This window comes from Aquila chrysaetos, chromosome 2 (genome assembly GCF_900496995.4).
Source record: "Aquila chrysaetos chrysaetos chromosome 2, bAquChr1.4, whole genome shotgun sequence".
NCBI lineage: Eukaryota > Metazoa > Chordata > Aves > Accipitriformes > Accipitridae > Aquila > Aquila chrysaetos.
The window spans coordinates 6,040,329-6,328,686 of record NC_044005.1 but is presented as its reverse complement, the minus strand read 5'-3'; the positions used below and the strand labels follow the sequence as shown (position 1 = coordinate 6,328,686).

The 288,358-nt window shown below is 41.8% G+C and overlaps 6 protein-coding genes, 2 long non-coding RNA genes and 1 other non-coding gene across 42 annotated transcripts; 2 read left to right on the top strand and 7 right to left on the bottom strand.

The window, feature by feature from the left end:
* Positions 1-37,979: 37,979 nt before the first annotated feature.
* LOC115336226 lies at positions 37,980-39,880 on the bottom strand. The gene is made up of 3 exons (XR_003921663.1): positions 39,614-39,880; positions 38,920-39,012; positions 37,980-38,363 (listed from the first exon to the last, which is right to left on the bottom strand). It is a non-coding gene; the product is annotated as an uncharacterized LOC115336226 (long non-coding RNA).
* Positions 39,881-48,430: 8,550 nt separating this feature from the next.
* DACT1 (dishevelled binding antagonist of beta catenin 1) lies at positions 48,431-57,910 on the bottom strand. The gene is given in 5 exon segments (XM_030001479.2): positions 48,431-50,577; positions 50,579-51,162; positions 53,527-53,682; positions 55,214-55,346; positions 57,486-57,910. Coding segments are annotated over 5 exon segments (2,496 nt in total). The 5' UTR covers positions 57,834-57,910; the 3' UTR covers positions 48,431-49,302.
* Positions 57,911-64,673: 6,763 nt separating this feature from the next.
* Positions 64,674-77,479, bottom strand: LOC115335792. The gene is made up of 5 exons (XR_003921537.2): positions 76,131-77,479; positions 69,994-70,095; positions 67,217-67,335; positions 66,610-66,707; positions 64,674-64,756 (listed from the first exon to the last, which is right to left on the bottom strand). It is a non-coding gene; the product is annotated as an uncharacterized LOC115335792 (long non-coding RNA).
* A 21,881-nt stretch (positions 77,480-99,360) lies between these two features.
* KIAA0586 (KIAA0586 ortholog) lies at positions 99,361-174,164 on the bottom strand. Of its 12 annotated transcripts, none has more exons than XM_030001813.2 (33): positions 173,818-174,164; positions 172,498-172,824; positions 170,594-170,673; positions 169,437-169,506; positions 168,075-168,141; positions 167,227-167,404; positions 166,584-166,817; positions 165,875-166,043; positions 165,198-165,365; positions 164,579-164,699; positions 163,387-163,531; positions 161,848-161,889; positions 160,165-160,391; positions 159,137-159,209; positions 158,555-158,815; positions 157,924-158,098; positions 152,013-152,201; positions 150,947-151,134; positions 149,547-149,654; positions 148,257-148,337; positions 142,488-142,684; positions 142,166-142,284; positions 141,401-141,585; positions 138,710-138,869; positions 137,897-138,122; positions 137,099-137,346; positions 136,529-136,605; positions 133,677-133,811; positions 131,824-132,004; positions 128,583-128,722; positions 123,737-123,824; positions 104,462-104,527; positions 99,361-99,769 (listed from the first exon to the last, which is right to left on the bottom strand). In XM_030001813.2, the coding sequence occupies exons 2-33, from the start codon at positions 172,802-172,804 to the stop codon at positions 99,624-99,626; spliced, it is 4,851 nt and encodes a 1,616-aa protein (XP_029857673.1). In that variant the 5' UTR covers positions 172,805-172,824; positions 173,818-174,164; the 3' UTR covers positions 99,361-99,623. The 12 variants fall into 12 exon arrangements, with proteins under 12 accessions (XP_029857673.1, XP_029857626.1, XP_029857653.1 ...); XM_030001766.2 differs by lacking the exon at positions 173,818-174,164 and adding an exon at positions 173,046-173,134; XM_030001793.2 differs by lacking the exon at positions 173,818-174,164 and adding an exon at positions 173,046-173,134 and having other exon boundaries at positions 123,737-123,821.
* On the top strand, positions 173,128-186,434 carry TIMM9 (translocase of inner mitochondrial membrane 9). Of its 8 annotated transcripts, none has more exons than XM_030001965.2 (4): positions 173,128-173,201; positions 178,820-178,885; positions 179,240-179,335; positions 182,077-182,594. In XM_030001965.2, the coding sequence occupies exons 2-4, from the start codon at positions 178,847-178,849 to the stop codon at positions 182,209-182,211; spliced, it is 270 nt and encodes an 89-aa protein (XP_029857825.1). In that variant the 5' UTR covers positions 173,128-173,201; positions 178,820-178,846; the 3' UTR covers positions 182,212-182,594. The 8 variants fall into 8 exon arrangements, 7 of the variants coding, with proteins under 7 accessions (XP_029857825.1, XP_029857814.1, XP_040984304.1 ...); XM_030001954.2 differs by having other exon boundaries at positions 173,197-173,309; XM_041128370.1 differs by lacking the exon at positions 173,128-173,201 and adding an exon at positions 173,241-173,309 and having other exon boundaries at positions 178,825-178,885.
* A 5,413-nt stretch (positions 186,435-191,847) lies between these two features.
* On the bottom strand, positions 191,848-242,894 carry ARID4A (AT-rich interaction domain 4A). 10 transcript variants are annotated; one of them, XM_030001881.2, is made up of 25 exons: positions 242,805-242,894; positions 241,663-241,734; positions 240,284-240,394; positions 237,715-237,780; positions 236,659-236,749; positions 224,656-224,735; positions 224,458-224,552; positions 223,703-223,835; positions 221,726-221,805; positions 219,889-219,965; positions 217,860-218,026; positions 209,338-209,410; positions 206,716-206,810; positions 206,463-206,560; positions 204,744-204,972; positions 202,594-202,844; positions 200,482-200,679; positions 199,167-199,266; positions 198,792-198,993; positions 198,521-198,583; positions 196,268-197,398; positions 195,966-196,070; positions 194,530-194,745; positions 194,171-194,317; positions 191,848-193,687 (listed from the first exon to the last, which is right to left on the bottom strand). In XM_030001881.2, exons 2-25 carry the CDS (start codon positions 241,666-241,668, stop codon positions 193,584-193,586), a joined length of 3,918 nt encoding a protein of 1,305 aa, XP_029857741.1. In that variant the 5' UTR covers positions 241,669-241,734; positions 242,805-242,894; the 3' UTR covers positions 191,848-193,583. The 10 variants fall into 10 exon arrangements, with proteins under 10 accessions (XP_029857741.1, XP_029857731.1, XP_029857765.1 ...); XM_030001871.2 differs by lacking the exon at positions 242,805-242,894 and adding an exon at positions 242,640-242,784; XM_030001905.2 differs by lacking the exon at positions 242,805-242,894 and adding an exon at positions 242,640-242,784 and having other exon boundaries at positions 198,861-198,993.
* A 4,130-nt stretch (positions 242,895-247,024) lies between these two features.
* PSMA3 (proteasome 20S subunit alpha 3) lies at positions 247,025-269,426 on the bottom strand. 7 transcript variants are annotated; one of them, XR_005933816.1, is made up of 14 exons: positions 269,275-269,426; positions 268,338-268,420; positions 267,055-267,178; positions 266,118-266,219; positions 265,910-265,983; positions 265,241-265,313; positions 264,221-264,286; positions 260,611-260,657; positions 257,512-257,579; positions 257,303-257,367; positions 256,641-256,732; positions 256,400-256,537; positions 255,834-255,923; positions 247,025-250,324 (listed from the first exon to the last, which is right to left on the bottom strand). XR_005933816.1 is itself a non-coding variant. In XM_030036171.2 (12 exons), the coding sequence occupies exons 1-11, from the start codon at positions 269,293-269,295 to the stop codon at positions 256,688-256,690; spliced, it is 768 nt and encodes a 255-aa protein (XP_029892031.1). In that variant the 5' UTR covers positions 269,296-269,426; the 3' UTR covers positions 247,025-250,324; positions 256,641-256,687. The 7 variants fall into 7 exon arrangements, 4 of the variants coding, with proteins under 4 accessions (XP_029892031.1, XP_040984287.1, XP_029892021.1 ...); XR_003926456.2 differs by lacking the exon at positions 255,834-255,923; XR_005933815.1 differs by lacking the exon at positions 247,025-250,324 and having other exon boundaries at positions 252,448-255,923.
* A 114-nt stretch (positions 269,427-269,540) lies between these two features.
* On the top strand, positions 269,541-269,613 carry TRNAK-CUU. The gene has a single exon. It is a non-coding gene; the product is annotated as a tRNA-Lys (tRNA).
* Positions 269,614-274,113: 4,500 nt separating this feature from the next.
* ACTR10 (actin related protein 10) lies at positions 274,114-287,784 on the bottom strand. The gene is made up of 13 exons (XM_029999712.2): positions 287,602-287,784; positions 285,312-285,384; positions 284,674-284,756; positions 282,977-283,085; positions 281,574-281,681; positions 281,128-281,195; positions 280,729-280,808; positions 280,289-280,324; positions 278,270-278,349; positions 278,105-278,178; positions 277,580-277,661; positions 275,914-276,115; positions 274,114-274,718 (listed from the first exon to the last, which is right to left on the bottom strand). The coding sequence occupies exons 1-13, from the start codon at positions 287,676-287,678 to the stop codon at positions 274,537-274,539; spliced, it is 1,254 nt and encodes a 417-aa protein (XP_029855572.1). The 5' UTR covers positions 287,679-287,784; the 3' UTR covers positions 274,114-274,536.
* Between the last annotated feature and the right edge of the window lie 574 nt (positions 287,785-288,358).

The window sequence follows — 288,358 nt, the reverse complement described above, 5'->3', positions numbered from 1 at the left end:
CATGGGGAAAGCTGACAAGAAGCTTTCATGAAGCTCTTCACCCTCTGCAGGACACACAGAGGTGTCCTTGGCAGAAATGAACCCAAAACGCAGTGACGGCAGCAAACCAGGCGATCGCTGCAGCGGTGCCTCACGCCTTACAACAGCTCCTAATACCTGGCCTCGTTAGCATCAAAGACTACACACTCTGAGGCAGATCATCTGCCTTTCATTAGGTCTGGGATTATGCTGAGAGTGTCTCATTAGATCTCCAGCGCTGCCAAACCCGGCCAGCCCACTCGGTGCAGCAGCAAAAGTGTCCTCTCCATCTGTATTACTGCTGCACAAGCCAGCGTGGCTGTATGAAATCCAAGGTGGCCTGACAGTAGTTTCCTCTGTCAGCAAAATCCCAAGGAAAAAAAAAAAAAAGAAAAAGAAAATAAGAAAAAAGCTGCAGGGGGAGCAGACATAGCAACAAGCTGGATAATCAGCTGCAATTCAAAGCAGGGAGGATATCTGTTTATTCCCCTGATTTACCCACAGCATCTCAGAGCTTTCCGCTTTGCAACTCCCATCTCGATGCTCAGTGAGTAAATAAATACGAACTGCAAAGATTAGTCACCGCTAAACATTCTTGTTTTCTGTGAGCTCTTTTCAATCACCCCAGCGAAGCTGAAATTATCTTTATTAAGATAATTGCTTCACTGTAGACAATTTAGTCTGTCATCTGCAAAATGAAGAATTGACCAAAGGAGCTGAATCTGCCCCATGCCACATCCCTGTGCCAGGGTGGGAGCACGATGCACTCGCTGCATGCTGCATGGCTGCCCAAAAAGGCTGACAACATCCCTTCAGAGACTGCTGTCAGCACTCCCCCACTGCTCCCTTTCCACAGCCTTCCAGCCCCAAAGGAAATATTAAGTGTGAAATATTACAAACCAAAGAAAATCTCACTTTAAAGGCAACACATTGAGGAAAAGGAATAAAAATAATAATCGAGGGGCACAGCTAGGAAGACAGCTTTGAAGGGCTGGCGGCGTGCTGGTTAATACCGAACATTTCTACCTCTCCATCGGAGCAGGGAGGGACGGAGCAGCTGGAAGGTAGTGCTGAGTTGAGGAGGAACAGCCAGAGCACTTTATACTTGAAACAAGGTTTGCCAAAACTTTGGGAAATCAAAATTTTTGTCAGACTTTGCAAACTACTTTTGTCACTGTTGTTGCTGGGCATTTGGAGGCAAAATAATAGAGGCTGGGGGAGAGGGACTGCTGTAATTTAACCCAAGGACCCATGTCCTCTCCGAGGCTCAGAGGAATGGATGACCTGCAGATATTGCTTGTTGGCTTGTATGTTGTGTAACATACTGTCCACTGCTTCCCATTTCCTCTCTGCCTTCTGTTTGTTTTTTTTTCCATGCAGGCTCCCTAGGCTGTATTTTTGCTCTTTTTCCCCTATTTCAAAGATTTTCACTCTGTTGGATCTTTTCGCTCTGCTCTGAAGAGCTGTATTGTACTGAGAAGGAGCCAAATGCACACGAGCTGACTGCAGTATCTGAAGCAAACTGGAAATCCTCCCATCTAGACTTGCTGCTTTCAGGTGTCTGCTCCTTGGACCTGGTCCCAGGCACTGACTTATTCTGCATCCATCATGTGGGCAGAGCAGTTTGTACCATCATCCCCGAACCCACTGCATCCACAACAAGGCAGGGTGGTTTAAATAGTTTGAAGATCTGGTGTTTGCCACCCTGATGGCCTAAGAGGAGGTGGGTACCAAGTGGCTGTGCTCAGCACCAGCCCGCTGTCTTCTCCAACTGCTTCAACTGAAGCTGCACACAAGGGCTGTGGGTGGTGGCATTGCTCAAAAAGTCATCGTGTTTCACGCTTACAGATCAACAAGCTCCTTGCTCGCAGCTCCTCTGCAAGGATGAGGTGGGAATGGGTTCACCTGGTGGCATTGGTCCTTTTTTCTGCCTTTATGCCCGAGAACACTGATTAGGAGCAGGCAGTGCTGAACAGGGAGGCACTGAGCTCTTGCGGACCCTGGGTTAAAAATAAGGCGAACCAAGAGATCTTGCTGCAATGTGCATCTACTGCTTCCAGACCGTCTCCTCTGCTGGCTCAGTGCTCCCCACAGGAACTGTTCATCATTAAACAGAAATGAATAACTAGTCTTTTTTTTTTTTTTTTTCCTTTCTTTCTTTCTTTTTTAATCCATTGCACAAGCACAGTCTGGAGAACATTTTCTGCAGCTGCCTGTGTGTCACCCATCTATTTTCTCGGGGCCCTGGAAACAATGGGGCCTGGTGTTTGCTGTCGGAGGCCGGGGCACAGCTCTGCCACACCATCTGTTTGGGGCGGTGGGACAGTCGCATTCTCCTCCTCCCGCCTGGCACTCGCACGGTGGTTCTGAAAACAGAGACAGACGAGGCGGCCGGGAGCATCCTGCAGTGGGCAGGGGGTGAGGGCTCCTTCCAGAACCCTCGCAAGGGGGAAGGTGACCCACGGGAATCTCCTGCCTCTCGGGAAGCCGTGGAAGATGACTTGGTGTTGGCCACGGCTCAGTAACACCCACTAGAAGTTGGTCTCCAAGGCTCAGATGGTCTACATGAATGATTTGTCAGGGAGCTAAATAAAATAATCGATGCTGGGGAGAACACCCTCAAGTAATTGATAACTGGGGTCCTCCAGGTAACAGCTGGAGCTGACAAGAAATAATCGCCTGGCCAAGGGAAAATTGCCGCAGTGCAGATCACTGTCAAAGATGTCTGCTGCATGTGATAGATATCACTGGTGAGTCTCTCTCTGTCTCCTGCTTCACCAAGAGGGCGTGAATCCAGTCTATTGGAAACCCCCTGCCTGCTCCCCAATTACATCTACTGCAACTAGATAATTTTAGAGATTGCTCCCCAGCCACTACCTACCCTGAGCTTTGCAAACAAAAGTAATGATCACTGCCTCTTGTTTTATTACGGGTCTGCTGAGCTCAGAGACCTCAAAATGCCACCTTGCAAATATTAATTCATGATGCTTCACGTTTGCCTCTGGTGTCAAGGAAACATTCGCAACCATTTTCAGCTAATCATAAAAACAGAGTTCTGTTCCTCACTATTGTTCTCATAACAAGTGCTCAGAAAAAGTTGGCTAGGTCATGTGCACCATTCATTCCAAATGTTGTCTTTAATTTATTTTTAAAAAGCATAACCACTCACTCATATTTTTGTGCCCACTATAAATCAGCTCTGTTTGAAAACTAGACAAAAATCATCACATTGGTTTAGGCTCTGGGCTTTTCTTTTGTTTATCCACAGGTCTAGATAAACCATTGACTGCAGCGAAGGTTAAACAAAACACACCAGAGCAAAGTCATTCACCTGTTTAAATTAATTTACCCATGAATTCTGTTCATGGCTCCCACAGCTGCAGGGCACTCCTGCACAGTAACCTTCAGTCCGTATGCTGCACCTGCCCCTATTTCAAACACCTTGGGCAATCCCGACCTCAGCGATTTAACCCAAATTCAGAGGGCAAAGGGGCAATTTCACCTCCAGTTGAAACATCTGGAATGCATCAAGCTGCCAGCAGTCCGCTTGCACTCTTAGCCCAAAGTGCTACATGTGATCATGTAGTTAGGGCCCAGTTCAACAAAAGCACCTAAACCTGAGCCTAATTTTAAGTTAACTTTGTGCCAAGTACAGTGCCGAGTAGGGGTGGGTGCTTGCATGCCCTGCTAATAGAAACCACGTGCATGCAGAGAGACAGAGGAACCTGTGACTTGGTGATTTTTCTAGCCCCTTGTCAATCATTCATTTCCCTCTCTGCAAATTCCCCAGTGACAAACCCCACACCCAAAACACACGTATCTTCCACAGTCACTTATTTACAGTGCTAAGGCTCTAAATTGGTACTTGGTAAATCTCCTTTGTGAGGGAGCTGGGTCAGCACTGCCAATATTGTAATACAGCCTAATCATTTATCAGTTCTCCCCTTCACACCATTATTCCTCGTCTAACAGCTCCGGCTTTTGGCGCTGAATACTAATGTCATGGGCTCATCAGTATGCTGGAGGGCTGCACGTGCATCTCAGCCATGCACACTGATAGCATGAAATCCATGGAGGGCATAATGAAAATTCACACGCAGCTTCATAATACCATCAGCATACTTCAGAGACTCTTACCTATCGCCGGCATAAAGAGCTGGCCCCAGATGTCCCATGGATTTGGCCCTGCCACACTCATCACCACAGACACAGACAAGTCTCCTTTGCGATATGCAAGTGAGCTGCCCAGGACAAAAAAGTCCTTTCCAGGCTGGCTCTACCTTTCCCATTTTTTATGCAAACCTTTCATTTACACAGCTTCTCCTGCTGTCGCACTGAAAGCATGACCTTGAGCAAAAATGCTTTGCTCTTCTTAAGGGACATAGCAGGCTCCTGAAAGCACAGAAAGCCACACAGGGAACTGCAAGAGATCAGCAGCTCTTTAGGGTGTGGGATGGGATACAAAGCAAGGCAGCAACCTCCTTGTCTAAACCAGTGGGGTCCAGTACTCGCTCCTCCAAGAACGGCATTTGTCTGAATTTCCTATTTTTATTACTGTTATTTCCATTCCTTATGGCATCTCCCTGGTCAGGCAAAAGGGCCGTGCTGTGGTTGGGGCAGAAGTCCTGCAAGTGTCACCTCCACCCAGGAGCAATGGGGCTCGTGGGCTCCTTCCCTCCGCTGCAATTCTGGGTTTGCTCCGTAGCACTGAGTACTGAGACAGCGAATGGCAAGCTGATGTCTGCCAGAGCCTGTCAGAGGGGTAGATCCTGACCACATGGAGAAGCTATCAAAATCTAACCCAACCTGCCCATTCGTACCAAGCAAGCAGAGAACCTGGCTTGGGGAGGGGACGCAGCCTCGGGTCTGTAAGGAAGGACACCTGCGAGCCCTGTCCTCTTTCTCCTTAGGCAGACGCGCCAGTCAGAACCCCCTCCACCCCCCTGATTCATGTGCTTGCATGAGTCAGGACTCCCATAACGATTATATTACAGAAATAACAGAGAGGAGAGTAAAACCCCATGATCCCAGGCACTGAGTAACTGCAGAGGGACAGATGATCCCTGCCCCAGAGCACTTACGATATGGCTGAGCGAGAGAGAAAACCTTAGATGGAAAAAAGAGGGAAGAGATGTACCTAAAAGCACCCAGCAAGGTAGCTGCAGCGCTGAGAACGGATCCAGCTCCCACCCCTGGGCTCAGCACCCTACTGACCTGCACAAGTCACCTCTCATTTCAGGGGCATTCAGAAAAGAAACCAAGTGTAACACAGAAATAAAACACATGAGGCTAGTTAGCCGTCTCCTTATTATATCTCTCTGTACTAAGTGTCTGCTCCAGCGTCGGGGCTCTCTCTTTTCATCAATGCATACAATATACCCACTGTTATCCCCTCCGACTCTGGAGTCGCATGACCCAACCATGAAAAAATGGTTCTGATTCATTTACGTTAAAGATGTGGATATTTTAAGGGGCATAGAAGACCTTCTCTCGTGATTGTTAAATGTCCACAGTGAAGCACACAGAGCATAAGCCACTGGGTCATGAAATGCAGCATTTCTTTCATTCTTATCTCCTTTCTCCAGCTTGCCAGAACACTGCAAGCCATCATATTGATATATAAGCAGCAAAATCTCCCTCCCAGAATGGAAAAAAAATTCACCTTTAAACAACATTGGCTTTTGCTGGTGAAACGCACAGCTACAACTGCAGGAAACACGACACAGGTTATTACAAATATTAAATATGAGCAACCAAAGGATAACAAGAAAGTGCAGCCTTGAGCATCGTCTCGATAATTTGCGGTAAGCTGTGTGGTGCCACAGGGAACCGAACATAGCTGGCATGCAGATGCACAGATCTGAGTTTTCCAGGCAAGCCGAATTGAAATCAAATAGGATGGAGAACACAGGTTGTTCTGCAACCAGACTTCAGACTCAGTTCCTCAATTAGCTTTCTGATGAAGCATTGCCTTTACTTTGAACCCACTCCTGGGGGAACCGGCATACAGCTGATGTATCCTATGTGCAGACCACTCTGGCATGCTAGAAATACCTATTTACAAGCAAGGCAGATCAGAGGAAGAAAATTACAGTCTCAGCCTCCCACTCGCAGCCCTGCCAGCTCTCCTCTGCCTCCCGTTCACGGTGCAAAGCCTCTGGCCCCACTCTTCTTGCACTACGGCTGGGCAGTCGGCAAAGGCTTCGCTGCTACAAATGCTGTCGGGGTCAAGGGATCGCTCCCCTCAAACCCACACGCACGTCCCACAGACCTTGGAGAAAACAGGCATCTGCTCTTCAAAGTCAATGGCAGGCACTAGAAAGACCTTTAGAAGGGGTGTCCGGCTGACAGCAGAACCGGCAGCTGTGGGAGACACAGCAAATCACAGCAGCGGAGGGACCTGTCCCCACGCTGGGACATAAGGGACCTCGGGGACCCATTATTGAGACCTAATAATATAATATCCATGGATGGAGTGATCAGTCATGTGTTCTGCCAGCCATCACACACTACAGTCTATCTTTATAAATTAGCCTCCGTTTCCCCTTTTGCAAGGGAAGAGGAGGGGGAGAGTCTCTAGCCCATTCCCACATCTTAGAGAAGAAATCCCATATTATTAATATGGTCATCCGTCATGCTGCCTGCTCTGTAAGAAATGCACTCCTTTTAACACAGAAATCAATCCTTTCCTATGGAAAGGAAACAAATGTAATCACTACTAAGTATCACTAGTCCTTCTTGGCTTTTGTATCTGGGGCCCTGAACATCTCGATATTCTTCATGGATTTTCAGCGCTGACCAAAAGTTGAACTCACTGCAAGTGAAATTTCTGGAGGAAGCTGGGAGTGTCCCATCTGAAAGCTATAAAGAGCTCCATGAAAAACAACAGAAAACACTCATACGTCTGCAACAGATTTATTTGTTGGATTAAGGAAGTCTTCCCTAAAGTTGCATTTTATGTCCCAAACTCAGGAAAGCATCCCCAATCAGAATATCACTCAAACACATGATTAATTTTAAAGCAGACACGCCAAATACATGATCTGTTGGCCAGCTCCAGCCTGCACAATACCTTCACTATGGGCTGTGTCATATTCTCCAGAACTATATTTTCATTCCATAAATTATTTTCCTTGCATTCCTGACTGCAAAGACCAGCAAACTGATGCAACCAGCGCAGCAGCATCTGTCTGGCTGTGTGGGCAGCCACTAGCAACGATGCTGAGGGACAAATACCATGGATCCCCTCCTTCTGATGGAAGTCAGAAGTCATCCTCCCATCCCACACAGTGAATCTGAGTCAGTACTCGCAAATTCCTGCTTTGTCCCCCCATGGTTCCTCTGGATCTCAAAGGGGAATCTCACACCTTGCCAGAGAGTGTTCTGCTCACTGCACGCACCCCAGTCCATGCACTGTGCTCACAGGGGAATTTGACTGCAAATTCTCCATCTGCAGCATAGCTCAAATGTCCTTCCTGAACGAAGACCCCCAAAAAAGAAGAACTTAACCAGCTATCTAAAGAAAGAAAGGAGGAATGCAGGGAATGAACCCACCAACATCAAAACCCAGGAAGCTGCCTTTTAGCCACTGAGAGAATCTCGCTGATAGACTTGATTTTTCTCACCCCAGCTGGGAGTAATGTTTTCTTTCCTTTTTTTTTTTTTTTTTTCCATTTGCTGAATGTGTTCATTCTACGGATTTTTTTTTTTTTAAAAAAGACAACAGACATTCATGGCTCCCAGCTGTCAAAAGCCACAAAATGCCTGAGGCTGTCTGTCTTCTTGCAAATGCTGAAGCCATTTTCCTGTAGTGTATGTTCTCATTAATCAAGTTTCAGACTAGACTCAGTCTATATCATTGCCCATAAGCCAAGACAGACACTTTAGGGTCAGTAATGTAACGCAGCATCACCAAACCTACCGCGGCATTGTCGGATGCAAACGTGTCAGCTGGGCTCTCCTCCCACTGAAGTCAGTAGGAGGTTTTTATTTTAATGTGGCTCAGTTCAAAGTCAGGATCAACAACTAAGGAACAGAGGTAATATCTACAGATTGGAGGACTGTTTCTTTGAACATCATCACCAGAAAAAACCATAGCCCCAGACCCATTGAAACTAAATAGTTGTGGTGGGTTGCCTTAACCCCCAGCAAGACCTAATACAATAGTGTTTAGTTTCTACTGAACCACTAGACATGGGCCTGGCTGGTGACTGGTGGTGTCCCCCGAGCTCCTGTTGCTGAAGTTCAGAGAGCAAACAGGGTCCTGGGACGTGGATACGTGTGGGGTGCCAAGAGGGAGAACAGCCCCTTCACTACTTGCGGCTGGAAAAACACTTCCATGCCTGGGGTTCTCACTGCAAAAAGAAAGTTGAAAAGCTACAAATGCTTCAGGGAAGAGCTCTGATAAAGGGGGAAAGCTGGTCTTGAGTGAGAGGTTAGAAAGTCAATCTGCTCGGCTAATGCGACAGAAAGTTCAAAGGTGCCAATATTGAGGCCCCTAAGTATTGCAAGAAGATACGTTTTGCAGTATTGGAGCCTCTCCCAACCAGCAGAGGCAGAATGATGTCACACGGCTGCAGGTTTGGGCTGAAGACATTCAAACTGGAAATCTGGAGCTACAGAAATTGAACGGTAGCAATCATGAAGAAGTGCACCGGCCTCGGTGGCGCTGGGCAGAGGCGGTGCAGCTCTGGCGCGCGCCGTGCCCGCAAAACCCTCTCATTTTGCTCGCGGCAATGAGGATTGAACAAGTTAAAACTGAGGCCAGCGAAGAGCAAGCAGTGACATGACCTGCTGCTCACTGCCAGCTCAGCAACATTGCCCACGGGCCCAACCCGGCCAACGTGGGCTGGAGCAATTGGACGTAATTGTCCCTTCTTGATGTTTTCACCTCCAGAGAAGCCGCAAAAGGGCCTCCCACGTCTCCAGCAGCGGTGGAGGACCTGGCCCTCACGTGGGAGCCTGACAGGCTGCTCGCAAGAGTCCTCTCAGCCAACGTGAAGGATTACCTTTGCTCTGGTAATGAGAAATTTCATGTTTTGCGCTTCTCTCCTTTAAGTCAGGTGGAGGGTCAAGGCAGGACAGCTTCACCGTGAAGCATTTGTCACATGTCAATATTCAATTAATGGCTGTGAAAATGTCCATCAGGAGTCCGGCGGCCACCAAGCGATGTGAGGGTCACCACAGGAAGACAAACGACAGCAGACAGAAGAAGCAAGAAATATGAGCAGAGTCCTGCACATGCTCCTGGGAGAAAAACAAGACCTTTCTCCATCTCATTTCATTCACAAAGATGATTTTGCTTAGAAGGTTTGTATCTTATGCCACCATTCAGGTCATCTTTTAACTGTTGATAATTTTAATTTCAGCAGGCACTTAATGTGCTAATCAAAACTGATAGCTCTCAGCAGGATGGAAAATCCCAAGCGTGGACATGATTATTGGGCTTCTAAAGAAAAACATTGGCATGTAAAGAAAAAAAAGCCAAACACATTTTTTGTATAGGGATTATTTACTGCTTTCTTCACTCCACATGCTAATTCACCCACATTGGTCTGCTTTATACCCAGGTTTATCCAGGCACACATTACTTCATCTGCTGCATCCCAGAGCAGCAGGAGGGACATAGCACGGGGCAAACGGTAATGGGAGCTCCCTGTTTCTTGTGCCATTAACAACAGTTCTTCTGCTTCTCAGAAGCTGACAGGCCAAAATCCCACATCTGCAACCTCAGTAGATGCCCACAAGGACTGCACACCTATTCCCTTCAAAAGCAGGGCTTGACGGCAGGTGAGGGTGCCGATGTGGCCCCAAGGTTCAGGACAGTGCAGGCACCTCAGGCACAAATTTCCTTTCCTCAGATTCCCATGCCAGATCTGAGGATGGGAACCCAGCCGAGGAGGTGTCTTCAGCATGGGATCCAGTTTCCCTACCCCTGCCTTGCTGCGGGCTCCTGTGGGTGGGCTCACAAGTAGGGAGAAGAGAAATTTCTCCCCTCCCTTCCCCTGACTCAGGCTTGTAAAATACGGCCTCTTGGAGAGACCAGCACGATAATAAATCCTAAGCTAACCTGTCTGGGTGACACATGGTTGTGTGATACGATCAGCCCTGGAGGGAGGCGATCACTGCCTGACAAAATTAAACTGACAGACCGCAGTGGGTGGGCAGGATCGGAAAGCTCCCAAGTAAAGGTCCAAGCCTTCCTCCAGCCCCTTGACACGCAGTGGTGCTCCCCGAGCAGGCCAGTGTTTGACAGAGGAGGAGGCCACAGCAAAGACTGCAACCAACTCACCCAAAGCAAAGCAGCCTCTTCTCCAGCCAGGAGCAGACTTCAGGATTGATCCCAAGACCAAGGGTGGCATCTTTACTCCCTCATAGCCTGGACCTGCAGCATCCCCTGATCAGGAAAGTCAGGACTCCAGGAACTGCTCCACGATCACCCAGGATGGTTCAGATAAGAGAAGCATGGATAAAAGCAGTAAAATTTTTCCCAGATCCCATGATAGCACTTGCAGAAATGATGCCTCTGCACTGCTTTCCTCCCCAGTATCACCAGTCCCTGCTGATAGCCAGACCACTGTGCCAAGGCAGCTCACACCTGAAAGCCACACAGCCTCAATGCACTCAGGAGAAGGAGTATCCCAAAACCAGACAGCAGAACAAGACACCCCACAGCCGGTTCCACTCCAGACCACCCCAGATCCCAACAGACCCATGCAAACCCCACACTGGAGGTGGCACAGAAGATCCACGGGCTCAGTGCAGAGCCCGGGGCATGCGTCTGTGCAAGGTCGAGGACTGGAGCAGCACAGCTTGAGCAGTCCGGTCTGCTGGTCCAGGACGTGAAAACACCGAGCGGACAGCGTTAATCCAGGCGGCATTGACCTGGATTGTTGTCTGCCAAGCAGCTCATAGTCCAGCAGCACCGACCAGCTCATTACAATGGTGAACACATAAAGGTGTGAATCTGTCCCTCCAGCCAACCCCTTACACCCAGCGCGTGGCATCCCTGTCTGCTCATGCTCGGCCTCAGGCCTGCTATGCAGCCATCCTTGGGACGGTCCACCAGCCCCCTCTGAGATAGTTTTCATGGAGTTAGGCAGAGAAAAACAGCCACTTCTGCAGCATTTTCTTCTTCTCTGTCTACCTGCCAACAGCAAATTGAGAACTCAGTGCTCAGGCAGCAGTGCACAATAGCATCCCTGGTATAAGTGAGTCTTGAGATGCTCACCTGGCAACCTTTGTGGAAATGCTACAATTCCTTATCAGCCTGGGTCCTCTTGTGTTTCACCTTTCAAAGAAATCCAATTAACCTGCTTCCCTTTGTACTTAGTACTTCTAATGCCAAAGAACATCACCTGGAAGATCCTTTATAGGCACAATAAATGCCATAGCAACTGCAAAGGTATTTCCAAGAAATCCCAGCTGTGGCCCTCGGACTGCAAGTCCAGGAGACATTTCCCACATCGTAATTTCTCTCTTTCAGTATCCTCTGTTTCTGGGGAAGTATTGACTAAGTGTTAAGCCTCCAGACTGAATTTCTGATTCTACCCCTTGAAAGAGCAAGAACCCATCGTTTCAATTTCTCTGGAAATGCTTGTAGAGAAACACTGATCACTGTGATTAATTGTCACAACTGCAGGAGCATCCTGTTCAGGGAAAAATTAGACTCAGTTCTACATGGGTTATTTACGACCCAGCTGCTCCAGCCATTAAAATCGCCCTGAATATCTGCTTTCCCCGCCACAATTTGAACAAGCGGATTAGTCCCTGAAATCACAAGCCGTTGTGTTTTCCAGCTCAGTACAGCTCATCGCAAAATAAAGGCCTTGCCTCAATAAATAGCACTGTTGAGGGCACTCCTGCTGGAACGAGCCTTTCCTGGTAGTGCTTTGACTCCAGAAAGAGCCTGTTCTGAGCACGAAAGAAATCCATCAGAAGTAACCTTGGAATTTGTATGTTTGTATCTGCGTAGCTGTGGAAACACTGTGGGAGAAGGTTGTTTTTTGTTTTGTGAGGCAAATAGAAAATCTACATTCTTCGATATTCCAAGGCTTCCTTCCCCTCCTGTTTCAAGCAAAGGGCTCTCATCCAAGCTGTTTTTTTTTATAAACGCCTCCCCTGCCCCAGCATAGAGCAATCCAGTGTTGAGCACATTCCTTGGCGTCCTCACCCCTAATTGCTCTCAGGCTGTTGCAACACTTCTCGTGTTCCCGGCTGGATGCGGCGACCCAAAGATTGACTTTGGAGGAGGCTGGGCTGACCCCCGGTCTTGCTGAATCCACACTCCCGGTGGGGTGTCTGGGAGACACGCAAGGAGCCTGGTTGAGAGATGAATCACCTGTTGCTCGGGATGAAATGGATTCTTTTCTCTACAGCTTGCAGGAGATACTGCTGAGACGGCTGCAGCCAGCAGAGAGGCCAGAGAGCGCAGTGCAAAGCATCTGCCGAGGCATGTCTCTGGTTGGATCCTCGTGAAAACAAGCGCCCCAAAACTACCCACAGGAATAACCTAGCTTAACCTTTTCGTTTTCACTGCTTCCCTCTTTTCTCCTCACTGCTCCTGCTCTTGTCCCCACCTCCTTTGGACCACTGCTGGGAGGGTTCCCTCCTGCCTACTTCTACCTAATTTCCTTTCAAACCTGCAGCCCAGCCTCAAAGGGGTGAAGCTTGAGATGCACTGACTGAGCTGTTCTGCCTAACAAGTCACCATACTGCCTCACCACCAAAAAGATCTCTTCCCAGCACAGCAAGTCCCCTTTGCATCTCTGCTCTCTCCCTCCTTCCCAGCCCACCGAGGAGAGTCAGGACCCCTGCAATGGGAGCAGACAGAGACTCCATCCTGCCGCCAACTCAAGCATTCATCGGCATTTGAGTAACCTCCTTCCTGGCACAGCAAAACCTCAAACCAAACCTCTGTAGGGCAGTGATTAGCTCACGGACACCCACGCCACAAACCCCTCACAAAACCCCATTGCAAACTACCTACTGCTTACGTCACGTCAAAATTTCTTTCCCAAGTACCTCTACGGCACCAGGCACGCCAAACCCAGCCAGACGCTCGAGCACCACTGTGATGTGAGTAATAGGTACAACCTATTAGTGCAACAGAGCTATTGCATATTGCTGCACACACGAGCTTGCCTTTAATGATGTCTGCGTGCACAAGCTGTTATTCCCTGCAGCAATCCCAGTGAACAGAGTAACCTGGGGCAGTACAACATGCTAGTCTAAAGTAGGGTTAAGTAGCTGATGATAAACTATCACCACCATAATCGAAACCCACGCACGCAGCACCAGATGTATTCAGCATCCTGCAAACAAAGGCTCCGGGCCAGCACTTAGTGACGTGCGAGCCAAAGGGTTTTCCCAGAACTAGGCTGAACCTGGCATAAGGCTTGGGAAAGGAACTGCTCCTTGCGGCAGGACTACCCTCCAAGTGAGTGCATGGGACACCACCAGAAAAGGGGCATGGGACTGGCATCGTCCCCCATTGGTAATGCAGGAGCAGAGGCTCCATGCTGCAAAAACACCCAAGCAAGTTGTGGGGAGGAGAGTTGCTCCATCAAAGGGGATTTTCTAGACCATCTGTTGTAGCCACGCTGTCAGCCTCACCCGCGGAGGAGGCAGGACCCAGCACTGGAGGCTTCCCACTGCTGTTGTGTTCGTTAGGAGGAAAAGTGTTGTTAAGTGGTGGTTAGCGATCAGCTGGGAGGCAAGGGGCTGCCCAGAGAAAAGCTTTCCTGTGACGCAGGGATGCGACCACACTGGGGGCTCTGGATTCCTGCCATTGCCACTTCGCACAAGTCCCTTTGTGGTCAGATACTAGACCACGGTGCTCACCAGGAACATTTATAGCCACAAACTTTGCACATGGCTTCTGCCCCTGGTTGCGGCATGGGTGAGGAAGGGAAAAACCCTGGGAGCAATCTGCTGTTTTTCAGGGGTAACAGAAGCAGAGGAGACTCCCATGCCCATGCTGGATGTTATCGTTGGCCTCCTGCTGCCTATATGGCACATGCTCTGCCACTCCTGCATTTAATGGGAATGAGATACAAAAGATACATGAGGGAAATGAGGGTAATTAGGGAGACGAGTGCACTGCTGTGCCCACTGCATCTGTGCCGCGGCAGGAGAACCGGGGCATGTGCGTGTGCCAGGGCACAGATTAGCATTGCCGATTTCATCCATGCAAAGCATAGAGCCGTGGCATTAGGCTGCTGGTCCGTAAGGCTGCCGGACACCTCCAAGTCACAAACCCTGTTATCGTGTGCCCTGGATGGTGCTCCCTGCACACGGCATCTCCTTGAGGTGGGGGTGAAAACTGTTGGTTATTGCAGACAATGATTCACCTGCTTCATACACAAGGTTGGCAAAACTGCCTGATTTAACCCACCCTAAAGCACTCTGATGGCCTTTTCTTTGGACTTCCCTGCTGCAGGAACCAAGGGGTGGGAAATGAGTGAGTCTCTGTAGCAGGAATGAGCCTTCTGCCAAACTTGATGAGGTCTTTTTTCCCTTTTTAACTTTGCTCAGGAAAGCATAAGCATATGGAGGAAAGGAAAACCTGGATTTGGGTAAGATGCAATGGCAGGACCAGGCAAGGAAAGCATGAGCTGGAGACAGGTTGCCCCAGGCAGACCTAGGGGAAAAGCACGAGCAGGGAAAGGAAATTAGGGCTGCCTGAGCAAAGTTGCTTCTGGTATTCCCCAGCTTTGCAGTGCTTGGCTTGGCAAGAGTGTCATCTTGTGCGTAAGAACCTCCAAAATGGAGTGTACAGGAGTTGTTTTAATGGGAGATGTTTGGAGCAAGACATCAGGGTGGGGATCAGGAGTCAGCCAAATTACATAAATCAATGGGATTTCAGAGCCTGATCTCAAGGCTTTTGGGGGTACTTAAGTGTCGTTGCAGATCTGGGACCCTCTCTGCTTCAGACCCCTTGCACAGTTCAAGGCCAGCAGCATTTTCTTGATGCATAATAAATTGATTAATTCTTGCCAGGAGTAGAGATAATATGCTATTGATGTCCTTAGGTATGGGTATCTTCATGGACTTTTAACGTACACCCTTGTTTCTGCAGTAAAAAAAATAAAACCAAAACACTTACGGAAAACCTCTTGCAGAGCTATAAGATCAGCTCCGTGAACACTGCATCCCTTTGCAGTCATGCATTTCCTCCCCCTTCCCAGCTTCAGTTTGTAAACTATTTGAATGCCGATGGTTTTTAAATAGCTCCCAATGAGGATTTTACATACAGGGAATGGCTGAGCAAAAAAAAAAATTCTGTGGGCTGGAGATTAATGTAAACACAAATTCCCTGCAACAGCAAGTTCCTCACTGCATGTTGCTCCTTTTACACAAACACACCATCAGATAAAAGAATGTACGTGATTCATTCACTGCCCTCTGATGTGGTCGAGCTCTTGAATGAAATGTTTAAACTATCTTCCTTTACTATGCTGCTTAAAATCAGACTCATAGGACTTACAGGCTGAGGTGGTGTGGCAAAAGGCAGGCTGATTTTCTAGCAGACATGGAGTTGTGCGAAACATTTTGCTCCATGGGTGCTAAAAACTCTCATGGGGGCTAGAAAAGAGGTTTTGTTTAGCTGTGCCGAGCTGCTGGTTTGTGGAAACTAGGAAGTCATATTTATATCTGCTGGCCTGCTCTGGAAGCTGTTACAGGCTCAACATTCACTGCCAGTGGATGCTTTATCTTTCCTTGCTTGTGCTAGAAATATCATGGGACCACAATGATGGCAGGCTGCTAGATAGTGCAGTCATTATTAGACCAAAATAGACGGGTCCTGTCATTCAATAGTGCCGCCGATGCTGCTAAGTTTTCAGCTGCATTTGCTTCTTCTTTCCAGGAAATAGGCCAAAGCTGGTAAAATTGCTAAGCATTTTGGGAGAGAGCTGTGGGCACACGTGCTTCATGGAGGGCTGGGATGAGCCCACACGGCCCTCTCAGACCTGAGATAAAAAGCACTTTGGTGGAGGAGATCCAGCACTCTCTGCAGGGAAGTCCAGTAGCCCCATTCCTCAGAAGGGAAACTAAAGCCCTGGTAGAGTTCCTTCCAGTCCCATAAGGGGCTTACACTGGGGCTTCAGCCCTGTCTGCAGATACCACCCAACCGACCCCACCGGCTGTGATGCACCAAGGACTGAGCTGCTATACCCAAGAGGAGAATTGGACCTCCAAATCCCCAGCCTCTGTCTCCTTGCCGCAGTCTGCCTAGCCACAGTGGTTACTCACTCTCATATGAAACAGGGAGGGTTTCAAGCTGGAGCCCAGAGTCCTGTTTTGTCCCCTAAGCCTGTGTAGGAAATGTGGGCAAAAGCCCAGTTCCTCCTTCATACCACCAGCAGCCCCATTATGGGTGCACCAGGGAGCTCTTCTCACACGAAGAGCCCTCTCTCTCCGTTAGTTCTCCAAGTAATGAAACACCAGGGTAGGACTTGTGCAGAGAAAGAAAACCCTGGCCCCTGGTCTCCCCTCGCTAAAACTCCTTCTTCCTCCCCAAAACCCAGCCCAGGTCTTCTGGCCACAGAGACGCTCTGGCACCAACTGAGCCCCCTTCTCTGCTTGTATTTCAAATTGGGTGAAGGCAACCTCCCAGCACAAGTCTGAAGATTTTTGGTGGGGTTGGTGGGCAGGTTTGCTCTGGAGAGCCGGCTCAGATCGGTGCACAGGGCAGATGAACCTTGCTACCTTCCTCTGAGCATGGAAGATCATTCCCCTTGACAAGAGGCAGCGCATCCTTGGTCAGCACTCCAAGTAATGAAGGGGAGGGGGTTGGTAGCAGAGCAAAACTGTGCTCTTCAGCAGCCACCAAACGCACTTGCCAAGGGATCTGAAAACCAGACACTTCAGAAGAAAACTTAAAAAACAGGAGTTAGATGGTCCTGACTCCTGGCACTGCCTCCACAGGCCATCCGCTGAGAGCTCTCCCTCCTTTCCTATGGGAAGTGTTATTCTCAGCTACTCCCCAAGGACCAGAGGGGAAATTCCCCTGTTTGAAAGCAACAGTCCCTGGTTTGCGTAGGGTGTCCTGCAACCTTGGAGTTTCCCTACAAAACCCTGCCCCCATTTTGCTCCTGACCACAAAGCATTTGCTTTGCATTTAGCAGGAACAACCAGTTTAGTGTTTGAATGAATGATCGGTGTTAATTAGTAGCATTCAAAATTAAAATAAAGGTCAAAAGAGGGTAGGCATTATCAAAGAGCCTTGTTTGCTCAAAGGAAGCATTAATGACACTTGTTCAGTGCTTCAAGATAAACTTGTTCAGGCACCAAGTTAATGAAGAAATAAATCCTCCTCTCCACAGAACGTCACTACTCCTCAAACACAAACCACACATCTTTCATCTCAAGGCGTGCCCTGCCCTATCTCTCATCTCTCCTCGCTCTTTCATTTCTCCTCGCTCTTGAGATGCCAGCTCCCCTCCCTGAGCAGCTGCAAGATGGGCCCACCACCAGCTCACTGGACTTGGGCTGACAGCTTCCCGTTGCAGAGGTATCACCCCAGAGCCTTCTGCAAAGGCATCTCCCTACCCTTCCTCCAACTCTCCTTTACTGTGAAGCAATGGGCAAGGGGGTCCTACAGGGCTTGGGGATACGGGGCAGGTCCTTCCAGGACCTCGGTCTTCTCCAGATGGTCCGGACAAGCATGAGGTCCTCTGCTTCTACCCTAGCCTGACCTGACGGTCCTGGTTTTGCACCCGTCTGGGTAGATGCACCACCAGATCACAAGCTCCCTCGGGCAAGACCACCTTCCTGCCCCGTGTCTGTGCAGCACCGGGCACAGCGGAGCCCGGCCGAGGCTCCCGGCCACGCAGGACGCGTGGGTACAGACCTTTCCCAGCTGCCTGCGGGCGTTTTATGGGCACGGGATAAGCCAGAAGCAAATTAACTGAAGAGCTCACCTGAGAGCTGGGTCACCTTCTGCAGGTGCTTCGTTCCATTGACAACAGAGGGAGCCCGAGGATGCCTGTGCTCCAGCGTCAGGCACCTCAGGCAAATTTAGGGTGGGATGAATCCAGGGCTAAACAAATATTAATACATTCAGAAGCCAGCAGTAGCAGCATTCGGATATATTTATATATACACAGAGAGAAAGAGGGAGGGAAAGTGCGTGCGCACCCTTTGGCTTTTCCGTGACCCCCAAAATGCCATAAATCACTTTCAGCGGGAAAGCAAGATGCAGCAAGACTTGCCTCCTGCCCCGGCTTCCACGCTGCCGTAATAACAGCAAACGCTGCCCTGCCATCGGCGAGGAGGCTGCGGAGCCGGCGAGAGGAGAAAACCAGGGTGCGGGAGCTGGGGGCTTTCAGGCTGAACCGTGGCCCCTGCGCCAAGAACGCGGAGCTCCAGCTCCTGCTGCTAAAACCACTGAAGGTTGAGGAAGATGATATTTCCATCTTTTGGAAACTAATTACTGGGAACACGCCTACACAGTCTTTGTCATAATCTCCCAAATTCAGTTAGAAGTAAAGAACAGGCAGAGGTCAAACTTTTCCTGGCTTAATAGAAACACTATCAAAATTTAACCTCTTCCCTGCTGGCAGCGCACGGATCTCCCATTCCCAACAAAGACAGGGTCACAGCATCCATGTGTGCAATGAACACGATTGCCTTTGCAGCAGTGTCATTTTTCTTGTCCCCCTTCCCTGCGTGCACAGGCAACGCAGACAGCAACATTTTTGACACCGGCAAGGATGAGCAAACTCGGTTGCATGACAACCGTCTGTGGAGAGATGCAATCTTGCATCCCGTGTCCCATTCAACTGCAGACACCCGGCAGAGCCGCTCTGCTGTGCCACGAGCACACACGCCAGCCTGACGCTGCTTCACCCCATCTCACACGCTAGAGGAGAAGAGGCATGAAAGACGGGCTTCCAGGGGACCAGATGGGCACCTGTCAGCAGCCATACATCAAGAGATCAGTGCGTTGGATTGCATATTACAAAAAAAAAAAAAAAAAAAAAAAAAGAAGAAGAAGAAGGAAAAAAAAGGAAAAAACCCCCACCTTCTGCAAGATTTTCAAACACAAGATTCTCAGATGCTGTGTGAAAAAACAAATTGGCAGCTCTCCCCCTTTTTTCTGAGTGAGCAGGAGTGAAACAGCCCAGTATCCCCCATTTATTGCAGCATCCCTCACTATTTTGGAAAAGCAGCAAAGAGGGGTCCTTTTCTGTGAGTTATTTCCTGCTGACATTTCAGGGGAGCGGTGGGCAGCTCCATACAGATGGCCAACCTGGAGAGCAAGAGCAGCAAAGCGGTGAAAAGTTGAACTCTGCAGCTCAGCACCATCACTTCCCAAAAGCTCAGGAGTTAATTCTGACTAATAGGTTGGTGGCCGTAAGGATCCCAAGCCCTAGAAATCGATAGTGAACTCCAAATGTGACACATTAGACAGCAATGGGGCAAAGATGCTCAGGTAACTTTATCTTGCCTAGCAGACCTCTGTGTCAAGGCTGTTTGCTCCAGCCCAGCTGTCTCTGAGCTCAGGAGCCGTACAGCTGGTAGGACTTCAGAGAGGGAGATCAAATTCAGAGGCAGCAAAGCATGCGGTTGTTTGCTTTCCACATCCCTGCTCAACTTTTGGCCTCCTACTTTCGTAATGAATTTCTCGGAGGTTCTCAGCATTGCTTGCTCTTTTGCAGACTGCACTTGAGCTACAAAAATAGCACAGACACTAAAACAATCTTCAGGAATCAGATAAGAGCTCCTCCCAGGAGGAAGAAAAAGATTTCTCTCTTTGCTTTTCTTTTTTTGTTCTCTGTGTTTAAGACGGCTGATGTGTTACAATTATAGATTGTGATTTCCATCCCGAAGTGCTTCACAAGAGCTCTGCCAGCACCTCTGCGCAGAGCTGGCAGCAGGCACTGCTGGGATGAGCTGTACAGCTTCACAGAGGAGCACAGTGCGCCCGGGCTGCTCACACAAACTATCCGAATAACTGCACAGCATAACTGCAATAGACCTACTGGTGTAGAAATAGACAAAGATGACAGGCAATGCTGTTTTCTGACATTAATTCCTCCTAAAAAGAATGCAGCTCAGAGAAGAAAATGCAGAGGTAAAAGCTCTGTCACGTCACAGGTTTCTGTGGTCTTGGGCAAGTAATTTTTGCCGCTGAGTTTTGCCAAGGAAAGCCTTAGGGACCCTCCTACATCTCCCCCAGTTTCCAGCTGGCCACCCCACTCCTCCCTCCCCCAGGTTTGATGCTCACCAGATTCTTTCCCAAGCCACCTCAGCTCATTAACTCAGGACGAGTGCCTGGGCCCTTGTTGGGTTGGCGTTCGCCCATCCTTGGGAGTTATATCAGCTCTCAGAGGGGTCCCACTGGTCCTGGAGCCCGGGTGAGATAAGCCCTGGGAAAATGAGGGTGGGAGAGGGGAGGGAAGGGAATGTGGGACTTCCTCCGGTCCTTCTCCCCACTCACTGGTTTTCATGCAAACACGTTTGAAACCTTTCTCTTCTCTAAAATGAGAGCTTTATAACTCCCTTATCTGCATATCGTTACTGATAAGCACTCTGATATATGTCCGGTCACACTGTGAACTCCCTGCCCCCTGCTCATATGCATGTGCACAGAAACAGATACTGACAAGCCCCCAAAAAAGAGCCTTCAAATGCTACATAAACACAAATAAATAAGTACAATACAGCAAATGGGGCCATAAGGGAGTTCAAGTGGTCTCCTAGTTCATCCCCCAAGGCAGGGTCAAATTACAGTTTATTGCCCAAGCCAGTGCTAAAAATACCCATTGGCCAAAATTCCAGTCTTCCTGGGCAACTGCTTCCCTCGACCCTCTCCTTTTCACCCTTCAAAGTTTTTCCTGGACTTAGATGTCCCTCACTGCAGTTTAAGCCCAGGCACTTTCCTGTCCTCGGCAGACACAGGGAACAGTTCGTTCCCATCCTGCTCGCAGCGCACATCTGGAGACGGTTATGTCTCCCACTCAGGCTCTGCTACGTTTGCGTCTCTTTTCTAGACAAACAGTGGCAGTTTGTTCGGGAAAAAACAAAGAGTCAGTGGTTGGCCATAATGCACAAAGCAGAGCTGGTGACGGTGCTGGAAGGAGCGGATGATACGGCTCATTTGTTGGTGAACTGGTGGTAGCAAGAAAATAGGGCAGGTCTCAGCAGGGGCACACGGGGCCAGGCACTATGAGACCCCAGTGATATTTTGCAGCACGACTTGTCTGCTGCTAACAGCCCCAGCATCCCATTCCCACCTCTGGCACATGTTTGCAAGACTGTGTTTTGCAGCACTTTTCCATTTTTAATTCTCTTTCGAAGATTTTCCTTGAAGGAGGTCAGAAAGAGAGACGTAGTTATAAAAACAGACCGAGCACATACCGGCCCAAACCCCCGTGCCCCAGCATCAGCCTGAAGATAGACATGGTCTGAATATGGCCTTGTTTCATCATTTGTTGTGGTCCTCGCTCAACGCTCCCCCCCTCCGACGTGGAGTGTGGCCTCTGCACACGACAGCACCTTGCAACGTGACTCACCTCCACCAAGCAAAGCACATTTTCCACCCACGTAGCTGCAGCTCCTCTGCTGGAGGTCACCGTTGCGGCTGCAGACAGGAACGCTCGTCCGCCCCGCTGCTGCTGCACCCACTGAACAAATGTGCCCTGCCAGCGGTTTGCACTGACGCCCCAACACCATGCATGGGAGCTCCCGATGGGAGGGTTCGTGCTCCCATCTCTCCCTGCATCTCCTCTCGCAGACCCCTTAAAATGCAAGGGAAGAACAAAAGCACGCAAGAAGTTGTGTAGCAGGGATAGCACGAGACAAAATATGCTGCATAAAATCCTGGATGTAGCACACTGATGCCCTCTTTTCCCTTTAACACCAGCAAAGTCTCATTGAGCCTTAGCTGTAAAGCTGCAATCACCAACATGTGAGAATTTCTGGAGTCCTAACTGAAAGGGAAAATATCATCTGCTGCAAAACCCACAGTTTAGTCTGTCTGTCTCTTACAGAAACTCCACACGAGTTTCACCCAGCTCAGTATAAGAGAGCTGATGAAATCCCATCTGAAGGTGTCAGGGCCTCAGGTCAGTCTAAACACTCTTCTGGGAGCATCCTGAGTCCTCTTCCCTCCCCCAGCCTCAGAGACGCTGCTCCGCATTTTTGCCTTACTGTTTTTCCTGGCAGCTGTTTTCTTTCAAGTCAAGCTATGGCTGTGTTTCTTTTAGGTACTTAAATTCATATTCTTGATTCATTTCTTCCCTGATCACTTGGGATACTGCATTTTACAAAAGGGAGTATAATTAATCTTCCAGGTTTGTGCATGTGTGATGAAAAAGATGTGATCCGTGACAATTTAATGCCCTAGCTAGCTGCTAGACAATGGAAATTTCTGAGTTATACCCAAAAAAGCCACACCCAGGCTCACAAAGACTGCAGCAGCTGACAAGCATCTTTTCCAAACTCTTAAACAGGAACATTTTTGAGTTGTTGGGGTTTTTTTTGTTATTGTTGTTTTAAACTTGGCCCCAAAAATCCGTTGCAAAAGAGCAAAGCTGGCAACTTATGCAGTGGTTCAGTGAGTTCCAGAAGCTGTTGAATTTCTCACAACGTTATCAGCAATCTGGGAGACCCACCGAGGCGCATTTCATACGGTGATTGCTGTTAATGTGCTCCCACTCCCCTCTAACATGCATTCCTCGCAACCTCGGTGGCAGTCCGACAGTCAGCATCGCTCACAGGCACCTCCATCCCATCTCAATCACTCTCTTAGATGTTAACAACCCTGCAATGGTCAACATTGATATTGGCTGCCCATAACAAAGCTATTAGAGTGACATTTTGGTAGGAAATGGTGGGAAAGCTGCAGTAATCAGACAGAGTTATAAAAGGTTAATGAAGATGAAAGGACAGAAAATACAGAGGAAAAGCTCAGGCAGCCAGAGAGATTTTGGCAAGATTTGCTAAGCTGCTGCCTAGCCACACGCTAATACATTTCCTGTATTTCCCAATCGACTTGCTCATTTCCAGTAGCCTCAGCAAATCTGTATCGCTGGAGAAACGCTGAGCTACTGTGTGGCTGGTAGCATTTGTAGCAACTCTTGCCCATTATTGAGCAAAATGGTTAAGTTTCCAAAAGGAATTGGGGAAGAAAGTTCATTTCATCTAGACACAGTGTCCCTGGGGAGGCTAAAGTCACAAGTGCTCCAGCTCAGCCTGGAAACTCATAACTGAAGTATAATCGATGTGTCGCTCACCTAGAAGAGATCTCTTTCCAAGTCACCTCAGTACTTTTGGAAGGAAAATTTTTCACTCGGCATTATCAGAGAGCTGCTAAGAACAAGCAATCCTCTGGTACTGCTGGGTAGAACAGGACGGTGCAAGGCACTCCTTGAAAGCAGAGGGGAGGAAACTTCTTCATTTCTTTCCATCCTCATCATGGGACAATTCCTGACAGTACACTTGTACTGCAGTATCCAGATTTCACACTATGGCATCCGCTCATTCCCTTTAGAAAGCTATTTAATGCCTTAATAGATGTCCTCATCACACTTTTTTTTTTACCACACCATTGTTTTCTTCATTATATCTCTCACCACCTAAAATATCCCTTCTTCCTCACCAGCACTTCAAGCTTTCAAATGACTGCATGCTCTTGCCTAATCTCTCTGCTACTCCTCATCCGATGTCGAGACCGGTGCTTAGCTAAGCTATGCACATAGCTCGCTGTCAGCATCGCCACATAAATCAGTCTCTCCAGCTCCAGCACGTTGCCGGTGCTATTCTCTGAATTCCTGCCACTCGTCACCGCGCCTCCATGGGCGGGTGCCAAGTCGGGGACACGGACCTGCTGGGTGGGATCAGAGGAGCTCAGTAGAGAAGGACTTGCAGCTCATATTCTCCCCAGCACAAGCCATCTGCACATACCACCTAGCCTGTCTCCTAGAACTCATCCTTCATATGATCTTCCACCAAAATTTCTCCATGCTTTTTCCAACTTCCCCATCTCATTAAAGAGAAGGTTATTTTTAGCCATGTTATTTAGCTTAAGCATTTCTAAAGCAAGCCTTGATGTCCTCTGTTGCTCATTTCTCTCGGTGTCTCCCAGTTCCACAGCAACTGCAGTTTTGACTACGCTGCATTTAGCACTGATATCATTTATGAAGGCACCGTGTTCGCCCAGATTTACCACCAGCACCATCTGTAACCCAAGAGACACGTCCTTCATCGCAGCCACACGTCCCCCTGCAATTACAGCTGTCGATACTGATGTCAAGGGTAGGTGTAGGCAAAGAGAGTTTACTCGCTTCTAACCCAGTCTCGAAACAGCTTGCCATTTGGGGAACTGCGGCAATTGCTGCCTCCTTTCCCACTCCCCACGACAGCACAGACTTTTATGTTTCATTGGCGGTGTGACCACGGTCACGGTGTGCAACACTGGCCACCCCAGTTGCAATGCTGGCCATCGTGGAGACTGCCCAGCCTGGGCAGCAGAGACCCAGTGCACGGTCATACCCACGAGGGACATGAGGGACAGCAGCATCAGCCTCTCCAGCCTCGAGATTTTTGTGGCCGTGAAGAACTTTGAGCTGGCTTTCAATTTATGCGAGTTGCCGTATCCGTGCCACTTTGAACTGCCTGCATGAGTAAACCACCCTGACAAGCTAGAGTTCATGGGGATTGCAGTCAGTCATATTACAGCCCATGACAGATTTAATTGCAGATTAGAAATTCCGTAGCAGAAATATTACAGGAGACTTGAGATCCTAATTGTTTCCTGCATAAGGTAGGAGCTTAATTTTATTTTTAAACTCCCAAGTGCTGACAGCCAATATTTTGGTGTGAAAAAGCTAAAGAAGCAACTGCTACCTCACTGTGAACAGGTAACAACTTCCAGAGTTTAATCTTACACCTTAATTTGTTCTTAATATTCGGATCGTGGCAGCAGCCAGGAGGCATTATCAAGCTAAGTGCTCCTTTGTGTCAATACACAGCAGTAGAAAAATTCCCCGCCCAAATGAGCTGTGATTGTTGTATCTGCTGGAAGAAAGCCATGCTCTCTCTTGTGCCATACTAATGCACTTTTAGCGACAGAACTGATTAGGATTCCTGCTTTGGATTTGCTCAGATCTAGGTTGGTTGGTTTTTTAATCTTTGGGATAAGCTGTGGATAGAGAATTAGCCATTTAGATATAAACGCATCGCTGGGAAACAGTTTGCCAGCACCCACCACAAAATGACTTCAGTGTCTGATCTGGTGAGTGGCTGCTAGATAATGAAGTGATAATCAGGCGTGTGGGGGCAGAGGGGGGGATTTTTGGCTTTCAAGAAGCACCAGACATCTTTGCCTGTTTCTGCCTCCACTAGCACAGAAATTAGAAGAGTGCTGAGGAATGTGTGCTACGAGTGAAAATAAGCACCCTTCACTCTTCCCAGATTTAAAATGAAGGGGAATTACGGAGTCATCGCTGGCAAGCCAAGGCACAGGGAGCATTGCTCGGCCTGTTTGAACCTCACGGCGCTCCTGTGCTGTATTTTGATACAGCTGCCTAATGAAATCTGGCAGGCCATGCATCCTTTCCGTATCGGCGAGGGTGACAAGGAGCATCACACAGGCAAGAGACACCGGGTCTCGGGTTTAATCCGACAGCGAGCTTCTCCCATCTGAGTCTGCAGTGTCTGACAAGGAGAAATGCTCCCCGGCACGCTCTCATCTTGCAAACAGCAAGGAGGTCAGGTGTGCTTCTTCCAGAAGGCTTCTTTCTCCAAAGCCCTTATTTTTTATCCTGTCCTAAAAAAGTCTGACTTAGCCACCTGCCTCCAGTTGCCCATCGCCTGGTGGCAAAGTCTCCCGAGGCCGAGCAGGACCCAGGAGTGCCACAACACCACGATGGACTCTGCCACAGCACCCGAGCACCACAAACTGCTGGGACCCTGCTCCCACACACTTGTCACCCCACTTTCCCTAGGGCTGGCCTCAAACCGGGCAGCAGCACAGACACACAGACCTCGGCCTAAAGATCCCAGATCCAGAAGCACGGGCCACAGTCCACCTGAAATCGATGTCCTTTCTAATTCTCATGGATGTCAGAAAGATTTATCCGGAGAGATCTTATTTTACAGCCTCTGTCTTCTGGCGTATTTGCTCTTTCAGCGCGCTGGGTTCACAAGCTACTGCACCTTCCCCAAACCCTCTCTGACCCATGCTGGAAGGCTATAAATTATAACAACCTGCAATGCATTCAGCTACAGTCCTGTCCATCATCTGTGCGTGGCATTAACCCTGTGAAACTTGGTCACCCAGATCTGCATTTCCCAAGCTTTGAATCCTTATCCATTGCTAAAGCCCCTCAGACAGCCAAAGAATGAAGCGCGTACAGCAGCCGGCATTTCTAAAGAAAACTTGATGGCTTTCTGACACGCGACACATGCAATTCCCAACAGAGTTAATTGAAGCTAATTCCTCAAAGGCTGAGATGAGAATATCCCCATAAATTATGTTCCTGCTTCATTCCAGACAAGGACGGCATGAATGCATTACACGCAATCCCCCAATTTACAGTATTAAAACCGGCAAGTCAATCAAGGAGACAGCATAAAGTCACTTGAAAGCTGAAATTCATTTTCAGCCTCACTCCATCTGTACTGTAACCTGAAAGGTTGATTTTTGAGGGCATCTTTCATATTTCCACGCACAGCAGGACCCATTCAGCAAGAGAAGAGCCTTCTCCATGGATGCGACATATGTTTGGTACAGCAGAGCCCCTGCTTGGGGGATTTTGCTGGGGTGCAGGCTTTCACGGCCGTTATTGAGGCAGCTTTCAAAGATGTCTCGAGAGACCTTTGAGTTTCCAAGACATAGAGAAAAATAACATAGGACTCAGGGCACCATGTCTTTGCTGCCATCGCAGAAAGCCAGGGCTGATTATTGGAGAGGGCACACACACACAGACACACATGCATAAAATCTAACCTATAACACTGCTACTGCCAATCCACTCTCATTAACAGGGAGTTATTTTTAAATCCTGTGTTTTTTGGACACAGTCCTAACGACAAGTTATTTTTAAATAGCACTTTAAAGAAATAAGCACATTTCGTGTGCCATTCATGTCACTCTTCTAGGGACTGAAATATCACTGAATTGTACTGTAGGGATTATGCAAATTAAAGCCAGAGTCAATAAAAACTGCCCAGCTTCTGTTCCGCTCAAAATCAGAAGGACTGAAAATACATTTCTGGGAATTTTTACTGCCTTGCAGAAGCTCTGGAGATGTAAAAGTTGGAAATTATTTGAGCTGTGGTCTATACCCAGTTAGTTATCTGTTGCAAGATGCATGAGTGCTTCATGTTGGATACTAGGAAAATAAATACTCGCGTAAAGCAAAGGTGAAAAGCTTAGCCCAGATCAAACAGAAAGCCTGTGACAGAACGAGGATCTTCTGAGTCCCACTATGGCTTAACCCCAAAGCCGTGCTATAACTTGATATAGACTAAAGAATAAGACTTCAGCACCATATGCCATGTTATAAATGAGCCGTAGGGCAACACTACTCTATCACTTTTTCATTTATAAGGTATCTTAGACATGCAGGATTTGGCAATTAATGTTTGCACCAAGTTCAACGCCAGCTATGATGAATCTGCAATAATTCTTACCGGAGTCCATAGAATTTAAGGGCCCAGGGAGATCTTAACAACTGTCTCGCCTGACCTTCTGCACAATGTATAACACAGTTTCTGCCTCAAGCCCATAACTCCTGACTGAGCTATGACCCATCCTCAGGGAAATATGCAGACTCAACATAAAGACTTAGAAGATGGAAAATCCAACTTGTCCTTGAATTACTGTTCCAAGGTTAGCTGCCTTCCTTGCTCCAAGTCCTCCAGCTCTAATTAAGCTGACTCTCGTTTCCATTGTAACCTTTTCTGCTGGAATGAAGCAGCACCCCCTGTTAGAAATTTCTGCCATACACAGGTACTCCAAGACCACAATCAAGTCATCTCCTAACCTCTTTGATCAGCTAAACCAGGGGGGTTACTGTATAATAATATATTCACCACCAGCTGCATTGTAGGTCTGTACATGCAGGGATGTTGCTGCTCTGTAATGAGTAGCAGTTGCCGCAGGTCAGCTGAGGTTCAGTAAATATCTGCACAAATGCCCTTTGCCCAGAGCTAACACAAGATTATCTTTATATCTATAACACAGCTCAAGAACAGCGATAAACTCGTATATATTCTTTTCCTTTCATCTGATTGCTTTGGAGGGAATAATTCATGAATGAAATGCTCAGCTCAGGAAGTGTTAAATGCATTGACACAGCATCCCACATACATTTAAATGAAGTAATATTTACCTATAAGAAAATACAACGGTGATTTAAACACAGTTTTTAAAGATTAAATGGTAAAACTTGTGTTACCAGCTCAAACTCACAGAAAAGAACCCACTTTAGAGAAACCCATTTTCATTTCTACAAATGAAAGGTTGGAAAAAGATTGTTCATCAGTGATATATGAGCAATACAATGTTCTGGTCCTCTATTCTGCCCAAGAGATAATGTTAATCCTTTTGATTTATCCACAACTCCTTAACTAATACTGTAATAAATGGTATTGACAACTGAACACACTTCTGTAGGAAATTCGTTGTATTTGCAGCACCTACAGTAAGAAATGCCTTCACGCTCGACAGGAGATCTAAATAAAATTAAAGAGCTGAGAACAAAGGCTGTAGAAAAATCAGATAGGCATAGCTGATTAGGAAATGCGACTTGCTTATACGGGGGTAATTTTTGTATACATCTAAGGCAGTATACTGCACATAAAAATGTTGGGGGGGGGTTCTTCAGTTTAAACACATGAATCTTCAGTTCTTTGCTTCCCAACATAGAGATGGCTGAGCTACTGACCACCGTACAGCGCTGGCTTTGAAAAGGCTGACAAAGATCTGAATCCATTTAATCTTATTAAAATACAGAGCAGTTTAAAGATATTATCCCTAGTGACTTACTGATGGCTCAATTGCTGCTACGATCTATGCAGGGCTCTGAGTGATGAAACTGTCTTAGTTCCTGCCTTGTCTCTCCTTTTCAAAACGGTTTCAGAGGTTACTGCTATCACTGCCTCATCAGCGCTCAAAGGAAATACTTTCAGAAGCAGAACTAGAAATGTCTCCTCTTGCATTACCAGTATGTAATTAGGGGAAAGCTGCATTCCTTTCAGCTGCACACACAAAGTCGCACAAAGCGTTTTCTAGAAATGGACTTAACTAGGGTCAGACAAGAGTAATCAGCTATAACTCACTCAAGAGCATTCAAAGGAATTAATACCGATTACAGGTTATGAGCTAATTTAGTCATTCTTCTAAAAAAATAATAAAAAAAAACCCCTCTCGTTAAAAACAGAGCACCTGGCACAACAGAGCGCTGCCAGCCTGCCACAAAGAGCCGTCTATTACACCCCTGCGGTGCGTATGCAGCAAATCCACAGAATCAGCAATAGCTCAGGATGAGGCACCAACCCAGAACCAAATTCATAGCATTTAAATACTGACCTATGATTATTCCCAGGCAACAGTAGCAAAAAGCAGCCTAAGGTTTGATTACTGAAAGAACATAATGTTATACAATTGCACAACAATAATTATAATGGTCCTGAACTGCCAGGGCTATGGCAACTTCCCTCTAAGCTATGTGCTTTAGGAAGAGAGAAAACATGGACTAGATTTGAAAAAAATGAAATCCTCTCCTGCCTGGGGAGTGCAGGAGATGGAGAAGTGCCTGTGCTATGCAGTACAGCCGCCTTTCACTTGGTCCAGCGACACTAAGCACACACGCGCCGGCAGCTCAGCTAGCGCAATCAGCGGGGTAAATTGTCAGCTTTAATGATTTTGAAGTGTCTCCCAAGCAAACTACCTCGTAATGAAACAACGTTCGCTCTCAGCTGAACTCACGATCCCGCACAATGGGACCACCAGGAGGTACAGCACAACCGAAACCCATAGCGGAGGCTTGGCTTTTTAAAGGCATTTGTTCAGTTGTCTTTCAACAAGCGCTAAGCATATTGTGTTTGTACCCTGGTATTTATTGACGCTGGTTCAGGAAGGAGGAGGATTCAAGGCCTGCTTCAAATCATTCCCTCTAGAAATTGTCGTTTTTACCCATAATGAAAACAGAGGACTCCCAGTGCTGGGAGGGCATAGCTCGAGTGAGAGTAATCCCTCTGAAATCTCCCTGTGAGGTGATGAAAGAACAGGAGTTTTTCTGAGAAAAGGCGGAATTCCCAGCACATTCATCATCTCTCTGCACTGTGGAAGGCTTTTTGGTCTGTAAGGAGAGGAACGGCTCAGCGCAAACAGCAAGACATGGAGATACTTGCTCCCAGAACATGACATTGTCTGGAAAACTTGCAGAGGGACGTCCTGTTACAGAAAATGTTAATATTTCAGTGGCTGGCAGAAAGAAAACGCAAGCCATAGTGTTTACAAATGAAGACTTGCCCAAAATGTTTCAGTCCTTCAATTTTATATTAAAAGGGCTGGGGTGCTGAAGAAGGCATGTTGCTGTTTCTAAGGAGTGCTGCCTGTTCTGCAGAGACGTAAATCAAAATTAAAAAGGGTGGGTGGTGCAATATGTTCAGCCACCCATGGGATTTCTCCCATCAACTTTCCTCAGAGCTCAATAGTCTGAGACAGAACAAACGTGGACAGAGAAACTGTTGACATATTTTATCAGGAAAGGTAAGCACAGGAAGCATATGGTGAGGAATTAGACGGTCTGCGGTGTGAAAAATATCTCTGTGAAGCTAAGGACCTCTGTGCTGGGCTCCACTGATGAGCCTGGATGATGTGACACTCCCAAGTGAGAGGCGAATGGCAGGAAATTAAGCCCAGAGAGTTTCCTGGCCGCACCACCGTCACCTCCACACTCAGATCATGACCAGACCCAGGTGTGGGTAGTCACCTTGGGATAACATCACAAGTTACCAGCGACACACAATGGCAGGTAAAAGCAAAACCATACCTGTGACTCATGAGATTAAAAGAGGGCTGGGAGGAAATAGGGATTATTGTGGTTCGGGTGGAAGTATGCTTCGTGGAACTTCAGAAAAAGGGGTCTTTCTGTATAAGGACTGCACTCTGCTCGTCTACTCATTCTCCAGACACATTAACCCATCTTCTTTGCTTATTTTCATTTGCATCTCAAGGCCAGAGCCAGCCTGTTCAAGTCCTCTGCTGCACCACTCACCATATAGCCAATAGCATAATTTTGCAGCCAGCCAGCCTTCTGACTACTTCACTATCTCTAACAAGATTTAGACTGTTCCCTGCTTTACCTCTGTGATGACATGGCAGGCTCTGCCAAGAGGAAATCTTCAAAGGACTTTGCATAATGTCATTACAAAGTCGCAGCAACCAGCCAGATCTGGACTCGGGATCTCCCTTGGTGAGCGCCGCTGTGTGAGCAGCCCCTGGTTATTCCTTCTCTCTGCTGCTGTCTGGGGAAGACCTTGCACTCCTGATACTGTTTTTGCTACAGCAGAGTGCTTGAGAAAACAAGCTGTAGGGTGTCCCAGACCTCCCAGCTCCCAATCCCATGCCTTCCACAAAAATCTGGAATTTCCAGATACATTGTGAAGCTGCTGCAACATCCTTTTGCAAGACGAGTGCACAAACTCAAATCTGAGGCAGATCAAGGAATCACCCTACACGGATGCCTCTTTCCAAATACCTAGTGCTATCGTCCAAGTCTTTTAACTGAGTCCAGCGTCCTCTTGGTGATTACCCAAGGCTTTGTTAGACATGCAAATGAGACACTCATCTAGGATCTTCTTAGGTGAGGACTTCGTGATGCGCTGCCTGCCTTACAGTGACAATGAAAGATTTTTTTTTTGGTCATACTGGAGACTTGCTGAGTGTGCATAGGAGAGCAAGCACTCAGAAACCAAGGTTTTGAGGAGCTGACAGCATTCCCAACTGACAGCACACCAGTTCGCCTGTTCAGCGAAACCACCGTGAACAGTAGTGAGGAGTAGGCAGGCAGCCAACGGAGATTGTTGCCTCCTGTGCTCATCTTCACCTTCCTTTCATCCTGCAACCTCACTTACCCTTCTAACCAAAGCTGTAGGCTTCAGGCTGAGGCTGGCTACCTGTTTATACATTATTACTCTGGCCTCCTGAAAGTTTGGACACTGGTACAGCGCAGAGTAAGAAAGAAAGAAAGTGGAGTCATCATTTCAGAATCAGTATCTAACACACCCAGTAGTATCTGAAACACCGGATTATCCCAACGCTCATGCTAAGAACTAGTTTTCCAGCTAACTAACTGCTGAGAAATGTTGACATTTTGAAACATGTTCCCTGATGGATTACTGCAATCAAATTATGGGCATGGCACTATTTAGTAGCATTTATTAGGTGCTGCAATTTCAAATAGTTTAAACATTATCAGTGAATGAAGCAGGCAGTTATTAGGTAATAACCTGGACCCACTAAGTACTCACTCTCTCCCTGTATTATTCATTCCCCTGTACCAACATTCTGTGATTCTAAAACATTGTGTTAGGATGAAGGTATTCTGCAGCTGTAGGAATGGGAAAAGCAGGGATCAAGAGATGGGAGGGGGTTAGTAAGGGAGGAGCAGGAGCTCAGAGTAACTCATGGGCAACTGGCAGCTTGAAGGCTAAAACTGCCAGATCCATCCTGGAAGTGAACTTTTGCAAAAGAGCTTCCTGGAATAGGGCCTTCGAAAGGTCAAACAGCGCTGGAGAATCCACTGACCTGCCAGCAGCCAAGGAGATGCAGCTCTGGCCCAAGGTGATGAGAGAGCCTGAAATCCCAGTTGTGCTGCTTGGGCAGCAAAAGCCACACACCCAGCGTTACGCAGAGCAGCTTGTTTCAGCCTGAAAGTGGCACAGCCTGGCCAGCACGGTGCTATACCCACACTAATAAACCTTGCTCGATGCAGCTATATTCTGCTCGTTCCAGAGCCAACTTCAGCTCTCCACTGCACAGCATCAGCTTGCTCCAAAAGACCAAGACTTAAATGCCAATACTTATACTTTCAGAGGCCAGTATGGGCTCCCGCATACTGCGTTTGAGCATTATTTCCACATACTGCTGTGTTTTGCTAAGCCATTCTGCTCATTTCCAGGAGGATCCCACGGGGTTAAGGAATTAGCCTGGGGCATGGGAAAGTTGAGCTTCATTCCTTGATCTGCCACAGAAACCCCAAGTGCCACTGGGCATATCACTCAGCGCCTGCACTTGGGTCTCCTAACTGTAAAATAGGGATAGGAACCCTGTGAGGGTGTTGGCGAGAAGATAAAAGGTATTACCATCAGGGAGGTGCTTCGATGCTGTGATAAGAGGGGCCATGCAAAAAACTTAGATAAACAGTTTCAAAACTCTCAGCTTTTTGGTGCTTTCTCTTCTACACTTGATGTACTCTGTGATTTCTCACAGCCAGCATCAGTCTTGTTTGCTCACAGCTTCCTAAGCTTTAGAGGTTTCCAGCCCAAATAACAGGTCTTCCCTCAAACTGCAGAAGGTCGTGATCTTTACAATGGCAGTTTGCACCCTACGTTTTAAAGGGAGTAAGCAGAAATCTCCATAACGCTTCAAGGCCAGCGGACCTAAGGCTTTACACTTGAGCACGAGAACATCTGTGTCATTTCCCAATACTACCCCATCGACCACAACATTCACCCTCAGACCACATCACCAAGTGAAGCCTTTTCCAGAAATGCTACATCTCTAATGATTGCAAGCTCTGTTTTGCCCGTTAGCACTTCAGCAGACGTTTTAGGAGCAGGAGGGAGAATTATAGATAAATCATTCCCCACAAGCCCTAGAAAAAGAAACCAAATCCTGCAAATACTTTCTAGGATCAGTGGTTTAAGCTTTCATAGACACTGAAGAACTACAAGAGGACATGAAGTCACTGCAGGAAGATGTAAACAACCCATGAAAAAAACATTGCATTTCAAAAGATGGGGTACTTCTAAGGCCACGGCATTCTAAACAGAATTATCTGATGCCAGCACTGTTTATTTGGTGTCTGAGGTCTCACATGCAGGGCAGCCACAGCTTATCAGAGAAGAGTTGTCACCCATTTAGAGAGAAGCTTTAAGCTAACAAATTCCTGCACTATGGAGATACCAACCATATGGGAGAATGGGGCTGATCGTACTCATTTTCCACTAGGGATAGCAGTTGCCAGCACCACTACCTCCTTCCTCAGGATTAACGCCAATCAAACAGCATAAGGAACAAATAGGTGAGCCAAGTAGGAGTCCTAACATCAGTATTCCAGTTATCCAATGTGCATATATATACAGCTAAACACTTAATAGATTCAGTTACTTCAAAGCACCACATTACCTGGCTGAATTGACCCCCACTTCCACCCTATTAGAGGATGCTTAAGAGAATAAGAAGCTTTCAGTCATGTTCAGCAATATGGTTGTCATGCACACTGGGGTAGACTGCACAGAAATCCAGCAAAAAAATGGTGTGAATTATTTTTTCAGTTTCTGAAATGACTTTGCTGATGGGCCAGTGTCATTCTGCAGGTTCATATAACATCAAATACCCTTCTGGTCCTTTGAGAACCTGTGAATTACAGTTAAATAAGCCCTAGTAGCTTGTTCCTTGATGTTAACTATGGAATTATGTTGACATATGAAGAGTCGACTCATGTTGTGTTGCTCAGCATTTACCCTGTGCCAGCCAGGAGCATGCTTGGATAATTCTGCCTAAGTAGTTACAAAAACAGCAGAACTCAGGAGAAAAGGCTCCTGCAAAATTTGGCACCATTCCAGTTTGCCAGCTAAATGATTCCATCTGATATTCAAAACAGGCAGGTGGAAAATTATCCAGAGACACACCATCATGTTCTGCCTGAACAAATATAAGAGGGACTAAAATACCACTTTGGACAGTAAGTCAATTTAAATCTAAGTGCTTTCCCATCGATCCTCCAGTTTTTCTGGAAGATGCACAGGCTGTTTTGCTGTGGAAGAGAACTATGTGTCTGAGGGTTTGGAGGGGGGATGTTAATTTATGTTTTCCTCCTCACTCGGTAGGATTCAAAGGGAGTCCAGCTTGTTTCGCCATGCCAGCCTGTCGTTTTATTCCACCAGGCCTCCTATGCAAATAAAATCACCCAGTGGGTTTGTAAGGTCTGCTCACAACAGTGTTATAACTAATTACCTGCAAAAGCCATGATGATGCTAAGCAGAGCATGCTCAGAACTGCATCTCACCTGACATCCAAAAAATTAACACGCATTACAAACACTGATCCCCAAGGTCAACTCCTCTCATGACAAGATGGGTTTTGCTCTCACGTAACAGGAGACACATCAGATGTAGTTCTTACATGGTATGATCTCCACACTCAACACGCTACCAACCTCACAGGTTGCAAAGTCAGCAATCATGTCAGTGCTTCTGACATTGCAATGTCCACTAGAAAGACGTATTAGGCTTTATTATAAACAAACAGGCTTTGGTACAAGGAGCCATATTTCAATTACTTAAGCCCTAATGCCAAACTTGGTCTGTTTCAGAAGCAAGATAATACAGCACTCTCATAGTATATTATCCTTGCTTTTCAGTAGCCATAGATAAGTATCATTATGTCACTGTGAAAAAATGCACTCAATTATCCTACGTTGTTATTACTTAATCTGCGTTTCAAAAAAAGCTTTAGACTGAAAAGATGTTAGATAAAGGCTAAGTATTGAAGATAAAGGCATTGCTTCACTGAATATATGCTGTAAAAGCATGAGCTGTGGTTGCACACATTTAAATGAACCAGGCTCCTCTCAGCGCATTCCCATATTGGCAGAATCACAGCCACAACAGGCTGCTTGCACAAGAAGGTTGTTGGAGCGCTAAAAGCAAAATGCAGAGGTAGGCTGGGGAAGGAGCCTGCTCCGTGTAGGAGGGAGGCTTTGCAAAGACTTCTGTAACACTTAGCATGAATCTCCTGCCCGATGCACGGAGACTGGGTCCCTGCTAAGGTCTGTCCAGGCATCACACATATGGCCAAGCTGCGTATGGCATGACTGAAGGCGATGGTCCAGCCTGAGGCTTTCTCAAATGGGAAAAGGAGCTGTACTCAGAAGAGCACGGCTGCCAGATTCTCATTCTCTACACACTCACCGGCGAGAAGTAGCAGGACTCTTACTTTGGATACCCATGTTTGGATTACAGCTGCAACCCCGTGTCAGTGCTGTGTACTTTAATGGTCCCAGAAAATGGGTCTGGCACTCGGAATTGACAGCAAATTGATTGAAACCAGATGTCATGAAAAATGCCTTTTCCAAGTTCAATGGCACATGAATGGTCTTAGCATGCCCCCAGATAATCTGACTTCTGTGCCCCAGTCTGCTGCAATAAACTAATTAGGAGGATAATATTTTGTCTCTGTATTGTGAACTCCTTGGGGAAAGGAGCTTTTTGATTGCATACACAGCCCATGACCTGGTAGGCTCTAAATCTCACTGGATGATGTGCAAAGTTATAGTGGGACTTCAGCTGAACACCCTGAGCTCATGTTACTGTCTGAATTAGCAAAACTTCAGACTATTAAATCGTCTGTGTTCTTCAGGCATTGCTGAAAGTTTGGTTTCCCCACTGAGCTAAGCTCTTTCTTGGCATAGTCAAAAGACGACAAACAATACACCATAGGTACAAAAACACAGAAGTAAAAGCAGCATCGAGCTGTTGTTTGGCCAAGCCAGCAGATGCACTTATGGCAATATTGGCTTTGTAGGAGAGCAGAGATGGCCAGAGCCTGCATGCTCAGGCCTCATCACTTTGTAGACCTCATCATAACAGCTATATTCACACTGGCTCCACTAATTAACACACCCTGCCAGACCCAGCCTTGCGCTCTTCAGCCTGCACATGCAGACCGAGACCCCAGTTTGGTCGGCTTGTACTCCCCAAGGCAGATAAAAATGACCTCGAAAGCCAAGCTTGATTCATGGACAGCCATTAGACGGTCCCTGGGAAGATGACTGATTGATCCTGTTTACCTTCAGCACTGCAAGGCGTTTAACATCAGGTTGGGAGAAGCACAGCTTTGTAGTTGTTATTCTAATGGGCTTCAAGACAGCTATTTGTTTAGGAGCATGGTAAGACTTTTCAGACCATTGGTTCCCGGGGCAAGGCTCTGAAAGTGTATCACAGCACATGCAAAGTCACAGCGCTAAAAATGCTCTGCAAAGTATTACCAAGAAAACCTGTCCCTGTTCTATTTCCCTGCCAAAATTACAAAAAACCCAACAAATCCTACAGCATTCAGCTCACATCTTTTCCAAAAACTGGGGGAAGAAGCCTGCAGCTAAGGTACGGAAGAGAAAAGGTTGAGAGCAGACTATCCTGGTGACTAATGCAGCCGAGATAAACATCTAGATGCTCGCTAAAACATACAGTATCACACGCAGATTAAAGGCTCCTTCCGAGATTTTGCAAGCAGCCAGTAACTCCTACCCAGCCATCTGCCCAGAAAGGGCCTCCGACTTGTCAACCAATCCATTTCCCGCCAGTGCCACAGGCTGGGTGATACTGATCTCTGCTGTGTTTTGTTATGAGAGCTTTGATGTAAGAGTCTCTGCCGAAGCGGCAGCCCCCTTTAGGGAACAAAGCCGCGGTCTAGGCAGGCTCTTCACCAGTTGTCCAAGTATTAGGTTCTTTTTCCCAGCTTCGGGCAACCCTATCGCTAACCTTTTCCTGTGACCTTTTGCAGGGAACCTTCTGCTCGTGGCCATCTGCGTCCTCCCCCTTTTCTTTTAAAGCATTCACCTGAGCGTTTGCAGCAAGCAATTACACACACACTGGTTTGCATCAGTCACAAAAGCTGTAAGCCTCCAATTAACCACCTCATGCCTTTTAATGATACAACGCTAAACAAGGAAGAGAATTAGAGGGAACATCCTCAGAAGTGGTTTGCAGCAGGACAGAGCAGTCTTTATTATTGTTTATATTAGGGTAGCACCTAGGAAACTCAGCTAGAGGCTGTGAAAACAAATAGAGAACTTGGGGAATTAATTTAATATGGAGAATTTATAGTCTATAGGACAAGACAGAGTAGGTGGATGAGGTGTAGTGTAATGAGGAGAACACAATGATTTTCTAAGGATCAGAATAACCTGCCAGCATCCTTCATTCGTCACTGCCAAGTTCCTGTATCCTCCCTCCTCGACACCACTTCAAGAGTGTGAATGCTGACAGAGGGCTCAATAGCAAAGATGAGTGCTGCTTTGACTCCCAGAAGACCCATGCTGCGAAGCGCAGGGGAACGCGTTGTCTCTGTCTTCAAAAGATAGCTGAAGATACTGCACCTGCTCAGAAGGTTTCAGGCAAAACAGCATTTCAGAGGAATTCACCAATTCAGCAAAATCTCAACAAGGTGAGTCAATTTTGCCCAGGTTCCCATGAAACTCGCACAGGGCTCCAAACATCAGAAACCTGCTGAGTTTCCTGCCTGGTCACCCATCTGGTTCCTCCACCGTTCAGGTTTCCAGGGCCCTGGGGCAGCCTGCTGCCAAATAGGCTGCTTCGCAAGAGGGGATTTTGCTGCTCCCACACTTCTCAGTTTGGGGTGTCCCAGGTATTAGACCATCTCAGGGAGGAAACACAAGAGCATCCGTAGATGGAGAGCCCATGAAACCCAGTAGAGAGGCTCAGCGCTCCAGAGATCGGCCCTTGAGACAGCCCACAGTGCAAGCTGGTGCACTGTTCTCTTTTGCAGAATTTCTACTTGGTCGTGTTTTGTTCCACTTTGGAGGGAATTCAGCCTAATTTCATCAAAACTAAACTTCTTCCCAGAACAGTATCATCTTTTTAAACCCATTCCTAGCAGACACCCTCACAGGACAGCTGCAGCCACTTATTTACCTCTCAACAGCAGCCTTTGCACATCAGTCCTGTTTCAGCTGCTCTCGGGTCAGAGGCAGAGAACTGTGTATCGTGTATAGCCCACCAGGAACACTGCAGGGATATACAAATCAAGTCAAATCTAAATTGTCTGGTCTGGAAGGCAGATGATACAAACTATCTTACAGTCCTACGAGCTCCCCAAGGGAGGAGAATGAGGTAAAATCTCTGCAATTTATCCATGAGCTTCTAATGGAAATACTTGATCTGCCTGAGGACTACATGCCTGATACTGCAAGTGACTACAACATAATGGGCTGACCCCAGGGCTCAGACCAGTTCATCAGACTCACAGACAAAGGAAATGAGGGAAAAGGAAGAGATTTACTTGGAAAAATCACTGCATAAATGACATTTTTTTCCTATGATTTGCTAGAAAATAGGGGGAACAGATTTTGGAAACACTGAGATGAGGCAATACCAAAACAAAAGAGACTGAAGGATACTTAAAGTATATGAGAGGGTTCTTGTTCTGCTTCATGTAACACTGGACATTTCTCACTGCTCATGGACCAAGAGATAGCAGCAGCAGCTGCTGTGCATAGACACCTTTGCTCACCGTGTTCGGTCACCAATAGGGTCCACTGGGAGCCTAATTTTATCTATGCTATGAGAAACATGTTTCCAGAAGTCTGTGTTGTCCCCAAAGACATACCTCCAATGTGTCGAGCAAGCGCCGAGGCTCCTCCTTGGGATGCAGCTGGGCGTGCTGTGAAAGCTGAGAGCTCCTGAGCACGCTGTGGGGAAGTTCTCCTGGGGAACATCTGTGGGAGATACTGACACCAGCTGTAGGGTTATGTGGGGCTTGAGCAACAAACCATCTGTCAAGACCTGCTTATTAGGATGTTTACTCAAAAAATTGGCCTTTTCATCAGTGCACCGTAAGTGGTTTCTGGAAGTAGCCCTGACCACCAAGAAAACGGTCTCAGAATCAATCAACAGGAACAAGAGTGGATCCAGCAGCCAGAGGAATCAGTTTCTAGCACAAGAACCAGCAACATTTTGCCCAGCTTCACAGCTCCCATTTGTCCATTTTGCTACCCTTCCTAATTGTAAGTCAGTAAATTATTTGGGTTTTTAGATTAATACCAGTGAGGATCCTTTGGCAGGACAAAGAGCCTTTTGTTTCCTTCCTCCATGCAAAAGCATTGACTCTCTGCTATACAGTAGGGATGGTGATTTATTATTTTTCACTTCTTTTGCTGTGTTTCCCGTCCATATCATGACGCTTGTGTTGAGAAGTTAATGAATGGGGGAAGCATGACAGAAAGAAAACCCACTCACCACTCACCTTTTTTTTCGAATATGAAATTCATTGCTTATTTCATATTTTTGTAATGGATTCACAAAGTTTACTTAGACCAAAGACGTTAAGTGCTGTGCTCTGAAGTCATGAGGACCACCCCCACAGCTGGATGACTTCAGATGAGAGTCAACAGGACAGAGGATGAAAGTTAAACAATCCCACTGTAGTGGCAAAGAAAAGGGAAGGGAGGAAGGCTCAGAGCACCCACATTACCGTGTACATGAGGCCATGCAGCCTACCCAGGGTGACGGTGGGCATCTGCAACAGGCCCGAGGAAGACACATGGTCTGAATCAAAAGTCAATGGCTCAGCAATAAAAGCCTCTCTCAGGGCTAAGACCATCCTTCAAGGGCAGCAAGTCTTACCCTAGATCAACACAGGAAAAAGAAAGCAGCGGGGACCACAGCAGAGATCACTATCTCCATGGCAGGGAAAGGGAGGGGAAAGAAAGGGAACTTGTCATTTAACAGTAATAATAAACATTTCTGAGCATGCTTCCTCCTCGCCCTGCAGGAGCATCTTCACCCTAAGCACTGATGGGCTTCAGGTGGGATGAGTCAGATCCAAACTGCCCAGTCACGATATCCCTGTCAGAAAAATATCTTGTGGTAGCTGTGGATTGTGCAGATACAGGGTTGCTTCAGGGTGTCCTGCACAGTGTTGAAGAGAGCGGTGTGTTGTTCCATACAAGCCACTCGGAAGACACCTGTAAAAAATGGATATGTTGCAGATGAGAAGGGAATAGTTTCTCTACCTTCCAAGCAACTGAACATTAAGGAAAACACTATCATGAGGTGTTTGACAGGAGAAACAAGCCAGAACTTCAGTTTCATTCAGCACTTGTGCTTTAATGCCAAGCCACAATTTATTTCATGAAGAAGAAGAAAAAAGCAGTAAAGGAAACACTTACCAGGATGAACATGCTTGCTGTGGCCTGGAGGCATGAAGGCGGCTTAAGCAATAGCAGAGATCAGGACATCCAAGTCAATGGCCAACACCGCCCTTGACCTCATCGGCCACCGCGTGAGATGGCTGCTCGCATGACGCAGTCAGGCGCTGCTCCTGTGGTTGGTACTATGGCCTTTGCAAGCTGCTCCAACAGGATTTACAGACTGTTCTCTTATCAAACCTGATGGATTTCCTCTCCCACTCCTTTCCCAGCCTTTGCCCTGCACTGGGAGATACAGAGCATGACGCAGCATTGAGGACTGACCTTATGTCTAGAAAGAAAAGGCCATCAGCATGATTTTGCCTTCCAAGGCTCTGGATTTTTAGCAAACTCCTACTCTTTCCTGAGTTCACCTTCCCGAGAGAAGAACAACTTCAGGAAATCGTGTCAGTCAAGAGTCCAGGAAAGAAAACTGTAATGCGATATAGGTCTAACCTGCAGAAACGCTGTGAAAGTCTCCTTTTACAGTGGGCCCTTCCAAAAGGAAACTAACCCACTGTAAATAATGTGTCTGGGAAGAGAAGACAAACTTTTAACCCTTCCCTTGCCTCTACTGTTTGCTCAGTCAAACTGCAGCTTTCCTTGAAGCCAGGCAAAGTCACCCTTTCTATGCTTCCTAGCTCTGTTCTCCAGCTCTGGGTAGCCCAGAGATCCCACTGTTTTGCTAATCCCACTGCCTGAAACTGGGATTCAAGTAAGATTAGCCAGGCACGTGAATGGGTGGTGCTCCAGACTCCACAGGTTTGGTGTTTGCGCCTGGCCTTCCCTGCCTGCATCATTCTCCCAGCTCCACCTGGACACCCAAGGGAAGGGAGCAAATGTAGAAAGGGTCATTCTGTCTCTTCCAGAGTGCCATTCCCAGGGCTTACACAAAGTCCTGCTACTGATACAGAGCACAAGCACGTTCGCTGTTATGTATCTCGAAGTGTTTTTAGCTCAGTGTCCTCAAATACAACAAATAACAAATGCATCTCTTCCTTTATAAGCACTTCTATTACTGCTTAAAGCACGGACTTAAGATAGATACTGCTTCTCCCAAGTTCAGATTAACAGTTTGAATCAAATTTCACCATACGGGGTCTGGCTCTTAAGGGAGAGCAGGGAGTCCTTCCAACATTAACCAAGAGAACTCACTGGGACAGCTTGTACAAACAGACATAGGACACTTGCAAACACAAGCTTAAAGACCTTGATCCACCAGCATTCCTGAGCATGTGCTTAATTCACTCCAGCCACGAAGTACCCAAAGCATGCGCCGAAATGCTTCACTGAGTAAGAATGGGCTTTAATCACATGCTTAAACACTTACTGCATGAGTACTTCAGAGATTAAGATTGATTAGGTCCTTCTCCTCCCTGTACCTCATGCTTCCCCTCCTCCTCATGAAAATCTCGTTTCTGAAGACACGAGGCTCACAGAGTGCAAGGAGACACAGGGAACATATTTTTCAACAGGTTGCAAATTTTCCAGCTTCCTGCCCTTGACCACAGAAGACCTGAACCCCTTCTGGGAGAAAACACTTTATTTGCTTACAAAGCCATTACATCATGAGTCCAAATCATATAGATTTTCCTTCGGTATTGTCATGAAAATCTTAGTTCCCAGGACTTCCAACTCCAACTCCTTTAAAAAGAACAAAAGACAGATTTTTCAGAGCTTGGCTCAGTGAAATCAAGTTATTAATGTTAATATACTTTATTGATCTTAAAGGAATACAGCATGGAAACAAAGGCCATTAACTGAGAGAGAGACTCTGTTTACATTAACAAGTCATTCAGCACAGAAGGAGCAGATCCAAACTAAGGTCCCCCCAAGTACAATACATGCAGTTCAAGTGTTTACTTCAGCCTAGATTTAGTCTGGTCCCCAAAGTCATTTGGACCAAACTTGTCCACATTTTTTGACTTGAAGCTATTCTAGGGAGCCGTCACTGGTTCAGACCCCCATGTCCCTGTCCAGGTAGAAGCACATTTGCTGTGCCCCTGGAGTGGACCATCTAGGTTAGCATTCCAAAGGCATCTAGCTAGCGTGCACCAAAACTGCTCTGCTGTCCAAACCAACACGCAGTAAGTGGAGACGACCATGGGATTCACTTCCAGACTGCTCTGTTGCTCCAAACAAAAGCCTGAATGTAGCCACAGTCAGAGGAAGAGAAAAACTCTCCAAGGACAGCAAAGTCCCAAGGCAGGGTGCAGTAGATGCGCTCTGTCACTAGGATGGTTCGTTTGGTTTGGAGGTCATCCACTTTTCCTACAATTTAGAAGCAACTGTAGGATGTAAAATTGCTGCCCAACAGTGACTTCCATGGTAGGCTATGGACTATATGGACTATGTCCGTAACAGTGTTTGCATTACAGGGGGACGATGCTCACCATAACAGAGGAGTTCAGCACAGACTGCCCGTGTGAAAGGGTGGATGAAATTATTCTGCCATAGGACAAGAGTGGCCAGAAACACATGTCCCTAGTTTGAATAAATGCTTGCTACCATCAGCCAAGCATGCAAAGTGAAGTTCTTTGCAAAGCAATGCAAAACTTGTCTTCAGCAGCAGTTGGGAGGACAAAAGACTAATAAATAGTGAGGAAATCCAATTGCATAGACAACTCCCATCAGCTACACCAAGATCATAGGACTACACGAAACGGTCTGCTGGGTCAGCAGGACGGTGCATCTCCTCCAGCTAATGGTGCTTCAGCAGTTGCAGGAAAAGACAATCTTTAGTGGGAGCACGCAAGCCTGGCCACTGTTCACAATCCATTCACCTCACACTCCTCCCAGCATCCACAGTCATTGACTGGGGATGGTAGAGCACACATCCTTCCCTACCTTCTCTGACTCCTTTGAACTTGCTGATATTGTATCTATCTGCCTCACTATTTCTTGTGGCAGCAAATTCCCTGCTACGTAAAAAAAGCACCTTCTATTATCCCTTTTAAATGGATCTCCCACTCATTTCCATATGTCTCCCCTCATTCCAGCATTTTGGACTTTTTTAAACCCCAGAGCAATTGTTTCTCACCACAGTGCTCCATCTATAATGTTTAGTTAGAGAAAGAAACATCATGCCACGCAAGGAGCCTCAACACAATTCCTTGGAGGTTCAGAGAAAAGCAAGTTTGAAACATGGACCTGGAGTTTATGAATTGTCTCCATTGGTTTGCAGTCTCTGTATCCCCTCTGCACTGTGCACAGGACACTGCAAGGAATTGAGAATGGTTCAGTTTTTTGTACTAGCAGCTCAGTTGTATGTATTATTGTTGGCTACTCCAAAGGTACATACTAGATGCTGAAGTTAGCTATTAAAAATGTCTTTAGCTGTTTCTGCTTCCTCAAAATGTTCATGTCCTTGTTCTCTCCTGTGAGAAAAATCACAGGCTGAGGGAGAGCCCTGCCCGGCACGGTGAGTCATCTGCTGAGTGGTGACCACGGCCAATAAAAGCCTTTGCTGCCCTTTGTGGGAGAAAGGGATGGAGGTCCCTCAGGGATGGCTCTGCTGGCTGCCACCTGAGGAGCGCCTGACCTTTCTCTGAGCCAACAAACAGATAGATTAGTGAAGGCACAGGAGAATCTGTTGTCAGTCCTTATCCAAGATGAACCCCATGCCAGAAGAAAACTAGAAAACTTGTAAGGGATGGACAGATTCCCTCTGAAGCCCCGGGACAGGGAAAGCTGCAAGGGGCTGGGACCTACAGGCTCTCTGCAAGCAGGAGTTGTGCTATGGAAGGTCAAAAACAGACCTGGCCGACTGGAGCTTATCACTTGTCCCAGTAAAGGGACAAGTCCCTCTTCCAGGACTTGGCCAGATGGTTAAAGCACCTTGGCAACCGGCAGTGCTGATAGTGGCCTTGATCATTTAAAGAGTACTGGAAGAAATGAGGCAGAGTCCCTCGGAGGACTCCGTTTAGCCCAGCCCAACTTACTGAGCTAGGCACTAGACTGGAACACCTCCTCTTTCAGCCTCTCCTGGAATAGAATCATAGAATAGAATCATAGAATCATTTAGGTTGGAAAAGACCTTCAAGATCATCGAGTCCGACCACCAACCATGCCCACTAAACCACGTCCTGAAGTCCCCCGTCCACTCGCTTTTTGAATATCTCCAGGGATGGTGACTCAACCACTTCCCTGGGCAGCCCATTCCAATGTTTGACAACCCTCTCAGTAAAAAAATTTTTCCTAATACCTAACCTAAATCTCCCTTGCCTCAACTTGAGGCCATTTCCTCTTGTCCTAAATACAGACGAAACAGGATCAGACCACTCCATTTATGGGACTCTCCATTCCCACCTTCCTTCAGACCCAGCTGTCCAAACCGGCCCATCGCGTTTCTCACGACAAGCGTGAGGTCCACAACAGAGGCCCCCCCACGCAGTTGGGAAGTCTAGGCACAACGCCAGGGCCTCTCTCCGACCCCGCACACACCAGACACAGCTTGCTTTGTGATCCGTTGACCCACAGCTGGTGGCTGGGGTTAGGAAGCAGAAGAGAGACCCAAAAAGCCGGCTGGAAGGCAGACAGCCCAGTGACACTCTCATGCCTTCCAGACGACAGCACCTCAGAGCGTGCGTGACGCCGATTCCTGCACTGGAAGAGATGGGACTTGGGAGGTGTGCAGCGACACTATATAACCTGAATCGCAAGAAATCCAGCTAAAGGGGTCTGCTCTTGTTCTTTACGTTAAGCATATGCTTCTGTACTTCCCTGCTCTCAGTTATATATGGAGCACAGGGGTAGCTAATCCCAAACCTCCCTGCCACAACCTGCCCCCACCTTGAAATAGGCCCCAGTGCAATGAAGAGAAATGTTCCCGCTTCAAACTTCCAAAGACTACCATAAACACTGGGGATAATTAAAACTTGAACATTATGAAAAATACACTGGCAAGGACTCAAGGCTGTGGAGCTGGAAAGCCAGGTAGCTTAAAGAAGTGCCAGATATTTAACTGGTCTCCAAGATTAGCAGATGTTTTTCAACCTAACGTTGCAAAAACTTACTAACTTAGATGTGTTTCCTAAATCAGAACCAGAGAACAGGATGTTTGCTGTGTATTGGGACCATATCAAGTACTTTTCCAGCACTATAAGATCTTTTATTTAGAAAAAAAAAGGGGGGGGGGGGCGGATAGAGAGAAAAAAACTAGTCCTGTTTAAAGGATTCTGAATGCTTACCTAAATCATATATGAAAAGGAAAATTCGTTCCCCAAACTGAGAAGACTCAGATGCAATTAAGATGGAGATAGCATCAACCCATTTCCCCGTCTGGTATTGAGCTATTCAGCAAGAGTACTGCAGAATACAGTGGTTGCAGCTGATACAGTCTTAGTGATATTTAGGTGGTTATTTTCTTTTTTTTTTTACTCAATTATCTAAAAAGAAACTATTCAGCAGCTCATTTTTGAAAACCAGTCTCTCTCACCTGGTACGAGACGATCTGCTATGGCACTGCAATTAAAAACTCATCATCCCAAAGCCACTGGTTTGTCTTCTCACCAGCGGCTCCTTTTACAGCCAGAGAGACATAGAGTGCACATCTGAAGATCCTCTCTCCTACTCCGCTACACCTTTGAGATTTGCAGGAATTTGCACATGTTTTTCTCGCTCAAAGAGAGATTATGTGGCATGATTAAGAGGTACTCTAGGAAAGAAGCTACTAGCTTTGACAAGCTTCTTGACATTCCCTTTGTTTGATATAACACCCATCGGTTATTAATGGGAATGCATTAAGCTGCTGCTTAGCCTTAGTAATGCCATGTTTAATAACAAACATTACTTCTCTTCCCCTCTCTGCAGTGGTAGCCATTGTCCAGTAATTTCTGGATGAATTATTCTGTATCAATATATAAAATTTTTATACATATATATATATATATATATATACACACACAAGCTGCTCTTCCATGTGTAAAGCAATGGGAGAGTTATGACCAGATAAGATGAGTTACAGCTTTTCCTGTATCATGAGAGATGGAAGTGCAAAGACTTTCTGGGTCACTGAATCCAGAACCTTGTGACCATACTGCAAGACCCCTTACAGAAACTGACATTCCTCTATTAAAAAAAGGAGAAAAAAAAAAAAAACAAGAGACATTTTATAGGTAGGGATTTACTACACTGCAGATTAAAAAATAAAATCTGCCACTTAGAAAAATCGTTACCACTGTCTCAGAAGCTGCTCCCGGAGGCATTTAATTCCGGGTGGATCTCTCCTTCCTACATTTGCAATGCAAGGAAACCTGAGAAAAAAACTGCTCTGCCTTTCAAGTAGGTGACAGCAGGAAGGACACAGAGCAACCACAAAGGAAGATGTCTGCTCAGCAGATCTTGCTATGGAACAGGCAGGCTGCACACACATCCCTGAAATTCATACCAGTCACAGCATCCACACCGCTTGTCTGTCCACTGCTTCACGGATGCCAGAGCAGAAGATGAACCTGCAGAAACCAGCCCAACCCCTGGGCCTGCTCCATCAGACATGCCTGCCATAAACCTCCAGCCTTCCCACCAGGCAGCTTCAAAACTGTTGCTGCAAAGGGAAGCAGTGCTGTCTACGGTCAGCTCCTTTCTCCTTTGCTGGCAGACTCACCTCCAGTCCTATGGGAAGAAAGAAACTGAGACAGAGCCCGGTGGGTGCCACAACTGTCACTTCTTTCCAAAACCTTGTCAGGGTTGTGATACAGTCAGCCACCATACCTAAAGAGGGCACCAGGGACCACAAGCCTATCCTCTCCTCCACCCAGCCCAGCTCCCAGAGCACACAGCTCTTGGGGATTCATTTACTGGACGTTTCAGAGGGACACCTGTTGCGTTACACAGATGTATTCGGTTACAGAAACCTACCATCTGCCCCTGTGTTGTACCAACCAAAGTCTGCAAGCACCCCTGACAGAGAGGAGGATTAACATCACACGTCCACCTGCTCCGCAACGTGAGCTGCCCATAAGCAACAACCTGAAGATGTCTCTGAGCTCCTAAATCCCACCTTGCCCTTAAAAAATGCAAGTTACGGGAAGATCAAGAGGAGCCAATGACAATCCAGTTCCCTCAAAGCACAAGTCACATCCACAGCAACATTTTAAACATTTTAGGCATGTTCCGCTTCCTGCAAGGCTAAATGCAGAGAAAGTTAACAGGTCACATCAGAGACATGTAAGTGGTGACAACACCAATATAAAACCATTGACTGGGTCTGCACCAATGTAACAAACTTTAAAAAAGTATTAAAACAGACTGTTTATTACAGCATATGATGTGTTATATTAATTTACACAATGATATATATATAAAAACAGCCATTGATGATGTACAGTAAATTGGACATCAACAGGAATATTAAAACTACTGATACTCATGCACGTGACATGCATATGTTTTTTTTTTTTTTTTTTAAAAGCAGTTTTACACAATATACTGAAGTTACTAAGCCTTGGTCAGTTGCTCCAACAGTTTACTCTGAACATCACTGCTATCCGCAGCGGGACTCCCAGGAGATCGGAGCAGAGTGCACTCCAGAGAAGGCGACTTAACCTCGGAGACAGATTGAACAGGAGCCCTTTCCTGGTGGGGGAAGGCTAGGGGAGGACAGGGGTGAGTTTCAAGAAGAGAATCAACAAGAAAAGAAAAAAAAAACAGGCCAGACTACCAGGAGGAAGAAGTTCAAGATGTGGCAACAGGAGCAGCAGAAAGGGACAAGCAAAAACATGAAGACCACCCACACTCCCTCCCCCTTATCCCCTAAAAACTTATGACCTTAAGCTGTCGATATCCTCTATAAGACCCAGAACTGGAAAAACTAGGCAAGGAAGATCCATTCCCAGAAACATTAGCCTTTTTTCAAAGCCTTCTGACACCATGCACTGGAGGCTGTTCACCACTGAAATGGCAGTGTTATGGTTTTTTTTTAAAAATGAGTATAATGGTCTTTTATTTCCACGTAAAAGGCACTAGTATCCACCCAAGTTCTGAAGACAAGTGACATAATTTACCTTAAGTTTTAAATATTTGTATAAAAAAAAAAAATCTGTGGAAATATGTACACAAAAGCACCTCGCTTCCGAAAGCAGAAGCAGATACATTCCACTGAGTCACCTCACTAGACGGTTGTCATGAGCTTCAGGGAGCCCGACCGAAAGCGGAGAATTTTCTTCTTGAGATTATGGGAGGCTTTGATTTTGACAAAGGCCTTTGCCGCATTTTCATGCAGCTCCGGTGCCGTGACCGTTTGGATGGGGAGCGTCTGGACAAACTGAGACCAAATAAGGCCCCCGCTCTCATCAGAGTCGCTGGTGGTTGTGCTCTCCCCTACGAACTCCACTTCGCTCAGGCTCGACTCGCTGTCTCCAAAGCAGTTCGTCGTGTAGTTGCTCTGCTCGTCCTCGCTCGTGTCCACCACGGTGGAGTGGAACAAGGACTCGCACTCCGCCGAGTACTCCGAGTCGCTGGCCACGTAGGCGTACGGGCTGACGTAGGGCAGGGGGACTTGCGAGTAGACCCCCACGCCTTCCCGCCGGTTCCTCCTCGCCCTCCGTAGGGCCTCCTCGTAGGAAATCTCCGCCGAGGACTTCCACCGGCGGTAGTCGGCCCGCTTGTGTTTAGGCTTGGCCACCACAACCTCTCGGCCATGCCCGTGGGATCGGACGGCGGATCTGTGGAGGCCAGCCTGCCGACTCTGGAGGCCCGACTCTGGCTGCAAGCCGCCGCCTCTCTTCCCCCGCGAGGAGGGTTTTTTCAGTTTCTTATTTGTATCCAACTCATCAGGAAAGCGGCACTTCTTGCCGACCGGCTTGGTTTTCTCCCGCAAGGTCTGCGAACCGTTTTCCAGCCCGTTGGCAAGGTGGGGCCTGTGTTTCAGGACGGAGCTTTTCAAAATCTTGACATTTCGGGTGCCTTTGTGAAGCTTCACGCTTTGCTGCTGGGCCGGTATGTACTGGGCGTTGACCAGCAACCCATCGTCCAGGCTCTGGGAGGAGGAGCCCTCGCTTTTGAAATCCAGCGCGGGCCTCTCCTCGACAGCGGGCGACGAGGAGCGAGCCGGCTGCAAGCCGCTCTTCAGCAGGATTTTTTTGGGAGGCTGGCTGACCCTGTTCTCCGGCTGCAGCACCACGGGCTTCCCTGGGCTCTCTTTGGGAGACGCGGCAAAAAGCTGGCCATTCTCCTTGGGGACGTCCCCTGCCGCGGCCGCTGCATTGCGGTTGAGCTCCGGAGGTGCCGGTTTGACGCCCCGTTGCAGGTGCTTGCTCTGAAGTTCGCTTGAAGCACCGGCCGGGAAAGCCGCCGGCAAAGGTGCCTTCCTACTCTCCAGCTGCTCGCCAGCCGGCTCCCTCGGCCTCTGCTTTAACGGGGAGGGTGCTGTGTGGTCCAGAGCGGTGGGTCCCACCAGAAGGCAAGGACGCTTGCTTGGAACTCTTCAGGTTCACGACATTACCGTGAGCCACCACCCCTGCAGGCTGCCTGACGCACATGCTTCCATGCCTCAAGATCCCTTTGGTGGGATCGGCGTTGAGACTCGTCCTGGGTTTGTTAGTCCTTACCGCGTGAGTCTTTTTCTGAACCAGGCTTAAGATGTAACCGTCTATCCTCTTGCTGGTGGAAGGGCACGGCGCCGGCCAGGAGCCTTGCGGCAGAAAGGCGTTGGCGGATTTTCCCGAGTCCGTTTCCGATCCGGCACAAACGTCGCTAATATCGCAAGCGAGCCTCTCCTCTTCTCGCTGGGGGTTTTCAGTCACGGGGAGAAGAAACATGGGACTCTGCACAGCTACCGCATGGAGTGGGCTGGGGTACCGGTAGACGTCATTCCCGTTTTTAGACACCAGATCGCACTGGTACTTTGGATGTACATCTGCAACGACATCGAGGGAATTTGAGTGCGGTGTGGACAAAGAGCGACAGACAGAGCCTGCGGTCTGGTCCTCATGCTGGCCTTCCTTATTATAGTCCATCCAGCCTATGAGATCTGAAAGGCATTTTAGAAGAGTTTAGAGAGCCTGCCACGGACAGTTCTGCTACGTTTTTCATGTGCCATCAAGGACTCCGGTCCCATCTACACATACGATGCAATGTTTATACTATAGCAGCACTGTTCAAACAGTAGAAACCTTGCAACCAGGGATGCCATTCAAGCGATACAAAAGCAGCGCTATCCTTCTGTGGGTCTCTTTATAACTGCATTTATGTAGGATTTCCCCCAATATGACTACACGGTTAGAAAAATAAAAATCACAGCCCTAATGAGAACATTTACATTGGTTTCAAACCTGTGCCTAGATCGCTAAGAGCGTCCTAATTTACATCCAAGCCACCCAGAAGTCTGTAAGGGTCTCTTATGTTTATATGTTACACAGTCACCTGTAAAACTCACTGCAGGCCTCAGCATGTATGAATTTTATATTTTGCTTTGCTAAATCGAAAGAGAAACATAAAAAATCTAGACAAGAGACCAATTAATTCTTTTAGCTTATTGACAAATTTCAATGACAGATTCTTTCAAGCCTATCTTGGGTCAGAAAAAATCCAGATTTAATTTTATTATTGTTATTATTATTATAATTACTACTATTATTATCATCAGAATTATTTTATAATAATGCTAATAATAATAACAGATGCTCCTTTTGAGCAATAAAGGGTTAAAGAATGGGAAACAGGCTCATCTTTCCACACAAGTACAAGGAGTGCAGGTCAATCCAGCTGACATCCTAGCCTTGGCTCTGCAAAGAGAGTTCTGTAAGAGAAATCCAGTGCGTTTCAAGATGCATGAGTCAGATTTAATAGCTAAGGTACTTATTTAGGAGGTAAGCGACCTTAGGAGCAGGTCTTCAATCCAAGCACCTAAGATTATTATTTTCTTAAGCTTATGTTGCCCTTGTCTTCTTGAGTAGGGGTACAATCTAAATGATCCTTCCAGGTCACTGTCAGTCCTGTTTTCTACCCTTGGGCTAGAAACTTCAACCAGGGTACTCAAATTTGAGCGCTCAGTGCTTATCACTTATCTAAGGCTTATTTCAAAAGAGGTCTCACAGACTTTGATAAAATTAGCTGATAGAGATGATGTTCCTGTGTGGGCAGGAGAGGAAGCATTGGGAAGTTAGGGGCAGGAACTTCCTCCAGATCACCTCACAGTTTTCCCACATTTCCTAAATTCTCTGTCAGAGTCAGGAAATGTTGCCAAATAGACTTCCTTGAAACATGCCAGTTTGTGAAATTTCACCTCTAAAAGTGAGACGGTATGATTAATGAGAGTTTTAGGGTTTTGTGATGTATACAGAAAGAAACAGCAATGCAATCTGCTGGAAATCCTTGTGGATACTTTTCTGTTGATGTATGGCCGATGAAGATCACATATACCTTACAGCAGGGAGCACTAAATTACCTCAAGCTGCTCGAAGGATAACTTAGAGGACTTCTCAGCATCTCAGAATGAATGTATCCCAGGCTGTATTTTCCCACTTTAGAGTTAGAAGAACTTGAATTATTTTGTCCTCGATTCACAAAAAAATCACTGTAAATTAACCTTAAAGAGCAGAATGGAAACTGGAAATACTATGGTTAGAAGCATCCTCCACAACCCAGAATGAACTAAGGCTTCTGAATGAGTATATATTGAATGAGCAATAACGCTTGATCACAAAAGTCCTACTGAAGTGTCCTTTCTGGACAACAAAGGAGGCCTTCCTATTTAACCATCCCACACGTTAAGGCTTGCATCTTCAGCCTAATGTCCAAGGAAAGTCAACAGCTCTCTGCCAAAGAGACAAAATACTTTCTCCCTGTTCATGATGTCTATTTGTCTATACTATATAAACGCAGGACACACCTCAGCATGGTCACCTGGGGGTTAAGGACCATCGGAACTGACAAAATGACTGCTACAAATAGACTGCTGTGCACCCTGACCTCCTAAAACCTGTAGCTAGCTCCTTGCTCTGTCACTTTAACGAGGACGTGGCTGCTGAGGTATCTTTCATTATTGCTATTTACTAAAAATGCTTTTCTAAAGGAAACCATGAGAAATTAGGCGACTAATGTGTTTTATGTGTATAGGTACCACTGCCCTCTACTGGGTAGAGCAGCTGTCATATTTTCACATGTTATTTTCATGTCTTTAGAGTGACATATTCACATGTAAGGCTGGACTAGTGGAGGGCAAACGGTCCTGCCTCATGACCCATGTACATGACAGGCACTGGAATCTTTTCAGAGCACAATACATCAAATGAAAGGAAGAAGGGTTAATCCAACCCAGATACTCCTGAGGCAGTATTTCCAAAGCCAAAGCCACCTCCTGGAGTATGATGTATTCGACCTGCTTTTACTATACCTGCAGATTTAGGGCGTCCATCTGAGATATTCAGTGTTGCCTCCAAAGGGCTGCAAAAGCAAGTGCTAGAATGGCAACTGGATAAACACTCACTGAAGACAGAGTTAGATGAATTGGAGAGCGATCCAGAAGCTCCATCACTCAGCTCATAAAACCCTATAAAAATAAGAGTTTGGATTTATATTAGTTATGTCTACACAAAGTTACCATTTGTGTCCCTAGAAAGGCAGTCAAGCTCATGTTTATGTTGGCTTACTCTATTGCAATTAGTTATGGGACTTCATTCAGTCACCCAAAAAACAGTGCACAATTTAGTAATATCCTCATTGCTATGAAGGATTCCGTTTAAAAGTAAAGCACTTAAAAGTAAAAAAGCAGAACTTTACTTAGCATATGGAAATTTGAACTTTTTTTTAACCTTTACAGGGGTTTCCACATTTTAGCAAGAAAGATCCAGGCTGTGTTTGACACCCCATTCATTTAATAGTGTATTATACTTCCAAGACAAGCTCTCCAGCTACTACTGGACTACAAAATTTTTACCAAGTGCTGAGCCCAATGCTATCCATTATTTTCATCAAAGTTCTGGAGATAAACGGTGGATGACATGGAAGAAGGAAAATGGTAAATAATGTGCAGGCACAGAAAATTTTATTTCTCGGTAAACTGGGTCTACTCAAGAAAAATATGACATACCATCATCAAGATTTAAATTTAGGAAAAAGGAATGCAGGGCATGTCTACAGAATGGGGATGTACCCTGGAAAACAATAATCCTGAAAAGGACTTAGTCAGCATGGAAAAGCAGCTCAATCAAGCTTAATGATATGGCAAAAAAAGCTAATGAGATTGTTGGATGTACAATGAGACTAATGAATAGCAGTAGGGAAATGACTTCAGCAGTCTGTACAGCACTGGTAAGAAAGACATTGGAACGGTATGCCTAGTCCTCGACTCCAGCACGCTTAAAACAAAGCTAAAAAATTGGAAAGAGGCCACAAAGCTATTTAAGAGCTTGGAAAAATGCCTTAAAACAAATGACTTAATGAACTTGACCTGTTTAGCTCATCAAAAAGAGTCAGGAATTATACTCTATAGCACCTCCAAGAGGAGAAAAAGCTGGGTACTAGAAAAGACCTTAGCCTATGGGAGAAAAGCGTATAAAAAAATCAGTGATGGAACAAGTCAAATTCAGATTAGAAATTAGCAATAGTTCTAACAATTGCAAGTTGGTGGATTCTTCACTTTTTAGTGTCTTCAGAACAAGTCAAGATGCCTCTAGGAAAGGTTCCCATAGTTAAATACCACTTACTGGCTTCAACACAGTTAGAATGAGATGAAATTCAATATATGGGGGATCAAACTGTTTGATTCAGTGTTCCCTTCTGGCTGTAAGATCAATTTTGACACGTTCCTCCTGCTGGTAGTGCTTCCTTTCACCATTTTTCCTGCAGCCTCCTTCCTAATATGCAGCAGAGTTAGAACTTTTTTGAACTAATTGGTGGGTGGCCTTGGAAAAAAAATAAAATGCCCCAAACACTAAAAATCTAATTAAGCTTGAAATGCTTCTCTGAATATGTTGTCTATAAACAGCAACGTTTCCAGTGGTAGGTGAACTTTGCTAGTAGGCATCGAGTTTAATTCCAGGTACCAAGAGAGGCTCCATTTTGCTGAATATTGGCCTTACCTGAACTTGGACGACTGTCTGTCTCAAGGTGTTCATCTGTCGTTTTTTCCACGTCCAGGCGGAGATCACTTATTTGCTTATCTAGCTCTTGTAACTGATTTAGTAGGCCGGCGTCCCTCCTCCTCAAGCAGTTCTGGATAACAAGAAGACAAACATCAGCTCCTTCAGTGAGGCAGACATGAAGGGGCTCCAAAGACAATCAGTCTTCTCCATCTGAGCATCGTGGAAAGACCTTGTCGATACTCTTTTATAAAAAAACCAAAACAGAACAAAGCCCTGAAATACTAGATAGACGCTCTGGATAAATACTTAACTGAAGAATTATGCAGGCACTTCATTCCAGCCCCTTCCAGCCAGTTCTACATAAAAAGCACGCTCCACAATTTAGGAAGACCAACACGGTATGTTGGCAAAGTAAGTGCTCCTTCGCAGGACCACAGCTGTAACAACAAAGCTGTACTGTATGATACGGTCAAACCAGACCTGTGCACATGAAACGGGCTACTTCGGTGAAAGCACAGCTTTGCCAGTGTAATAGGGGACATTCACCACCACAGTGACGTTAGTCAGAGACCAAATCTCTTCACACAATGGGAAGAAACAGCTCTGCCAACAAGTGCCTGCAGTATGGCAACCACCTTGTTCTGCTGCACGTTATGAGCTTACAGTCTACCACATAGACAGCAAGATTCCCAGGGCTGGGATCACAGCCCTTTTATTAGTTTTGCAGTGCAGCAGGAAGGAAGAGTAATTCTTCCTCTTCTCCCATTATAATTGTATAAAATTGCTGTGAGATGAATTTTAAGGCTATTTATGAAGGTAATTTGATGGCATAAAATAAGCAATAAGAAATGATTTTGTAAGGCACTCATTAACCCACGGTCAACGCAATCAGTTTCCCTGTGTGTATTATAATGTTGCTTATCCATCATCTGTTCAGCTGCATACCCTTTAATTGTTCTGGCTACGGGGAAGGCAGGAGGGGGGGGCAGGAGGAAGGTTTATCTCTCTTTTTTTTAAGTGCATCATTTGATCCGTGCCCAGCAGTGCTCTGATACGCTCATCGCAAAGAGTTTTGATGCTCATAACTGGACTAGTTCTAAGCCCGTTAAATCCAGGACAACCTTTCCCCTGGGGTGGGCCAGCCCTCAGGCAAAGGGAAACCAAACCCTAACAGTATTAGCGAGGCTGTTTGAAGACGCTGTGCTGGCATTGAACACCATCCTTGGAGAAGCAAAGGGACGATCCCAGGTCTTCTCCTACATTTCTGACGGGGAGCCGGGACCCGGCTGGAAGGAAGGAAGCCCGGCCGGCAGAGGTGATGGGTTCCAGGGGTAACTCGCTGCGCCACCTAATGCCACCAGCGTCCCCCTCCCCCAGCGAGCACCGCATCTGGCTCCAATCTGCAATGTCAAGTGCACAAATTAAAGTGCTACCACAAATCCCCCTGGTTTTGGGGTTGGGGTTTGGGGTTTTTTTGGGGTTTTTTTTTTTTGAGTAATGATTCCCTGGTCCTTCACTACGGCTCTTTGGCAGCCAGCCCCTTCTCGGCAGAAAAATGATTTATTTCTATCTTTTAAAGGAGGAAATAAGCCTAAATGAACTAAGGCAGAAGGCTAACAAGAAAAAAAGGGGGGGGAAAAGCGGGGTGTTGGGGAAAAGAAGAAATCAGGCAAATAAATCACGCAATCCAACTTCTCCCTGGGTGAAAGCAAATGCTGAGCCGTGCACAAAGACCGCCAGGCACAGCTGTACGCTATTTTCATTGAAAAATGATCTGCCGCTTCATGCCGCCCTCCGTCTCTTCCCACACCAGCGCCAAAGCGCGTCCTTCAACAAAAGCATCCCTTCTTTTAAGGGGCCCGATCCCGCCCGTTACCTCCCCTCGGGGCTGCGACCCGGGAGCTCGCTCCCAACTTCCATTCAAGGCAACGGCAGCGCCTCTCTTGCCTTGAATGGAAGTCGGCCGGCCGGCCCGGCTCTGGAAACCGAAGGGAAACTCTGCAGCCCCCAGCTAAAACGCCGCTAAAACCCGGCCGTCACCGATCTGTCACCTCTTCGTGCTTTAAACCCCCGCAGGCTGCTCCCCGCCGCCTATCACCCGCACGCCCGGTCGGCTGGGACGCTGCGCCGGCGGTGACAGCGGCGTGGGGATGGATGCCTCCCCTTCGGGGCACCCCCGCCGTCGTCCCCAGCCCCTTCCTCGCCCCTCCGCGGCTCGCACCGTCCCGCGGGGACCGCCACGGGAGAGCATCTCCCCCCCCCAGCTCACCAGCTGCCTCCTCAGGAGGAGGATGTTCTCCTCCAGGAACTTCTCCTCCAGGCTGCGAGGCGACGGCCCCTCGCCCGGCGGCTCCCCGCGGCCGCCCTGCGCCCCGGGCACGGCCCCCGCCGGCCGCCTCAGCAGGAGGCTCTTCACCAGCAATTCCTGCCGTTGCCTCAGGTATTCCAGCTCGCCCAGCCCGGCTAACGTGGCCTCCAGCCGCTCCCGGGTACGCTGCCGCTCCGCCTCCGCTTCGCCTTTCTCCCGCCAGCGCGCATCGGGCTCCCGCGGCCCTCCCGCCTGCCCCGGCCCCGCCACGGCGGCGGCGGCGGCGGCTGCCGCGGGGCTCGCCTTCATCGCAGGGGGGGGCGGCCGCGCTGCTTACAGTCCCCCCTGCCCGCGGGGGGCCAAGCGCCGCCGAGCGCCCGCTCGCCGCCTCCTCCTCCCCGCCGCCGCCTTCTGCGAATGGGCCGCGCGCCCGTCTCCCTCCCCTCTTCCTCCTCCCCCTCGCCCTCCCCCCTCCCTCCTCCCCTCCCTCCTTCCCTCCCTCCCTCCCCTCCCCTTCCACGCCCGAGGTCGCCTTCTTCTCTCCTCCTCCTCCTCCTCCTCCTCCTCCCGCCCTCCCTCCGCCTCCCCCCACCCCCATCGTGTCCCCCCCACCCCCCCCCCCAACCCCGCGGCGGGGTGCGGGAAGGTGGGGTACGCGCTGACTTCTCCAAAAACTCCAGCGGTGACCTCCGGAGCCTCGCACGGTATAGTGACGGGCCATCGGCAGCGCTTTGGGGTGCCGTGTTGCTTATACGGCCCGACACGTCCGAGAGCGGGAGCGTAAATGGTGCATCTGGGGGGAAAAAAAATAAAAAAAATAAAAAAAAAATCCTGGCCTGAAGAAGTGAGGGGGTAAGGAGAGGGTAGGGAAAAGTGGAAAGCAGGGGAGAGCGTGGCAGTCCTCGCTGGTCCACAGCGTAGGTACGAGGACCAAAGCACCAGCGAGGTGTTGCTTCAAAGGCCGTTCGAGTCGACTAGCCAAAAAAAGCCATAATGAAGTGGACTTCCTAACAGCATCTAGACTAATTGCAGCAAGGGATCTGCAATTAGGTTTTCAACGGGCACGCGGTGGAAAGGGGGGCGGGGGAAATGCAGATGCCGAAGAAAAAAAGAAAAATGTTAGTATCAAAATAGAGCAAAAACTGAGTTGCAGACATGTTCTGAGGGAGGAGAGTGGAAGAGGAAGAAGAAAGCATTGAGGGAGCCCTTTACAATATGGGGTTTGTTTGGAAAGATGTGAGCCTGCCGTACAGCAGCTCTCACAGACGTTATGAGCATAATGAAATGCTCTTTCCTCCTCTCCCTCTGTTCCTCAGAAGATTATGATTGTTTGTGGTACTGAGAGGTCTCAGATGAAATTCGTCTCCCTACTCCCATGCTTTTTGCAGTAGACAATACATTGCAGTGTGCCATACACCTACTTGATCCGTTGTAGGTGTTGGTTCATGTTCCAAGAGCCCGCAGCTGACACAGATCATTATTTCACCATCTTCTTAAACCAGTGTAAAGTGCTTTCTAAAAAGGATATCCATTTTCCTCCTGCAGCTTATAACCAGCCCCTCGGTCCCTCCCAAATGTTGGCCCAAATGTACGTGAGGCCACACGCATCAGCTCAGAGATGGTCGAAGTTAAAGCTAGCTCCATTTCTTTTTGCTTTTGATCTCTTCCCAGAGCTGGTTCACCACACAGCCATGTCAGCAGAGTGCATCTATGTTAATGTTTTAGTTTGGATTACGAGTGCCTTTTTGAACCAAGTCTCTAGGTCGTTCCGGCTTACCATGCTGTGATTCACATCGCAGAGGGATTTTAGAACAAATGATCTGAGCTGATTTGGGGTAAGACAAAAGCAGAAGAAGGGAGCACACCTAAAGCACTCCAACCGCTAATGGTTGTCCATTAATGGACATTCGGTCTGCGGGACGAGAACACAACTAGCCCGAAGTAACACCCTTGAAATAATTACAGCGTGGATGGCAGGTCCTCAGTCCAGTCCTACTGCTCGGTAAATCCATGCCTGCTATGCTGTCCTAGCTGCTGATGTAGACATGGATGTATGTGCCAGCAAAAGGGGGGAAGTGAGGCGGCACAGGAATAAGCGGCCAGAGAAGGCAGGGTGAGACCTTTGGGGAGCAATGTCACTGCCAGATTCAAGAGACCATGAAATTGCAGCCACAGAGAGAACTGACAAACACTGAAAGGACAAGGGATGCCCGAAGGGCAAAGGATTGACTGAGGTTGCTAAGCAAAACTGGAAATAAAACCCAAGTCCCATACTGGACCACAGTCTCTCTACTCACTTTATATATCTGGGCCCATAAAAGGCCCAGAATTAGGTTCAGCCCCTGCCCTACAACCTACAGGGCACCGCTGCTGACCTAAAAACCTGCTCCATGGCTTTCTCTCCCGCGTGCAGCTTGGCACGCAGCACCCTCTGAGCATGTTTATGCTGAAAGCTGTGTTGCAATGCAGAGTTATTTTCCCAAGCGGGTACCAGAAGCTCTCCAGATATGGAAGCAGAGAGCTCCCACATTTTCCTTCACCCTTTTTAGCCAGATTTTACATGTAGCTCGGTGCCTTCTATGCGTTTGTACACAAAAGCTTCATGCAATATTTACGCAAAGCTATTTCAACTATTTCTGCGCTGTTGTTCACTGTGCAATGTAGACGTTGCTTCAAAAATAAATTGCAGCGCTAAATGAAATCTGTCTTAATGTTCAGATTTATTTATCTTGCCACTTAGCATTTGGTAGATTTCGGTCTGATTCCTCCCTCCCAAGTCGCCTCTTCTGCTCTGAGGAGTATAAGATACTGCTCGTCTCCTGTACTCTCCCTGCTGACATTTCTGTGTTCATCCTTTGCAGTGCATCGGTTCCAGGAAGGAAAAGAAACACAAGAACTGCCAAAACAGTCAACTGCCTACATCACACGGAGAGGAGAATGCAGCTTCGACTGAACCAGACTCACTGTGCGGCTAGGATCAGCGAAGAGGAAGGGAAGGGGAATCTGAAGAAGAAGAACTCGGGTTTCTCCCCATAGATGAAGGAATAATGGGGTGCCAGAGAAGCAGTGGGAATTAGGAGGCTGGACAGCATGGGAGAAGGAGATGTGCAAGTGAGCAGCCAGCAAGACATGCCAAATTACGTGAAAAATAGAAGGAAAACAAGATGTGACCAAAGACACCACGAGTGAGGGGAGGGCCACAGAAGACTATTCAAGAACTAGGATGCAGCTCAGCAGAGTCTAGGTCCTGGACACAAGGGGAGGGAGAGCCAGGAAAGGCAGGGTTTGAAGGCAGCAGAAAGACTAAAGAGAATGAGCATAAAATACAGTCCCTTTAATTTAGTGAGGAAGGCACCGTTCAGAAAACAACAAAATAAAAGAGTGCATAAGCAGCAAGAGAAAAAGTCTGGCGATAGGTGGTGGAATATAGATGAAAGACAGAACCAGAAGAGGACAGTAAGGTGAGAAGATGGAGAAAAGGATGCCTTTGCTAGGTATCGTCCTCACGTAAAACCGATATTTTAAGCACAGAAGGAACAAGAGACTAAGACTGGTTTCTCCCCTCTCGGTTACACTGCAGTCGATCATCCCAGTGAAAAACTAGTCTGAGATAAGAGGGAGGCCCCAATCCCCAGATTAGCTCTGACTAGACAGCCCTTGGAGGCCTCTATCTCAGCAAACCAAACATCTCAAAACTCTTAGCAAGGGCTAAGTAATAGGACTCTCACATGAAAAAAAAACCCTGAGTCCAAAACTGTCTTCCATTCCTGTCCTGGCTTGTGGCAACAGCTGAAGGACTTGCTCTTACACTCCTTTGTAAAGTTGCTGTTCCTTCACTGGGGTAATCAGCTGAAATCCTCCAAAAACAAATAATCCCAGGTTCCCCATCCTAAACTCGAACATAGAAACTGCAAGGAGGGAGGCAGTGAGTTATCTGCAGGGAAGGAGAAGAGATGATGATTGAGGAGCTCTGTTGCTAGGATGTTATGAGAAGTGTAATTCTGTCTGGTACAGAGGCAGTTATGAAATGGCTCATCTTTTATGATTATCCTGGTTCATCTCTTATGATTATACTATTAGGGCAAAGAAATGCTGTGTTCCCTTTGCATTTCATATATAGGGAATAAAGAGATGGTCTCTGCTCCATGTTGCTTACAAGAAAAGAAAAAGCAGGTGGCTGCCACCCGTAATATAAAAGGAGCCCTGAGAAAGCAGTGGTTGGCACGATGGGCAGTGAATCCAAAACACATAGCAAGGGGCAAGACTTTCTGATCCCCATCTCACCATTAATTTCCTTCCCACTGGGAGCGAACCCCTACATCCCAATGCATACATTTGTCTTTCCCTCTTCCACCCCTGCTGATCGTTAAATTCAGTTTAGATTAAATGAGGCCAATTAACACTTGTTACTTTTCCTAGGTTCATTTCTGACCAGTCACACTAAAATGAGTGCAGGAAATTGCAGAAATTAAGAGGCACATTGCAATTCCCTGTTTGTAAAATGAAAGCAATTGCTTTCCTTGCTTATTGTAACCCAGCCCGTCAGAGCCAGGGTGATACGTTATCCGGAAACATCCACCTGGGGACTGTGCTTGAGACCCACAGCTGTCACGACGCCTCTGACACTTTATTTTAATCTATTCTAATGTTAATTTTCTAAGCATTTCTTAATTGCATTGGATAATATAATAGGCTATAAATCTTATCAGCAAATCAGACTGACATCAGTTTGTGTTATCATATTACCATGGTTACATTATTATTACAAGTGAACCTTGCGCTCATTACTAACCACAAACAATTCTAGCAAATAACCTAAACTGAAGCAAAATATCTTGGCAGTGTTTCCATTTTTTTGTCAAACAAAACCAATTTCTCTGGATGATGGGTAACTGCGGCATACCTATGATGCATTTTACTCTTCTCAGACTTCTGCAGCCTACATTTATTTCCTCACATTTGTACAGCATCGAAACATTTCCATGCTGTCAACAAGACGCAGAGGCCAAATTCCTTAAACGCAGAACGCGGAGTAGGATCTTTAACACAAACTCACGATATTCAGATGACAGGCACTACCCCAGCCTGTCAAAACATTACTACATTTAGTAGTTATGGCAAAATCTGCTAGTGACTGCTACATTAGGAACCACTGACAACTTGATTAGGTCCCTCGAGGGTCCAGTTTCCCCTCACTCTAATCTGATCTGACTGTGGTCTCCCACCAAAAGACACAGTCCCACCTTCCCTCACCCCCAGTGCCACTGCCCATGTGCCAGGTGAAGGGACAGACTTTTCCCATGGGGTCACTGCGATGATCTGACTCCCCTGATCTGATGTACAGGAGGGGAACACGCGCTGGAACCGGGGAGAATGGCGATGCTGTTCCTTTCCCAGCTCCTGACTGTTAGTTTGGGCATTTCCTACATTTGGCTATTCCTCTGCTGCAGATCATCGTCCCACCAGCTGTGCAGGGACCGTGGCTGGAAAACAGATCGCTATCCTGATCTGAGTTAAAAAACCCTCTTCTTTCCTTTTTGTTAACCCAGATATTTCAACGATCCACTTTTAAGCATGAGCAGTTGCGCTGGCACGACTGAGAAGGCAGACTTGTACAGGAATGAAGAGACAAGAGCAGGAAACCCTCCAGCAAAAACCTCCATCCAGAGGGAATGTGGAAGGAAGGATGGACTGTATGCAAAACAAGAAGTCACCCAGGAGGCCATGGAAGAGGATGCAGACAACAGCTGCTTGTGGGAAAGTGACTTTAGAGCTTCTCCAGACATTCCTGTCAGACCATGAGCCATGCGAAGACATTCGTTTCTTTTTTGCAGGCAGCAGCCCATCTGTTGAGTCAGAGAGAGGACTGGTTTTGAATCACCCATTGCTGCCTCAAATGGTGTGGTGCTCTCTAAGGCCATGAAAGACCCACTTCTGCTTAGCAAAGGAGCCAGAGCGGTGCAGAACCTCTGGAGGGCTGGTGAGCCCCGAGGCCAGCGAGGGATCGCAGTGCTGCTCCAGCAATGCCTACTGCCCGCGTCAGGTGTCAAACTGACAAGGAAGATGGAAAACTTGCTTCTAGTCCCTAGATTAGGGAAGGCGTGGGAGAGGATTGGATGGAAAGGGTGGAAAGCCAGGCAAGATCAGCTCCATTTTTACCTCTGTTTTAAGGATAAGAGGGGGTCTGATAAGGACAACATGGGGAGGAGGAACATGGAGTTAAACAAACCAGTGTCACTCATGATGTTCACAGCTGACAAGAAGCAGAGCTTGAAGCTATCCCCCTCATTGTTCACTGTAAAGAAACTTTACCAGCATTTTAGCAAATCACCTAATACATCATGTCCTAATGCTAACTGATGGGGACTGCATTCCCTCCCCAGGCTCATGGACACTGTTCAAATGAAGTCAGAGCTGGACTGCTGCAAGTGACACTTTCTTTCTCACTTTTTTTTTCCTTTCTCCCTCATCACCAAGCAGATGATGTCAGTTGAGTTCTGCTGCAATTACTTTTGATTTATCCTTACAATATCACGTCTGATGTCCTTGTACTTTGACTCCTTTTCTTCTCTCGGCCTGGATTTCATCTTTACATTTAAAAAAGCCTAACCTTTGGTGACACGGACTTCTGCTTAGTTTAATGCCTTCTGGCACCCATGCTGCCAGTGTTCATCTCAGCACATCAGGCTGGGAAGAGCCCTCACCAGCATGGCCTTTGCAGAGGAATATCTATTCAACTGTGAATAATCAGCCACTGGGAGTGGAAGAATAGAAATGATGGGCTTAAATTACAGCTTGAGATTTAGACAGCCTGGGAAAAATTCCCAACAGAAGGAAGCGGAACAGCCTGAGGAGGAGAAAGCTTCTCCATCGTAAGATGTCTTTGACAAAAGGTTAGGCATGAATATGTCAGGATCGATAAGGACTCTTCAAGGGACAACAAGACACTGAGCATAAGCTCATGCTCTTCAGGTCCCACATTAACGTAGGCTCCAAAGGCAGCCAGTCCAGTAAAGCAAGTCCATGCAAAGGCCAGACCCAGTCCTACCACTGGCTGCCTTCCCTTCTCCTCTCCCTCTGCCTTCAGTACTCAATCTTCCCTAGAGAACCACGCATCCTTGCTTCCCAGGAAAGGGAGTCCCACCGTACCTGCGCTTGGCTACACAGAGATGTCTCCCTCTTGCCATCACCAATACCCCTGATCTAGCCTTCAGAGACCTACCCATGGCAGCCTGCACAGAGAACCACTCACGCTGCTGAGCCCTCCCTTGCTCCTTCACATTGCTAAGACCCTCTGCTCCTCCAGCAAAACCCATCTGTGTTCCCCTCTCAGCTCCACGTGCCCAGCAGCCCCACTCTGCTCCAGCTCTCTGCCGAGGGCAAGGAGGGCAGAACGGGTCTCACCTCCAGCCTTCCTTTTTCCCCCTGTGCTACAGCAGAAGGACATCCACGTAGGGGTAGGGAGGAGGGAGGCAAAGCGCAGCAGGGCAAGAGAGGCAATGCTCTGGCCGGATCTGCAAAACCACGGTAACATTGCTACTATAATTCAGTAAAGCAACAGCTCTCTTGTTATGCAGTGGTGTAGCACCGTTTCAGCCTGTGTGAACACTTACCCCATACAGGGCTAACCTAGCCAGCTAATGTACGGTCGGTAGTGAAGGTATAGCAATAGTGACACCTGCGTGGCCCAAATATTTTGTCCCAAACAGGCTTATATATTTCACGCCCTCCTTGCTAGCTGAATCATTGCGCCTACCTCACCACACATCCATAAACAGCTCAGCTTTCAACCCAGGACCAGAGAGGTTCATGCTCAAAGTAGTAAGCCCTTCCCAGAAGAAAGGACATAATTTGCAGCACAATTTGCATTCAAACTGCCTGCGACGAAGGCGGAGCTGGCTGCAGTTGTGCTCTTTGGATGGCCTTGGGACCCCTCAGCTGAAGCAGGCTACGTGATGGGAGCCTGGAGCTGGGCAGAACTGCTCACGGGGAGGCTTTCCGATCAAGCCTTCCTGCACGCTCTGGGAAGCTGGGCAAGATCAAACTGTGTCCACAACAGGTTTTAGTTCATACAAACCTGACAGTAACATCAAGGACCTGTGGGGTTTTTTTCCTCAGCAAATTCTAACCCTACAGCCTTTAAAGGAGTTCATTTAGTCTCAGCTGATGCTCACTTGGACAAAGGCCCCTTTACGTCAGCTCCACTGCCAGTGAAAAATAGCCCTTCAATATGAATCACAGGCAACCTGCATGTATCTTGTTTGCACCAAACAGCACATTTTATGAAGTGGCTTTTAACTTCTTTCGGATACGGGCAAGCTGAGGTGGGCTAAATAACTCAGCCAAGGTCACAAGGCGTCAGTGGCAGAGGCAGAAGAGATTAGGTGTACCATGCCCTGTCATTTGGGCTCCCCCTTTAAACCAGAAGTCGTCACACCTGTAAAGGAAGAAGGCTCAAAAGATCTTGTGGTAGTATCGGTCTGCTAGGCGGTCCTCAGTGCACCACTTCACTCATCGCTATCTCACCCTCACATTCTTTGCATCTAAGAACTTAATTTTGCAGTTAAGAACTTAACCTAAAATTTTAAGCTTCATCTCCACCCATTGTCTCTCCTGGTTTTCTATACTCAGAGGGTTAACAGGAGTGAGTCTCATTTAGTGTATAACAACAAGTCAAGGAACCACTAAAAATACCCCCAGCGTAAATCTCTTTGCCTGAAATAATTCCCTTTCCACTGTGCTGGGGAGAACAAACACAGACCTCTTGCTGTTGCTTAAGGCACGTGCCTGGAGGAAGGCGAGTTGTCACTGGCTCCAGGCTTTGCATCAGTGAGTCCCATAAAACTTGGAAGGTCAGGTGTGCAGTCATGGAGCCTGTGACACATAAACAGCAGGATCTGAATCGAACAGATAGGGCTCTGGAGAGACTTGCTGTCAGTCTCTAAGCCTTATCTTAAAACCTGAGCTGAGAAACTGCCGCACACAAAAGGCTGGCTTTGAATTCAGGTGCAAACTGACCTGCAATGGTACCTGAATCTCTGTCGTTCTCATTGTTCCACCATTTTTTGAGTATTGAGGCTCTTACCAATGTTGGCTTAAGAGGGAATATCACTTTTAAATCTTCTTTAATGAAGGCTTTGTCCTGGAAGAACACGTTTTCTATCAACCCAGGCATCTGCAAACCTGCAAGAGAAAAGAATGGCATTTCAATTTCCAGAAATTATTGGCCCAAAACTTTAATCTGAATCTCACAGCTGAGCTGTTGATTCAGGGCGTGCTGCATCTTTGCGTTACCATTTGCTGTATTAGCATCAGATGTGCAGACAGGAACATTTTCTTAGAAAAATAGCCTGCAACAGCAAGGCAGCACTGGGGAAGTTAGTTCGTTTCAAAAGATGTTGGCATTGCAAATCAAAGCCTTTCTCTCATATGGCACTGTTAGTCATGGGACAGCACTGCCAGCCCTGTCCCGGGACCGACTCAGCAGCCAGCCTGCCTGTCCCTCCAGACCTGGGAGAGGACACAGAGGAGGGAGGGCTGCATCTGGTTTGTCCGGAGAAAGCCGCTCCAGTCCTGCGATTTTAACTTTGTCTTTCCTTTAAAAGGAAGCCTAGTTTCTGGTAACCATTTTGGTGCCTCTGCAATAGGCTGAAATTGTTGCCCAGAACTGTTCCCGCTTTTCAGATGATTACCTCCAAGTGGCTCTCAGATTCCAACTGTTCATCTCATGCATAATGTATTTCATTTCAAGCCTTTCATCTGTGCATAAGCTTTCCATCTATTTCCATCCTGGTCTCAGACACTCTTTTACCTGTAAAGCAGGAAAAGTTGCTATTTCCCCCCTTCTTTCTGGAGTCTCATTTTTCTCAAACACTGCTTGCCAGTTCCAGCTCTTGTGCCACCAAAACACTATTTCAGGGGATGAGGTTCATATCCATCCTCTTGTTGCAGACTTTTGGGGACACCTCCTTTCCAGCAGCATCTACGCTGGCTGAAAAGCTCACTGCCTGCGGCTACTCTCTGTTCCCTGCTGTGGGTGACAGAGCAGCCAGCTGTGTTCCTGTGATCACTCCCTAACCCACGTCACCCACGGGAAGCCAGCTTAGCTCATCCTCACCCACTCCTTTTAACCAAACTGACTTCGGGGGCTCTCACAACAAGGAGAAGCTGGAAACGAGGAGCAGCACAGCAGCCACCAAAAGAGGATATCAGAAGGCCTGCAGTGTGCCTCTCCACTTGGACCAGCAAACCAGCGTCACACTTCGACATCCCGGTATTGCCGTGCTGCCTTGAGATCACCGATGGAAACTGCAGGACAGCTGAACTTCTCTAGGAGTTGTGCCGGGGCGCCGTGTTAAATGTCCATAACTCCCCGTGCTCTCTTCATAATCACCTGGTGGCCAGGGACAAGTCATTTAGATGATTTGGAATAGCAATGAGAGCACATTTAGAGAAACAAGCCTTCAAAGCAGGAATGCAGAGCTCAGCAGTCAAACATCCAGCAGTATCTGGATGCCACTTCTTTTCCAAATCCTTTCAGATGCAGCCTAAGGGGTTAGTATTGACTTTAAAAGCCAGGGGCCCTGATTCAACAAAAACAGCTAAGCACTTAATAACATTAAGCACATGCTCAAGTCTCTTCCTATTCAACAAAGCACTTAAGCACATACTTCACCCCTCTTAGATGGCCCAGAACCAAAACACTGGGTTCTCAGAATTTCTTCAACCTTTATTTAATTTTGGAGGAGGGACAGGAATTTGAACCTTGATCCATGTTTTGCAAAGGGTCCCTATTTGCAAGTGAGTCAGACTCCAGCTCCAGACCTACACACCCAAATGCTGGCACATTCATGTTTTGGATTGGGATCTGAATTTTTCAGCCTGCGCCTCACTCTGATCTATGCTTCATTCTATGTTCATTGAAGAGATTGAACTGCAGGCAGGGAGCTGTTAAACCACGTTTCTGTGCAAGGTTTAAACTGATGATACTTTCCCCAACTCCACCTAACTGAGATGCAAAACTGAGTCACCACCTCAGTGTATAGGGCGCAGATGCTCAGCCTGGGAGTGTGCAGGATTTGCACAGCTCCTCCAATTTAGCTGCTCTTCCAAAAACTGAAACCCACCACAGCCCAGCTCCATAGCCCACCTCCCAGAGTCATGTGAAATCCGCAGCCTTTGGTTATTATTAAAATGTCATATAACATTCACTTAGTGGTTGCAGAGGGAAAGTGCAAAGGGAGCGAGCCCGGCGTGCTGTGAGCCCGCCGGGGGATGCAGCCGAGGAAGGGGACTGACAGCCAAGAGGGAGAGCCTTGATCTGCCTCCGAGCTGTTGTTTCAAGCTGAGGCAAACGTCACCACATTGCTTTGCGCACATTTCCAAATGTCGCTGATTCCTCCAACACCTTCTCCCCGTGCCCCCCCCCCCTTTTTTGTTTTAAATTTTGATTTGTTTATAAAAAAAGCTGAGATCCTCCAGAGGGAAGCAGCAGGCATCAGGGAAAGTAGCAAACAAATAAAGAAATCAAAACAAAAACAGCTGGGCCATGTGGCTAAATCCGAGCCCGCTTCGCATCTCGCACCAGCGCCAGTCGCATCTCAGTGCGTGGAGCTCAACTCTTCTCCTCTCTTGCTTTGGCAAGGGAGCTCCAGGGCTGCTGGCAGGGCAGAATATACCTACAAAATAAAAGGCCAGGCTTGTTCCAGGGAGACTGAAAACAAATAGACTGCCAGTTGTCTGAGTGAGCAGGGCAAGTGGTACTCAGACCCCTAAGGCAGCAGGAGGAGGTGAGAGCCCTCCCATAAGCATTACCAGTTACCTGGAGGAGGAAGAAAATAAACCTGGTTAAAAAGAAAAGGCAGAATTCAAATAGCCGCATCATGGGCCTGCCGGGAAGAGCATCACTGGAGGGTTTGCTTATTAAATGGTTGCCAGAGGGACAAGAGGAGGAAGGAGCATCCAGCCAAGGGCTATAGGGCCCATAAGGAGGCTGTCACTTGGAGCAACAAAAGGCCCAGGGAACCAGCTGGCCCTTCCTTGCTGGTCACGGCAGCGAGAACACCGGGAAAGTCAGAGCAGCTGGAGGGACTGGTTCACTCAGGCTTCCCTCCATGGCTGCTGGGGACCGATAGACATCCAAACAGCTCTTGTGCTTCCCAGGCAGCTAGACCCAAGGGGAGACAGGCACAAAGACTAAACATGAGACCACTAATGAGGAGAGGCAGGCATGACAACTGCCTTGCGGGCAATAACTGCCTTAAACCTGCCCTGTTAATTGGCTTTCCACTATACCTGCTCTGAACAAAGGCACGTGGGCTGGAGACACCGAGCGTCCTTCAACTGGGTGGCAGATAAAGAGGCTGCAGTAAATGCCCCGTCTTACCGCGAGGGGAGCGGAGATGGGGAGACCTGCCTGAGCTAAGACACGGAGATGAGAACAGAGCTGGCACACGCACACGAATCTTACTAGTCACCATCTGGCGCTACTGCCGCAAGATCAGGCTCCTTCACACCACTGGATGACACGCTGGAACAGGGATTCCTCCTGGGGAAGATCAGACTTGGAGAACTTGAAGAAAAAAAAAAAAAAAAGAAAATTAACAACTCCTTGCAGCCCAGCAGCACTTTGAGAACTTGTCATGCTCAGCTGGGCTCAGCCGTGTTGCTGGGAAGCGGTGCTGTCAGCCACCTCTCTGCATCGGCGGTGGCGATGCCAAGGTGCACTGGTTCGGCAGATCATTTCCCAGCCTTTGGAAATGGATGACGTCCTGGTGCGACGAGCTCTCAGAATTACCCCACTGCATTGCAAGAGACAAACACAGCGCCCTGCATCGTTGTGATGAGGCAAGAATTTTATCTTTCATGGACATGAAGGCACTAACCACAGCATATTTGAGAGGGCCACAGTGTTGGGAAGGACTGGATGGCAAGTGTTGGTACAATAACAAGGGTTTGGCTCCTGGGTGTCACTCACTGCCCTACATGCCATTCCCTGTCCTCTCCCGTCCTGCTCTGAAGCCAAAGCAAGATAAAAGGTGGGGAGAGGATGGACCCAGCCCAAGAACCACATCCAGACCGTAGGGTGCTGGCTGGATTGTGCTAGTCTGCTCAGACCTTCCCCACCACTCCCCAGATCACAGGTCATTTCCAATTAGGGGCACCAACCCTAAATGTGGGTGCAACCCCGGGTTTACCACAGCAGGGGTGTTGCCAGCACTTCCAGCTTAATGCGCAAAGCCCCGATGATCAACACTGGCTTAGCCGAGAAGCAGAGGAAAAGCTCCAAAGGCTGTTACACTCTCTTGTCTTTCCCAACCACTCCCAGCAGCTTATCCAGGCAACCTTTTAACTAAAGTGACCACAAAACATCTTTCATTCTTGTCCCCTAGCACGTACACTGGCTTATTTTCTATCCTACGATTGCCGAGACCATCGGAAACCTGCAGCCCTTGGAGAGCACGCGATGGCTGCAGCAGCCACCCTGGGAGATTTATGAGGGCAGCAAGCTCTTGGTTTCCCTGGTCACCCTCAGAGGATTTACAGCCCCATGCGTTGAGAATGAACAAAGACCTGCTGTTCCTCATCAGAGACCTTATGATTCTGTCTGTGAGGAGGAGGCTTCAAACATAGATAACCTTTGCAAGGAGAAATAGCCATTCCTGGACGTAACATGAGAGATAGGCAGAAAGAAAAGCATCCGCAGTGCTCTGGGAAATCTCAGAAAATGAAGCTGGGAGTTTGCGTTATTTGTAAGGGTGGAGAAGAAAGGTTAGTCGTGGGGCAGCGCGAGGAGGAAAGGAGGTCGGTAGCAGGGTTTGTTCATGTAAATTTGGCTTCTGGGCCGATTTCCTCTTGGATGTGACACAATTAAAAGTTGCTTCTGCACAGGACTTAAGTTCCAGCTTCTTCTTCTATCTACAGAGCACACGGTGCCTTGAGGTCTGCACCAGTAGTCTTGGACTCCCGTTTTGAGCAGGATACGCTTTTTGACATGCAGATACAATGCACCTATGGGCAGTTTTTGGAGTACAAGGGCTGATAAACTTTCAAAGGCTTCGCTGGAGCCTGTGCACTTTGCCCCTCCATCTGTGCTGGGGCTCTGATCTTCCTGAAATCAAGAAGAGCACTTCCAGCAATACTTTCTAAAAGACCGTGCTACACGGCCGTGACCTGTATGGTTTTCCTCTCAGCTTGTTACCCAGTCTTAAACGACTGGCATGAGACTTGCACTCAGCCGAAATACTTGATTCCGCTAATGGATCTGACCATGAATCCCACACAGCTGTTTACTGTACCCTTTGTATTGGAGCCATCAATGAGGGAGGAAGGACGGTAAACAGTAATTACTATGCAGATTTCAAAGAGAAGTGCATCTGTGCCTTTGGTTTCTGCTTTGTTTGGTGACATCTTCACAGGACAAAGTGGAGTTTTTTTCCTTAACCCTTAAATGAGCAGGGGAAGGATGAATTTGTTGTGATACTAATTGTCATATGCATTAAAAAAAAAAAAACAACAACAAAACTAACAACAAACAGTAACACCATTCCCTGGGACTGAAGATGCTGCATCTCAGTAAGTGGCTTCCTGGAGGAATATATCCACAAAGGAGCAAATTCCCATTCTAATTAGAAGGGAATCTCTGAGACAAGCTTTTCCATGAAGGAAACAAAAAGGCAGAGCTGACACATCTAATGCATATATTAACACTAAAGACATGGAAATTAATTGGATTTATTACTAGTCACAGCTGCAAAGATGGCTCATTTCTAAGTTTATTTTACAGAAAGTGGCGGGAGGAGTGGGATTTAATAGTCATCTCAGTTAAGGTAATGAGCCAAAACTAATGGTCTCTTCTTGTTTAGAGAGGCCCCAGTTCAGTGGAGCACCTAAGCATGTGTGCAGCTCTCTCCGTGGTTTCCAGGGGATGCTTTGCATCTGCTGGAGTGTTTGTTGATGAGTAGGATGCTTACAGACGCTTACGGTCTGAGAGGGAGAGGAAGCATTTTTCTGAATGGCAGTCAAAATCAATGGGATGATCAGTTAGGATCATCCCATGTTACCATTTCTGTCCAGAAGAGAGGAAATAACTTTCCAGAGAAAAAAAAGACAATGAGAAACTCAGCGTCTTAAGGAGTTCCCTGCTGTCTTTAAGTTCTTAGTGTGAAAACAACAAAATCTCTCCCTGCACTTGCAGGTGATGAAATGTAACAGAGGGTCCGGCAGGACTCACGCCCTATGCACAGGGCACAGCTGGGACAGAGGTGACGGCATAAATACAGTGAAATTAATTGCATTTCAATTATAAATCAAAACTAAGTAAATCCAGCCTGCCTACAAATGTTTTTCAGCCGTTCCAGAAAGACGGCTGGATCCTGCAAGAAGGCTAGTCGCTGGAAGGACTGGGGCTGGGCTTTCTGCAGTGACCAAGCTGCAGAAGGAACATCATTCCTTTTTTTCCTTTTTTCCTCTCTCCCTCTCCTGACTGCAGGGTCTCATGCCCTCCCTAGCCCAGCAGAGCACAGTCTTTTTCTTTTTTTTCCCCAGGTTAGTTTTCTGCTATTTTAACAAGCCGAAGCAGCTTTCTAAGGGGTTGGGTCCATTCCAAAAGAAAGCCATAGCTACCTTGTGATGGCTCCAGCAGGTACACCACTGAGATGGGAAGCCAGGAGCCCAGCTGCAGCTCAATACCGGCACCAATGTCCCTAAATCACAGCCTCTCTCATGTTTTCCAGGCCACGTCACTTGAAAGGATGCTGAAAAGGTGCCCAAAGGAGCTTTCAGAGATCCCTCCTCTCCTGTGGATGAAGAAAAACAGAAGGTGTTCGATGGGAAAACTGACTGTGGAAGTGGCAAGATGGGTGTCATTTGCAAAGTACTTATCTCGCCTCTCCATAAGAGGGTTTGAAGGATTTTGGTAGCTTCCTTCCCAAATTGGAAACCAATTTTCTGAGGCAAAGACAGGCTGCCTTAGGAAGGGAGGTGTTAGACTAACAACAAAAGGGAAAGGTGCAAAGAGTGGACAAATGGAAACTCATTTAGCACATAATGAAGGTGCTGAGAACAAAATTAATCAAAGCAAAGAAGGAAGTGGAGAGAAATTCTTTCATCACCTATCCACCAAAGGTAGGTCCTGGCTAATAAATGGGAATCACTGTTGTACAGGCAAAAATTTGGCCCAGCTGGAAAGATGGAAACCTGGTGGGAAGCTGATTGGAGTGTTAAAATCATGGCTTTTAGGGAGGCTGAAGTACGGACAAGATGGAGAACTGTTAGAAATAGGATCACGAGCATCCAGGTCATTGGACTCAGTAGTAAATTAATCTGAAAATTGACGGCTCAATCATCTAAAATAGAAAGCACAAAATAGACCAACCAGTATCTGCAGTGGAGCACAAAATCAAACCTGGGAACCATGTGAACATCTCCCTGAGCAGCTGCCAAAGGCAAGGAGGGGAAAAGGGCCAGATTGTCACGGGGAAACTTCAAATGGAGCAAATTCTGCAGGAAAGCTGCCTGCAGCACTGAAACAGCCTCCGTATTTGTAAAGATGATGGTGATTATTTCCTATCTCAAAAGAACTCATACATCCAACAGGGGAGAATTAGACCTTTTTTCTTGGCAGATACAGAGAATTTGATCACAGGACTAAAAACGCACAGTAGCTTAGGTAGGAAGTGATTGCCACCTGAAAACATATGTTATGTGCAGACAGGATAAAATCAAACCCAGTAAGATATTGCCTTGCTGCTCTCCCAGGCTGCTGTTACAAACCTGAAAACAATCATGAGCCAAATCAGTTCAGAGAAAGAATTTAAACAGGAAAAAAAAAAAAAACCAAAAAAAAAAACCAAAAAAACCAAAAAACCCCAAAACAAACCCAAAGAATGATAATTGGGGAATATTGAAGAATATTTCTCTATACTGACCAAAAGGCAAAATACAACAACCAAGAGACTATTACAGTGGTTAAAACAACAACCCCTTCTTCACCAAGAGGAGAATAGAAATACCATTTATGAAACAAATGGGGAACAGGGAAGCCGAAGGCAGTGAATTCAAATCAGAAGGTAGGATCTATAGATCATCCATATGGGAAACAAACGGGCACAAGAAGCAGGAGACAGCCAAGAGAATTAGGGCAATTGCAGCATATTTTTTTTTAAAGTACAGGGAAACTTCTTGTTTTCCATGCGGAGAGAAATAACCCTGCAGAAAAGGCAGCAATGTAAAAGCAACATTTTTGGTGTGTGTCCCTTGAAAACAGCCAGATGGTAAGGTTAGATCATATGGGGCTGATGACATACTTTTCACTCCAGTGGTAACTAGGGTGATCATTAGACAGAGCCTAGATATTTTTAAATAAATAGGTTTGTACAACATGCAGCTAGGCAGAACTGTCTATGCTGGGCTTTTACCTTGAAATTTCCCATTGCTGCTTTGTTGACACGAGCAACGCTGGGAGTTTCTGCACAGAGGCATGGCCAAAAAGTATGTTAGGTAAGAATGGGTAATGCAACACCTAAAACACTGGGAGTAGCCTTACGGTAAACCTCTCCCATATCTTCACTGGTAGATACGAGTCAGTTCTCCCATTGGCAAACAGATCTTTCCCGTTCTCATAAAGAGCGGTGGAGTTTGCCTCCTGGATCCCGGAGATTAAATCTCACAAGGAGCCCGTGCTGTTGTTGCTGGACGCTGCCCTCGGAGCAGCAAGGAGGACCAGGGCATTGGGTGGGACAGGATCTCGCTGACACTCCCTTACAGCTCCTGGGCTTGGGATTCGCTGTGGGATCAGTGTTTGCCTTTCCAGCTGGACACTCCCAAACCCACTTCATCTGGGTTTGTTAGCAAAGATCGTTTATTGCAAAGCCGGTTTAGAAACTCCATGTAAATAATCCTCAGCCTCTTCCCTGTTATTTAGCAGAGCTGCAGCCCTCCAGGGAGCTCCCAAAACATCCTCAGAGTTGCCGGAAAGGCAGAATTAGTCACTGAAACCTCTCACTGATGGAGACAGATCCAGGCGAAGGGTGAGCCCAGGGCAGCTCGGTGAGCATATGGCCGGGCTCGCTTCCAGAACAAGGCACCGCTCTGCTCTCCACCTCCCTGACCAAGCCCGTGCTGACCACCTTCCCGTGCACGCAGGCAGATCCTCTTTTCAAGATGGGGGGACTGATGCTTCACGGCACTGCTGTGTGATGGTGGCCATCCTGCTATCGTCCCACAAAGCCGTCCCCATTTCCACTGCAGCTGCATGGAAATCAGCCTATGTAAACGTATCCCATGGGCCACTGTTGGCTCCACAGTCAATAGCTGAGCCGCCCCACTCATGGGACACGTGCAGAGGCATGTGCCAGTTGGTATCTTCAACTTCCAGTGTCTTAAGAAAGAAGCAAATCTATGGAGAGCGGCACAGGTCTTCTGTATTTGTGCAGCCGTGGTGAGACAAGTCTCTAAACGATGTCCATACACACCCACCTCCACTTTCCCAGAAAACGCCTGTTACACCACTACAAAAAAAATCCCCTCGTTTATTAACTATTAATGAAAGCATTCTCCCAAGAGGTGGGAAGGAACGGGAAAGCCGATGAGCCCAACCCAGCTTACCAGAGCCAGAGATGTGGGGTGTGCAGTGCCAAGCAGCGATTGATGCAACGTGAGCGGTCCTGAGCCAGTAAACAGAAAAGACCTGGCCCGGTGAAAGACAAGCCTAAATCCCATGGGTGTACAGCTAGGGGCTGGCCAAAAACTTTAGGACAAAAAGCAAAGAGCAAAGCTACGTACCTTGAGTCCACCATGAACCCCACCATGCTCATGGGTGCTGCTGGCTACAGTATATCAGTTCTTATTAATATGGACTGTTATTTAGCAAGAGAACAAGTCAATGGAATAATATACTCCAGATTCATTACTGTCAGCTCACTCAGAATTATGTGTATTAATGACCAGATTATATCTGTTTATATAATACAAATTACCATAGAGTGAGTGCAGGCATTGAAACGCTCCTTGTCTGTTTGACACACATAAATAATGGAGGAGCTCACGCTGCATTTGGTACACATGACTAACCTTTTATCCCTGGCACCCCGGTGCAGGCTGGAGAAATGACTCGGGTTTCAAATTCCTCGCTCCAGCTGTCATTAGCCTCGCAAAGTGTTAGCGAATCGGCGGCTAATTGATGTCCTTGTTGGACATTATTTTATTAGTCAGGCCTGGTGAGCATCAAGTGGAATTTTAATGCCCTTCTATCCTTGGGCCCGCGTGGCCGTAAGTATTAAGGCTTGTAAATAATTAACTGCACTCTAAGAGTTCTAGGAAGGGGCAAATAAGTTATTCTGTGGGTTCGGGCTGCTCCAGCTGGCCCTGGTGTTGCGACCAACATAGGCTCCTGGCAGAGATGAGCTGAGCTCTCCGCGGGGTGGAAAAAACAGCCCAGACCTCGGTGGTTTATCAACCAGTTCTGGGGTTCACGTCGTCCTTGGGTGTGGATGGTCCTCAGGGAAGCTGCCGTGGTGAAAAAGGAGAACCAGGAGTTTGCAAATAGCCTTGAGAGAAGGTTCAAATGAAGGCTCAAGGGATAAAGCTGCCCGGTGCTTGTTGCTGCACCAAAAATACATCATTGCATCAAGCTGTCCCCAACATGTGGTGAGGAATAAAGGATTTTCACAACCCGCTGTGAGCTTCTGGCTTGTCTGAAAACCCACGTGCCGGGTCACGGAGGGGTTGGGGCTTAATGGCTGTGTCGCTCATCAGTCGGGGCACCGAGCGGCAAACCCATGCTGGTCCTGAGCGCCTTTCAGCAGCAAGACCGCAGCTGGGGCACCCAGGGTGAAATCAAACCCCTCCGCGAGTGCGGGGAGGAAGGTTTCACTTTGACAGTCTGCAGGCAGAGCACGTTGCTTTGAAAATACTAGCCTCTTTGCTTCTACTTTTTGCTTTAAAACTGGGTTAAATAGCCTGAAAATGAGCACAGATTTATAAATCAAGGACAAAAAATATTTTTGCTCGGGTTGAAATGAAATTTTGAGAATATTTTCCTGTTTAAAATTTCGTCCAATTTTTTTTCTTTTTGTTTTTTAACAGCACTGGGAAGTCCTCTGTAAACCCAGACCTCCCAAGCTCACAGCCGGGCGGATGTCCTCAGTACCATCCCCTGCTCATCTCTTGGGAATTCTCCCCTTCCTTTCCCTCCTCTAGCCATCTCCCTGTAACCTCTCTGTGGCAGGAATCATCTCCTCCTACATGAGTATTCTGCATTTGTTCTCAAAGAGAGCCTCTGAGGCAATAGCGCAATGCGAAAAATAAATAATTTAAAATAAAACCTTCCTCAGTCTCATAAGATCCTTACTCCAGCCCTGCTTACGTACTGCACGGGCTTTCCAGGAGCTGAGTAAAAACGAACAGAGAACTTGGGCACACCAGGCTATTCATACATTAGGCAATAATTATAATGTATATTAACTGCCTGGGTGTTGAAAGAGTCCCAGCATGAGATTGCTTCTCTAATAGGAGACAGAAGTGATAAAAGACAGTAATAGATTGCCTTTCAGATGTGGAATTAAAAGCAGCAACTCATCAGATTATTTTTTTTTCACAGCCTCTAATCGCAAGTAGTTTCTTTTCAAGTCAGATTTCCATTTCCAAGGCTAAGCTCGGCAACACAAACAGAAATTAAAGGGGGGGCGGGGGGGGGGGTGTCCTATTCTGACCTCTCCGGCATCACAGGAACGGGGAGTAACTGCTTTCAGCTCAGCAGTGCTGCCCAGCCGGAGCGGGAGCCCAGGAGCCAGCCCACCTAGGCAGCCTTCTGAAGAGACTATCATCAAAAGATCAGGCTTTGGCAGCTTTTTTTTTTTTTTTTAAAATGCTAGCTGCAGCCACTAAATTTCCTTTTTTAAGAGATAGCCTAGAAGATAAAGCTTTTGAATTAGAGCAATCAAACAAAAAAATGACGTTACTTCAAAGCAGTGGCGGCGATTCTTAAAAACTGACATTTCCACTTACTGATCTAGTTTGTCTCTAGCAAGGAATGCTTTCCAGACAATTTTGGCTGCTGTTTTTAGAAGAAAAGTATAGAAAGCAGGAGAAGAAAAAGCTGGATTTTAGCTGAGCTGGGAAGCACAGTAAATAACATTCATTAGGTACTCCTGGACATTTTTAATGACTCAGAGTTTTAAATCGTTCATTCAACATCTTTACGGGCCAAAATATAGTATGGTTTCAAACTCAAATCCTTTGGCAGGAGCTGCATAATCCATAAAACATTTGAAGGGGGAGTACAGAGGGAGAGGAAAGGAGGTATAAACTCAGGCTGAGAATGGTGTTGCTGGTCAAATTTCATCTAAATCAGCCACAAAGTCCACTTTTCTCTGTATTGATGGCACCTAAAAATAAAGGAGTCCAGAGCACCTCCGTCTTCCCACCCCCAGAGCCTGGACCAGCACAACCACGTGCACATTTTGGCTCCCAGTGCTCCCAGAGACCCCAAGCACGGGTTAACCAGGTTTCACCGCCCGCGTTTATAGTAGCTGAGCTCTTAAACACAGATGGCGATTTGGATCCGGCAGCGCAAAAGCTGCATTTTTTTTTTTTTTCCACTGTGCTGTCCGTTTACCTTGGATGGGAAATAAGCTCTTCAGCAGCTGGGACTTGTTTGTGCCCCAGTGCTGCTCCTGGGGAGCTGGGGCAATCGAAGGCAAAGCCTCGCAGCTTGGTCACGGCTCTCCTCGAGGAACGTGGGGATGCAGGGAGCACCCAGGAGCTTTTCTGGAGCCCAGGGGCTGGTTTTGGGTGCACCCCTATGGGGTATAGTCACAGCCACCTACTGGGAAGTTCATCCCCTTGCCCAGCCTCACCAGGTTGAGGCTGGTTATGGCGGTTTATCCCGCCCGTAGCAATCTCTGATGCCAGTTAAAGGGAGTTTTCAGGGTGCTGGAATGGGCGGAAAGGTGAAGGCCATACCCAGAGCCCAGCACCGCCGTCGTTGGCAGGAGGCACGGTTGATGGTTGGACTCGATGATCTTGAAGGTCTTTTCCAACCGAAATGATTCCACGATTCTACGATTCTCTGAGGCCTTCTGGCTGACGGGAGACGCGAGCTCACGTGGCACAGACCTTGCAGCAGCAGCAAGCGGTGACACGGACCAAGTGACGCCAGCTCTGCCACAACCCAGAGCCCCCCCCTGGCCCCGGACCGAGCTACAGCTGCCCTGCAGCAACCCCCAGACCCCAGCCGTGCCGGCACGGGGAGGGGGGCAAAGGGTCGGCATCCTGGGGGAGAGAGACCTGCTGCGACTGGGCTGCCCCGTTCCCCGAAAAGGGCTTTGCTCCCGCAAACCCCGTTGCACCACCTGGCAGGGAGGGAGCGGGGAGAGGGCGGCAGCTGGGAAGGATGGAGAAATCGTGGCGGAGCATTAAAGGCAGCGCCCGTTGGCCCCGGGGGGCTGTTTACAGGCATCTCGCTGCTGGCCCTGTCCCCCAGGGACACGCACCCGGGCAGGGCTCCTTGAGGAAAACACCCTGTGGAGGAGATTTTAAGGAAAAGTCTTCAGCATTTTGGGAACGGGAGCAGGCTGGGGGTGCTGCAAAGGCACCAGCTCACCCCGGAGCGGGAGCGCGGAGCTGAGATGACTTTTGTCGTTTTGGTATGAAAGCGCTTGGGATAAGCGCGGTCGGGGCCCAGATCTCGCCTCCAGCGGTGTAAATCAGGAACGCATCCACTGCCGTCCGCAGGGGCACGGCAGCAGGGCAAGGCCGTGACGTTTGTCCAGAGGTGATGAGAAGCAGGGAAGATGCTTTTCTGTACATCGGTTTGACGAACATGGTGTTGTGGTTAAGAGACGTCTGGAAGAGCCCTGCGAGGGGAAAGGAAGAGAACACGCAGGATTTCCCGTTTATCAGCTGTAACCACCTCTTCCATCTCCGCTGTCAGACAAGAAAGAGTTTGCAGGAAGGCGCTGTGGTCTGGGCAGGAAAGGGATTTCGTCCCTATCACACCACACTGCGGCACATCAGGCCCCGCTGATGGTTTGCCCGGATCAGACATGCTTTGCCTGGATCAGGCTTGCAGCCATGTGCGTTTAATTGCAGCGGCATCGCAGCCGTGCGGATTACCCAACACGTTCACCAGGTGGCTATCGAACCTGTAGTCAAAACCAAAAGCCCGCAAGTACAGAGCGTCTCACCACGCTCCAGCTTGGCTCTGCTCCCCAACTCGGCTCATTCCTCCAGAGACAAAAGGCTCAAGCCCTGTGGCCGTTTACTTCACAGAAATAGGATCAGGACCTAAAAGTAGCCATTAACCCCCCTCCAAAAAGTCCCCATGGATTAATTTTTGTTGCTAAACGCTCTCCTCCTGCTCCCCCTTCCTCCCAGTATCCTGTTGCATGGAGAGCTCCAGCACAAAAAAATGCACAGCTGAAAATGAAGCATCCCCCCAAGAAAAGAAGGAAAGCAACTCAGTAGTGAGCCCTTCCCTTTACTGCCCCACGTGCTAAACCCATTGGAGATGAGCACTGCAGACCAAGAAACCCCAGGACTTCCCATTTTCTTGCTCTTTCATGATTACATGTCCCCGCTACAAGCAGGCAATAAAATCCTGCAGCCGCATCAACAAAATTAGATCAATTCCACGGTTACATATCTGCCTTTAAACCTGACCAAATAACTCCTCGTCCTAAGGAACCTGGGGAATAGCTCTTTATAGGGAGAGCACGAAAGGAGACAGAATCGAATTAAAGATTCATTCAAATTAAAAGGTTCAATTTTAAAAGAGGCAGGGCCAAGCGAGAAGGAGCTGGGGAACGTATTTCTTAATGAGCTCAGTGGCAGGAGTATCTTTAATAATAGATCTGATGGGGGAACCATGTAACCCAGCAGTGCACGAGGCATTTCCCTCCGCACCGCAATAAAACGAACGGCATGTGTCCCCCGCGCACAGGTGGTTGTTAATGCTCCGTCTGAGCCCGAGATTAAATTTCGGTGACCAGAAGAAAAATGTGGCATTGGTCTTATGGACAGGCCTGATGATGCTGAGCCAATAGCACAGGAGAGAAAGTGCCCTAAAAAAAGGGAAGATAATGAATAGTTATGAAGGAAAAAAAATAATTCTACGGTAAGATGAGATCCCCAGTAACTTGGTGGTGTCCCTGCCTGGTCCTGATTTGAAAACAAACTCAGGAGGAGAAATGCTGCCTTCTTCAAAGTATGGATGAGGATTAAAAAAAGGGAAGGTTTTTCCCCAGGCTCTGGCCTTAACTGCTGGGGCAACCTCAAGGCAGCCACTTACAACATGGACAGGACTTCTCCTTATAAATAGATCACGATACGTAAGGTGCTTGTTTTGATGAACCCTCAGAGCATTAAAAACATGCATGTATCGCTTAGACACATCATTTCCCCACAATTTCATTTTCAAAATGAGATTTCTCTAACTTTTTCTAGGTGGGGGAGCTGAAAATAAAAGGTACTTTACAGTTATTATCCCTTTTTTAAAGCAAAAATGCTTCCATTGCAAGGAAAACACAAGTCTTGTATAAAAAAATTAGTTTAAGCCCCCGGTGAGGGAGCTCTGAGCTGACAGCCTGGGCTTGGGGGGTGATAAGTCTCCCTGCCCCATTTCAGGAGCGAGCATCCCAGCAGCCTGGCAGCCCCTCTCCGGCTGCGAGCCCTCGCACTCATCAATAACCCTCCTTGTCCGGCCACCGAGAGCAGGCGACGCCGCGTCGCACAGAAAGGCAAGGCAGGGAAATAGCCCCCCTGAGAAAAAAAAAAAAATTACCAAACCACTTGTGTCTAACCCGTGCAGGAAGCAGGGTCCAGTTTTAAAGAGCTTCGGAGCATTTCTCCGTGGCCCCAAGCCTGCCCAGAGGATGCTTCCCAGCATCACCCAGCATCTCTGGTGGGACCAGCGTCACCGGGGGTCCAAAGGCAATTCCTGCTGGGGACAGGGCGGGGGGGTTTGCAGATGCTCACAGCTTTATTATCGTTATTGCAGGCAACTTCAGCTCCGTCATTGCAGCTCTCCAGGCTTTTTTCAGTCAATTGCATCAAAACTTACTGTCTGATATTGCATCCCGAAACAGCGAGAGCTGCAGCCCGGCTGATTGCCGTCTCCCTTTCCGGGCCGGCGGGGGAACGCAGGAGGGGGCAGCAAGAGGAGACAGGCACTTTCTGTGAGCGGGAGGTGAGATTTATGTGAACAGTTGTGGGAGGGAGGAAAGGGAGGGCTTTGGGGCTCAAGAAAAATCTGCAACTGTTTTTTTTCCATGGCCGGCTCCCTCGCCGGCGGCTTTGCTTTGCAGGCAGCCGGCTGCCAGTAGTACTGTCAAACTCATCACTCTCCTGCTGTGGCCACACAGAGGCTTTGCAGGAGGTTCCCGGGCACCGGAGAAGTGCAACAGGCTGCACGAAAGCAAGCTGGCAGCAAAAATGGGCAAGAGCTTGGCCAGGAAGACAGGCAGGTGGGGAAACAGGAAAAAAACAAAGAGAAAAACAGTTTGTGCCCCAACATCTCCAGCTGCAGATCAGTCTTTTTTTTTTTTCCCCCTTTATTTTCTTAGTTGACTTCAGTATGCTTCTCTCTTTTCTCAGCAGAGTCTGGCTCATTTTTCCCTCCCAGGGGAGAGACGGACTGCCCATGTCTGCAGCTGCCTGCAGGCAGACTGATTGCAATATATGACACATATATATATATATATGTATAGATGCATATCTATATATAGGTGGTGCCCTGAGACTCCCTAAGACGCGGGTATCCAAGGGCACGGTCCCATATCACCCCCTCACCTCAAACTTCTCCCTCCCTTGCCCCGAATTGGAAGGCATTTCAAAGTCAGGTTTAAGGTCTTTAATTTCTCCGCTGCCTCAGAGGATTTCCCCGCTTGCTAGAAGCGGGGTCTCCACTGCAGCACCGCAGCCCCGGCATTCGCAAGCCCCGCTCACGCCAACACAGGATCTGGGTACAAACTTTTTACAGCAAACCATGTGGCAACCCATTTATGAATGGGCAGGGTTTGGGAAGAGGCCCAACCTGGAGCACTGGGGTTTTGATGTTATTTTATGAATAGTAGCAAAATTGGAGCCCAGCATCTCTGTCCTGGGAATGGGGGAGTTCTGCCATGGATGTGCATGCGTGACTTAAGCTAAGAAAAAGCTCAGAGAGACACTGCACCATGCTAAAACCCAACATTTTAAAATCTGAAAACCTGGGATAGCATTGGAGTAAAGGGCTCAGGACATTCACAAAACCCTTCACAACTAAGTGGCTTAGGCGCCACCATGCCCTTAATGAAGTGCCTTGACCCAGGACTATATTGTCACCGCATCCCACCAGCCGCTGGCCACAAAGTACATCCTGAGTCACTTGGTGCCATCAAAAATGTCACGGTACTTAGTCACTGTATTTAGCACAGCTCTAAAGCATCGCCTGCCCGTCTCGGATCACATCACTCCAGCTCCCGTTAACAAAACAGAGCGAGTCTTTGGCTCTCATGATTGTGGGGTGAAAAACACTGGAAGCACATTCGCCTCTAGACCTGCAATGCCAGAAACAGGGATTTTCTTATCCTGGCCTTACGCATTTTTTTTCAGTTGTTATTTCTGGGGTGTTACCCTATTTCTTGCTTGTTTTATGATATATAAGACCTGGAAGGTCAGCAAGGAGCAAGTGTTATAATGTCTTTAGGATCTGCCAGGATGGGGAGTGAGCGCATGGGATGAATCCCGCAGGATGGCTGGGCCTCCAAAATGCCAACATCTGACCAGAGCATCAAGGAGCAACTTTCCCCGCTGGTGCTTCACTTTCCCAGCATGACAATCCACCAAGTCCTTGAACTAAAGGGGATTTTTGTACTTGTTTAAGATGTTTTTGTCCTCAACAAAGCACTGTTCAGCGCTCCCCGGTGAGGAATAGCCAATTCCCGTGAGCTGGAATAGCCCGTTCCCATGTGTTGACATTGCTGCACTCCAAAACAAACGTTTTTAAAAGTTTTGGCTGCTGTACGGCAAATGCCCTCAATCCTCACTTGGGGTAGGTCCCTTGGAAAGCAATTTCTGACGAGTTTTGTTTTTTAATTAGAATGCGGCTGCATAAAAAGTTATAAAGAGGTTGCTGTTAAACTATACTTTTTACAGCTGCGCTGTGGGGAAAAAAGCCTTTGCTTTAAAGCACGAGGAGGAATCAAGCGGGTAAGAAAGGCATAGCTTCCCTGGCACTCTCCTGATGAACTCAGGGCAGCTGAGCTGGGGGAAATGCCGAAACAGGCAGCTCAGCTCCATCGCTCTTGCCTTCACCCACCCAAAAACACCACCGTGCCCCCGCCACGGCCATGCAGCCCCCACCTTCCCTCCTGCAAAGGATCTGCCGCACGTTGACTTCCACTCAAGGATGGCTTCAAAAGGCTTGATTTAGCAACAGATGCAGGCACACGATCAATTGCGCCGTTACCTCCGGTTGTACACCCAACGGTTTCCCTCTCTCTTGCCGACGACGCACGTTTGCCAAAAGCAAATTGAAGAGTTACAAAGAAAAATAACAGAAATTGTTTGTTCCCCTTCTGCAAAGGATCTGGGGAGGGTTCAGGGACCTCTGTGCAGGTATGGCTGCACTGCCACTGATACCAGCCTGATTGAAGGTAGACTTTGCCAGAAGTTAACCGCTGGCAAAAGCTTCAGAAGAGCAGCCCAAGTGCATTTTTCCATCGCCGGTCACAGATGCGTCATTGGAGGTTCTGCAAAATTTCTCCCAGCGTTTTTCTTTTCTTTTTTATAGCCTCATAACCACTTGAAAACACTTCTTTTTGGAGGAGAAGGGGTCTCTCTTTGTTCAGAAGCGAGGAGTGGATTGGTAGAGGACAAGGACAACCCCTTTCAAATGACTCCCCGTGAACCAAGCAAAGCGCCTGGATCTACAGCAAGATTGAGGCAGAAATCTTTCTTTGCTGGCTCTCTTTGGAGAAAGAAACACAATAAATATGATTTATACAGCAGCTCACATGCTTGACAAAAGGCAGGCAACAGTTCAGCAGTTTCCCCGCTCCTGAAGGTGGGAAATCTGTTTGGTTACACTCACCTCCTTCCCGAGTTGTTGGCGTATCCCAAGGAAAGCGTGATATTCCCGTGTTTCATTGGAGCAGCATAATATGACAGAGAGACCTAGAAATCAAGGACCAGCACAAAAGCAATAAATATCAACCACAGCGCTGAGCCAATTAGCAAAACAAGAGAAAACCAATTCAGCCTTGGGTTTTCACTTAAAGGTAGCGACACCTCTACTGCAGCCTGGGAAGTTCACAGGCATTGGCAGCTCTCTAAATTCACCTCGTGTAAACTCAGCAGAAAGATGAAAAATACATTCCTGCTCCAGGCAAAGCTGCTGAGAAGCTGCAAAGTGGCTGAAAGAGGAGTCTGCAGGCAGATTAATGTGGGGATCGACGAAATAGCCGGAGCAGCCAAATGAACTCAGCTGGACATGTGAGCGGATCGATCGGGATACGTGAGCGGCCCCCAGCCCGGCCAGTTAGTGAGCGCATTGGAAACGACGGACCGCCTGGGTCAAAAGTAGTACTTGGAAAACGTGCCCAGAAAATGGGGCTGGAATCAAGGCTGATCTTCTCTCCTCACTGTGTGAGGAGGAACCCAACACAAAAATCAAAGCACCCAAATCACCGTGGTACTTCGAGAGCGCTTGCATGGCGGAGAGCAGAGCACCGCAATATCCTACAAAAGATGTACGCGAAAGCATGAACAGAGGTTTTTGTGTCAGTAGCTCTCACCCCTGATGGAGGGATGTCTGCCAAGTTGGGACTTTAGTTCAATTCCTGAGCTTCTACACAGGGAAATCAATGTCTGATGTGCCAAGCAGCAGCTCTGTTTTGCTGTTATTAACCTGTAAACGAATAAAAGGTTTTAAATAAGCTTTTTTTTTTTTTTTTTTTCTGCAGGAGCCATGGCTTTTCTAAAATCCTCTTTGCAAAAAGAAGGCACCAGGAACAGGCTCTGCGGCTGCATGAAGCAGCCCTACTACAGAAGCTTGAGAGAAATCTCTCTTCTCAGTGGGAGCATCAAGCCCAGCTAGCAAAAAATAAATTATTTTAATTCATATAGACATTTCGGCATTGCAGCCAGTCTTCATCAGTAAGAGCAAACATAATACTGGTGACTTCAATGCACCTTGCTGAAGAACAGACTTTGAAACTCCTCCTGATGCTGCTGTCCTTACGCCCATCACCCTCGAAAATGGGGATATTTGAGATTTAAAGGAGGCTGTGCTGCACCAGCTAACAGCAGCCCCGGTCTGTGGAGGACAGAGCAGCCCAACCTGACCTGAGGGGGGATGCAGGAGCATGAAACCCTGAGCCAGCGAAGGCTGGGGGCCGGTCTGAGCACCCCAACGCTGGGCAAAGTGCCCAGGGAGCACCAGCACGGGAGGGCAGAGGCGATGGCGAGCGGCAGGAAAACGGGCTGAGCTGGTCACCTAACCACGGTCTTACGAGAGCCGGTATTTATCACTCCACAGGTATCCGGGCTGGCAGGTAATGGCTACACAGCGCTGGCATCAGCTTTCCATAAAGCAGAGTCTGCAGGACATCCCCAATTCTCCGGCCAGCGGGGAAGTTTTTATATCTGGGGACCTGTTCTGTTTAAAGGTCTCCTAATGGTCCCCTCCGACTGTTTTCCCAGTCCGCTGCCCTCTCGCCTGCAGCAGGGAAAGGAGCAGGGCCTCGTGGCTACCTCGCCTTTCCCACGCTGGCTCTGCCAGGCTGCGAGCGTCAGCAGCCGCCTGCTTTTCCTCGGCCTCTCCCAGCTGAAATCAATAGAGCGGCTTCGCTTTTCAACCCCCCCGTCTTAATTTCGGAAACTCTGGGCCCCACCCAGCCGAAAGCTGCCGTCATCCCCAGATAGCCATCAGCTCCCGGAGCCGCGGTACCTCTCGCTGGGATGCCGGCAGCTCATCCGGGAGCCGCTCTGCCGACTCGATCCATCACGTCTCCGATATCTTTGATCGGGAGCTCTGAAATTTAAAATACTGTTTTAAAAAGTTGTTTTCAAATGCCGAAGGATATTCCCACTGGGGCTCGGAGCCAGGCTGGCCGCCAGCCCTGCCTTGCAGGGCGATATGCAGCAGCACGGACCCGCGCGGTCCGGGGGAGCGACGAGGGTGCATCGGGCAGGAAATCGGATGCTTTGCTCCATCTTCTGACAAAGCACAAACCCAGGGATTCCCAGTTATTCCCCGTTACCTCCGATGATGCCTGAAGGATGCAGGGAAGGACCAGACGCCGCCGGCAGGGAGACGAGAGCAGGAGATCCTTTCTCAGCTCAGCTGGAGCGGATGGTGCTGGGGCTTTGGCACATTCATCCTCCGGCCATCGCCCGCGCAGGGAACGGAGCGCACGTCCCTCCTCTCCCCCCAGCGCAGAGCGCTCCCACCTGCCCCCGCCATCCCCAGCAAATCCCTCGGCTGGGACAGCAGCAGAGGACAGGGAGCGGCAGGAGAAATGATTTTATTTCATCTCCGCTGCAAGGATCAGGAATCCGTGTGTAAACTAGCTTTGCAGCAACAGCACCTCTAAAGAAGCGTTTGCTGGCTGAGCGAGAAAGCTCTCTGTTAACTAAGGGACTTAATGGAAGACAGCTTAAAAACTGTCTCTTTCTAATTGAACAACCCAAATTCCTAATTTCTGCATACGCTCGCTGCCCGGAGACACAGCACGTAATACATCTACACATACCGGCATGCGGTCTGAGAGCTGAAATACTATACCCATCAGTTTGTCTGAGGGAGGAAGAGTTATCAGATTAAAGATCAGCAAGATTTAAGAACTGGTAGAGGATTTATCACAGCATCTTTTGCACCCATCTGCCTTATGTACTCAACTGGGATTTACTCAGAGTTGTCACTATTTGGGCTCTGAGGAAGAAGCACGCAGAGTCCTTCTACGTTTCTCATTCAGTGAGATATCTGAGCCTGTGCCTAAATTCACCCAAGTGAAGGGTCTCACTGAAGCCAGTACAAGAATTCATATACTTAAATGTAGGCATGTGTTTTAAATATCTTGTGAAATTGAGGCTTGGGTGCAGTAATCCAAAATACTTTCACGTTTCTAAGCTTGTCCCCGGCCCTTCTCCTTTCAGAGCTTCTTTCAAGTTGACCAAAACCCTTGCACATTAAAATTTTCCATTTTGTGTGGATACTGTGTCAGTTTTACTAGCAGCAGCCGCCGCCCAAACAATTCAAATACTTCCAGGGACAAAATCACAGAAAACCAGCATTCGATCAGGTACTTGGGCTGCATCAGAAATGTATGCATTGTCTTTATTCTTATTTATTCCTTGCTGTAAGAGTTCAGCTTTGCACCCCTTAAAGCATCCAATTTCTGAGCACTGTTTTCTTCAGATGTTTCACTTGCCATGCAAAAGTTAAGTATCACAGATAAAAATTCCCATTACATCAAACACCTTTTGAAAAAAAACACAACAAAACAACCTTTTCCCTAACAAAGATACCTAGCAAGATACAGAAATAGCTGTAAAAATAACAGACGAAGCATAATGGCTGTCCTGCATCCCCCTAATTTTGTGTTGTGTCTCTAGTGGCGGCCACCAGCAGAAGCCCACAGCACAGGAAAAGTAAAAGCTGTGACAACTGTCTCACATTTGCTGAAAAGGATCTGAATTTCCAGCTAACTACCTTGTGTGAGAACGGGCCTTCTAAGCCATCTCATAGCCTACGAAATGCTCTTGCAGACAGGAACCGGGAAGGAACATTTTAACGCCAGTAAAGGCTTTGCAAGAGGACCGTGCTTCCCCGCCACGCAGCGCCCTGCCTCGAAACTCAGATCAGTTTTTCTCTGCTTCTGTTTAAGAGCAGCATTCCCAGGCTGAATTTCCAAGAGGTTTTTGGTTTTACAGCTGTCATGACAATAATTTTCTCAGCTTTGCGAAGTTCCCTCATATCCTGTTCGAACCGGCTTATCTCTGTTTAGAAGTGATGTTCCTACACGGCATTCTTCAGGAACAGATGTTCCAGCTGATCCCGCATTGCAGCACTCAACGTATTACACGGCCCCATTTTGAAACAATTAGCCTGTCACCATTGAAAGAAACCTAATGGTTGGCTACTTTTTCACTTTTGAAACAAACAAACAAAAAAAGAAATCAGAAGTAACCTACGGTTTATACTTTTTCCAAGTATGCTAAGATGCTCTAAATTTACAGTTCATTAAAATGGCAGCATGTCCTGGTTCAGCTGCTGGTCCCAAGATTTGTTATCTGGAGAAACAAATCTCTGGGCAAAGCTGCTAGCAAAGAGCTTCCCCAGCCCCACAAGTGACTGAAGAAAAGTAATGAGAATCTTTATTTACACAAATTAAAAGGTAATGAATTAGCGAGGAGGGTTTAGGGCAGCGGTGCCCATAGCTTTTGGACCACAGACTGCTGTCAACACACGGAAATTATTGTGGAATACAAGGCAGTCTAATGACTAAGTCTTTAACAGAAGATGCTCTGGAGAAGATTGCAAACACCCAGCTGAGGGCCACGGAACCGTGGCTGTGACTCCAGTCGTCTGCAGACAACAGCTCGGGAACCGTCCGTGCAGGGCACTAACGCAGACCCAGTAAATCACAAGATGTGGCTGTAGTGCCATAAAAGTCAATGGAGCTACATGCAGAATTAGATCAGCCAAGAATTTGATCCCCTACATTAAGCGGCAACAATACCCACGAAAAGGGAACTTGCAGGCCGCTGTAATAAAATTATCTCCCTTTGATCTCGTCGAGATTCCTCCAGCCTAGTCTCACTCGGAGAAATCAATCTCACGGTCATACAGATCCAGAGCAAAACGAGTAAGCACCCAGCACAGAGCCCGTCTCCTGCCAACACACATCCCCTACTTGTCCCTATCTGCTTTGCGCCTTCCTTGGTATGATTTTCTTGTCCTCTCCCTTTCTCCCTGTATGTCCCTTTCTCTTCAGGGCGCACGCATACAGCAATGCGGGCGGTCGAGCAAAGCCGGGGCTGGCAGCCCCACGGCCGACGTTTCCTGGCCAGCACTGGGTGCAGTAACAAGGAAGACGGCAACAACCGAGTTGACGGCAACAACCGAGTTTCCAACACGGAGCAGCTGCCAGGCCACGTGTCCCTGCTGACACCCAGCCTGGCAAGGCCAGGTCCAGGCTGCCAGGACCAGGCTGAGCAGGAACAGCATCTCCAGGAGCAGGCTGAGAGCCCAGGCAGGAACAGCATCTCCGGCGACAGCTCGATAGCGGCAGACGGAGATTGGAGACGAGCTGAGGGTCAGGAGAGGGCTTGCAGTAACCACGAGCTTCAATTAACTGAAAACAGCAGAGGCTGCCTGAAATAAAGCTCCTTCTCATATCAGCCAACACTCAAGGCAACTGCATTTTTGACTATCAAAGCAAAACCAAAAAGCTTTGCTCTCTGCAATTGCTCACAGACCTTAGCTGGGATGTAATCCTGCCACTCAAAATTTCAGTGAGAGAAATGCTTTCTCAGGCTCCTGGAAGGACCACACAGCACAGACGTGCCAGAGACATTCCCAGGTATTATACATGCGTATCAGATGTGAAACTCTTTTCATGAGTACATTTTACTCTCAAGCAGACAGCCCTTAAAATAGGAGCAGCTGAACTGAAGGGCGGGAGTGGAACCGTGGAACGTTTGCAGGGACCCATCCAGGTCACTGCTAACTCCGAGTACGCATTTAGCAGCCAAAACTCCTCAAAGAAAGGTTAGAAGATGAGGTCTGCTCACTTGGAGGCTTTCAGGCCAACGGTGCTATTGGAAAATGACCCTTGGGGTGGGTTCGTTTCTACCACCCCCCGATCCCTGCCATCCGGGGATGCTGAAGGGAAAGACACCAAAGGAGGTGACTCCAAGAGCAGAGGTGACTGGCATCCTAGAGGACCCGTTCCAAAAACCGTAAGGAGGTGCAGAGGGCTAGCAGAGATATGGACACCTTCATTGCCCAGCAAACTGAATCCCACCCTCAACAGGGACACGGCAATAGGACCTCTGTGTAGGCTTCCTTTTGCATACACAGAAATAGTTGGTTTGTAATGAAAGGCAAAGCACGGACACTGCATTTACCCCCTGGAATATTCCTACAAGGTTCATCACTGATTAAAGTGATTTTGGCTCCCCATTCCCCCCCGTCCCCCCAGACTGGCCTTTCTGCCTCTGGGTTCCTGCACATACCCGGGAGCGCAGCACTCAGGGACCGAATTACCAGGGTTATAATTCTTGGCTGTGTACTTTTAACTACAGTGAGGCATTGGCAGAGCTCAGCGCACTAATTCACCTCCATGTAAACATGATTATTTTAAATGAACTCCAGACGAGGTTTAACTGTAAAAACATCTCCAGTTTTCGTAGCATTTTTAAGTGTTCAGCTCGGAGTTGTTTTCGTTTCGGCAAGAACTTACCCTTTCTTCGGTTTACAAAGAATATTTTCAGAATTAATGATGTCCCAACACCCCCCTAACTATAACGTGACACTTGAACGAAAGTCACAAGTCTGAAAATTAAGCTGCAGCGGGATTTCACGGTCAGGATTTTCCCTTTCTTAGCCAGCCGTTCCTTTCCTTACAAGCAAGAATGCTTCGCTACAAAGCGAAGTTGAAGAAGAGAAGTGAAAACAGTAAGAGGTATTCACTTGGCCACATTTCTTTCAATGTTTCTGGCATAGGGTTCCCACTATAGCTTGCAAGGAGAAGTGGCAGGAGAACATTGTGTATACATTGTAATGGTTGTACTTTCTCTGAACAGACATGCTTCCAGGAGGCGGCAGATTAAAGAACTGGTGTTACTTCAGACAGAGAAAAATAACATCTTGCCAGTTGTGTTTATTTGTAGGAACCCATGATTTATGCTTTCCCATTTGTAGAAGGGTTGAGAGAAATGGATCACGTGGGCTCTGTTTAGATAATCCCTGAGGAAATTCAGACTACATCAGGCAGGGAGAGAGAGGGTTTGTTCTCGTAGATGAGAGACGCTGGGAAATGGTAGGGAGACACGAGATTTCCTCGAGATCCTGGAATGAAGTTCAAGGCTCCGATTTTCTGAAAAGATTGAGTGTGGGTTGTGAGAATGAAGCAATTAAGATAACAACAAAAATAGTCCAGGTAGGCAGGGATGAGCAGTTCTTTGCTGTTATTTATTGGGCCAGTGCAGAGAAATAAAATGTTCCTCCCTAAAGCATTTTTACCTGTCAAACAGTACAAGAAGAAGATGCAAAACTGTTCCTACAAGCACGAAAGAGAGATCTGTCACCCACCGACCCACACTCCTGCTCTTTGTTTTCCATAACGATGCCTCTTTGTGGTGTGGTCCCCATCTCATCTCTCTGCACCCTCCTGGTTTCAGCAGGACTTGCAGAAACCAGCCACTATTGTCCCTATAAAGGTCTATAAGAACCTAAACAAAACCACTGGCATCCCCTGCCCTGAACAACATCCTTGTCGAAATTGGAGGAGGCAAGAGTGCGACTGCTTTTAAAAAGAAAATACTTATTGCAAAGATGGCTTTAGTTAATTGATCTGGGGAAACAAAAGAAAGCAAAACAAAATCAGCTGTTCAAAGTTTGGCATCGACAGAGGCAACGGCACAGCAGCCCGTGCACAGAACGGGAAATCCTCCTCAGTGTTGAGCTGCAAAGCTTATGGGCCAGAGGAATCCTTTACTCTACAGCACCTGGCACTGTACTGCCTGGAAAGCTGCATTAAATAATCGGCATTAACAGACATAAGTGCTATTTAAGCAGATGCTGGGTTTCACAGCAAGTACCACGTTTTATTCGTGGCTCGGTGCCCGCTGCTTTGCCATAGGTGCTGATTAAGAAAACGCAGCGGGGAAGGAGACGTGACTCTGTAGCACGGAAAGGGAAGATGGTATTTATGTGACAGATGCAGGATGCTGAATGCCCTTCTCCAAGGGCACATCATGCTGGAAGATCACAATTTCCAAGACTGTCAGAATAAAAAGAAGGGGGGAAAAAAAATGATGGGATGCCACTCACATAGCAAAATCCCCAGTCGCTGCAATGAGCATCACCCAGAACCTATTAAAAATAAGCTCTAAGTCATCATTTCAGTGGCAAGATTTTCACATGGCGATCAAACAGTCAGCTATCCAGTCGATAACAGGCTGCGGGGTAAGTACAACTGTACATATATTAAGCAACAGGCACCAACCGGGGGAGGATTTTTCAGCTGACAGTAAGAAATCGGTGCGCCGAGACGGTAGAGCCGGGAACGACCCCACCGATACGACCGCCGCATGTCCCTGCTCAGGGGGGTCTGCCTGCAGCCAGTTCAAGGCAAAATGAAGTGTTAGCGACCCTAAATTGCAGGGCCGGGAGCTCCTGCCAAGAAAAGACAGAGCCGAGAGAGGGTCTGAAGCGTCAGAGCCGCTGCCTTGCCTGCGTGGGGCAGGCAGGATAAAGACCGGCACGGCGTGGAGTGCCCTGCCTGCCGCCCGCAGCGGTCACTGCCTTCCTCCCCATCCCTCCGGGCAGCTTTGCCCGTCGGCAAAGCAGGCGGCGGTAGCAGGATTGTGACTTTCCAGTTGGTTTTAGTTTTTTCGGTTTTAGCAAAGTTCTTTGCTCAGCACCCACTCAACTCTTCAGATAGGTGATTTTTGCATCTCTCTTTTTTCCCAACTATTTTTCTGAGAACTGCCCTAGACCTGCAATGGCAACTACACGGGCAAGAACCCCACTGGCTTTTAGTTCAAGCCATTTCAGGGTCTTCGTGTATCCCATCAAGGTACTCAACAGCTTGAGTGCAAGACCCATCATCCTGGAAGACCTACGGGCCTTTGGGGTCAAGTCTGATCAGAACGACGATGCTTCTCTGGCCCAAGCAAGCTCTACAGAGGGATGAAAGAGCACCTCTTCCCAAAATGGCCCTTCCTTGGACTGGAAATACTGGGGAATGACCTCCCCATGAACATGGTACCTCACAGGCTTCTGATTCCACTTTTGATTTGACTTTTCTCTTACCTTCTTGTTTCTAACCCAAATATGAAGCAATGTATAAGAAAGAAAAATAATCCCTAAACTATAAAGAGTCTACTTTCTGCACTCCCCTCTGAAGGCAGAGGATGAGAGCAAAAGGGGGTTTCACCTTCTACCCAAAATACAACAAAAGCTCTAGACTTGGACACAGGATTGTGGGTTTGTATTATTGCCATCACAGGAGCAGGGCATTATTATGGCCGTGTCACCGTAGTGAGATTTCAAATTTTTTTTTAGATTTCTGTCAAAAAGCTTCTGTTGCAGTTCCCTCACCTGTTTCTGTAAAGAGATGTCAAAAGGATGACCCTGGAGAGGCAGAGAAGAGCCCTGTCTGGCTGAAGAAGCCAGAAAGAAGTGGCCAGAATTATCTCAACATTTTGTAAATAACTGTACCACTGTCTTGACAGAAACAAGAAAATGCTAAAACACACAATGGTGTGGCTCAAGGAGACCACAACATCAAGATTTGGATAAATGATACGGCCACATTTGCAGGACCAAAGCAGCAAAATCACATCCAACGCCTGGAAGCTTGGGGGAGGCATCAACACACAATCATAATAATGAATATTTTAGAGACAACTTTTAAAGACGTGTATCTAAATCAGGAGTGCAGCAGAAGAAGGGGAGGAAAAAAAAAAAAAAAGAGAGCTCCATAGGAACACGCCTGCCAGCCAGTACAAATATCACAATGCTTATACAATAGCTTTCAGTCCCACACACAAAACACTGTTGGACACCTATAGAAAGGATGAACTTCTCATGTAGTACAAATTCCGTAGGATGCGATCCTCTTGTCTTTCTGTCTTAAACTCTTGTGTCGAGTGTTAACAGTGAGCTGTTAAACAGCCGCAGGGTTCCAGCTCTTAAATGGCTACATTTCAGACTGAGATCCAGCAAATTTTTGCACATGTGTAATTTTAAACATCTGAGCACTTAATTCACAGGGAGGAGGTTGGCACATACATCTTTACCCAGGCAGGACAGAAACATTATCCTGTAGCGATTTGTAAAGCACCTTGGAAGGTTAGCACCTGTTTTTAGCAGCTAATTTTGACAACTTCCATCTCTGAGCTAGGAAGGTGGACAGGAATAACAAAAAACTCACTTTATCCCATTTCCCACAATTCAGATAAGATTAAGCATGCATGTGAAATTTTCCGCTTCCTATACTGAAAACCAAGGTAAATCAGCTGAACGGGGGAAGGGTGACACTGGCATCAGACAAACTACCTACCAGTTTATGGCTGGGATCCTGCCCCAAGAGCCTGGGCTGGCCTGGGAGCGGGGATCTCCGCCTGTGCCAGGAATTGCATGGTGTCCCAGGAGATCCACCCATTCTCTTTATTGCTGCCACCCTCACCATCCAGCATCTCTCTTTTTTTCTTCAGGGAGGGGGAGAGCAGGAAAAAAAAAAACAAACCTGCATTTTGATCACCTCACTTCTAAACTGCCAGATTTTACTTATCAAAGTCAGAAAAAGATGCTCTGCAAATATAAACACTTCTGACACTGCAGTTTTGCACTTTCCTATACTGCAAGTCCAATCCTCGAACAAATACCCTCCTTCTAGTGCTTTCCTCATGTAAGACACGAGCAAGCTTCACCAGGAATTCAGTCAAACCAAAAAATAAAGCCAGGGTTTTGGTTTCCACACTACAATCCTGAAATCCAATAACAGCCCTCTCGCCCCCACCTCTCTGCTGCTGAGAATTAACTGAAAAATATAGCTGTATAGAGGTGGTTTTTTAATACTTTTCCTGGATGGAATTCTATTTGATGCTGTTAAGCTTTGATGACATACCCCAATGACTTGCTTGGAAGAAATCCATTTAGCAAGCTTGCAAATCACGCTGTTTCAGTTCTGTGAGTGCCCATGAGAAATGTGCATTTTCAATCATAAAAGCCGTAGAAACAAAATGGAACTTGGAGATGCAGACAGATGAATTCCTTATCACGGCTTGGCTGTGTTCACAGAACATGTGCTTACCATTTCAAACTCCGGAAAACTATTTACAGGAATCTGAAATACAAGACTGAATCCAAAAGTAAGAAATAGATAAATTTCTAGAAGATACTTTTTTTTTTCCATTTCAAAGGAAAAATGGAGACTGATTAAAACCAAAGGACCCCCACCCCCTGCCCCCGCAGCCTTTAGCTTTTCCGAGGAATATAAATACTTGTAATACAATCTATGCCCAGGGTGCCAGATCTACAGAGGTTCCCTTATGTTTATGTGGCAGGATACTTCATTTTGGGGAAGCTTTGGGAAAGGAAAAGCAAATAGTTTGCACTTTCTTCACCTCTCCAAAATTCTCTTTGAACAGGAACCGTGGAGGTTGCAGTGGGGATGAACAATTAGCAAGATCCCACTGCCACAGTGTAATCCCCACCAGCAGCAGATCTTTGAAGCACTGTGCCAGGAACCCAGAAGCTTCTAAAAAGATCAGTCACGTCGAGTTGGGAGAGAACATAACTCTACGGGGAGTTTTCAAAACTGACTGAAAATGGTCTTCACTGGCCATTTTCTGACATACATTCCTAAAAACTCAGCTCATTTCTACAGGATTCAGGCAATGGCAATACCTTTGATTTAAATGCAGTTGTTCCCAAGAAGAGAAAAAGAAGACAATTAGAGAAAAATGCGAGATGCTCAGCACCGCAGACAGTAAGCCCTGACACAGTTATTTTCCCAGTATGATGAGACGACTGCCTCATCCTTTCTTGTGCACTCTTCTTGCCTGTGTATCCATCTGCTGTCTCCTGTCTCATCCCTTAATCTGTCAGCTGCCTGCATGTTCTCCATTCGATTAGCGTACTTTGTTTAGCAAAGCGCAGTCCTGATCCAGGCCTACAGCTCTGGGCGCAAGAACAGTACAGCTCCTTTGCTTTTTACACTGCAACAAAGGGGACCTCAATTATATATTAGCATCCTGAAGAAAACTAGCAGATTGACAGAGCGCTGGAACATAGTTTCGTGAAGGTTTTCTTTTGCAGGAAAGCTGGTTTAAGAAGCTCTTGCCCTCCCCACTGCATTTGTTATCCTCTCACAGTTGTTCTAGTGCAAACACTTGATGCCCTGCTGTAGCAACCTGCTGCGGGGTAACAGGACATCTCCACCTTCCTAAAAAAGGCTGCTATTTTTTAAAGCACTGATCATATCAATAGTCTGATTCCTAGCACAGTTCCACAGACAGCAGCATCAGCACAACCTCGCAAATACTCTCCTCTGCTCCTGGGTGTTTGTCACAGCGTAAGAATGTCTAGAAGCAGCTTTACCACTGGAGACAACGTTCGTGGCACCATATGCTGAAAACCAGCTCCCAGTAATGCGGTCTTATTTGTACCTTTTCTTTTCTTAAAGTGATGTTGCATTTTGCATGAAGCCTGCCACGCTTTTACCCCTCACCCAAATCTGCTATTTACATGTCTGTAGAGAGAGACAAGAAATCAACTCTATAACATGCTAAAGAGACTCCCTTTAAAGTTGAATCCTCTGGATATTACTGACCTTGAACAGTTGAAGCTCGCTCTTTTTCCATTTACCTTTGCAGATTCTGCAGCAAATCAACTGAACCCTGTGGTCAATGAGATCAAAATAAAACCAAGAGGAACTTCTAATCTTTCTCTGTTATGGAGAGGTGAAATCAGTGCAGGCTCCATAAAATAAGAGTAATGGGAACTGTTGACGGTTATGAGTATCTGCAACAACAAAATGCCTCTCATTAAGTGATGCAGTGAAGCTGTGCAGATGAAGTTATATGCTCCGGTCACAAGGTACAAGTCAACCAAAAAGGAGTTATTTTTTCCTAGCTTTTGAGAGATGCCTTCATGCCCTGTGTCTTTGAAAGTGCCACAGTATCTCCTCTTTTCCAGAGACATCCCATGAAAAGCTCAGACTGGATGAGCAACAGAGCAAAAGCAGTGTTTGCCCTGCTTGGAAAAGAACTCCTTTCTTAGTTTTCCTACTGGAACATGTCTGAATTCCTCTTTTTTTGTTTCACTTTGATGCTGCTTGGGGCAGACAATCCTACCTTCCTCCCCAGCCACTGCTGGATCGACCATGTTGTCCTGATTGAGGCAATAAAAAACTGAGCAGTCCCTGCAAGGGTGACTAGACATTATCACGCTTCTGAAGGGTTGAGACTGCAGCAACTAGCTCTGTCTCTTGAGAAGGAGAAATTTACATTAAAAAATATAAACAAATAACCTTACGCACACAATCTCTCATTCAGACATGTTTCAAGATGGGAAAAAATCTTTAGGGAAACAAACATCAAAATGCTGAAAAATTCTTGTAGTTCTAAAAGAAGAAATTAGTCATCACAACAATACAAACTCTAATGGTCTCTTTTACATACAATTTTGAATTACTGTCTTGTGATAGCAGTCTTTTAAGGATGAACAAGCTCTGAAGATACCTAGAAACACAATTTTCTTGCAAACTTTAGTTTCAAATGTATTTCCCTTTGGCTCAACATTTTGACATTATATTGAGCCAAGCATTTTTTTCCATCAGCGAGACAGACTTTTGCCATGGATTTTAATATCAATCCCCTCCACGTTCAGAGAATCACAGAATGGTTTGGGTTGGAAGGCACCTTAAAGACCATCTAGTTCCAACCCCCCTGCCACGGGCAGGGACACCTTCCACTAGCCCAGGTTGCTCAAAGCCCCATCCAACCTGGCCTTGAACACTGCCAGGGATGGGGCATCCACAGCTTCTCTGGGCAACCTGTTCCAGTGCCTCAACAGCCTCATTCTGACAGAAACACACAAATGACAGTACATACAATAAATATTTAAATTGCCTTTATTGACTTAAGCTACAATGATTCTGAGAGAATTGCGTTTTATTTGCTTAAAAATACCTGATATATTCACAAACAGAATCATTGCCTAAATTTATAATCATAACAAAATTATAAGAAAAGTAGTAGAAAGTAAACAGTACTGAAAGACTGGTATTTGGATGAAACACCCAGACTATCACACTAGGCAAACAAATGTACCAATGACAAAAATCTTCAGACAGCGACTGTCATAAAAAGCCACAAGCTTTAAAATGTATCTGCCCCTGAAGAAGCTGAATCGCCATGTATACTACTCATACTCTGTTCTTCGTTATCTATGTTCATGGAAGGCAGCTTCACTGACACCTTTGCCGCAGAAACATGTGAATTTAAATGTGGGGCAGCATCCTCTCCTAAAAAAAAATTAAAAAAGCAGAACAAAACACATTATTTGCTGTCTATGACAAACAACTAAACTGTACTGAAGTAATCTCCATATTGCATCACTCCATGGAAATACAAAGACACAGACATCCTTACTGTCGACAGCTTTGAGGCATTTCAAAGAGTGCTGCTTTAGCCATCACAGTTCTCTTTATCAGGTAACAAAGGGATTAATTTATTTGCATATAGAGACTGGGTTGTATATACATACAGATACACACACATGCACACGTACATATATAAACTTCAAATATGTATACTGGCGTTTTCCACATAAATGAAATGAGATCCACAGATACTAACAGTATTTCTAAATTCCATCTATATGTCTATGTCTGTTTGCATCAAACCCTTAGAAAACATTCAGATTGTTCAAGACCACATATCCATGTACAATCATAAAAATCAAAGCAATACAAGTTGAAGCCATTGGCTACAAGTCCTACGGAGAAAAACACCCTATCAATGCTTCAGCTGTCCAAAACACAAGTGAGAAGTTGTTTTAGCTCTTCCCTATCTCCAACCCATTTCCCTAACTCATTAAGGGTCCTTCTTGCTACTCCTTTGTGGTTTATCTCCCTTCTTTCATCCTCTAACAGACTCCAGAGGAAATGTACACAGCCTCCCCCTTGGAGACGTGGCTTGCAGGACTTTACGAGCCACGTTCATCTTCCAGCAAGCCTGAGATGGCTCCTTGCCACTTCCCAGTCTTGCGATCTGACCCTGCAAAACGTGGGAGAGGGACAAGCCCCGGCGGAGCCCAGCCACCGCCGTGCCAGCAGCCCCTGCAAGGAAGAGAGACGCGTCGTGCAGAGCTTCCAGCAGCCCTGGCTGCTGAGCAGCTGTGAAAGATCACGGCAGTGCTGAAAAGTTCTCCCGTCTGGGAACCACGGGAGGGGTAGAAAACAACCTGCAGCCAGACACCAGAGATGGGAAGGGAGAGGGGTCATGGGCAAAAGTTACTATATTTAGCCAGAGGAAGGAGACAAGATGAATCAATACAGGGAGCAGCGGGAGCAAGACATGAATCAGGCTACAGACACGGAGTGAAGGAGAACGGGAAAAATGGCACTGGCTGAATGGTACAACATTCACAAAACTACGGAGAGAGCATTTTGAGATTTCAGTTGCCCTTGGGACATTTATTTTAAGTGCAGCAGCTACAAGCAAAACAAACATACATAAGTCCGTGTGCAACAGCAAAGGCTCTCTTGGAGTTTGTTCTTATTCCAATAAGCTATAACAATTCTCCCTTCCTCTGTGATAGACTAGGTAATTAAAACGCTATTTTCCCAATAAACCCAAGAAGTTAGGCTTTCTTTCACCCCAGTTAATTATCTACTATGTCACTGTAGTAGTAATCTGCTTTCATCTGACTTGTAGCAAAGCATGCTTCAAAAGGCTAATTAAAACAACAAAACCCCACTGCTAAAATAAAATTTCATCCGGTGTTTTTCATGCTAGAACAGCAGCCAAGAGCCTAGGATGTCAAACACGAACGAGGCCAAAGACAGTAAAGCCAGTACATGGAGCAACCTCTGCCAGCCAAGCCTCCTGCCCCCCGGGAAGGCAGGGGAGGGCTCTGGAGAGGTAGCAAGAGCACAAGAGCATTTTTTTGTGCCCCCAGGGAACCAACACGTCACCTGCTCGCCACAGCTGCTTACGCGCTTTGCAAGAAGCGTTGTCCATAGTTTCACTAGACTACCCTCAGTAGCTGGACAGCTTTCATCACCCCCAGCCCAAACTCCTCTACAAAGCACAGCTGCCAACGTTTGGGTTGGCGTGGACCTGAGCAAACCTAACACACGAGCAGTAAGAAGACATGAGAAATCCTACGTCTTCTGAACATGATTCGAAAGCACATTTATGGTAACACCACAAAGATGTGCAAGAAATATATGTGTTTTGTTTTTCCAGAAGTACTTCCATGAGCTTAGTCTGTAGCCATGTTTGCGTGATAAAAATAGGTTATTCAGAAGGGGAACTGAAGAAATGCAAAGTGTTTATTTGGTTAGACGTGAAGCTGACACACAGTAAAGACATGAATGTGTAATGCCCGAGGAAACTTTGTAAGTCATCCTAGACGCTAAAGCAACTCTCCAACACTATATGTAGTTTGATGCTTTCAAAGCTTGACTTTGTTAATAATTTCCACAGTCATGTCACATTCCATGATGTCATTGTTTCAACAGCTGTTTTCAGGTTTGTTAAAAAAAAAAAAAAAAAAAAAAAAAAAAAAAAAAAAAAAAAAAAAAAAAGGAGGGGAAAAAAAAGTATATTCCCTTATCCCAAGGCTCTATAGTAACTTCCCAAGTATTTGATTCTGGGGTGCTGAAAGAAAGTATCATATTAGTCTACATTCTTCCTAACACATACTCTAATATATTTTACAGACGTACTATAGTTCAATTTTATGATAGATATAAAATGGTAAAAGGACAGAAAAATTAAAAGAGGAATTCCATCTACTTGCTCAACAGAAAAGTTACCAGGTCCTGAGTTATCTAAATAGCCTTAAAAATAAGCTTAAAAATACCCAAAGTAAACATTTGCCTTTTTTAAAGACAGAAATCTGAAGTCTTTGACTTTGTTAGACGCATGTAGAAAATACAGAACCTGGATTTTCAGCATTCTAACTGTAAAAAAAGTACAGATATCCTATTTCAGCTACATGGGGGATTCTGCTCCATGACTGTAACTTTCCAGGATAGAAAGCTGCTAGTCCTGAAACTCTACGCTGGCCCAAAGATACAACTACTAAGTTGTTCTCACATGTGCTTTAACATTATCACCTCTTGCTTAATCTAACCTCATGCATGCACAGTGCATAAAACACATTCATATATACATCTAGAGATGGGTATGTGAATAAATACACAAAAAGAAGCACACAGGTTTAAATGTTTGTATTCCTGCTCATATATATGTTTTTAGGCATACATATTTACTGATGTCAGGATCTGCCTTTTGCTGTACACCAGTGATAATGTTTGTATAGTCCCTGGCCAGCTCCTTCTTTAACAATGGGATATATTTCTTCCCCCCCCACCCCCCATCAGAGAACAGCTCATAACCAATGCTAAGATGGTTTCCTCTTAAACATTGAGCTCTTCACTGCCACAAATATGCAAATTGAAATGGTGCTCATAATCTTCTGATATGCCATAAAAATGGAATGGAAAATTCCTCCATTTACAAAGCAAGGCAGGGCAGGGCAGGAAGGCAGGTGATCTTCACAGCTTTTTTCCCTCTTTCGAGGCTCTGGAAGTACTCAGTACAATTTTGTAATCATGTGCTTAGATGTATTTATAAAAATTTTCCTTGTTAAAATCCAATAATTGGAACATGTGACCTGAGGTGACCTCCAGTTCTCCAAATTCATTGTCACTGTCTAATAGAGTACATTCATATAAACTGTGAAAACTGACACTCTTAGTAAGTGTGTAAGGGTGCTTGACTGGTAGAAACTCAACAGTGACTGAAAACATCTTGGTGACCCACTGACGGAAAAGGTCAGATTTCAGATTAGAGATTTTTCCTGTTCTTGGCAATCTATAACAAATTCATGTACAGTACTAAATTTCCAGATCTTTGTTTAACAGAAACATAAAAATTAATGGTGTGTCAACCATCCGGTGACCTGTGAAGGGAGTTTTTCTCTAAGAGGTACCGTCACACAGAGAGTATGCTATATACAAGTGTATCGTGAATGTATGCCAAATGGAAAAGGAATTAAACACGCTGAAGGGAGGTTTGGTTACTAATACCATATGGCAACAATAAGAACAAAGAAAAATGTTTAAATCTTTCTTTTTAAATTTTTCTATTTGGCAAAATAAAAAGACTAAACAAGTCTGACTTTTAAGCCAAATAAAACCCACGTGCTTTAACTCCTTCAAGTCGGTGTACATACATTAAATAAAACTTCTATTTTTAATCTATCCGGATGTAAACCAGACCCATATCTTGTAAGTGAAAAGAGCTATCTTCAAGACAATAAATAGGGAGGGGTTTGAAGGATCAGGACCCAGGTTATTGTTTCAGTATAAAACCAGAATCATAATTACTGTAATTACCTACATATTACTTCCTAAAATTTAAAAACAAACATCACCCCCCAGCAACCCTCCCTCTACTCTCTAATTTAACAACTGAGGCAGCTAACTTCTAGAGCAAGAATAAACTTCCAAGCATATGTAAAAACAACTCCAGTGCAGTGCTCTCATTCCTTTAATAGCACGGGTTGATATGAATGGCTTGTTTCTTCTTCTGCCAGATTCCAGCTGCTTCACTTTGTTTATTACTGACTTCAAAGTTTAAAACACTGTCCTGTCCCAACAAATAACTTCCTCCAGATGGCATTATCTCAAGTGTTTAGAGCACTAGGGATAGCACAGCACCTGCAGATCTGTAACTCAGCATCTTAAAATCTTCAGTGAAAGTTCCTTTTTTTTTTTTTTTCTGTGCCATTCCCCCATTTTGCTCTTTCCCTACAAAAAAAAAAAGATTTACATCTAGGATATAGTTACAAAGACCATTAGCAGGGAAACAGAGTTGTCAGAAATTCTTTATAGTAATGACTGTAAAGTAAAGTAGAAAACCTACAAGTCCACAGGTAACAGAACCACTATCAGTAGAAACACTTTATCTGCCCCTCTTACCTGTAAGTAAAGATGTGAGATATGTATTTGTGCCAGTGGGTGTCCAATCTGTGTCTCCATGGATATCTGTATGGTACCAAAGAAAAATTCACTCATTTTCGTACGTGGTTATACAGGCAAGTTACCAAATATAGCAACCCAAGAAGCAGCATTTTCAGCAAAATCAAAATTATTCCAGGCTTGCTGGGCTAACATATACTGATAAGAAACACCCATATTTTGATGTAAGCAATTCTGAAGGCTACACTGAAAGGAGAAAATACACTGCAATGTCAGTCATGTTACTAATTATAATTATATATAGTATTTCCAGTTCAGACGCATGTCTACCTATACCCAGCTATTAATCCAATGCTTCTGGAATTTAATGGCTTATACAGTTTAAAGTGGGTGTGGTAAGGAACTAGTCACATGGCCTCGAGATGGTAAAGAATACAACATTCTCAGGAATAATCAGGACCATCAACAGTTTCTCAAATAATCCAATTGTTTGGACAAAATTATTCTCCATTCATTAGAAATTATAGCTCCTCCACTTTTCTAACCTTGGCCACCTTGAATCCGTATGCATATTTATGTTACTGTGGAGAAGGTGTCCTTTCTCAGCTCTGCCAGAAATGAAGCAAAAATGCTTAAGCATGTGTGCTTTTTAGGGCACGGACTCTGTAAATGCTTTGCTAAGCATAGGGCCCCTGCCTGCAGGTCAGACCGCCCGCCACTAGGATAGAAATACAAAAAGCAAGAACAAGATGCTCTGCAAATGCATGCAGTTCTGTTTTCGTAACTCAGAAAGAGACTGCCCCTAACTTAGCCGGTTTCATGACAAACAGAAAAGAATCTAGGCAAACTTAGGCCAAATTTCTAGGGCTGAGTTACATGAAAGGGATAGATTTACAATTAAAACACTTCAGTTGTTTTACAGAAATGGACTGACATCTGTAGGACCTGAGCCAAAAATGTCTGGATTTAAAAGCATGAGTCTACTGCTTGAGCTGAAAAAACACGGTTTCATTCTCAAAGGCTTCAGCCAACTCATAAACCTCCATAAGTGGGCCACAGACACCAGCGGAGACAGAAAACTATATAGTATGAGTTCAGTTCAAGTTTTGACCTAAACTTGGCAAATTCCACCTTCCCATGGTGTAATGTACTTACAGAAACTCTGCATACAAGCACACAGAAAATAAACGTGCATACACACACACGCTTTTCTTTTTGTTTGTTTGTTTAAACCCTAATGTATATCCTAGCTATAAATATTTCTGAAAGAAAATAAATTCAGATCCCAAGTCAGTAAAGGAGGGTGGGACGCAGGCTAAGCAGCTAACAAATTTTCAAAGCAGAATATTTGAAAATTATTTTTCCTCCTCTCACATCTGAGTTCAAGGTTCAGTGTTTTTCCAAAACATGTTATATTCCCACCAATAGCAACGCTAAACAGAAGAAAAACTAGGAATACATAAAATAAACTAGAACCAGATTTTTCAAAATCCTAACACAGAGACCGGTAGGGAAGGGCAGACAGAAAGCAGCTCCAAAAACATCTAGGAATAAGATTGCAGAGTTTACTAAATAAATATTTCCTTTTGGTGCCTAAAATCTGCTCCGCTTCTTTAGGTCTGGCATATTTTGCTCTGTAGAATATCTCATTGCTTAACAAGTTCGTTCCCTGGCCACAACTCTTGCTGTTGTTTCCCAGCAAATCACTTCCAAAAGATGTGTAATGATCTTTCCAAATAACTACAACAATTATTAATACTAAGAAGAAATATTAAAAGTCAGTTTGATTTTTCTGTACAGATGCCTGTGATTTTTGGATGTGCAATTGGCTAGAAATAAATAGTCTTTTCTTAACTTTTAAGCAGTGCTGTTTCTTGACTGCAACCATTTTCTCGAGGCGAACTGAGATGAGGAGTCTGTGGTAAACCTTGAACCAGCAGCTTTTATTTCAAAATAAAAAAAGAAGGAGTTGGTTCATTACTGGTCCAGAGTCCTTGAAAAACACCAGGAAAATGTGTATCTTGTGCAAGGGCTGGGGGGATGAGTAATCTCTAAATCCACAAGAGACAACCTAGGTAAACAGCTGGTGGAATCAGGAGAATCTGACAAGTGATAATTAAAAACTGCATATCTAATTGTGTAATTAATATTTTATTTCTTCAGTAAAACTAAGTGTCACCTACGTACCAATCTTTTTCTCATTTTCTGCGAGATCTAACAGGCAAGTGGACAGGAAGGTAATTTTAAAAGTATGCTTCTATAATATATTCAGCTCTGTTATTCACACCTTCATGTTTGGGGATCCAAGAGATATATTAATGCCAGTATCTGAAGCAAAATAAAGAAGCTCAAAAAAACCCCAACAAACCAACTCAAATGATCCATAGTGGGAATTCACACACTAAATTCTAAGATAAAGTTATGCAGACTTCCCTCAGGATGCAGAATCATTCACTGCAATCCTAGCAGCAGGACTGGCTCCACAGAGACCTCCTATCTTAACAATATTAATTGCAGCAATACTGCCTCCAGCCTATCTACATCATACCACAGTGCTAGACATAATAGCATTCATAGCCTACATGGGGAGTGGCAAGTAAAAAAAAAAAATTTAAAAAATCAAATCATCTTTTTAATTCTTAAAAGTTACATGGCCTGTTTTTATTTAAAAATAATTAAAAAATAAATTACACAAATAATTACAGTTGAACAAACAAATTCAGTGATGTTTCATCATAAATAAGGGTTGCAGTGTGTTTGAAGATGAACATCTTTCCAGTTGACACTTAAAATGAAGATGGGCGTCCCAGTAAGGGGATCCCCTAAGCAAATGATGTTCTTTTATAAGTTAGCCTACTGGCCAGGATACATATTGGGTTACTCTGGAGTCCCATCCTGCCTTCAGATCAATTTGGCCCACGCAGTTAAGTTACCAACAGTTACCAACATGCTGCTTTTACGTACTCTTTGATGCGTGGTTGTCCGTATCACTTGGGATGCACATATGACAATCTCTACTTATCAGACACGTTCAGTATGTTGCAGGTCAAGACTGAGCACGTTATCCGCAGCAATGCTTGCACTGCATACGCTTACTAAGCATCGCACACTATCCAGCCCTATTAACTCCTCAGCTACATGACTATTAAAAAAATGGTTAGGAATGTTAAGAGGACAACTTTCAGTGAATCGGCGTGCAAAGTCACAAGGTACTTCCTATCACTTAAGAGTGTGATGGGAGACCTTGATGAGCTCCCTCAAACAGACAAGATTTCCTGGGCAAGGAGGTTACATCCCCTCCAGCCATGGCAGCAATCTGCACCAGATTTGAATGAAAGCTAGGGGATGGGCATCAGGAAGAAAACAGAAAACTTTCTGTACTGCACTAACTGAAGGGCAGTGCTGCAAGGCAGAATTTTCTCATTGCACGTCACTCTTCACATGTAATGGACTCACTAAACGCATTCTTATAATAAAAAATTAAATAAGATATATTCAGCATGAAAAAACTGTTCAAACAACAAGTGTTTTTCTAGATGGCCACAAACAAAATAGTTGTGTTTCTCTGTTCTGAATACTTAAATACTCACATGACCCTAAGCATTTGTTTTGATGATTTTCACTTACAAAGTCACGGGATTCTCCATATGGAGAGAGTTTGCCAAAACTCCTATTACTGCACTACCATTACAAAGATCTGGCATATTAAAATGCTTATACCTACAGCACAATTACTTGATTTTTGTAATTACGCCTTTTAAAAAGGAGATGATGAATATTTTCCCCAGAAAAAAACAAAACAAGACAGAACAAAACTAGCCCTACACAGTTAGCATTTTCCAGTGATGCGTTCTAATAAACACTGGGATGTCTCTATGCACATTTCTAGCACATATACTGACAAACTTGTTAAAAAGATCTCCTTTCAAGCCATTTGTTTAACAGCAGAAGATGGGCACTAAAGGTCTTACCATTCGTGCATATCAATTAACTTTGAAAAATGTATTAGGAATAAGCAATTCTAGGAAGTTTAGAGAAGCAAGCAATTTTTCTATTAGCTCAGCAAGAATACTGTAGCAATCTACATAAGCAAGCATATGTTCAAATAAGGAAAACATTAAATGTCTTTACTGGAAGATCTGCTGGGAGACCACCATTATGCAAGTGTCCAGAGCCTATTCTGCCAAAGACTGTCTAAGCCTTCTTGAAATGAGTACCCAGTGTGATGACAAGTAACACTGCCTCTACAATTTAATGCCCAGGACCAGGAACTTGGAAGGTCTGAGAGTAAATATATGTTTTTATCCTGTGCTATGTTAAAGTTTGTTAAAATCTAAAATGTTTAAACTTTGTGCAATAGAGATAAGCATTCCTCCTTGTTAAAAAAAAAACAACAAAAAACAATCCAAGAACCTTGGTCTGTTACATGGGAAAGAGTAAAAACAAAATTCCTTTGCAATACTTGGGTGAATCTGAGCTCTAAATCAGTAGAATAAATGAACTGCAGAAACATATTGCTCTACATCTATGCTGCATATTCATCACACTACACCACCTTCTTAACTCTTTCTTGGGCACATCACTACTGATTTTAATATGATGCACCCCTCCATTTCTGCTAACCACTATAAAAAGCGTGGAAAACACTGCAGACTGCTCCCAGCAACACGGTGCCTCTTAGAGATTTCACTACCGACCAACAGTTCCCCAGCAGCAACAGTGAAACCAGCAACTGTTGTTAGCAACCCAGGAGCTGCACTGCACAAATCTTCGAGCAGCAGTCAAGCAGTGCCTTCTGAGACACTGAACATACTCGTTTGCATTAGGGTCTCATTTGGGCATATGTTCTTTACCTCTGAAGCTGCACACACACACACAGAAGTTGAAATTTTGAACGCTGGCTGCATTAACTGATGGTGACAACTCCTTCTACTATCTACTGCCAAGTTATTTTAGAAAGCATTGCAGCTCTTTGACATTCACTTTTCCCAGTTCAAGCTGTTGGTGCCAAACCTGGCTTCCACTCAGTTCATCAATACCTTTCTTCATTGCTTTGGGCCACGAGCATGATTAATACAGCCTGTAAGCCGCCTGAATGAAAATCATTTATCAGTTGTCTGGGTTTAAATATTCCTGGCCAAAATACAGGGAAATCTGCACTGCCAAGGAGCGTGTATGAAAATCCAGTCGGCACGTGTGGGAGCAGCTTCCTTGCAGAGGTGTGGGCTACCGCGTGCTGATGGGACACGACTTGTGCAGGTGAACGGCACAGACGCCTGCGTCTGTTCACTGCTCTAGAGCACACGCTGCAATTCCTGAAGTTATATGGGGTTCACAGGAGGAGCAATTATGGAAAGCTCCTTAAGAAAGCAGCTTTTGCAAACCCTCCATATATCTGACAGTGACATAAACCCAATTACTTAGCACAATCCTAATCTGCCACAATGATACCCAGTGTCTACCAGTAGGAAAAGCACAAAGGCAGAAAAAAAAAAAAAATCTTCTTTCATGTGTCTCATGGGATTTAATGGCTCCCCAGTATTTTACTTGAAGCAAATTCATTCACATTATATACACACACACATGCACTCCCAAGTTCAGGAACGCTTACTCTGCAAGTATTAGATAAATCAATCTGCTTTCTAGGAGTTTCTTGCACACGCTCACAGTAAGACCAGAAATCTTAAAAACATTATCCATTATTTTCTTTCTCTCCCTCTCTTAAATATCATGAGAGAACGGAGTCCAGAATGTACTTAAAATTCAAGGCACATAGAAGTTGGGGAATATGTTTCCCCTCATCATTACTCTGTCACTGAGAGTTACACGGCCTACACAAGAGCAGAAGAGAACAAATGCTTAAAGATTATCTTTCTTTACACAAGACAACATTTGAATGTCACTGTTATTTGATGCAATGTTGGGGGCTTTTTTAAATCTTGGAGGGAGAGAACGCACATGTTGCAAGGTCTCTCAGCACAGGACTGTCTCCTACCACGTAGGAAGCCTGGCAGAAAGGGGCCGGGATCATGCCCGGGGCCTCTCAGTCCTTCTGCAGTGCAAACCGTGATACAGTTTTACTGCCCAGGTTACAGAGTTATCCAATCCTTCCCTACTCCTTCAGAGGAGAAATAAACAGGTTAATGCAGACTCATTGTCCATTGCTCTGTATTTTTAGATAGCTCCTTGGAAAGCGAGTAGCGCAGTAGCCAAGGTGTAGCATTATTCACACAACCTACCTTTATCACGCACAGAACGTTTCCTGGAAGTGTATTCTAAATCTGATAAGAAAAATCCTCATTAAGAATCATTTGCTTGTTTAATTTTCACTTATTGAGCTTTAATGTACCATAAAAGTAAGCAATAACAACAGCGCCTTAAATAAATATTGCTTGTCTTGTACTCATTAATGTTTTAGAAGAACACAAAACTGCCTCTAGATACAGGAAGCTGCTGGAAAATAAAAACTAACCAATCACATAAACTCAAATGAGAGCTTTAAAGAATTTTTTGTTGAACACGGAGTTCAACAAAAATGTATTCTGTTCACTGTACACACGACACCAATGGGAATAAGAGCCAGTTCAAGTTCTAAGTTACCATTACTTGGGTAATAGTTTCAAGCTGCAAGGCACAGCTGTATGGGCCCAGCCAGACAGGCTATCACAGCAATGCTTTGATAGCATGGGGCCCTTAAGTGTCAGGATATAGAAAAGGCAGCAGTTGTTGGCTGTGAAAACAGTCTGATACAAACCAGATGGGGACTTACTTGATGGGCAACACAAAGGAAAACAATTGGCTCATTCAACAAAGTCAGGCCACTGCCCCAGAGAATTAACAGAAGACAATAACAGTCAACCAGAGTTGATGCAAACAAGAAACAGCCATGTGGTTACGGTTTAAGGAATTGTTTCTCCTCAGACTAAACATAAAGTTTTGATTTCTAATTCTTATATTCATTAATTTCAGTCTCGTTTACAAGCCCCCTCTTCCTCCAAAGTCTTCCGTATAATTCATTTATGTAGCACCAGCCTTCACACACCTACTTAAACAAGAAAAAAATTATATGACAAAGGCAGCTATATTAATCTAATGTTTCCTGAAGAATGCCAAGACCACAGACAACTTTCTGAACCGTGTCAGAGCAACATTGTAGGTACACAGTACACAGCGTGTTATTAGACACATTTGCATGCATATGGCAGTATATTTACTGATTCTTCTTGATTTGAAATGCATAAAGCCCAGCAGGTCACATGCTGGGTTACCAGAGTACAGATGTCTTCCAGTTTTGTGAAGAGTTCTTCTGGTTTCTTACTTAAATTTTTTCAGAAGTAAACTTCAGAGCAATTATGTTACCACCTAACAGTTTTGTTTGCCAGGCTACAGTTAAAAATCTATTAAAATAGCTATTACCAAACTTTTTTTGAAGCAATCAAAAATTTAAAAATTGGCTATTTCAGCCATAATTCAAAAAATCCCCAACCCATTCATTTTTAGAAGCTTGTAGAAGATTATGGTCCAGAATCTTAATTGCTCTTGCTGTTTTATTACAGGAAATATGAAAGTGACATGTGCAAAGGTATTTTGATTACAAATTACTTACAGAGATTGCACAATAAGTCAGACCTCTAAGGGCTTTCTGCAATTTCACTCTCAGACTAAAAACATCTGAACTTTCTTTTCATATACTTCAAAATATTCCCTCTGGCAGGCTCTGCACTGCAGTGCTCTACACAAGTGTGAACGGTTGGATGGCACGCTCTGGAAGACAGTCACATACTCGGATACCCAAGCAAGTATGTCTACAAAATGCAGTGACATACAGATGTCCTGGATGCCTTATGAAATTCCATCATCCCAGGACCTGTCAGTTTTAACACACCACCACACGTCCCCTGAGCTTCACTGCCCCTGGAGATTGCTTGAGGACTAGTTCACATATTTCCGAGCTAGTGGTGTTGCATGATGTAAACATCTAAACACATCACTTGGACCTATGATGTGTACACATGAAGTCTACTCTTCTTTATAAGTGCGTCACTTTCCACGCAGACTTGCAAAAAGCAGCTGGGTTAAAGAACTGAATGTATGGTTCTCATTTAACAGCCCACGCTGGACAGACAGAGCAAGGGAGTTTGTCCTTAAGGAAAGTAAAAAAAACTACTGAATTAATGAAGTATAGAGTCAGACCCTAATTGTCATCTTAAGTGGCTCTAGCTTTTAGCTGCTGTGGTTCTTAAGCCTGTTAGCATGGTTTTACTTCAAAAAAATTGCAGCCTTGGCTGCATTCAAAACCACCACCACATATTGTAGGTAGAAAAGTAAGGTTTTACTTCAGTTTCCTACCATAAGCACAGAGCCAACACTCCAACAAAGCCGTTGTGTGCTGCGCTCTGTCTGAGCGAAAACATCTCTCCGGCAGAATCATGAGGCTTATTTCCAAAAGCGCAGCCAAATTCTTGAAACCTCCAATGAAGGGGTGGGTTGTCACATCGTAGCAGAGAAGTTTTTGCTTGCAGTGCTGCTATTATTCATTTTTCACATCATATATATATCGAGGTCAGAACACATTTTTTACATACAGCTGAAATTTGGGGTTGAGTCTCTTCATTAGGCCGTTTCTAGAAGATTACGAATCTCAGGAACAGAGCAGCCTTTATCAAGCCTTAACCTCAGAGATACTGGCTGTCGCAGCCTTCCATTTAAAAGCAGATGAGAGAGCAGCAAAAACCTCTTTAAATCCCAGGGCTGCCTGGACAGGCAAACCCCAGTTGCTCTTGTGAAAATGGTTTTGGACGTCGTTTGTCAGAGAACGCCTCCACAAAGGACGGCATGTAAAGGCCAGCTGGAGCAGGGGGAAGCACGACTGCCCGGCCTCCATTAGTTAAAGTGAGGACTCCAGAAGGAAACTGCTCCCCCCTTACTTTTCTCCTTCTTTTTTTTTTAAATCAGGAAGGAAGCTTCATCTTCAGAAACAAGCATTCCCTGTGTAATCTCCCTGCTTGCCTGTCTCTAGGAGCGGGTCCAATTACTGAAATAAGCAACATGCTCTTTTAAGAAGTTAATCGTGTATTTACACTGTAACTCAAACTAGTAAATATTTCCCATTTATAATTTTGATTTACATAACAGGGCACAATGGCAGCTGCTAAGTAAATAAAACAATTTTCTCAAGATCTGTAATTATGGTTTTAGGATTATAAAAACAAACTAAAAAAACCCCAGAAATTAAGCAACTGCCAGCAAATTCCATGCTTTTTACTTCTACTGACGATACAATGGCCTGAGAAGGACAGAAATTGCAGCTGTTATACTGTCTTTAAACACACACAGCTCTGCCTAACTCTTGCAGTATGTACAGTGTATAAAACAAGGCCACGACATGCAACCCTGAAATTATTACTTTACTGTACCAACCTGAGTTAGGATGGAGGTCAGCAGATCATCCCATATTAAGTCTAACCTGCTTTGATTGCATAATTTTGAGCCAAAACATAAATGTAATTCTACCAGACCCAGAAAATGCGAGATACACATTTTCATTGTTCGCATATGGTTGATGATTTGTTATTTTGTATTAAAACTACATGCCTATCTGACATTAAAAAACAGAAAGAGTTAATAGAAAGTCAAAGTCATGCCATACACAAAAAGAAATAGTTACCTCCCTGCGGCCAAAGCATTGGGGAGAAAAAAAATATGCATTTTACAAAACTGCTACGTATTTTGTGCCACACTCAACAACTTTCACCCAGGTTGTTTAGAACTGTGCTTAAAAACAGTTCTTCCTTCTTTAAAAGCAAAACATAAGTTTCAGATTAGAGAAGAATGACAACACAGATACAAAGGTTCTAAATCTAAATTAAGTTTTTCTAGGTGTAGGGTTTTTTTTTTTCCCAGATGACAGCATTCATGATGAAAACCAGAACACAGTAGTCCACAGACAAAATTTAACCCATCTCCATCATTTACTACTGTTCCTTGCAAATGCTGTCGCCAAAAGCACATTTATAAGCGGTATTTCAGAGACGAAGATTTGTTGTATTTTACTTTCAAAATTAGTTTTATGGAAGATGAAAAGTGTTTTAACCAAGTTTTACATTTACACATTTGCACTATGACAAAGTGCAGTCCCATATGCAACCTCAGCAGTGAGCAACAGGTCACGCATGACAACTTTAATCCTCACTCAGCATTCCTTACCCTATTTTTAAGAAGAAAGCTACATTGGCAGACAGCGTTTCTCAAAATCAGCATGTTATCAGAGTAGCATTACCATTATTTAAATAGTATTCTTCATTTGGAAGACATCCTAGATAACATTTACTCCATGCTGTTGCCTTATTTGAAAGTTTCCTGGGCTCCTAGTCTTAAGAAATGAATTACACGGGCACTGGAAACATATTTATATTTAATTATAGGCAGTCTTTGTATCACTGTATTGAGAAGGTGGTGCTGGAAAAACCTGGCCCCTCTTCAGTGCATGAAGTAGAAGGTCTGTTTACTCCTAAAGTATCTAGAAAAATAACCAAATAAAGTACCTAGTAATGACACTGTTCATGAGCATGAAAACTGCCTGTAAGTCAAGCCCTTTCACAATATAATAACCAGTAAAATTTAAAAAAATAACATTACAATTTGACTGTGGACACCAATCAGCTAAATATCCACCTTTACTGGCCAGTTAGGCTTTATTAATAACTTTATAGCTATGCCTCGCCCCTGATAGCAGTGCAAAAATTTACAATGCATTAAAAAAGAAAAAGAAAAAAGTTTACTGTCTGAGATTGACAGCTTTTGTAAATCCCCCATCTCCTTTATAAAAGAGGTTTGGGGGCAGACAGTCACAATCTGTGGGTTATTCATCACTCACATTAAGCTACCTCCACTCTGCACATACACTCTTGTCCTAGTAATTCCTCTTCTACCCAGCCACTCGCCACACAAACAGCTGGCTCTTTCCAGTTTTTATGTTGTGCTTTAAAAAAGCTGAATCGAGAGCTCTTTAAGAACAGGTAGAGCTGAAGGGAGTCCAGCTGCCTCTGCCAAAGGATCCCCAAAATCAACACAGTGGGGAAAGCAGAAGCTGTTCCTTCTGTTGCGTTGCTCTCAGACATGCACAAGCCACTGAATTATAAAGGGCAACATCTGCCTTCCCTGCCAACCAGAAAAATAAAACAAACTCAGCACATACTGAAGACAGAAAGCCTACATTTCTCCTACCACAGTGCTATATATGTTTCTCCAAGTTGAAATACATGTTTGTAATACTCCTTGTTTTCACCTGTCACCATACAGTATCCATGCAATATGTTGGCAGCACCCAAAAGCATCAAGACTTTCCGGTCTGATACTGATGTCTTTTATAAAAGAAATGCAACTTTCACACTAAAAAAGAAATCTGAGATAAGAGGCCTACTTAAATGACTGTTAATCCAACTAAGGATGGTCATCCTCGAAGATCCTGTAGTGCATCTGCCAAGTGAACTAACACAGAGTCAGCAGCACATCTACCTGAGAGAGCTGGAATGGTTCCTGACTCCAGCTTAGCTGGCATTGATGTACCAGGCTGAAAATGATAGTGACTGAGGCGTGTAAATATATCTTATTCAGGAATCTGCCTTTGCAGGCTGTAATCTCTGGCAGAGGCTGTAGCATACTCCTGGAGGTAGTAACTCCAACCATATGCTCTGCTGAATAAGAAAAAGACAATGCTATTTCTTACAACACATCTTGTTATATTGACATACTGACGCGCATTGTTTAGAACAACTAGGAATCTCAATTTAAATGCATTTGCCATCATTGCTAACGAATAGGCATGTGAATTAAAACAGTACAAGATCATAAAAATCGAACGCCTCTTTACAACATTATGACAGAAGATACTGTGTAAAGGGACTTCAGACTCAATTATATGTATATAAATGAGTAGCAGGTTCAGGAGAGACTATTCTGATCATTTTCCGTGACCTACCACAAGACACAGGCCACAGACCAACTAAGCACGCTTACTTTCTAGATGCACATCAGTTCTTTTTTATTAAACCATGGGCTCAGAGCTGTGGAACCACTAATTTGTGAGAAACTTCTCCCTCCAGAGAAGAGCTAACTGGAAACAGCCCTCAGGCTGATGTAAGCATTAAGTACATGGGGAGTCTCTGTCCTTAGGTGGCTTGCCCAAGCCCATTAATTTTTTGTGTGTGTCCCCCATTTATATAAGCAATGTTTGCATGAAAGGGGAAAGCAGGTCAGCCTAGTCAGCTTGCTACCATCTGCTTTTATTCAGAGTTACTCAAGATCAGTGCCAGTGGGATCAGTGCCCATTAAGGGGGTTTATTGTGTGTGTTTATTTTTTGCTCTTTACAATGAAGGCAACAGCAATTACTGTAAGTTTGTAAAAGTGCATACAAATCATAATACACAATACAAAGCTGCTTCAGTCAGATCCTAGCGTGTTTATGAATCCTACACAGGCTGTGAGAAAGACTGCTTTGGCACAACAATTTGGATAGACTGGTGTGGAGTGTGTTAGCGTCCAGGAGATCTAAGACTGTATTTAATACTTGCTATCAAGACCATACCCCGCTTGCAACGCACAGCGGCTCCAGCTGATTCACCACCCCACAAGAATCTCACACAAAAGAAAAAGCATCACATTCTAGCTTGGCCCCCAGACGGGTTGACAATAGGTGGATTTATACAACTGGAAACTGCAACTGGTAAAAGATCAAAGGTAGATTGCCAAAGTAGAAATAGCAATTTAGGGCTCTCACCTAGTACATTCCAACTTTTAAGCGTGGATATGCAGCAGCAAGAGGTACTCTCCTCTTAGTGAGAATTCTGCCTAGGATATGCCTGGCCACTAGAGACACAACTACAAAAAAAACCCAAACGAAACCAAAACAACCAACCCCCAAACCAACCAACCATCAACACCACCCCCTCCAAACCCCAAACTGGCAAAAAAAAGGAAAAAAAAGGAAAAATATGGAGAAATTTGCATTGCAGGGATGAGGCAGTGGTGCTACATGCAGCTTAGCAGAACTGTCTGGCAGTCTGGACTGCTTTGGTTCTAGCAGGTAGTCACAAGTGTTTGAAAAGCAAATGCAATTATGAATTGAATTTTTTTTAAAGAAATTCTAATAAATTTGGAAGTAAAATCCTTTACATTATTAAGATACACTTAAGAACAGAAGATCCTCAGTACCCTCTGGTGTCTGTGCAATATGATAGAGACAGCTGATGCTCAGCAGACAGCCATACTGGGTAACACATGCTATTTTGAGGCCAAAAGGACGTACAGACTCCAGAATGTATATTGGATGCTTTATACAGCAGTACCATGGCTTTTCAGCTCACAAGTATGAAAAAGGGACTGGTCCCTCATTATTTGCACATTAAAACCCCCATGTGTGAGTGAAATACCAGGCTTAATTTTGTCATTGCCCTGAACTTTAGTTTATGATATATAAAACACACTTTGAGGGATGCCACAGGTCACTGGATTAGATCACCTGCAATCCTTTAAAATCTAGGCTTGAAGAGGGAATCAGATGAGATTTCTGGATATTTACCTTGAGCCCCAGTAAATCTGAAAAAAGACAAGTAAAAATCCAAGTGTTTGACAGTCTCCATAGGAAGTAATCCTGTAAGTAGTGATCATGTCAGTTTGAATAAGTTTTTCTTTCCCTGTGCACATAAAAAAACCCAACTGGTGCTGGAATTTCAGTGAAAATCCCTGCTGCTGTGTACAGACAAGAGGAGGTACTTCATACAGGAATACATCCTGAACCTCAGCACAATAACTTTAAACACAAAGATCTGATCAAAAGGGAGAAAGAAGCAACTGTGAACTGCTTTTACCTGCTCAAGCAATGGGGCTATAGATGCCAGCTTCACCTCACGAACTTAGAACTTCTGACTGGCAATATTCCTTAAGCCCACACTGGAAGATTTCCTGCTTTATTCTTTTTACTGTATGAGAAGTGAAAAATACCTTCCCTACAAAGATTAACCATACAGACATCCAGCACGGCGCCAAAGTTGATTCTCATGCGGACCGTACAAGGGAAACTTGAAGATATACAAAGCTGTGCAAATTTCACGATGGGTGTAAAGCATCATCTGTATAGGCACCAAGGGAAGACTAAAAGTGGAAGTTTTCTGCCTTCGCACATACCTCCCACAGCAAAAGCCTCAGCACAAGGTCAGAGAAATGTCTTGACAATACTGCAGCAGTGGGAGAGTGCTGTATCCCTCTGTGCCATTTAAGGAGACATGCAGTAAGAGGAGAACTAACTCTCAGCCTCTTAAAAGTTGAAGAAAATTGCTAAGTGAACAAAAACCTACTGCACGTACATCTGTAAGAAAAGGGCCAGGTGATACATGGTGTGGAACTGGACTCCAGAGGAGAATGACTTCTACCCGTGCGTGCCAGTCAGTAGGAAACCCTCAGACTGGAAGGCAATATGAGCCTGCTTGGTACAGTTTTCTTTAAGTATAAACTGGGGTTTGGGGGGGGTTCATTTCTCTGATTACTTTGTTTTCAATTAATTTAGGTGCCTCAAAAAATCAAATTACATTCTAGGACTCTAAAAAACATAGGGAGATTTGTGCTTCACCTGCTAGTAGCTCTTGTTGTTCATGCCTTTTGCACAAATAAGTGAGGGGAAGAAATGACAGGTCCAGGAGACCGGAGGATCATTTCCCAGGAAGAGATCTTTTGGGAATGGGTGCAAAGATGTGCACAGTCCCATGAAACCCACACCAGTTCCTGGTGCTTGGTTTCCCAGGGCCCTAACTTGAAGCAGCAGAACACACCCATAGCAGAAGGACGTCGTTGTCTACAGTAACAATTCTACACAAGACTTTGCCTTAAGCTATGAAAAATCAAACTTCTGTTTTAACATTTTGTCTGAAAAATAACTGAAGTAACTCGGTGGGAAAAGAAGCAACCATAGATATAAATGGTAATTCTCAACAGATAAATAATACTTACAAAAGCCAAGAAATTCAAAACTCCTGTTCCAAACATACTGTAACACAGCTAAATATTCACTTACAGTAATTCAAACTAGAAACTCTGAAGTGTGGCCACTGAGGATCTTATGTGGGAATATTATGCAAAAAGCATACTTATTACTCAGATGCATGTTTTCTAATGCATGGGCTATCATGTAACTGCTATGGACACGTGCAGAAAAAGCTAACGAAAACTCTTTGAGAATTGGTGTTCTAAACCACTTGGAGCACCTAAAAGCTAATGACTACTTAGAGAAAAGACAGAGTTTCTGTGGGAAACGCAGCTTTGCATTTCCTGACTTGCCCAAATGTAAAATATATTAACTGAATTATGTCAATGAGCCATCTGATAGCATGGAGAGGTAACTGTATAGGAAAACCAGAGTCAAAATAGACCAGAAATGAGTTCTGAAGAAGCACTGAAAAACTTACATAAACCTCTAACGGGACATTTGCTTGAAAAATGCCATTAATTATAGCTAAGAGATTTCATTACTTCAATTTCCAAGATATTCTCTCAGAAATTAGTCAAATTCAAGGAGCAATGTAGGCAAACATTTCTACGCCTCAGGTTATGGTGGTACTCTCTACAGTGTGAAAGAATAGCTCTGTTTTGCTTCACGAGCTGCTATCTTCAGGGTGGTATGGACAGTCTTTAGCAAAAGCCTTTAGTGAAATTCAGTCCAAAAAAAGAAACAGCAGGATATTAAGGAAAAAGTAAACTTTCAGTAGAATAGTTAAGAGTTTGACCAAAACAGTTCCAGTTCCAAGGAAAAAAAAAAAAAAAAGACCTTTAGCCTTATCCTAATCTTCTTCCTTCCTTGAAGCATCTGTTAGAGATTTGCCTCATGCCACAATAGTTTTAAGAAAAAATAACCCAAAACCTAACTCAGAGCAATTCCTGGCTAAAGAAGAGGCAAAGAAGTATTTAGTTATACCCATATTTTCAGTATTACAATTTTCAATACAGCATAATGTCAATGTTAGCACAAAAGTAGCCCATTTTCAATACTGAACGGAGACTCTGGAAGCTTTATTTTTCACACAGATTGTTTTAAGGGCTTCTTGCCCTCTTACTCATTTCTTGCACAGATCATCTCCTCCCACAAGCAATTGTGCAATCTCTCTGTGGCAACAAAGCCAATTGCTTAGTGTCCCAATATTACTTTCCCATGTACTTATGGCTGGCTGAATATAATTCACTAGCTGGAGATAAAAAGGAATTACTATCATGAAGCTGTGCTCTCTAGCTCACATTTTGAGAGTCTGTGCTGTAGAAAAATAATTAAGTGAAGGTACATCTACCTCTTGGTTCTGAGCCACCCATATTAAAGTTTAAAAATGCTCTGCAGTCAAGCATTGCCACCTGTTCCTTCATTTTCATTTGAAAATTCTGAATCATGTTAATGTAAGCCTGAAAATGGTTGTATTCTGGAAATATGTGCATTCAACAACCATGACAATTATTATCATATTAAATTTATGAAGATATATGAAAGAATGGTACAAAGATTAAAGGGTATTATAAAGCCAAAAATATATATGCATGTATATTATATACTACAAATATATGTTTTCAAACCACTGTCTCCACTATGTCTAGAGAACGCACACTTTTCAATTAATAATACATTCAGGCTTTATTTTCATTTGTAACTTTCAGGAGACATTACCCTTTCAGGCATGATATTCTAACAGTCCTACTGAACTTCAGCTTTCATTAGAAGACATCAATCAACTTTCTTTCAGTAAAAACACATGTTCACTGTAGACCACAAAAATTTTTTAAACAACAAAAGAAAGCTCTATCATACATATATGTATGACCATAGACAAAAGATGAACCAAATCTTGTCATGTATTTATCAATTAAATAAAAAAAGCTTTATTTACATCCAACTCTTAAGTCTAAAACAATTTCCCTTTTCTCCCAACACCCTGAATTCACACTTCATTTCAGGGCTCTAGATTTTCGAAGCTCTAATACCAGCATAATCACTTACCCTTTAAACTCTGAAAAAATACCTAAATGGTCCTGCCTCTGAAATGTTTCTCCATTTTCAGGCAAGCACTCATTGTCCCTTGCTATCTCAGTAAAGGCAACTGTTTGACATGAAGTTTTTATAAACAGGGTGCTTTGAACTTACAGTAACAGATGTGCTTAATTTTAAAATGTTGTATTTATTTAGACCCACGTATACTTATCATGTTGCAAGTTTTCATTTTTCTTTCAAATGATTCCTATTAATTTTTACCCTCAACTTTTTGCCTGATTAAGGTCGCTGTGGTGAAGCTTTTAGAGACAAGACCTTCTGGTTAAAACTGACAGACAGTTGTTTCCATTTGCAAATCCTCTAGATTTTTATTGGCTCATTAAATATGTATACTTTGAATGAGATTTAAATTATCCTGGTATATAAATCATCCTTTTTTTTTTGTTCCTTTCAAAGAAAATTGACTACTGCCATCTCGTGGTCAAACATTTTCATCTGACATGCAAACATAGTTCGACTGTGCTCAAATACCTTGTATTACAGTATAGGTAATTTTTTTTTTTTTTTTTTTTTTTTTTTTTTAAGATAAACATTCCAGAAAACATCAGATTCAATAAAAATAATATTTTTCCATTTCCATCCCTCACTAACACCCTACTCAATGATACAGACTGAAGTGCTTTCTTGTTACCACTTTGAGACAAAGTTGAGGTATAAAATCACGAAGTACAGTGTTAGGAAGACTATCCCCCCTTTCCTCCTTCTCTCTGATGCTTAATAGCAAGTGTTGGGAAGAAGAAGAAAAGGAAGATTCCTATAACCCTTATTAAGGAAAGCTGCTTTTAAAGTTGGGAATGGGTCAATCCTGCAAGGCAGACCTGCCACGTAATTTCCTTTTTGGCAATTTAGAGGTCATACTCAGCTTACTGGAAATTCACTTTCCTCAGGCAATTTGGATTTTCTGAACACCAGAGGAAAAATACAGTTCTTCCTATTAGAACCCATTGCAATATTTTCCACTAATATTAAATAAAAGAGTTACCCCCCATTTTTTAATAAATTAAGTCTTTATTTACCCACTTTAAAAACACATGTTGATAAATGTCCCTACAACAAAACACACGCATGCACTAAGGTGCACCACTTCAGTTCTATAAGCTTTTCCACTAATTGTCCATAGAAGCTAAGTTTTGCATTATTCATAACTTTCTTCATATGTAAACCATCGTTTTGAAATTAGGTTTCAAGTCCCATGACCAGTAACATTGGCCTACGGCTTTTCTTACCACTTATAAATATTTGAAGCAAAATAATTCCATCAGAATTATAATTCGATTAGATGTTTTAAAAAAAATTAAATGGAAAAAGTTCAAAGAATTATTTTTAAAAGAGCTTCAAGGAAGAATTTGTCTATACTAGGGTGGAGCAATTATAATTGTATATATTGTAGACATGCAGGTTTTTAGATTCCTGTTCTTAGCACGTAAGATTACAACTGCTACATATCTTACTCCACCACCTCCACAAACTTATTATCTGCTAAAACAATTAAATATGGCAGTAATATGCACAGTTTATGTCATTCCAACACTGACTTAAACTACAAGAAATAAAAAATATTCTCTCCCTGTCATGCAACATACTTAACACTTTTAACACTGTTAAGTAATGTCCAAAAAATAGCATGGTTATGCGTAGATAATACATAGTGTCCTCCACAAAAGAAAATCACTGTTACACACTAGCTTGAAGTCCAACCCAAACCAGGCCATTTTAACATTGAAAAATCTCTTGGTTTTTTCACATTTGCATGATCTTAACTTTGTATTATCCTTCAGTTCTCCTCTAGTACCCCTGCATTTTCTCATGCGTATGACCCACTGCCATCTCTCACATTATGAATATTTTGTTTGCTGAACAGCATTCTATACAGCAATTAAGATTCAGTTGACTACATAATATGCACATTGTAATGCTCTTGGCAAATAAAAATTTAAATAAATACTTAACTGCAAGGATTCTGATGACTTACATACAGATACATTTCCAATCCTTTCAGTGCACCCCAAGAATATCATAACTATGTACACAGATTTATACACACTATATATAAATGCTTGGAAATTTTGGGAACTTGGTAGCAGTGAAAACCAAAATTTAAAATATCAGAACTTTATTTTAAATGTTGTTGTATACTGATGTACAAGTGATGTGCTTAACTGAAATAACTGTTAGCTTATTGACATTGCTTTACCTTCTTGTTGCATCTCTTCAGGCTTCCTTCTCACATGAATAACTCGGGGTCTCACAGTCTCAACTTGTGCAGCTCCTCGGCTTTCCTGCTATATATCATACATTAAAATCACATTACAAGTCTGACTTTTGATGTAAAAGCACACTAAAATTACATGGAGCTTCAAGAAACATCCAAAGAGGTTTTTAAAGATTCATTAAAGGATATGCACTTGTTCTCCTTCAACTTCAAAAGAATTCAGATCTGAATTAGCCTACTGCAATACTATTTCCTCTAGATGAACATCCAGGGAGCAGTAGGTATGGCAAAGTGCCTTTTAGACCTGAAGACACAGAAGACCCTCAATTTCTACTCAAGCATGTGGTGGAAAGAACATAATATTTCTCTGGCTTTCTTCAATACCCAGGACTTCTTCCCAGGTATTATTCTCCTGAGTAAAAAGAGAAAGTTGAAAGGGAAAAGAAAAATAAAAATTTCAACACACAGATTGGAAAACCCATGCCAAGTATAAAATTTATTTCCTTGACCATGTTTTTATAACCATTTTCCACTCTTCCTGAAATGCTCTTCAGGACCTAGGCCTGCAACAATGCCTATAGGAAAACAGTTTCTTAGAAGCAACAAACGCTTTGCGTGTTAAAAAGGGAGACATCGTATTTGTCAAGTACACTTGTTATCTTATGTGTTAACTAGAACAGGAATTATGGCCCAAGGACATTCTACTACATGTAGACAGGAAACATGAGAAGTGAAAAACACAGTCATGGAGTTCTAGAAGACTTAAGCATTCTCTATGACAGACAAATTTGAGTTCATCAGTTATTCTGTTGATTCCACAGATGAATATAAGTTTTTTAATGAGGATTCTTAAAGAAGGACGAACATGAGAAAGACCATAAATGTTTGCATATTGCACAGCATGTGGAGCCTACAGACAGAATTGCTATATGATGTCTGGGAGAATTATATGCCCTGAGAAGCAATGGCACAGATATTCTCTTGAAGACCTGATGACAAAGTACCAGTGGTATTTTGCTCCTCAAAAGCTAAAAAGGAAGAAAAGGAAAGTATGCTTCAATTCTGTAAGAGAAACCCTCCAGTACTGTGGAGGCCACAAGTGAAACAAACAGCCAAAAATACAGATGAAAAGAAGAAAATTTTCATGTCTGGCAAACAATAAGCATGGTGCCAACTACGCAGTCAGGGCTTCCTGTTTCTTTTGGCTAACAACTGTCTCCTCCAATAATAGGAATCTCAACAGTAATGATATTGCTTCTTATGTAATTAACGTTCATTTAAGCCACTGTTGCAAAAATCAGGAGGAACAAAAAGATAAGCCATTCAGTCACTGTCTTTTCCTCAATGGCTGCATGGACTTGTTTACACTCCCCAGTAGACAAAGCACAGAGGGGGCTATACTAGTAAATAGCATGTCATCTCTAACAAGCACCAACACAACCTCACCAGCACAGTGATGAACACAGGCTGACAAAAATTAATATACAAACACCTGAGATCAAGCTAGCATCTCCACAAGGCACTATGTGCATGGATAGACCACTTAGGATTGGCACTAACTTGGGCACCTCTACACACCACGATGTTGACCAACTCTCTTCATCGTTTAAAGCTGACAAGATAAGAAAGAGTTGAGATGATTTTCTGAAAGGAGGAAGGTCTCAGGGAAATGTGATCAAAGGCCACCAATCCTACAGAACATTAAATGTAAGCAGCATAACAGTATACTCATGAGTCCATTTGCAGCGTTTTTTGTTTTGTTTTGGACTTTTAATACGACAAACCAAAAACCAGTTTAAACTGAACTGAGGTGAAAACAGAAGTTGAGAGATAACATATAGATTCATAACCTACAATTATGCATTCCTGAAGATTACAAAAACACGTCTTTTGAAATACTAAAAATGAAAGCTAATGAGAATACCAAAGTGGCAATCCCACTTGAAAAATGTTGATTGTATGAAAACATTCATACTCCTATAACAACATTATGAAAATATTTTGCAACTAACTGATTTTCTAAGATTTTAACAATGCACTTGAGACTGGAAACGATTTAGATTTACCATCTTTGAAATGTTTAGCCACACAAATATGACTTCAATGTTCATGTTCCTTCCATAATCAAAATGATTTATCTAGAACAGGAAGAGCCCAGCATCCTCCTAGCCATTCTCTTGGTTCTTAGAGCTAAGAGCACAGGGGCAAAGTGGCCACAAGTAACAGTCAATTCGTATTGTTGCACAAGAATGGACAGAAGGGGTCAAACTGAAGATGCATTTAGTCCGGCATTCTGTCTAACAGTGGTTAAAAGCATATATAAATCTCAAAAAAATCCAATGCCAGAAATGGAGAAGCAGCCAAGGAATTTGGGTAGATAAGAAAATTCCTGTATGACTTAAGCCATTTGTTTTGGAGTGAGCGATCAGACAGACTTCACTCCTCATGACTAAAAGGCATTTGCTCCTGCCCTCCATGAAATAACAATGCTATTTCTGTTGGTCAAGATCTGATCTACACACCAGTGCCAGGGAGCAAACAAGTAGTACCTATATGGCAGCTCCACATCACTGCCCACAGCTCCCTGAAACGAGGATCGTGTTCAGACAGATTACAGAAACCACCCAAGCTTTGCCATAACAAACCCTAACATCAAGGAGGATCGTATCCAGTTAAATCAGAACAAAGCTCTACCAAACTCAAGGCCCAGCTGAACACCATCTGAAATACAGTGTCTTTTCTCAGGTCTCTCAGCAAACACCATGAAAAGCCTAGCTTTGCTCCTAAACAGATTCGTCTTCTGGCTTTGTATGTAGCTGATACAGTTTCATTTCAATGAAGGCAAACACTGCCTAGAGATGAAAAACAAGATGTGAAACAACTGATGTGAGAGTCAGTGACTAACTTGGCAAGAAATCTTTTAAGAAGTTTAAAGTGATTGTCACCTTAAACATTGCATAGAATGAATCATTCTGAAAGCCTGAGTATCTCTTGCTCTCTTAGCTGATGTTACCAGAAAAAAATCTGTTCTCTACAGGCAGGTGACAAAACAGATCCAGCCATAGATCTGAATACAGATGCCATCCCTAACTGAAACTAGGGGAAAGGTTCATAGTTGTTACATGGTAGATAGATACTGTCAAAACAAGCTTTCAAATCATCTGGTACAAGGATTTTTTTTTTCAGAGAAAGATGTACAGATCTAGTAGAGGATCTTATGGAGCATAGCTTTACCACATCCAGGACAGACGTTCACTGTGGTTATTGCTTATAGGTATGGTCACGTCATAGAAAAGCTAAAAAGTTAGCTAGTGAGAAAGTGTGATTTAGAGTCTTACATCAGGAACACCCATGTACAGGAAGAGACTATTTTGTTTGGGGGAAAAAACCAAAACAAACAAAACCACACACACAAAGTTCGGGCATTTGTTTGTTTGGTTTGGAGGGAGGATGAGTTTTACATGCCAGCAGGCAAAAAAAACCCCCACACTAAGGGTTCAGATGCAAGAAAAAGTTTCTAAAGATAAGATAATATATAACTATCTGTATATTTTCTATGAAAGACACTGTGTCAGATCACCTTACATTTCTTGCATAGGTAAGACTATTTACATGAGTAATCTTACACATGGTACATTATCATTTGCCTGTACCCAGGCAAACAAAAAATCAGTCCTAACTCCATCAGCTAATTCTCCAGAGCATGAGATGCAGGTATCACTGTGTTATCACAGCTAATGGTGCTAAAAGAAGGAAACACATTTTACCCTCTCTATCCCTTTTACTTTTGGCTAGTGAAACGATAACAAAGGTATGAGCTTCACCCCAACAGACACAGCCGTTCAACAGAATCCAGTCTTGTCTGTGAACAATCATTCCAAGTAATAATATGTTCCAGTGATCTCAAAGTGAAAGAGGTATAACATTTAAAATCCTCTTTGAAGATGCAACACATCACTTCAGATGACATATTTAAGAACTGCTCAGACACCAATGGCACGATACACATCAAGGCTCAAAAACATAAAACCAAAGACAGGTCAATATAAGAGACTTTAGGTTATTTTTAATATAGAACATCAGGGAAGGACAGAATGCATCCATGAACATAGCAACCATGGTAAGTATATTATTACTTTCAAACACACTGTGAAGCTTAACATATTAAAGAGCAGTCTGCCACCACATTTTTAGCTTTTGCCACTCATTATTCGAATTTATCTATAGTTAGTGAGTAAACCATGATCCTAGGTAACAGTACACACTAATAAAGTAGCAACAGGTTAACTCTATAGGTTGCAAACAAAGATCCATAGGATCTTCCTCTACCTTCAACTAGTGTGAGGTACATCATCATTACCACCTTTCCAAACCTGCCCCTACTAGGACAAATGAAGCTCCTGAAATGCTGAATCAGTGGGTTACAATTCATGAGGCTGAACTTCTATAGTTGCTTCCTCTCCCATATATCCATCCTGTTATTCTTCTGTATTTGAAGCACTGTGCCCCTAAAACACTGGAATGCCCCATCAGAACTGAGTATGTATAGTATTAGATCCTGTGAGACCAGTGAAGCTGTGAGGAAGTGCAGAAAAAGCAAAAAAGAAGGTCTGAGCCTAACAGAAAGCATATTGTAAGGGTTCTGTCACTGTAAACACAATTATTTTTATTACACATGTACTTTTGACTTCAGTTTCACAGCTGAATGTGTCACTTTAAATGCACCAGTTCTGTGATGTCAGTCATCCCAGTGAAACAGGAAAATTTGTTTTCCTAGGTTTGAGTTTGCACTTTCTGACTAGTCACGGAAAAGATCCTTTGAGTTTACCTGGGACAGATCCTCTGGGAGAGATGTCACTCTGCAGCTTGGTTGGGCTGCTTGCAGAATAGGATTTGAAACTGGTTGCGATTCCAGTTCAGCCATAAGCATTGGACCATGACTTGTATCTGCATCTCCAAGAATTTCTGCTGAGAGAGAAAAATAAAGAGAAAAAATATCTTGATGAGCTGGAGCAATAATCTCCTGGTCAACTCATGTGGCAGGATGTGGAGCCTTTCAAGATTCAACAATGGGACACGCAATGTTAAAAGAGAATTATTTCCTCCTTACATGGCTCATTGTACATCCCTGAAATTGTTCTTGTGGGGAAAAAAGAAGCAAGATATACATGTCTGTGGAAATTAAAAAAATAAATCAGTTTATCATCTGTAGATTTCTAACATGGCAGGCATTTATGAGAGCTTCAGAGCTGTATAGTTCATCATACCATTATATGCTCAATGAGCTTTATCACACATATTGGAAAAAGATTGGAAAGGCTTCTTCATGAAAATGTTTCACTGTTGTGTGAATGAAAAGAAAACTGCTTATAGTCTTTGTTTAAAATCATAATTTGCTATATAATCCAGCATTTATCATGCTTTTGCAGCCTGCAAGTGTGTAAAGCATCTTTATGAAAAATGTACTGACAGCTCATGAACTAACTTTAGCCTACTGCTATCATACAGAGCCAAAGCATGAATTTTAAGCCTAATTAACTATAATCATTGCTTAATTAACTGTAATTATTGTTCACTTTAAGACTACATGTGCCACATTTCATTTGCATGTTGGTTTTTATATCCATGACTTTAAGCACTGAAAACAAGGACTTATAAATGAAAGACTGATCATCAAGATGCTGTTATATACATACATAAGTAACACGTGCTCCATCTTACAGACAGACATCATGTTTCCATAATACCAATAAAAACTGGTCACAAAACTGAAGACACCCATAGACACACAATCCCCAGAATTCTTACGGATATATCTGTGAGTGACTCATTCTGACAGAGAAACTGAGTATTCACTGCAAGGTTATATGTACAGAGATACACACCCTGAAATATGTGAACTTTTACACCCATTGGTGTAACAATTACTTAATTTTACTCCTAAAAATAATTATCAAATAAAATGATGGACCTGCATTGTAACTGTCATGGCTATCAGGAACTAGCTCTTAGTCCTGACACGCAATAGACTGAAGGACATGCAATCTCACATACGAGTGGACAGATAAAAAAAGATTTGGAAGAAAAGTGGAAACAATCGCAGATCATTCCTTCCCCCAGCCCCCAAGAACAGATTGTTTCCTATTCAGTGTTGACTTCACTATCAAAAGGACTTGGGAACAAGATTTTCTGTTCCTCCCTGATATGACAACACTCTTGTCTTGAAAGCACATGGTAGTTTTTATACAGTGTTGTTTCCTTAGCAATGTCAATGAATACTGTGCCATGTGTTCAGAGGTGGGGAGGGAGGGAAGCTAGATTAAAAATCATCAGAATGCAACAGAACTCAGTCTGGGATTATTACAGATTATGTAAAGGCACAGGGCATTTCCCTATGGTAGTTAGTCCAGGGTACTTGCCTCCTCTCAAAAAAATACAACAGAAACAATACTCTAAGATTTAGAGAGATGAGCATAAAAAAATAGTAGAGAAACACACTGCTTCTAGATTATCATCACATGCAGTAGCTGGTTTTGAAAAGTGTTCAAGATATTTACAGGACACACAAAGGGCATCCTAAATTAAATTAAATAAATATAAAAAGTAGATATAGAGGAGATACAAACATGTTATGCCAGATACAGCTATGGACAGTCTGGATAAGAAGAAAATATCCCTAGTAGACAGGTTCTCCCATTAATGTGCATCTTCTAACTCTCTATATGGCCCTGAGCACTTAGACACTTACCGCAGATTGATCTAGATCACTAATTTATTCCTACAACGCATAGTTCTTAATGGTGACTGTCTTCTAACAACACAGTGTTAAACAAGTGACTTGGAGAAGTGTCTTGTGCCAGGAAGTCTAATGTAACCAATCTCCAAACAACATTCAACAACCTACTTTCAAGTAAAAGTTTGATAATATATAATGTACCAGAATGTATTTTCAAGGCTGACGGTGGTGTAGCTGGTCCAAAACGTTAGGTAACAGCTAGCTTAAAAAGCTTACTCTCTGTGTAACCAGTTCAAATGTAAATCAGTTCAGAAGTAAGCAAATACTCTTACTTCTCTGAGATTATTTTTGCCGCACGTTGAACAGATTCAATTTCAGTCCACTTCCTACTAGTCAAGGGTTGATAATGTGAGATATGCTTCTCTTGTCAAACTCATAAATGTGAAAATTAAAAGGACAGAAAACCAGCTGTTTGATCACTTTAGTTTCACAACTTTTGATGAATCAGTGCAACTACATTGGTGTTGTAACAGCTTAATTATTATTTCAGTTTAGTGTAATCATATTTAAAACCACAGTCAACAAAATGATGAGTTTCTACATGCTTGCAGCAGTTTAATTAAGTAGGTATAGAAGTACATTTTCAGATAACAATAGAGAAACTGGGATAAAAAATAAGGGAGAGGAAGGATGGGCCATTGGTTACAGGATTAGTTTCAACCAAAAAGAAATAACTTTATTTCCCTGCTTTACCACAGCAACTTATCCCTGCACTACTTTGTACAAGCCATTATGTGTGTGCCTCAGCTACCCACATGGGAAAAGAAGAATTTCCATATTGTTATAAGAATATATGAAGCTAAAATATATTACCAATTATGAGACACTGCAGTATCACCTTGATGGAGTAATAAAAACAATGAGGAGGAATGCGGTGTAAGGGGACAGAGAGAAGTAGCTTGAACTGCCAGTGTTAATACCTGTCCTATGGAAACCAACTTAAAAAATGGTCAAATTAAGTGTTTTTGAGAGCTGAATTTGACTTAGAAGAATAAAATACCTACTTTACAAGCCAACTTTTGTATAGTCAAGTGGGTACTTGCCATGATTTTTGTTCAAATTGTAGAATATTACAAAGAAGAGTGAAGACAAGGCTTGAAATAAATCCAGTCCTCAGAATAGGAATGCTAATAATTTCATTGCAGCAATTGCCTGTAAATTTTTAATTTTGGATTTTGAATATATTCTCTGAAATTATTTCAGATACTGGTTATAGAAAAATCCTCAGAATCCAGATAAATATCACAGAGAAGAAATAACAGTCTAAATGTACCTCCAATTTGGGCAAGCTGCCCTGGTGATGGAGAACGGAAACCCTGGTGTAGTCTTTTCTCAGAAGTCTGAGTAGTTGGATGGTCCATATAAACTGAATGTCCCATTAGGATTCTCTCTGCTGCTCTGGTCAGCCTTGGTCTTTGACCTTCACTGAGCTCCCCAACACTATCATCAGAATCCTACATAGAAGAGCAACATCAGAACAGCAGGTATAAAAAAAAAAATCACTGTATTTCTTCCAAAACCAGGCATTGTTATCTAATTACATTAACCCTTAAAGCATATATAAACTTAAGTCTATACTATTAGCATTGAATAAAGAAAACTGAAACTAAGGAGATATCATCTAACTGGGTTTGAATGTAAGATCTACATTTATCAGTACTGGACAGAATAGAATCACTTACAGCCAAACAACATCACTTATTTTGTTAGTGGTATCCCAAATGATCAGAACCTAAGTTATATTTTTAGCACATGAAGTCTTTAATGTTACACATATGGCCATTGTTGACTGCCTGACCTTGTAACATTGGAAGCATCTAAAAGCTATTGACTCTCTGTTGTATAGCATGTCAGATCAAAAGTTCAATTTTTAAGTAGGTTTGGATGGCACTTAAAATAGGGACGGTTCTCTGGATTCTGACTTTCAAAGCTGCAGAGAAAAAACAGGTTGAATACACATACACATACGTGCACAGAATCATTCTAAGGCAATACTAAGGATACCTAAGGAGCCTTAACATCTAGGACAGTAATCTTTCTCTTATAAATGAGAAGGTATGCTTGCACACACCTTGCCAGAATCGGGGGGGGGGGGGGGGGGGGGGGGGGGGAGTTTATTAGTGTCTTGTATGGACAGACTGAGAGGTCCATAACTATGGGAAAGGGAAAAAGCAAATTAGAGATGCATTTGTAATTGGCAATGCTGATGAGAAAACGTCACTACAATTACAGTCAGACTCAGAGCTGACACTGTAGAAAGCTTTTCACTAAGTCCATGCACCAGAACTCATTAAGCAAAATAAAGACAGACAAAGGAACAGCTAAGGAGGTGAGTGAAGTTAGTAATTATTTAGACTAAACTGACCAAGTCAGAAGGAAGAAACTGCATATGCATCAATAAAATCACAAAAAGCAAGATCTTCACGATCCACCGTAAATAAAGGTGTTCACGAACCACATTGCAGTATTCAAAGTTCACTTCCTTTAAACATTCCTCCAGCTATGTCAGTTAGAACAGATATCCAGTCCAAACTACTACTTTCCACATAGAAAATACTTAGAAGTGTGACAAAAAATTACTTTTGTCCTTTGCGATGAAGATAGTTACATTTTTCTGTTAGTCTGTTTTTTCTGCCAACTGAATATGAATATTTTGAGGTTTTGTTCCAAGATCAGTATCAAGAGCATGTGCAAAAGTGCATGTAAACATTCGCTGAGTTATTCTTCATACCTCCCTAAAACACTCATATGGCTGTTAGGTGCAGTGAACTTGTACTGTTAAACATACCACCTATATTGCTGAAGTGACAGAAAACTTCCCTGGTATTCAAAATAACGGGACAAATCTGGTACACTGGAACAGTCACATACACACCTTGAAAACTAGGTACATGTAATACTATGTACAGTTAATGTGTTTATAACAACACTTAACCTTCAGTGTTTTTAAAAATTTTACACGAGAACATAGCCAACAGAAGTGGGATCACTTCCAGCAGGGAATGAAGTATATGAACCTGTTCTATAGCAAACAGGAAGGGTAAGTTTGAAATATTTTATCTACTTTGGAGTATTAAAGTATCACTTCAAAACTACTGTATTGGAAGGAAAAGGACTGTAAGTTACCTCCAAATGGTACATTTCTTCTTGTGCAGCAACAGGTGCTTGATTTAATTTGGCTAAAAGAGTCAGGACAGGATCTCTGTGATAGCCTTTATCCAGTCTTCTCACCACTTGCCCTTCACTGGGAGGATCATAATCCTAAAACAAAGAAACAAAATCCACATAATACATGATATAAACCTGTTTTTCTTAGGAACTTGAATCATTCTTACTTTAGTTGACAATTAAGATTTTTTCTTTTATAGTAAGTTGTTACAGTTTCCACACTTCGAACTTATGTCATGAAAATCTAGGCATTTAAAAATAAGCAAACTGATGACACACTGCTTTCTCCTTCTACCCACAGACATGCACAGTCTTTATTTGATACATAAGACTGCAATACTTAGAGAAGAACAAGGTCATTTAGGCCTCCAAAATTCAGGGAATCAGTTAAATCCTCACACATACTGGTTGCTAGGAATGATCTGGCTGCAGAGCTGCTCTCACCAGCAAGGATTTAGCTTCCTCAACCAGAAATGGAGGATTTGAGGATGGAGGACTATTGAAAGGAGTTACAATCCAGCTGACAGAGAGGGAAGAACACCTTAGCAAGCAGGCTTTCTAACCTGATGAAGGGAACTTTAATTTAGGTTCACCTGATAACAGAGTTTAAGAGAGGAAGTGTGGCAGACAGAGGAGGCTTCTAAACAGAAGCCCACAAAAGGAACTTTTACAATCTTGATCAGGAGAGAAGTCATTCTCCTCAGGTGCCTATGTACTCACATGGCAAAGTCTGGACAACAGACAGAAAGATCTGCAAGTTCAGGCCACAGTCTTACAACTATGACATGAATGAATTAATGGATATTAGATGGGAAACTATGCACAGGCAAAGTATGGCCATGTATGGGTAGAAATGTTTAGGAAGCATAGGCAGGGAAAAGAAAAGTGGACTCCTACTCTAGGACATTTACACTTTGCGTTTTTGAGGTTGGAAGGGACCTCTGAAGATTGTCTAGTCCAACCCAACTGCTCAAGGCAGCACCTCTTCCAGTGTTTAGCCACCCCCACAGTAAAAACATTTCTTATGTTTAAAAGGAATTTCCTGAATTTCAATCTGTGACCACTGCCTCCTGTCTCACTGGGTCTGGCAGAAGAGTCTGGCTCTGTCTTCCTTCTTTCCACCAGGTATTTATATACATTGGTAAGATCCCCCCTGAGCTTTCTCGTCTCCAGGCTAAACGATCCAAGATCTCTCAGTATGACAGCTGCACCAATCCCTTAATCATTTTTGTAGTCCTTTGCTGGACTCACTCCAGTAAATCCTTATTTTTCTTGTACTGGAGAGCCCATAACTGGACACAATACTCCAAATGCTTTCTCACCAGTACTGAGTAAAGAGGAAGGACCACCTCCCTTGACCTGCTGGCATTGCTTTTCCCAATGCAGCAAAGGATGATCATGGCCACCTTTGCCACAAGGGCACACTGCTGGCCCACGTTCAACTTGTCCACCAGGATCCCCAGGTTCTTTTCAGCAAAGCTGCCTTCCGGCCAGTCAGCCCGCCGCATGTACTGGTGCATGCAGTTGCTCCTCCTTGGGTGCAGGACATGGCATTTCTTCTTGTTGAACTTAATGAGATTCCTGTCAGCCCATTTCTCTAGCCCAGTGAGGTCCTTCTGAATGGTGGCACAACCCTCTGGTGTATCGACTAGTTTTCTAACATCTGCAAACTTGCTGATGATGCAGTCTGTCCCATCATCTAAGTCATTACTGAACATGTTAAACAGCACTGCCACTAGTATTGACCCCTGGCATATACCACTAGTGAGTGGTCTCCAGTTGGACTTTGTGTCACTGACCACAACCCTTTCAGCCCAGTATCTCAGCCAGCTTTCAGTCCCAGGTCAAATAATTCCTTGAATTCACAGACCTCCATGTGCCTACTGATGGTCTGAGTCAGGATCAGAGGGGAAAGGAACACTAGGGATGTTGTGGGCAGGGTCTGCTTCAGGACACCTGACAAACAAAGCAAGAGGAGGCTTTCTACAGAACATTAACGGGGGTCTGATGATTGCAGGTCTTCATCCTCATGGCAGATTTCAACTATCTGGACATCTTCGAGAAGAGCCATACAGCATTGTGGAGGCAGTCCAGGAAGTTTTTAGAAATCCCTCTGGAGTCCCCTTCCAACCAATACTATTACAATTTCACTATCAATTTTTTTATTCTTTCATAAAGAAAACAGTTTGGTTTATGCATAGTATTACTCTACCTGATACTCATCATTTATATGACAGCTATGTCCTACCAAAAGGCATTATACAAAGTCAGAGAGGGAAAGTCCAGGCATTTGAGGAAAAGACAAGTTTTAGAAGAGAAAAGGAATGGAGAATACCTTGACTTGGGAGGCTTCCAGGACAATGGACTAAAGCAGACGTCAGATAAGAAACCATACTGAAGTTTTAAGTGGCTTTAACTAACTTCAGCCTCAGCTAAGCTACTTTAATAATTTAAGCACACAAGCAATTAAAAGATGGCTCAAAGCTGAAACAGCTCAGAGCATAACAATGTTCTACTCTGTGTAAGATGTCTTAAAACTAAAAACAATAAAGAAATGAAAATACGTATTAGCTATCTCTCACCTATGGAAGTATATAAATCATTCAACTTTTTAAAACATAAATTAGTTTGTATAATTTTTTTTTTTTTCTTTGGAGCTCTGAAATTCTAACATTCTTTGTAAGTGTACAGTTTTAAAGCATAAATTTAAAAGGTTTATAGGTGAAATTGCTTAAAAACCATCCAATTTATCAAGATGCTCAAGGCAAAATACCACACTAACTCTGTTTCCTTGTGAAACATTTCCTTACCATTTCATTGGCATCTTGTAAAGTACTGGTTAAGCTCTCAGCGAGGTTTGGAAGAGACAGTCCTCCTTCTGCTAAGGCTGAAAAATATTTTAAGTTACAAATACTAAAAAACATGCAAGTTTTATGAAAGAAAGCCAAGGCCACATTCTTTAATAATTGCAAGACAGTGCTTTAGTAAAGTTGGAAATTCCTACTGCCGGATGTGTATTATAAAGACATATTTTCAGCTTCCAAGAAAATCACTCTTGCATTTTGCTTTACAATAAAAACTTAGTACCACATGGTACTTGTGCAAGACAGTCCCAATTATTTTCCACATTGATCTTATGACAAAAGAGCAGATTTAATCTTTTTTTATTAGTAAGCAGAAGCATTTTGTTCAGAGACAAGAAAAAGAGCAATGAGGTCTCTTCAATCCAAACCCAAGAACTGAAAGTTAAGGACCAGGTTAATGCTTGCAGTTTTATCAGAAAATGTATGAAATGTAACTTCAGTAGACTGGAAGCAAAGTTTATAAAGAAAAAAAATTAATCCAAATTCTAATTTCCACAAATTTGTCTAGTTAGTTACCTCTTGCAGCCAGCATCTGTCCATAGCTGAAGAGTACCTCCCCTTCTGAGATGTGTCTGTCTGCAGTTTCTGTTTCTGTCTCGGTGAGGGTAAGGCTGCTTTCCTGCGTGGACTGCCCAGAACTAACTGTAGGCACAGGTGATGGAACCTGTGGATTGCAAGGAAGCGATTCGAAGGGCTTCGCTGATGACTGCTGAGATGGTAAAATCAAGGCCTCTGGTTCCTCGTCATTAGCCACTGACATCTCGCTATAATGTAAGAATATGCATTATGAATACACCAAAATGCATTTAACAATATAGACTAAAGTCTTAAATCAATACTGAAAAGAAATTAATTTGCAAGTATTTTTTCAAATGAAAGAGCACAGCATTTTACAGAATAGTCCAAGAATCAGCATGGTTAAATAACATTATTAATGAATTTCTGGTTATAACTAAAAATTACCATGTGTATTCCCACTGAGGTAGTAGAAAAAATAAAATGCTAATAATACAATATTTCATTGTCACTACATTTATTACTGGCAGATGTAACAATATGAGTTTACTAAGTACAATGTTCAACAGGACGATGAATAAGGACTGATAAACTCTGAGAAAGGTCCTGATTTCACATTTTTCTCCAAAATATAAGTCAAGCAATTAAAAAAAAAAAGAATCCTGGTTTATCTCAGTGCCTCCTGACATATACATCAGGCATTTCTTTCTACTGACTTTTTGACAATATATATTTATAAAGAATATACGTATTCATTTTTTTAAGAAATGAGAAAACTGTGCAGCCTGTTCAACTCACACAGCCTTGGGCCGGAATGGTTCTTCAGTTAAAGGACTGGGCTTCTCTTCTTCCAGAGGAAGTTCTGCATCATCCCATGGGTTTGGAGGCTTTGGACTTTCCATTTTTGCAGGTTTGGAGACCCATTCTGAGGCAGGAGGGCTTGGTGTGGTTGTTCTAGGAGGTGTATTGACAGGGGTAACCACAGGTGTGCCAACACAACTAACGGCAGCTGGAATCTCAACTCCTGCATGTGTGAAGTCAAATTTCAGATCAGAAAGGAAAGCAGGAAGTAAATCTCAGAGAGCTAGTCAGTTCTGCTAAGCACTTGTAGTTTTTGTGATACCTTTTGATAGTTATGGAGACAAAACTAGATTAAGACTAGTTTCTTTTAAGTACAGTATTGGCATCTGAAGGAGCTAGAATAAAAACCTCAATTGCTTACTTCCTTTAATAAGGAAGACTGCTCTGCATTTTAAAAACTAAGCTGCTTTACTTGGAGAGTGTAAATTTTCCTTAATTAACATTAGAAACACAGGAAGGAGCAAAAGACAGCTATTTTTCTGATGTGAAAAAGTTTGGAGAGGCTGGGAGGGGTGGAAATCACACAAACCATAGAAATGTGCATTAAGTTTGAAAATAGAACTGTTACCAAATAAAAGACATTTGCTTTTTATATGAATTAGCCCATGATTTTTGTACTACATGAGTTCCCACTTGAATATAGCCTCAAGAATATTTATCCTGAGATAAGGCGTCTTTGAAGAAGAAAATTAAAGGCAGTAGATTAAAGCATATTTGCTACTTCTAAACTTCAATTATTATTTTCACTACCTGTTTCTTTAATTTTTTCATGTTCGCAAACTTCTCGACTCATTTCTGTAAGAGATAGAGAAGACTCTGGAGTTTTGACCGGAGGCAATTCTTTTTCTGAAGGTGGTGTTTGTGGTGGTGTGGCCTGGGGTGTTGGCAATGGAGTAGGCACAAGAGACTCCTGAGGGGGAAAAAAAAAAACAAAACCAACCATAACCACAGTTATTATCTCGATGCAAAATTCCTATCTCCCAAGTACCCTCAGAGATAGCTGAGGAAGAGAGAGAAAGGCAGGTTATCACAGAACAGGAACAGTTGTGGCTTAGATACACGCTTCGGGGATCCAACTCCTCCATCTAAACACAAAGTTGCACCAGGCTAAATGGTATGCCTGGACAAAACAAATTAAAAAACAGTAAATTATGCATTAGAATGATTACATTTGGAAATCATTATGAATAGAATAGAATAGAACAGAACAGAATAGAATATTTCAGTTGGAAGGGACCTAAAATGATCATCTAGTCCACCTGCCTGACCAAAAGTTAATGCATGTTGTTAAGGGCATCGTCCAAATGCCTCTTAAACACCGACAGGCTTGGGGCATTGACCACCTCCCTAGGAAGCCTGTTCCAGTGTTTGACCACCCTGTCGGTAAAGAAATGCTTCCTAATGTCCAGTCTAAATATGAATTATATGATTATATGAGGTTTAATAAACATTTGATACAATGTTAAGCAAGAAAATATTCTGTGATAAAATTGAGTCAGTATGATAATTTTATGGTAAGAGAATCAGCTAAAGAGAAGATTACATACAAAGCAGTAGCCAAGACAATAAAGCACTAGAATAAGCATATAGTTGTGATGTTCCTTAAAAAAATTACAGCAATGGAGATAAATCTGACAAGCAAGTATGATGGTTGTTTAGCCTGCTATGAAGGAATATGATGGACCTTTTCAGGTTTTTTCCAGCCATGTTCCCTGATATTTCATAAAGAAAACAAGATAATGGGGCTAAACGTAGCCTTCCAGTCTAGTTTCTGAAGCATAAATCCTCAGACTGATTATTTTTATTAAAAACTCTTATGGGAAGAGGAACATGCTAACACATTTGGCAGTTCACACACAAGTGCATGACATCATGAACACCAAAGAACTTGGGAACTGGGCAGCTGAAGTTCTAGATAGGAAACTTCACAGTAAGAAGGGGCAGATCAAGAATGCAGAAACTACATACTCAAGAACTTCTGCTATAGGCTGAGCAGAAATGGAAAAAGGAAAAGAAAAAAAACTTATGAATGTACAAGTTATCCAAAGGATAACTATTAGCCACAAATGTGGGAAGACTTTAAAAAAACATAATTAGCTACCTGAGGTTCCAATAATGGCAGGAGAGAATCACTACTATAGCACAAGGCACTGAGGAAACCCCATCTTGCATACTACATTATTATTAAAAATGTCTATTAGCATATTAGTGTTACCTGTGGTCAAGACCAATCTAAATTGGAAAACATAAAAGTGCTGCCCATCAGCAAGAGTCGAAAAATGGTACACATATGGATGACTGCTTTATTTAGCCTAATCAAACAAAGACCAAAAAGGACAAAACTAATCTCTTGAAGTGTGCAAATTAATATATACTAAGGGAGAAAATAACCATTTCAGCCTAAGGACATTTCCGTTTAAGCTGGTACAGAAACAAGAAGGCTTAAGAGGACCATTAGTAAATGTAGAATGGTTATTAGAAGAGGTTTCTAAGTATCAGAAGAATAAGCTACAAAGAACAGTCCTCTTTAACATACCCTCCTTAATCTGTAATGGAGTGGGGAAGAGCTCTATAGATGCAGGATGGCTGTATTTAAGCCTACAGCAGTGAAATGATTACTTTTGACTACAGAATGATCTGTTGGTCACTTACAGCAGGCACTAGGTGGTATTTCAGTCTATATGCACTGTGGCAGAATAGAATAATGGATCTCACTTTCAACAAAGCTTTGAATAGTTAGATTTCCAAGTGCAGCAATGTCCACATTCATCCCAAAGACATTATACAACACCAGATTGTAGCACAACCATGTTATTAGGAAAATTAGAGCCAGCTGTCATTTGGTTTTCAAAGGGAACAGAGAAAATTATCCTGTATTACAGGAAGCTCTACTAATCATTTAAGCATTTACTGAAAACTACTGAACTCAAAATTAGAAAGAATTAATACTCATTTTTACAGATATTAAAGAATGGCTGCAAGCCCATTTGACCAAAAATAATATCATTCTCAGCTTCTATTTCTTCTTCTATGAAGAAATTAGTTTCTTCATATTTCATTTCTTCACAAGAAAGTAGCACAGATATTTCTGTTGAAAATAACATGAGCTATCTTTTGGCAACATGAAATTAAGCACCAAGTCCTTCCCTTAGAAATCAGTTTTGTGCTCAGCCTTGAAGTAAATAAATAAATATAGCATGTTGCATGCAGCACAAAGGAATTAATTCTTTTTTCTTTTCAAATTTTTTTTAAAGTGAAATAGGTTTAATCTTGTTGCTTGCTGGGGTATAATAAGGAATAATCAAAAAAAGCAAATCATGCACATTCAGCTCATCAGTCTTTTTCTGTCATCTTTTTCTTGGACATAATTGAACCATCATGCCACGAAGAAATTATCCCTTAGAACTTCAGTAGGAAAGTTTAAATAAAACGGACTCTTACCATCATAATCATTGTACTTGGAAGAACATTTGTAGCAGGAACTGCTTTCTGAGCCTGCTTGCTACCCAGCATGGTCGCAATTGTTTCACTGAGAGCTTCATTTACAAAATGACTTATCATTTCTGAGTCCACAGGCACACCAGCATTGATAAAGAGTTGAAATCCTCCACCACCTGCAGCTTCAACTGAAAATGAAGAAACATAAAGCACACATCCAGATCTCACTTCTTAAAATGCATGCACTGTACTGCAGCTACTCATTTTATCTCCATGAACTTTTAAACATTCCTTTGCAAAAAGTGATTTTTTTATTTTACAGATAAAGAAACAACAGTAGAGAAGCAATTCAGGATCATAAAAGAAGGCAGCAGTGAAGGAAAGTGACATCACAAGAGAAATGCATTTGTCTCCCATTCTCACACATTTATAAGGGAGGTGATTTTTGACATATCTATTAACAAAAGAAAGGCAAAAATTACAGGCTTAGCAAAATGCCAAATCTGATTTAGATGGCCAATAACAGAAGTTGATTTGTACAGTGGTGTGTTTTATGTGTTCTTTCTCTTTTTTTAGATATTTAGTTCAATGGCCTTATAATGCTTGCTGTGTCTCAACATAAATTAAAGCATGCACATTTGCATTTTATAGTTTCACTGGTTCAGCATTATCCACTCTTAGGCTCAGGCAACAGCTACCTACACAGCCTGTTAAAATTAACCAAAAATTGAGATAATCCATCTGCTGAGAACAATAACTCCTACTTACCAATGTCAGAGGTTACAGTCTCACTGTCTTCACTCTCTAAGGTGCTAACACTGGGCACTGTTTCTTTCTGAACTGGGTACATCCCACTGATAATTTTTGCCATTATTTCTTGTTCCACCCTAGCAGAATAAAACCTGTTTAACTATCAGCAAACACCAAGACACCTAAAAGTGTACAAAAGAGCATTCTTGACATAAAATGCAAGGCAGCCTAAAGGAAAAAGAAGGGAAGGGAGGGGAGGAGAAGAAAGGGAAGGTATTCTTATGGAGTCATTCCTTCTTCCATATATATTCTCTCACCACTTTGTTACACTGCAACTCACCAATTTATCAACCTGTTTTCTATTGTTTCTCTCCTTTGAATCAGTTCATCCAAAACATCAGAAGACTGCTGAGGAGCAGAAGCCACTGGAGGAAACAAAGGACCATTGTATTTTGGGGAGGCAACTTTAAACTGTCCATTAAGCTCCAAAAGAGGCTCGAAGAATTCTGGAATTTCATCCCTCTCCTCTTCCTGATCCTAATAAATAAGTAGTAAATTAAGTTACTGTGAGTTTCTGGAAGGCAATGTCATTGAGGTAACCGTCAGATTTTTTTCTTTAAGAAACATTTGTAGATGTGTCACAGCACACAAACCACATTCTCCTTTCTTAGTACGTCGTAGTTAATTGATACAATTCTAAACTTAGCAAATCATAAATCTGCAGAGGTATAAAGCTATAGGAACTGCTAAGTAAAACATGCTTTGGCTCGTATTTCCTGCCTGTGCTGCACAGGGCAGGGAGCCAATGGTAATGCTAATACTTGAGAAATTTACTTGTGACATAAGTCAGGTTTCTTTAATATATATTCCAGAAATGCTCCTCCTTTAAACAAAAAAGTTTAGGAAACTTTCTACAGTTACTTGTTGTGTTAGGTTTTTTGGTTTGGGTTGGGTTTTGTTTGGTTTGTTGGTTTTTTTTTTTTTTAATTAAACTTTTACATCTCCTGTCTGAAAAGATACATTCCCAAAAGTTAACGAGCATGTAGTTAGTCAAAACTCTAAGAAAGCTGCCAGCACTGAAGACTAGATATTAATAGTTTACACGTATGTTACATGTATGTTTACACTTTCATTAACTTCAGCTGCTGAAAGTTAAAAGGTATTTTGGGGTAATCAATTCACAAGGCCCTCACAAACACTTGAATATAACCTTAATGTGCTATTTCTAAAAAGTTATGGAAGTTACTCAGTGTGCATTACAAAGTTTGACTGTTTCTAAAGATGTCACCCTCCTCTTCCCCCAGAGCACATACACAGCATTAAGTCCCAAAAAGCAGTCACCAACCCATCATATTGTAATGTAACACTTTAGAAATGTCTCGTGATGGATAAGAACCTGCATCCTTCACTCATAATATTAAAAACAAATGTCTGTAATAGTAATACGATTCTCTAAGAAGAAAATCTTGCATGCCAGAAAGAGATGAAGAGCTGAGCCTTAAATTACCAGTGAGAAATATGTGATATTGCACAAAAGATCTCACTGTAAATCTACATTTACTAAGATTAATCTCCAACACAGTGAAAGGAGAAAAAAGGGGGGTTTTCCCCTTGTATAAATTAAATTTACTTTTAACCCATAAAACAGAAAAAACCCTATATATTTTCTATGAATAAAAGAACAAATCACTAAACCCAGAAAGAACAGAGAAGGAAAAAAAAAAAGATAGTAACATTTTCCTGTCTCCTTCCCCAGCCCAGAATTAATACTTCTCTCACTACCTTAATATACTTTAAAACTGAAAAGTCAGATAGGTCCATGATGGGTATTACAACAAATAGCTATTGGGGAGTGGGATCTTTTCTGGATCTTTGAATAGTAATAATTCTTCAAAGAAAAGCTGTAAGTTACAAAGCAGGCAATACAGAATATGTATCTTTGGGTGACAAAGAAAGATCTCTAAACCATTCTAGGCATAGAAATAAGACAGTAAAGTTAAACTCAGAATGGCACTGGATGCATTGCAAGCTGATAAGCAGTTAATTCTGTTAAGATATACGTATTCATAACCATAATTCATTCTGACAGCAAATGTAAAGATGTCTTTGTCCAGTGTTTCATTATGCATTTTCTTCTGACTGCATTACTCCATAAATTTTCTTTGATGTTGCCTATTTAATATAATCTGTTCTGAAAGTATGCAAAATACAAACATCTGGATGAAATAAACCAAGTACATATAATAAATCTTACATATATTTAGGAACTTCTGACAAACTTTTGCAGTTCTCCGGCATTTCTAAACTATGTGCAAAAATATTTTATATTTAATAGTGCACAAATCCAAAAGAAAATTATATTCATTTGGGGGTGATATATTATCTCTGCTGAAATAAAAAAATAATATAATAGTCAGTATTTAATTACTCAGGTTGAACTTCCACATATATCACCTCGTAGACCAATCCTGAATAATCTACACTCAATTCTGCATTTTACTTCCCTGGAGACTGTTGAAAATATCTATCATGACTCCCAATCAAAATACGGCATAAATTAAAAAGTCTTTCAGATATGGTTGGAATATTAAACACTGTACTTTATTATAAAGTATCAAGCCAAAAATCTATTTCCCAAATTACATTCACATAATTTAAAAAATGTTTTAAATGATTAGGTGGTATAGATTAATTTTGTTCCATTACCAAACATGTATATGCATAGTCTTTTATTAAAGTGATCCAAAACTTAGCCATGGATTTCTTCTTGACATATTTCTAAAGCAATTTTCACGAGCAAGGTCAGGCTGCATTGCAGGTGCCACCTGTAATCTTTTGTCTGAAGAGTTACACGTGTAAAAAAATCACTGCCCTCGAGAGCATCTATGGGAAACCAGGGTTGAGGAAAATACGTTTACTCTGATCTCTGCAAGCTGTATATTTTGCAGTGGTATTCAAAATGGAAGCAAAAATTCTGAGAAACAAGTCCCCACCTTGCAATTAGGGCATGTTCAGAGAGAGCAAAAAGTGCCTCTAATTTTAAATGCTAGTAAGTTTGGTAAAGGTACTGCAGGATGTGGCTGCTCCTAAGAGTTGGACAGAAGACTCAAGAAATCTGAGATTCTATTCTGGGCTATGTTAGCTGAGCAAGTTTCTCACTCTGGAGTAAGGCAGGGTCCATGCAAGGGCTGGCCTTATGAAACCTCTTCTGTGCAGGAAGTCTGAACCTACTTTGAGGTAGGTGCAACCATTGATCAAAAATAAAAGTCTGTAAATCAAAGCTGTAACAGCTTTTTCTGCTTTATTCCACATGTGAATTTTCTTACTGTGAAATAAGAGCACCCAGTTCAACTATTTTGGAAGAAGGAGCTCTGAGTCTTCAAACACTAGACAGCAAAATAGAAATGGGAGAGCAAGGCACATCACCTCTTCCCATGGCAGGGCTTGTGTTTTACAAGCTGGAGCACATTGCATTAGTCCTCAAAACTGTTAAAACAAATTACTGTTAGGTTATGTGATAAAAGGTTTGCCTCCAACCACACAAAAGAGCACAGAGGAATGACACCAGGTGGGACAATACGACATCCGAGCACCCTAACATGGTTATTCCCAGGGCTATCACAGGACAAGGCTCAGCCCGTGTCCAGGAGTGAAACCCAGCAAGATAAGCCCATGGAAAGACTCTCCATAGAACCTTTCTTGAGGTTGGGCAGGTGCATTTGGATGAGGTGATAACACAATGACTTATTCTGGGATGCAGGGAAGAGTATTTTGGGATGGTACAACACTTTTTATGTGGTATTTATGGGGAGGAACCAGAGGTGTGGAAAGGGAAGGACCGAGGTGGTTTGGAGAGGTACAGGTGTGGGAAAATAGAGGGATAAGGGAGCAAAAGTGGTCGGTCAGCACGCTTGCCTGGCCTTGCCCTATGCCTGATCAGCGCAGTCTGCCCTCGTGTACACATATGTATCTGCGTATTGCATATGTGTGTTTGTGTGTGTGCCTATGGGCAATACATGCTCAGCCTCACCACTGGCTGGACCCAGAGGCAGGCAGCTGCAGCAGCCTTGCCTTTACTGGGCCACCAGTGCTAACAACTAGCATTTCAACTCCTAAGTAACTCTTAAATAGGTATCTTCTAGTAGAAAAGGTAAAACAAATCCTAGGAAAAGGAAATGCCTGGGACAGGGTCCTGAGGCCTTTTTGCAATATCCATCAGGGAAGAAAAAAAAACAGAAAAAAGGAAATTTAAAAAAAAAAAAGGGGGGGGTGTGTTATTTCATACAAATACTTAGCCTCTTCAGTTATAACAGAATTAACTTTTCATAATAAAAGGGGTTTGGGGGGAAGACAACAATAAGCTATTTTCCTGTATAGCATTTTATGCACATTTTTTCATGAATCTGAAGCCTCTTTTATAACAATAACTTTGCTTTCTTTTGATGTCTTAAATACCCCTGCCACTCCAGAGGTTGATTTTATGCTTCCACATTGTGTTTGCCTTGCACATTTTTAAGAACATTGTCTGTGTGGTCATAGGCCAAACATATGTTTCACTTGGAACATTTTTTGGTATTGTGGTTAAAATATATCCCATTGCCAAAAATAAAAGATAAAAGCAATCCAGGAGAAAAATGAAAAAAGAAAAGATGAATAGCTATTATTCACATATAAAAAATTTAACATTGCAGCATTTTTTTTGTTAGTTCATAAACTGATTTCTTAAATAGCTCTCCTATTTATTTTTATAAAATAAAGCTTTTTTTGTGCAAACAGAAGAAAGTTGTCCAAATAGACTTAACTCCTCCCCTCCAATAACATAAGGTAATTTTGAAACTAAAAATGAATAAACCATTTCCCCACTTTTGATAGGTAAACCACCCCTTTAGGACTGTTTTAACTAACTGATAATGTTAAATGATGAATTAATTTTAACAATAAATCTACCATACTGACCTGTAGGCTATAGAGTTAATATTTGATGTACAGTCTAATCGTGGAATCATGAGCACACAGAACAGGTAAAGAGTACATTTTTGGGTAGATTTTGATATGCACACAGAAAGTCTAGCTCACTGGAAAGAAGCTCGGGGAAAAAGCACTTCAGGAGAAATACTAGCCAGCAACAGCAATTTCAAGCTCCTGGTATTTACTGAGTCCTAAAGGCAGCAGGAGGTGGAAGCTGCCATCTTCCACAGAGGCAACATACTCCACAACAGCTGGGTGGCAGCATCTTGCTTCCTTCAGAGCCAGCCTTTCCCAGCTACCATTGAGTTCTGCTCTTAATGTGGAGAAGTGAAATACAGGCTGGTTCACCAACTTTGAGAGTTTGTCAGCCCTGACTCTGACTAACAGGAGATCAGCTAACTGAAAAAAGGACTTGCTACCTAAAACAATTAAACCATAAAAGACTATCTGAAATAAAGCCATGTTATCATAAGCCAGAAACAACAATGTTGTTAAACTGTGCACAGACACACTAACAAGGCACCCAGCAAGACAAAAATTTTGTAAACTCTTACTGGGATCCATGAGATGAGTAGTACATGTTGTACGTGTATACTCACATACACTCCTTGTCTTTTTGGTTTTTTTTAAGTTACTTAATGCTTGACTGAAATGAGATAATATGCTAAAGCATTTTAGGACGTCAAAAGCATATGCAAATTGCTCTATACCAAAATTTCCTAAAAAAGAATCCTCAGAAAATACTTTCACATTCTAAAATATAGGTCACCTTACTTAATATCTGTAAGAGCATCTTATATATCCATTACATTTAGAGTTTGAAATTATGAAATCTAAGTGCTATAATCACTGCTGATTTTAGAGAACTACTTATATTTCTAGTGGATTCTAACACATCCAAATAAAAGCTAATTTTAGTTTTTTATTGTAATTCTTCAAGTGTCCTTTACTTACTAACACACAGTAATTTCTAATATTGTTTATAGCACTGTAAACAGTTCAGTATTGCTCACAATGTGTATTTTTAAAGTTGATAGTAAAGCCAACTAATTTTCTACATTGTGTTTTTAGTTATGACAGAATAACCTAAAACAAATATAAAAACATTTAGGAGGAAAGGACACCTTCGCAATATAATTACCTGCATGACATCAGTAACATCAACAAAATTAGTTCCTGGAAACTTTGTGTCTTCCTCCTCACTATGTACATCTTCTGGTGTCTTATAAAGACAGATAGAAATTATTAGGTATTTCATATTGGGGGGAAAAAATACATTAGCAGAAAACCTTCATGACAAGAATGCCACAAAATCACCACTCACTGTCAGTAGCCCAAATCCAGAAAAAAAATGCTTTACGCACTTTAAAAGTTAGGAAGAATTTTTTTTGCATAGCATAAAGAGAGATTATGAGAACTTTTTCTTGTATGCTGACAACTAAAACATGCTGTTACCAAATCTAATGAAATATCTCAGCATCAAAAGTTCTAGGGGAATACCTGTAACTCTTATTAAAAAAAACAGTAAGACAAAAATATTGTAAAACATAGCACACAAGAGTCTAGAAGTGTCTTAAGCAATTTACTTATGTGTGATTGCTACAGTGTTATTTAATAATATCATTTCCAAATAATAATTACTATTTTAGTCCACGGTCTCTGTCTTATTCAGTGAATACCTTGACCACAGGACTCTGAAGGACTTAACTCCTTAAGTCAGAACAGCAGCTAACACACAGGGAAAACAGAAGGTACAATAACTATACAAAAATAATCACTGCATCACCATGCCTTCGCACTGTCCAGTCCGTGCACAAGACAGAAGTCCACTGGAAGAAACAATATGCCATCCTGTAAACATGTGCCCTAGTTTACAATCTTATCATTCAGCATGCAGCAGTTAACCTTTTAGTTGCGCAAAAACCTTTGTTACTGCGCAGATTAGATTAAAAACACTTCTGAAAAGTTACGTGGAAAGAGAATAGAGTAGACCAGCCAGCTCCACACACAACAGGCTACCAGTGAACAGGCTATGCATACGTGCCACTAACCACTCAAGTACAGCCAAGGAGCAGATGGAGGAATGAAGAACATCCTCAGTCTTCATGCCAGAACATTGAAACCAGTATAAATAAGACAGACATGGGACAATAAGGAATTACAACTCTTAACAGGACAGAGAAATGCTGTTTTTCCTAGAGTTTTGCTATGGTCATTATTTAATCTTGGAAAAACAGTGTCTTGCTGCAATTTTTCATTTCCTTAAAGAAATACCTGATATTATAAATTCTTCAGAATAATTACTCCATTTTTTTTCCGGAACTGTCTAATTTCTCTAACTAAAACAAGATAATGAGATAACTTTGTAGTAATTTAACATACTTTATTTTTTAACAAATTTGAATTCACAGACATTTAGACCAATCAATACCTGTATTACAGCATCAACAGGAGGAAGTGCAGGTTCGGAGCCTGGAAGAACGTGGTTTACACTCACACTGTCACTTGAAATACTGTCAATATCTACATTTGGTAATACCTAGGACAGAAAAAAGCACCAATCTGAAAATCTATGTATTAGCTCAGCTACTATCGTTGAACTTTTTACATTCTCTCTTCCACTTCCTACAGAGCCACTAAACTTCAGTGATCTCCTTTTCTCACACCTGTATCTGATAATAACTTGGTTCTGAAAAACAAAATACTGTAATGTACAAAAACTAACCCCAGAAATATTCATTACTCTTCTTGCAGTACCTGGTTTCTCCTGTTCTCCAATTCCTTGATACTTTGTCTTGCATGTGACAAAAGGTGAGTACACCTATAACTATTTATATAGTGGATGTGTGTTTGACTTGCAATTCATTTACACTATGTTCACCTACAAGCCACTGTGTAGGCTGGTTATTGGCTTCATGTTGTCATACATCTGGTATAGTAAAATAAAGGGATAATTGTATTACAATGTAGGTTGTAATAAAGGCATGTCCATTACAGCATCAAAAGGTGTTGTGGTTTTTTTAAGAACAAAGATTTAAATGCTTGCTTAATTCGGGGGGGGGGGGGGGGGGGGGGGGCGGAGGGGCAGATATAACCTTAAACATTTAAGAACTGGGTGAAATAATACAATATGCATGTGGGTGCAATACAGTGATACAGCAAGGGAACAAACCACATACTACTCTACCTGTATTTAACTTTGAGTTCCATGAATCACTTGTATCTGAAAGGCATGTTGGAGTGTGTATATTCTCAACAATTTGAATCCAAAATAATGAACATGTAAGAAACATTAACTTCCTTTACAACAGATTTATATAAAAAATTTAACACCCCCCCCCCCCAAAAAAACCCCAACCCATTAGGGTAAGGACTGCAATGGCTGATTAATCAGGAGTGACATCCTTGGGTTGACTATCATGCTTGAAACAGAAATCTTAAAAGCCAAAGCAGTCATCCAAGAAAACTGACATTTATATTAATACTTTTTTTATTCCAAGTTTGTTCTGGATCAAAAGTCTCATCAAAAAAAAAACCCAAACCCCACAAAAAAACCTTAAACCATGACAGAACTATTTTACAAACACCCAGCATAGGTGACTTATGGAAGAAATAGTTTTCTATTTTGGTCAAATAATAAAGATAATTGTTAAAATATGAATAAAAATATTAGCATAGCGTGACAACTTCTTGGTCCCTCCATTCTATATGTTTCTAATGCTTACTGAAAACCACCTACTAATGTCAAAGTAAGTTACTGATGGATGAGACTGGTTTTAGTTAGCATTTATTAAAATAAACAAACAAATAATCATCACTCTTGACATGTACCTGCACAGACAGTTGAGGTGGATCCTTTTTCTCTGATCTCATCTCTATTACAGCTATGTTTGGTTTTTTTATCTCCACTGGTGGTTTAGGTGGCACTTGAGGAAGAGAGGTTGTAACTGTAACAGGGTGTGGTTTACCTATAACTACTCCAGCAGGCTGCAGTGAGAGGTCGCTAATTTGGGTTTGACCTAAGGACAGTTTAAAAATAATTAAGGATATATATAAATCCTTGAAGTCAGTAAATTAATAAATAAATTAAAATTAAATTCTGGGTGTCTGTGTTTCACATGACACAGACTGAGATCTCATGCACAATTACAGACCAATTAGAAAGTCACCTATTAACACTAGCTAAAGTATAGTGCTTCACCGGGTCATTTTAAGGGTCTCCCAGCAGAAACTGTAAACTCAACATTGCCATTTTTTAAAATTATTCACTTTTCTTGACTACGGTGACACCTACTGCTGAAAACGAGAATAACTACATTGTGTTTGCCATTCAAAAATTACATCCCCCACCTCACATTTGCTGAATCATATTCAAAATACTATTACATTTAGTATAGCATCCCACAAATTTTTGTTTGAGACACCCTTTTTTAAAAATAATTATCTTCTTTAAATGCCAGTATAATACTAACCCTTCCCAAAACAAGGCCTATGTAAAAATTCTACTGAAGGTCCAAAAATACAGAAGCCATGACAATGAATTTTAGTGTGTTTGGCACAATCCTACTGAAATCATTGGGCTGAAGTCATTGTAAATGTTGAATCCAAGGGCCTGCTTACATGGATACTAAACTTAAAGCCAGAACAAGAACCCTATAAATGTAAAGTGTACTAAAGAAGGTATGTATAGCTAAGCAAATAACAGCTCTGTCAGGGTGTCACCAGACATGCAGCATGAAGAATGAGGAGAACCATGTTTCCCCATGTAGATTTCCCACAAGAAGGGCAAATCTCACAGGCCAGGGCAAATCACTGACTTAAGAAGATATAAGTTGCATTTCCATGAAGTAGCAGAAAGTAAACTTCACACATCCTTCTACAGGTTATTTGCTCCTACCTAGTGGAATAGCCATAGGAATTAGGTGACCTTCAAGTGGACCGCAGACAGCAGGCACATCTCGACTTGGACTAAAAAGATACTGATTTTCTTGGGCAAGTGCATATAAAGGATGCTGTCTCCTAGGGCTGGTTACTACCTTCTGCATGTGAGAACAAGTCTGTGTTCTTGCTGACTTTACCTTTGTACCTGAAACAAGAGCAGATAAACTGTGTGTCATCAACACATGTACAAACCCTGTAACATCACACACACTACTAATTTAAGCCCTTCTGAAACAATTACAAATTTTTGCTGTGGGATGGGAGGGAGACAGGAAGGGTAGAATCTAAAAGTGCTAAGTTAGCTGTCTCAGTATTGACAGCAATGAAGGAGTTAAAATTACATTTTTTGAGCATCTGATTCTAGCAAATAAAGGCACATGAATGTGAAGAAAAGGACACAAGGACGGTAGTAGGTTGCAATGAAACATGTGATTTAGCAGCTAAGAAGAAACCTATGATTTAGGCTTGAAATGCAGCATTAGAAGAGCATGCAAGCCTGGCATAAAAAATAGACAGAATATAGAATACAGCCAAGCTGTCATCTGTTGTTCATCTGATTGACTGCCTCAATTTTATAAACATGGAGTTTATCTCCAGCCACAAGATTGACAGGTACTCAGAGGAACAGGTATAATCTACAAATTCCTGGTTTAACAACTCACTGCTACTGGAAAATAAAGCCATAACTAATACCCATAAGTCTTGACTTGCAACACCGAGGGAGCACTGATTTTTTGGTCCAATTTTGAAAACATATTGTTAAATAGCCACCCAGAAGTAATTTGTACGTAGCAATGCCTAAGCATATAGCAGAGGAGAACACTTATTGCTGTGTTACATTTCTCATTACACAGTCATGCAAGGTGTTACTCAACCTACATTCTTTGCAAACAATGGATATTATTAACTTTAATCTAAATGGATAAAAACTGCCTGAAAATTCCCCCACAAAAGAGTCAACAATCATGAATCAAACAGAAGTGCTTCTACTACTATTTTGTAGGCATTAGGAAAATGAACCTGGAAAGAATCACATTGGTAACCAACTCCGTATCTTCACTACAGCTGAAAAATGTCATCTTACTCCTCCTTTGTTTCTAATCGTCACTCTTCTTGTATTAATGGCCAGTTAACTCTTGGCAACAAGCGCTTTTTAGCTCTGTTCACATTTAATAGCTTCCTAATTAATTGAAGAATAAAAGTCAATGATTATAAAATTTAGGGATAATCAAGATTGATAATGTGACTTTTAACAAATGCAGACAGCAAGTAAGGCAACTCACTCAAGAAGTGGTATTTTTGTACACACAAATTATGGGTTATAAGCCTAGAAACAAGAACGGCAAGTCATAACTCTTCAATGAGAAAATACAGGTCAGAAAGAAGTGTCTCTGAAAAAGGCTTTAGGGTCATGTTGGATAAGCAATGCAATGAGAAATCACAATACAATGCTGTGGTCAATGGGATGAATGTAATCCTCAGATGTCTCAACAGGATGTCAGTGAGGTGGAGTAGAATAAGATTTCCATATATGATGATACTGCATTCAGCACTAATTCTCTATCTCTGTAAATATTAAAATAGATTGGACATATAAAAGGTCTTTTTCATTTTGTAAGGAAAATCACCTGGAAACTGAAGGAGCTGTAAACTGAAGCCAAAATCTCTATATATCAGATATGTATCACTACATTTACCACTATAAATCAGATACTAAATTTGAAGTGCCCCATTTACTTTTGAACCATAAGGTATCTAGCCATGGGAAGAAGTAATTAAGGGCAGAATTTCTGATGTCTTTATGTGGTGAGCATGTGCCTTTCTGCAAAGCATAGGTTAGCCAGAAAAACTGTTCTTCAGTCAAAAACAAATTACTGGACTCAGTAACATAAATAGATATAGTTCAGTGGCTTGTGATTTAGAAGAGGTCATACCACATGATCTAACAGTCCCTCCCCCCCCCCGGCCTTGAACTTTTGAGTAAAAACAGAAATTGGCAACATATCTGTAATACCGCCAACTTGTAAAAACAAGGTTCTCACAGTAAGAATGATTAAGTACTGTATACACACAGCACCTCATTTTAATTGCTTTCAACTTTTCATTTCCCCCTGAAAAGATTATTTGCACTGGGCAGAAACTAGACATTTAATTAAACTTAGCTTTAAAAACCTAGTGTTTTACATATATTTTATCAGTTCAAATTATGCAGGAAAACAACTCCAACTTTTTAAAGAAATGCTCTCTTACTCATAAAAGTGTTACATGGATTTTTTTTCCTAACTTCCCATAAGAAACCAAGCATTAGTCACTACAGTTTATTTGCAAAGAAAATGGTTGAGAGGGTTATAAAATGACTGAAAAGAGACTCTCCAGATGGCCATTTCAGACTTAAATAAACATCCTCATTCTAACACTAATTTAAAACAAGCTCAGTGGACTGCTTTAACAAAATAGAGTCATTTAATAAGTCTGGATTTTCCAGCCAATCAAACCCAAGGCCAACAACTTCCAATAATTTTTAAGCCTTTATCACCTGGTACATCAAGGCCAGGGAAGGAATCTGTGGGTGCAGATCCATGAAGGAAAGAACTAAGCATGCCTAATGCAAGCAAGATTTCTTTCTTTCTTTCTTTCTTTTTTTTTTTTTTTTTTTTTTTTTTTTAAGAACCTGGTGCTTTAAAGTGCTCATTCAACTTTGTTTCATTTTATTTACACTCCTACTATAGAGGAGTACAGATCTGTTTCTAATTTTATTATTTATACTTTCCTGCCATAACAGCATCTTTCAGAATAGCAGCCCTTAAAAACATTTAACTATTTTGTCTTCATGAAAAGATTAAATGCTTGTGAAACATAGAAGTATTACTTTTCCATTTTATTAGCAAGATGCAGGAAAGCACAAAAATTAAGCAGCTTGACCAACTGTCTTGTAAGAAGAGTCAAAGACAAGTAATGCCAGTATCAAACAAAGGCTGACCTCAGTCTAAAGCCATTAAAATCAGAAAACTTGGGAAATAGGACACATATTCATTGGAGTGCTATTCTTTTAAGTGACATGCAAAAAATTCTGTATTCTTCCTTTCTTGCCTTAGATAAGAATAGACGGGGGTGTCTTATTTTATTTACTGTCATGATAGAGACAAAACCATAACTTTTTGTAAATGCAGTCTACTGTGAAATAGAGAAACAAATTTTAAAGCAGCTTTATTATTGCAAACGCACATGTTGCTGTACTGCTGTAGTATGACTTAATGACTTGGAAGAGAATCACTTTGGGTAAAGGCTATCCAGAGTTCATTCCATTTTCAGGCAAATAGCTTTTAAACTGTCTTTGTCACACGCAGGATTTCTGGAAGATTGAATGCAGCATGGATCCAGTACACAGTTTTCTCTTTCATTTCTATTTGCCTCCAGCAGAAAACAACCTAAAGCACAGGAGCAGCTTATTACAACTGCATGCAACCTGTACCTTTACATTTCACTGACACTACTGAATTAAACAAGTTACCGGTAGAAAACTGGTAGTATCATGAGATCAAATGACCTATTTATTATAATCAATTGGGAGGGAGGGGGATACTTCTTCTGCCTCTTTACAAGGTATTGTTTCTGGAATGATGAAATTGGCCTCCGTGGAAAGGTTGTGACCTTCTATAAAGGACAAGAGCCCAATAAATACAGAAGAAAAATGTCATTTAGGACTCAGCAAAGGCAGAACTGCTGATAAAATATTTTTAAGGAAGTGTCTGTTCTTAATCCAAATCTTAACAGTCACTGTATCATTGTTATTGCTACACTAAGTGCTTACTAGCACACATTTTATTAAAAAAAAAAAAATCTGTACAGAATAAACTGAATTACAGGTGTGCAGCATAGCCAGTAATCAAAAAGAGTGATACATCATGCTGGTCCTTCAAATGAATATGCCAGCATTCTTCACAAAAAAAGAAGTGTTTCAAGACAGGTCAAATAAAATATATAAGCAACAAGACTAGCAGTTTTCATATACCGACTTCTCACCTTTTAAAAAACACTGTAGGTTTTGAAAACTCTTCTAGATTTTTGCCAGGACTATAACCCACGTTTTCCAGGAGGGTTATGAGAATTGCAAATGCTTTCTACCAGTAACACTCTTTCTTCACAGATCTCAAGTGGGCTTCACAGCACAGGTAAGAAAAGTGCCAGGAAATGGCATGAAGACTACACTAAGTAAGCTTAACAATAGATTCTTGTACTGTTTTGAGGACTTGCCACTGTGGATGTTTGTCACAATGTAAAAAAAAAAAAAAAACCAAAAAACAACCCCAAATCAGCAGTGCTTGTCTTCAAAAGAGATGTATATGTTTTATACTATACATTTTAATGGCCTAAAAACATGGTCTCATCAAGTGACTGCCTTCTCATGTTAATCTCTTATATTTCATACAGAATTTAATATTTTGGCAGTTATATTAAAAACTCAGACACCATTTTTTAAACATGACAGTTAAGATTGCATCAAGTATATTTTCCCTGCATGGGTAACAATAGCATAAGTACAAGAAGCGTAGAGGGAAGCCAACCAACGTTTTTCCATTGATCCTTATCCTATTAATTTGATTGTGCCCACTATCACTTTAACTGCCTCTTACACTTAACACACTCTTTCTCTCCATCATTATCTTTTATCATGTAATTTGCTCACTCTCTCCCGCAGTGAGATGATGATACACATTGGTTTTTCTGACATATCAGTTAAAGATTAATGTTAGTTTCTGTATTAAGAATCAGTTAAGTTTTGAAAAGATAACTAGAAAATAAAACAGATCTAATGAAAAAATTACTTTCTACTAACTCAAGATAAAGTTTATCTACACTTACCTATGTCAGATATCATATAGTTTGACTTTTTTATTATTTTTACACATTTTTAATAGGTTTGAAAATTAGAATCTTCTGATCCTAACACTTTGCCTACAAAACTAATGAATGGAGTTCATTATTAATCAACTAATAACCTTTACCAATCAATTAAATAACCTTAACAAGCTAGTACAAAAGAGAGTTATACTCCACTTTTAACCCTGACTTGACTAACAAAAGTTACCTGCATTTAGTCAACTTAAACAATGCTTCTCATTAACATGTCTTTCAATATTTTCACGTTAATAGATGTCATCTTCACACCCATAAATTCAAATTTTCATATTTCAGTTAATATATTAGAAGTGGGAAATGGAATATCAGGCTTTAATTTTTCAAATCTCAGCAGATTTCTTAACTCCGAATGAATCAATCATTAAATGACGTAACTGGATCTCAGCCAGACCCAATACAACCTGACACGAAGAATACATTCCTCAGTAACCTTTCTCAAAAGCTGAGTTAGTTTTTCAGCACACTCAGCTTTCAGGTGCTTATGTCATTACTTCTAGCAATTCAGCTCTTTAAGACTTGGGCAACAATAAATATATATTAATATGTTTATTAAATTTAAAAATAAGCATTAATTTGACAATCTAAAACACGCGAGATACACACTAAGCAAATCTGAAAACCTACTGGTATTTTTTAGTTTTGAAAAGAGCATCTTTTACAATAGAATATTTCAGTTGGAAGGGACCTACAATGATCATCTAGTCTAACTGCTTGACCACTTCAGGGCTGACCAAAAGTTAAAGATGGGTATTAAGGGCATTTTCCAAATGCCTTTTAAACACTGGCAAGCATAGGGCATCTACCACCTCTCTAGGAAGCCTACTGCAGTTGCTAAAGCTTTAAATTGAAGAGCAGGTGAGCAACAATTAAATAGTTTCATTTATACAAGGAATTCCTAATAGAAAAACTGGGAAGGAACACCTTGTTCACATCAAAGAATTACATACCTCTAACACACTCTATCACCTTGGGTCTTTGAAGTTTAGATCTGGGAGAGGGAGAGTTGAATCTCAAATATGGTGCTTTTTTAAGCGTGCTACGATGGCCCTGGTAAATTGGTTTCCCATAAACTTGACACAGATAGTCTTCGTTTTGTAGCATTGCACTTCCATTCACAGGACCCTGACGCACACACACAAAAAAACCAGGTAGTTTACAATTCTTCATGTATGAAAATTTGAACACATCAGTATTGTTGCAAAAGTCTAAAGGAAAAAAAGTAAGAAGTTCTGCAACAAACAGTATGAATTGCAAGCACATGTGAAAACACATTACGCATACAGAACACATACAAGAAACTTACCAGCAGCTGAATAAAATAGCAGGTACTGGTAAGACACATTCATAACACAACAATGAATTCTACATTGTTATACATACTTAGCTTCAGCTTCCACAGCACATGAAAACAAGGACAGAAAGGACAGAAGGACAGAAATCCACAGGACAGGGCTATCACTTTCACTTAAAATTATTACAGTTACACATACAAACAATTTTTCATGTGAATACTGCAAATCTAAAGCATAGCAGTCATTACAAAAAAAAAAAATAAAAATCAACTACTTGGGAACTCACGTCTGCCCTTTTTTCTTTCCTCTGCAAACTTTCAGAAGAAAAGTAAATTCTAAACTTCTGTTTGCTTGTGTTATCTTCTGCTTGCTTCTGCAATGGCTTAGCTGCAGATAAAGGTTTCTTTGTCAAGCATCCTTGGATTTTTTGATTTTTTGGTTTAATTTCTTTATTGGTCTTCATAGCCTTGATGTTTTGGGCTCTCTTGATCCATGGGACCTTTTGATCATTTTTCACTTGTTCTGAATCATTTCTTGCCATTTCAGCCTAAAGATAAAATATAAATGTAATAAAAGGAGATTGTTATCTTCAAGGCTATCAGAGGAGTCTGTGGATAACTTTGAAGTTCTGAGAAATGGCCTGTTTTTCATGTTAGCCAGCAACTGTGAGCAGTGATTTTCATTAAGCAATTGAAGTTTTAAAATAAAGGTAAATATTTTATTATAGCATACTACATGCTAGTAATAATAAGCAGTTTTCTCATGTTTTCAGGTTGTGAATGAATCATGTTTAACTATTGACATGAAAGAACAATGCAAGGTGGAAAAATCTAATGCAAAAACCGGAACACATTTTTTCCAGCCATACCTGGATTTCTAAACTGATTGCCTTAATCCACTCATCCACAGTCTTTCTGATACGAATCTCTTCCAATACATCTCTGAAATAGAACAAAGAACTATTTTACGTCAGTGCGTCTTAAATTGCACAGATTTGTTCCTGGGAAAGTAGTGACCTATAAACACTATAAAAAGAGAAACCCAGAACACAGGTGGTAAGATTATGTACCCTACAGTCTCCAAAAGGCACCAAGCATAGCCTATCTGAGTTTCCCAAACCTAAATCTGTTCTTACCTAATGCCACCTGCAAACCCCACCCCTCGCTGGTATGTACTAACATTATTACAAACATCTATGAATAAGTGGCAGCCATGTGTCAGTTCCTATTTTGATCAAAAACTGAAAAAACATGGCAACAAAAATATTCCAACTCAAAAGACAAAAAGCAGATGACAAAAATTACTACTTCCTCTAAAAGATGATGATAGCAGATATCATGCCTGACAAAAATGTTTACATGAAGACAATAGTTACCTTCCTCAGGAAAACACAAGATTAAATTATATTTTAATAGGAAAATGTTCATTGTGATTCAGGCAGGAGTATTTAACATAACTAATGAAGCAAAAGTTCAAAAGCCAAAGATCTGCTGTAGGATGACTAATGTTGTAACATTTACATGCTTATGAAGCCTCTTCTGTTCTGAATGATGAAATTACTCTTTAATTTTCCTATAATGCAAGTTTGTCTACAAAAAGCTAAATGCCCCCTTATCATGACAGCAGAGCAGTTTGTCCAGATGACACAGTCTCAGAACTCAGATTTACCAAGAAGTAACAGGTACCTGTCAAAACATTCAATTCACATCAGGAGGGTCAAAAACCATTTGAAGTTCAAGAGAATTATCTAATGATTGCTATGAAGAGTGAATAAATACTTTTTGCAGGGAAGTGCACTAGATGTGCCATGCACGGTATTAAAAAAAATTGAGAGGTGATAAAAGGTGAGCACATACAATGAAAAGTGACACAAAGCATTGAATTATAGGGTCTAACCTGTTCGTAGTCAAGGCGTTAATAAAAGTATACATGGCATCTCCATCTTTTGCGCGAATAACAGCTTCCAAATTTTCTTCAAGAACTTTTTTATTGTTTTGAACTCCTCTCAAAATCCTTTCAGCATCCCTCAGTATAGATTTTGGCACTTTAACATTTTGAAGGATGGATGGTTTATTGAGCAGATGATGTTCAGGAAGATCAGACGCAACCGTAGGCTTTTTTGACTAAAATTGAAACAGAACCTCTAGCTTTTAATCAGAGATTGTAATTTCAATTTTCTACACACTGATCAGAATTCCTATTAATCTATTATCACATCAATGCCCATCATAAGAAATACCATCCACGTGTACTATCATCAACTTCAATTACTGAAGAACGTTCAGTATGTTGCAAATATATTTAAGAGTCAAGCAAATGGAAAGACATCCAAAAGCTCTCAAATGCAAAATGATGTAACGTACGAGAAGCAATGCTGATGAAGCTGATAAACATGTGAAAAGATACCAATGAGATACTTCATGTATCACATGCAAATCTCTCCATGTAACAGTATTTAAGTATAATTAAAAGCCTAATAAAACCAAAGTCCTCTAAATAGATGCACTCATTTGGCATCAATCTACCCCAAGAAACACCAAGCAATATACTTAAGTTTTAACAGCAACAAAATAAACCCCTCAACAGCACCATGATCCTCTCGCCTTTTTGCTGATTTTCATTTTTCAGAAGAAACAATGGAGCAACTATTAGCCTCTTACTTTGCAGAACCCTTTTACAGAGATAAAAATCAAGCATGTATTAGCTGTTAAGTACAAAGGGACACAAGTACACGGGAAACAAGGAGCCATACAGCTATAGTTCTGACATTAATTCTCACACTCCTGATGAAACCCAGAGGTCCCCCAGTAGAGTGCTTCATTTTCCAGAAAGGAAACAAAAAAATAATTTTTAAAAGTGATAAATGTACATAAAGAAAAAAAAAAAGCAAAACAAAAACAAAATACCCAAACTTGAGTAGACTCTGAAAGCATCAACTGAATGAACAGAAAAAAATCTCACAGATGACAAATCAATTTTGGCTTTAAGGATACTCTTTTATCAAATCAGAATTAAACAAAAGTTTATGTTCTAACAGGTGTACTGCCAAAGCACAATGGACGTAAAATAGAAATCAGCACACTGATCCCATGACCTTGATTTTGCCTGGTGAGATAAGGACAACATACCAAATTATTTACCAATTTTATATAGGTTTTCATTTTTAAATTAAACTTTTTGACCAATACTAGCTCAATAAGACTGGAGAAACTTGTGAGAAAATGTAAGAAACACAGATATATATGTTCAATCATAAAATCATGTAGACTTGCCAGTTAGACCCAGATCATGCAATGGTTATTATATTAGCAGTGCACACTATGTTCATTTGAGATGGCAGCTTTCTGCCTGACATTTGTATTACTCTCTCAAGGTAGTTCATTAAGATTGAATAAAACAAGTCAAAGAACAAGTTAAATCTTACTTTGAGTAATGTAATCTGTACATAATAGCAACCTTTTAAAAAAAAAATACAGGTATGTAATAGTCACTGTAGTGTTATCTCACTGCAGGCATATTCAAAACTGTTTCAGTATTACGGTACTTAAAAAACCCCAAATATAAAAATTCATGGTATACCTTAATAAGATCATTCATGTCTGATTTCCATGAATTTGCTTCCTAAAAAGACAGAAGAAGAGCTGTTGAAACTTATCTAAAGACAGATTTGTCAAGATAAAATCTAGAGTAGGTATTTCATCAATTTAAATGGGCACAATGAGATCCTTGTGAACTACTAAATCTTACTGTACACTTCTTTTGGATTAGAGCACCACCTTCTGTTCCATCACAACCTATCTCAGTTAATTCAGGCCTTTCATTTGCTTGTATGACAAAACTAGTGGTCATTTATCCCAAGCATTTATTTTCTCACTCTACAAATCTATCAGTGATGAGAAGTCAATAGACTCAATTCCACATTTGCTGAAATCATCATCTCTGCCTTCCTATTAACCTTCTTCATAAGAAAGAAAAAGAGATTTGAAATCATTTGTGTCAACTGTGTCTTTCCCACCTGCCATTCCTTCTCTCATCTCGTCCTGTTCTGTTGCCTATACTAAGGTATGTTACTCGATTAAGTTTTTACCAATAGTGGTGAGCAAATATTTGCAACGTAAATGGGGCACAGGGCATCTGTTCTCTTACTGGTACAAACAGTCAAACACAATCCACTAATATGTTACAAAATCTGTGAAACAATGCATCAGCTATACTGTAAGATATAACAGATGAAGCTATGTTTTCCAAAGATAGAGCAACAAATAACTGGCACGTAATACACAGTATTTTTAGGGAAATATGCAAGCTGAAACCTTCAACCACAGAAACAAACCAATAGAATCAAAGCTATCATGTTCCAAGCCAATTCACAAACCTGTGGATATTCAAAGTCTTTCTTCTTTCCCAACACTTATATTTACAAGAACAGAGAGGACCACAGCAGACGGGCTAAATGATCAGGTATACCTCACTTCCAAATAGAACCAGGTTAACGAACAGATAAAAGCCTCTATTTTCAAAAGCCTGATGCAAGTTACATGTTGCCAGCACAGAACCATTCTAGCACCAAAAGTAGACTCATTAGCATGAGAAACAATACAACAATGTATACCAGGTAATTCTTCAGAAACAGCACTCTTTACCAAAATAAATGGCAAAATGAGAAAGGAAGTAGCTTAAGTCGTCCCTAAAGTTGACTGCAGATAACTAGAATATTGTTCTTTCCCAAATTGGAACATTAACATCGGCTCTGTAGCTCTAGTATCATAGGAAGAGAGCAAGCACAAAACAGCCACTGAAAATATCTGAAACCTTAAAACAAACAAATAAATAGAACACTTTTTTTTTTTTTTTTAAGTTTTTTTATGTTTGGTAGAACAGCAGTAAGAACCTTGACAGTCTAGTCCATTGCATACTCATTAAGATATTACTCAGATTCAAAGCCCTTCCGCATACAAAGACTGCAGTATTTCAAGTTGTGTGAACAAATGTCAGCCTTTTTACAGAGGCAGAAGCAAGAACAACATTTTTACTGATACCAGACCTCTAAGGTTTTTTCCACATTTTTTATTCACCTTATTCAAACTCTTGGTCATTCTGACATAACATGGGCTTTACCTGTAGCATGTCATGCATTTCTTTCCTCAACTGGCCAAGATCCTGAAGTAAATCATCTGCTTTTTTCACCGTTTTCTCAATTGAATTGCAATTTTGGAAGGAGCTTTCAAAACTGGGGAATGAGTCTGTACGCAAAGCAGTATGCCTGGTGGGAGAAACACTCTTGATTAAAAGTCTCATGGCTCCTCATGTGGCCCAACAAAGTAGTCAACTTTGAAACTGAGCATGAATTTAAAGTGCAAGAATACCAAACCTTTATATAAAATGGAATTTGCTTTTTCACCTGAGGTTACAGACAGGTTATAGGGCTATCTCTGTTTACCACTTAACACGTTGAGCTGTATCCTTGTATTTTAAAGATTGAAACTAGATCTAAAATTCAGATTTAACAGAGCAACATTTAAACTTTGGATAGCTTTCCATTTGAAGCAATTAATATTTTTGTCCGTACTATCAGAAATAAGACTATATATGTAGCTGTTTCTCATTGTATTAGTGAAATTATGACATCTAATTATTGCCTGGGGAAAATATGTTTCAGACTGGATGGCTATTGTATTCAGCAAAATACCATCTGCTTCTAAGATTTTGGCCACTGATACCAGAGGCTTTGACGTATGCCTTTCTGCTCTTCTTGTTCTGAAGGACTATCCTAGAGAAGCTGCAGCACAAGAAGATCCTTCACTGCCACTGGAAGATAGCAGAAGACCTAAAGGTAAGACACATCCTCACCCACTCTAAAGCTTAGAAATCGTTAGGCAGATGCCACTCCTTCCCAACAAAGCATTGTCATACAGCTCCCATAAGCAGGCAGCTTGGAGTGTCACTGACAAGGGCAATTCCAATTTAACACAATGCCTGTATAGTTGACTTCCTGACACTACTCCACAAGCTGCTGCAATAGAAGAAATACACTCCGAAGACAGCAAAACACTTCAGGTGGCACCCCCGACCTCTGAGAAAGGTGTTACAAACTATCCTTAGCAATGAGCTTTTATCTACCTTCAGTACCACAGAAATGCACAAGTAGCATAGAATACCAGTGCTCCAGGGTTTTACTTCAAGCACAGCTTTGTCAGACTCAAGGACCATGCCAGTGACTCTGTTACACCATTGATATCTAATACACCTTTCTCAATTTCATTAAAACAAACAAAAAAAATCTTCCTCAATTTGGATTATGTCTATTTACCTGTCTCTCTCAGAATGCCAGCTCATTTTATTACTGTTTAATGCTGCCTTCTTGGAAGACTCAGTTTGCCTCAGTGGCATTTCTTGAGAATTCAGAATATGCTCAAGAAGTCTCCCTTCACCTAAGGCAGAAAAAAGAAAGTTAAGGTTGTTAAATATATATATTTCTTTTCCTGTGCATATATTTCACCATTATATAATACTCACCAAGGATAGTAAAAATAATTCTTAGATTTTAAAATATAGATTTAGTTCAGATAAGACAAGTCACATAATACCACCCACACTAATATGTCTTATGATGACTGCTTTACATTAGCAAAGTCAGAAAACAGATGAATGAAACTGTGACGGCAATTAACTGAGTCACAGAGAAACATTCTGTCCATCATGTCACAGGTCGCTCAATTTTTTCATCTGAGAAAACATTTCAGTGAGCAATCATGTCGAGATGCTGTAGGTTAGATCAGTACTGTTCCAAATGTACTTTCAAATATTCTGAATATATGCATTTAGGTGCCAGCAACCTGACAGCTCAGATTAGGTGAGGACCGCATAAAGTAATCCCCAGGCCATACCACTCATGCCAGTGGAGGGCAGGATTGTCTTACTCACAATACCTTCACTTGTGGATTTGGGAATATTTTCCTTTTCTGTAACAGGGTTTTCTTTCTTTGAGATTTTCACATTTTTTGACACAGGTTCTGGAGCATATCTCCGAGGAACTGGTGTCTTTAGAGGAGATTTTTGTGTGTGAATGCCACAACTTTGAAATTGGCTTGAATATGCTTCAGGGAAAAAAAAAATTAACGTTATTTAAATGTTAACAATTTTCTTCATAGGAAAAAAAATCTAGAAAAAAAAGTCATGCCAATATTATGAATTTTTCACAAAAATTCAGAACATTACAGAACTAGTTAAAAAAGTAAACAGGAAGAAAGTTTCATACTTACAAGCGCTAGTATAAAGAGATCAAAAACACCTCTAACCATAGAATGAGCTGGTTCATTACAAGCTTCCACATAGATTATTACTCAATAAGATTATTTTAGGTTAAGTCTAGGCCTCTGTTGGTACAGACTAAGCAGTTAGTAAACACCAAGCTCTCACTTTAATTTAAACTGGAACATCTTCAGAATAAGTGGTATACGTTATATAGTATATTAGGCAATAAAATCAATTATACAGAAGAAATATTTACTACTCATTACTGATGGGATGTACAGTCCAATATTAATGGAAACAAAATTAAAGCAAAACTAACAGTGGAAGTAAGATATTAAGAATTTGTCTTCACCTTGGTCAAGTGGACCACTAGTGGGAAATAAACCCCTCTGACATGAAGATACTTCATTAGTAAGCAATCGCTGTTCTGGCTTCTCAGATTGTTTTGCCATGAGACTGGAGGAAGGCACGTGAATTTGTTGTAAGCCACCCATGTTGACTGCAGAGCTAATGAGATGAGACTAAGAGACAAAATTACAAAGTATTTCTGATATATGCATTAGTTTCCCCAAGCAAAACTCTAAGCATGAATACTTGCCATGTAATCATATTAATCAGATTTTGACATGCTATGAGAGAAAACTAATTTACAACAACCTCAGAACACAGACATGCTTGGACATTATTCTGCTTTTCAAAAAGCACGCAGGACTCTCCAAAGACACAATCTATAACTATTCTGAGATTTTTAATCTGACTGGCTACTTATTAAATGCAACTTTCTTTAATTAACAAAGGTCTAAACAATTTCTTAGTGGGAATGAGAACATTTCACAATTTTTGCATTTACTTTCCACAGACACAAAAACTAGGGGGTAGAGGGGAGCAGGTATCTGGGACAGAACCGAAAATAAAACTTTTCCCAAAAAGCTCATGCGCTGGCCACTGGATCTTTCTTTCTTTCCTTCTAATACTAAGATATAAACCAAATTATTATAATATTAACACTGAGATACAGAAGAAGTTAGTAAACTAAAGCTTCTGCATTGTTACTTAGATACCTGAATATTCATTTGTTGCTCTTGTAACTTTTCCAAATGCTGAATTCGTTCCACCATGAAAGCATTCATTTGTTTTTCAAGCTCACTAACTCTTTCGTGACAGTGGGGCTTCTCATGCTGAGTCTTCATATTTGTTTGCTGTTCAGCAACACGCTGCAGCTGTCTGTCTGTCTCCTGTAGTTTATGAAGTAATGCTGAAACTGAGTTAACTTTCGCTTCCAAATCATTTTGAACCTGCAAGAGAGAGGAAGGGGGGAAAAAAAAAAAAGGAACAGAAAAAACCTTACTGCAAAAGAGATGCAAGAATGAAGAGAACAAAACATCCTCCCCATCATCATGGAATGATTTGCTTCCCGAAAGACACAAATAAAATCCTAGTTAGCCCTAATGTTTTGTGGTTTAGCAATACTATGAAATTTTTCTAAAAAATAAATCAAATGGTCTCTGTCCATTTGCCCATTTAGCCAAATACAAATTAGTTCTCTCCGGTACATTGGTCAGTAAGTCTGAGATTACTAACACACAGAAAACAGTAGGCAGATACATTCAGTTTCTCTGGCTCTGCTACCAACAGTTTCAGGCTTGCTTAGAACATCTACTATTTTAAGTGGACAAAAAACTAATGTTACCACAAGCTACTTACTTTAAGAAGAGGAGCTGTAGTAGCAATTGCAGCAGCAGTTGCTGCTGCGATGTTTGTTACAGAATCAACTTCCCTGTGTGCTGACCTGGTGTCATGACCAACACCTTCCTTTTTTTCTCTGGAGGCATTTCCTAAGAGCTGTACCTTCACCTCCTTAAGTACAGGAGTATTTTGAGTTCTATAAAAATAAACAAGTGCTTGTAAATAGCATTGTTTTCTCCATATCCCCTCCAAGCAAATGATTTCCCACAAGTAACACTGATATCACTACTTATATAAGCATTTCTCCTTGAAGCTCTTGACACCTAAGAAACAATTTTATTCTCATCTTTTAGCATGACACGAGAAATTTCTCAGGATTATGTTACAGATTCTAATATAAAGGGCATCTCCCTGTGATGACCACAACAAAGAATACGTTCACAGGTTGTATTTTGCGAAGTTCAATGTGCTAGTAGCAAAGTCCAACTAAATTTCTGATCTTCAAGATTTCCACCCTGTGAATAAACAGCATGGGTCCTTATCTGTCTTTAAAAATTTACATGGTTTTGGCACAAAATGAATTATCTATCAGAGCAGATCTCGCCTGACTCCTGTGTCATGAAATTATTAATTCAAATAGTCTAAAGGCATTACCAAAAATATGCAAAATAAACAAGATACTCAAGTGAGCTCTGAATGATGAAATAAACTGGAAACACCTTCATAGACAGAAAAAGAATACTAACAGAGAACAATAAAGAATACTTTTTTCCTTACCAGCTATGCATTTTGGCAGAAACTGAAGTAGTATAGTAGTATATCTGTACAGAAACAGAACAGCTGAGATGCTAACAACACATACTTACTTTTGCTTTAATACTGCTCTCAAAGCCTCTTTCTGGCCAGTAGCATATTGAGAAATAAAAACATCATCTGTAGGGAGGGTCATAAAATATACTTTGTTGAGTTAACTAACACAAAGTGTCTATTTTAGAGGTAGATACAAAGCGTTACCTCAACAACATGTACAATTTTGCTGCAAAGAATCTGTTGCCTGCACAAACTACATTATCTATTGCAGTAACAAATTATTTCCCTTCACTACCTAGCAGACTTAAATCATAATGAGAGTAAGAGTGGGCTTCATTTAACACAATTTTATACAGTATTGAACGTCAGTATCAATAAAATCTATTTTGGTATGCTGTGAAAATGACAATAGCTTACCTTCATAAAATATGGGGGAAAATGCCATATAAATGGTAACTTGAGCTCAGACAACCCATTCAATAAAACCCTGCAAACTCTAACTTGAAAAAAATGTAATTAAAAAAAAAAAAAAGAACTGTGATATGAATATTTCCCCACAGTCATCATAAATTACAACACATTTTCTTAATAGCTTTAAATTATGCTAAAAGGATTGCAGGCTTTCCTTCATCCACTGTTTGCTGGGCAGAGGTAACAACCCAAGATGTGGCAGCTCTGGTGTTTCCCTGCTGATGATTACACACAGCTAGTACATACATACTGATAAGCCAGCTAGCTGCTGCCTTCGGGAGTGCAAAAGAGGAAACTAAAGTACTGATTTTTGGCCTTAAATGGGGGTATTGATTTGTGTTTCTTTCCTCTACACAGCCACAGATATCCAAGAAACCTGCAGAAGTGTATTTTCTTTAAAAAGTCTTCACCTCCCCAGATCTGATTGAAACTGACTGGCAGATTCAGAAGTTAAAGGAAAAGGCATTGGCAATGTGATTTCTTAGATTCTTAAGGATTAAAAATATACTTTTTATGGTGTAGGTCGCTTGCAGAAAAATATGCATTTGTAGTACAATTACTCACAAAAGGAAAATGCATCCAAACAAGGTCCCCCCCGGCAAATTCTCTGTTCAGAGACATGAATAGTTTGATTAGCAAAAGGAATCTCAACATTCTGGTGCACTGGTAGAAGTCCCTCTCAGTTGATCACAAGAGCTACATAAGCCAGTGTAATGCCAGCAAGACTGAAGTAAAATTTGCAAAATTTAAGGATGTAAATTAAAATTATCATCTTTTTATCAAAAAAACCTTTGAATATTTTCACTCAAAAGTTTCTATATTGAAGAAAAATACCCAAGATAAAATTAAAGCTCCCTTTTCCTATATCTAATACATTTTCTTATAAAAAAGTATTAATAATTTTTCTTATAAAAAAGAGGCTGTAGCAGTACTTCAATGTGTCTTACCTTTAGGTCTTCTGCTATCTTCCAGTAGCAGTGAAGGATCTTCTTGTGCTGCAGCTTCTCTAGGATAATCCTTCAGAACAAGGAGAGCAGAAAGGCATACATCAAAGCCTCTGGTATCAGTGGCCAAAATCTTAGAAGCAGATGGTATTGCTGAATACACAAATGTAAGCATCTCCACACACTAACACAAGGTCTCGGAACAAAACATGTCAAGATCTCTACCACAGAATCATCTGGATCGTAGTCAAGAACTCACATGACATTTTAGGGACAAACTCCCTAGAAATACAATTAAAATTATAAGTATATTCTAAGTGCTGATTAAGTGTACTTTCCTCCTTTATGGCCAAAGAAGTAGTAGTGAAACTACACGTGTTTAAGTTTATACAAGTTGCTAATCTCAAACAGTTCAGGATTACCCATACACACAGAATTAAGCACTCATAACACTGACAGTGGAACTGAAGAGACAGAGCTGTATTTTCCTGAAGTGGAATCCATGAATAATCAAAGTCTACGAGGAGTCATAAAGGCAAGTTAGGAAAGTAAAAATCTCTTACTTAACCTTATTTGATGGTGGAGTACTCCACCATCCTTTTGAGACTTTTGTTCAGCTCACTAGGTCTGCTTTGAGCCATGCAGAGACATTGCTGCAATCCCTTCACAGCACAGGTTAATTTTATCCTCATGCATCCTTATCACCATATGGATGCCCTAGAGACAAGTTTCCACTCTATGTAAGGCACAACAAACAAATCAAAGCCTTTTATTTGTAAGTATTAAAGAGTTCCATATAAACTAATATCCATTTCGTTATCTACGATAGGAAGAGAAAAAAAAATTACAAAAAGTTTTAGGTTTTTTAACAAATGTTGTGCCATGTGTAACTGCCTTTTCAAAGGAAGAATTACACTAAAATGTAAAAACAAGCCTTGGTATTAATTATGCAACAGGTAGCAGTACAGTAAACAAAGCCCCTACAAACACTTCAGCATTAATATCACATTAGCAGCAACTCAAAGAGGAAAGCAGCTGCACAGTTATTGTGCAGAAGCTGAGCCAAAGATTTGCTATGCTTTTACAGAAGCTACAACTTCTTGAGAAAAATGCTGTCTTCTTAGTCTGGAACTGCAGGAAACAACAGTAACTTTTCTTACCATCTGTGATAAAAACACGGGCTCTGCAGAATCTTCTACTGAAAGCAGACATTCTGGACGTCCTTTAGTACTCGGGACTCCTAAAATAAAAGCAGTTTTACTGTGGTCATAATGATTTGTTACACATTTTCAGTATACCTTGACTAACCCAAATCTCAACATTTCTTCTGCCTGTATTTTTGAATATCTAAACATAATGACTTTCATAACACAAATGACCGCAACCATTAAGATGAAGCTTACAAACATTAATGAATTCTGTGAGCCTGGATTATAGACTTGTTTTACAATGTATGACAAAGTCACTGAAAAACAGAGCATCTAAAAAATCCACAATGTCTAGCTCAAATTCAAGTCTAAAGATCATAGGAACATAGAAAGTTACTCGTCTAGAGAAACAATTGTAATTATATGATAATGTATCTTACAGAAGAAGGACACTGAGGAAAGTACACAGTTATGTCAGATTCAAATATGTCTTCCTAACACTATAAAAAATAACATCTTTTGAAGCTGTTTGAACCTTGAACCCCAAAGGACTAAAATCCCTTCCCAAAACTCCAAGGACTGTAATTGATATGTATTTTAAAGAAACAAAATGAATATTCTGACTAGACAAGTGGCACAGACTGTGTCAGTTTTGAATTTGAAGAGTACATAGTACTTCACTACAGTTTCATTCCATTAAAAAAAGACTTAGAATTATTTACTTAATACTACTATAAATAGTTTTTTTAAAAAGTTACAGAAAAGGATGCAATTTATTTTTTTCATTTTGTTTACTCATCTACATGAGCTTCATTCGTACAGGCAGTTGACCAGCATATGTTGTTTGTGTCAAGCAGGTGGGGCTTAGGAGGGGGAGGGTTGGTTGGTTTGTTTGTTTTCCAAGGCTACAAGGGAAGAAAAATAATTTTAACAAGTAAAATTTAAAGTTATGGTAGATAGCAGGGATACTTGTTTTTTTCCTAAGAGTTTTTTGATAGTTGTTTAACTGACCAGCTCTGAAACACATATTGTTTCATAAAACCTGTAAAACCTCTGCAAATTAAAAAAAGACTAGAGCTGAATGACTTTCTCAGAATGCCTACTTCCAACATTTAATATTTATTACCTTTGAAATGTCCAATGAACACTTCTTTAAAAAGGCAAGCTTGTACAGCTAGAGCTTGAGCATCGACTAGGTCAAGCTCTCCAAAAAAAAAATCACCTTTAAAGAAGCAGAGAAAGAGAAGTGTTCAAAAGGCTTTGATCTCTCTTCCAGTATAAAATGACAAAATAATTCACAAAATTCCATGAAAATGCAAATGTCGGACAGCAAAGAAGGCCCAAATATTGGGACCACTCAGAGCTGTCTGTTGGCAGGAGCAATATTCTGTTAGGCACAGATTTGCCTGATGACTATTCTTTGGGCATAAAATTGAAAAGGTACATATGGTGTCTAAAAGGATGAGCTACAAACTGCATTAAAAACTGACTGGAAAGGCATCAATCTTGTTAACTTTCTGCTTTAGGTCCCTTCACGCTTACACTGTTTTATCCTCTGATGCTGCCTAAAACCTTCCTGCCTAGTATATTTGTGAAATGTCACGATGACAGCCATGATTTTTCTGATAAAGATGACAACTGCCTAATTTAATTGGAATAGGAATCTGCAGTCAAGTCTGGAGTTCTGTTAACGGAGCTCCGACTGACCACCTCACCCCGCACGACTCGCTTTTCCTGTGCGAAACAACGTCTGGGAAAACAAACAAACAAACACAGCTTTTGAAAGAGCGCTGATATTTGCGGTACCTGAGCACAAAAATTACTTCCTTAATTATAAAAACTACTACGTGACTGAAAACGCTGCACGGCCATTTTGACCTCAAACCGAAGCTGAACACTGGCAGTAAACCACGCACCGGGTGCCGCGCTGCGGGGGGGGCCGGGGGTCACTGTCCCGCAGGGAGCCCTGTTGGTGAACAAGGCTGGAGGAAGGCAGGGTGTTCCGTCTCCAGCCCAAGCCGCATCAGCTGCCCGGCAGGGAGAAACCACTTCACGAAGCTTCTCGACAGCGATCGCCACTTTTTTCGTACGGCCGCCGGCTCCTCTCACAGCGTCAATGGGCTGCTTCTCCCTGTGGACACCGGTGGAGCGGATGAGCACGTCGCCCGCCGTGAGACTGGCCAGGGAGTCTTGGCTGAGGCTGGAGTTGCTTCCCGCTTCCATGAGGATCTCATCACGCAGCTCTGGAAGAGAGTCCAAAAGCAGCAGCCTGACAAAGAGGCCGTCCCCGCGGGCCGGGCCCCCGCCGCCTGCCCCCGCGGGGGGAAAGCGGCCTGAAGCCTCCGTGGGACGGTTTACCCTCCGTGGGACGGTTTAGCCTCCGCGTCCCGGGCACGCCTGTCCTCCCCGGCGGCCTGAGGGACAGAGAGCCCCGCCGCGGCCCGGCCCGGCCCGCTCCCCTCACCAGAAGCACCCGCCGCCATAGCAACGGCGCCCGCCTGCGCCCCCTCACGCCTGCGCGGGGTCCGCTCCTCAACAGCGTCCGGAGGGAAACTTGAGCCCGAACCCCGCCGCCTCCCGGTAGAGCGCTGCGCTTCGGGGAAGGAGAGTAAAGCCGTCGGTAAGTCCGCGTACGGCCGATTCGCCGTTTGACGAATCGGCGGGGCCGGTAGGCCTGCTGCGGCCCGGCCTTCCCCTTCCCGCGCGGTCCGGGCCCTGCGGCGGTGAGGTACGGCGTTCGCGGGGCGTGGGTCCGGAGGGAGGGAGAGCCGGGTGGGCCGTTAGCGGGAGAGGCGCCGCGGTGGACGGCGGCCCTGTGCAGGGCGGGAGGGACGGAAAAGGTCGCACGGGTGAAGGAAAAAACTGTCCGTTTTCGGGTGTTTTCTCGCTGCCCGGGCGTCTCGTCCTCGGTTGGGGTGGAGGGGAAGGGGGCAGCGCTCGTGTAGCCGCACCGGCCTGTTGGGCTGGGGCTTGGCTGAGCGGGTGTCTCCTTAGGTAGGGAAACTCAAGGTGCCCTTGAAAGCAAGAACCGAAGGATGGAGTTAAAAAAAAGAAAAAATCAAGGTGAAATTATCTTATCTCAGCTCAGGATTTGATCTGACTGGGTCAGAAGTATCAGCCAGGCCTAATCTAACTTAAATAGGAGAGCGCTTACGGAAAAACACGTATTTTCTCCCAGGACAGACACCCTTGTGTCTTAAGCTCGCTCTGATTTCAGACTTACTGTGTTAACTCACCTTTGGCGTTCAGAGACTTCTTCTACCATTGACCTTTTTCTCTTCAGACCAGGGTCTAGCCCACAAGTACACTCATCATCAATTATAACAATCTGTGCGCCAGGTACTTCTCATTATCCAGCCACCTCCTGACCAGTCCCTCTCATCTCGCCACGTGCCTCTGAAGGCTGACCGTAGTGTGCGGAGCGAGAAGAAAACCTTCCTGTAACCGCACGGCAAGCACCAGTTTGAAGGAAAGCGGCTGGACCCGTTCTGGGTGTGGGGGAGAGCTGGGCTCTCTGCCTTCCCGGCGGGAGGGGACGCAGCAGGGCCGTCACCGGTGCCTCGCTGCGCTGGTGCAGGACGGAGGGTGGTTTGCTCAGGCGTACAGCACCGGGAGTTCAGTGTTAAATTGCCTCTTGCCCTGAATTTATTGTGATTAGTTGAGCGGCCTGCTGGTTTCATAGGCATTTGTAGTTTGATTAGCTTCAGTAATAGAGCTCTTTAAATCAATGAGGGGGTTTTCTTTAATCTGATGTCAATCAAGTTCCAGCCTAGTAATTCCCAACGATAAAAAAAACTTTCTCTACAAGCTGTGGGTGCTTTATCTTGACACATTTCCTTGACTTGATATTTTTATTCTTCTTTGTCCTTTTTACGCACATGCAGAAACACTTGCATGGTGTTCTGTGTGTACAATTGGAAGCAAAGTTTTAAAAAAAAATTGTAGCCCTCTATGTATAGAGTACTTGTACCTACACCTAATTCAGATTGTTAATTGGGATAAGTGTGGTGGATTTACGGTGTCTCTCCATAGCCCTTCTCCCCCAGTAAGATGTAGCTCCTCACAAAAAGTTTGAAAAAACCCAAAACATGGGGCTTGTTTAGTTTCCATGGGGAAGGATACTGTTGACTCAAGATTAGGTAATAGACACTGATGTTGATTACATCAGTGGAAAAAAACCCCAACTTTCTCACTGTAGTTTACAGTGCATGCTTCACCTGTAAGAACTCCAGGCTGTTAAATGGATGCAGGCTTTTTCAGCCACCCAGCAGTACAGTAATAACAATCAAAAGCTCTGTTCCAGTTATTAGTGCTTAGGAGTTACATTCATGAGCTCTCTGCTTACGAAGGTCTGGAGAGCATAGAATGGTTTGGGTTGGAAGGGACCTTAAAGACCACCTAGTTCCAACCCCCCTGCCATGGGCAGGGACACCTTCCACTAGTCCAGGTTGCTCAAAGCCCCATCCAACCTGGCCTTGAACACTGCCAGGGATGGGGCATCCACAGCTTCTCTGGGCAACCTGTTCCAGTGCCTCACCACCCCCACAGTGAAGAATTTCTTCCTAATATCTAATCAAAATCTACGCTCCTTCAGTTTAAAGCCATTATCCCTTGTCCTATCACTACATGTCCTTGTAAGAAATCCCTCTCTGGCTTTCCTGTAGGCCCCCTTTAGGTACTGGAAGGGTGCTATAAGGTCTCCCCAGAGCCTTCTCTTCTCCAGGCTGAACAACCCCAACTCTCCCAGCCTGTCCTCATAGGAGAGGTGCTCCAGCCCTCTCATCATCTTTGTGGCCCTCCTCTGGACCTGGTCCAACAGGTGCATGTCCTTCTAATGTTGGGGACCCCAGAGCTGAACGCAGTACTGCAGGGGGGGTCTCACCAGAGCAGAGTAGAGGGGGAGAATCACCTCCTTTGACCTGCTGGTCATGCTTCTTTTGATGCAGCCCAGGATACAGCCCAGGTTGGCTTTCTGGGCTGTGAGCGCATGTTGCTGGCCCATACTCAGTTTTTCATCCAATAATACCCCCAAGTCCTTCTCTGCAGGGGGTTCTTCTCTTCTCAATCCACTCATCGCCCAGCCTGTATTTGTGCTTGGGATTGCCCCAACCCATGTGCAGGACCTTGCACTTGGCCTTGGTGAGCTTCATGAGGTTCACATGATTCCACCTCTCCAGCCTGTCAAGGTCCCTCTGGGTGGCATCCCTTCCCTCCAGCACGTTGACCACACCACACAGCTAGGCGTTGTCGGCAAACTTGCTGAGGGTGCGCTTGATCCCACTGTCCATGTCATTGCCAAAGATGTTAAACAGCGCCGGTTCCAATACTGACCCCTGAGGAATGCCACTCGTCACGGGTCTCTACTTGGACATCGAGCCGTTGACCACAACTCTTCCCCAGATACAGCTGTGGAAGTTGTATTCCCACAGCTAAGAGGTTTTGGAAGCGTTCTGACATACGTAGTTCTGGCTCCTGTTCCTCCTGCCATGGAAACGGGTAGATGATTGACCCAGGTTAGCTAGGAATCTTTAACCTAATCACTGTTTTTATTTAATAAACTAGCTTTACCTTTTTAAAAAAAGCTGTCACTCTGTAGTGATTTCATGTTTCCATGGCAATGGGAGTGGCAGCCACAGCAGAAGCAAATATTGGAAGCATTTTCCAGATTCTAAAACAGGGCTGGGAGCTGGGATGGATCTTTCATAGATAATAGGTCTGAATAGGCTGAAGCCTTTATTATCTTTGGAAAAAGGATAGAAAATCCATTATGCTTAACTATGAGAAATCAAAACCTCAAGTTATCCTTAACTGCTAATTTTGCTCAGAGAGGCTTATCTTAAAAGAATGTCTCTTTAGAACATCAAAACATACTTGGAAGAGCTCCAGGGCCCTTAAAGAAGGGAGATTTCCCAGCTGCTGCTACTTTGCTGGTAAACCAGCACATGCAGAGCATGTGGCCCTTGTTGCAGAGGTTTATTCAGAGATATCTGCTTCCTTCAGTGTGACATGTTTAAAAGTGCAATGCTGAATTTTCAAATCACATTTAGCCCAGAAGAGAGTAATCCAGGCTGCGTAGGCTTAAACCTGAAGCATGCTGGAGTAGTTTGAGCAGCTATGTAAGAAGCTATATGGTGTGTTAGCTGAGGTGCCAAGCCCCGTAATGGGCTCTTTCATCACTTTTCTTTTTTTTTTTTTTCCTGCTTGTTTCACAGGCTGGAGGGAAAGGGGACAAACAACAGGAATACTTGATACGTTTAACAGACTTTAACAATAAACCACATATGCACATTTCTGGGAATGTTCAGGTAGCACATTTTCAGATGTTAAGGCAACTGCCCGTAATTTATAGCTACTGAAGAGGTGCAGTAGAGCTGTATAATTTCACTGCCTGCTGTGTGGAAAGTGTGAAATACCTGTAGAGGGACAAGTGCTTCAGACACTTAAAATCAGATAGTGCTATTGTGCTGATTTAAATCAGAGCTGTTTCCCAAGTGCAAGTGTAAAAGCTTTGTGGAACTGCAGTTCAGTAAATCTGTAATTTTAAGCTTGCCAGACTAGACACAGAAGAACAAAAGATCAGGTTTGTTATAAACAAGCATAATGAAGCAATATTGAGTGTAAGAAAATGGTGCTGACAGTTGAAGCTTTTAGCTTTCTGTACTTGGGAGAGAACAAGTGTATCTCCTGTTCTCTGGGGTTTCTAACTCTGTTTAATAATCTGCTTAAACTGACTTGATAGAATTGTCACTGATTTTTCTTCTAACAGGCTGAGAAATGAGAGTGGAGTTGCCATCCATTTTCACTAGTTGTTGTCACATCCACTTCCCCTAAAACAAGTTAGAGGTTTACATTAACCTAAGTAATGCCTTGTTTCTTCTGAGCAACCATATCCTGTAGGTTCTTCTTAAGAGTAACCTCTGTTGCCTATCTACCCATGAGGAATTCTTGGTTGTGGGGGTATGCGTCTTAAATCCAAGAATTGTATGTGCTTTTTACCTCCAATCCCTGAATTGGCTTCCTGTGTAGTGATAAAGTGTAATGGTAAGAGGTAGATGTTATAATAGCTCTGCTACTGCGAGGGGCTATAGGGAGAGCGCATGCTTGTGAGAGCTCCATAACGCTATTTTTAGTTGCTTAGTTTTCTTTCTGTTGTAGAAATAATTATTAATGTCTTTTTGTTCTTGTTCAGAAGGCTTGCTTACCCTTCCCCTTCCCCCTGCTGAGAGACTGGAATAGTTTAAGCTTTCTAAAGCATGAATGTCTTGCTCAAAATTTGGCAAAGCGTAATACAAGATTAATTGTAAGTAGTCCTTGCTAAAGGGCTAAATGAACTTTTTTCACAATGTGATTACACTTCAGTGCTAATTTTTCTTCCACACGTTGATGTGAATTAAACTGAAGGATCTTGTTCTCATCAACATGTAATACTAGCTTGCATTATCACTCATGTCTTAGATAACATGTAAATTAAGGGAAAAGGAAAACTAGCTTGCAGTATTCTTCTAGGAAACCTGCAGGGATACTTTCAAGCCTTAACTCGTTTACTGTGTTGGATTAGGAATGTGAGTCTTCCTTGAGGATGCTTGCTTAAATTCTTGGATCTATGGCTGTTCATTCTTCCCTTTGTCTGTTTCACTTCTTTTAAGGCCATTCTCATTCTTCTATGTTTTCTTGCATTTAATTCACTATATTCAATGACCAGAACATTTGCTGTAGTTTAAGTGTTTGGTGAGAATGCAGCTACATAGAAACCAGGCGTCTGCTTCTCTGATGCAAGCTGGCTTATGCTGCATCTACTCAGAGTGGCTACCATTTTATACTTGCCTTTTTTCCTTACTATTTTTACAGATGACATCTAGAGTCACTGAAACTGTAAGGCTAGAAAATGTTATTGCTTACTTCTTCCCCCACTCCCACCCTAGTTTTACTTTGTGAGTTTGAAAGCATTTATAAAATACCTTTTTTTTAAGTTGCTAACTGTTTGAAATGCTTAAAAAGTGTTTAAAGGACAGCAGTTAACAGGTGGATCTGGGAAGGTTTTATACCCGGAATTAACTGGGATGTTCTTTTAACTGAATAAATCTCAAATAGATAACTTTCCTTCAAGTGGATGGCTTGAAAGTTTGCTAGGGAAGTTGCATTTAAAGACACTTCAAGGACGTGTAAAATTCCATTCTGTTGTAAAATGTTGCAGTTCATATGTGTGCTTTTTGTGTGAAACTGAACTTTTATCTTCAGAATAGGTGACTGAATAGGCGGTAGAATATGGCTGGACAAATATCGGAATCTGATCAGATCAAGCAGGTAAGATGCTGTCTTCATGAGTGGTGGCTTTGGAGATCTTCTCTTACTTTGTCACATAGAGTAAAAGGTGTAGGGCATGGAGAAGGACAAAAAATTTAAGTTATCACCTGAGTTAAGACTGCAGTAGTTCTGCAGCAACCAACACTTAAACATTTTACCATTGACAGACACACTATAGCATCTAACTTGAGTACTAGCAGCATTTGGTGCTGAAATCTTCTGACTGATAGTAAAATTTTTTTTTAGTGACTTGTCCTTTAAATGTTAGTGTCACCAGATGGCCCAGGCAGCTGTGTGTAAGAAAAATTAATGCAGGGTTTTTTTAAATACTCATTGTCCAATTTTTATTTGTAGTTCAAGGAGTTTCTTGGAACATACAATAAACTTACAGAAAACTGCTTCCTGGATTGCATAAAGGATTTCACTAGCCGAGAGGTTAAACCAGAAGAGGTAGGTAAATGCTTTTGATGACTCTTTGGTAGAACTGCTGTGTAGCACTCAAATTTCAGAAGCAACTTAGAAAGTTTTGATCTTTCAACTAGCTGAAAATCTAGTTAGCAGTCTTTAGTGGAGTATAGGTGTCTGGCATGTAGCTTCCAACTGAGAAAGGAAGTGAGTTTGTGGAAAGAAGGGAAATAGCTTGTCAGTAGTTTTGCTTCTCCAAATATGTCCAAAAGTGATGACAAATACTTCTTTGCACCCTCGCAGCCTGTTTACAAAAAGAAACCAACCAACCAAAGCCAAATGCTTTTGATGTATTAGATCATCAGCTAGAGACAAACTATGGGCTAGGACCTCTTGAGGTTTTGTCATTGTTGTCTTTTCATTACGTGTACACAGAGGGAATCTTCCTGATCTCGCTTGAGTATTGGCTGCTTATTGCAATTCTGTGTATTTCATTCTCTGAGCTATCAGTGGAGGTTCTTGTGCCTCAACTTCTGATGGGTGGTACCTTTACGGACATGGAAGTTGCCCACCTACAGCCTGCATCTCATTCTTTGAAAGTAGAGTCCTGCTGCAATACTTGTTTACCTACCCACATTCCCTGCATTGTACTGAGTCATAGAAACGTAGGCCTCCAAAGCTCTGGCTGTTAAAGCCACTTCTCTGCATTGCAGGGAGCTCCATCACATAGTCATCTGCAAAAAAAGATTAAGCTCTCAGTAAGATTAGTTGCATGGTTTTTGCCTCTCCTCTCCTGTTGAGAGGCTGTTTCAGAATCTCATAATTTTGTTGGTTAAAAGTCTAATAACCTTTGCTTGACTCTGCTGGCAGGGAAAAAAAACCCTAAAGTTTTACACCAATCATTATTTTTGAGCATTTTCTGCCTCCTTGGAGTTCAACTCCTCAGCGCAGGCAAAAATCATGTCTCCTTTCAGCTTTTGTTTTGCTGTGCTAAACAAAGCTCTCTTAGCTTCCCAAGGCAGATTCCTTGTTTCCCTGATCTCTGCATCTGCTTTAGTGGAATTTTTATTGGCTATAGGAGGTCAGAATTATTCTGGATAAGGTCTTGTTACTACCTTTTACCAACTCATTTTGAATTGCTTGAACAACGCAAGGAGTGTCAGTTAACATAACTGACAGAAGTGTTAGTGGCACAACCTCTTTACCTTTCTGTGATGGTATTTGATTTCCAGTAACGGATTATACTTCTTTCTTCTGCTACCCAAAGTGTTACTAGAATTTCTTTAAAAGTAACTGTTCGTATAGTCTTTCATTCAAGACCTGGGATCCAAAACCAAAGAATGCTAATTGGAGGGGAATTAAGATTATTTAGATACAAAAAATATTCTTAGATTCTGATCTACTTTTTTTTTTTTTTTTTTCTTCTCGCTTCTGTGATCTGCAAAGAAGCCATGTCCAGCAGTACAGGAGCCATCTGTTAACGATGGAGGCTAGGAAGAAACTTTCTTATGGGAAGTTTTGTCCATAATTATCCATTACGGGGTTTCTTGCAGAGCATCCGGCTCTCGCCCCTGCTGGAAACAGGACACTGGTCTAGATGGACCACTGGTCTGATCTGGTATGGAAATTCCTATGTTCTATTTAAAGTTGTAGTTTCTTATTAAATAATTAAGATGAATACCTCCAGGAATTTCCTTTGAGATTCTACATTTGAAAAAGCAACTTCTGACCTCTTTCCCTACAGCAAGTCTGCGCTGCAAGTCTAGACTTCCCCGGGCACCATGTCATAAACACCACACCCTCTGGGAGAAGTGGCTTGGGGTAGTTCCAGAATTTGTTTTCTAGTCAGACTTAACTTCTGCTTAACAGGTTTTGCTGTAGCTGATGCCAGGTGAAGGAGAGAGGGTGGCGGGTGGTGGGTGGTGTGCACAGCTGCATGGGTTTTTTTGTCTTGTTCATTTTCAGCCCCTCTCCTTTTCTCATCCCTTTATACTGTGCAGAATCAAAGCAATTTCTGGTTTTCTAGTCATCACGCAAAGTGGTTGCCTTTTCTTTCTGTCTAAATTTGTTAACTTTTACTGTGATAGCAAGGTTTAGAACCATGATACAGAATATCCAGTTGGTAGAAGTGTTGCTCAGAAATAGATCTAACTCTTTCTCTACACTTAAAGAAAGAAAAAAACCCCTCTAAATTTAAAAAATAATACCGTGGGTGGGATAGTCCCTGGTACTTATTTCCCTGTCAGCTGACTGATCGAACTTCAGAGGGTGCTGTGGTTGCTTTTGTGAAGGTTAACCAAGCAAGTACAAGACGACTGATAAAGCTAATAGAAACAAGGTCAAAAAAGATTTAAACTGAGCTAGCAAACAGGAGACCATATTTGGCTGTCAAAAATAGTATGTGTTTGTAAACAGAATTAAAAAAAGATACTAATTTAACAGATGTAGTATTTATTGCAAAATAAAATGCTTTATATACTTTAATTTCACAAGAGGAGCCCAAGGATGAAATGGTAGTATCTCTAGATCTGAGATGTTTTCCATGAAGACTTTCATATGAGAATGGAATGTTAAAAGCCATTTCAGACATCCCTCAAAAACTAAACTTCACCTTTTCCACTGCACAGAGAGGCTGTGCACAATTAGGCCCTCATCTTGAGGCTTAACACAGAATATGAGATGTAAGTCACCTAATCATTTATCCTTGTATATGATTATATTTTGGGTCCTGTTTGGGGAAGTGTTTTAACTACTGTTTGAAGCCTTCTGTTTCCCTCTTACTCTAGATGACTTGCTCAGACCACTGCCTACAGAAGTATTTAAAAATGACACAAAGGATCTCCATGAGATTTCAGGAGTACCATATTCAGCAGAACGAAGCTCTGGCAGCTAAAGCAGGACTGCTTGGCCAGCCTCGTTAGACAAGAGCACTCTGTTCAGACTTTACAAGCAGTGCCAGCGTTCATTGGGCAAGAAACATTCTGGATTTTCTACTGTTGGCATGTATGTCTGGCAACTCAGAAGAGACTTCTGGATGCTGTTCAGACAGTGGAAACCATGAAGGGTTAAAAAAGAAGTTAGTCATAATGGACTGGCAATGGAGTCTGTTTCTGAGGTCCTTTTCACTCTACAATGGAGTAATATTGATACAAACTTTTCCAGGGCCCACAGACTGGTATGTTTAAATTTCAAGGTGGGTGGGAGGGTTATACTTCTTTTCTGCTAGGACTGGTTCAGATGAAAAAAGTGTAATATGGGAAATACACTTTTTTATTTAATTCACATAAAATAAATGGGAACCGTACCGTTGTATGTATGTTCTTTCCAAAGATACATTTTTAGGGCACTGCTTGAGAGCAGTGTTTTGTTTGCTGTTGTCTCATTCCAGCTCAGCTACTACAGAGTTCTGTTCATTCATTGCTGCTTTAAGTTGCTGATAGGTAACAGAATTAGTGACTTTGTTTCAGCAGCTGGGGATTTGTGAATATGTTATTTCTCTTAATTCGGGAAGAACAACTGTTAAGCCACCCTCACAGAGCCCTGTGATCATTCTCACTCTCCCAGAGTGCTGGATGGTGATGATTAGACCATCAAGACAAGGGTGGTTATAAATGGCAGACAACTGCTGTAACTAATGAGTTCAGGTAGGCAGGGGTGCTCTGCCAGCTTATCCCTAGGTTATGTTTGCCTCTTGCTTCACCAGGTCATTTACAAGGAATAGAAGTGTGTCGTTAGCAGCACCTGTGCCCAGGGCAACTTCTATGCACTCCTTGTTTCCCTCAGGGAACCCCAGGGGTCCTCCAAACCCAGCTTCCTTGCCTGATGCAAGCATGATGCACTCCAAGCACTGAGCTTGCTGGCAGTTTTCTCCTTTAATTGTGTGGATGCCAATTGTGTGAAGGCCAACAGAAAGTACAAGGTATGCACAAAACGACGTCTTTTTTGCTGCTGGATGAGTACAGAGAGAAGCTTGTGGAAGCTAGCTGTTCTGATGTTGTGGTTTTGGTTTAGAAAACAACACCAGTCCTTTGAAAGGATCTTGATAGCTGAAATCCTGCAGTCAGATTGTTAGTACAGTAGAGTGATAGCTAACAAACAGGCACATTTTACTTTAGTTCTAACTAATAAAATACAGTAACAAAAGGAACTGAACATCAGGATTACCATATTGATTTTTGAGATTTCAAGCGATGAAGACTGAAACAAAGCTATTTCATGTCAGCTGCCAGGTTCTGTTGTTGGGTAGAAAGGCAACAATAAGGAACAGAAGTGGCAGGAAGCCTGCCCACATGCTTTTTTGTTGTTACCTTCTCTGTTGCTTTTTATTTCTAGCAGCAGTTTGAAAGAATGATTTCCTGCCTGCTTTTTTTTCTTCACTGCTTAAACTCTCAGCTATCCAGGCTGTGGATTACTAGGCCCTGACCGCAGCACCGTACACCTGCCACTTGCACTGGACACTGCTCTGCTTGCTCTTTAAAGCTGCCCCAGCTCTCCACAGAAATCTGTTCATATGCCTTTCAAAGGTGGAAGAAACAACTATGTTCCTACGGTCTCATTTACGTGTTTTGTACTAGCCATATCACAGCTCTTTCCTACATAGCCCATGCCTTGTTACCTTGGAGATGGCCAAGAGCTAACTCTAAAATAGTATAGGCTAAAAAAGAGCCCAAATAAGGCAGCAAGTCTCCAATGTCCTGTTTTTTCAAAAGAATAACTGTCTAGATTGTTTGCTACAATTAGGCAAATTAGAAATAATATATCCATAGTAAAGATACAAGGCTTTCTTTAAAGCAGTTTTTTTGTTTAAACATTTGAAAATAATGCATGACTGAAATTATCCCATTTTCCATTGCATCTTAGTGTGCGAAGAGAACAGTTGCTCAGAAAAGTGACTGAAGAGTTTAAGTGATGGGACTGCAGGATGTTCATGTCTTCTGGGCAAAGCTCCTTGGGGCTCAAGTGAGGGTGGTTAAAAAAAAAAAAAATCGTGGTTTTCCCTCATGTTTCAGTGTTTGGGGATTTGGGCGCAGGAAGATGTTTAAATATTTGTTAAGACAGATTTACTGTACAAAACATTAAGCAAGTGTTAGAGGGACTTAGTTAATAAATTACTCACTTTCAGCTTCCCCAGTTTCCTTTTAATCCAGTTTTAAAGCTGCCTTAACCCCCTGTTGTCCAGGGAGAACATGTATTCTTAAAATCTAATTAGATGTCACATCCCCCTGCCTCTCCCCATGCTCACTAAACAAATAGGTGGGATGAAAAGTGTCACTGGAAGTACGAGCATCGGGTTGATAGCTGCTACCCTGAAATTAAGCTGGCCAGACAAAAGCTCCTGACTTCTACAGGAGCAATGTGCTTATAGCAACTGTAGTTTGTTTATGGATGTACCTGTTAATTATGACTATTTAAAAGCTAACTAGAGTGGAAAACAACTTGCAATGCTACTGCACAAAGATGCAGATAAGAATGGAGTTACTGGCTCGCTCTTTTGGATAACCAGTTTTGTCCTATCTCTGTTTCACTCAAAAAATGTTGCCATCTTTCAATCCAGGTGACTGATTGAAGAAAGATGATACAAATATATTTTAGCTCGGAAGTGCATCTGTGTAACTAAAGCATCCAGGTGCTGCAGAAAGCAACAGTGAAAACTTTCTTAGAAGGTTAACTTGCTTTGCTGAGCTTTGACTTCCCTTTGCCTCCTTGATGACTTCGCACATCCTGGTGGGTGGCTCAAATCATGTTATTTAGAAAATAGCACTGATAAGATTTTGTTAACAGGACTTGTGGGTTGAGAATGATTCAGAACACAAAGTGTTTCAGTGCCTCTCACACATATGTTATGAGCATGTATTGGCAAAATGTTGCAGCTGGTCTTTCCTCCTTGGAGCAAGATCTCCCAGCACCTGATTCTCAAAAATATTTAACTGCAAATGCAAAAATCAGTATTTCCACAGTGCCTGGATGCATGTCCACTGTGAGCGCCCACAAAGGCAGCCCAGGCTGCATGTTTTCTCTCCCAGCAGAGTATTCTAACTTCCATGACATAGCTTAAATCTGGAGTGTTCTCCATTCCTCCTCTTGAATAGCTTCAAGCTTGCATGGCATAATGAAAAGCACAGCCAAAATCAGAATAAAAATGAGGCAGCTTAATCTCTGGATCATAACTGAAAGGCAACAGTATTTAAGATAAGGTGTGTGGAGAGTAGGTGAATCACCTTGATGAGGCATATTAGGTTAGGTGCAGGAATGGAACCAATCCTGACGGAAAGAGGAGCAAAGGGTGAAAAACAGGGTGCTGCTGAAGAAGGAGTACTGAGAAGGCTGTGGAAAAAGTGAGCCACAGAGTGGAGGTTGGAGGGGAGAGAAGGCAACAGCAGTGCAGCCTGCCAAAAACTGGCATGATGAGACTGGGCTACTGAACAGACGCTCATTTGGAGGTGATGTTCATTGCAGCACAGCCAGGAACATAGCTCCTTCCTTCTGAAATGAGTGTCTGAACCAAAAGGCTAGAAAAGAATGCAATTACTAGTCAGCCCACAGAAAACAGAACAATTTCAACAGGAAGGGTCAAATGAGAGTCGTGCTCCAGAATGCCCTGTACATCAGTGGTACTGGCAGAGTGATCAGATCAATCATCTGGAAGATTATAATAGAGGTTCCTTGAATTCTCTCAAGGACAGGAGCAAAGTCCTAATTTCTGTAACCCCTTGCTGAGAGCTTCCACTACTGAGCTGTCTGTTGGAAGGCCGGGAAAGGATGTGACTGCAGTCTTCTGTGAGGAAAGTATGGGTTAAATACCTAATGCCCAGAGATAGAGTGTGGCTGTGACTTCAGTGCAAGGAGGCATTGCTCTGTACTCTTAAATACTTTGAGAACTAGAGTTTATGCAACAGTTCTTTTTTCAACATTTTCTATTAGCTAGGTTAGGAAGTCAGAACACAGCATTTGAGGAATCTAGTTCAAATCTTGGGAAGTCCATTAAGCTCAGCTCCAAAATTTCTTTAATGAGTCTGGCCCAAACTCTAAAACCTGTAAAAGCAATTTGAGCTTGTACCTGAACTTGCATCATGCTTGCACCTTGAGTTTCAAAAAGACAGCATTAAGAGAACTCTAAAATTTAAAGTTACAATTCTGCTAAATATTAGAATTTTTTTAAATTATGTTTTACCTTAACTTCATGCTCCTTAGCATTTTGGTGTTAGGTTCATTCTGTAAACACAACAGGGAGCATTCAATATTCAAGCTTTAGTAGTTCAGGACTGTAAAATGATGGTAAAGTCTGTTTTGCCAGGATTTCTCACATACAGAAGCAGATGTAACTGAAAGAGATATGAAGGACCCTAATCACTCTTAAAAAAAAAAAAAAGTCTACACTTATACAATGCTTGAACAGACCACGGCTGGTTAAAATTTTTTATTCTCTAACTTTAATCTGAGGGAAAGCGAGAGGACTGCCGAGGGAGCTGGGCTTACTGTGTAAATAGTTAAGGTAGCATACTTGACATATCACCATTTGTTTATGTAATGTGAAGGGGAGCTTATCTAAATTTCAAATAATCAAAGTAGAAATCCAGCTGGTGGCTATTTCTGTATTTTACAGATCCTGCCCTTCCTAGGAGATAGAACTGGGGACCCTCTTCCCCTCTTCTTCTGCCCGAGGATGTGTTGAATTTCTGTGCGTGCTGCTGCCCCAGACACCTGCCAGGAACTCCCTTTCGGGTCAAGGCTGAGGGAAGAGGGTTTCAGGCCTCCTTTGCAGCAAGGCACACTCTAACCACCTCATCGGTAGGAAAGGGGTGTTGGCCGCCTCTCCTGCCCTGCTTTTGCTGTGGGGCCTGCTTACATCTCCGGGAGAAAGCGCCTCAGTGCCCCACGGAAGCCATGGATCCCCCAGGGACGGCGTCGGGACCTGAGGAGAAGAGCTGGAGGACTTCAGCCCTGCCACCTTCTCCCCCGGGGCCCTCCGGCTCTTCCAGCCCTTCCCGGGGATGGCGTCCATCGGCCACCCCGCGGAGCGCCCCTTCCCCTCAGCGGGGAGCGCGGCCGCCGAGGCGAGAAGGCGCAGCCGGCCGCCGCGGCGGGGCCCAGCGCCATGGCGGCGAGTTCTCCCGCCCGCCTCAGGGCAGCGCGGCCCGGGCCGCCGCCTCCGAGCTCCCGCCTCTCTGTTTGGGGACGGCGGCGGGGCTGGCCCTCGAAACGCCGCCTGAGCAGGGCCCGCGGTGGCGGAGAGGCTGAGGGACGGGCCGGGCCCGTGCGGGCGGCCGGGGACCCCTCGGTAACCCGCCCCTCACGCGTGGGGGGACCCGCGGCGCCAACTTGAGCCCGGCTGCGGGCTGCCTGTGCCGGGCCGGGGGAGGGAGGGTCCTGCAGTCAGTGTGTGTGGAGGAAAGGAAAAAAGCCCACAGGTTTCTTACAGGTTTTTATTGCCTTCAGGGCACGCAGGGAGGACGTCTCGAAGAGGGAAGCGAAATGCTTCCTGGCTGGCGACAAAGGCGACGGGGCTGCGGCCATGGCGGGAGAGGCGCTGCTGGGCTCTGGGGTCCGGCGGCGGGAAGGCAGCGGAGCTGGAGCCACCCCCGTGACAGGGCTATAAACTGAAATGAAAGAGGAAAAAGAACGAAGGGTGTAGAAAGCAGCGCTTGTAAGAGACCCGACCTAATGCAGGCAATCGGGGACTTGACTATAAAAAGCAGTACTCCACGGAGAAGCTGCTGGGGTGGCACACAGTAGCTGCTCGCAGGGTGGGAAGCAGAAGGAATCAAGGGTTTGGGTTTTGGGGTTTTTTTTCCTTTTTAAATAGCTTTAAACCTTTCCCATTCCTAAAGGAGATAATTTTCAGAAAATGAATGAGCATCGAGAGAGATGGTTTTAAGCTGCGCATACACATAAGTGGCTTGTTGGAAAAAAAAAAACCCAAACCCACCCTTGGGCAATATAACAAAGTATTTCATACAAATTCTGCATCTTACCCCTCCTTATGTAACTGGCATAGCTGGCAGGATCATGGCAAATTAGGTCAAGCTGTACCCAGATGAGGGATTAGAGGAGGAGTAGTTTAGAAATAGCTGAAGACACTGACAGGGCTGAAATAGAAATTTTGTTGGGTTACACTGAAGAGCAGGGAAAGAGAGACAGCGCCAGTAACATCTGTGTCCCTCACCCACAAGGCTCAGAGTGGGAGTTAAGCAAACACGCTACTGATAAACAACCTGCAGGTTTTCACAGCTGTAATGGAGCTCTTGTGCCGATTTTCTTTGCTGGCAAGCTACGCAACATAGAGAAAGTAAGCGTAGCAATGCTTCCATGTTTTTTTCATAATGAGTGAGCTGTACTGGTGAGTTAAAGCCAAGTGTCATAAAACAAAGACAGACACTTTTTCACCTTTGAAAACTATTGGTATAGGATAAGCAACAGCCTCAGGGTACTAACTAATATAAATAGCAGGTAGTTGCAGACCTGAAGCAGAACCAACCAGCACAGCCCTGCTCTGAAACACAAAGTAGGATTTCTCCGAAAATGGGAAGGAGCAGGAATAGCAACATAAATAGGGCTGAGATAATTCAAAACAAAGAGGAAGCCAGAAAGCCCTATTCTTAGAAAGGGTGAAAACCAGTCTGCTTTCACAATTAAGATTGCCTTATCTTTTCAGCTTTCTTTAAATGACAATGCAGTGAGTATTTCTCATTGGGCTGTGACTAATCACAAAATCCACCACTCAACTGCACATATCCAGACCAATAACACTGTAACACAAAAAATTGAATTTACATATTCCTCCAAGCAATGGACAAGATGAATAAATGCTTGTGGAATTTGGGGAACTCTCAGATTTCCAAAACAAATAAACAAAAAAACCCAAATAAATACCAGATACTTAGTGGTAACTAGTAAAGGTGAATAATTTTAAACTCCCCTGAGACCTCTTAAAAAATCATCCTATTTGGTGGAAGATAATATGGTAGAGTGACAGATTTTCTCAAAATTTGAGGGCAATAGCTTGATAAATAGTGTAAGCAAATTATAAACTTTTTCCTAAGCCTTGGAATTATAGTGAGTCTGTCTCTGGCAACATCCCCATTGGTTCCACCGCTTTATTATGTTCCTTACATCTCCAGAGAGAGTCTTTATCCTGCACATTGTAGCAAATAATAAAATCCCAAGTACAGAGAAGTAAAAATAACCAAGATTTTACTGCACAATATCTGCAAAACGCAAGGGCACAGTGAAGTAAACAGCTTGACATACTTTTGTTAACACATTCACCTTTTGTTTCAGCTGGTAAATCTGTCTTCCAGCTCATCTGTCAGATTTGTTTCAAGCAATCAAACCAAACATGTTCTTTTCTTAAAGCAGCATTTCTTAAGACTTACTGCTGTAAAAGAATTCCAGTAAATGCTGCCCAGAAAACCCATTTGGCTGCCTCAGCTTCCAAGAATATTTTTAATGGGGAAAAGAAGAACATTTTATAAGAATATTCATTTTTGTAATGTGAAATTCCATCTGACTGACAAACCTATCCGGAGAGAGAATGCTCTCTCAAGAGTGGATAGTCTGAATGACACACAGGCGTTGACAATCCTAAGATTCAGATTCTCTTTCCAGCTCCTCATCAAAGCCATCCTGTGTAATTTTGGTAGCCATTACTATGTGGCTCCCTACACATAAAATAAGAATATGTATCCATTTTAAAAATTTCTGCCTGGATCATCTAATACTGCACCTTAAAAAAAAAAAAATTTGATTCAAGTGGAACTTGTGCAAATACCACAAACAGCGAAGAAGTGATTTAATCACTTGTTCTCTTCTACTGCTGTCCTTCAAATTAAAGGTCGTTGCTGCTCCCCGTGAAGGTCAGATACATTATGCTTCATGAAGATACACACTTTCACTTGCCCTTGTTACGCTTTTCTTTCACTACTGATTAAACAGATTTACAGAAATAACCTCTGTTGAAATAATGGCTTATTATTGTTCCGACATCTTTGCTTCTCCTGCCTCATCTGTTCAAACTGATTAAGCAAGAGAAGGTTTCTCAAACACAAGCAATCTGATCAAGGAGCCAGAAACAAGTGGAGATTTAACTGGGTGTTGCTAAACTTACACATTACAGAGAAAATAAAAGCTCATTAGTATACATGTAGCTGGTAGACTTTATGGAAAGAAAGTAAAAACTAAAACAAGTAGGGAAATGAACCTTTTCTTACCTTATGTCCTCGCATGCAAATGTTCCAAATTTTTTCCAACATTCAGATATATGCTAATAAAAAAATAATAAATCTGCCAGAAATCTGACAGTTCTGTCAGTTGCAGGAGGTGGGGGGAGAGTCCAAATTCTTACAGCCCTGTTCTTTTTAAGAGTTCTAACAGTGTTTGATCCCCTAATCTTAACTGTATCTTTTTTACTTCCTAACTAGGCTTGAAATAACACGTATCATTGAGAAAAACTGTCAAAGATTAGAAGGCAGGAGAACAGTGTGAAGCTTGCCAAGAGGGTGCTTTATTTTTGATTGCTCTTGCAAACATACCTAATCTCTTACTAAAAAAAAATCCCAATTCAGTTCAATCATAATTACTGTGTCCTCAACAGCATAAACTTTCATTTAAGGCAGTGGAAGACACTTTGGAATTTATTTTATGTCAACAAAGGAGAAATAAGGGCATTCTAGTAAAGTTAGAAATAAAAGACCTGTTAGGGTTTCTTGTTGAGTTCACCTTTAGTACAGGACAGTCCCATATTATATAGTTAATCTTCTTTTCCCTGTGGTATTTTTAAATGTCATAAGAAACTACTTTAAACATCTACCAAATAATCTGGCTAACTGATATGCTTCTTGCCAGAAAGATAAAACTAGGAAATCAGTAACATGCTAGAGGCTTTGCCAGTGGCCTGGCAGAAAGTCCACCTTTTCTTGCAGGTTTAGCGCTCGGCCAGAATAGTGATGTTAGTTGTTACTGGGGGCTGTGGGTGGGTGTGAGTCTGTCTGTCTCTCTGATGAGGACTCGCTCAAGGTAAGCAGGTGGAAAGAGGAAGTGAGGCAGTGAGTTCTCTGTGTCAAGGAGCAACCGCCTGTTAGAATGGGTTTCCACATTTCATGGAACCATACCTTCAGTCTCCCATGCAGTATTTTAAACATTCCTAAGAGATAAGAAGCAGTGAGTGTACACACCGTGAATGCCTATGCTAAAGTACAGACGGTTAGGAGCTCATCCATCATCTGTGCACGCCGAGTGTGTGTATATGCCTGTTTAAGGTCTCACACAGCTTATAGACAGAGGTTAGATATCTGCATAAGATACAATTAATCCTATTATTTCACTGAATTTAAAACTTACTTCTTCAAATACTAAACATGGAAGATAATCTGAGAAAATGTGACCCATGTTACTTCCTTTTAAATGAGTATTGCTTTTTATTCATAGCTATTGTAAGATTAACAGTAAAAGTTAGCTCTGAAAAAAGTCTATACAACAGTTTATGGAGATTAATTTTCCTATTTAGGTAAGTCCAGACATTTACAAGAACAATCACTTAAATAAAAATAGAATATAAAGCCTATGTTTAAAACATGGCCTTTATTAATGCTGTCTAATGAGCTCCATATTTTTCTTACATTGAAATAGTTCTGCTTTGCTTAAGAAAAGACAGAAAAAGTGCATTTACAAGAGTACTTTTTCTTTAATTTTCTGCGAAAATGGAAGGAATTGGAATCACAAGGTGACAAATGTTGTAAAATGAAATTTCAAGAAACATCAATTTTAGTAATGCTACGCCATCACTAGTGTTTCGTTCTGACTTTCTGCCGTGTGAACCAGAATATCCTGATATACAGTCTAGAGCATCTATGTTATTACTCTACAGCATATTAAACACAGAAAAAGGGGTTAAGAACCCCTTTCAATGTACAAACATGAATAAAAAAATTGATAAAAAAATCACTTTTATACATAATGTATATGCAAACTGTTTTAAATACATGGTTTTGGAAGAGTTATTTACAAACTGTATCTGTCTGTGGGACAATCCACAGACAAAGCATACACAGTTGCTTTACTTTATTGTTGCATCTCAACTTTGGGAGATATAAATTCATTCGGCAGTACAGCAAACATAAGAACTTGTGACAAAGTATCTTAAGGGCAACCCAATAAATTTTGTTCCTCAAAACAATGTAAGTACTAGGACTGCCAAAGTTTCCAAATAAAGTCATAGTTTAATCCAGATGCCCGCTTACAGACCTATGTTGTGGAGGATACGTAGACAGACCCATGTGAAATACAGGCACAGCTACTGGATAAAACCTCCTTAAGAGCCATAACTGATAACTATGTTTTATCGAAAGAGTGAACTAACCTAGAATTTTTTTTCCAATTTTATTAATATTTTAAAAAATACATAAAAATACAACATCCAATGTCTGAATAAATATATTTAACAAGTTGCAAGATACCTTATTTTACACAAAAATTTCAGCTTTAGAAATCTTGTTAAATAACTTCATTGTTGTTATATATTTCATTTTTCGTCTTTTTGTAACAAAATAAAAACTCTGAAATTACATAGAAAAAAGACAAAATATTTTTGTCAAGGGATAAGATAGTCCACTGAAAACCTATTCACAATTCCACTGTAAACATTAATAAACATTAAAATATTTGCATAATCGTGTGCTCAAAAATCCTATAAAAAGTGGAAGACTTATTACAACTGTAGTTTTCAGTCAACTACACTTCCTTTCACAATTTATTTTGTCCCATTTACACCTTTAAAACTGGGCACATTGCTGAACACATACTTTGGCAGTTCTGTATAGCAAGTGCTTCCACAAAGAGGAACTACTCACCAAGAGTTAACGTACAGCTCAGTGAAAGTGCAGCAGTTACTCAATTCTTTTTGATAAAACTCTGATGTCTGCTTGGTGCACTTGCTTTTCTAAGATCTCCCTAGAACAGCTGAATGCTTCATTGGACATAACTTTTCAAATTTGATAAGTGCCCTTTCTCTGCATTAATAAAAAAATAAAAAAAAACAAAGAAACAAAACCAAAACCAAACACAATGACAAGCATGTCACATTGTGCCTACAAACCTTCAGTTACCAATGAGCTTAATTTCTCTGAACAGTAAATTAAACAAAAGAAAGAAGATAGGAGGGGAGAACAGGTACAGTCCAGCAGTGGAAGTGTGTACAGAATATACTTGGCAATGTCAAACCAGTTGAGTGCTTTCTGTGGTTGAATTTCAGGATTTATGTCCATGGCAGCAAGTTGCTGGCAAGGCAGAGAAATGTGTATCACCTGCATTCTACAGCAAGCACGTTTTGTGGAGGGGAAGATGATGATGGACTCATTCCAGTGTCTGATGAAGCAGATGACATGGATGCTCCTGTATGTGACACTGAATATACAGAACAACAGATCAGCATCAGATATCAAAGCACATGTCAGAATGAAGGTTTTCTTGTTTATTAGGTTGTTTAAAAGACCTCAAAGAAGAGGCACAGTCACAGAAAATGAAAAGGATTTTTTTGTCAATTGCTTTCACTGTTATATTCATGTAAACTGGATGAGTAACCTTACCCTTTCTGCATCACAGACCAATTGAAAAGCTAAATCAGATGAGTCATTACACTGACTGAAAACTCAGACTGAGCTTGCACTAGGAAGTCCAAGCTTCTAACACACAGTTTTTAAAACAGTCAATATTTTGTTAGGGTCAAGTTCTAAAAAGCCACAAATATTCTTTCTAAATATGTATACATATGAACAGGATAAACAGATAACACTTTTTTTTCAAAAATACTGTCAATTGAGTTGATTTGAGTTATGTATTTTCAAGAAAATGAACTTATGGGAAACATAATGCAAATCTGAAAGTTACCTTCTCTGTCTTTCTTTTTTAATCGTTTTCTTCTCCTGTCGATGGTTGCTACTTCTGACTTCAAGGACATGTAGTATTTTCGTATTTCCTGTAGTTTTTCTTGTAAGAAGGAGATCCTTTCAGTGCTGCTCATATTGTCTAGTTCATCTTAAAAGTGGGAAGAAAAGAAAAAATGGCTTCATCAAGGTGATTTTAAACAAATAAATGCAATTCTTAAGAGCATACAAGATGAAGCATGAAAGATACCACACTTCCGTAACTACACCATAAAAGGCCTATACCTAATTTAGAATCCCAAAATTCGCAGAACAAATTTTCTTGTAAATTCCCTCTGATCAAGTCACTTAAATAATTCTTACTGAGCTGAAAACTCCATTTGTATACTCTAGGCGAAGCGTTCTGGTGGTGGTGTTTCTCTCGGTGTTTATCCTTCTCTCCATCTTTGATGTGAGGTGAAATCACTCTTGCAGGTGATCGAGAAATCTTCTGTGGTTTGGATGCATTTATGTGTTTTACAGGAGTACATTTACTTGAACTGTCCAGGACGGGAAGGTCTTCACTGTCACTACTTTGTCCTGCAGTAGGAGAAATGTATTTGGACTTCAAAAAAACAACCTTGACATTTTAAAAACTGTAGTTATTGTCAGAAAAAAAATGATTAAGGAAAAACTGCCCCTCCTTGCTCAGAAGATCCCAGAATGCACACAAGGAAAAAACATATCAGATTCCATGTATAACCTTATCAGACAGAACATGCACTGAACTCTCAAGCGTACTGATCTTTAATGCAGGAGAAGTCACAGGCTGACTAGGCCTTTAGTTAAAAAGCAATAGTCAAATTTTTTTAAAGCAGCAATAAAGCAGCTTATTAAAATAAGAAAAGATAGCTTATCAGTGCTCTAATAAAGTCACATATTTTGGGGTTCTAATATAAAGCAGACAGTAGAATTCCTTTCTTAAAGATTAAAACTGTATTAATATAGGTAGGTAGCACATGACTGTGTATGTTTACCAAATTGCTTTACACATCTAAAGGAACAGTTCTGAAACATGGCTAAAAGCATAAAAGCTTTAACATGCAACAGAAAATTTTAAGCCGATATATGCAAATATTTTAGATTCCCACAGTAATTGCAAAGTTTTACACAGGCATGTTAAATATATCTGAATATTTTATGTCAGATAATTAACATTTTAGTTTGATATTTCAAAATTTTAACAATGCTGCCACAGGGCCTAAATATTGACTCATTCAATACAATGATCACAAAAAATGAGCTATAGAAACACAAAAATCCAGATTTCTATAGCAAGTTAAAAAGTAGTCACATACTTGAGATAAAAACAAACAAGATTCCTTTTGCTGAAAAGTTATTCTTTAGCATCAAACATTTTTTCCGTACTTCATAAATGACCTTTTTCCCATGAGTAAACACCTGTCATAAGACTTTAAAGGAGATGTTTGTTGAACAAGCTCCCCTCTCCCAAATTCATAACCGACCCAATATATAAAAAAAATCAGCATAATGGTAAATATTTAGTAACTGGTAATATACACAGTTATTAAAAGTTTTTCTTAATGAAGTAGTTAAAAATAGTCAGAAGATTTCCCAGTAACACTGCTACCACGCAGCTGGTAATTTCTCTCCAGTTAACAGCCAATAATCATGATGAATAATAATGAAAAACCCTGACAAGGAAGTCCCATCCAACAGAAATAACGAGCAACAGAGAGCCCTTATACATGTTCATAGGACAGCATAACCTTCCCCCTTCTCCCCCTCCAAGAATGTACCTGTTCCATTCTTTTCATTTTTGGCTGCAGCACTTGTTCGCTTTGGAGTACGCTTTTGTTTTTTTGCCAGTGTTCCACTATTGCTATCACTGGGTCTTTTTTGACCTAAATGAGAAGAAAAAAAAAATTAAAAAAAGACTCCTCAAATATTTCTGCTAACCACAAGCTTTTTTTATAAGCAACAAAGGAATTTAAAATCAGAAGACAAAACAAACCAGCAATTTTTAGCCAAGTAACAGCAGACTTAAGATGACTTCAGAAGTCATTACAGCAGAGAATGACTTTTCACAGGAAATACTCACCTTTCTCTCCAATCTCTCTTTCTTGCACGGCTATACTACAACTGCTTGATGTAGTACTGGCTTCAAATCCATTAGCAGACTCACTTTCACAGAGACCTTCTTGCGACTCTTCTGCCACACTGTCGACTTCAATAGTCATGTCACTTTCACTCTTGATACTGCGTGATTCATCCTGACTAAGAGTAAGAGGTGAGGCCACTGAAAAGCTCGACTGGACGGTAGGGGGTAAGGCAGATGGATTTGAATTTGAAGCATTAGGGTCTGGCTTTTCTGATATTGTATCTTCACTACTGCTCTTCTCCTTTTCATCCAAGTCATCCAAGTCTACTTCATGGCAGAGCAAAGTTTCAGGACCAATCTGAGGCATTGCATCATCCTCATCTTTTAAGGGAACATTCTCATTTTCTTCAGATGGACGTTCAAAGTTCTCATTCCTCAGCTCTTGACCGTGCTGAACTGACTCTGCCACCAGGGATGGCATTTCCTCATTTTCAGTTCTGAGAGACTCTTCAGCGTTCAGCCCTCTACATTCCTCTGCTCCAGTACATTCATTGGTCCTCTCTTCAGATACAATATTTGGCACTTCCATCTCACTCTCTCGTCGATTTCTCTTCTCAGGTGATGCTTGTTCCAAAGTTTTCCTTTTCAAAAGCTTCTTATCTTTTGTAGGAGGTTCTGTTTCACTTTCAGTAGTGCTGGAAATTTCTTTACAGTCCAAGGAAGACATGTCTAATCTTTCAGGTTCTGTAAGAGATTCATTTGCCACCTCTTCTTGGCTTCCTGGTGAAATCTTTGCATTCTCTGAAGAGGGATCTTTTGACTTGCTCCTTCTCCCTTTTCCTTTAGGTGATTTTTCAGCCTCTCTTTTGATTTCTTCTATTTGTTCTGTTTTGTTTCCGAAGATCTGAACAATTTGCTCACTTTCTTCAACTTCCAGTTTCAGTGTTTCTAGTGGCTGTACTTGAGTCCTGTCATTTTCTTTCAAGGCATGAGGAATCTTTGGGTTTTCTTCATCTAGCTTCTCATCATGTAGTTTTTCGCTTTTTTCCAGTTCTGAAGTCTCTGGAGAAAATTCTTCATTCAAATTCTTTTCAGATGACTCATCTGCTTCACTGTCAGATGAGCCAGAGTCTGCAAAAAATTTTAAAAGAGAAGGAAACAGCACCCTAAATCATCAATTACAACACAATTTCTTTTTTTGACCACACAAAACCTTTTTTTCCAGTAATCTATGGTATTCACATCAGTTTACAACAAACAATTTAAAACTTAAAGAATCCTGTGTTATTCAACACACTTATTACAGTTCTTATTTTTACTCAAAATTTCTATGAAACTACAACAGTAGTTGTACTATTAGAGTTCAAGGAGCATCTGGATGATGCTCTTAGTCATATGATTTAGTTTTAGGTAGTCCTGCGAGAAGCAGGGAGTTGGACTTCATGATCCTTATGGGTCCCTTTCAACCTGAGATATTCTAGGATTCTACTATTACTATTTCCTAAATAAGCCAATATAAACAAATTACAGTTTATAGTAGCAAAAACAGTTTTACAGATTGCCATGATCTGGTATCTACCTGTGGATAATTGCCTCCCTCACCTGACATTACGAAAAACAAAAAACAAGACTCCTCCCCTCCATGCACCCCCAGACAGAAAAAAAAAAAAAACCAAACAAAAAAAACAAAACCAAAAAACAAACAAACAAAACCAAACCCCCAAACCCTTCCACACCACAATATGGACATTTCATTGCTAAACTATTGTACGAATCACGCACCATAAACAGAGCAAGCATTATTACATTACCAGAAGATTATTCAGGCACCTGTACTAAAAGGAGACAGTGATTTCACTTCAGTTCTTGTTCACAGAGGCTTAGAAACACCAAAAATATTGCCATCATTTGTATATAATTAACAACTCTGCTGGATGATGTAGTACTGAGCTTGAGGACTTAATTACCACAATAAAGACTATGATTATACCACTAGATTTGGTCTGTTCAAGATTAGGACTGAAAGGCCCTGGCTAAAGAATATGGAATGACTTGCACAGTCACTTCCAGGCCACAGCTCTTCTGTGAGCAAACTGTGCTCCTCAGCAGTGTCAGCTCAACTACTTCCTCAATAAAATTCACAGGGAGAAAGGAAAAACAAACAAACAAAAAAGTAAAAAATAAAAATCAAACCTCTTTTCAAAAAGGTACTGAAAAAATCTCAAAAGCATACACAGGACTGAGATCACTCACCGTTTGATCCTCTATCAGAATCAAACATTCCTGAGCTACGTCTCGTCTGCCTGCGAGGTGTTGCTAAAATCAAAATCAAAAGTATTAATTTTTATAGAGTAAAATCTGCACCAAAATTTTGTTTTGTTATATTGCTTGTTCACTGATGGGTTAAGTAGGACTTTAAAGCTGCTGACAGCACTGTGTTTGCTGAAGTTGTCATACTAATGCACCGCGTTACATCACTGTTTACATGCAGTTCCATGCCAGAACACGAGTGCACTAGATGTACCTTCTGTTCCATTTGGTAATGGTGAGGAATCTGACAAGTTGTTCCGTGCACTTCTGGCTCCTGATTTACCTTCACTATTAGGCGTTTTGGATAAACTGCAAGATGTGTTTGATGGAAGAGTAGATTTCAGAGGGGGTCGCCCACGCTTTGATTTTTGTTTCTCCTCATCCTTCTTCTCGTCCTTTTCACTGTCTTCTTTATTCTGAGGGGAAAACAATGAATTTTTATTAATATATTTCACTGCCGATTATCAAACCTTTTCTCATTTTGCTCTACACTTCTATATAAAAAAACTAGACTGTGGACTGAATAACTTTTTTTTTTTTAAATAATGAACAGTGATAGTCATTAAGTATTGTACTACAATAAACTTATTGAAATAACCATTACTTTTGTTTTTTTCTTCTGTTTTCTCTTTGGTCCTCCTTTGTCCACAGGCCAGATAATCCGATCAGCTTTCACCCATTCATCGTATCTAAAAGTGAATAACAACATACTGTTATCACTACATATAAAAAAGTTGTTTGCAATATGAGGATTAAAAGACTGAGTTACAGAAAATATTTATTAAGGAGAGGTAGGAAAGCAGAGCATGTATTTCCAAACACATGCAGTATCTGGCATTAGAAAGATGAATTACACTTCTAGCCCATTAAAAAAAAGGGGGGGTGGGGGAACAGAGGTGCAAACTTCCCTGTCTCTTGCTAGCAAAGCACTGGAACTCAGGGGACTGAGTCAGCTATAAAATTTGTCAATATTTCACATCATATACCAAAGGCAGTTTTCACCACACTGTGCCCCAACAGTAAAATACACTTTTTTTTTTTGTAAAGGTAAAGTTTTTAAATTATAGCAACAAACTGGATGAGATTCTGAAAAAGCACAAATACACTACTAGTGCTCCTCAAAATCTCCCGAGTCACTAATAAGGCAAAGGGACACATATAAGTATTTGGGGGATACGTTCCCCACACATAAACTTTACGTTGCCACATAAAGAAATTTGCTTATTTTACTTAGAAATGTATGGATTTGGAATATCTCAAGTTATATACCAGAAGTGTTCTGTTTTTAAAAATGATCAGTTTTGTGATATTTTTGTCTACATAATCACAATGCTCTTAACAACAAAAAAAGGCTTTTCTACAGCAGTATTGAATACAAAGCATGGCTGACAAGAGAAGCATTTGATAAATTTTTTTCTGTAGTTCGTTGTTGCTTAGTCTTCTCCTACCCTCTCTACATGTAACAACCGTTCTTTATAATCACAGTCAACATTCAATACAGGAATACAATTTGTTGCCAAAATTTCAGTGCTTGATACACTTAATTGTAGATGTCTTCACCATTATCAATGACTCCCTTAAATAAAAAGTCTGATAGTGCTAATACTAGCTGACAATAAATTACAGGGATGCTCCTCTGAGGAGTGAGGATTACTCACTTTAAGTCAGATGGAAACTTGGAAACATACAAGTAAGTATATTCTGAGATTTCAACGCAATAGTGTCATATCATGAACAAAATTACTAACATTGAGAAGTGTAATAAGAGTCAGATCCTGTTATCATGTCGATAATTCAATCTGGAGCCAAGTCACTTATCATCTTTCTCTTTTTTCTTAAAAACAAAAATTCTTTTGCAAATAATCCTTTTAACAAAGAAATGAAGGGCAATTTGTTATCCTCACCTTACATTCCAACCATAGTAATGAACTAAATATAAAACTTCTCCATCATCAATTTCTGTGCTTTTAATACTGGCTTCATAAATTTTTTGAGTCTTTCCACGTCCATATTTTACTTTCACTTTGGTTCCAGTCAGGCAGGGTTCTGCATCCTCCTCATCCTCTTCACCTTCTGATTCTCCTTTGTTCTCGGTTTCCTCCCTGCAGTAAAGGGTATTTAAAATGCCCACTAATTAGTGATAATTAAAGTTTTAACATTTAACTAGCACAGCCAAGCTACTACAAAAGAAAAAGGCTGCAAGGAAAAATTCTTTCATTTTCTGTATCCTGCACTGCCTCTGAAGCTAGCTTGGACACAGCTTTTTAAAATCAAGAACAGGACTTAGAGAGAATAGGGGTAAGTGCCAAAAATGTCCAGAAAAATTATATTGTAATTTAAATGCAATTTATTAGGTGTACAACTCAAAGCTTAAAGCTTATTTTTTAAAATGAATATTTTGATAATACAAAAAGAAGAATAAGTTAACTCAGTGTTTAGCTCCTAAATAAGACAGGAAGAACGATTCTCAGCTTTTAAAATAGACTTGAATTTGACACACTATTTAAAAAAAAAAATTCTTACTTTTACAGTTTGGATAATAGGCTACGGTTTACTAACAGCGCACACAAGTCTGAATCGCCATCATAGTATCCTCTCATGGATACAAACAGGATTCAATTGAAAAAAAAAGTTGATTACAACAATATTTAACCAAGATTAAAAGTGTCTATACAGCTCTTATTAGCTGTATCTACCTCTTATTATAGGTATATCTAATATTTAAACATTCTACTTAATCATATTTTCAAGAATTACAATCTAACCTACTTTACCTATACTTCTCTCCCTATTTTAGGGTGAATTTAACATAAGGTAAAAGTTAAAACTACAAAAAAATCACCAAGAAAGAAAATACTGAAAAAGACTACGGGTTTGCTTTTAATGAAATATATTTGCTAGCCTCCAGTGAAAGCTGAACTATCTTGTGGTGGCAAACAATTAAAAGAAAGAGGACAAGCACCATTCACGCTACTTAAAGAAAACTCTTTAAGGCCTTAGTCATCCGACATACCTCTGCAACCTGCTGCACACCCACACTGTACATTCATTTGAGGCATTTCTGCATGCTGTGGTGTACTGCAAGATTTTTTTTTTTTTGACTGCACAGTGACACTTTCTTTAAAATAACTGTGTGTTTTTCCCACTCCTTAAAGTTCTTTAGAAGAAAATATGCAATACTGCTATCAGGCTTTATTCAGTATCAACTTGTGTCCACACCACTTAGCCACACGGACGAGAAAAACAAGGTAAGAAAGGCAGCTTAAGCAGGTAAGACATTGCCCTTGACCACAGCCAAAGTTAGCTAAGAAGAGGTCTACTCTGGTAATAAATTAGTCACCTCGTCACAACTCGTTTGTAACCAGGACTATAAATCCAAATTAACTTGTCAAGCTTAGTCTCAGGATACTATTTTCCCTTTGCCCTTCCATGTCTCTCCATCCTCTCCTCTTCCACCTACCTTTAGGTTTCATTCAAACTCCCTCTCTCCTTCTCCTTTGCTTTATTAGCTGATCCCCTTCCTGCCTGCCTACAATACATCAAGTAACAATAAAAACAAGCAAGCTCTAGGTTCACCAGCCACCACCAAACATTTAAACAAAAGCACAGGAGAAGAGGGGCTCTCTTTTCCATTTATATTTCAACTGCCCAGAAAAATGTGCCCAAACAGTTGCTCACAATCCATACAGCACCTGGCATACTTATAGCCTGGTCTACTTGATGTCTGTACGTACTAGTGTGACAAAACACCAACACAACCTTGGCAAGACCTTCAAGAAAATGAAAGTGAAAAATACTGTCTGGCATCCACCAGAAAAAGATGCTTCCATAAAGTACGGCAGACTCTACAAGCTTGAAATAAAACCTTCCCTTTCCTGTCTGGCTGAGTGAACTAGGTCCCCGATTTCCATCTTTTACTTGGTAAGATCTCCAACTCTGTGTATATTCCTGCTTGGAGTACAGCTCAGTCATGACACAGACATACTCATAAGAAGGTGATGAAAGTTAATGTTTACCTCTCCCTCTGCCTCTCTTCCTCTTCGTCTGACTCTTTATCAGAATCCTCCTGTTTTTTAATTTTTTTCTCTTTTTGCTTTGGTATACTTTTTCTCCCTAGTGAAGCTTCATTTTCTTTCTTTTCTGCATTCTCAGGTGTTTCCTCTATATCTTTGTTTTCTTTGTTACTGTCTTTTAATTTGTCTTGTGTTTTATCCTCTTCACTATCTTTTTTAGCTGGGGTTGCATCACGGGCAAGTCTTCTTCGTCCCTAGAACAGAAATAAGATCAGTTTAATGACTCCTGTCAATTGTTCTCTGTATAGCCGCTCCAAATCTTAGCAAAAGTGAAACATACTATTCATGTACAGAAGAAAGGCTGAAGATAACACCAAAAAGCAAAATATTCTAAAATCTTAAGATAATAGCTTAAAGTCTTGTTATCGAGGAAAAAGGCAAAATAAAGCTGTTCTGCTTGGTTTGGAATAAGGAGGACGAGCTTCTGATTAACTTCTGGAGGATTTCAGGACATTTGTTTGGACCTGCAAGGTCTGTTGCCCTCATAGAAAGGGCTAAAAAGTCTTGATCAACTACAGCAACAGCATTTATTAAAGTGTTTGTATAGGACTACTGAGAGAATTCATCTTCCTTTCAGCATCTTCAATCCTGATAGCCACCTGTTGACTTCACAGAACAAAAATTTGTCAGCTTTAGAAAAACTGTAAGTATCGCATTTTTAAAAGGTACTACGAGTAGCCAGACAATTGCTGTCTGGGACTATCTGCACTGGTTCTTGGGGATCTAGTACAGGTTTATCATTTTACTATTAAAAGTCTCTTGATAGGGTCATTGCTTTGTAATCGGAACATTTAAAATACATTATGAATGCAAGGTTAATTATCTGGAGGCCATCCAAAGATTACAGTAATGAAAGCACTATAATAATTAAAATTCACAGTACTATAACAGTTAATACATTGGAAAAATAATCATTCATAAATAGGTAGCTGGTGACTGGATTAATAAAGTAATAAAATACATAACCAAATAATATCTAATTATTAACAAATTAACATAGACAGCCAATGATAAAAAATTCTTCCATTTCTTTATCCTCTCACCAGTTTTCTCCAAAAACACAAAATAAATGAACAAACTAACAACAAAGCTAATGTCATGCCAGGAAGTTCATTAAGGCTGCTACAGCTTGGAAAAAAATCACTTGCAGTTAGATAGAAATATAATAGGTAATACAAATCTAAACTTGTGTTTACAGTATGTCCTTTCACCTATTAATTTAAAAGGCCATATACTTGCTTGAAAAGCTGGTTTGCAAGAAGTACTTTAATAGAATTACATTTTAGTTGAACAGAATCCTTACAACTTGAACAACTTAAAAAGTAGCAATTCCTTGTCCTTCAGTAATCATGCTCTATTAAGGAACACAAAATGTCCTTTTAACAGGATTAACAGGAGTGCTAGAGAGTCATATTCAAATACCTGAAAAGTATTCTTGTACTCTCAATGAGGTTCAGCATCCACTAGCTGATGGGGCACTGGTCTTATCCACGCAACTACTAATACAACCCTCACCTCTATAGCATTCAAAGACAAAGGAAGACAAAACTTAAGTGTTCCTCCCTATACTTTTGTCTACATACTGTAAAACTGCAAAGTTCCTTTTATTAGAAGAAGAGGTATTGTGATAAAAAACAACTCAGAGAAATGGGTCTTCCTTTGATTCTTAAAGCTGTAGCAGTCCCTTGATATTCCTGCTTCTTGCCGGAAAGCTCCAGATTCCATGTGCCTGCGGAAATTCTTACCCACAACCACGACTGTCCTGCTGAGTTTCACTGTTCTGATGATATACAGCTCTCAGTAGCTCTCAAGCCATCCCTGAATCGAAACACGTCTGACATCCAACACAGCCTGAGCAAATCCCGTGGATGGTTTAGAATATGAAGAAATAATCAAAACTGATTCTATCCACAGGTAGAACATAATTAACAGTTAACACCAACTCTGCGTTCACAGAACCCTGTCCTACACTTGTACAAGTACGCCAATTCAAGTGTACAATCACTCCACAAGGGAAAACTCATTATGTAAACTGTGCACTACACAAAGGGGTTTTGTTAAGTACTAAATAGAAACCAGTTCAAACCACTTACCCTTGGGGATCTTAGTTCTACTTCTTCTTTTTCACTTTCACTGCTGGAATAATTTTCTTCTGCTTCTTTTTTAACTTCTGTTGGGGGCATTTTTTGTTCCTCTTTTACACTCTCCTCCATTGGTTCCATGTGTTTCTGTATGTCTTCTACCACTTTTGGTTCATTGTGATGGATGGTCCTAAACTGAATATTTGCAGAACGGCAGTACTCTTCAAAACCATAAAGATACCTATAGATACAAATAAAGTTTCATTTATATTTCATGTTTTATTTTCCGTTTATTGAAGTGCATAAAACCTATTTTCCTGCTCACACAAAAGCAAGAGGAGCAGTAATTTCAGGAAAAAAACAAAACAAAACAAATGCAAATAAACAAAAAATAAAAAGCCAGAGAATATTTTGAAATGAAACAATTATGCACAGAAGTCAAATGGTGAGAAAGAATACACACAGGTGCTTCCCACAAATTTAACTTCATCCCCGTCCAATTAAGAATTCATGACAGTAAAGCCTAAGGACATGTACACTGTTTTGCAAATGCACAATGACACCTAAAATCAGCCTAATATTAGAACGTGGGCATACAAACAAGTTACCACATGGTAACAAATTGCTATGCATCAGCTTGCTCTCTGGTAACTGCCTGTGTGCACACTCTAATCCAGTTATAGGTGACAGAAATATGAACTAGGTTATTCCTCAAAGAATAAATATGCAAGTTACAACATACTATCATGTGTCCATACAACATTATTATTCTCACTGTAACAGCAACCTAATAAGTATTTACCAATTACTCTTTTTATGATAAATACTCTTCTCTGTAAAATACAGACCTTAAATATGTGCCCAGTTCAAATCCCACTGAAGATAGTCTGAATATTTTCATCTTCATCAACATTAACATGAGTTGAGTCATTAGTCACCCCTATTCAATCAGCCAAATTTCCTTAGGTTCGAGTCAAGAGAACCTCATTCTTCCCTTTTACTCTAAAAGCCCAATTGTTTCTTGTCAAACTTCCAGGAGGATAAATAATAAAAATAATTTTTATTTAGAAAATGAGCTTGAATAGTGTCATTTCTAAAAGGTTTCCATTTCAAAAGTTAAAATACAACTGAAAACCAGGGGTCAGAATAACAAGACTTAGGCATTTTTTCATTACAAGCAGTGCTTTTACTACCTAATACTGTCACATCCACCATAGCAATGTACAGTTATGCCCTAAAGCCATTATTCTACAGATCCCACAAAGATGATATTTAAATATGCAATCTGAAACGTCTATATCTATCAACGTTCTTCAGGAAGTTAAAGAAACTGGTATAAAATTCTCCTTGCTGCATGCAGCATCTACAGACTGAGGATGGAGTTCATTCTTGTTAATCACCATAAATTGCAAAGCTTAATTTGCCAAAGCTTTTTTTATAAATTTCATTGTTATACTCTGAAATGGCATCATCACATGCTGAAAGTGAATGCTTCTTGATAAGAAAGCGAGCAGAATTCTAATGTATTAGAGCAACAGGAATTTATGCAGCCCTGAGCACTCTCCTTTCCTCCACCATTTCAATCCTCAGCACTAGAAAATGCTCAGAACTGTTCCTTAACTGAAGAATGTCAACTACTGTTTCACTAAACTATCAAAAAACGCTTGAATATTATACATGCTACTACAAAAAGGAAAAATGTTTTCATCATGATACAATATGAGAACTTACTTTCTATAAGCAGTTTTTACATTGTAGGAAGCAGCCGAGTTCAAAATAGGAATGCCAAGGTCCATATAAATTTGCTTCCATACAGCACCACTCTCAATCTTTGGGGAAAAAAAAAAAAGAAAAAAGAAAAAAGAAAAAAAAGGAAGTTTTCAGGTTTTGTTAACCAAGAACATTAAGGAAGTATATCTAACACAGCCACAAGCCACAGCCTTTAAGAATGGACACATTTAGTTAGGAAGCATGCAACACTTACATTGTCACACCCACCCTGCTGATACACCAGTCTAAAAAGTTTGAAGAGATTAAGGTCCTTATAGCCCAGAACAGGTGGTTTATTGATAGGAGTACCTAAACAAAACAAAACCAGAAATAAGAAGTTATCACAAAGAACAGCAAACTCCTTCTTCCATTCCTTTAACACACATTCAATTATTAATAACTTTCTACATTTTCAAAATAGTTCTAAAATATGTCACAAGTCAGTACAGTACTTTCCAATCACTTAAGGCTACACCCTCTTTTGAATGCATCACCCATTTCTGGGTGGTTTATTAGCATACTGGCACCAGCTGCTTGATAACTACGATTTCTCGACCTCCTTTTCAGATTTGTGCAATAACCCCCCTCCAATTGGCTGCATCCCACTGTTCCTCTCTTGAGCGGGGGCGACAGCCAGAATTGCAGCAAGCTCTACAGAACACCTGATGAATGCTGGAATATAGCAATGTGCAAAGAGATTAACTCAAACACTGTGGTCTGAAAGGAATGGGGAAGAAGCAGAAATCTTGGTTTAGAAAAAGATACACAGGCAAATTGTCAGAATGTGAAAAACCCTAAAGCCCTAACAGGACATGAATATTTGGGACAGTTCTGGGAAAAAGAAAAAACTCAAATCGGGTAAGTGGCAATGATATAAAGAACAGTAATTAACTGCAAAAGGAGAAACCAAAAGTGACTTGGGGCAACTGGCTGCATACGTAGACAGTATTCCTCCCAGCAAGGAAGAATATCAAACGTCTTCCCTGCTGCTTCTCATCTTCCTTCATCTTCTTGCAATTATATTTGGAATCATTAAAATAATTTTATAGGACTTTAGGAATACTGTCATGATTACACAAATCAAACCATTCATACTGAGAGACCAGAATGTAGAATAAATCTGGTGGGAACAGACATCTTGCTATAAGGACAGAGTAAAAAAAGCAGACAGGCGGGGGAAAGACCCAGTCCTGAAAAAGTCCTGTACATTGCTCAATCAACATACTACCTTAAAGAATCGTTTCTAGACAGTCTTCAAATTCAGTGCACAAATGCTTTCATCTTTTGCCTCTCTGCAAGTCCCTGACATGATCCCTACTTGATTTGTAGTCTAAAAGTACTTAAGAAAGGGAGTAAGGAAGGAGGAAAACAGAAAAGGGGGAAGAATCAGGCTTACTAGGAAAGAAAATTGTGCATTAGTCCAGCAGCATAGGGATTTTTTTTCCCTGACATAGCCTCTTATTCTCCCAAGGCAGGTTATTCTCCAGAAACACTGGTTATACACAGGAGGCCTCAAAATTATATTGAATGAACTCCAGTATACTTTGCTATAATACATGATCAATTTCTAAACCCGTGATAACTGGCAATATTGAACAGACAGACTTGGAACTGTTCTTTTACGATTCTGTGGTCTAGAACACACCTCATTAATAGGGATGCAGAGGCTCTCTTACAAAGGTAATTTGATTCCCCCCCCCAGTTTTAAAGCCCAAGGAAAAAAAAAAAAAAAAAGAAAGGGGGAAATATTCGGACACTTCGTGCACTTTACATTTTACTCTTAGCTCTGGTTATTTCAAATACAAGTACATCAATGTTTGGTCTACTATATGCTGCTAAGGATGTATCATTCAGGTAACTTTTGTCAAGCAAAAAGAAAGAAAGGAAAAAGGCAGTAGCTGCACTTGTAATCTACCTCCACCAATGTTATTGCAAGATTAACACTTACAATATTTGAACTGAAAAAGCAAGAAAAATGAATAAAACAAATATACTCTAAAAGATAAAACTCTTTCCAGCCTTAAATATACTTAAAAAAAAAAAAAAAAAAAGGAGGGGGGGGCAGGGGTATGCAGCCGAGGGACAGAAAACCTTCCATTTTAGTGTCGAGTCTCATCACAACTGCAAATGTGAATGGCTTATACAACAACAGTTCTCCCAAGTCAGCAGGTATATCCTGCTCTCTATCTATACATAGCACATGCACTTCCAATATATGTCTTATGCCAGGACTTTAACTATTCCAATTTACTACAGTCTCACCTAATTCTGTAAAGACAGACATTTAAAATACGCTATTTTCTTGTTCTAGCTACAGGACAAAGTAGAATCTTTTAAGTTGTCTCTTCAGGTGAGTATCACTGCTACATCTGCGCATGATTAAGACAGTTCTGCAAGGAGACTTGAAGATGGCACATCTCCCATTCTCTGCTGGTTCAATTTCACCATCCATGAATAGCCTCCTCAGGTTCCAGCCTGAGATTAACAGCAGCAGAGTTCCCAGCCATGGCTGTCACAACAAGAAATCAACCAAGAGCTTATTTAACAGGGATTGTTAACATAAAAAAGGTTTTGTGAAAGCAAAACAAAAACAAAACACCTCAGGGAGGATTTGAGTTTCCTTTGTGTGCTGTGCTTCAAAGTAGTGGAAGCAGACCTTCCACATGTGAAAATGGGTGTTTCTCCTTGCACCAGATTAGCTGTTATCTTTTTACACTGACATGAGAATATGCTCATAATAACATCCATTACAGTTAAAAGCAATTTTTAAAAGCCATTAAAAAAATTGGACATGAGATCAAATAAATAAAAAAAAATAGTAATAATTCAGTGTTACCTCTGTCTTCCATAAACTTGTAAAGCTGTTGGAGGAAGTTGTCCCTCTCTTCAGGATCAAGCTCTTCCTCAGGCTGTGAAAACAAATGCAGTCATAATGAAAACATAAAATACGCAAAGTAACAATTTATTTATACAAAAGCCTAACAGCAAGAACTAAATGCAAACCACTTCCCATTTGGCCCTGCACCCATATAATGGTGAAATATGCAGAAAACAAAATTTACTCAGGAAACTGACATGCACACCTCACGAGGAAAAAACAAAATGCAGGTCAGGGAAAGCCTCAATCCATGACAGAAAGAATTTAAGTATGACTCTTCAAAATGAAAATACTAATATACTTAACATATTGTTCTAATACAGAAAAGGTCTGTTATTTACAAGACTGAGGCAGTTCATGGGAACTCTAGGTTTCTTGGTTTAGTTTTTTTGCTTGTTTGGGGTTTTTTTGTTTAACTCATCTTCCTTACCCCAACTATAGCTAAGGTTGCAGAACAATTCTTTCCCCAACCGTTTCTGTATTTGACGGTCCAGACAGCATTCATATTGTGACTAAGCTCCAATGCTTTACTTCAGCTCATATTTGGAAACACTTTTAGAGTCACTTCTATAATTTATTATTATAAATTCTTTAGTTTTATCTTTACAACTTAAAGCCTTAAAGAGGCAAGCACTTATGAACTTTATGATAAGCAGTCCACAGTGTAAAATGAAGATTTTCTTTTATTCAGGTGAAAGCCATGAAACTAAAGTAAATTTACTGGGGGGTGGGGAGAGGAAATAATGTCTAATGTCTACATATCTACATATACTTCATGGAATTCTGAGATTCTAGTGGAGACAAAAAAAAAAAAAAAAAAAAAAAAGGGAGAAAAATCTTTTTCCTGCAATGCTTTACGCACACCACTTTCTTCCTGCCAGCCTGGCAATCACAGGGATTGCTGGTAAGGCAGTTTGCACAAGGAAGACTGCAGCTGTCTTGGAGGAAAGATGTACAGTACGTGTCAAAAAATCTTATCATTACGTTATTAAAAAAATAACAGAAAAGTCACAAGCAGTTCCAGAAGGAAACCAGAATAGCAATTTCAATTTCAGTTGTCTCTGCATTCTGTAAACTTTAAGCTTCAAGGCAGGAAGACACGCAGTGAAATGTAAATGTACATGCTACTGCCTTGTTAACCAGAAAGCAATCTACCCAGCATCAGAATGAATTTCAGCCCTGCCTGCTTCAGTGCATTCTGAGCTTCAAAGCCCAACAGGGATCACCTACAATCAGGCAGAGACAATATCTGTTTCTCATTTTCCTATTTTTTTCTTGGGCAGTAATTTGAGGAAATTAAATTAATAATTACAATGTTGTACAGCATCAGTTACCATTTGCTTATATTGCATATCATAGCAATTATATAAAGAGAAACAGTTATCTATAGAATTACTACGTTCTTCCAGGTTAACAACTGAATTATTGCTATAGAAACCACAGCTTTTTTTTCTCTCCATCTAGATCGCAAACCAACTTCAAGATCGAGAAATTTCTACCATCTACTGTAATGTTTACTGATTAAAGGCAATACGACTCAAACCATGCAAACTAAATATATCTATGTAACAGTAAACATTCAGAAATACTTCTGAATAGTTAAATTCAAACCATTTCTTTTATGTGGGCATAATGCCAAACCAGAACTGTAGGTCAGAACAGCAGAAGTGTAGGTTAGAAATAGCACTCTTGCAGACAGAATGTTAACCATTGCACTGATACCAAGTATTTTCAGCTGAAAAAAAGCAAAAAGAAAAGTTGAAAAGCTTTTATATACTTAGAGGACAGGGGCATAAAACCTGCCTGCAATATTTATCCACCTACGTGAGACATCCTGAATCCTGTACCTACTTCTGTCTGTTGATGGTGTATGAGCGAGGTTGCCACCCCTTGACAGAAAGAGTCTGAACTGTGCCTGGTACCAATGCCAGAGTAGATACCAAATCCTTCTGAGAGGCGACTTGAATAAGACCTGAGTATATCATGTATCAGCTATTTCAAAGTCTTTTTTTGCTACTGGCCAGAATAAGAAAGACCAACCCTTCATGGAAATGCTTACTGCAACATTAAGATAAGTGAATTTTTATAAGAGGTCATTTTTAAAATCAAGGTTATCTATTTGTAACTGGACATAATGAATTTCCAGGAGTGTCTACTGTTCTGCATTAGAGTTGAGTTTTATTTTAAAGACATCAGCCATCTAAGCTGCTCTATCAGCAACCTTAAATCTGCACCTGAAGTGAAGAAAACACCTGAGAAATGTTGATGCCACAACCTGCGATCACCATCAGTGAGTGACCAGAGAGCTAAAATTCCCAGCATCTCTTTCCAGCAGGCACCAGGATGACACTGCTACACTCCAAAACTCACTTTTGCTATCCAGACACTTGGTATCCATTTTAGACTGGGCATAAGTAAGGCCACAGTGACAACTGTTCAAAATCTGTTTTCTTAAGAGAGTTCTGTCTCTCCATTTCATTTTATTCCTATACAGATGTTGCAAGAAAGGGAAATTGTAGCTAAAGATAAGTCCAAGTGAGAGGCAAAACAATATGAAATTTTTTAGTGGCAGGAGTTAAAAATTGAGGCCTTTCTGTTGTTCATCCAATACCTGTAACTAAATGCAACATGAGAATTTTTTTTGTTTGTTTCAGGGCAAGAGGCTGAATTTCATTTAAAAAAAAAAAATAAAATCTCCAAGATGCCCTTTTTTGCTTATAATTAAAAAGTTGAAATTTTATGGGTTTGAGATTTGCTTCCTCCTTTCTGACTAGCAGGTCACATCAGTTAAAGAATATCGTAAACAGCAAAACAATAAAATGAACAACAAACATAGGATCTCTGTGTAAGGGACATACTCCTTTCCCAACTCAATTTCTTATTGCCTTTCAAGTAATACTAACAGTGTTCAAGTATTTTGTAAAATTATTTTGATAATAACAACCAGTAAATAAGCACAACATAAAACCCACAGAAACTTGTAAAAAATTTTTAAGTGGCTTTGCTTCATTTGGTTTCAAGCCACTTTATTCACAGTGAGTTTTGCCTCTGTCTTCAGCATGATTTTAAAGAAGAATATAACTCTGTTTTCCTGACTCATACTTTACTCTACAGAAAGATGTTAAAGCTTCTGCGGATGCTAATCTGTAGAGCTGAGTGGGAGCACAAACAATGAAATAGCTTCTTTTACAAAACAAAGAATGAATCTCTACTTACAAGCATGTACACCATATACTCAATCAATACAGGGCTAAGGTACCAGGGACAGATCTTTCTTTTATGTTATTAACAGACTGGCAATACCATAAACCCTACCGTGAAATAAATGCATGCTAAGAGGAAGAACAATGTGTACAGGATTTGGAGTTCAGAAGGGTATATGATCAAGACAAGCTGCCAGAATTAGCATTAATGTAATTTTGTTGCTTCAGAGTACTTAAATGCATTTTCATCACTTGCACATTTGCTTTCTGATGCCAAGTTTGAACGCTAATTAAGGAAATGAAAAGAATTAAACTGATTGCAACAAGTTAACAGCTTTACACCATGTGGAGATGAGTGGTCTTAAAATGTTAATTTCTACCAACAAGAACCAGGAATTGAACCATCCTCAACAATGACTCATTCTAGAGCTGCACCTCAGTTTGCAACTTCTTTGCTCCTCTTAGAGGAATATTCTAAGAATGCCTGTTAGCATAAAACTGTGAGCAAGAAAGTCTTAGTAAAGAACATTTGAGCATGGTATGATGCAGGCCATGCTTCACAGTAGCCAAAACTCCTACAAACGCATGCATGCATGAGAAGGATGATTAGCTAATCAATGATTAGCTATTTTTTTTAAAGGCTATTCTATGTATTAGACATCACAGCCCTTAGGTTTTTTTGTAGATGTAAATAAACCACTTGTTTCTGGATACCATGCTTCACTAACTTTGAAATTACTGTACTCCTGTATTTAACTTTTAGAGTCAGCTTTTTCAACGTTATCTTAAAATACACATAGGTTGCAACAGAAATGGACGATTTGGGCATCATTTTATGTGGTCTCCCACAGTCACTTAGAGAAAAGACTACTACATGGGAAACAAGAACTACTTTGAAGCAAAATGTAAATATTTTAATAGATGACTCCTGATCATTTGTATGAATCTCCAGCCTCCTAAAACACATCATAGATTTCATATAATCATCCTTTCTTTATGAACTTAGTGGTAATAAAATATATGGTAATGACTTATCATGAGAACTGAAATCCTTGCTTATTTGCAGAATAGGTACATTGGAAAATGCTTCTGGCATTTTCCCTGCTCAACAATGTAAAGCAACTGTGACCAATGTTTCTTGATGCTGTTGTGATGCAAGAACCCTAAAAACTTGAAATAAATACACACTATTAACATACTACACATACATCCTTCAGGTGACTGTCAAAATGAAGACTAAGAGAAAACTCCTCTAAACATACACCTAGAGGTGCTACAACTCTTTCTTCAATGAGGGTCATGAAGACCAGCTAGCTAGAATTTTTTTCTGAACATTTTTTGCATGTTCAATTGGGGGTGGGGTGGGGGAAGTGAAAGAACAAGGAACTGCTACTAAAGTGACATAGGTAAGTTGGAAGAGTCTGTCAAAGATGGTGTTATACCCAATTCTACAGGTAAGATATTTCCCACTCTTGATATTATAAAAAGATACAGCTTTGAAACTTGCAAAATTCAAACTCTAAAGAACAAATTCCTTACTTTCACTCTGATCTTATGTGAATGTATCTATTAAGAACACATACTGCAAATATATTTCAAATAACTGCATGTTCAAATCTTGATTCTTTTGGAATCAGAATGGCTACAGGGAGACTGAGAGGCAAAACTAAATGTTGCCTACACATTCCCTTGTAAAACAGAATATTTGACTATTTAATCCTGAGAAACAAATAGGTGTGATTTCTTCCCTGACATAACAACTTAAATACAAGCAAATAGTAGCATATATAATCTGATTTTTAGTAAAAATCAGGTAATGTCCCAAAAGCTTCTATTTCTATGTGGAGATACTGGAGTTTAGGTTTTCTCTTTCCTTTTAGCTGCAGTGCATTCTTTGACTGCCAAATGTACCCTCAAAACCCAGTTAATTCTCTTCTACTGACATGTTGAAAACTGGATAAGAACCAAAAGCAATATCCAGATTTTTATCTAGATTCAAACCAATTGAGTGATTCTTTAAATTTTCATTTGATAAATGATTTTTTTCTATAGTACCTCCAGATTTTTTCACTTTTTATGACACAAGCAATATCTGTTCTGTTATTCAAACCTCACATTGTGAATGAAAAGTAATCCTGAGTTGCACTATATATCTTGCATTTATTGCCAAAAATCCAACAATTTGAACATGCTGAGCAATCTAACACAATCTCTGTTAAAGTCAGTGACAAGCAATTTCCATATTGTCCCCCTTCGTAGTCAACTCTGGACCACACAAGTCAGTTACCACCAATGAGGAGGATTAGCATCTTACCACCACCATATTGGTTCCCACTCAGCTTACAAAAGCCATCAAAGAACAACCATGTAAAGCCTGGAAACCTTATTGTACCAATTCTACCCTAACTCTTTAAGATGTCATGAAAGGCAGCACAATTCAAAAGACAGTCTCTGTCAAAACAAAGTTACAGATTTTAACCCAGCTACTGGAAAAATGGTAGGATCTATTATCACCAGCCACAGTAGATCTCTCTGCTCCATTATCATTACAAAAGATCCTACTTCAGATAAACAGGATCCTTTCCATTCCCAGAATTAGACTCTTCTGACTGACTTTAACCTCTCATCATATATTAAGTAGGTCTACGTCCATTTGATTGATTTAATGAAGGCCTATCATGCCTGGCCTTGACAGCAAAGCTGCTGTGCATTTCAGGAGATGGGGGGGTGGGGGTAAAAATAATTTTAAAAATCTCCCTCCCATCTCTAGTAATATAACAATATGCAGTTCTAAAACAAAAGGTCTACTGAGAACATTCTGGGAGAGGATGGACAGAAGCTATTTTTGACCTTGATTAAAAAAGGAGAAACTCTACAAAATGTAAATGCAAAATTTGAGTAATTCAACATCTGTAGTCAAATAAAGGCAAAAAAAATATCATTCACTTGTCGATTCTCTCTGTAACCAGTATTACCGCCTTTCTAAGAAAAAAGAAATTACGATAAATTCCCTAAATGCTAATTGCAATATACAGCATGGCCCACAATTAAAATAAGAATATGTATTGTATTGTAACAATTGAATCAGGAATTTGATTTAATGGGCCGGCATGACAATTCTGCTCTGACATAAACTAAAAAGATTAATATCTATCCTCTGCTACATAGCTTCAGCATGAAGATGCTCACCTTATTTTTACATGCCTGCTTGTCACCTGGAAATAATGGATTCTACAGCTTCTCCTACCAGCACATCTACCTGTCAGGAATCCTTTGCTTCACTACTCTACATTTAGATTATTCTTTAAAAATAACCTCTATTTCTTTTGCAGTAATGCCTTTTTTTTTTTTTTAAACCACGAAGCTCCCCCCTCCCCCTTCTTTGTTTGAAACACACAGCACTTTTATGCAATAGACATGAAAAATGGTATTAAAAACGGATACTAGAAAACTAGTACAGCAATCCTTGATTTTTAGTGACTGATACTCTGCAATTTTAACCAACGTTAATACAAACAGACCAATACAGACTGCAACAGTTCACACCCTGCAAAATGTGGCCTATTCAGTCCTTTTCACTGCAAACAGAGGAAAAAACCCAGAGGATTTTATATTCTGCACACATTTATCCTTATATTTATCTAATCATACCACTATTCTCACACAGACATCTACTCCATTTTCCAGAACACTGTTATCAAGGCATAAAATTAACACCTAAAAATAGATTCTTATTGTCTTTTTTTACCTGGAAAGATCTACCCTGGCTGCATGCTCCACCAGACAGTTCCCAGATCAGAAATCCAAGTCAAATCCGCATTCTTAACAACCATGTTAACATTACAGATTAAAACACAGAATCCTTACCTAGGAGCTGCATTCTTTCAAATGTAAAATGGTTTTACTTCCTTTCTATCTAATCTGCCCACTGCCTGGACATATTTCAGCCTGACTTCCAAATATTTGCTCGCTTTCTCTCTCCCTGCACGGCATCCGCAGTTATACGGCATTACTTACATTCTCTTCCATATAAAAAAAAAAAAAAAAAAAAAAAAATTAAATAAAAAAAAAAATTAAATAAAAAAAATTGTGAAAAATCAGACATTACATGAAAGGCAAAGAAAAGAGACAGCCCATTTCAAAGCATCTGGCAAGCCTCCCCCCTGGCCGGCGGCCAAGCCTCCGCTCCAGAGCCCGCTCCCCCCCACCACACACCCACCCCCTCCCCGCGCATGCGCACTGCCGGCCAACACTCGGTTGCCGTGGCAACGCTGTAGGCCGCCTCCAAGTATGAACGGCCATTCTGTGCTCGGGCTGACAAAACCGCACGCTGACAGGGGAAGCGAAAGGGAAACGGTGTTCGACCTTCCTCAGAAGACAAACTTCATTTTTCTATATAAAGGAATGTTTCCGAGCGTACCGTGAAAAATCGCACGACGAGGGGAAAAGAAAACAAACAAATCCCACAACCAAACAGTCCCTCCTCCCCCCGCTTCTAAAGATAGCATCAAGGTTAAAAACAGGTAGCAGAAATAAAGGGAAATTCTGTAAATGCCGCTTTGATGACACGAAGAAACTGCCTATCTTTGTGGAAAAGGAGCCACTCAAAATATTTCAATGCAGAAAAACATTTTACTCTAAATATTAGCCAGAAAGTTCATCCACATCGTAGCATATGATTCTGCGATTCCCAACCTGTAAAACTGGTGTTAAGAAAACCCAACACTTACAAAGGTAACTCCTGCACTGCTCTTAAATAGTCTCTTAGGCACCAAATAGCTTTAACAGGTGCTGCGCATTAGCTCATACTTTCAGTCAGCCTACTGCCTTTGCTTTAATAGTTTTGGTTTTGGTTTTTTTTTTAATCAAACTACTGTTTTCAGAAAGAAGTTACTCTTTATATAACCTACATATAAAGTACAAAGAAAAAGACAAAGTTACTTCTATTTAAGGTTGGATTACTACTATTACGCTCAGCATCAATTTTTCGTTTGTATCTCTCCTTTGGACCCAGATTCCTTCTATCACTCTTTGCTGCCTCAAATTCTAAATTTCTGGGATTTGTCTCCACTTTCTGCACTGGATAACAGGAGGCAATCTGCCACTGGTCACAAATCCCAATAAAGACGGCTGTAGCAAAGGGAAGATGAACAGGTCTGAAAAGAAGTTGAAGTGAGTAAGCTACGCCTGAGAGTAAAATGCTGGAAAGTGCAGGATCTTCAGGCATGCAAGTTACTAAATTATCTTTGAAGAATGACTGAAATTGCCCAGACTTACCACTACTTCTTCAGTTTTCTCTTCTCTTTTTTCCTCCTCTTCATCAGTTTCTGCAGCAGCTCCATCTTCCTCATCACTGCTAGAGGACTCCAGAATTTCACTTATGTCCATTTTCCAGTTCCGAGGAACACCCTTTGTGTTGAGAAACGTGCTTGCCTCCTGTAGCCCTACAGAAGAAAGGGCCCTGGTTTTACCTCATCCACAGTATTCACAGTCACAAAGCATTTTTAATTTCCTTTTCACGTTCTTGTAAATCACAATGCCAACTTAAACAAAAAATGGAATTAAGTCATAAAACAGATACTTCAGCTTTAAACACTCAGTTTACACACTTTATGTTTTGAGACTGTCTAATTTTAAAAATCAAGTATCAGCAACTCAAGGAGTTTAGAGTTGAGAACACCCATCCCACACATGGCATGCTGTAGTTTTCCAGGCATAGGTCCCATGAACACCACTAAGGTTTACGCCTATGGATGCGAACAGTACCGAAGATAAGCACCTATACTTATCCACACATATTCTGCACAACTGCGTACTGTTTTCTTCTGTATGAAAGAGACAAATACTATAATAAAGCTATTTAAAGAAGTAAACCCATCCCAGTTAGATTCAAAATATCTTCATGTCTTAAAGTTCAGATTGCAAAAAAAAAAAAAAAGCAAATGTTTTGTTTAAGAGCACTGCATAGATGTTACATTAATGTTTGGAACAGAAAAAACAACACCAATGAATATGGGAGTGATGGGACAGTGAGAAGTCACACTTGCACAGTGGGAATACCTCATATGCTTCTCTTTGAAGAGGTGCTCCAAGGGGGAAAACAACAAAGCAAAACAAACCCAGATAACCCCAAAATGTGCCCCCCAGTCACAATAAAAGACTAGTAAGATGAATCAGAAGAATACCAAAAAGAGGGACATATTGCAACGAACCATTCACAGTGTTGCTGGAGAAGAAAAGGCACCAGTTTTTAATAGCTGCTGATAGAGTAACCTCCAGAAATCCGTCTAAACTCTTTTTTTGAAACCATTAGTACCTTTGGTTCAACAATATTCCTTCATGGCAATGAATGTCATAACCCAATTACATTCTGCATTAAAAAAAAAAAAAAAAAAAAAAAAACACCCTCTTTCTTCAATTTATCTTAAACTTGGCATCCAATCATTTTTTTGGCTGTTCTAAAGTTCTTGTACTGTGAAATAGTTATTAGGAAGAAAGTGTACAAGAAATCATTAAGAATTACATGAATCAATCTAAACCACCTCAAGCTCTCATTTGTGAGTATCATGTTAAATCTTTATTTGTTAAGAAGCTGTTCCACACCTTTACCCAAACCAGAGGAACTGTCGTTGAGTGGGGTTTTTTGTTGCTGGGTTGTTTTTTTTTTTTTTTCAAATTATTTTTAATAAACACATTTTAAATATTTCTCCTTAGCAAATTTCACGTTTCGAGGTCCAACTGGGAGAAACAACACTAAAAATTTAAGAATTATTTACATTAAAGTGAGAATCTGGCCTTTTACAAGCTTACTAAAAACATGGATTACTGTAGTTACATCATCTATCCATCCAGAAATCAAGTTCTGTAATTATACTTTTAAATCAAACATTAATCACAGGCAGGCTGTTCTAATAAACTTTACACCTTGCTGTCTGGGTATTTTTAACATAAAGATAAAGTTTTTTGAGCAATAGCACAAAACTTTAGTGACAGGAGAGGTACCTATGTGTTCCGTTGTTCAATGACGTTTCAGATACACTACCTTGAAAATATTCTATTCATTTTCCACGCATTTGGACTGGATCAAAAGAGGAAATTAAAATAAAATAAACAAGACTTCTACTAGGTGCTATTTTAATAATAAGGCAGCTATATCCAAAGTTTCTCTAATTCATCACATTTAAAATTGTTTGCAAAATATCCAAGAGCAATTATCAGAAATCAACAGGCCATCATTTATCTGCAAAAGTTAAAAGTACTATTGCACAAGATGACTTCTTTAGGACCTAGAATTATTCTAATTTACCTTTTTTAGGAGAGGACTCAGATTTTGGTAAGTTTTGAACATCTAGTTCTTTAATGTCTTTTCTTGCTACTGAGTAACTGAAAAAGAATAAGGTTCTGTTATTATTTTTAAATCACAGTAAAGCAAGCATTTGACTTAGAAAAACAGCAATTGCTACATTTTTCAAGATTTATTGTTCACTTTCAAGGTCCTTTCTAACAACTAAATGCATAAGGCATTTGTTATTGTAGGTCCTAATACAAGATTCAAACCCAGAGTAAGTTAACAATCTTTCTTTGAAATTCAGACACTGAAAAAACCCTTGTTATTAAATAATTAAGAGAAGGTTGTAAAGCTCTTATTTTAAGTGTTTAACCTGCACAAATTTGCAAAGGTAAAATACTCTACGTAGGCAAAAAACATTTTCTAAATTGAAAATATTCACATCAATCAACAGTTGCTACCCAAAATAGCAATCTAGCCAAGATGAAAGAAACAAGCCCTCTATTTTCAAAATGCATTTCTAGTAGCACAGAACAACAGTGAAGCCAAATTCACATATCTGCATTGATAAATAGCTGATTTTTATTTTTAAATTACAAAAGTGTTCTCACAGCAAAATATATGGAAGTTGCTCTGTTCTAAAGTTATACTGAATATTCAGTTACTGAATTACTACAATAGAAATGCTAACCAACCTGCAAGGAAAGCCTTACAAGTGAGTTATTATAAAAGATTTTTTTTCTTCTTTCATTATTTCAGAAAAACTGGAGTAAAACCTCAGGAATTGGAGGCCGCCATTTTCTGAAGTTAAAGCCATAAGACTATGGGGAAAAAAAAGTAAAACAGAGCAAGTCTGCATGCTTTTCCAATAACATTCTACCTTCAGCATATAAAGAACCAGACTTATCTAAAGGCTGATGATACATGTCCATATTAAAAGGCCAAAATGAATTAAGCCTTCAGTTACTTGAAATACATTTCAGTAATCAAATACTCGCACCCTGCTCAAAATCACAGCTATTAAAAAAAATACAAATTGTTCACTTTGAAAGAAGGAGGGAAAGAGAGGTGACAGCTGGCCTTCAGAAAGGAAGTTTTTAGTTACAATATGTTGAGACAGATGTATTAGAAGTAAGGATGAAGAGAAATAAAGGGAAATAGCTTTAAAAAAAACTAGTCTTCGTATTCTTTTGAATATATTATTCCTTAAGTAAGACACACATCTCTGTCTCTCTCTTCCTCCCGCCCCTCTCTCCCTCCTCCCACTTTTGGAGGGGGGACGGACTAACAGGACCTTTCTTCCTTTTTGCATGAATCTTGGTTCAGATTCTGTAAAAATTTTGATTAAACAGTTACTTTACATTCACTTTTTAATTTAAAGAAGTAGATTAAACACTTTTAAACTTTTCTTTTTAAACAGCCATGGACATCTGGGCACTGGAGGTAATGAGTCAATCAGATAACCAAACTACTACAGCAGACACCCATAAAGACATAATAATTAAGACATTAAGGGAAATAATTAGAACCAAAACTCACACTTCAAAGAACAGGAATCATCTAAAGTGTTAACACCTGGTTTTTCAACATTGTTAATTTTATTTTTTTTTTTAATGAAGAAACACCAGAAACTATTAATCCAATGAACTCTTATCAGTACACACAATGTAAAGGCAGGCGAGTAAGCACAAAAGTAGTTAGCTGGAAATGGACTATCAATGACAAATGTGTACAGCCAACAATACACAAAATTGTACCCTTTCCTTTTGGAAGAAACAATGTCTTCAGAAGCAATATGTAATTAGTTTTGCATTATTCTCCCATATGCATTTAATGAAAGTAAGCTATTACTTACAATTTGGAATCTGCAAAGGATCGAACTAAACACTGGTCCTTTTTCACTGTGACGTCGTCATTACAGCTGGGAGACACAACCTGAAGTTTCAAATAAAACACTTTTTTTAAGAAAAAAAAAAAAAGGCTGATCTTGAAAGGAAAGAAAGATGGACAGCAGGAAAACTGCTGTTTTCCTGTTTCTTCTATTATAGTTTCCAGTTCTAAAAAACGAAACCTACTCCAATTTATATTACTAAGGCCAACAATGACAAATTTCAAAAAGCAGTTTACCTCAAACTATTAGCTTTACTTGTTATGTACAAGCCAGAAAAGTTTGCAATTTCATTTGTAAATGCAAAACTAGTCTACTGGGGTGACATCATGGGGTCCTGTTTATTCACTCTGCTTTTTTTCTCTTGTTCACACAAAACCTGCTTAAAGCATCTATTTAAAAAGTCACAGCCCCACTTATTTTACACCAGCTTCTGATCTTTGGCATTCAAACTGAGAGGTAACTAGGTTTTTTTTTGGGTTTTTTTTAGTTGTGAATAGTATAAGCCAGTGTGGAATCCAGCACATCATTCCACAGCAGGATCATCTCCAAGTCTAAAAAGGTGATAAAAACGCATTTGCAGTATTTGTATTACCACAAACAGAACAAGTTTACATTTTGCTCTAGACCATATACAGACAGAAAATGTCAAATGCAGATGAACTTCTGAATCTACCAGGACTCAGTGGAAGCTGTGCCACCCCATTCAGACGAGTCAGAAGTTTTACCCTCAAAATCAAGCAAGGTAAAACATTCCTGTTTCTGAGGTAGCAGGGAACAGAACAGGTACGTGGCCTCCAGTAACTTAATTCCCTAGTTAGAACAATGTTAAGTTAAAATCTGATGTTAGTAAAGGGATATACAACGATCAGAACATGTACAACAATACTACATTTCACACTTTAAACTGAGATACGTAAAGCTGGATAAGTCAGTGTCAACTATTCACCCTACATTACACCATAGTGTTCTTTCAAGGAAGGGAAGCCTATGTAGTTAGTTACCTTTTGATCCTGGATTCAGGCAGGGAAATAAGATGTTAAACTAAGTTAGAAGATTGTAACAGCTCAGCTTGTTCCAGCTAACCCTGAAAACTCGAAAGGACTACGGAAAAATCTGCAAAAATTAGTGAACTAAACCTGCCTGTTTAATGCTCAAAATGCCTTTTTTTTTTTTTTTAAACAAACGCGTCTCTGATGGATGACAGAAGATGCATATTCAGCTTGTCTGACAATACCAAAAAGTTTATTAAAGCAAGCAACTTTTAATATGCATCCCTGAACTTTTCTGTGTGTATAAAGAATCTGCAAAGTGTCTACCTCTACAGTACGAGTCTACTTGTACTTGAATTTGTTTAATATATATTTATTATCAGCAATGGCAATGAACAGCAGTATCCTATACTGACAGTCAAATAAAAATAACCAACCCCTACTGCTAGAGTAACTGGCCATTTATGTAAATGCAAGCATGAAAGAAACTAGTATTTCATAAAATTGAAAGTCTAAGCAAAAAGACAACATTAAATACAAAAAGATAAAAATTCCATTGCAATTAAAATTCATATATCTAGTGTTCTTAAATTGCCTGGGAGTACAAGTCCTAACGTATCGTATTTTTAGAAGACAAATATTGTTACATACCAATCATTTTATGTGCAGTTTTGAAAGACTTAAGAGCTAGGAAACTGTAACTACACATAAACATTAATCTTTGCTCTCCTACTCTTCATAGATACTGTAGAGGATTTGTATTTTTAGCAAATACGGGCAGCAGAGCTTAGCCTGAATGTATTTGCAACTTTGCTGTAAAAGTTGTGAAGTCTGCAAACCATCCTATCCAGGAAAACTGCTATATGAACAATGTAACAAGTCAGATGACACTCTTGTCTAAAAAGATATTAGTAGTATGACACTAGAGGTGTTAATGTCTTAAGCAACTTACCAAAGCTGGATACCAGTCTGCCTTCTCAGAATTACAAGTCACACTCACAACTTTGCCAAGCAATTCATCATTGAGGCGCCTTTTATCTTCATCTTCTTCTTCACTACTTTCTTCTTCCTTTTCATCTTCAGTACTAAATTATTAAAACACACAGTATTTTAAAGTTTTCCTCTGAAGCTAGTATTTGAAAGCAAATACAGCTTACAACCACATCTTTCTTCCTGTTCTGCAAAGCTTCAAAAACAAAATCAGAATTTTAAGAGCTGAAATTGCTTGAAATACACTTAATATTTAAGTGCACTTACTTAGTAAGAGGAATTTTGTAGAAACTCTTTCCAAGTAGTAGTATTTTACAACAGCATCATGTTGGAATTGGAGGCCTGAATCAGGATTTGATCGTGCACAGACATGAAACAAAGAGAAATGGTCTCTACCCCAGAAATTTAAAAGTACCTTTTTTTCCTAATTTGTGCAGTATAAAGAAGGTTAAACATCCTACATTTCCTGACACAAGTTCCTATTATATGAAAGAAGCATAACATTCTTAGGGCTACTACAAGCAAAAAACCCCATCAATTTCATAATACTGCTAACATATGAACATGTCTGCATGAACTGAATTACTTAAGTCCATAAGCTGTGCACACAACTTGCATGATAGTGCATTCAGACCACTACAGCTTCAATGGTGCTACTTCAGTTTTAGCAAAGGACACTAAAGGAAAGGAAAGCAACAGAGCACTATCAAAACTCACACAGGAAGAGAAGATCTTCTTCCTCTATTAGATTTCTTCCCAATAACTGGAGTTCCAAAGTGCTCTGGATTGGTTAGTGGCAGTTGATCAAGTGTCTACATGGAAAAAGAGAAAACAAAATTAGTTTGCAGTTTTTTCTTATTATAAAATAAATAAACAAACTACTTAGTTTTCACTGCATGTCCATCATTGTCTTACCTCACTTTCTGCAAAGTGCCTTTCTCCCTTCAAGCATAATGAAGTTCGTCTCAAGGTCCTTTCATCACCATCATCAAAAACTAGTATGAAGCCAAGAAAATACATTGGCACAAGATGATCAGATCTTTCCCAAGCTGACAAAACAAGTCTACTATTTATGTCACAATCCAGAATATTCTGTAAAACATGACTTTCAAGACCACCATTTAAACATTTCATTAGTTCACAAGCAAAATGAAGGGTGGTATTCAAGATTCAGTCTAAGAACAGATAACATTTTCATACAGAGATTCAAGCCAGTATAAAGTAAGGCTTTTGCATGCAATACTCAAATTTAGACATGCTTCTTATCAATACACTGCACATTTCAAACCATAGCTACTGGATTCATACCAGTTACTATTATCTAACAATCTTAGGGGTTGGTTTGGTTTTTTTGTTTGGTTTTTTTTTGTTGGTTTTTTTTTTTAACTCTACCATTTATTCCTTATGCTACCTTTTAATCCTCCCTCTTGCTACAAACCACCCCACAAAAAGATAAATGAATGCAAAGAAACACAAGCGTGTGATAGTTTTTGCTACACTATCAATACTGTGCTACCAACAGACTGGGAGTACTGGAAACTTGCAGCTGTAAGTCTGACCAATTTATAAAGAATACTTAGTAGACATACTGTTCTCTTAAAACTCACTTATAAGTGAAAGGGAAGTTCCATCAATTTCCACCAACACACACCTGAACACTACAATGCTATGAGGCTATTGCAAGCTCTGCCTGAGAAAGATTTACTCTTTAGTCAGTTTAAATAAAACCTTTTCATGAAAATTTCCTTGAAGAGAAGGAAAGAAAAGTTACTAGTTCCCCCCGCACTGGCTCAGAACCCACTGTCAGAGCCATGTGAACAGGCCCTTTTCAAAGAGCAGAGACCAGGTGGCTGCAGTCTGTCATTCCAGTAAGGTAAAAGTTTATTTGTATGGGGTTAAAGTGCAGAATACTACTCTATATTTAAACTACTTGAAACATATTTTTTCCAGTAGTGAACTTAAAAAAAAAAAAAAAAAAAAAAAAAAAAAAAAAAAAGGAAGTTTCAAGTGTTGTCCATATCAGTATGATAATTTTGGCACACTTCTATTAAAAAAAAAAAATCTCTTGAGCTAGCACAAATATCAAATATATGTGTATTGTTAGCAAAAACACAGCAAGAAAAGCACTTATTTTGCCAAAAAACCTAAATAGAACAGTCACATTCTCATAATCTTAGATTAAACCCTTAGACTGCTACAATACTAAAATAATAACTATATAAAAAGGTATGAATACAAATTAGCTTGATAAGATAAGCTTTAAGGTTCCTCCATCTTCAGAGTAGAGATACTGCTGTGGTATACTCCACTACTGAATTATCTTAATGGTGTATGTTATAATACTTGTACACACAAAGCAACTAACTTTTCCCCCTTCAAAAAACCTAATATTTTAAGAACAGCAGATACCTATATGCCTAATTAGCTATACTAGTTAATAATATTTTCAAAACTTTTAAAATATAAATACCAGTAAGACCCGTCAACCCCAATGTCAGTATGTTACTGTCAAAATCTTGTAGTTTAGCTTACAGCTCAAGAAAGCCACTACTGCAACACTTCGCACCAACTGGGAAAACAAAGTATGAGCTCCTCCCCTCCGTATTACTAACTCAGCATTGGTACCCATTGATCAGCCAAGTACAAAGACCAGAGTGCTCAAAACAAATCTGAAGTTCAGCGTTGTCACAGGTTTACACTTACAACAACAACAACAAAATCCGTGCCACCCCTTTGAAGTTTCATTACCCACTCCAAACCTGTCACTCATCAGCTCTCTGTACACTTTGATAACAATATTTCATTGGCATATTTTTAAGTTTTAGGGTGGTTTGGCTGGTTGGGTTTTTTTTTTTTTGTTTTTAAACATTCTGTGCACCCTACAGTGTGTGCCACTTTCATTGCTCTGAAGAGACTTAAAAGCAGATTACCATCACCATCCTTTGCCAAACACATTCAGAACTAAAGTCAAAGTACTATGTTTTCACAAATAACCATTTTAGGGGACAAATGGCTGGTGACTGGCAGCAGGTAACTACCGAAAAAAGCAAACAGAACCTGATACTTGACAGTAAATAAAAAAAAAAATTGGTCTAGTTTATCTCCAATTTTGGAAGCTCTACCTGTTTAATTAAAACTAGTACAGGAGAGGAAAAAAATCAAGTAAACCATTCACAAACCAGATGACACATACCATTTTTTCATCCCTAAAAGATAAAAATCTTATAAATACTGAATGTTAAGTAAAATACACTAGTAAAACACACTAAACTCTACTTAAATTAGGACACATAAAGAAATTATGACAATTAACTGTGTGAGATATTCTGCTTTCCTCAATTACAAGAAACATGAAACTTAACTTAGAACTTTGAAAGTCACATAATTAGATATTCCTGACCAATACGAGGAAATTATAGATTGCAAACTGTAATTGCAACTGCAGAATTGTCAAATTCATAAATGTATATTTCACTTCCATGGACAAAACAACATGGAAGAAAAAATAATTAATGCTGAATAATTAAGTTTTCCTAATCACCCCTCAGACCCAGACACAATGAAAGCGTGAGCATGCTTTCAGAGTTTGGCAGTCATGCTTTCAATCCTATTCCCAGTTTTATACATGAATGAAGACAAGTCTACCCCATACCTCAAAAGCAGCCCTCTTCCTACAAGCCTTTCCTTGCCATTTCTCTCAGTTTTCTCCAGTTGAAGGTACAGAACTGGCCTGTTCTACAGAAGCTGTTTGTCCCTTGCCATACAGGGAAAAAGTGGTAGGCCACTCTACGTTTTCCAATACCGAAATGGGTGGACTACAAAAAGGAAAACAACAAAAAACCAAAGCCCCTTCTGAAACCCCTCTCCCACCCCTAAAACGAAAGCCAATTTTTCCAAAAGGATAGAGTACTTTCTTTCATACGAGGGGCAGTTATCACACAACTTCAGGAAAGGAAGGTGGAGAAGCACAAATTCTCAGACCTCCTTCCTGAACTGCAGCAGGCCAAGGAATTGGCGTAACCATTAAATGAAAGTGTAGAAAAATATGTCCGTTCAGCAGCCATGTGAAAGTGTCCCACACCTAGGGAAAAGCAAATGCACAGCAGAGTGCAAGTGTGCATGATTCCTTCAAAGTAATCAAGTTCAATATGTTCCATTTTACCTTGGTAATTTTCTTCCAGGGCTGAAGTGTCTCTCCCCCTCACCCCTTCATTCAGGTTAAAAGAATGGATTGAGTCAATATATCCAGCCCCTGAGAATCTCATATAAATGTATGTAAATACATATACACACACACGAATGACAAAACTAGAAAATATTTATCAAGTCTGTGTGTGGTTCTCCCTACAGACATCACCTGCTCAGGACAGAATATGCTCTTAGACAATTACAACAGAATTCTCAATAATAAAAACTAAATGGTGTTACATAGAAGGAGATACCATAGCATTATGATTACTTAAAAAGACTTTGCCTTTTTAAAATGATTAATAGAAAAGTGACAGTGACATTTAATTTTCTATCTTAGTGGAGAACAGCAGGGGCAGCGGTAGAGGGACCATGAGGGGCAGAAACAGAAGGCACTAATATTTTTGGTATTTCAAAGTCATTTAATTGCTTCAAGGATAAACTGAAACTGTTGTGGAACAACAAAGTGTGTACAGAACAGCATAAAAAAAGATTTCCTTAGCTAAATTAGTGATCACTTTATGAAGTGTCAATGGAGAAAGGATAGCACCATTTTTCATACAAAAATATCAATTATTTGAATTACTAAAGTGGGGCCAAGTAAGAAGTCTCTCCAATTAATCACAATACATGAAGTATTTTGTAATTGTAGCTACTTTAAACTTGCTTCTCTTCTAGGGAAAATACTTGTTTGCGCCTTACTGAAAGGATAATCAGAAACACATGTTGAAAGTCTCAGCACCTTTAAAAATATATACCTTTCTTAAACTAAGTAGGCCTTGTGGTTTCCATCTCACTTTTAAGAAAAATCTACTTCACCAAAGAACCGTTCGTATTACTGCCACACTATACATGCCTTTTTAATGCTAGTCCTAGAGCCTTTAAGAGAATGTCTTTTCAATGTACAGTATCATATATTAAGGATTTCACAAATATAAGCAGCAGGGCAGACGGCATGTTTTTTGGCTATGCGATACTTTGATACTATGATAGCAGTCATGTCAGAAGAACTTAATACACTCTAAGCTGCAAACTCATTCCTTTTTTTAACCTCATCCAGAAGTAAGACTGTTTAACTCTAGTTAAAATGCCTAGTACTAACAAACAGACAAATTTTAAACTGTTGAATTAATGCTGAATAACTTTTATTAATTACTTAATCATTCCTTAAATAGGTTATTGTTACAACTCCAAGTTCTCCAACAGCAGAAATTCTAAAGGTTGTACTCCATAAGAAAGAATTTAGTGAACAGTACCAGTTGTGTTAAAGAGAGAAGGAAACAACAACAGAACACAGGGAGATACCCACCCATACACATGTAATGTAGTCATCAAAAGATGCGTTTATAGGGCCACAATATTTATTGTAGAAAGGAATTTACAATCCTGTCCCCTTCCAAAGAAACATGTACAAAAAAGGAGAAGCCCTTTAAGTACTACCATCACCTAATCTTGTAGTGGGCATGTACTTGTTGGGGAAACAGGGTGTACCAGCTGATTACTTCAGTAAATACTTCTGGAAAGAGAATGATACATACTAGCCAGGAACCTATATACTACTATTTTAACTTACAGCAAAGTAGGAATGACAGAAAGAAAAGCAGCTTTTCTGCTGGCCAGAGGCCTTTCTTCAACATACGTTGCTTAATGATGAACACTGACAGAAGGGGGAAAAAAAAGATGACTAAGCAGCACAACCTGGAGGAACAGTCTCTGTTATAATGCTTGTTCTAGTCCCAAGAATGGGAGTTCAATGTGCTCCATACAGAGCATATTTAAACAGTGAAAATAAAATGGAGATTTTCAGAATTTCGCTGCATCCCAACCTTGTCTATAATAACAGGAAAGAAACATATTTTTTTTCTATTTGTGGAAGCCTAGGCAAGCCAAAGCTATGACAGAAAAAGAAAAACAAAGCTTCCCAGTGGGAATCAATGCAATACTTCCCAAAAATTAGAAAAGTCTCTCCATTAAAATTGAGTACCTAAAAAATGCATTAAACAGTGCAACTTTGCACTCACTATTGATGAGCAGGTACCTTCCATTCCCTGCCTGTAGTAGGCCCATATATGCCTTTAACAAAAATTATACTAACCGTCTCCTCACAAAAACGCTGTCTCAATGTCGGTTCTCATTTATTTATACAAGAAATACTAAGAAGTCAACTAATCAAAATAATTTTTAGGAACTGTTAAGAAACTTGCCACAAAATACTGCAGATCTTGTTTATAAATATCCCAAAGATTTAAAAAAAAAAAGAAAGAAAGAAAAAGGAGAACATAGCAGGACACTAGTGATAACATCCTCATAATAGTTACAATATTACTTATACACAGAGCGATCAGTGTTACCAGAACAAGACAGTCCTGTAATACACAAATGAATAGGGAAAACAACCTTCAAGGCTGCACCTGCTTGCTAACTTCAAATCCAACAAGTTATGTTAGTGTTACTGCCCAAAGGAGGAAAGATTCTATACTGCACAGCAAGTAAACATTTTCTTCTCATTCCCCACCCTATTCAGAAACTTTTATATCTGCAAGACAACAAAAGTACATACCAAGAAGTAAAAACTGCTCCAGTGTCACTATGCACACTGAATTATTTTCACTAGCTGCCTGACAAAGAAGTAATTTGTGAACTATCAGAGATGCTATCTACGAATGTCTAGATGTATGTGTGCAAGTTTTGCAGATTTTTGCTTTTCTGCTGTGGAAAAAATAAAAAGTACCAAGAGCCACGCAATACTTGTTGAATGACCTTGTAGACAAGGACTGTACTAACTACCAATTATTGTGCTACTGGAGATACTACAGAACTCATTTAAAAAAACAAAACAAAACAACAAAAAACCCCAAACATTTTAAATGAGCTTCAGTTCCTCTACAGAAATGTATATGAAATATCACTGAAAACACAGAAGTGTGATCTTTGAGTCCACTCATAGAAGACTATTACCTTACAAATCCAAATGTACTGTCTGAAACTGCTTTTTCTGATGTTACAGTAATCTTACTACTGTTACACATAACGAGATTAGAGAAAAAAATTCTACCTGCTTGCTTTCCCTACATTATTGTTTGTACACAATTTTGGGTTTTGTTTTTTTTTAACATTCAGTCCACATTGTAACAAAGGTGGTTTTATAATCAAAGGCTCTATCCAGCTGATCTGTAATAAGGTTCAGTTAATATACTTTTTCACCATCACATTTGCCCCTCTACCTGCACGTCGCCTAAACATGTAAGAGCAAAATGCGGTGCTGTTCTTTTTTCTAGATTCTCCGGAAAGCAACCAACACAGCAATTGCACAGTTTCTGTGTGCCACAGGCGCACTTAAACAATGATATATCCCATGGAAGGACTCCAGGCAAATACAGGGTTTCCTCAAAATCCACCCAAGCAACATTTTGAAGATGAAAACAAATTTGTGGTGGGTCAGGGTGGTACAGAGCACCAGCGATGTGGGGGCAACTGGACAGTTCCCCTGCCACACTTGTGGTTTTGGATTCTTGGATGACACATGCACAGCCTGAAGATGAAGTGATGCTTATGGGATGTAGAACTCAACAGGATGCTGGGAAGAACTGGTCAAACCAGCCACACAAACATGACTAGTGCCTTGCACAAACTACAAAATGTGTGCTGTTCCAGTTATGAAAAGACAAACTAACAGGCCTCTGGCATGGATGAAATCAACTCTGGTGGCACTAATAGCTTTTATCACCCTTCATGCAGAAGCAAGACATATTAGGAGCTTCAAGTTGTAGTGGAGCCAGAACCAAGCTTTTTTTTTCTGTTAGCATAGATATCTCCACAAAGCATCAGAAGAGGAAAACTTGTAAAAATAGGAAAATGTGACTATAAATGGCTCCTGTTAGCAACCCTGCTCCTGAAAGTCCTAGGACATCACTGTTGGTTTATTTTCTGATATATATTCTTGGAATTATGAACTGGAATTTTCAAAATCCATGCAAAATGAAAGAGGACTAGAACCAAATACTTAACACCTTTCATTTCTGTCACCTGCCCTCCTAAACACAGTACCCCAGAGTGATGCAACTGGTGGCTGAGACTGTACTTCATTTCCAGAACAACTCAAGTGGACTACCCAAAACTTTACTTGCATGAGGACAAGCATTCAGGTATCTAACTCCTCTCAGCGCACACTCACTCAGCATTCCCTGCAAACTGCCACAATGACTACACGAGAGGAGGAAGTTACCACCACATAAGGCTGGAGAGCAGCACAAGCAGAGGTATGGGGCTCACAGAGGTGTTTCAGAAGTGGTGTCTGGCCGTGCTGATGTACAACACCATACTAGAGCCAAAAAGGAAAAAATCTGTTGGCTTTGCAGTGTGAAAAGAATGACAAAAATTCTTTACTATTTATGTTAAAATATTCTGCCATTTCATGATAACTTTTAAAAGGAGAAAAGACATGTCTTCTCTTACATAGAAGTACTAGATGATGCCCAAAAGCCACAATTCTCAAAAAATAAGGATTCAGGCTCCCTTTCACTCTGAACAGCATATAAAGCCCTACTTTTGACAGCAAGGTCTGTTAGAAATGGCAAATGCCTCTCACTGTTTTTTCTCCTTATTTCCTACTCATTTCAGAGGAAAAATTACTAAAAGTTAATACATGTTTTTCTCTTTCTCTCTCTAGAAAAACTTTACCATGATTTTATCTAGCAAAATACAAGATACAAGGCTCAATGTATTTGATCTGTTTTTTTTCTTTTGTTTCAAGTTATAGATATGGTTAAATGACATACAGTTGACAAGATCTAAGCACATACAGATTACTGACCTGAGTTTTGTCAAAAGAGAGATGACACTTTCATTTTGATGGGGCAATAAAAAAGGCCACTCTAACAACAACTCTTCAGATGCTTGCTCAGCTGAGATACTATTTCTCACTAGTTCTGTACAGAAGCGATATAAAAGTGTTTCCTTAAAGAACATATAGCTAAGGATTCCTGTTTTCTGAAATTCTGGTAGTGCTTGCAAGATTCCAGAGAGAATGTGAAAGAAGGAAAATACAACTATGCACTTTGTTAAGGTGTGGTCTGGATTGTGGCTGCTTCTTTTTTTTTAGTCATTTCAGACATTTCAGTATTCACTTGAAGCATTTTACAAGTTAACAGAGAATCAGGTGGATGGTACACTAATCCATAATTCAAATCTGGCTGAGCTGAAAGCAGATCTGATAGACCATTCTAATGCTATGCAATTATCACCTAGCAATATATTCAGCACTTCAAAAGCATCAATGCAGCACTTAAAAATTTCTAAATTAATAAGTTCATTTTAAATAATTGCATTTTGAAGATTAAAACATCCAACTGAACCATTTGTTATCCAAAGAACTTAGACTGCTATTGCTGTCATCCCACTTCAGATTCAATTGAGCAGGTGAGAGAGCTGACTTGTGCAACGGCATTTTCCAGACATTGTTAAACTTTCACTCCAAACAGCTTTTGTTTCTTCACCTACTTATACTGAAAAGCTGAATTTCAAAGGTAATTTCAAAAGTATTTCCAAATCACAGCTGAAAATTTCAATACGACTAAATGGCTACAGTAACAACATTATTATGTAAAAATAGCTGAAAAAGTGATTCCATGGCAGCTGCAATAAAAATAATTTCGGGTACATGAACATCACTGATAGACAGGAGATACTGTTAAAATAGACTAACTGATCATCATTGTGGCACGTTCATTATGGTGGTGGCAAAGTAGCCTACTACAGCAAACTCAGCATAGCATTTCTACTGGTTCACCTTATTGAACCAAGTAAAGTTGCTTCAGCTGACTTTTCTTCTTTAGATACCTATCTGAAATAGACAACCTGATTTGCAAAAGTGAGCACCATTACTTCTCAGTAGACCTGCATACAGTTTGTTTTGGTGGATTTTTCAAATATTTGTACTTAATACTTTGAAAATGTTTGTCTGAATATACTGCTGGTTTTCCTATCTCTATCAGTCTACTTTTAGATCACTGAGAAAGAGATGCTACATAAGACAGAAAATAAATAGTACAGGAAAAGCACATACTATTGAAACACAAGCTTTCCCTTGTGCCTTCCATCTCAAGCCCGACCACATTCAGGAAGATATTCTAGAAACCTGAAGGCTGTTTAATCCACTTCCCTCTCAACTCTTTAGCTCTGACTGAATCAGTCACCAAGACTGCCAAGTGGTACAGCCCACCATCTACTAAAGAGGAACCAATTGAACTCTGTTTGCTTCATAGCAACGTATACATTCACCTAATATCTATTCAAAACCTTCTACAAAGATACAATGGAAGCAACAGGCAAAAGATAAGGCTTACTTTTCATACCTCAATGTTTCTGTACTCAACCTAGAACACTTCCTTAATTTTAAAAGTAAAATAACCATTTTTTTTATGACACAAACTTCATGATCTTTGGTCAATGTTACCTGTGCTTTGAACACCAATGAGCATGTCACCACATACAACTCACAAAAATGTTTGTAAGATCTAAATACAATTTCAATGTGTTACAATTGACGTAGCCATAGGTATATATACTCTACATGCTATATTACCATACTGCATATTAACTTACCATAAGATTACTTAAATCCCACAGGCACCCCCAGCTCCAAATTTTTACAACATCCTAGCAGTCTTAACACATTTGCATATGGAAAACATATGAGTTTATCTCCCGTATGCCACCTCTCCAAAAATATTTTTGGGGGAAAGAAAATGACAAAAATTGATCCACTGGCTCAAGTTTCTGAGGAATTGCACTTTAATAAATGTATAAAGTAAAAATCATGGTATGCATGATTTATCTCTTACATTATCGGGGAGAGTTCAACAGCTTCTTAAATCTAAACAACAATCCACCAGTGCAGGGCAGAGCATGTATTCACTGTTCATGTTACCTGCTCATCAAGTAAAGATTTTTGGCAGAAGTGTACTGCTCAAAAGAAAAAGGGGGCGGGAGGGGAAGAAGAAAACGCAGACAAAACTCACCCCCAAAACAGGGGATTTAAAGTTCACCTGTCAAATGTAAGAAAACAAATATGTTTGGTTTATCAATTAATAGTTCAAAGCCTTTTTAATCACTGAAGCAGGAATATGTAGGGTTGGTTTACTGATGTAAATCTTCTCGTCCAAATTCAAACAGAATTAGCTAAAAATGCTACTTTAAAACTAAAATAACTAAGAATTTTGAAATGAAAATGCTAATTTATAAACCATGAAATTATTAGTGCAAGACTCTGTTTCTTATCTCTTCTGTATCAGAATGGTGAACCTCTAAGTCAATATAAAGCAAAGTTGAAGGTCTCATTGTTGAGTGTGTCCCATCATAGTACTAAACTGAGTAGATTCTAAATCTTCTGCACTCCAAAATAATCCTGCCTTTCCTCCCTGACCTGACATACACTACAATTTTACAGCTAAATCTACAATTTTACAGCAATGTTATAATCATGAAGAAGAATGCAAAGAGCAGTGAGCTTTGTCAACTGGTAAATCAAGTAGCTTATATTCAAAGCACACAGTAATAATCATAAGTTGATAAATCCTTGCAAATTATCTGCAGTGAGAGCCTTATCCTGATCCCACCAAAGATGACATAACCTCACCTACTGCAATGGAAATGTTGGATTACTGAAAATATCTTCTTTATATCCTAAAAAGGGGGTTAATGAACCAAAATAATTGACACTTCATATGACAGAGGACTCCTCAAGACAGTATGGAAGAATATGAAGTAAAGCTAAATACACTCAGTATACACGGCAGCTAGTAAGAAACAAACAGTTAAAATTTACAAGTACTAATCTCAAAAGCATTGCCAAAGAGTAGCATGTACAGGACAATTAAGAGGACCATGTTCCCTCCATGCTACTATTAGTGAATACAACGCTCCACTGCTGTAAGAAAGTTGTACAAAAAAGGACAGGTGCTTGCAAAGCTCTCCGATTCAAATACTGTGGTTTTTTTATTTGCTTATCTAGTATTACTTGAATGTTGCTGGGTTTTTGTCATTCTACTGTTAAAGCTGTTTCAGAAAAACCTAGAGATCATAATGGCCAATTCTATATTATTCAAGATACAGAAGTTTATCTTGGAATGAATTCTTGTTCAACATTGAAATTTCACTGACCCTGAAGAGCACATGAGTCTCCAACATGAGAAACAAAGTAGTTTTCTATTTCACTTTAGATATAATCATTAATTGAAAATTATTTTAAAGCAGTTATTCACATTATAAATGAATGTCCCCTCTTCTCTAAGCTGATATGTTTCAGTTCTTTTCTTCATCAGAAATAGATCCTGTCTTCTACTGTTTCATACAAAACACGACCCTCAACTTTACACAAAACAGACAAATGACTTCAGAACGCATAGTGGTACTGCCACTTGTGTACAAGATTGCATATAGTGAAAGGCGGCTTGCATTTCAGTCATTCATTACATGCCACAGGTTTTCAGCTACAAGTGCAATTACAAAGTTTATGTCTTAAAATCTGCAAAAATTATTCTGAATTCCTGTGAGTGAAACTGACATCACTATACATACGTTGTGCCAAATAAAACTTGATTGTTCAGCCCTGCAATTACCTGTGCAACAGCCTCCCTGAACATCAAATAATTATTGTCCTATTTTAAGTTTTAATTAGAAATATATTGTTTAAAGATTACAGATCATAAATGAAAACAGGTGGCTACTCACCTACAGTATACCAACTAGCATCTGTCAACTTGCTGATAACAGCTTCTTGAAAGGATCCATCAGGCATTTTGGTTTCAACCATTGCACCAACCTGCAAAAAGGAGTATCTCAAGGTTACATGTAATCCCAAACTCATATAATGGACAAAAACACATGTAGGCATTAATTCTTCCAGCAAGGTAGATTTTTTTTTCCCTAAAGACTCATTTTCACTAAATGTTACTTTGTAAAATTTAGTTACTTGGCTGGTAAGAACAAAGGTCCTTAAGTATGAAGCCTGAACTGCAAGTAGACAGTAAAGCAGCAAGAAACTCAGAACATCCAATTTCAGCATGATTTCACAAGAAATAATAGAAGGCTAATTGGAAATAAATATTCAAATATTCAAAGTAATTATTGCTTTAATACTGATATGCATGCAATTACTACTATTTCTTACACTTTAAACATTGTTATACTGTCAGCTAGATCACAATTTCAGTAGCAGCCTACAACACGCATTGGTGTTCTTGCAGTAGCTACAGAAAAAAAACAAATACAAAAAATATGATCTCCTCTAAAGAGCTCTATTTGCATTCAGTGTTTTACAATGCAGCTATGTATTTTAGTAGACAACTGTTACATATCACAATGATACAAATCAACACATATTTTTATATAAAGTACATAAACTATTTTAAAACACAGTTAGCGTAATCATATTTACTATCGTCCAACGGGCTTGAACTTAGCTTCGTAATCAAGTTCTCAATTACTTGTAAGAAGTTTCAAAGTTTCATTACTTCCAAGAAGTTTTGTATCTTTTAAGAAGATACAAAAATCATCATGCCTGCAAAACTGCATATGAAGTGTACTACACAGAGAAGCATAAACAGCCTCTAAAAGCTACAAAAGTTAAGACTAATCACTCAGAATCAATCTGATCTAAAGCAATGAGCCTCCTTCTGTTGATTTAAATTCTGTAGAACAGGTACCCACTTAAGCAGCATCAAAACTTAGAATTTTACAAATCAATTATGTGAGTACAGAAAAAAAAAAGGCACGCAATATACATACTCTTAGAGGTCCTTTCACTTGGTCATCTTGCACTAACTGAGTTGAGTTATCCCCCTTCAGGACCACCTGAAAGATATCCATAAATTTTTTTATATGTAACTTATTTTTAACAGCATACAAAAAGCATATGAAACTCTATTTATAGTAATAATCATAATTTGGAAAATAAGATGTTTATCAAATGGACTCAAACATTACTGAACGCAAAACACTTGGCATGGACAGTTTTACTGACAGGAAGCCCCAAGTATCACGCTTAATATTTAATCTGAAACATCATAATTAAAGAACAGGGCAAATCAAGCATCAGCCATTCCAAGGCAAAGAAAATACATTTTGATGCGAGTTTGGATATTGATGCAATCCAGGGCATACCTGGAATTGGGGCTTCCAGATCAGAAGATTAAGCAGGTTTTTCTTCTCTCTACTTCAACTGCAGCACTTTATTGACAACACATTGAATACTAAACTACAACCAAAATAAAAACCTCTCTTTATTAAGTATGTATCAAAAAAATCACTAAACTGACTGCAATACCACCATTTCTGCTACCTTGAGCAAGGGAAAGTTTTTATGGTAAAGATGTGAATCACTAAAAGTGTAATGGAAATAAGGATTAGTTACAGTGTAAGTGAACTATGCTTCTCCCTTTAAAATCCGACGTTTGAGAAGGCAACACTGATGAGACAGAGTGAATGTAAGCCTATGCAATTTGAATCCCTGAGTTTGAAGAGACTCAGTTTAGAAACATAAAAGATGAGTATTTAGATGTCAACACTGTTGGCTGTTTCACTGCCGTTTGTTATAGCAAAACCACCTATGGTGTTCCAATAAAAAAATTTCAAAATTCCTATTTCTTTTCAGGAATCAAAAGTTCCAGGAGCTTCCTTTCTACCTATAAAGATGTCCAGTTTTCCGGCTTCCCCCAATTATCCCCCAACCATAGCCTACACTGTAGCTGTATTTATAAATACAACACTAGTGGCATGCTAAAATAGCATTGGTATTAACACACATTCAGATCAATAACACACTTTGTGCAATTTTAATTTAAAATTTTTTACTATGATTTGCATCGGCAGGCTGTTCTGCTACTCAGGAAAAGACTACTGGACTTTTTGGACTCTTTGCACTCTTGGCAGGTGTGCCAGGGTGTGCCTACATGCTCCTAATTACAATATCAGGCTTAGCTTGTTAAAACTTCAATTGTTATAATATAATTGAGATACAGTGACAGGAATTTCCACCAAGTCACAGCAGCCTCATACACTTCCAAATCTTATCGTGGAGTAATAAAGCATATGATTCTAATGAGGAAAAAAACCCTCACACCTATCAACAGTCTAAATACTCTATTAGATCAAAAGTGCAGATACAAAATCAAGGATGTCAGACCAGGGAGGGCAGCACACTGCTTCCTACAGAGCTTCTTATTATCACAGATTTCAAAGAACATCACAAATTTCTATAAGTACTCATTAAGAACAGGGGAAAAGACTCCAGTATCTGAATTGTTTGGGGTTTTTTTTCTATTAATGAAAAGCGCTCTGATAAAGTGATATGATCTATGCGCGTAACTGAAGAGGCTGATAGCTAGTTCTATTTATGTAAGCATTAAAGCACATGAAAATTTAGATGTGTAGTTATAAAAAACAGCTTTCATCTCTATTTGTTAGGGGGTTTGGGGTCACTAATGCCTTGTTTACATATCCTGGACAGTAGACAAGAAAGTGGGAAGATTTTGACAAAACAAAGCAGAAGAACAATTTCTATCTTTACTTTGAATTCTTAACTTTTACTTAACTACGTTTTATTCTTGTTTTCCCATAGTAGCATTTACAACAGTACTGCAACACCAAAATAATTACTTTATTTTTCGGTTGTTTTGGCGTACGACCTGTAAATGTGAATGAATATTATGTGCCAGTACTACGCATGTAGAGAAATGTAGATGGCTACAGCCAGAGCACACTGTTTTAGAAGTGGCAGCAGCAGCAAGATGCTCAAAACCTAACAAATGTTATCCTGGGCATTTCTAAAACCTGGTCTAAGAAACTAAATATTGCCATCTTTTTTGCCGTAATGTTGATTTATTTTGGCATTGCCTCTTAAGTTCCAAGCTATAAAACTGAGGATGTCAGTTGGAATGAAATGGAACTTTTGCTTCTGAAGAGGTTGCTCTTATTCCTTATTACTCATGTAAAGCCATAATCCTCTATTTGTGACATGAAAACTGATTGCTGTGAAACTGATGCATTCACAAACAGAAGACAACCGTGATCAGGGAAGAAGTAGCAAGAATAGGTAATTTGAAAGCTCATTTTTGTTCCAGCATCCTCCTAAAGAAAAAAATAAAACCCCACCACCACCACCCCAAAAATAACAAAAAAACCCAAACAAAACCCACCCCAAACCCAACACCAAAATATGAAAAACGACATTCAAGTGTTCTTTAAAATTCATGCAGTAAGGTGATGAACATTTCCTTATCTTCAGGACTAGGATCTTCTCTGACAGTCCTTTCAGCACAATGCTTTAATAAAATCAGCAACAACCACAGTATACTACCTTGACTTTCACAAGCCTTTTCACTGTCTTAATCTTTGCCTCACAGAAGGCACCGCGGTACTTGGCACTGACATCAGTTCCCACTGTCAGGTAGGCAGGCTCATCTGCTGCCTATTAAGAAACAAAAAACATGAACAAAGTTTAGTTGTTCTTATTTATATTTACAGCTACATCGTTATACATCGAATTTTACATCTAAACTTTTAGACTTATTGACTTTTAAGTGATAAACAACATCTGTACTCAGAATTGCAATCACACAGTTCTTTAAAAGGAAAAAAAAAAAAAAAGAAACCAACAAACAAGTTACAGGAAGTTTTGTTTTACCAGTAATGCTGACACCCCCCCCCCCCCGATTCTGTCAGCCTAATTACTGTCCCAGAAATATCTTTGAGGATATTGAACTGATATTTGGAACATCTCCTTATAAAAAGGGTAATACGTATAGGAGTGACTACTAATTCAAGTCATTCCTATACAGCATACAAAAGGAAAATATTTTAACTGCAAAAAGGCAGTATAAGAGGTAGTTGTACTTTTTTTTCAGCTATAAGAAATCCAATGACACAGATTATTTAAAACATTTGAGATTGCTATCATCATGATACTCACAATTAAGTCTGTAACATTCTATATATAGTTTTCTTCCTGCTGACTAAAAGGAGACCTCTAGAGAAATTTGTTGCAATCTTTCAAACAGCTGTTAACTAGTATTTTTCTTTCTTGAAATGCCTTTATCAAAGCTTAATTGCTTATGCATTTTAACAGAGAGAAATATTTCTCATCATGTTTTCCTTAATCTGGACTTTATTACTCAACATTTCACTTTATTGTGATTGTAGCAACTGATAAACGAGGACAAAATTACCACGTTGAAAATGTCCATCAAGACAGGAAATCAGCACAGAATATGAAATAACTGTTTTTTCTGTTGAGTTTTTTTTTTTTAAATTGTTATTATTTCTTCAACTCCGAAAGCAAAAAAAAGTTTTTCTCTCTTTTGTAAATTATACTGCAATTGTTAAGCCTTTGTACTGAAAAAACCGGCAACAGCTAAGGCGGGACAAAAGCTGTGGTTTTACAAACTTGCAATAGCAGCTGCTGATACAGGAAGCATTTAAAGACAGTAGCCCAAAGGACAACAACTCAAAAGACGTCGTGAATTTTCAAGACTGCTCCTGCAAGACGATAAGAGCTTTGCTCACCCACACCTCAGCTGGAGAGCAGAAACAGGATTTACAGCATGCACCGAAACCCCAGCCAGCGCGATCCTACTGTTGCTCAGCCGAGACGTGCGATTAAAAATGAAATCGCCAGAGCAGCTAGCGAGGCGGGGTGGGGAGAAAGGGAGCCGGCTCCCCGCTCCGGACTCAGCCTACCTTCATCTTTAAAGGTTATTTGAGGGATTCCAGCTCAAAGACTTCTCCTCCCCGCGAGCACACGGGAAAACACTGCAAAACAAGAAGGGGGGGGGGGGGGGTGTCGGCTGAAGGCTCAATCCCTGCGAGCGTGGGTCTCCCCGTGAGGGGGCGGCCGGGCTGCGAGGGGAGCCCGGCGCGGGCGGGCAGGCGGGAGCCGCCGCCCGTCCCAGCCCCGCCGGGCCGCGGAGGGAGCGGGGCCGGGGCCGCGGCCGCCGCCCGCCGCTTCCCGCCCGGCGGCCCCTCGGTGTGTCACGTCGCCATTGCTCCCGCTCCCCGCCTCAGGCCGGAGGGGCCGGGGCGCGCGTTTAAGCCGGGAGGGAAACCCGTCGCCGCCTCACACGGGCGGCTCGCTCGCCGGAGGAGAGGGGGGCCGGCGGGGCCCGCCACCGCCTTCCCCGCCCCTCCCCGGCCCTCGCAACTTTCTGCGGCCCGCGGAGGGACGCGCCGCCGAGCCCCTCCTCCCCGCCCCCCTCACACCGCCGGTCGGGCGGACTTCTCGCCGCCCCCCCCCACCTCCGGACACCCGCCGCGGCCGGGACGCCGCAGCCCCCCGGCCCGGGGCACGGAGGGGGTGTGTGTGTGTGTGTGGCGGGGGGGGGGTTGTGCAGCGGGGGCGGGCCGGCTCCGCGCGGCTGAGGGGAGCGAGGATGGAGGGCGGGCGCGGGCGGGCCAAGCGCCGGGGCAGCCCCGGGAACGGCGACGGCCGGGGCGCTCGGAAGGGGGGGGGGGGGGGGCACGGGGAGGAGTTCGGGGGGGAAGGGAGTCCCCGTCCCCGCCGTGAGGGGAGCGGCGGGCGGCCCCGCTCCCCTCACGGGGTGGAAGGGGGAAGCTCCCGCCGCCGCCGCCGCCGCCGCTCCGCGCCCCCTCCCCCGGGACGAGCAGTCGGAGTTCCGGCTGCCGAGGCGCCCGCCGCCCCTACCGCTGACCCTCCTTACCTGCAAACTCGGAACGAAGTGGGCAGACCCCGCGCTGCCCTGCCCGGCCCGGCCGCCCTCCCCAGCGCCGCGGCCCCCTATCCGAGACGACGACAGCCCCGCGAGCGGCGGCGGCGGCGGCTGAAGCGCGGCCCCGCTCCACCCCCCTCCAGCCCGGACTCGCACCGAATCACCAGCGACCAGCCCAATAACAAGCTGTTGAGCAGAATCTGTCCTCCTTGAACTCCCATTGGCCCCCTCCTGACGCCCCGGGGGCTCTGCCCCGCCCGGATTGGGCGCCGCGGACAGCACCCCCATTGGTCACAGGGAAGCCTGTAGAGGGCATTGGCCAGGCGTCGACGCAGGTAGCGCCAAGGTGACTTTTGATTGGCGCCTCTTCGGAGCGCCAGCCGATTGGCGAAGGTTGAAGTGAAGTCAGCGTCCCCCCGCGGCTGATTGGCGGGAGCGGGATCCGGATGTAGCTCTGGGCGCGGGGACTGGCCACTGCCGGGAGACAGGAAGAACAACGGAGCCATGTGATTGGTGCGGGCCGTCTCTTGGAGACGCGGTGGGGCGGGGACGAGAGAGAGGGAGGGAGGGAGGGGGGGCGGAGACGGCGTCCTGCGGCGGCGGCGGCGGCCCGGGGCAGGCAGAGCGCATGCGCCGCGGTCAGCCTCCCGGCGCCATTTTGTGTGAGGCTCTTTCCCATTTTAGGCCGCGGGAGGAAGGGAGCGGGAGTGGCCGGCGCCTCTCCCGGGGGGGGGGCGAGGCGGGGGAGCTGCGGGTCAGCGGCTGAAGGGCTCGGCGGCAAGCCTCCTCCCGCCGGCGTTTCTTCCCCGCGGCCCACCCCCGCGTTGGATGTCGGCGGTGGCGGCCGCCTCGTCCGTTCTCCCGCTCGGCGGCGATGGCGCAGGAGCGGGCCCGGCCGGACCCGGAAGTGAAGCGGCAGCCATGGAGGGGCGGCGGCGCCTCTGGCGGCTTGTCGGCGGTACCGCCCGCCGGGAAGGCGCGGAGGAACCGGTCGGTCGGTCGGCCGAGCTGCCCGGTGAGGCGCGGACCCGCCAGCGGCCGTCCCCCGCTGCTCTCCCCGCGGAGCCCGCCGGAGCGGTGCTGAGGCAGGCCCGCCCGCCCGCCGCGGTGGCTGCCGAGCGCCCCAGCAGAGACACCGCCGGGGCTGCAGGTAGGGGCTGCAGGCGCCGCCCGTGCCACCTTCCCCTCACGCCGGTCCCTCGGCCGGTGCGGGCGGGGCGCGGGTGGCTGCGCTTCCCTCGGAGGAAGGCGTTGCTCCGTCGCCGTTAATCGTCTCCCTGCTGCCCGTGACGCATTTTGGGGTGAAGCCCGGGGAGGGGGACGTGACCGTCTCTTGCTGCCTGGTCGCTTCTGCACGTGGTGCTGGCGGTTGTGATGGCCTCCTGCCAGGCGGCTGAGGTCATCTCTTCGCAGGAAGACGCAGCAAGGACGGGGGAAGAGTGGTGGTGACGGGGCTGAGTGCTTTTGGGGTGCGTGGGGGGAGATAGACTGTAGACTTGTACGGTCCTTCCGTACCTGTGACGGATGCTCTCTGAAGGTGCAGCCTTACAAGGCAGGATATCTGCACCTGTCAGAGGTCCTCTGAGAGAATTTGGTCTTGGGGGCCTGCTTTGACACTCCTAGATAGGAGTTACGAACTGAAGCCTGTAATAAAACTGTATTTTTTAACATTCGTTTCACATTTTGACTTTTTACCTAAAATCTGCTCCATGGTTGACTGTAATGCAGATCCGTTGTTTTTCCACAAAGTGATGAGCATCTCTCTGACAGTGCTTGCTCTTAGCTACAAGACATACCTTAGGTTGATCTAGAGCAAGAGCTGAGGGGCCTATCAGTATAGTTAAGAGATCCATTGTGCTAATTTGACAGAAATGGATTGTTAGTTTAGGTGTAGTTTCCATGTAAGTGCTGTTTGAAGGTGGGTTTTGGTTTGGTTTTTTTGTTTGTTTTTTTTTTTTTTAATTCTGATGCTTTGGAAAGCAGCACACAATGGATGGTTTTCTAGGGAGTTTAATGAGCAGTGGTGTATATTATAGATAAGCTCTGAAGGTTTAGTAAGGCATAATGCAAACGAGGCGTGTTTAGAATTGACTGCAGGAGATGTCTAACGTGGGGGGGAGGGTAGCTCTAGAGTTCTGGTGTTTGGATCTGGGTTGTAAATACAAAGATGCTTGAGGATGTATACAAAATGGATAAAGTTTTGAGGCATTTAGTGCCGAGGGAACTTTGATTCTGTGCTGTAGTTCCACTTTACGCAGTGGATAAACTGAAGAGCAAACTGTTGTTTAGAATATATTAAATCTAACCCAAATGTTATAAAAACTTAAAAAATTCACTGAATGTGAACTTCTGATCTCTCTGTGGAATGTATTGGCCAAATCATGACTTAGATTGTGAGCTTTTTTTGAGGCACGATTTGTATCTCTGTACTAAGTATAGTACCATTCAATAAATAATAGTTTGTGACAAAACTAATCAGTCTTGTTTCTGATTTCTAGCAGAAAAATCCTGCCCACCTGGATGTGTCTGTTACAGCTGGCATGCTTAGGAAGTTCATGGCACATCACCCGTCTAGCTGTTGTGAGGAAAAGGACTCTCTATAGCCAGTCAGCAGGAGAGGTGACTTGTTCTTTTATGGCATTTAAAGCACCTAAGAATGCCTAGCTAGGCAGCCCAACAAACAGGGTAAGCGTTCTCACACAACTTAGGGATGATGTCTAGTATAACGGAATGAAAAAGCTGTGCTTTTGGCAAGCCGGAGGAAGGGGTCTAAGTTTGGTTTAAAATAACTTTTCATTGGAACAGGAACTTCAGGACTCAAGAGTTACGCCATGATATTGAAATTTTGCATCCTAAATGTATGTCAGTGTTAACTAGCCCTGAGATTTCAAGACAGCTTGCCTGTACTGGATCCTGTGGCTGTGCCCCATCCCCCAGTGCGATCCCTTATAGGGAAACAGTTAAAATGAGTGGAAGAAATGAGCAGCAGACTTTTCTGTTGTGAGCCACTTTATCATAAGCCACTCTGTTAACTTTACAAAGTTAACACTTTTAGAAGCTCTAGAGTCAATCATAGTAAGTCCTTTTAGTATCTAATCTCTCTGCAAATAGACATGCTATAAGGTAGAAAAACTTTTAACATCGTTGTTCAAAGCAGCAGTACTTGTGTTATGTGTACTTTGTTAGTACCAAAGGTCTTGTAGATGCAGTACAGGAGATTGACCTGGGGATATGCATTTTGGTCTTAGCTTGTGCAAATTAGCACAAGGCTTCTTAATTTCAAAACACAAAAGCATCAAAGGCACTCTAAGCATGACACTGATCTTTGGCCATGTGTAATTCTAGAGCTTAGGTGATGGCTCTAAGTAAATTAGAAAAAATAATGATGTACTTTAAAATGTCTCTGGTGTATTAGTTGCAGAATACACAGAAATTTTGCCCAAAGTCTTCCGTGTATGTGGCACTCAATAGGAAAAGGCAAGTAGAGGAAGCTCTATATCTTGCAGTGTTCTTCATAAGAAGAGTGGAATAAGTAGCAGCCAAATAAAGCTGTTGAATGTATCATGTGGCTTCCTTGAGAAGAGAGGCAAAATAATGAGAAGAGAGATTTCTGGGATAAGTAAGATGTTTTAATTCTGTTCAGTAGTCACATATTGCTCTTGACATGCTGCATTTGCACAGATAAAAGAACTCAGAATACACATACAATCACAGCCAAAATACTCTAGAAATAGTAAAAATATTGATTCATGTTCCACTGAGTTTCTTTGTACGTAATGACATACTATGCTACTCTGTCAGACTCTGCAGATGTTCAGGAGACTTTTAGCTTCTTTTATTTTTGTCTCAAGTGTTTAGTTCTTCTTTTTTTTAAATGCTCTTCCCCTTGGTGTTTCTATTCTGTAACTAAATAGGCAACACTTTTCCAGTGGTGGTTGAGCAAGCATCTGCCTTGCAGTTCAGAACCTCTGTCTGTGTGGAACTGCTGTATTTCTGCTTAAATAAAGGTCATGTGCATGCTTCCCACAAAGCTTTATTATCGAAGTGATTGCAAACTGCTCAGACAAGAGTGTGGTAGGAAGTTGTGAAGTAGTTAGTGTGTAGGTATGAAGGAAAAAAAACCCTGACAAATGTGAAGTTGACAAGAGAAAAGTTCAGTCAGTAATAGCTGGACTGTAAAAATGAAAGGTCAAACCTTCTTTCCTAGTCATGGAGAAAATTGTGCTTTACTGTGAACTATCAGCAATAAGTTCCTTTGTATTTATTATCGTGCGTGTGTGAGAGAGAACAAAAAAAACCCAAGCAAGAACACCTGTTAATGCTAAATGCTTACCTACAGTTTCCCCAGCTCTGGCGTATTCCTGTCCCCATTTTCAGAAAAATGGATATTTAGTTATTCAGACATAACTGTGCATGCTGTTTTTCATCATTTCCTTGTCAGTGTTGCTGCTGGAGAAGACACAAAGTTTAGCAACCCTTGGGAAGCCTGAATTAGTTCATTATATCCACTGCAGAGTTTAGTAGTGGTTTCTTGAATGTTTTGCAGCAGTGCAGTATCTCTTCTGGATATGAATAATCATGAAAATATTTACAACATAGAGTACTCTGTCATAAATATTTGTGTGAGGAAAAAATCTCAGATTGGGTTTCCTGTCAGCTCTGCAGCTAACAATAATACTCACTTTGTAGTTGCTTTTTCCAGTAACGCTAGTGAAATGATGTGCTCCACTTGTCAGAGTAGCTCTTGTTAGCAGCTTCAGAGATCTCCAAGGAGAAGTAGTCCCATTTTTACTGAATAAACTATGTCCAGACTTTGTTGTGCTTTGTGGCTGCAGATCTTAACTACAGTCCCGTGTGTTACAAAATGTGTGCAGTGATGCATTACCTGATCTGTGTTATTAGCAGCCTAGCACCAAGAGAAGAGCTTTTAGTTCTCAACTGATAAAACTGCTGCTTTCATCCTAGCCTGTTAGCTGTGTGGGGGTGTTTTGGCACGTATCGTGCAATCTTTTAATTCCAAACGTAAAATGTTCCTTTTTTTTTTTAAGACTGATTTGGTAATCTTGTGTTTGGACAGAGTAAGAGCTGTATTGTAAGAGACTATTTTTATTCTTTCTGGTATGTAATTTTCTATTATGATTGCTAACATATTTGTATCAAATATTAATGTTAGCTAATTTAGCAACTATGGAGGAAGGGTGCCTGTTGCCAGGGTTTACTTAAGATTGGAGTCTAAAGCCAGTTTTTGCATGTTTTGTCATGTGCTGTTAAATTATCTGAATATAGGTGTTTAATTTCTCTTCTGCTGCCTAGAAAAGGGATGCAAGATACGGAATTTGATTACAAATCCACTTAATTTCTTGTATTATTTCTAAGGACTGCAAGCTCACATTGGTGACAATAGTGAGGCTATTACAACTACATTGGGGAAGTCATGCAGTGTTGCAAAACAATAGCGCACAGTACTACAGGAGAAGCTGAATATTTGTACAGCAGCTTTAATTTGGGTGTGGCAAAGGACTTTGGTTGTCATCATCTACAACCAAGTGATCAGTCTGTCTTTCAAACTTGAAGCAGATGCTTGATGGCAAATGAGAGTTTCATTACTGTTCTGGGTAGGAAAGCACCCTTACATATTTTTCAAAGTCACAGTTTGTCTCTGAATGCCAGCAGTAAAGGCGAAGGATTAGATCTACCTGTCATTAGTAATCAAACCTTCTGTTTCAGGCTTTATGAATAACTTTTTTTGTGACAGGCACAAGACACTAGTTAGTACTAGAAATGTATCCTATGCATGTACACATACGGCCTACGTTAGTGCATTGGCCATTCCAGTATTGTAAAATTTAATTTTTAAAACTCTATGTACTTTTTAACTGGCTTCCAAATTATCTCCACAGCATGCAGCTTTTTTCCTGGCTTCCGAGCTGTAGACATTATTAGTGATGTAAACATTTTATCTGTGGAAGTTTTGATCTTTCAAGGTGAGATGTTTTTTTTTCTACAGGATTGGGGGAGTGGTTTTCTGTGTAAATATAGTCAGTCACTAGTCTGCAGAGAAAATAACAGTTTTAGTGTTCCTGAAATAGAAGTAAGTTGAAAACTTTGAAACTTGCATCTGAATCTCTAAATAGTCTGTATTCTTCTTAACAGAGTCGAATCTTGTTTATAAATACGACTGCTTGAGTAACCTCCCATCTAAATCAAACATACAGGGTACAACTTGAATGCAAAAACCGTGTGGTTTTGGGAGTGGCAATGACATATTTCATTGCCATGAAAACTAACAGGAGAAAAACTCTTTAAAGTTTTGACTTTTAAGTGAGGTTGTATTTGAAGAACCTTACTGCATTCTTCTGAGTAAGTTAAGCTTCTGAAATAGAAGGTATTCCTCCTTAAATATTTAACTTCTGATGCTACTTTGGAGCAAGCGTGGTTACTTTTTCAGCCTTTTGTGATACCAGACTGGGAGTAAATGTATACTGAATAGGTGTCTGATGCTATCCGTATCTAAGCTGTTGATTGCTGCTGACGTTGGAGAGCTGAAATAGGCTGTTGTTTCATTTCGGCAAAGAGAACTAACTCTGGATTAATTTCTCAATACCTGTGTTAGTAGATTCAGGGTTTTCTTCTTTTTTTCAGTAGTTTTGAGTGATCTGTCATGGCCAATCTAAAGTAAGAATCTTCCTCGCTTATGCTACCTGTTACTAGTTTGTATCTTGGGAAAGCCCCCCCCCCCCCCCCCCTGCCGGCCCAGATAAGACTCCATGCTGCAGAAGTAGCCACGTTAAAAAGTACAAGAAGGAAATAAAGCTGTTAAGAGCTACGTCCTCACATACACAAGCTTTTTCAGACTCTGGTGAGTGGCTGGCTTAGTTTCGATTTTTACTAAAATATATCTTTCCATATCTGTAGAGATAAAAAATAGGGTTCTGATACTGATGGTGAATCCTTGGACGTGGTCCATCTGCCAGCATAGGTGTCGCTCCAGCTTGTCAGCACTGATAAGGTGTTGATTACAATGATGACTTTTTACAGATGCAGGTGGTAGAGCAGCATGATCCAACTGCATTGGGACTATACCAACAGCATGCAGGCTAGCACAAAGCAGCAAGCACTGCTTCTGCAAAGCATGGTTGCTCAGCAAAAGAAAGCTTGTGAAGGCAGTGGTTACATGGCCTTTCTTCTAGGGCTTTTGCTTGTCCAGATTACTTCGATCACTTACTTTTCAGCCTCAGCTAGCAAGACTGCAGTTGGTCAGTATTGATTCTTTTTTAAAAGTATTATTGCCCTCAATCTTTTGAATTAAATGTTTTTAGCTATAAGTAGCTGCTGTTAGTGAGAATCTACAGTTCGGCCAGTGATTAAGTGCTGAATTTTTTCCTACTTAGTTGCCTTTTTCAAAATATACTTTTTATTTGTGTATATTGTTTGGAGGATATTATTACAGGTAGCTGATTTCCAGGTGGCCAGGGAGTTAGTTGACCAATCAACACTATGTAATGCACACTTAACCTGTGAATTAATTGCAAGACGACTGTTAGCAGGAGGTGTGTACCTTCAGGGATATGCTTTCCCCTGCAGTGCATTTGTGTAGTCTGTCACCCCATTAGTTACACCACTACAGCTGTAAACAGAACCACTGAAATAAGCTGTGTTGTGTGACATCCAGAACTCTGAAAGAAAACAAAACACATGTCTTTTTGGAGAGTTTAATTATTCTGGATCAATGAAAGATCTTTTATTAGTGTGGGAGTGATCTCCTCCTTGCAAGCAGTGCAATGGGGGACAAACTGGTATGAGCACAGAAACAAGGATTTGACTGGGGAAAGTAGTTGCTTGTTAAACTGACTTGACAGGAAACACATTAAGCTACATTTTGATTCTGCCTCCTAAAACAGTATTTCAGATTTGTTTCTATTCCCGAGGTATATAGAAAAGTGTTGGGAAAAATAGCCTCTCAAGTGGTGTGCTTTGTAGACTGTGGAAACACCTAGAATTAGAGCTGAAATGGAGCTTTATGTAAGCATTCTGTTAAAGTCATCGAGCACTTCCCTGCTCTTGGCACCTGTTAACGTAGTCTAATCTAATAGGTCTCTGTCCTTCCCCGAAATAATGAAATTAGCAGATTTCCTGCTTTTCTAAAAGCCCTGCAAACAAAGTAAATTTCACTTCCAAAAACTTACTTAGACATCACTTGGGTGGGGTTTGGGGCTTTTCGTGTGTGTGTGTGCATGTCTGGAATGTATTGGCTTCTGGGTGAATTTACTGTAATTGAGCCTACTATTAATCTGCTGAAATTGGAATCTTAATGAATGTATTTTGGATATGTAGACAATACATATACCGAATGATATCTAACTTTATGCAGCAGTAAAGCACCCCATATTCTTTCTGAACTGTTACTTGGCTTGTCTTACCACATCACCTAAAATGGTATTTTCAGTGGGTAGTTCTTACACTGTCTTTAGGGGAGACTTCAGGGGATTTCAGTTTTTCCTGTATCTGATTACATGCACGTGCTTGGACTATAATGCTGCTGCCTGCTTTATTCTAGTTGTCCATTTTTGGTTGGCACAGCAACTTGTAAGAACCATTTTTAAACAACTGTTTCAGAGTCCTTTAATAGCAATGTACTGAAGATGAAAGAACACTGCGTGGTGGTTGCTTAGTCCATCTGGAAACGGGAGACTTGGTTTGAGCTTGGTTGTAGATCCCATGTTCTCAAATACTAGAATGTATTTACTGGACAAACAGTAAGGCTACACTCTTACCTCTTCTGCAACTCTGTATAATTAGACATAATAGGTAGCAGGATCTTCTATGATGTAAAGTTACAAAGCAGTTGGTGTCTCAAAATAGCTCTCAATTCTTCAGTAAAAGTAACTTCCTTGCTGCATGTAACTTGAAAAACTGGTGGGTGGAAGAAAAGCTAGTCCTTTTCTTACAGGCATATGCAACTGAAGGAAAAAAATGAGGGGGAAGAACAGTCTCCGTACTGTATTTTTGGTGCTGTTACAGTCTCCAAATTGTCATGACAACTAATACTATTTTTCTCTTCAGAATCTTGAAACTGTGCACTTTAAGGTCATGATTATCTTCCAGCTGATAAATGCTTAGGATGCATTGTTGAATTCACTGTTTTATGTTCCCTTCTATGGTTACAGTTTTATCTTAGGGAAGAGACTTGCAAAACAGCATATGCAGTTATTCCAAATCTCCTTCCTTAAGGGTGACTTGGACTATATAGCCAGATAGCATCCCAAACAGTATTGCGTCCATATGGACAGTCACACTTTGAGCGTGTGGAGCTTTTAACCTCAGGCCATCAAGGTATTTTTGGTGATGAGAAGGAAGTAACAAATGACCTGATGCTTGGCATACTTCAGATCTGCATCAGACAAATTCTGTTTGAAATGTTTCCTTTCTGAGAGTCAGCACCAAATACAGATCTGTAGTATTTCTTTTGGAGCTAGTCTTAGGGATATCTGCCACACAGGAAATTTTACATATGGGTTACTGCTATGAGCTGTTCTTCTGTGAGCTTCCAACAGCTCAATGTTACCATAATTTCATCAGCAGTAATAGTCAGTTGTACTGAAGATATTATCCAAAGCAGTAATTTTTACAGCCATGTAAAGGTAGTACAAACAGTAAAAATTGATTATCCTGATGCAGTAGCCTAATCTTGATTTTTGAACTCTGCAAGCCCAGTAGGATATTCTGAAATCTGTCCTGGTGCAGTCATGGAGATGTATGTAAGTAAACTAGATACTGGAGCTTTTTTTTTTTTTTTCCCCATCTGCAGTTCACCATAGCCCCCTTCTTAATTCTTTTTAACAAGGCTTCTGTATGTGGACTTGCTGACTAATTATAACAGGGAATGTGACACATCCAGTCCTATTAAATATCAGTGTAGTGATTCATCAGATGCTGAGTAACAGTCAGTGGATGTATGAGACTTAAAGGAAGAGGAAGCATCTTACTGTACAGCCTACTCTTGTGTAACTGTTGGATCTATGTATTTCTAAAATACTCAGTGGAGAGATGACTTTAAGCTAAGAGATGAGGTGGTCTATATAGTCTTACTTTCTGGTGTTCTGTTAAAGCCTGTGCTGTGGTTCTTAAGCAACAGCACATGCCATTAAAACCAGAATGTAAAATGTTTCAGCATGGCAAGAACTGCAGTTACGCATTCCAAGTGGGTATTTGACTTTCTGCTCTATTATGTATTCCCATAAATGGCTACAGTCTGGACTAAGCAGGTTACTTGTCGAGCCTGAAGCAAGAAGTGCTTGGTATGGGCTAATTATGCTTTTTCTGAGATCTTCAGAACTGAAACTTCCCAGAGCTTTGGGCAGAAACAATTCAAATGAGACTGTGAAGAATCACCTTTTGCTCAGATCTCTGATACAGAAACTTTTACCCTGCCCATTTGTTAGTCTTGCAATTCATTTTCACGTTTCAATGTTACTCTGAAGTTATAATTGAACATTTTCAGGCCAATTATAAAAGCTAATTTTAGGGAAGGGGATCCAAGCCCTACTTCTGTAGGAAAGCAGGCTGCCTCTGCTGCTGAAGGCTGGTTCTGGGAGCCTTCAGAGGTCACTGTCACAGACCGCTGCTGTTAGGGCCATCATATTGAGCCTGTGTATGTTGCATGCAGCTCTGAATCAAGTCAGCCAAACTGGGCTGCCCTAGTCCCTTGGCATGTTAAGAGACTCACTACTCAGAGTGAGCTTACTCAAAAGTAATAAGACTTAAGTAGGTGCATGTGATATTCTTTGTTTCAAGGAACAGCTCTTCTAGAGCATCACCTCTGCAGACTCTGGGCATACATGCCCCACAGCTGAAGCTACAGGGGACTGACTGGTGGAAGCTTTCAAATCTTGTGGTTTAGCTACCTGATCAGTTGTTGGCCTCTGGGCTTAAACAAAACTCTTCCTCCTAGATATTGTTTAAGACTGGAGGGTAAGGGAGTATCTATAATACAGCTAGATTTTCTGTGCCCCCCCCCCAGTCCTGTACTTACAACAGAGCCTCTGCTAGAAGTAAGCGCTTTTTTTTCTCTTGAGATTTAATATTCTTTTCTCTTGTTCTGTAACAGATCTGGTCCTCACTTAAATAATAATCTCAGATCCAGCTTGAGCCCTTCTGGAGCTTACCTTTCACCAAATTATTTGCCTCAGACAGCTCTATAGACTTAGAAAAACAAACATGGTCTTCAAAATTTAATCAAAGTTTAACAATGCTGTCATGTCCCACTGCATTTCTAAGTCTTTATGTGGTCAGTGTTGCCATGAGTAGCTGTGTAAGCCACTTCCTTCTTTTTGAAAGATTTCTTCCCCTGCTCAACTTCCACTGTTTGACACAGGAACAAGTAAATACTAATTCTCAGTAGCAAAATTCATTAAAGTCAACATTTAGCCTATCAGGTGTGGACTAAATTAGTGAAACATTATGATGGCTACTGCACAAATGTATAATTAAGTATTCTTAAGTAACTAGCTTCAAATTAGTAAGTTACTTGTTAAATGCAATGTGGTTTGTCTCATTGGCTATCCCAGTTGGAACTGCAACTAGGTTAAGGCTACAAAAATAGCTGTAATGGGGAGTTTGCAGTAGTCTTTCTGCTGAAATGAGAGTCCTTCTGGACTAGAAATCTATTCCAATGTTCCCTGGGCCTTATTGTTAAAAGGTAGCAATGCTTAATTTCAGATCAAATAGAAGCCTGCTAGCTTTCTGTTTGTAAAGTTCAGGGAAATTTCTATACTAAAATAGCTTATTCAGTATTTTCCTGCTTTTTTCCTCCTTGCGCCCCCTCCTGAATCAATGCAATTTTTTCCCCCCATTCTAATGTTCATTTTTCCTCTTTCTCCATGTGCAGTTAATGGAAATGAAAGTAATAGGATTTTTTTTTTCCTTACCACGGGTAAAGATCAAGTCTCATAAACAGGTTGAGCCTACATTCTGATAACTTAATTTGGAAAAGAACCTGACAGTAATAGTCACCTTGGTATTGTTTAACTACATGTTGCCACGACAGGGAAGACTGCTATGCAGCACTCCGTTATGTACTACTATCCACTGCAAAATGCACATACTCTTGAATTGTTTCTCACTGGACTTTACGCTTTTCCACAACAAACAAAAAATCAGAGCATGCTCTCCAAAGGAGCTTTTTAGATAGCTACTTATTAGAGACCATGGCAACTTGGAAATTCTGAATAAGCAAGTAGGTGGTTCTGTTCCTGCCTGTATCTTCTGACATACTGTGGAACATCTTCCTTCCACTTTATCTTGTAAATATACACAACTATTCTTGCTCTTCTCATTTAACCCTGAAGCCTGACTTCTGTAACTGTTGTTATACTTCCCGTCCCTAATTCTGAATGGCTGTCACTGAAAGGATTGGATGGATGGCTTTTAACTTCCATTTAGCAGTTTGTCAGCAACACTTCAGGTGTAGAATAAAGACGAAGAGAATCAAGTAGACTCTCTGCAGGATGGAAAGGTCAGCCCTCAGCTAATGTTTGGAGTGCTGAAGAGTTTCCTGATTGGCAGTCACTAATAACTCGAACAGCTGAATCAGCAGTAAACTTCTGTAGGAGATTCAGTTTGGAGAAATGCAACACAGAACTAAAGGCTGACTCAGTGTAACAGCTATACTGTTGCCTCAGTAGGAGACAGTGGAAGAGGTTGCCTGTCACAGTCATGGTTAATGTTGGCTCAGGCAGGCCTGATGGAGAGAGTTCCAGCAGCCGTTGAAAGCTATGCTCAGCTGGAGAGGCAAGAGTTAGGTAGCTAGACTGCAGCTAAGGCCTAAACCTGAGCCAGTCACCAAGTACCAAGACAGACCCATTTATCTCTAGTGACTTTCCCTTGTCACAACAAGGAGGTAGAACTTGTATCTTGTAATCCCATTAGAAAAGACACTGTAGAAGGCCAGGTGTTTTTTTCAAAAGGAAAAAACTGTATAAAAAAAACCAACCCACAAACCTGTAAGGGAAAGCTTTTGTTTTAAGGGCTGGTGATCATTAGCATGTAGTACTAAAGCTGAGGAGTTTGATTCATCAGAAAAGTATGCATTTCAGATTAAGATGACCAATAGAATTTTAACTGCATGTACAAACAAGACTTCAATTTTAACTGAGTTTTCAGGTGGTGAACAGAATGGTTTGTTACCTTGTCTTTCAAGACTTTGAAGTGACTAGAATAGACAGTCTTTTTTCCTAGGAAGTGGGGAAAGAAAGCAGGAAAGCTTGTTTTCAACTCCTAGGAAGGTGAACAAGTGATAAAGCTGTTTCAGAAACTAAACCTGAATGAAGCTGTTTAGAAACAGTTTAGCTCTTCAAGCATTAATTCCAGATACATTGCTTAATAGATCTCAGCTTTAGAACTTAACACAAGCACTGTTTTAAACTGAATTAGTTTTTAATTTCTCCTACTCTTCAGATAAGCCTAGGTTTAACACTTCTGATTAGAATTCCTTTTCATGAACTCTTGCTTGTTATATAGGCTGTTTAGAGTCATCAGCTGTGCACATCACCTTAAAACTGTTAAACAGCTGTTTTACAGTTAGGTCTGTTCTCATCTTTTCTGCCAAGAGCAATCACAGACTGTCACTACGAAGGAACTGCAAATCGTGATACTGCTTAACCAAGGAATAACCAAGTACTAGTTTTTAATATTAAACTCTGCAGTATAAACAAAAGACTTGTCAAATTTTTAAGCAGACTGTTTTTCTGTACCTGGCCTGGGTCAGATGGAGTGCTGTAATAAGAAGCAGCAACACCAGCCTGATAATATCTTTCCTTCTTAATGTCTGTTTTGATACAGAGTACAGTTGCTTCTTAATGATGCTGGCCTATACTCTTTTGAAATAAAAGCTAACGGACAGTAAAATGGAAAATTTATTAGTGCAAGTTGGTCATTCAGTTTCTTCCAACAAATACATAATAGCATCCCATGCTTAATACATTATAAACAAACCTGTTCTAAGTTAAGAAAAGTTGAACTTGTCTTGAAGTAACAATGTGTTACATATTGTCATCATCTGATTCATCTTCCTCTTTCAAAGATTCCTGTTTTAAAAAAAAGTTTAATTAAAAAAAACACCTTAACAGTTGTTTTATAATTCAGCCTATAATAAGCAAAATGAGTTTTGCTGTAGTTTCACAATCCTCTCAATCTGTCCAAAGCCTTGTTGTATTCAGCAGGCTAGTTCATATCTTTAGGAGGTAATACTGTGCACCATCATTACTTTTAGAACAAAAGCAAAGCTGTTAAATGCTGGAAGTCTAACTTTCTCCAGCTGGTTATCTTTAAAAACTGTTCTAGGCAACATGACTTACTACCTCTCCTACTCACTCATACCCACTGTTGAAGAGTTAATACATTTACTTCTGAAGAAGCACGCCACCTGTGCAAGCCTGCTGAATTACACTGTTCTGGAAAGAAAACTAACCCTGGATTACACTGTAAACTTCACTCTTCTCCCTTCAGAATAACATCAGCTAACACTGAAGTGATACATGTAACTACACATTTTCCAGTCATCACAACAGTAGAAGCCTAACCTTCAGTTAGTTCCCTGTGCTCTAGACTTGCCTGTCAAGTGGAGCACTGAGATGACACCAAAAATCAGACCTTACCTTGGCATATTTTTCTGCTTCTTCCCTGATGTCTTTGGGAACAATTTCATGTTTTCCATTGGTTACTGCCAATAAAAAGAGTACATCTTAAGTAGAATTCACACAAAGACCTTAACATACAGAGTGAAGTTAAGAATCAATGTTTTACTTTAGTTATAGAAAGTTATAAATTTTTTATAGTGTTTATAGAAATTACAGAAGTGCATTACTTTCTCCAACCCAGCTGAGTTCCAGCTCAAAAGCTTTATCCTTTACTTCATCATGAACTATGTAGATTCTGGAAGGAACAGAGAAAGTACAGATTAGAACAGATTGATCAATAGGCTAAATATACTTTCTTCCTTTCACAGATTTCTTCTGTTGAAGTACTCTTCTTATGGTTGAGAAGCTCTCCCCATGCTTTCTCTCCTGCCCACACACACACACAGAAAAAACCACAAGAGAATTTTCCAGGCTTAATTGCTAGTATAACAACACATTAAATGATTACAGTTAAGATGCAGGTTGAGATGTTCCAGTTATCCTAATGTCATGGTTTAACCCCAGCCAGCAACTAAGCACCACACAGCTACTCACTCACTCCCCCACCTGCCCCAGTGGGATGGGGGAGAGAATTGGAAGGAAAAAGGTAAAACTTGTGAGTTAAGAACAGTTTAATAGAACAGAAAGGAAGAAACTAATAATGATAACAATAATAAAATGACAATAATAATAAAAGCATCAGAATATACAAAACAAGTGATGCACAATGCAGTTGCTCGCCACTTGCTGACCGATGCCCAGCTAGTTCCCAAGCAGCGATCCACACCCCCCTGGCCAACTCCCCCCAGTTTATATACTGGGCATGATATCACATGGTATGGAATACCCCTTTGGCCAGTTTGGGTCAGCTGTCCTGGCTGTGTCCCCTCCCAACTCCTTGTGCCCCTCCAGCCTTCTTGCTGGCTGGGCATGAGAAGCTGAAAAATCCTTGACTTAGTATGAACACTACTTAGCAACAACTGAAAACATCAGTGTGTTATCAGCATTCTTCTCATACTGAACCCAAAACATAACACTACACCAGCTACTAGAAAGAAAATTAACTCTATCCCAGCCAAAACCAGGACACCTAATTAGAACATTAAGATTCAAATACTGCAAAACCAAGGCTATGTCATCATTGCCTGCTTCCACTGGATCAGTTATAATAGTTAGAAGTGTCCTATATTTCTTCTGTAAATCTTATTTCAGTTTACACTTAAGACTAAATCCCTAAACTGTAATATCTTGTGTCTAATTAGAAGCCTGTACATAGATCTCCATATAGACTGCCATGCATATGGCAAACGTGATGGTAATCAGCACTTAAGCTACAAGTGGTATGACAGCATATGCAGTACCATCCAGAATAGTAAAATCACTCCTTAGTCCGTGGGATAAATGTTACACTACAATAGCAATACTGATTTGACTGCATCATAGTATTCAGTCCTCAGTGGCACAACACGTAAACAAACCATAACACCCCTGAGTTCAGACATACACTCAAAACAATAGTAGAACATACAATAACTTGTGGCTTCACTTGTTGAGAAGGTTGTATTCCTTAGTTTGTTTCAGAAAGCATTAGTAAGACAAAAGCTGAAAAATACCAGCTATTTCTAGCCAACATAGAAAGCTTGGAGATAGTGGGGGAAGGAAGGATAGCTTCAGCACCACACTAAGTACTTCCAATTAAAGTTTGATAAAAGTATTGTGAAACAAATACAAAGAACAAAGTTAACACTGGTGTCCCGGGAAATGTCACTATATATGCTTATGTTCTTCTGACACACCCTTCTGTCACTGTTAGACTGGACTTACTGATCACTGCCTAAGACGATCTAGAGGCCTTTCTTAATGTGTTCAGCTGGTTACAAGCCTTTTGCAATAAAGCATACCACTACAAGCTCTTGAAGAAATCATTACTCTGGACTCTGGCTAGTATTTTAGGGTTAAAAAAATGATTAAAATCTTTGCGACCTTGCTAAATGCTACTAAGGAGCTGAATTTGAGCTGAAAAACAGAACTATATCTAGAGCTGCTGTTAAGTTTTGAGGTGAGGCAGAATTAAAGAACAGAAGTCTTTTCATTATTTGAAAATCCGTGCCTTATTTGTGCCATTTTAGAACTGCTTTGAGGTCCTTGCTAGGTTTCAAGAACAGAGATCCCACAAATTCTTTCCTCTAGCTGCTGCCATGACAGCCTCAGACACAAACTCTGAAATAAACTCACATGCTGCAACACCAATGACAGAAGCATATTTATTACTTCTTTATATCCTTCTAAGCCATAGCCATAAAATGCTGGAGATTACCATTTTGCAGCTGCAGGTTATTAAATTTGTGACAAGCACAGAATACATGCATTAAAATGAAGCATTGTAGATACCTGAAAGGATACTTGTATTTGTTTGAAGAGATGCTAATTCACAAAGTATTTTCAAGATAGCTTACTACTGGCCAATTCATGCTCTACCTAGCAGAAAGTCTTCTCTCTTCCTGGTATCTTTTTTCCCCCTCTCTAGTACATGACTTACTGAATGGTACCTTTTTTTTTTTTTTTCCTGTAAATACGCTATCCTCACATAGAGTTTGTGGGATTGGGATAGCATTAGTGACTACAGGCGATCATATCATTGATGTGTTCTGCTAAATTGCATCAGTAAATAGCAAATTAAATACTTCCAGTCTTTTCATGAGGTATCAAGCTTTATCATTTAAATGAGACCAGCTATACCCTATACACATCTTTAAACAAAGAGTTATACTTAGCTTCTTTCCTAAGCACTTGAGTCTTTTTTTAAGCAAATAGGAAGGCTGGGTCAAAGACCTCAGCTCCATTTCTGGACTGCTACTTAATGTCCGAAGCACCAGTTCATTGTTCAATCTGTGTAACAAAGCATACAGCTCTTTCTTCAGAATCAGGACACCAAGGAGTTTCCCCCATCTGTCACCTGATTTATGTATTTTAAAACCAGTGACTGTATTCAGACAGTGCAACCTTTAATCCACAGGTGCTACAAGTTGCACCTATAAGAAGTAGCAGATGAGATCAAAAGGCATACTTTTCACATCCTTCGGCATTTTTCAGCACTGACTAGCATACCTCATCTCACAGGAAGAGAAAAAATATTAAAAGCAGAAGATACTAGAGTCAGCATGAGCGCTCATCTAGTAGAAATGAAACCTGGTACCCAGTTTAAAAGGAATAGTTTCAGTTTGAAACTATAGCAAGCTCACCAGTACAGATTTTTGTTGAGTTGGAAAAACAGGTTGGAGACTTACATTTTCGCAACCTCTTTAACAACATCACGGCAGGTCATTTCCTTCATCTGTAGACAAAAAAATACACAGCTTAAGAGAATATACTGGTTTCCATTTCCACAAGGCCAGAATGTGAGTGGCTGCGCACATGCCTAATGAGCTTACTGTTCACTAGTGATAAAAGTGACAAAAAGTTAAGAGAAGAACTAAATTTATTCTCTACGATGAGTCTTTCAGCCTGCTATATGCAAGTAATTCTTCCAGTGAAGAATTTTACAACTGAAAGTTTAAAGCACTCATCAGCTGGAAGCTTAGGAGCTGAACAGATAAACCTTAGCATCGTAAAAGCTTGACTTGTTCTTAGATGCTTTATAATCAACTGACATAAAATAACCACATGTACAATACAGAGGAGGCACTGTATTTTCATGTATAATACTCATATTCTTTCTAGGTAGTATAGTAATACTTTTGGTCTTACCAACATTTTCTGCAAGCAATTCTGACTTTTAAGCAATGCCCTACATGGAGAATATTGTTCCAGTGTTACCTTGCTCAGGCATGCAGCTGGTTGTTACCAGCATCTCATTTTCTATTTTCTCACTGTTATATCACAGTCTTTCAACAGTTTCACAGTTAATCAAAACAAAGTCTCATGCCAGTTTCCATGACATAATAAACTTATGGTTTATAGGTCAAATCTCTTGCCAGTCAACTCTTCTGGAGTATGAAGTACTAATACATTCTACTGTATTTCATTAATGCAGGGTTGAAACAAGATTAGCCTCATTTCTTTTCTCAAGGTTTCATTTGCACAAACCAGATAGACATCAGCCTTTGGTACTGCACTCACAAAAAGGCACCTGTCATTATTCATTGGAACCAATGGGACATCAGTCACAAAATACAGTTCAATGCATTACACATTATACTGACACTTTCCCTAGCATAAACTGATTTTCAAGTTCAAAATAAGTTATTGTTTCTTTCTTTCCCCTTTATTTACACTGAGCTCAGAATGTAATCCATTAATTATTGTATTTTACCATCTCTGTCCAATTCTCAAAATGTTTTCAAAACCGTAGTACAGAAGCTAGTTTTGAGACAGTAGTAAAGGAATTAAGACAACAACAGTCCTTTGTTCTTGTTGAGTGTCACAGCACTCTCTGGGGTGAAGCACACCCCCATGGAAGCAATGGGCCAGAGAAGAAATGCCCATGCCTGGTTAGACAGACATGCCATCACAGTCCCATCCCAAGGAGCTTCCTGAACAGAGACCCATTGCCCCAGCCCTTACATTTGTGACACTCGATCCGTAACACACACAGCACCGGCTGCCATGTGCAAATGTAACTTGGGTGGCACAAACATTTAAATTGCTGTGTGTATTGATGCATATGAAGTTAGTAGTCGAATAGGAAAACCCACTGGTCTGCTACTATCATGCATATTTACAAAAGAGAAAAGTGAAGTACATTTATTTTTTGCCGTTATCCTTTTCCCATCCCAGGTATGTTAATTCTGCAGACAATAAGAGTAAACACTAACAGTTTATCACAGGAATTAATTACGATTATGCCCATATATCAAAGAGTTGTACGTAGCATCAGAGCTGCATGAGAAGCACTGTAGAAGAGACCAAGAGATTCAAGTACTCTCCACATGACTACAAGTTTTCCCCACAGCTGAAGATTATCAGACATTCATATAAGATGCAACAGATCAATGCAGTGTTTTCTGCTTGCACCCTCAGCTACATATGAGGGTTTCGCATACTGTGCCCCCCCCCGCCAGATACAGTATCTGCTCTGCAGTACCTGTAAGGCAGGTTTAAAGTTTTGACTATCTGCTTGCCTCTTACTTTCCACCTGTAGTCATCTCTTCCACAGGAACAAGTCTTAGTTGACAGGCTACTGTAGGCGGTATCACCCCACAAAAGCTTTTGCACTTCTATCTTTTTCCCATTTCAGTTTTGACAAATTCATCTCTTCAAAATTAACTCTGACCTGGAAACCTGCCCAGTCTACGGTTAACAAAAAGCATCGGCATGCAAGACTGGACTTGCTTCACATTGCTGTGACAAGATCATACGCATTACTGAAGACATTCTGCAAACAAGCCATTAAATAAATGCAGTTAGGCCATATGGCACACCACTGTTCCCATGTACTAAATTTTTCCAGCTCTACTGTAAAATTCAAGCAATACACACCCTTATTAGCTGTACAAAAACTCACTCAATAAAACAAGTTTTTGAAAATCCCAGTACTGCACAGAAAATGAAGTTTTTGAGGTAGATTATATATTACCCAACATTATCTTTCTGCCAATTTGCACACATGGCAATTGAAATTACGATTTTTCAGATGCCAAGATTCCTGTATCAAGATCAGATGATGTTGTAGGCTTCCTACTTCTGATTTGGTATTCAAGCATCTGACCAGATTCAAGACTGAATGAAGCAAGCCTAGGAACATGGTAATTTTTCCTGTCATTTTTCAGTTATGATGCTACAGCACCATCAACAGACTATTCTTGAAAGCGTGACAACCATATGAACTGTGAACCTTTCCACAAACAGCTGTGATCTACTTCTGCAGACCAAAACCATAAATAAGATGCTAGCAGAGTACTAAAGAATAATTACATGAGACAGACCAGGGTTGTCCCATGTTAACTGCCTCCAATTCCAAGGGGGTCAGACATTAAAACACAAGAGAAGGACAGATGTCTTTTAGGATTCTAACATAATTCTAAATCAGCTTAAGGCACAATTCAGTACATTTCAGTAATCTTCTCCCCCCAGACAAGTTTTACACAGCCAACTGCTTGCAGGCTTCTTCAGAAGGCTACAAAACAACTTCTTGGTGTGCACTCACAGAACTTTCTTGTAACGCTTCAGAAGGTATAGTATTGTGCAAGCAGGAAATGCTGAACAGAAACAGCTCTTTTTTGGTATCAGTGATGGTGTGCTGTATAGTTGTACTCTTCCTAGTGTTCAAAGCACTCAGTCCTTTTCATCAGACATGTAAAGATGTTTTGAAAGGTGTATTACACTCAGTAACAGCAAGCTACTTCAACAGATCTTTTGAAAAAAGGCAGTACCTCAACACTAGTCAGCTGGGAAACACTATCTTACCTGGCAAGGATTTTATTTTTCTCCATTACATTTTCAGAGTCATAATATTCCAGTGGTTCAGCATTCTGCAGTTCCACTCATTGTCCTTAACAAGACCAGCTTTTTTCAACTTCTAAAATACAAGGATCATCTAAAACCTTTGGAAGAAATACATATACCAACCTGTACAATGCTGCCCTAAGGTTTTAATTCAGAATGAAAAACTTAGTTACACTTTTATATTCACTCAATGACTCTGCTCGCTGGCATGCATGGGAGCGTATGTTTATGCTTCCCGTTTTAAACATGTGCACTCCCTACGGATTACCCATTGCCCAGGGGCAAGACTTGAGAAATACTGCTATTATAGAGGCTAAAACATCTCCTAGAGTATACAAGAAAATACTCCATCTGCTTCTCCTGTACTTTACATATTATAGGCATCCAAAAAGGTAACGTAATAAGCTAGGAGCATTTGTCTTGAAACGGCACAACAAAACTGTAACATCGTACCTGAAGTTTTTCTATCTCTGTTTTTGCAGCCTGCCTGGCTTTACCAATGGCACACCCCCAATAACCCTGAAAAAAAAAAGAAACAAAATATGCAAATTTCATTAAATACTAAGCCCTCTACAGTTCTTACTGTCACTTAGCATATGACAACCCCCACCCTACTCACACAGTGAGAAGGCTATATACAGTAAACCTTGGTATTGTTCTCTCTTGGGGCACATTCCCAAATTGTTGAATAGAACCTAATTAGAAGATTAAGTACTACCACTGTTGATAGAAAAGAGAAGTGCTCAGTAGTTCCTGGACAGTGTTTCTGCTCAATTTGTTGCAATAGGTAATTTTTTTTATTGGTAAATCGAAGAGAAAACTAGAATGCTACAGTTTTACAGGATCAAAAAAAACACAAACCCACCTACCATGAAAATATGTTGAAGTATAAGCACATAAAAATTAAGCACTTCTATTTCGCTCAACAGTTATGGTATTGGATATATTGAAAGAAAATGAAAAAAATCAGAACAGTGTGAGTGCGTATCGTCCTGTGTGTAATACACAGCTGAAGAGGCAGCACTAACAACAATTATCAAAAGTATCTATTTTGATTAGACTCACTGTTAGCAGCCAGTGTCAGAGTAGCAGCCCTCTCATCTGAAGCTCTCTCTTACCCCAAGTACGTAGTGAATGGGGTATCACTAGAAAAATTGCCCTTTTGGGGCAGTGCATGGGACTTTTCATTGGATATAGCCAGGTGGAATGAACTCCCAAATTTCTGAGAGACAAGCTCTAAATTAGTTTCTCAGAGACTGTACTTCCAAGAAATAAACAACATGTGTTTAACAAGGACACGCAAACAAGCAAAACCCAGCTCTGTTCATTTTAAGCTGTGATTCACCAGGGATCTTCCCAGGCAAAAAAAGAAAAAGTTAACAGCTCTTTTGGAACGACACTTACTATTCTCCCAACGAGGAACTTTTAAAAGGGGAACTTAGGCCAAGATGGAATTATTTTTGACACACTCACGTATGAAACTCCTGATGGATCAATCATGTACAGTTGTGCACCATCATCGTCATCATAGGACCCCAACATGAAACTGGATGAGAAAAGTAGAATTAGAAACATTTCTTCTACCAACCCACACAGAATTACAGAGACTACACCACCTCAGGTTCCCTACGTTCTTCCTGTAGCAAAACTCCTACTGTCCTGCTACATTATATTAAGCAATTTGTCTGAACAGTTTAGTGTTATCATGAGAGCCCAGCACCTGCAAGCTGCCAGAAACATTTTACTTATCTGTAACTAGACAGCAGATCTCCGTGTATTAGTCCCTTTGTACTATAACTGCATAGTAGTTGTAACCTACTCTTTAGCTGCCAGGGCAAGCAGGATGATTGCAGAGGAAAGTTCTGCTTTCACCACTGCAACAGATTTAATAGCATCAACTCCTCAACTTCAAAATTTGAGGACTAACTGGCAACATGTGTAGAGGCTTGGCATACTCTTACGCAAATCTGAGTTCTTCACCTAAGGTTTTACATACGCAAAAAAAGGGAAGGGAATCTGTTTACGAGATGATTTGTAGGTTACTAATTCCAAGTTTAAAAAAAGACTTCAGACAACCTAAATAATTCCAGCAATTGTGAAACAAAGGATCCTTACAAATATGGGTATGTTTGAAAGACTTACCTGCAACCGAAAGGTCTGACAGCACTGTATAGTGTGTATGCATGCACATACATAGCCACTCTGTCCGCAAGATGCTAAGCAGAAAAAGAAAAAGAACATTGGAAATGCTTCTTTACAGAAATAAGTAAACCTCAAGTAATAAAATTTAATTCTCCGTGTCAAGACTGAGAAAGCCAAAAAATCTGAGTGAACTGCACCTATTTCTTACCTTCAGTGGAATATCATAGCCATAGTTGGATCTAAAGTTAGAAGCCTCTTCTCTAGCTATGTCTGCCAAAGAACGAGCATCTGCCAGAAGTCCTGCTACTGCCTGAAATGAGAACTGTCATCAGCTAGGCCAAACACACCTTGCAATAACTTAATAAAATTAATGAACAAAAGTCTAATTATGTGACTCAACCAAGATCTTTACTGAATTCTGTGTACCACTACAAGCGAATTCAATCCAACTAGCCATCTGCTAGCAAGCTCGAAACATGTCAGTATGATTATGCATTAATACAGAAAAGAATTTTTTCTCTAGGAAAATCAATAACCGAAATTATCTTCATGTTAAATAGTGTCTTATGATTTGCCATGACTACACTAACCCAAACAATACTTCATATAATATAGATTCGACAGCTAGTTTCAGGCATTTCTGTCACACAGTTAACAACCACTTGATATCATCCCGATATCACTACTATGGATTAGCCAGTAATCCATACACAAGTCTTTAAAGAACTCAGCTGATTCCCACACTGTTGAGAAAAGAATCTTGTATGCAGTATCTTTTCCCCTTAACACAACTTATTTGTTAACTGTGTAAAAAAGTATCACTTTAACACTTGTGTTTATATTTACATTCAAGTTCAAACAACTGGAATGCTGAAAAGCATTTAAAAAAATTTAAAACAGCCTCAAAATATGTGTATCTTCCATTTTAAATTTGGGTTTTACTTATATACATGTGTGCAATCAAGAATAAATTACAGAAAACAGTAAAAAAAAAAAAACCACAACTGGCACTTCTGACTCTGTACACAGAAACATTAACATTGCTTTCTTAATCCACTTCTTATTGATTCTCCAATTCATAGATTTCTACTTTTGAGGGGGGTCCCTTTCAACTTATGAAAAACAAATATTAAATAGCACCTCACCATTCCAACATGGCGATCGACATTAAAGAGACGTTTATTGGAACCCTCTTCATAAAGCTTGGACAGAACTAGTTTTTCTACTCCAAAGACAACACCATCTTTGCATCTTATCCCAATTGCTGTACTGAAAGACAAGATAAATGTAAGTTTCTCACACAGAAACAGAACTGTAGTGTAAAATATGTAACAGAGAATTAACAAAATACAAGAAACAATGACATAATTTCCCCAGTAGTAGATTTCTTACAGCTCCACTTTAGCATTAAAGACAAGGGGGGAAAAAAGCCAAAGCTCACTGAACCTACAAACATTTTCTTAAATAAAGGAGGAGGGGGGTGCCAAAAGTTCCTACCCAAATAGTTTTGAACAGACTATATGCAGAAGTGACATTGTTTGGAGTGATGGCACAGCTGCTGCCCTGTCACCAAGCTGAACGATACTAGTATGAAAACCATGGACTGTTAAACCTCTCCTTTTGGTAAATTCACTGTTAATCTAGGAGATGCAACAACTTTTTCTCTAACCCTCAAAAAGTGCATCATCAGGCATAAATTACCAACCATGGCATGAACCATGACACAAAATACTTTCACTGATCCTTATTTGGCAGCGTGTGGCTACGATCAGACACTTGGGTGATCCAGTCCATGCCTTGCTAATCAATCCTCTTGCTGCCACTAGTGCGCAGTTGGGATTTCCGCTTTACAGCATTCCTTTGTGTATGCTCGAGAGAAGACAGATACTCGCAGAGAAGCTGATGTAGCTTTAGCAGAACTCGGATGTCCTCAGTTTCTTGAGGAATACATATAAAGTTGTTATAAATTTATGAGGCCCTAAGCATGTCAGTCTTTCAGTGCCTCAATTCACATCCATAAAATAGGCTTTTAGATACTGCTACAGCAGCTCTACTACCGTAACAGCTAAGCACCTCACACGCAGTAATGAGACCTGCAATCAGATTTTGCCCAGAGCATAGAATTTTTATTGCCCTTAACACACATGAGTAAGTTTACTGCCTTCCTGTGCACTCTCCACAACATATCTGTTTCTAGCAGGCAAAAGTGATTCCTAGCAAACATGAAAAGTGACTTCTAGTAAGCGAAAGTGCTTATACTACTTTTACACTTAATTGGAAGTCTCCCAAGATGAACCTAGGGACACAGTTGCTGGGAACTAATTTGAACACCACAATTCTATCCACAATGCCATTGTGCTTGTCTAGTCCAATCACACTGCTTTAAAAGAGGCCAACAAACATAGAGGTGCAGATATTTGTATCTTACCTACTATTCTCCACAGCTTTCATAGCATATTCAACTTGAAATACTCTGCCATCTGGAGAAAACGTGGAAGCTGACAGATCGTACTGGAGAAGAAAACACACTACTCAGGAAAAAAAAAACATTACATCCCAGTATTTTCATAAGTCTAGTTATTTAAAAATGCAAGACTGTCACCCGCATGACACCCGATGGCTATGAAACACCAGAAGCAGGCTGGCCCCTTACACAAGACGTACGAACAAACGACGCAAGCGAACACTAACAACTACAAGAAGTCATCGCATCAGCGCTGGATATACCCACACTTCAAACCCCGCCAATCCAGACATTGCACAGGTCTGAAATCACTGTGCATTACACAAACCTTAAAACCTACGGGAACGTTCTGCGTGCCTTTCAAATTTATTTCATAATTTTTGAAATCATGGGTGTTTATTAACAGGAATACATCTGAAATACTTAAAAGCCCAGAGGCGGACTCCCTCCCCGCAGGCCCAGAACCAGAGTGCAGAGCTGTGGCTGAGGACCAGAGGCGGGAGAGCGCAGGATCTCCACCACCTCCTGCCGAGGGACCCGCGGCCAAACCCAAACACGCAGCCCCCACGCCCCCCCCCCCCCCCGAAGGAGCCCACGCCCGCGGTGGAAGGCGGTAGCAGGCCGGGGCTCGCAGGCGGCAGGCCCTAGGTGACGGCCGGCCCCGGGGCCACCGAGGCGGCCCGCCCAGACCCCCCCCGGACCTGTACCGTAACCCCGAGCGCGGAACAGAGCGGGCACAGAGCGGCACCCCCGGCCGCCCCGGCCCCGCTCCCCGCCGTTTCCTCGCCCTAAAGGGCCGCAGTGACTCAGCAGCGGCTCCGGCCCGGGCCCGGGCCCCGAGGAGGCCGAACCGACAGGCCGCCCGCGCACCGCCGGACCCCGCGGGCCGGGCCGCACTCACCCCGGTACCGATGGAGCTCATGGCGGCGGCGGCGGCGCCCTCAGCCACGGCCGGACGGAGCTCCCCCCCCCACCACACACAACTCCTGCCCGGGCCGCGCTCACGCTCCCGACCGCCCAACAACACGCGTTCCCATTGGCCCCCGCACCGGCCAATCGGCGCCGTCCGCCGTCCTCTTAGCGCTTCCCGGGGCCGGCAGGGCGGGGCCGGGCTGACATCAGCGCGTCATATGGTGAAGGGCACGTGGCGGGAAACTGACACCAAGCGCCCGGCTAGCTCAGTCGGTAGAGCATGGGACTCTTAATCCCAGGGTCGTGGGTTCGAGCCCCACGTTGGGCGCCTTGCTTTTGTGCATGCCGCCCCCCCCCCAATTTTTGAAGGGCTCTGTCCCGTCCAACTCCGCGACACTGAGGGGAACTTACCCCCGCCCCGCCAAGCTCCGGAGGGACCAGAGAGACTCCTGAAGCAAACGTCCCTTGTGCAGCCGTAGCTTGTGTAATTTTGGCAGTGACTGTAATAAACCCTGAGCTGCTGAAAAAAAAAAATTTTATGTTTTTATGAATTATCTGGTTGCAGGAACCAAATGTGCATTAATAAAGCAGGAGTAGCTGCAGACTCCCTCGAGGGTAGAGAGGCCTTACAGAGAGATCTGGAGGGACTAGAGAGCTGGGCGATCACCAGCAACACGAAATTTAACAAGAGCAAGCGCGGGATTCTCCACCCGGGACGGGGTAATCCCGGTTATACGTAAAACCGGGGGACGAGAGGCCGGGGAGCAGCCCCGCCGAAGGACACCAGGGGGTTTGGGTTGATGGCAAGTTGAATACGAGTCAACTGGTGTGCCAAAGGGCCGACCGCGTCCTGGGGTGCCTCCAGCACAGCACCGCTGGCCGGCGGAGGAGGGCACTGTCCCAGTCCACACCGCACTGGTGCGGCCCCACCTCCAGCACCGGGTGCAGTTTTGGGCACCTCAGTATGAGGACATCGGACGATTAGAGCGCGTCCAGAGGAGGGTGACCAAGACGGTGAACGGCCTGGAGGGCAAGACTTAGGAGGAGCGGCTGAGGTCACGTGGCTTGTTCAGCTCGGAGAAGAGAAGGCTGAGGGGTGACCTCATCACCGAGGGGTGACCTCATCGCAGCCTACAACTTCCTCAAGAGGGTCAGGTGAGGGGGACGTGCTGATCTCCTCTCTCCGGTGACCAGGACAGGACACGAGGAAATGGGCTGAAGCTGCGGCAGGGGAAATTCGGATTGCACATTAGGAAAAGGTTCTTCCCTAAGAGGGTGGTCGGTCACCGGAGCAGGCTCCCCAGGGAAGCGGTCACGGCACCAAGCCTGTCAGAGTTCAAGGAGCATCTGGATGATGCTCTTAATTATATGATTTAGTTTATGTAGTCCTGCAAGGAGCAGGGAGTTGAGCTCGATGATCCTTATGGGTCCCTTCCAACTTGAGATATTCTATGATTCTAGGAAAAGGGAGATGAGGGGAATGAGTTAAAGCCCCCTGCCCCAGAGATCAGCTCCCACAGACACAGAACGGACACGAGGCAGGCTGCAATGGCCCATGCTCGTGAATATTCCAAAATATTCCTTCTGTCAGCAGGAGTCAGCTCGGCTGCAGTTGTTTGCAGCTGGCTAACACCAACCTTCAGGAACGGCATCCGGTTCGGAATCAGGAACTTCAGAGGAAAACCGCCAGTTACTGCAGGGTTTTGTGTCTGTCACTGTCCTTCCTGATAAAACAGTTGAGTTCACTGCAAATTTGTCTCCTGCAAGGATCCACAGATCCCTGTCATGCCAGGGAGAGAACTACAACAACATTTCAGCTGAAAAAAAAAAAAGCCAAATCCTTTTCTACACAATAACACATTTAAGGTGTGATCTCTAAGGGCTTTCCACGGCTAGTAATTCTGAAAAGCAGGTAATAAGTCTTTCCGCACCCCTTTGATGAAATAAAAATCCTGTTTCTGTCCTGAACGGGTCATGGGACTGCGCTTAAACCTGCCAGGAACATAGGATTTAGGATTTCTGGTCGTGCAGTGTGAAAGAGCAGCCGTTGAAGCTGTTCAGCGATGCAGAAAGCACACAGGAGAAGATTAGAGTGGGCAGAATGAAGACGAGGTGGCAGAACATGCCGGGCTTGTGAAAGGTCCCAGAGTACACAAGCACAGCAGTACAGAAATACCCCTGAAAAGGGAAGGGCTAAGAATACTCTGAATTTCCTCAGCCGCAGTCTGCTGCAGTTCAGAAAATGACATCATTGCACCACCACGAACACAGGCTCTGTAGGAGTTTAATCTCCCCTGCATATCCTTCCCACTGAGAACGACTTAGGGGCATGAGTAATCCCTCCCAGCTCCACGGGACTCGTGCCGATGGCAAACTCTTCTTTCAGGAGCAAACCTCGGTAGGCTCTGGCTCACTTCTTACTGAGGCAAGACACAATCTGGGTCATGGAGCTGCATCCCAGTTATTCACATTATAAATGAAAATGAGCAGCAGAGCTCAGGTCTGAATGTTTACCCAGGCCTAAGGACAGCTCTCTGCACTTTGCAATGAAATAGCGTCTATTTAACGAACCTGTAATCGCATCACAGATTGGGAACAAGTTAAGAACAGGGATGTAGCAGGCTGGTCTCCAAAACCTGCAGTTTTATCCATTTTGCTTTATTAAGCATAACTGTTGCAATCATACGTACTTTCTGAAGCCACTCAGAAAACTACTGATATCCCCAATCCTTGCCAAAAACTGCTCCAGAGGGGTCAACCTCGTGCACTATTGGACTCCATCGCTCCTCCCCTGTTCTGCCCTGCGAGGAGAACCGGACCTCACCCACGGGTTTTCTTGCCAGAAGCGGTTGGATCCTTGAGTCTCCTGCCCAGCCCCGTGGGTGTTATGCCTTGGGAGAAAGGCTGTGGCGGGGCAGTGCAGCTGAGCAGCGTACTGCATAGCGGGGCCCGGCTCGAGGGGACACTCTCGACTTGCATGCAACCCTGTTGTCCTCGGTCTCGCTGCAGGGGAGATAAAAAAGAATTGGTAAGGGGGAACAAGCACAGAGTGAAGGTCCTGAACACTCAAAAAACCAAGGGGAATGCTGGTATTTGAGGAATCTGCTGGGGAATGAACATCCCCAAGCATATTAAACCATTAATCATAGGCTTACAGAAGCAATCAAGCAAGAGAAGAACCCTAAGATGTAAAAGAATGCCAAATACCAGACGCAATGGGAATAGAGGTATCTGGCTATAGCGTTTAATCCATTTTTCCAAGTCCAGACCTGACAGACAGAACACAACACAGTACGTTTTGAAGAACCTGTTTCTGTGTCACTGCATACCATTCTCATCCTCAGGCTGCCTCAGAAAAGCTCTTGTGCGTGGTAATTGCAACTTGTTTGACCTGGAAACCCAGAAAGTGCTTGGACTGGAGACTCTCACATCTGTGCAAAGAGGCACTGGCCAGGCCCCATCCTGCTTTGAGGACTGAGAAATGATCTCTAAAAGATCAACCTCATCCCAGGACTACAAAACAACCATTAACAACTACTCACAGCTACGCCTGCCTATTTTTCTATGCTTTCTGTGTAACAGCCAGCAGCTCACTTGAAGTAAGAAGGCAGCAACTTAAAAATACACCCACCAGCACCTTGGGAAATAAATCATCCATGTTAATACTATCAAAACACTGTTACCAACCAGACTCTAACACTTTAAGCAGCGATTCCCATATTTTGTGGTTGGTTTGTTTTTTTAATTTGAAAACCATTAAGATCCTTTAAAAAGGGAGTAAATCCTACCATGTGCCAACTAACACCATATGTTAAGGTAAAGCATATACAAAACAGAACGACAAAATCGTGCAGAAGTTTACTTAAATGCTGTAGCACGTTGCCCTGTGTTAAGTTTCACCACAAGAACGTTTCTTTAAATGTATGCTTAACTTCAAGAAACATGCTTCAGGAAGCACAGCAGGCAGTTAGCAGACAGTACGGGGCAATCAGTCACAAAAAGCATGTTTGTGGCAATAAAAGACTCCACCACCCCCAATAATTTTATATGTATGTATCTCCCTAAATCCGAGAGAAACAATTACTCCTTAGAGTAGGATTTAAACCTCAGTACCCAACAGATACCAGCAGAGTCACCATTTAGCCAGCAAGTCAAGTTTGGCACATTGGCAGGAAGTTTAGCAGTATCTGAGGCCAGGGGAAACCCCTCTCCCGAGATGCGATGCTGCTGAGATGCACTGGCACTGGCTGGAGTACCCACCAGGAGCCTGTGTGCAAAGTTAATTCACAGCAGTATTATGGAAGGATAGTGAGAATCATGACAAACCAAAACCAGCAGCACTAGCAGCAGAATGGAGGTGTATGTGTTCGTTTTCCCATGGGAGTGCTCCTTCTCCTTCAATATGTAAAGTTACAGCATTGCTAAAAGCCTATTAACTAGCCAACAATCCCTAAATATAGTGTTAATATCCAAATGCACATTTTTCTTCTTAAGCAGAGAACTTTGTATTGCGTTTTCATTTAATACATACTGTTGCGGGACAATGAAGTTTAACATTTCTGATGGGGAGAAGGAAGGCAAAGAAGTGACTTCTGAACTTGTCACTTCAGTCAGAGATTCGAGGTTTCCTCACACCCCTGTTTATAATTCTCACACAGTTGAATTCTTTCTTGGAGCAGAGATACTGGGAGAGTTGTTAGCTCAGCACTATTTGAGAATTACAGGCAGAAGAGTTATCTGCTAAAACGCTCAAAACAGGACCGTGTCCAGGGGAAATACTGCTCAAGCACCTTTGCTAAACAGCCCCAAATAATTTCCTCACATGTGATTCAAGGGTGGAATAGTTTAATACAGAATTTGGCAAAAAAGCTTCCATAGATGTTTCCCATAGTAGACTGTCCTTCATTCTTCTAAGCATATTTAAAAACAAAATATCTTAAAACAAATTCTCTCAGCAGTGTCATTTACTGTACAGATAAATAACAAACAACTTGGTATGCTGCAACTCATGACGGTACAGAATTTCTTCATAAGTGGACAAAATAGCATAGTGGTTGCCAGAGTTAAGTTTTTAAACTGTAACTGGATGTGGTTTTAAATAGTGTTAGTACCTACTACCATATGCCCCCCAAAACATCCACATGGTTCATATTTAATAGTGTTACACACAAATTACTTAATAAAAAAAAAGCCAATGCATATATATCTACTTGAAATAGATGAGTAGAATCCTTGTGTAGCATTTAGGTACTTATTTCTCAGTAGAAAAAGCCCTCTTCATTAATGGCGGGGGTGCTTTTCCAACATCAAACATCATTTCCAGCGGAGGATTATTAAGACAGCACCAGTCAGGTATGCGGCCTGTCTGGCTGTAATATTCTTTGGACACAGACCGGCTCCCAAGTATGTCCTGAAGTGCTCCAAAAATGGCTCCTACATTATTGGGAAAAAAAAATAATGTTGCATTAATTTGATGTATTGAATTTCTTTTTCTACTTCTTCCCATCAAGAATCTCAACTATTCTTTTTCAGCTCTGTCCCAAAAATTAAAGGAATGAAAGGATCTAGCCACTCCTTTTCAATAGCCCAGCTAGTCCCAAACTGCTTCAATTTATGTTCCTTGAAAGTAACTGAAAACAAAGAATCATCTAGTCTCTGCTGAGAACAAAACTGGCTTAGCTGACCTGCTTCTTATGACAAAATTTCCTATAAGTTTTGACTTTTAAGCACTTCAAACAAACCACCTTGTGTTGAAGGAAATTTACTCTCCTCAAAAAGAGTGTCAAACAATACCCATAAGAAGTTTACACAAGCTGTGAGAAGATTCAGACCACAGCAGCTGACTAGCACTGCCAGTGAAGAAAAGTATCAGAGAACTCGGTGCATATAAATCATTCTTGTTTTCTAATCCTAAAAGTAGACTCAAAAGGTTTTAAAACTAAAATTTTGTAAACATTTACATTTCAAAGCACATGGAACTAAAATCTACGTTTGCAGTTAAAGTTAGTTCCTCATAGATACCAGATGGGCTCAGCTTATTAACAGAAAGCTTAGAAAAGCACGAATTCTTATCAACCTCAGAACCTTCCTTGAAAGAGTTGCTAGCAACAGAAAGCCCTTCTTTTTCCCTAACAGCAGCCAAAATCCATTGCAGAATTGCTGTATTTGTTATTAGCACTTGCGAACAGCACAGGGAGTCAACAGCCTCCGGCCTCTCCATAGCTCACAGCTCCTCAGTCAGTAATTAAACCTGTTTTTTCAATAAGCAGATCTTCCTACACGCAGCAGGTCTCTGCTCTGCCTAATTACTTTACTGGTGCCACCATATGGCGGTAGCCCTGTACTGCACCTGAGTCAACACTGCATCTTCCACATCTCTGTTTCAAATTGCCCGTCGCCTGTTTAAAGCTCCCATAACCTGCAGTGCCATTCTGCCCACCAAATGACCCTGAGGGAGCTTTACTCCACACAGCTTCTTCCAGGAGGGCATAACAATTCCACAGAGCTCAAATAAAGCTTGATTTCAACAGTTCACCTCGTTTTTACTGCTATTTATTCATTACAAATCCCGCTTGGGAGATTTGTTTTTCACTTTGTACCTTTGCTTAACAGTTGTTTTCATTCTTACCTCCCAGCCAGGCCACACAGTTGGGTTTGGCAGGTGGAGTGTGAATTCTGAAGGTTTTAGTGGCAAGTGCTTCTTTGTATTTTGGTTTCTCTATCAGGTATCTGATTTCAGCCATGAGCCTGTGAAGGAATCCTGGCAACATAGCCGTGCCACCAATAACTACCAAGTTCTCTGCCAACTGCTTCCTGGTGTCTATTGGACACTAATGCAAACAGGAATAAAAAAATTTTAACTGAAGTTGCATGAACAAGCATTCAAAGGCCTGTCAGAAATTCACTCAGTCTTTCTATGCACTTCAATTGCTGTTTTCTCACACTTAGCTGAAACATAACCAACATAATTTTTTCCCCAGACTTCCCAAGAAAACCAGGCTTAAGGAACTGCCCAGTTCAGGCTTTTATGGGCACGCTGTGAGTCCCTGTAAAGCCCTTCAGCTGAGACAGGCCAAGACAACAGAGGACAGAAGTATCAGTGACAATAAAGCCCATGAGTTCTGGGAGAAGACGTGCCAGAGAGAGGTGAAGCCTCAACCAGCTCTCGGAGAGGGAAAGCTGTTACATATGAGGCTGACTCTTTTTAGCTCCATGTGGGAGAAAGGTGCTGCAAAAGTCTCAGTGGCAGAAAAGGTTCCTGCTGGAGCTTGCCTTAGGCATCAGATAATCCAACCAGAAGACACAAAGGCATGAGAAGACCAAGCTTTGTCACTTCTGCCCCTCACAAACAGATCTGTGCTATCCCTTTGAAAAAAATTCCAGACTGCTGTGGTCCTCTTGTCCAGAGGAAGTAACTGGATGCTATTTAACACTTGTAAATTTAACATTTGTCTTTCCTCCTGCCAAAGAGTGATGCAAGGTAAATGCCTAGAGGTACAGAGGTGAGGGGTCCAGGCACAGATATTGCTAAACAATTTGTTTTCATAAGGAGTTCTAATTGAAACGTTTGTCATGTCATCCAAGCCTATGGCTCTCCAACAAATTACGTCTCAGCAAACTAATTTAAATGGCATCAATAACTACAGGAAGTCAACTTTAATTAACATACATACACCCACCACATAATGAAAATTTCCATTTATAGTGGTTTTCTAATGCATTTTTTTCCTAAATATAAGAAGAAATGAAGCGTTTGTATATGCCAAGAAAATTTTCTGCAATAAATCTAATATACTGCCTGTAATACAGATGTCCAAATTAATTTTATACTATCTTAGGTAAACCAGCAGTCTGCAGGACTCATAAAGGAGCGAAACACCTTGAAAAAACAAGAAACAGAATACCTGTGTCATTTCAGTATAAGCAGTGTAATTCCTACACTACCAAGCATTAGCTACTCCTCCATCACTACATATGTAGAGCCCCACACCCAAATACAGGCAAGCTAGTTTATTACTTTTGCTGAGGCGTGAGCGCCACGTTTCTTAGAAAACTGTCCTAGACATGTTGCAGTATACCAAAGAGTAAGAAAACAATCACAGAGTGGATGACACATGGTGACTTACTACCTCACAGAAACTCATCATGTGGCAGAACCCTAGGAGTCATGCTGTGCTAAATGCTTTCAACCAATCGCAACCTGCAGTCGGAAGGGTGTTACTCTAGAATCATTCATAACAGCAGGTTCTCTAAGGCTGGAGGCATTCAATAAATTGTTTCTAATATAAAGATACCTGAATGAGTGAATCTAAGATCAAAGTGGCAACAGATGTCTCTTCATTATCCTGTTCAAACAGTATTTCGACAACAGAGTCTCTGTTGAAAAGACAGGAAATGAGTGTTAATGAGAAGCAATACTACACGATGAGCTAACACTCATGAACAGCAGAGCTGGAAATAACTGAAGACTTCCTGCTGACAACACTTCATCGCTACTTCTTCTATCACACAGTCCGCACGCCAGGCGGTGCCAACGGGGAGGAGACAATGCCCCGTTCACTTCGCTAAACGTGTCTCATCATCACGCATTAATACTCCATTTCTGCTTCCCCCCTCCCTCCAATCTGTTTGCTCTCATCCTCAACTGTGAGCTCTCTAGAGAAGCTGACACCTCTCATTATGGCCTTGCACTGTGCCCAGCACAAAGCCTTTATTTGAGAGACATTAAAAGCACATGCAAGTGTTTCATTAAAGTTCAGTTTTACGAAAAGTTATGTGCTTTTACAGTTGAAAATATATCCTCCTATGGTATTTCTCACCTGATGGAGCCAACTACATGGAGAATCTTTTCTCCATCTAAAGGATAGTCCACGTCTGGAGGTGGTGAAGGACGCTAGAAATAAAAACATACGTGCATTATTTTACAGGCCAAAAAGGCTACATCCAGGCCAAAAAGACTAGGATAAGCTTCATTCTCCACCCACCTCAGCACTGCCATCAATGTTGAACTTGGCTGCCTGGATTTTCAGTCCACGTTGGAGATCACTCACAAAACAAGTGCGGACTTCATAAAAGAAACAAAAGGGGCAGAAGAGACACTTTCTTGGATCCTTTCATCAGTAATAAAGACAATAATTTTGCTTAATTTAGACAAGAATACACACTTTAGGCCCTTGCTGGTCCAAGACATTATCAAATAAATGCAAAGAAGAACAGTCTCCACACTTCAGCAGAGTTCAGATGCTATCTAGACCATGAGTTTAAAAGAAGCTGATATGGAAACTATGCTAGGACAGGCAAGATTTCTCTCTCAGACAAGCTACATCAGATTTAAAGACAGGTGGACGTTACTAATCGTGCCTTCAGTTACCACAAGGTGCCAGGGGTTCTGCTGTCAGTATTCTGCTGTAAAACACACCACTGCAGGTTGTGCACCATGGCTTCAAATGAGACACTGCTCAGCAATGTTTTGCCTACTGCAACTCTTCAGCACTCTTAAGAACTCCAGAGGATTTTTTTTTTCTCCAGGCAACACTGACAGAGCACAATTTCCTTTGTATCCTAGCTGTTAGTCTTATTATATACTTATTTATTCGTATCTGGCACAAATGAGTATCTTCTTCATAAAGGGCTGTCACAAAGAAACAACCCTTCAATGCACAGGCAAGCATTATTTCAACCCTAGCATACCTCTGGTTCCAAAACACTGCATAAAACCCAGAACTGATCAGAAAATTGCATTTAAGTCCAGGAATTAGAAGAGCAACTTCCATTTGACAAAGCACCACCTGCATTTAAGTTATTTTGCATTTGACTGATGGATTTCTTGCTAATTTGGCCCAAGAGATACATACTAGTTGCTATTTTCTACGATTATATATGTTTTTAAATCTGTTGCACATGAAACATTACATAGGAATTAATCCAAGTTCTGCCCAAAGACAGACTCTATTTTTTCTGGTGCAAATGTAGTCCTTGACTCATCTTGCCTACCTGGTTAACACACCACAATGTCTTTTATACGTACTTTTTTTTTTTTTTTTTTTCAAAATCGACTTTAAGGCAAATTGAGCCTTCCTAGTTAATTTAGAAACAAAATTAACCTAAAACATTCTTATGTCATGATGTTAAGACTGCTTAAATGCTGCATTTGCAACCAAAACACATCTATGATAACAGGTTTGAAACATTAGATCTGCTAACTCTAAGTCCCATGTAGAGTTCACATTGTACACATTCACATGCAGCAAACAAAATGTCAGTAGTTAAGAAATGCAACACGAAGTTAACCTGATGTTGTGGTTTAACCCCAGCTGGCAACTAAGTACCACACAGCTGCTCGCTCACTCCTCCCCCCTGCCCTGGTGGGACAGGGAGGAGAATCGCAAAAAAAAAAAAAAGTAAAACTTGTGAGTTGAGATAAGAACAGTTTAATAACTGTAATAAAATTATTATTATTAATAATAATAATAATAATAATAGTAGTAGTAGTAATGAAAAGGGAGATAATGAAAAGAGAGAGAAGTAAAACCCAAGAAAAGATAAGTGATGCGCAATGCAATTGCTCACTGCCTGCTGACCACTGTCTAGGCAGTCCCCAAGCAGCAATCTGCCCCTCCAGCCAACTCCCCCCAGTTTACGTACTGAGCATGACATCCTATGGTATGGAATATCCCTTTGGTGTCCCAGCCAAAACCAGTACACCTGACCTGCTGATCGTAGGATATATACAACAGTGTAATACCTTTTCTGTGCTAGTCTACCAAATGTATCTACAAGCTACACCTTAACAACACATAGGCTAAACCTGAACGAGGAGCTCAAAATGGGTTTGGTTTTGCTTTCAAAGAGGAAGAACACTGCAAGTTCTTCCAGTCGGTAAGAAATATGGTAAACAGAGAAGATAAAATAAATTCCTAAATGTAAAGTATTGCACACTTGTTATTATCATACTCTACTGCACAACTCAATAAACTAGAGTTTCATGAAGCAGAAAATTTTACCTTTTATATCCTCTACTATGTCTTCTGGAACTGAGCCTGAAATAAAAAAATAACTTAGAACAAAAGCTTTTTAAGTAGAAAGAGAATTTAAGAATGATACTAAGTTTGATTTACATTTAGTACATTGAAGTTTTACTTTGACAGCAGCTTTTAAAGATTTCTAAGGAGGAAAGAATATTAAGAACAGAAATAAAAAGTTTGTCTTCTCTCAAAACAGACTGAAAAATTACTCAGAACTCTTATCTCAGCCTTCATTCAAACCTGCTGCTATGAGTGGCTTATCATAAAAATAATATACTTGTTAAATACGGAGAAAGAAATCACAAAGGTAGATCACAAAAGATGCGGTGAATACTAAATGCATTTTATTCGCTGTTAGTATTAATCCACTTTCCCTAGTGCAAGTTCACAGCACATATGCTACATCAAACACACCTTACCCATCACAGATGGAAGGCTTTGTCCTTTGGCTAATCCTGTATCAACTGTGCACTGCTCCAACAACTGATATTCCAGCTCCCTAAAACATTGCACATGGAGTTAGTTAAAGACAGCTATTAACTCAGGCTGATTCTCTATATTAAGCTTAAGGGACAGCATTTATTCCCTCCAGTTACATTTGTCTAAATACAAACTAGATGCAGATCTAATTTCCACAGCTTTTACTACATCAACAAAAGCCACTGTAACTTTTTAAAGTTACAGTGGTAACTTTAAAAATCGGATGCTGTCATAGCAACAGTTGATTTAAGTCATGTTCAACAGGAATCTTTGCTCATTAGTCAAAGATGAACTTTCACAAATCATTGGTAACCTGGAACGTATAACTCTGAACTTACTTGTGGATAGCCTTTCCTCCCAGAGGAAGAGAACCCCAGCAGCTCAGAATCGGAATTCCCTCATATATCTATATGAAGATCAGGAAATTCTCCTTTTTTTGTTATGAGTTTTCAGACTGCTGGAATTGTACTGGAACTAAATGCTTCTTCCCCTCAACAATCTCTTGCATTAGCTATTGGAAACACTTTTTAACTGCTTTTCTCCAAAACTAATTTCTAGTATATAAAGCCTGAAGTTATGAACCACCCTTCCCAAGTTTCAAGGGAACACAGCATTAGCACGTCACCTGTGAAGAGATTCCCCAAGTCATGATATCTTACAGTCAAAAGCCAGACTGGCTGATCTGTTCCTATTACTTTTTAGCACACTTGAAATCTATAAAAATACCACCTCGTCATGACAGCCTTCTTGCTGAAAATTTTGTTTGTGTATTATTAAAGGATACAGGCAGCACCAAGCTTTCTGTATATCCACAGTCTAGCACCATGGCAGAATTGATCCCAAGTGTCAGGAGAGACATTAGATGACTTGGAGCAAACAAAACTGAAGGTACCTACATGGAAACCAAAAGAACAATTGACAGAAGGGGGGAAAAAGAAACAAACCACCCAAAGCACTGATGCTTTTCCCGAATGTCATATTAAAAGCAAAACTCAAACAACTGTATCTTGAGGTATCCATTTTTAACTTAGTTTTTACAGTAGTGTAGTAATGAACAAAATACAAGAGGATTCTGAATTCTGTGTTCATCTTATTTGTGGTACATACCAGTTACCTCAATAATAATGAATCTTGGAATGGGCTTGTAAGAACAGCAAGTGTTAACTATAGAACTCTTCTTAAGTCATGGATCAGGTTTCTTATTGTCATTGAAAAGAAATTAAAGAAACTAAAACACAGCTACTTGAAATTTTGTATAAAGTCTTGAAGATGTGAACAAAGGTGCCAGAAAACCCATAAAAGTGTGCCTTTCTCTCCACCAAAATATGACTTTCCAAGTCACGAGTCATTTTTGACAACCAATTTTGCATGGGACTGCTTTATCTGAGACATATTTTTTTCCTGTAAGGGGATTAGGAAAAAAAAACCCCTAAATCAATCAAATCTTCCAGCAATTTCAAGTCATCAGGAAATTTTATCAATAGCAGGAAAGAATTATGCAGAAGTTTAAGATTAGCTGGTAAAATGTGTTGTGGAAGCACAGTGAAGAAGTACTGCAGACAAACTGGTTTCACTGCTTTTTATAGAAGAACTTTAACCTTGTTCTATCTGAATTGAAGAAGTACAGATTCACCTCCAAAACATTGTCTGTTAGAACTAAGCCAGAATTAGGTTCAGACGTTTCTTCAAAAAGACTGATTAAGCAGAGAAGATAATAAATTTCAGGTAAGCTCTTATCTAAATGAGTACAGCCAGACGTTAGATCATGCGCTAGCCAAAGATATTGACTGTGGTAGAAGTGATGAGATTTGCTGACAGAGCACTAACAAGTGTTTAAACATAAATTCTGGCTTCAGGCAGTGCTCAATGGGGATTATTGGATCTGTCTGGAACAGTGCGATGTGAGCTGTATTTTCGTACAACCCTGAGAAACCCTTCAGATTCTTGTTGATAGCTCCTGTTTTGTGGCCTCATGAAGAGTGAGAATGGAATAAAAATAGCCTTTAGTCCAGTCTCCAAGCCCTACCTCCCCAGACAACCATCAGCTTTTTTTCATCTTCTTTATGCCTCTCTCATTCTTTTGGCATTACTTTCATTTCTTTGTCCACATCTGGTAATGACTGTTAGTAAAAGTTCTAACGGCAAGTGCTACGCTGAGCATATACAGTAGTTATGTAAAACACGTACCTCAAAATGCTTGAAAAGGACTCTTGTGAGCGTGTCTCTGAAGTGTGTAGGGCACAAGACAGATTCTATGATCACAACACGACGGTCTCTGGGATTCACCAGCAGATGTCTAAAAAAGGCAAGACATGTAAAACAAAACTGTTAAGTTTAAGCACATATTATGAGACCTACCTTATTTTCATATTCCATTCTCCTCAAAAATCCTAAAAATTTGGATTTAGATAGCATTTTCTACAGCAGATCCCAAAGTCTTTTTCCCAAGTTTAAAAAAAAATCACTTTCCTAAAAGAAAGTTAGGAAACTGAGTTACAGAAAACAAGTTATAGAGCTGTCAGCAGGCTGTAGTTCTGAATATCCATTATACATTTCTAAATCAATATAAAGAATACAAAAATAGGCATACATAATAGCTATTAATGGCTTGTCCGGTGTCATACAGTGTGTCCATAAAAGAGGAAGAATGACGATACAGATGTCCTGATTTCAGTGAAAGAAGATGGAATTGTCCTGATTTCAATTACAAAGCAATGATCAAGGACAGGGGAAAAAAAAAAACCCAACAACCCACATCGGATGATCTGAGGCACAGAAATTCAGTACTGGTTTCCCTGTGTCAAGTGATGATTTTTCATGTGTAAAAATAAGGATTGGAAGTAAAGAGAAAAGACTAAGTCCAACTTCGTTATTCACTAATGGTGCTAAAAATACAATACAAAGATGTATCACTGAGGTAAAAATATTCCACAGGTTAAGATTCCTCCTTCCAAACCCCTATCATGTGGAGGGAGCTCTGCACCGACATAAGATGAGCTTCAGCCCTACCAAAATCAGTACAACTCCTTAGGTAATGACTTTCCCTTACCAAGTCCTGTATGAGCACCACAATTAAAAGGCAACTCATCAAATACTTTTTATTTCTAGGGAGCAACTGATGCTGCAGGACACTAACTCTTTGTAACATAACTTGAATCTCAGCACCACTGAATTTCTCCTGCAAAAAGACAGCCAGGCAGACACCTGCAAAATCCTGTTTCTGTTTTCTTATTCAACTAGTCAGCAGTCTTCAGTCACACTTCTAACACCTCTCAATGTACTCAGAAAAGAACCACAGGAGGCTTGAGTAACTAATATCCAAATATCTCTGTCGTGGTTTAACCCCAGCCAGCAACTAAGCACCACGCAGCCACTCACTCACTTCCCCCCACCCAGTGGGATGGGGGAGAGAATCAGGGGAAAAAAAGGTAAAACTCACGGGTTGAGATAAGAACAGTTTAATAGAACAGAAAGGAAGAAACTAATAATGATAATAAAAGAATTGGAATACACAAAACAAGTGATGCACAATGCAATTGCTCACCACTCGCCGACCGATGCCCAGTTAGTTCCTGAGCAGGCATTCCCCCCGCAGTTTATATACTGGGCATGACTTCACATGGTATGGAATACCCCTTTGGCCAGTTGGGCTCAGCTGTCCTGGCTGTGTCCCCTCCCAACTCCTCGTGCCCCTCCAGCCTTCTTGCTGGCCAAGCATGAGAAGCTGAAAAATCCTTGACTTGGTATAAACACTGCTTAGCAGCAACTGAAAACATCAGTGTGTTATCAACATTCTTCTCATACTGAACACAAAACATAGCACTATACCAGCTACTAGAAAGAAAATTAACTCTATCCCAGCAGACACCAGGACAATCTCTTACCTGAAATACAGCATATGGATAAATTCCTTCAGATATGAATATAGCTCTTCTGTATTAATATTACACTGAACAACTTTGATAGGCTGTAAAGTAAAAATATCCACAGTCAGCTTAAATACTAGGCAGTGATTATACATAAATATATACATGATATATACAGAAATATATATATAATATAATATGGATATGATAATATATTCTATCTGAACATATATAATTTGACACATATAAATGAATACTCTTGTCTGATTTGCTCTATGTCCTTAACAATGCATCTTGTAAACTCATCCTATAACTAAACTTCAGAGTTTATTCATGTTAATTTTTTGAACTGGCAACTTATCTCAACATTAGTTTTCCAAAGCTGCCGTCCTCTACTATAAGGAAAAAAAAAGCATAGCTAGGCAAAGAAATTTCTCAACAAATGCCCCAAACATAAGCTGCATGGGTGATGAGTACCAGTTAACATCAGCACTGGTATCATGCTTACTTGTATCTAGTTACAATCTTTTAATAGCAGCAGTTACAAGTTAATGAAAAATAGCTTACGATGGACATCAAACATATCTGTAAATTCTTTCTATACCATTACGTACCAAACATTATAAAGGTAAAACAGTTCAGGTAAAATAGTTTACCTTTGCGACATCAGGTTTCTTTATTTCACTAGGAATAATGCATCTTGGTCCTGTTTCTCCTGCAAAACCACACCTAAAGGAAAATGTTGAAAAACTTATCATTTGAAGTCACTATTTAACATACTGGGCCTAGAAATCATCAAAGAGTAATTAATTAGGGATATTTTAGTGACTGCAAAGAGGTGTTTCGCATATAGCTTTTCTATCTAGCAATTTTGAATGAGAAAGATTTTATATCTTTTTATTGACTCCCTCTCAGCTGCATGAAACAAAACAAGTTTTCTTCACTTCTGTAACAACTGCAACGCTCAGTTCTGACGTGCCTCCTACTTTCCACCGAGTAGTTTTCCGTTTACAATCATCCACCTGCAACCTTCCTTACTCCCTATTAAACTTCCAAAGAAATACTTTTCTGTGCCTTCCATATGGGCCCACAGTTTTCACTGAAGCTCTCAGTAAACACAGGCAAGTTTAAGTTATCATGCCCTCTTTAAATCCTTGTCTTCTGTGACGTTTATTTAGAAGAAACAAAAGACAAACACACGACGATCACAATCACGCAGGTCCTGTGGCCTATTTCACTGCTGACCAACAACGTTCCACTGACACTTTTTTTTCCTATTTCCAGCTTTGAAATACATTTCCTTCACAAGCAACCTGGGTGATTTAAGGTATTACTGCCTCAAGATGACGGGTTCCTACTCCAGGCCTCCTGACAAAACATGAGGGCTCTGCATCCAACTTAGATGCAACATAATAAAAATAGTAGCAAGCCCAAAACAAACTTTTCAGAAACTCATCTGGTTTTCATAAAGCGATTGCACCTTAAAAGACACAAGAATCATGGACTGAAGAAGGCAAATAAAATCAGATCTTGAATTTCTTTTGTTTTTAAAGAAACTCGGTGCTTGACATTTGTTTCACCACTGCCACCCCCATGAAGTACAAAGCTCAGAAGAAAACTACAGTAGAAAACACTCGTAGAAAACTATAAAGCTGCTGGACTTCGAGTACTTTTAATGCAAAACGTCAATTAATTCTTTATTTTGGTATTTGGCAACAGTCAGTGTGTTTCTTCAGATCATTTCAGAAAAAAAAAATCATAAAATAAGACATAATTCAGAACTTAAATCTTTTTTGTTTGGTCTCTCAAACAAACACTTGTGCGGTCCCAGTGTGTGTATGCAGTTGTCCTTGCCTGTCATCCTGACAACTTGTGAAATTTTGGTTAATTTCAGTCTTATTTGGAAAAGGACAGATGTCTCTCATATAATTGTTATCTCTTCTACAAGAATGAAGGCTGGAAACAGACCCTAAAAACACACTATTCAGGGGAAACGTTTTTCCATGAGAGCATTTTATTAGACAAATAATGCCCATGGGATAAAACCTCACAAGCGCCTGAAATTTGGGAAAAGCCTGCAATTGGCAGCACGACATGAATCCACAAAAAGCCACTTGTGGAATCACTTTTTTCCACCCTTGAAGACTTTGTTAAACCTTCTCCATAACCACACTGCAGCCATTTCCAGGTAACGAAGCCTGCCTGCTGGTCTGCAATTACACAGCCACTTGAAAAAAAAAAGCAAGTACAACTTAATACAAAACCAAGTTTCACAGAAATACAAATACAAAACCAACAACTCCTGCCTCTTTAGAGAAGCAGAGACATCCCTAAGGCTTCAAACACATAAATGCACCCACATGGACACAACTGCAGATGTAGGCCTAGCTTAAGAAGAGCGGCATACATCTGCAGAGGTGCTTTTCCTGCAATATAATCTTTTGTTCTGTGTGCAAGCTGCCTCTCCGAACAGGCCACTGAAACCCAGGGAGCCCTTCCAGCGTATTTTAAGCCTAGACGCGGGGTCAGATTGCTTAAACAGTCCCTTTTCCACAAGGGCTGCACGTACCTGGGGCACGAGCGTGGGGGGAGCTGGGGGTTTCTAACACAACGGGGTATTTTGATATGGGGTGGGCAAAAGCATTTTTGCCCCACGACATAAATTACTAAATACTGAGCATTTCTCCTTCCACCTCGAGTTACACCTTTTTTTTTTTTTTTTTTTTTTTTTTTTCAATCTAAAACACGAGACGAAAACATAAGGCTTGTTATTGTCGGCTTTGTACCACGCAGATCACCATAAGAAGGGGGTGGGGGGAACCACAACCACACACAATTATTCATCCCGACGGCAGGCCCGCCCCGCAAGCCGCGACACTGGCTCCACGGCGAAGCCTGTCGCGACAGAAAGGGGGCGGGCGGGGCGGGGACCGCGGGCCCACTCACTTGGTGAAGGCCTCGCCCAGGTCTATCACCACGGCGGTCTTCTCCCCGCCGCTGCCCAGGCCCTCGTAGAGCGGCATCGCGGCCTCCCTTCCCTTCCCCTCAGCGGCGGCGCGACGGAGCCTTCCTCACACCCGGCGCGGCTCGATGGGGCCTCCCTCACACCCGGCGCGGCTCGATGGGGCCTTCCTCACACCCGGCGCGGCAGGCTGTCCTCGGCGCCTGTCCGCACACCCGCCGCTCCGCCGCCCTCCCCGCGCCTCGCCGCCGCCCGCCGCCCGTCCTACGGCTGGTTGAGGAGGTCGGGAGTGCCCCGGCGTCGTCGTCGTGCGCGGTACAGCGCGATCTTCCCTCAGCTCCGGTCCGGCGGCGGGTAGGGCCTCTACGAGGGAGAAGGGCTGGATGAGGCCCCCTGAGGCGCAGCGGGCGCGAAGGCGGAACGGGGGCGGCGGGGGCGGGGGGTGCTGGGTGTGAGGGCGGGCTCCCTCCCGTGAGGAGCCCCAGCCCGGGGGCTTCTCCTACCCGAGCAAGATGGCAGCGACGCCTTGGTGCCGGGAGCTGGTCAAGCGTAAAACCACGCGTGCCGTAGGGATGCGTTAATTCGTAGCGCAGAGCTCGTTTCTGAGGGGCCAGGCATCGGCTGTCCGCGCCATCCAGCCACGCACCGAACCATCTCTCTCGTGTCCTCGCAAAGCCCTCGCGAAGGCGTAAACCCACCGCGGGCCCTGCGGTGCGCGCTCTGGCTGCCGCGACATTTAAT

Bases quoted from the DNA above. Each gene is read 5' to 3' on its own strand.
- KIAA0586 (XM_030001766.2), bottom strand. The intron at 169,507-170,593 runs GTAAGAAAAGTT...CTTGTTCTGAAG, and splicing joins CCGTGTTTTTATCACAGATG to GATTATCCTAGAGAAGCTGC. The intron at 168,142-169,436 runs GTAAGACACATT...CCCTCCCTACAG, and splicing joins AGATAGCAGAAGACCTAAAG to ATGATGTTTTTATTTCTCAA.
- TIMM9 (XM_030001965.2), top strand. From the start codon at position 178,847: ATGGCTGGACAAATATCGGAATCTGATCAGATCAAGCAG. The intron at 178,886-179,239 runs GTAAGATGCTGT...TTTTATTTGTAG, and splicing joins AATCTGATCAGATCAAGCAG to TTCAAGGAGTTTCTTGGAAC. The intron at 179,336-182,076 runs GTAGGTAAATGC...CTCTTACTCTAG, and splicing joins GAGAGGTTAAACCAGAAGAG to ATGACTTGCTCAGACCACTG.
- ARID4A (XM_030001881.2), bottom strand. The intron at 209,411-217,859 runs GTAAGTCTGGGC...TTGTTTTCACAG, and splicing joins AGAAAACTGAAGAAGTAGTG to CCTGAGGAAGAGCTTGATCC. The intron at 198,584-198,791 runs GTACATCTAGTG...TTTTGATTTTAG, and splicing joins ATTACCAAATGGAACAGAAG to CAACACCTCGCAGGCAGACG.
- PSMA3 (XM_030036171.2), bottom strand. From the start codon at position 269,295: ATGAGCTCCATCGGTACCGGG. The intron at 267,179-268,337 runs GTAAGATACAAA...CTTGTCTTTCAG, and splicing joins AAAGCTGTGGAGAATAGTAG to TACAGCAATTGGGATAAGAT. The intron at 256,733-257,302 runs GTAAGGTCTGAT...TTTTTAAAACAG, and splicing joins AAGCAGAAAAATATGCCAAG to GAATCTTTGAAAGAGGAAGA.
- ACTR10 (XM_029999712.2), bottom strand. From the start codon at position 287,678: ATGCCGCTCTACGAGGGCCTGGGCAGCGGCGGGGAGAAGACCGCCGTG. The intron at 281,682-282,976 runs GTACGTGTTTTA...GTTTCCATGTAG, and splicing joins TCCTTTTCAAGCATTTTGAG to GTACCTTCAGTTTTGTTTGC. The intron at 280,809-281,127 runs GTAAGTTCAGAG...GCAATGTTTTAG, and splicing joins GGAGGAAAGGCTATCCACAA to GGAGCTGGAATATCAGTTGT.